The 248,475-nt window shown below is 43.5% G+C and overlaps 8 protein-coding genes, 1 long non-coding RNA gene and 1 other non-coding gene across 22 annotated transcripts; 4 read left to right on the forward strand and 6 right to left on the reverse strand.

The window, feature by feature from the left end:
* Nucleotides 1-4,673: 4,673 nt before the first annotated feature.
* Nucleotides 4,674-7,935, reverse strand: LOC136566701 (uncharacterized). The gene is made up of 2 exons (XR_010785058.1): nucleotides 7,741-7,935; nucleotides 4,674-6,956 (listed from the first exon to the last, which is right to left on the reverse strand). It is a non-coding gene; the product is annotated as an uncharacterized lncRNA (long non-coding RNA).
* Nucleotides 7,936-7,996: 61 nt separating this feature from the next.
* Nucleotides 7,997-82,596, forward strand: ZHX2 (zinc fingers and homeoboxes 2). 8 transcript variants are annotated; one of them, XM_066566030.1, is made up of 5 exons: nucleotides 8,246-8,352; nucleotides 39,925-39,986; nucleotides 57,089-57,174; nucleotides 73,522-76,215; nucleotides 81,327-82,596. In XM_066566030.1, exon 4 carries the CDS (start codon nucleotides 73,707-73,709, stop codon nucleotides 76,209-76,211), a length of 2,505 nt encoding a protein of 834 aa, XP_066422127.1. In that variant the 5' UTR covers nucleotides 8,246-8,352; nucleotides 39,925-39,986; nucleotides 57,089-57,174; nucleotides 73,522-73,706; the 3' UTR covers nucleotides 76,212-76,215; nucleotides 81,327-82,596. The 8 variants fall into 8 exon arrangements, with proteins under 8 accessions (XP_066422105.1, XP_066422127.1, XP_066422119.1 ...); XM_066566008.1 differs by lacking the exons at nucleotides 8,246-8,352; nucleotides 57,089-57,174 and adding an exon at nucleotides 7,997-8,015; XM_066566022.1 differs by lacking the exon at nucleotides 57,089-57,174 and having other exon boundaries at nucleotides 39,925-39,990.
* Nucleotides 82,597-96,749: 14,153 nt separating this feature from the next.
* DERL1 (derlin 1) lies at nucleotides 96,750-112,865 on the reverse strand. Its single transcript, XM_066566043.1, has 8 exons — nucleotides 112,552-112,865; nucleotides 110,364-110,475; nucleotides 107,133-107,197; nucleotides 104,545-104,571; nucleotides 102,517-102,612; nucleotides 101,811-101,863; nucleotides 100,485-100,595; nucleotides 96,750-99,404 (listed from the first exon to the last, which is right to left on the reverse strand). The coding sequence occupies exons 1-8, from the start codon at nucleotides 112,702-112,704 to the stop codon at nucleotides 99,266-99,268; spliced, it is 756 nt and encodes a 251-aa protein (XP_066422140.1). The 5' UTR covers nucleotides 112,705-112,865; the 3' UTR covers nucleotides 96,750-99,265.
* A 524-nt stretch (nucleotides 112,866-113,389) lies between these two features.
* Nucleotides 113,390-136,822, forward strand: TBC1D31 (TBC1 domain family member 31). 3 transcript variants are annotated; one of them, XM_066566054.1, is made up of 23 exons: nucleotides 113,390-113,466; nucleotides 115,769-115,915; nucleotides 116,476-116,591; nucleotides 118,437-118,615; nucleotides 120,921-121,072; nucleotides 121,525-121,684; nucleotides 121,922-122,122; nucleotides 123,299-123,475; nucleotides 124,284-124,363; nucleotides 124,467-124,613; nucleotides 124,892-125,025; nucleotides 126,041-126,174; nucleotides 126,752-126,931; nucleotides 127,914-128,146; nucleotides 128,746-128,895; nucleotides 130,097-130,232; nucleotides 131,096-131,170; nucleotides 132,907-133,047; nucleotides 133,891-134,067; nucleotides 134,483-134,633; nucleotides 135,681-135,797; nucleotides 135,942-135,971; nucleotides 136,473-136,822. In XM_066566054.1, the coding sequence occupies exons 1-23, from the start codon at nucleotides 113,390-113,392 to the stop codon at nucleotides 136,607-136,609; spliced, it is 3,231 nt and encodes a 1,076-aa protein (XP_066422151.1). In that variant the 3' UTR covers nucleotides 136,610-136,822. The 3 variants fall into 3 exon arrangements, with proteins under 3 accessions (XP_066422151.1, XP_066422157.1, XP_066422166.1); XM_066566060.1 differs by lacking the exons at nucleotides 113,390-113,466; nucleotides 120,921-121,072; nucleotides 121,525-121,684 and having other exon boundaries at nucleotides 115,655-115,915; XM_066566069.1 differs by lacking the exons at nucleotides 113,390-113,466; nucleotides 115,769-115,915; nucleotides 116,476-116,591; nucleotides 120,921-121,072 and having other exon boundaries at nucleotides 118,478-118,615.
* Nucleotides 136,823-138,207: 1,385 nt separating this feature from the next.
* On the reverse strand, nucleotides 138,208-138,280 carry TRNAM-CAU (transfer RNA methionine (anticodon CAU)). The gene has a single exon. It is a non-coding gene; the product is annotated as a tRNA-Met (tRNA).
* Nucleotides 138,281-140,174: 1,894 nt separating this feature from the next.
* On the forward strand, nucleotides 140,175-150,255 carry FAM83A (family with sequence similarity 83 member A). The gene is made up of 4 exons (XM_066548251.1): nucleotides 140,175-140,750; nucleotides 143,510-143,677; nucleotides 144,911-145,035; nucleotides 149,706-150,255. The coding sequence occupies exons 1-4, from the start codon at nucleotides 140,175-140,177 to the stop codon at nucleotides 150,253-150,255; spliced, it is 1,419 nt and encodes a 472-aa protein (XP_066404348.1).
* An 8,555-nt stretch (nucleotides 150,256-158,810) lies between these two features.
* C1H8orf76 (chromosome 1 C8orf76 homolog) lies at nucleotides 158,811-168,027 on the reverse strand. The gene is made up of 6 exons (XM_066566081.1): nucleotides 167,752-168,027; nucleotides 167,208-167,303; nucleotides 164,515-164,658; nucleotides 163,205-163,722; nucleotides 160,194-160,326; nucleotides 158,811-159,100 (listed from the first exon to the last, which is right to left on the reverse strand). The coding sequence occupies exons 1-6, from the start codon at nucleotides 168,010-168,012 to the stop codon at nucleotides 158,894-158,896; spliced, it is 1,359 nt and encodes a 452-aa protein (XP_066422178.1). The 5' UTR covers nucleotides 168,013-168,027; the 3' UTR covers nucleotides 158,811-158,893.
* Nucleotides 168,028-174,417: 6,390 nt separating this feature from the next.
* On the reverse strand, nucleotides 174,418-201,902 carry ZHX1 (zinc fingers and homeoboxes 1). Of its 3 annotated transcripts, none has more exons than XM_066566091.1 (3): nucleotides 201,808-201,902; nucleotides 182,079-185,098; nucleotides 174,418-175,283 (listed from the first exon to the last, which is right to left on the reverse strand). In XM_066566091.1, exon 2 carries the CDS (start codon nucleotides 184,862-184,864, stop codon nucleotides 182,240-182,242), a length of 2,625 nt encoding a protein of 874 aa, XP_066422188.1. In that variant the 5' UTR covers nucleotides 184,865-185,098; nucleotides 201,808-201,902; the 3' UTR covers nucleotides 174,418-175,283; nucleotides 182,079-182,239. The 3 variants fall into 3 exon arrangements, 2 of the variants coding, with proteins under 2 accessions (XP_066422188.1, XP_066422194.1); XM_066566097.1 differs by lacking the exon at nucleotides 201,808-201,902 and adding an exon at nucleotides 200,894-201,395; XR_010785080.1 differs by lacking the exons at nucleotides 182,079-185,098; nucleotides 201,808-201,902 and adding an exon at nucleotides 181,662-182,072.
* Nucleotides 201,903-203,171: 1,269 nt separating this feature from the next.
* On the reverse strand, nucleotides 203,172-233,356 carry ATAD2 (ATPase family AAA domain containing 2). Its single transcript, XM_066566113.1, has 28 exons — nucleotides 233,122-233,356; nucleotides 228,907-229,046; nucleotides 228,343-228,392; nucleotides 226,835-226,988; nucleotides 225,717-225,813; nucleotides 225,219-225,267; nucleotides 224,791-224,901; nucleotides 224,254-224,332; nucleotides 223,221-223,313; nucleotides 222,184-222,292; nucleotides 221,840-221,955; nucleotides 220,938-221,112; nucleotides 220,205-220,293; nucleotides 219,706-219,865; nucleotides 218,301-218,391; nucleotides 217,573-217,887; nucleotides 216,524-216,629; nucleotides 215,102-215,285; nucleotides 213,419-213,604; nucleotides 212,010-212,145; nucleotides 211,667-211,863; nucleotides 210,283-210,442; nucleotides 209,796-209,918; nucleotides 209,563-209,703; nucleotides 208,080-208,433; nucleotides 207,274-207,398; nucleotides 205,492-205,620; nucleotides 203,172-204,080 (listed from the first exon to the last, which is right to left on the reverse strand). The coding sequence occupies exons 1-28, from the start codon at nucleotides 233,326-233,328 to the stop codon at nucleotides 204,042-204,044; spliced, it is 3,915 nt and encodes a 1,304-aa protein (XP_066422210.1). The 5' UTR covers nucleotides 233,329-233,356; the 3' UTR covers nucleotides 203,172-204,041.
* Nucleotides 233,357-233,596: 240 nt separating this feature from the next.
* On the forward strand, nucleotides 233,597-246,659 carry NTAQ1 (N-terminal glutamine amidase 1). Of its 2 annotated transcripts, none has more exons than XM_066548265.1 (6): nucleotides 233,597-233,801; nucleotides 233,969-234,068; nucleotides 234,710-234,760; nucleotides 236,755-236,903; nucleotides 237,237-237,361; nucleotides 246,367-246,659. In XM_066548265.1, the coding sequence occupies exons 1-6, from the start codon at nucleotides 233,728-233,730 to the stop codon at nucleotides 246,498-246,500; spliced, it is 633 nt and encodes a 210-aa protein (XP_066404362.1). In that variant the 5' UTR covers nucleotides 233,597-233,727; the 3' UTR covers nucleotides 246,501-246,659. The 2 variants fall into 2 exon arrangements, with proteins under 2 accessions (XP_066404362.1, XP_066404372.1); XM_066548275.1 differs by lacking the exon at nucleotides 233,597-233,801 and adding an exon at nucleotides 236,252-236,309.
* The last annotated feature ends 1,816 nt before the right edge of the window (nucleotides 246,660-248,475 follow it).

The raw sequence follows: 248,475 nt of genomic DNA on the forward strand, positions 1-248,475 counted from the left end.
AATCCAGCTTTCCAAAACTTTGAGAAGCTTTTACTAGCATGGCCTTGCAGCAAAATAAAATCCTGGAGCTAACCCAGCATGCAGGGAAAATCTGTGTGCTGAGGACCTAAGGGCAGGTGTCTAACTAAGAAAATGATACAAACTCTTGGCTGAGCCCCAGTAGGATAAAGACTCCAAATTGTTTCTGTAGCACTGTGATACTGCTTTATATTTCTCAGAGTGGTATAGATGCACTTTTCTGTGAAAGCAGGAAAATTCCTGCTGCCACTGCTGAGATCCAGGTCAATCTCATAAATATTTACCTCAACCTGCAGCAAGCCCAGCTAAGCCTTCCTCCTGGTGTCAGCCATGGGGTGAACAATGTGCAGCACAGGCAAGCCAGTGGGTTTAGCCTCCAGGGATCTGGCTGTGCCATGAGTCCCTTGCATGGGGTTGCCAAAAGTCCCAGGAGCCCCAATGTTGGCACTGATTTTTATGAATGCTTGGCCACAGCCAAAGCTGCTGGAGACCTTGTCTCCAGTTTTCTCAAGCTCTGCTTTCCCACCAATAAATTGGGATAACCATAGGGGCTGATACTATGAGTGTGCTGTGAAGCTTAGGAAGTTAATATTATAAGTACCTTAAGGCTCTGGTTTACACAGAGTTACAGAAGGATTGTTATTTTTGAGCCAGCACAGCCTAAGACCTGATGAAATTCACCTTCAGAAAATAGATTTTTATCTTCTCACATTAAACCTGACCAGGGTAAAACTTGCTTCTGTCCTCCTGCTGTTGAAATATGTTGCCATAAGTGTTTAGTGTTACATCTGACCTGTTTCTCTTGAATCTTCCTAGATTACGGTCAAGTCATTTGCACTTCAATAGTTCAGGGGCTGTACCACAATTTCTGGGGCTGGAAAGTAGCTCAGCTGTAAAAATTTGCTGGAGGCTGTAAAATGGCATAAAGAGGCTAAACCAGGGAGTATTTTTAAAGACAATTTTGGAGGGAGACAATTATTACACTTGAGGCCTTCCCCCTCTGTTTCCCGTTCAGTTGTGAGCCTAAAAATTATGGAGATCTTCAAGGCTGTCTTTCCAAAATGGCTTAAAGACAAAACTACAGCAACCATTTGCAAGCTCTCTGACTCAACAGGTAAAGCAGAGTCATCAGTGCAAAGTTAAATGGCCTGATCAATAATGCACTGGGGCTATATTGATTGCATTTGTTCAGAAAGGGACAGGGGAGGAACAGATGTGTGAGGACTGCAAGCCTTATGTACCAGCTCTGCCCTAAGGGACAGGGGACCTACAGCAACCAAGGGCTGTGTGCTCTTCCATCACCCCACAGACCTTGGCATGGCAGACCCACTGTGGGCCCCTAGCTAATACCATCAGAAAAACTGCCCACAAAGTCTTAACACTCAAAAGTCTAATACTATGAAATACTTCTCTGCAGAGTGTGCCACTTGGAACTACATCGTTTTCCCCAGAGTCCCTCCCTCCCTTTCCTCAGCTAATACATGTAATTTAATAGCCATGTATTGTTTAAATCCTCATAAACAGCATGAAATAAAATAGAGAAACTAGGCTGCCTGCAAAGCATCCAGGTCTCCAGAGAGGTGGAAAATTGTATCACCAGTCCCTCTAGAATTGCCAAAGAACCCCATCAATTCTGTTTGCACCATCGGTCTAAAGATGCTGTATTCTATATAATGGACAGATAAAGACACATTCTGAAACACATTCTACAGTAGAGATAAATATACAAGCCGTCTTGGTGAATTAGTTACATGTGTAAATAGCTTCCTGAAGAGCAGGCTCAGTTTGACAGTTAAAATCTGATCCAAAATCAGCAGGAGTCACACAAGAAAAAAAAAATTTAAATAATCCCCTACTTTGAACCAGGGGCTCTGAACCAGGTCCTTGGTTAATTGGAAATGGATAACACTGGATATGACACCTGCTGGGCAGTCTTTGGTCACTAATCCACTCCAGTTGTCCACAAAGGCTTGCAGCCTTGTCACCCTTCACGCCAGGCTCAGCAGGGAGGTGAGAGATGAATGCCTCACAAAGTCAAAATACTCACCCCAGCCCTGTTATCTTCTGGATGGGGTCAGGGCAAAGCCACATGGGAGCACGGGTGAAGTATGCATTGCCACTGGCCGTGGCAGCACCTGCCTCCAAATAGGAAAAAGAGAGTTTGGTCTCCAGCACTATGGATAAACAGGGAGGAAAAAAAATACAAAAAAGTCTTAAAAATTCAAAGAATTTCTACTGAAATAGTGCCATAAACTGGTGGGAAAGACTTCTCAAAGAAAGTAACTCTCTCTATGGAAACAAATAGATGATTTCTCAAGTGGATGCCCCTGCCAAGCCCTAGCACTGAAGTCCTGTAAAAAGCTCCAGAAAGGGATTTAGCCTGGCTTTTAGTCCAGGACAAATCCCACCAGCTTGTAGCTGAGATATCACTTTTGGTAATACAGAAGTTGGTTTTTATTCCTTCTGCCAAAGCAACCTGGCCTGCCTGGTCCCGCAGTGAGGTCATAACTCAGGGCTGATCACATCACAGCACGTTGCCATGGCAATGCTTGAACTGTCACAAAGGATGTGCGCTGTGATTTCACAGCAGATGGGCTGTGAGGGAGGAAGCCCTCATTTAAATTTTAAAAATTGCTTTAGTAATTAGCAAGAGCAATAGAAAAAAATTTTAAAAACATTGAAAAGAGAAGAAAAATCCCCAAACTGTCACTCTCAGCAAAGGTTATAGCATTCACGTGAGATCTGCAGGCCATCCACAAGAAAGGCCAAGCTGCTGCTCCAAGTTCACTGAGCTTGTCAGGTCACTGATAAGTCCAAAAAAGTCTGGAGCCTGCTTGGCTACAGGAGGGCCAGAGCAGCGGTGGGTGAGCAAAGCCCCCCTGGTGCATCAGTGCATATCAAAGGCAGCCACCCCTCACAGGGACCTGACAGGAATGGCAGAGGGCAGGCAGAGGCTGCCAAAGGCTCTATTAAAACACTGACTGCCCAACACAAGTCAGTGCAGTGACAGCCTGACTTCAGAAGTTTTTAGCAAGGAGCTGCCTCTGTTATTTCTATGGACCTTCTTAATGAAGCACGAAGAGCACACAAATGTGCTTGCATCCTTTCAGGGACAAGGTGGAGTTTTACTCCTCAAAGGTAAGAGTGAAACACCTTGGCTCCCTAAGTTTCACAACCCAGCAGCACTGACCCACAGCAGCCTACGCTGGCCTGGTCCTGCATCCTCAGCAACTGTCCCAGAACAATAACCCATTCCCACTCTTGCCCTGGCACTTGGGAACTGAGATCAACAGTGAACATGGGAGGCAGAGCAGATGGTGTCAAGCTTTCCAGACAGCCATGGTGCAGCCCTGCTCCCTCCTCGGGCTTCTCCATCCCTGGCAGAGGTGACCTTGAGGCAGGAAAGCCTCAGGTCCCATCCCCACGGCCACCACAGCTCACTGCAGAGACGCCGACGTCCCCAGCTCGCCACAGAAGCTCTCTAGCTCTCTTCCACATGACAGCAGCTCAGCAACCTCAAGGCAAAATTAAATCTCTCTCCCTTCTGCCTGCAGCAGGCAAAGCACGTGGTGCTTCAGAGACCTTGGGCTGAGTCCTCATATTTAATGGGGAGAGCAGACTTCAATGCAGCTTGTTCCTTGTTCATTCAGTGACTAACTGTTGATCTCTGTAAGAATAAGCCAGATGGTTCCCGTGATAAGTGATCAGCTCTCCTGGAGTTTTTGAAACAGAAAAAGACAGATGCCTGTGTGCCTCTTGCCAGGACCCATCTTAAGCTCAGGCAATGAGTGCAAATGCTTAGGGAGGTTGTGTTCAGGGGATTCTCTCCATCCAGGCTTAGCAACTAATCTTCCCCATCAGCCCTTCTTCCAGGAGGGGAGGCATCTTGCCTTGTGACAGCTTCCCCCAGCTTAAGGGCACTACAAATCATAAGAGCAGCCCTTATAATTGGATCAGACCTTGATATTGTTTTCCTTTTCTGTGCATTCATATTAACATCTCATTTTGCAGACAGCACATCTGATCGGTGCTTACTACTTCAGCTTGCATTTGCACACGCCGGTGATTGAGAGCACTGATAGGAGCGACAAAGCATTTTAGCAAAGGAGAAAGCTTGCTTTGGGAAGCTGTTTTGCTGGGGTGGTGAAAAAACCCCACCAGGCTAAAGAGCTTTGTTTCTCAGCCATTGATGTGCACACCACCAGTCAAGCACCACTTCCTGCCCTCAGCAGGATCAAGGTCTCCACAAGACAGGGAAAAACGGTAGCAGTGTTCGTCTGCTGACTTTTTTTTATTTGTTTTTACCTTAATTTCTCCTTCTGATGGTATAAGAAGCCTGATTCCTTTACTGAGCTGGCATTAAAAACAGAGCCAGCAAATCTCTATGCCCATGCAGGGTTAGAAGAACGGGGTGGAAGAGGAGATGGGAGCAAGGTGTAAAATTAGCAACAGAAGCTGAGCTTGGTTCTTCCCAAAACCAGCTCCAAGGCAGTAGCTTGGCCCAGCAGCCAAGGGCTGGTTCACCTGCCCTGGGAGAAGCAAACACATCCATTCCAAAGCTCACAGCCTACCTGTTTGCTGCTACATCTTGTAGGCAAAACTCCACTTATTTCACAGAGTTAGGCCAGCATAAAAATGAGAAACATGTAGCCATGCACTCAACAGAAAAGATTTCTTTTATTTGCATGCCTCTGTTGTGTCTCTTAGAGGATGTATATTCCTTTTTAGGGTATTTATGCAGTACCTTCAGAGCAAAAGTCAGAGCTGTACCTCCAAGACAAGGAATTAGATCTGTAATGCTGACTCAACCTGCAGGAATTCCACAGGATTAAACAGTCAGAAAAAAAACATTAAACAGAAAAAGACTGAAATGTATGTGACAATACATATGTCAGACACTCATATCCACACTGTAAGAAAACTACACATCAGTACACAGTTCATTTTGTCTGACCAAGGCATTATTTCACAGACAAGACTGCAACTTCATCTGAGGGCTTTGTGGAGCAGATGTCACTTTAAACCCAGAGACGGTGCACAGAAGGAACAGAGAGGCACTAGATTTAAAGCAAGCAAGTACTCTGCTCTCACTTTGCTGGGAAATTGTGCATGCATGTTCACTGTGCTTTGTAATCAGTGTGGCTTTCATTGTGCTATTAATTAAAAAGAGAAGCCTTATGCAAAAGAAATTTAAAATTGCAAATTTCCTTTTGCATATTCTGCAAAGCAATTTCCATTTTGCTATGTTACCCTGCGTCACGTTAATGTTAGGTTCATTTATAAATGAATGCTGAGACTTTGTAAGAGTATTCCAATTGCATTCATCACTGATACTTTTTTAATTGCATGACTTCCCAAGGAATCAAGGCTTTTGTAATTATAAACTCTAATCTTAAACACCGTTCTGCCATCTCGCAGTAAATCTTCGATCATTTCACTTAACTTCAAATAAATTTGACAGAATCAGAGCTAACCGACCAACTACAAGGCTCCTGAACGACAGCATCCAGGTAGAGATGCCACACAGCCTGCTTGTCCCACTGCTCAAGATTCAGAGGAGGAATGTGATGACCAAGTCAAAAACATTCACAAAACCAATCTCTGTGCACTGTATTTTGTGCCTCCGTGTGGGAAAAGCCAAGTCAGACACAAGCAGGTATTCTTGGAGTTAGATGACACAGTGTGAGCAGCTCCTCTAGCAGGAACATTGAACATACACCTGCTCAAATAGTTGTCAGTAGTTTATTCATATAGGATAGTAATAACAACTGCTCCAATTTTAAACCCACATCCTCTTCATCTTAAATACAGTGAATTATGCCTCATTTTTAATGATCTTCCAGTTCCTAATTTGTGTGGCACCATCCACGATTTTGGGGAAGGTGGCTAAGCCTCACTGCAGGCCTTACTTGGTGCAGGGATCTCTTTGGCCACAGGTTAAAACTGCCTTTGTTACAACCCGGGCTTAAGGTCTGAAATCCCACATCTGGCTCCCACTGACAGCCCTTTTTTGCACTTGAAAAGCAGCATTAGCTGCCATATCACCTAATCGGTGAAAGAGCCTTCTGCATTTGGAAATGCAAGAAAAGCTAAACAGGCCTTAAAGTACGTGTCAATTAGGACAACAGCAAGCAGATGATTTTTCACCTGCTTTTCTATTGATCTACCCTTTCAAGAACATTTTATAATCAAAAGTATAGTAGTTTTACTAAAACACTTAGGCTTGTCTCTTTTTTAGATCGTAGAAAAGTAATTTAAGACAGTAAAAAAACTGTGTATCCTGGAGGAAAATCTCTGTGCCCTAAAATAACTTTTTTTTTTTCACCCGAGTATTCAAAATTCAGAAACATTTTCAGGGGTGGACAGCTACTGAAGAATTAAACACAGTATATTCAGAAATATTTAAAAGAGAAAGAAATTTCCATTAAAAAATATCAAAACCACCGACAGCTTTCGGGACGAACACCAGAGTTTGATGAGCATCAGCAAGATTTAAGGGGCATCTTCCATGCCCCCAAGTGCAGAGATTATACCCAAGCTCGTCCCTGCCTAACAGCCTCCCTCTGGAAAGCCAAGTTAGCAGGAATCTCGGGGCTGGTGGCAGCAAGGAAGGAATCCATCCTGTTATCAAATACTTACAGAGAGAAACTATACTCAGTCAGGCAGTCAGAAACACGCCTACTCAGATAAGGGTATCCCTGCAAAGAAATCTCTTGACACTGCTTTGACATATTTACGTTCTTCTGCGATTATTCAGTTGCAATAACTTAGAGCTCCTCGTCTGACACTCGAACACGAGCCAGTCCCCAGCCCGACACGGGGAAGGGAAACAAAACCATGCCCAGCGAAGTCCCTCAGCTGGGCTAAGGGCTGCAGCCGGGCCGACCTGCTGGTGACATGGGGCAGGGTGAGAGCCAAAGCAAGCCGAGATTTAAAGCCTGTAGAGCACAAAGAATAGAATTAAAAGATTAATCTAATGCGATCTAATCAAAGATACCACGTCTAGATAGCACATCCCTGAAGTTACAGCGAGATTATGCTACTCTTAAGTCTTATTAGCCAGGACTTGTTGGAAGATCTGCTAACTAGTAGCAAGATACAATCGGTAAATTATTTCTTTTAATTAATTCATCGAAGTAAACAGAAAATAGCCTGAATCCTATCTGTCTGCATATCTTTGGAAGAAAGGCAAAGAGTTCAACGGCAGTTTTAAATTGTGGAAAGGATTCCTGCGTTGCAGCAGAGGAGCAGAGATTGCGGTAGCATCCCTTGGAAATACACACCACCTTTTTCAAAGCAACAAAAAAAAACCACCACCGCCTGAAGCCCACCCAAAAGACCGTGGCTTGGAAAGCCTGTATCACAAGCCGAAGATGAAGTGCCTCCCACCTCCCCAGGTAACCTGCCCCGCTTCCGAGGGGCAGTCCCACGGCAATGGCACAGCCTTGTCCAGACCCTGGGGATGCCGTCGCCGTGCCCACCGCGGGGTCAGCCCCCGCCGCCTCTACAGCAGGGATGCGATGCAGAGATGCTGGTCCCGTCCCCACGTCCTAGAACGAGCGTCCAGCCGCTGCCCTCCCCACACGGGGAGGTCCAGCCCACGGGATGCTGGTCCGAGGCTCCTCACTCCCAGCCCTTCTACCAAGGGTCCATATCCCCCTCGGCGTCAACACCGCTCGAACAACCCGGGGCCCGGGTCCCCCGCTGCGACCCCGGCTCAACCTGGACGTGAGGGTCCGCGTGGTTCCGTCCGCGGAGCGGGCAGGGGAGCGCGGAGGGGACCGGCGATGCCACCGGCCGGGCCGGGCACGGGCCGGCGGTGTCACCGCGGGGACCGGAGCGCCCGGCGGAGCCCCCGCTCGGGCAGGGGGTGCGTGCAGGGTTGGTGGGGCTGAGCCGCGGGAGGCGCGGCCGGGCCGGGCGGGCCATGGGGGGGGCGCGGCCCCGCGCGCAACTTTCCGCCGCGCCGAGGGACCCCGGCGGCCGCGCCGGCGGTGGTATCGTATGCAAATACGCAGGCTGACGTCAGAGATCATGTGGGGTTTGGCGTAGATCCCCGCCGATCGAGGGCTCTTTTTTTTTTTTCTCCTTTTTTTTTTCCTTTTTTTTTTTCTCCCCCTTTTTTTTTTTTTTTTTTTTTTTTTTTTTTCCGCGGCGGGGCAGGGCCGGTGCGTGCGCGCGTGGCGGGGCGCGCGTGTTCCCCGCGGGCCGGCGCGGCGGGGGCGGGGGGCGCGGGGTCCCGCGGCCGCGGGCGGCGCACGGAGCGGAGCGGCGCGGAGCGGAGCCCCGGTGCCGCTCCGCCCGGGACAGTCGGTGCCGCCGCCCTGGGCACAGGTAGGAAACTTCCCAGGCGGGGCCCCCTCCCCCGGTGCGCGGCGCTCCCCAGCCGCCCCCTCCCTGCGCACGGACGCTCGCCGGCGCTCCCGCCCCGACCGCTCGCACCCAACTTTTCCTCCTGCAAGAAACTGTCCGGTTCCCTGGACTTCGGCGGGGGCCGGGAGGTGGGGGGAAGGGCGGGGGAGACCGCCGGGGGTGGGAGCCGGGAGGGCTGTTCGGGGTGGGCTGTTAATTATTTTAGCTACGTTTTTCATTTTCGGCCGTGCAGCCTCCCTCCCCTCGCCCTTTTTCCGCTCCCCGCCGCCTCCCGATCGCAAGTTTGGGCGAAGGGGGAAAAGCAGGAGTGGGGGGGAAACATGTCTACGTTTGTCTATGTCGACATCAGCAACACAAAATATGGCGTCCGCTTTCGACAGGGCGTTACGTAGAGGCGAGCAGGGGATTTTGTCAGCGCGGTCCCTGACGAGGAGCCGCGGGCTCCCGGGCCGGGGGGGCAGAGCGGCCCCGGGGCGCGGGAGGGGCCCGGCGCCGCCGCCGCGCGTGGCTCCGCGCCCGCGGCCGCACTTGGCAGCGATTTCTTCTGGATTAATTTTTGATGTTTTTCCTTCCTCCTGCCCTCCCTCCCCTCTTTGGCAGCCCCCCTCCCACCCGTGACGCCGTGGTCGTGGCGCGGGTCTCGTTGCCGGTAACTGCGGGGAGCGGCGGCACCGAGCCGGGACCGCGGCGGGGCAGAGCCGGGCGCCCCGCTCCATCCCTCCTCCACCCAGCGAAAGGCTCTGCCTTCCCGTGGCATTTTATTTTCTCCGGAATAGGGAGATTTGGGGAAATGCAGGCTTTGGCACGTTATATCCACTTTTTTTTTTTTTTTTTTTTTAAACGAGAGGTGACTTTCCCGTTTGTTTTAGCCGGTTTCCAAAGACATCACAGAACCGTCTTCTTTTTTCCCCCCTTCTCTCTCTCCCTCCTCCGCGATGAAGGCGACAGGGAAGGATACTGATTTCCCCCCCTCTTTGCTAGGAATATAACTTGGAAACGACCCAGGGAAGTACCTGTCTGACTTTGGGGGATCCCTATACCCAGCTCTTTTCTGAGCACTCTGGTTAGTTCAGAGCCTGGGAATCCCTCCTGAGGGAGACGGCAGGGGAGGCGGGGCATGGCTCTGATTTCCTCCCCCTTGGCTGCCCGAGCACCTCTCTCCGCTGGCGGCTCCCCATCCTTTCTTGGGGCCCGTGCTCCTTGGAAACCCTGTGAACTTGCGAGCGTCCTGCCGCGCAGGGGAACACAGAAAAAGTTTTGGATTGGAAGGTGGAGAGCAAAAGGGGAGAAAACATCGCAGAAGTAGGAATGGGAGGGAAGAGTAGGACTCCTGGCTGGGTGGGAAGGGTGATGAGGATCGCTGGGCATCAGCCGCTCCTGCCTGCGGGTCCCGCAGCAGCAGCGCGGGGAGCAGCGGGCAGAGTGGCACAGTGCGCATTGCCCTGAGAAGCTGCACGTCTGACAGCACAGGGTCACAGCACAAGGCTGTCAGTGAGGTGCCTTTTATTTTTAAACTACAGATGAAACTTCGTGCGCGGTTTCTCCCTCCTGGCCGCGGCTGGGTCGTGGAGGCACGGATGTAACTAGAGGAGGTCTGATGTCTCTAGCAGAAGCCTCATTCATGCAGCCTTACTGGGAAATGGCATGTGTATTAGGAGTGGTGTGAGCTGCCGTGGTTTTATTAGAGCAGTAGACGAGCAATATTATTGTTTAAGAGGTATCTGTGACCAGAGTGCTTTGCCAGGGTAATACATTTCTGTAGCTGTGAAGCCTTTCTAATGTAGATGTGGCTTCAGTATGTTGTATGAACTCAGCAGCTCTTCGAAACAGAATTGTAGACTGATTTCTGGATCAGGAAAAGCAAGGTACTGGCCAGCAATTGGGAAGAATATAAATGCTAAGAATTGGCTGGTCCTTATTTTACTTTGCCCCATATGCATGTTTATCCCCTCAAACTTCTACAGAAAGCAATGGCCAAGAGCTGTCCCGTGTTTGTCCTCTCTTGTATCCGTGATAAACTCAGTGCCAAAAAGCATGGATAGGTGTTTATAGCTCAGTCATCAGCCCAAAGACCTTTTGATTGCTCTCCTTTGTAAAATGACTTTTTTCTGCCTGTCCACCCCAAGAGTTCAGCTGTCAGAGTTTTTCACACAGGACATTTCTTGCTGTCAGTGTCTGAAAGTAGCACACTCCTTCCAATCGCTTTCTCTCAGAATTCTACTCGCTTTTTTCCTTTTTACTCTAGTTACAATCATCAATTTCTAGTCAATATCTGTAAAGTGAATAATCCATTATATGAAACAGCCCAAGTTTGTAGTGTTTTTTCTTGTGGGGAGGGGAAAGTTTTATTGTGCTTTTATTAAAAGTCAAAAAGAGCCAACATTAAATACAGTAAAGTTACTGGCTTCTTTTTGCATTTTCAAATCAGTTTCAAACTGCTCCAGGTTGGAATGAGAACACAGCAGGTTTTTGCTGATCCTCATAAAAGACAAAGATTTTAATACCAGACGTGACATCACTGTATTTGCATGTGTGACATCTTCAGGTTTTATTTCTTTTTGTTTTGCCCTAACTTGGATGGTTCTCAGAAATGCTATTTGGAGTGTCTTCTGTTTGGGATGTTTTGATCCATGTCTAAATTATTTTTCTTTGTGTCCACTTAAGGAATGGAAACATCCACTGAAAATAAATAGGAAAAGTATTTTAATTAGAATTTGTTCAGAAACATGCAGTGTCTCAGCTGAATTCCCTGAGATTTCAGCATGGCTGTCAGGTAAAGCTGCATTTACATTTCGCATGGAGTGTAATTGTAGTTTGACTTTCTTTCAGGTGTAAGGGTAATTCAGCAAGTGTGTTCTTTCCCTAAAGGTTACTGCACATCTACATGATGCTATTTGTTCATACTGAGAGTAAGTAATAAACAAAAGTTAGCACTAAAATAATCTATAAAGGCTTTAACTTAAAGCCATTATGATTACTGCTGGTCTTCTGTCAGGGTGTATTTACATGTGTCACATCAGCTAGAACTAATATTTGTGGTTAGTTTATTTTATCAACCCTGCAAAAATAGATCTGAAGTTTATGGGATGTAATGATACAGTTCAGTCCCAGGGTAGCAGTTCGGTTTTTTCTGAAAAGCTGAAAGAGCTGTTGATTTCCAGAAGGATTCAAATACTTTTCATATGGAGTAATATTTGAGAGTTTGGTTTGTGAAGGTGTAGCAAAATAGAAATAAAATAAATTGGGTGCTTAGAAGATGAAGGGAACAGTGTTCAATTCCAGCCTTGCCTTCCAGAGACAGTTCAGAAATCACCAAGCCAGGCCTCTCCCCAAAACCACCATGCCTTTACAAGGCAGAGGGGTTGTTTGGTTGGCTGTTTTGGTTTTAAAAATTAGCACTTGGAATTGTTGTAAAAATATTGTGAGTCTGAAAATAAGACAGTGCATTTGGCAAGCTCTTTTCGGAATCGTGGGACCCCAAACCAGTTCCTACAGTGAAAACTGAATTTCCATAAGCTGAGTTTATGTAGAATGACCAGTATTGTGAGTCTGCTGGTGAAACTGAGGGAGAGGTGTGAAATGATTTTGTGTATTTAGCACTGCAGAAGGCTCTTGGTTTTGTTAGTGAGCAGAGAGAGAACAACACAGGCAAGGAGAGAAGGTTTAGGTGTTGGCAGCTAGGAGGGGACTTCAAAAAAGTCATCCTGGGAGATTCTGCTAGCTGAGGAGGTGGATTATGGTGCAACATCTCCTTGAATTCTTGGATGAGCGTGCACATGGCCTCCAGTGGGCAGTGCCCCAGTGGGGCTCTGGTGGGAAGGCTCATGTCAGTGCTGGACAGAGGGGAGCATTTGCCATCTGGAGGGGAGACAGGGGAGGAAGGGTTGGGAAGCAAATGGGAAAGAAGGGGATCTAGAACACCTGCATGGTTAGAAATCACACATCAGGAGTGGAGGGTGTGAGCTTGCAGTGAGTTTTGACAACCTTGGGCAAATTGGCTGAGGGCAAGGGCACATGCTGGGTGCTGAAAGCAGGGCAGGGGCAGGGAATTCAGCTTTGCTCTGAGAACAAGCCTCCCCAGCACCAGCTGCAGTTTGTGTCTTCTCCACACTGTTGTCCAGTGGGGACCTGATGTAGCAAACTGGAGCCTGCTCAGCACTTGCCTGCCTCTCAAACTAACTATTACAGGCTCACTGGGAGGAATTTGCAGATCTCCACAACTCCCACCCACACAGACTACAGGGTAAACAGTACCATGGTCCAGGCTCAGCCTTGGATGCACTTTGTGTCTGCATGGTTCAAAAGCTCTGAAGTCCTGTGGCCTCTGCCTCGTGCTGCCTTTGCCACGGATTGTCCAGCCTGAGGGTTGAAAGGGATCTTTACATTGTTTCCTGATGTCCAATCTAAACCTACACTCTTACAGTTCAAAACCATTGCTCCTTGTCCCATCTCTACAGGCTTTGGTACAAAGTGAGACTGTGTATGTTGAATATCTCATTAGGCAGGGTACCAGGTGCTCTGGTCTGGTCACCATCCCACAAGCACATTGAGGACTTTCTCCTTGGGTGAATGTGCTGATAGTGGGTTTTTCATCCCAGCCCTGTCTCAGTAGGTGACATTGGCAGTAATGTCACTTTGCTGGTGTAGCAGCCCTGTCACTCCTCGGTTTGCCAGCACAGCTGCTTCAGTGGCATGTCCTGCCCTGGGCTGGTACAATGCATGGCAAGTGTTGGTGGTACAGACCTGGTGTGAGATGTGCCCATGCAGACATGCCTGCTGTCATGGGCTTGTTCAGCTCTTGGTGTGTGTCTGCACATCCACCCTCTGCTCTGGGAAACCTCCAGCCTCACTGCTGGGGTGCAGCCCCTCCTGCAGCTGCAGGCAGTGGAGGCTCTGGACCACAGGGATGGGCATCCTGGTAAATGCAAATAGCTCTGTGCAAGTCACAGAGTTTCCTCAAGAGCAGTATTACCTGCCCACTGTGGCTTTCAGTTCACTTGGTAAATTCTTCCACAGCTTGAAATTCATCTTCTTTCCTGGAAAAATGTTGCAAGATGAAAAGCAAAGCTACTTGCCTTGCCACTTAGAAAACTCGTAGCTTTGGCTTTGCAGAGAAACCAGCCCTCTGCTTCTCTCCCTCCTTTATGAAGTGACATGTAGAGGTATAAATCTTTAGTGTTAGCTTTTAATCTGTAGCATTTTGATGCTGTGATCTGCAGTGTGGTCTCAGTTGGCACTGATGGAGGGAACGATTAATTTCATGTGAGCAGTGGGTTGGGTAGGATGGGAATGTCTTGCACTACTTTTCATTTATTTATTGAGCCTATAAGAGGCCTGAAATCTTGGATTTTCCTTCTCTTCCCCCCACCCCCATTCATCCTGTCCTGACCTTATTTCCCCTCTTAAATACTAAATGTTTTTTTAAAATTGCTACCTCAAATTATCTGTTTATTTTGGCTTCTCTTTTGTAGTTGATTGTATGTTGTTCCCACAATTTTTAATAAGTGTTAAAACTGCATATTTTATTCACTGGAGCTTAAAACAAACAAAAAACCCTCCACCAACAAAGAAATAGAGATGTTTTCTTGCTTCTTTTGAGTCAGTGACCATAACTAAGGAAGGCTCAGATTCAGTGTTGCTTAACCTCTTGTCCAGTTTGATGGAGGAAGTGGAGGAAGAAGTCCTGTGAGCAAAACTGTATAGGGAAGAATGTGGATCCTTTCTTTTTAAGCAGAATCTTGTTATTTGTGGTTTGTTTGGTTTGTTTTTTTGGTTTTTGGTTTGTTTGGTTTTTTTTTGTTTTTTTGTTTTTTTGAATACCAACAAAAAAAAGCAGGTTCTGAGCTGCTGCTGCTGAAGGCACTCTCAGAGAAATTTAATAAAATATCAGTATGTCTCAAGGTCTCTGTACTCCTCCTGATGCCTTTCTTGTGTATATTCACTTTTCTCACTCTAAGTTTATTTTATTTTTTACATTTCTCAACCTAATTTCATGCTTATTAGTTTAAGTTACTTTATGTTGCACTTCACTTAGATAGCAGAAGTGGGAAAATTCTTGTTCTTTTTCTAAAATCCTACTAGCAAGACAAAAATCCAAGAGGATATACCAGTTGGAAGCAGTTAAGTTTTGTAGGGTTTCAAAGTGTGCTGGGTGGTGGCCTGGGAATTGGTGCAGGGAGGTTTTTGCCTCCTCTCATGCCAGTGAAAGCCAGTATGAAGCAGACAGCAGCAGCATCTCCAAGCTTTGCTGCCAGGCTGGCAGAGCACTGCTGATTCACTTTCACACAAAATGAAGGAAAGTCCTGATGGTTCTGGCCTCAAGTGTTTCTGGGGATATTCCTTCCCCTCCCCTCCTCCTACCACCCACCTCAAAAGCAAATATGTCTTGTTGTGGGGTTTTTTTTTCCAGCATCCTCTTGAGCACAAACTGTCAGGCACCACAGGCAGTTTTTCCTTGTCTTTTGTCTCTCCAGAAACTGATTAATTTAAATGATATGCTGGGAGCACACTGCTGTTAAAGGCTTTGGTGCTTGTTGTCTTCCAGGCTTTGCTACAGCTTTCTTGAAAATTGTGGAAGATGGGGCTATCCCAAAGAATCCTAGTTTCCCCCGAAGCTGTTTTTTTCTGCATTTTTCCAAAGAGATTCCCCTTCCTGGCCCTCTGTGGAGAGTGTTGTTCATTTCCATGTGATTGAAAGGCGAGGAAGTTGTTTGAGTGCTCAGCTCCCTCCCAGGGAGAGCACTTGGCTGCCTGGCTGGGAGTCCACATGACTGTCACTGCTCCCACCCCTGGGACCAGTACTCCAGTGCTCTCCTTTTGCTCAGCCAAAGGTAGTTACAGAGTCCTTTATCACTCATACATTTACTATCTGACATCCCAATGTCCTTTCTTCCAGCCTGTCGCCATTATGACGCTGCTTTTCATCACCATCAAGTGATATTCAGTACCAGGAGTCATGACCTTGCAGTTGCAGATTTTTGGGACCTCTTTCTCATATCTCAGGGCTTTACATCCTTTTGTTGTTTGTTTGGGTTTTTTTTTGAGAGAGAGACATTAGGCCTTTTACCTGGACTTTAACCTAAGGCACAGGTCCTTCCAACCTGTGCTCAGGTAAAGTATCTTGCCAGGAAGCTACCAGCTCCACTGTGGGACCTTTTTGAGAACTAGGTTTAGTTTTCTTTGAGAAACCAGCTGAAAAAGCTGGCTGATGATGTTGAAAATCTTCACGTGGGATTTTCAAACCAGAGAAAGTGCCAGGGGTTGCTGTATGGAAGAGCTGGCAGATGCATGGTGCCCATGCCAGGCTGCCAAGGACAGGGGCTGGTGGCCACTGAGGACCTGCAGGATTTTGTCCAACTACAGCAGGTAGGAAGCTTCAAGGTGTAAATGGTAATAAATAAATTCAGAGTAAAGTGCTGCCTAAAGAAGACTCTACTTCTCTTTGCCTGTCTGGGATTCTTCAGCATAAGAGAGGAGTTGGCTCTACATGTGTTTTAAAACAATTGGAGTGACAAGAAAGAATGATGTGTTTGGAGTGAACTGTTTTCTTTACTACTTTTATATTGGCATCTCTTGAAAGCATCCTTATAATTTCACTATTGCTAAAATAGTTTTCACAGGATATCCCTCCTCTGTGTGTCTCTTGGCATCTTGTCTATGTACCTTGGTGATGTCAGGGGGGTAATGTGGTTTGGGAAATACTGCTCAAGGCAAACACAAGTTTCAAGATCCACACTTAATCAGATAAAGGAAAAAAAATCTTAGCTCTCTGAAGGATTTTGCTTTCAACCATAAATATACTTGAGTGCCTTAGATTCTGTTGTTTATCCTGTTATCCTGAATCTTAGCCTTATCAACCTTCTTTTTATGTGTTTACCCTCTGTGTGGTGGTCCAGGAGAGCGTGCGAGCACTCGGTACGTGTCCAAGTCAGGAGAGGAGTGTCACAATATATTATTTATGCTGAAAAGAGCTTGTACATAGGAATGATCTTAGCTCCAGCCCCATCTCTTCTCCAGAAGCAAATCAGAGCACTGAGTTGGTGGATTTAATCTCTTGAAACATGAACTGCTTTTTCCTTGTTCTGTTCTTGCCTCTTGGTGAGTAGTGAATGGTCTTGTTCTCACCACAAATTTCTCAAGGGTGAGTGCAGGTGTTCAACTTCAGGGTTTACTGCCCTCGGGTGCAAGGGGTGAGCAGGCACCAGACACCCTTTGCCAACTGGCTCCAGTTCTGTGCTGAGCCCTCTGCCACTCTCCCACAAAAATTCTGGGGGATTTAAATATAAGGTTCTTCTAAATAAAAAAATGTACACAAATCCCTGTCTGCACCCCGTGCTCAGTTCAGGAGGAAGATCATTGTTGAGCACATGGTTTGCATTTTTATTTTCTTGGTGGTATCCTCTTCCTTCACCTCTTCCCCTACCAGTCTGTTCCCACCCTGACATTTTTTTGGAGGGCTCAATTTACATCCCAAAAAGGAGCTTGCTGTGGCAGGGTGCTCACAGGACAAGGAGAGCACCTTTCCATTGGTGGGCAAAGCCTGTTGTGGTGCTTGATGGAGACAGGGATCTGCTTTGAACTGTGCTGTTGAATGGGAAAAGTGTGTGAGGAGATTCTGGGTATTTAACACAAGCTGCATCCCCAAATTGGTGGTGGTGTAAATGGTATGCAGTACTGTGTGGCAGAGGATTTGTGGCTGCTTTACTTACAGATGGTAGCAGACAGCAAGAGGGATGGGAATTATCACCTCGGCTCTGCCATGCTTTTAGCTTTGTGATATGTTGTGTGGAGTGGTGTGAGTTGTACTTTGATGCATTTTGAATGGTGTATTTGCACAGGAAAAAACCTGAATTCATACCTGAGTTTCCTCTCTGTATTGATTTCTGCAGCCAAGGTAGGAATTTGATTGTATTTTTCAGTTACCTGCCTTGCACTCAAGGCATCCTTTCCTGTTTGCCTCTCACTGGCACAAGCAGTAGGACCACTTACACTGGTTCATGTTTTCATCTAACATGCTTTAGTTATTTTATTTTTTTTTAATCTGCCTATATTTTGTTCATCCCTGTGTAAGTAGGGGTTTTATTTGTTCCTTCTCTCTTGTCCTGATCCTTTTACTGAGTCTCAGGGTGGAGGCTGCTACTGTGTGTTGCAAGGTCAGTGCTTGGTTTGTGCATCTGGGCCCTGCTGCAGCATCTCCCAGATGTGTTCCATGCTGAGCTTCTGGCACAGATTGGCTGAGACACCCTTCTCCTGCTCAAATTCCTGATTGCTGCTCTGCACAGTAGTGGAAAGGGACTGTGATTTGCAACCCTTTAGTATTGATCTTTGCAGCTGACAGATACTCATATTGGAACATTCTTCAGCTTCTGATGTGGCCACTTGGTTTGTTTGGGGTTGTAGCTTAATAAATTTTTGGCTTGTACATGAATGGCCCATGTCCCTTTGCTGTCTTGTAAAATCAGTAAAAAATAATTCTCAAAGAGTTGGAAACAGAAAATGTGACACACACTTAGCATCAAAGTTTTGCTGGAGGAGAAGGTAAAATGTCAACTTTTTTTTCCTTCTTTTTTAAATGAAAGAGGCAGCTAGTAGGAAGTTGATTAAGAAACGTGAGGTTGGGTAGGTTTTTCTGGTCATTAAAGATCTTTTTTACTTGTCTGCTATTTTAAAATATTTGTTCTTAAATTATGCAAAATAGATGTAGTGAGTGACGAACAGCCCAACACACATCTGAACCTGGCAGGGTTCTTCCTATGTAACGTTTCATCCTTAATGTGATTTAAATTAGTTTAAGGTATTGAAGTCTTTAAACCAATGTTTATGATCACTTTAAGACACTCTCCACTCAAAGCATGAGGGAGCCTTACATGCTATGGATTTTGAAAAGAGGCAGTATACACTCATGATACAGTAGTAGTATACAGTATAAAAGAGGCAGTATACAGTCTTTAAATAATTGTTTTTGATCACTTTAAGACACTCCCCACTCAAAGCATGAAGGAGCATTACATGCTATGGATTTTAAAAAGAGGCAGTATACATTCATTGCTAATTATGTACTTTATTATTAAGTCTGAGTAGTAATTATTTTCCAGAGCATGTTTGGCAAATGATAGTTTTTAATAAAATTACAGAATAACATAATTACTTGAAATTTAACTTAATAAATTTATGTCTTAGCACAGTAACGATCTACTAAGGTCACCTTTGATCTGCATTGAGAGCAGCAGGCAGAATCATGTTTGAAGGTGAGAAAAGTCAAGGAGCAGTTTTGTTAAAAACTAGAGGATTATCCAGGAGGTGCTGTAGGAAGCTCATTGCTTAGGCGAGAGTGGGGTGTTGATGGGGATGTTTTGTGTCTCTTCATTGAGAACCTGGGATGGATGGATTAGGCAAATCGTAGTTAATTATTTAACAAAGGGCCAGTGCTGCAGTTGCCTTTGACTCCTGCACTACTAAAATATCTCTAGTTTGGAGGGTGGAATTAAGACTGTAACTTTGAGATTAAGCTTTTCTTTTCCTTTTTCTCTTCCCTTTGAATGCAAAGCTCTTGACTGCCAGTCCTGAACGGCTGGAACAGATGAACTTTTGCACTCTGTGCTAAGGACACTTACATAAAAGGGAGATACTCAGATTGCATCCAAACCCAGCTCAGCTTGCTGTCGAAGGAGGTGGGTCTGGCTGTCCCTATCCATCTGGGGGTCTTCAGGGAGCCTCTCTGCTATCAATCCTTGCTTTCTGTGCAGGCCCCTATTAGAAAACCCCAGAAAAGGCTTAATCTGTGACAAGCTAGATGTGATGTGAGCTGAAATCCAGGAGACTGATTATTCCTGGGGCCAAGGACTGACGCAAACTGCTTTTAGTGTGTTTGATTTGTGGTGCTGAGTTCCTGTGTGCACTGGGTCACACTGGCCACTCTCCAGAGCACAGGTGGTGGGGGGTCTCTCCACAGCTTCCCTGTTTTCATTAGAGCAGTAGGAAATTACTGTGCTGGGATTGATGGACCCACATACACATGAATGTGGAGGAAGATGGAAACAAACCTGAAGAATCCTTTAAAAGTCAGTGATACTGGCAGGGATAAAATGAAGGAAATTTGAGTTTGGCAGTGTCCAAACTTTTACCCAATTTTTCTCAAAACAAAAGGGCTGCAGGGCTGCAGTTGCACCCAGCAGCCTGGCCAGTGGTGCCCTTCCTTGGTAAAGCTCCTGGCAAGCAGAGTTGCCAGAAGGTGACTTCTTGTCTGCAAGGTGCTTTCCTGTCTGCAGAGATACAGCCAGGGGATGTCAGTTCAGGTATACAAAAGAGTAAGTACAGCAAGAATACCTTTTCACCAAAGTCCTCGCTGCTGAATCTGAGGCTGAAATCGCAGAAATTGTTCTTTGAAATTGGCTGCCCAATTGTATTGTGAGTTTGGTTTTCAAAGTGCAGCTTTGAACAAACAGTTGAGACTTTTAAAAGGCCTCAACACCCACTCTTTTTATTGGCATTTTTACATATGTTTGGCTATGAGGTGCACACACACACCTGCACATAGGCATTGCATGGTCCTACCTGATTGTTCAGAACATTAGTCTTGTATTTAAGACACAGCATTGAAGGCTTTGCAGTCCCTCCGGTGTGCACAGAGCATCAGGACACTTGGTTCAGACCACTTCCAGCAGCCCCCATCCATGCTGGGTGACAGCAATGGGGCAGTGGGTTGTGTGTGGTTCTGCTGGAAGTCCTGTGATCAGCTTCTGGGTCTTGCTGTGATGGGGAGAATTTGATAGAAGGATCAAGCCATTCCTTCACATGATCGCATTGTAGTGAATGGGCAAATGCTACTGTTCTCGTCTTGCCTTTACCTCTGAGATCACCAGCAGCTGCTTCATTAACTATTAATGGTCTGCTCATTAATGCTGTAAAAGGCTAGGACCAGTCTTGCAAATTTTCTGGACTCTTCCCCTGAAATATTTATGACTTGCTCACTGTGCAAAAGGGCAAGAGCAGCAGCAGAGAACATGCCTCCAAGTTTTGTTGAGGTTTATTAAAAAGCTTATGAATATGAAGAACCTGGCAGCTTCTTCCTGTGTTTTGGCTTTCTGAGCTAGTGCTGCACATCTGGCTCTAGGAGTCGAGTGGGCTCGTGGTTTGCTGAAGCATCAGTGGCAGCGTTGGATGCTTTATTGATGATCTCTGGTTCTTGTGCTTTCCTTTGCACCCTCCTCCTATACAAGCACCAAGTTGTAATTCACACCTCCACGGGAGGTTTTATTACTCTTAAGTGGTGGGGAAACTGTGGCACAAAAGTTGAACATTTTGCCAAGCAGTAAAAAGCCAGCAGAGGATGGAAACGTGTTGTCCAAGACTGTAATGATACTTGAATTGAAGTTTGGTTAGTGTGGACGAGGGGGACACTCACTGAGCCTCATCGGAAGCCATTCCTACAAGTCATTCCTGTCCCTTCCAAACAGAGCTCCTGCATCATCACAGAGATGAGCAGTGAGTAGTGAATTCCCTGGGAAGGAGCCAGTTGTTTTAGTTCTCTGGTACCAAGAAACAGCAGGGAAGCTATTTTACCCCTCCATCCAGATCTTGGAGATAAAACTGTGTTCATCTCATCGCATAAGTCTACCAGCAATAAAGAGTCTGTCCACTGAATCCAAGTGCAGCTGGTCATGCACCAGACAGATTAAAATCTCTATTTCTTTCCCACAGCCATCTGCAGAGTGAACACTGCTGTAAATACATGTGGGAGGCATTTTTTGGTAAAGTAGGGAGATATGCTTTAAAGAGAACAGGTATGACTCCAGGAATGAGGACCAGTTTGTACAATGTTTAACATCTTTCCCACATGCAGCTGGCCTTCAGAGTGAAAAAGATCCTCTGTGTCTGGAAGATGCAGACTGTGTCAGGAATGACCTTTAATACTCCTTGAGCTTCTGGGGTTGCAGGTAGTGCTGAAGTGGAACCAGGTGACAAAATAAATCCATATCAGAAACATTCTCTGGTACAACTTTCTTGTTATTTCTTACAGAGTGTGAATATTTCATCCCACATCATATCAAGTTTCAACAGATGCTTGGTTTCTCTCCTGGAGCCATTCCTTTCAATTGCTGGAGCAAAGTTAGGGCAGACCCAGGGTAGAAATTCAAAGCCCTTCACTGAAACAATGTTTAAGTTAATATTTATTTCACACAGCTCTGGCAAGGTGAACGTGGTGGACACAACTTGGTGATCGTGCTGTGCCCTGTATGATTTCAGTAGGCACTGGTGGGACTCCCTTGTCATGCTGATCTCCAGGAATATTCCAGCAGCATACTGAATGCCATCTGCTTTTGCCCTCAAAAGTAGCATAAATGTCTTTGGGGAAGACTTCTGGGATCCTCCTGCTACAAGAATAACACCCAGATCTTGAGCTTCTTTTGTGACTCTTTACTGAGGTAATTCCTGCAAAACCTGGAAAATGGGTGGATGCGAGAATTGAGTCCCTGGCTGTTGGCTGGTGCAGCTCTTCTAGAGAAAGCTGCAGTGGAGACTGCAGAGCAGATCATTGTTGGTTTTTAGTTACCAGTGGGTGCCATTATCTCTCCTCAACAAAGGTATGCCTCTCAGCATGAGCACAAAGGTTAAAGGTTTTATTAACCGGAGTTTTGGGAGCCTTTTCCTCACCCTTTCCTTGGTAATTAGGAGGAGTCTGCCATCCAAAACAGACACGATTCCTCCAACTCTGAGTTTGAGGCTGAATCACAGGTAAGAGATATAAAATCTCTTTTCCTGAGGAGAGGAAAGATCAATGTAATTCAAAATGTTGGGGGCCATGTCTTACCACTGCCATAGGCATCGGTTATCAGGTATCGATTATGTGGGAAAACACAGTGATAATTAACACTCCATTAACGTAGAAACTCACTCAGTCCTATGAAACAACTGGAAGAAGGAGGGGTTCTCAGCAGAAACAACTTTCAGTTCTTGGTATCATAACATGAACTAAACCAGTGGCTGGCAGCAGAGGAATTCCAGATGTATCTTCTGCCTGTGAGCTATGTTTCCAAGGAGAAAGCATGTATTTCAGTCTTGGGCAAATTCCTCATTTCAGCACTTTCAGGCTGAGAACTGGACTGTGCTTTAGAAGATGCTACAAATCATAATTCCTTTTCTGTTTCTGGCAATGTAGTCATGTCGAGCTAAAAATGATTGTACAGATTTATGAAAAGTGGTTTCTCAAGTCTAGTCTTTGAAGTGATATCATGGCATCTAAGTGGTCCATGGGGTACTGGGAGTTCATTGGGACTTGCAGGTCTCTAGCATTTTTAGCAGAAACCAGCTGTTGATTAGCTGTAACGGTGTTTGCCTGTTTCCTCAGGGGTGATACACAGGGTTGGAAGTGTTACTTGAAGTTTTCATGTGTGTTTAGATTGGTGGCTACTCCAGTCAGTAGCTGCTTTGGGTCACAGTAAATTCTGACACAGGAAAATATTATCTAGGCCTAAAATAAAGAGACAAAAGGGCAAAACCAATTCATGGGCAGAAATAGGGGAACAGGTCAGCCAGCCAAATAAAATGGCTCCTGGTTGAGTCTGATAAGGCTGTCCTGGGACATCTGCTAAACCTGGCCTTTTCAGAAGAGTTTAATCTCTTTTGAGATGTGTTAGTTCCACATTTTTTCCAGTGATGCTGTTTATGCATTGTGCTTGCCTGGGCTTAAGGACTCTAAATTGGCCTTTTGACTTCCCTGCTTGTATAGCTGTGTCTTTCTGCACTGACCTGATGTGGTGGAGCCCACAACAGCGCTAATCTAGAGTTTGTGTATCAATGAAAACTGTCCTGTTGGGGGGTTTAAAAACCATTTATTTCATGGCATCAGCATCTTGGCTCTTACTTGACAGCATCTGATGGTCCCCACCCGCAGTGCCCTGAGCAGCTCTGTGTTGCAAGGCACAAAGGCTGGATTTTGTATTATGACACAGGCTGTACTGTATATTGGGAAGTTATCTCGCATCCCATCCCGCCTCCTGCTGAAAATAGCTCGGGGTTAAGCCGTGCCTACACTACAGACTCCTGCCAGCAGAGCTGTCCTGGCTAAGCCCAGAGAGGTGGGATTCCTGAGTGAGGCAGGCGTGCCTGTGCTGGGGAAGCTGCCCTCTGCAGCCCGCAGGGACTCGTGCTGGGCTCCTGCACAGCCGGGCTCTGCACCACTGCCCTGCCCATTGCACAGCCTTTGGGGTCACACAGGGGCTCTTCTGCTGCTGCAGCACTTCTGAGAAATCAGTTCCTGTAAATTCCTAAGGGTGTTCAAGTAAAACAGAGGTGAGAGATGCATTTGAATGTTCCATGTTCTCTCTTACCTTCCTTCTTTGCAGGGTGGTTCCAGTGTTGCTGCTGTGCTCTGGAGCAGGGTACAGTGGCTGTTATTCCAGCTATGTGCCATCTAGTGCTGAATAGTGTTGCGAGATCCAAAAATAAAAGGTGGAAAAATATGCAGATAGAGGAAACAAGGCACAACTTTACCTCTTGGGCAGAGCAATTCCCTTCCCGCTTCCTAGCACCCTTTTTCAAGACCCCTTGAGTTTTGAAAGATGGATACTGTTGTATTTTTACTACCTACTGTGTCTTTCCACACCAACTTTTAATCCTTGGCTCCCTTCAAGAGATTATTTTGTTAGACTGCTAGTACAGGTCCTTTGGTGAAATACTGCTCTTCTCTTCCTCCCCAGCATTTTAGAGTTACACATTTCTTTGCTCAAGAAGAACAGGGTTATTCGGGTCTTCAGGGTTATTCCAAGCCTCACTGGAGAAGCAGATGAGAGAGTGGTTTATTGGTGCTTATTTGATCTCATATTTTTAAAATACAAGCACCTTGTATCCTCTTGGGTATTTACCATACCAGTATTTGTGATATGGAAAAGTTTTGTTAAAAGAATTAAGTGAAGAAGCTCTGGAGAGTAAAAATGGTTTACACAAGGTGAGGCAGGGAATTAAAATCTCTCCCACAGCCTGGCTGGAGTTATATCCTCCTGTCCTCTCCTTTTCCTCTGGTGCACCCATGTCCCTTGGTAATGAGTTGCTGCCTGAGTGGCTCAGCTTCTCAGTATAGTATAGGACCACTGATTTCCAAACAATTCCCTAAGGATGTGCCAGCTGGGGCCGCATCAGACCTGCAAGTCTCTTATTTATCTGTTTGCTTGTATGTTGCAAGTCACTTACTGCTTTTGGCAAAACTAGTGCAATCATTCAATCTGTTGAAATTGTCTGATTAAGTCATCAGATAAGAAAAAGTCTACTGAGATGTGATTATCAACAAGAAATCATCAAGATGTCAAACTTGGCCTCTTTTAGGTGTTCGGGCTCTTACTTGGAACCAGTATGTGGTAAGGCTGTGGTTTTGGCTTGGCTTTCTCCCAAAATAAGTATGGGGAGTGTCTCATCCTTTGTAACAGTCTTGACCCCTCCTCCCCCTTCAGTGAAACTTGCCACTTTTTCTTCTTGAAAAGGGGACCCAGAAAATGATTTTGCTGGAGCAGGTACTCCATTAAAGATGCAGATGTGCTATGGAGAAGCAGAGCTTGCAATGTTAAATGCTCTCCAGCAAGTTTCATATACATACACACACACACACATATATATATATATATGTACATATATATATGTGTGTGTGCACCAGTTCTCCTAATAGCCATGGAAAGCAGGGATGCCCAATGTCCAGGAGCATAAAGCTCTCACATTTGGCCTGTTCCAACAGATAACAGGAGGTGCAACCTCAGTATCATTTCCTTAATTACATCAGCGTTTCTTGTTCCCCTCTTCCACACACTCCCTGCAGCCACGAAATCACAGTTACTGTAGGAATTCACACTGGTGTCCCAATGTTCAAAACCAGCACTTGCTATTTCTATATGTTTCTTGGAGGTTTTTTAGGTGTTTTGGAAGTAAGATGCTGAAGACAAATAAGCACATGTATAAGCAAAGCATTTGAATGACTGTGCAGTCGTTGTAACTGATATCAGGACAAAGGAATGCAAACTGGCCAGTCTGTGGCTTCATGCCTTTAGCTTCTGTCCCTCTGTTTTGTTTTTCATTTTGAGCACAGGAAGGGGCCAGTATATGACCATATGCTTACAAAATGCTGGTTACACATCTTCCAAACACTGTTGTCATAGTAATGCTATGACATGTATATGTCACATTTTGTCACGCTGTGAATGTACCTTTGTAACTCCAAACCTTACTGTGTTTCCTTCTCCTTCTTTATCACCAGTAATAACAATTGTTTCCAAGGAACTTGTTGCATCTGTTCCAAATAAATTGGAAATGTGATTTCATTTCTGTCAGTGCCAGTGGGAATTTCATACCCTGGGAAATGTGTGAGGGTATTGCAGGCAAAATGTTAAGCATGTACTTAAACTTCATTTATGTTGATCAGGTTAAGTCTGCTTTAAAACCTTAGGAGCTATTGCCTCTTTCCAAGCATTGTCTTTCTGGGTGGTTCTGAATGAAGGAGAATTGCTCTTCCCTTGCAAGGCCCTAACGATGGAATTGAACCTGGAGGGAAGAAATAGCAGAAGTTGCTGCTGATACTGCTGTGAAGATTACCTTGGTCATACCTTTTCATTTTCCAAAGATAAGATTCTTTCAGTATGATCTAAAGATTCCTTCAATTTTCAAATGTTGGGAGTGGGTGTTTTTTCTCTTGTGATTTGTTTTCCTTTATTTTTCTTGTCTTGTAATCATCTTTGGAAGTTAAACAAGGTTTTGAAGTTAACACTACTTTGAGGCAGTGATATCTAGGCCAGAGAGGTTCACACCTCAGTGGTGTGAGTGAGTTCTTGTGATTTTTGTGAAGGGGAAGTCTTGTGATGAGAATGTGGAGGAGCACAGCCAAGGTCCAGATTTGATCTCTGTGGCTTTTCCCCTGGGAGCCCTTGGCAAATGAGAGATGAATGCAGGCTCCATATAACCATCTTTAAAATAGATATCCCTTGGGGAGAGTATGGATTAATTAACATTTCAGAGATGCTTTGAGTTTCTTTGGTAGGTGTTGCAGAAAGGGTTTTTTCTTGCTAGACACAAGCTGTCTAAAGTACAAATTACAAGGATGTTGGTTTACCTCCTCAGTGCTCTTTTTTCAAATTGAAGACTATTTAACTTCTTTCGTATGCCTCAGTATGGTGTTTTACTGCCAATTTAAGCCAAATAAAATATACAGTGTTTGGACCAAGATTGGATTTCATACCTTCACATCATGAGAGCTCATGCTGATAATTTGCCAGTAGCCTCAGGTCTTTGATAGTAATTTGTCAGATGCTATGCTGAACCTGATTTGCATCTGTATTTACATAAATGCTTTAATTAAAATTATATGCGCCAACCTGAGATAGACAAACAGCACTGCCTGTTACTTGTTTACATTCCCTGACAATAAAACCCTGCCCTGGCTGCTTCTTGCTGCTTGTGTGACTTGACAAGGCTATTTGAGGTGGGGACTAGAAACTTGACAAGTCTCTAGTTAAACTCTGCTTTAAACTGAGGAGTGACAGGAATCTTTCAGGACAAAATTCTGCCTTTATTTTAGCAGCAGAGAAGATCCGAGCAATTTGATTCAAGGGTTCAAATTCAAGCTGTATCCAATCCTGAAGTTCTAGCTTTAGGGTAGTTTTGTGCAGTCAGAATTTATATTTCCTTGCACACAATGTCTGCTTTGTCACATATCCAAAATGTGAAACTCCAGTGAGAACAGTAGAAAATCTTTTTAAATACAGCTTCCATGAAGAATAAAATTTTTGAGCGCTGTTCATCTTTCAACAGAGCACTACAGAGCTTCCTGAAGGGCAGAGTGCTCTAAGGGATTTTGAGGTACCAGGTGGGGCCCTGGTTGTTTCAGTGGAACATGTGAGAGCATATGCCTGAGTTTGGATGAAGGCAGTGAAGACTCTGGGTATGTTTTTTGCTTAGACCACACATTTCATCTGGAAAACACAGCCATATAAATAGAGATTAAATCCAAACAGTGCAGTTTGCCTTGGGACAGTGGAGGATGTTCCAGCTGAGGAAGCTGTGCTGCTTCACAGTTATTCAGAAGTTGTCATAATGTTGCAAAGGACAAATGGGAAAGTTATGACTGATTCCACAGATTGCTGTGAAGATCCATGAAGTACAGGCTAAAGAGAGCTGTGACTACCTTGCCTGGATTTGGAGAGTTGCTGAGCTTTGTTTAAAGGTGTTTACTTAATTTGCTTTATAGGAGATCCTTTAGAACCAATCTTTCCTTCACTGAGAAGTTGTGTATATGCAGAGGATTGGAGTAAAATACATTTTAATTGTAATTAATACATAATTAAAGGTCCTTTTCAACCCAAACTATTCTATGATTCTGTATAAATTTGAGCATTACTAGTAGGTTTCTCTGGTGACCTCTGACTATATTTTGAATCTCATTTGAGAGAGTCCATTTAGGTTCAGCATATTTGTACATTAACATTCATCCATTAACCTGTGTGCCTGATAGCTCTGTTCAAGATGCTAAACTGTCCCCTGTGGGACAGGTGGCCAAAAGCTCTTTATTGAAGTCCACCGTGAAAGAGCAGAGGAACAAAAGCATCTGCATTTGTGGCAAAGTGCCCTAAATGTTTAAATGAGGAGGTGTTAGTAAGCTGAGCTGGCTGGATTGCATGGTTGAGGTTGTGGGGTGAGTGTCAGTGCAGGGTGATGGTGTTGAGGGAAGCTGGAGCCCACCCCCTCCCATGGGCATTGCAGTGCCACAGCCTGAGCCTGGCACAGAATGGCAGCCAGCAGTGATGGCCAGGGTGACACCTGCCAGGGCAGCTTCTGCCACAGCTGGGGTCTGCACTTTGCACTGCTGGGGTGTGCTGGGCTCAGTCAAAGCCAAATTTGCAACCTTGCCTGAATTTAAACTGACATAAATAAATCCAAACTATTAGTATTGCTTTGCTTCATCCATAGTGACAGGATGACAACACCATATGAAATTCATTTTGGCCTGGGGGTGCTCTGATACGTGAGAGGAAGGTGGGGAAGGCAGTGGAAGGGCAGGAGCCCTTGTTCCCCCTGTTGTGAGAGAGGGGGGATGTTGCTGGCTACTCAGTCTGGCTTTCATCCATCCCTGAGGGGAGCGCAGGGCCCGGCAGCGCTCGGCTCCTCTCCGCTAATGAAGCCTCTGCAGTGTGAGGCAAGCACATGAATGAGAGGGCCTGGGGTGTGACACACAGGGGGAAACCTTTCCCCCAGGGAAAGGGGCCTGTTGGAAGGGATATTTGTTTTAAAGTCTGCTCTGCAGCTGATTCCTCTGACATTTTGGAGATCCATTGGCCAGCTGCCCCGGCTCAGCCCTCCGCTTTCCCCTCAGATGTCTGCACTGCATCTCCCAGCAAGGGATGAAGCAGGATGGAGGCTGGTTGTCAGGAACCCTGGAAAAGTGTGGATTACAACCCAACTTTAACACTGAAGCAGCTGCTGGTTTGAATTGGACTGGCATCCCAGGTGTGGATACCTCTGCTCGTGCCCACTTTGGTACCTCAGGCTTTCCCAAGAGGAGCTTTAGGTGTGTTGTGAGGTGGGAGAGCAAGGGAGGGGGTCCAGCAAGCAGTCCTGCATTTGGAGAAGGTTTCTTTCATAAATTGTCCTGTCTGATTTTAAAAGCCTGCACTAATGCTGCAGGTCTGGTGAGTGCTGCAAGCCAGCCTTTAATCAGCCTGTGCGTATTTTAAGAATTGTGCTGACTGTTGCTGCCTCAGAGATACCTGGAGATTTGGTGGAGAGAAGCCTGTCCTAGTTTCTCAGGGTAGCCAGCAAGGCGTGCTCATTTCCCAATTTAACGTGAGCCTCCTCAGTCTTATTTTTCAAAGCATTTTCTTTGAAGGATTGCAAAGCTCCAAGCAACCAGTTAATGCATGGGGGAAGAGAGAAGACATAGTGTAACAGAGCAATAATTCCTGCAATTAGAACTATATTAATAACTGCACTTGGGCTATGGATGGAGTATAGCAGGGCCATCCTTGGGCAAAGGCACCTCCAGCCCTGCTGCAGAGAGGGCAGCTCACTTGTCTGCAGCTCTTTGGTTGTTGATGTGCAGTGCTGGAGGCAGCATCCAGCAGCCCATGCAGGACTGGCAAGATTCCTAATGAGGACAAGGCTTAATGGGGTAAAATCATGGCAAGAAAGTGTTGGGGTTTTAATAATTTGTGTGTCAGTTAGGCTGGGGGTTTTTATGGGTCACACTTGTGGGTGTGATGGAAATGATTACTCATCTTTCCATCTGAGCTCTCCAGACTGGGAAAAGTGAGTATAAAAAAGTTGATGTATCTGTTCAGACAATCCTCTGGACCTTGAGCATGCCAGACAAGAGTCCCAGAGCCAGGGAATAAATGCTTATCTTAGTCAGACCCCTCTTGAGCTCTGACTTGAAAGTGTACAGGCTCTCTTCACATGTGCCCAGATCCCTGTGAAACAAGGTTTTGTCAAAGCAGGCACCCAAATTTCAGCAGAAGCACATTTGATAATCAGGCTCTTGGACAGTGTGGTGGAGTTCCCAGCATCACACCACCATGAAAATATGCAAAAAGTATCTCTCAGAAGTAAAAGCATTCCATTCTGGAAAAGCACTTGAGAGACAGTTCATTAGCTCTTTATTTTCACCAACCTAATTGAAATTCCCCACTACTTTATTTATTATATTCTGCTGTCATCTGAAATTGTAAGCAAATTTTCTGAGTTGTCCATACTAGGAACTGTCACCTATTAGTAGGAGTCCTCTGGGAAGGGTCCTTCCTCCATCTACCATGTGTGTGTACAGATGAAGTTGGTACAGATCTTCAGGGTGTGTGCAATAAGTTCATCTCCTCCTAATACAGAATATCACCCGAGGCCAGTTCTTACTTATTATTTCTATTTCAGAGCACCTCAAGACACACATTGGTTGATGAAACAACATAAAGCAAAGCTGGAGGCTGAGCCAAATGGTTCATAACCATGGAGGAAAACTTGGCAGAGGAGCAGAGAAAGGAAGGGAGGAATTAATGCTAAAACATGTGTCTGAGTGGTTTTGATGTGTTTGTTTCATGTTAGCTTTCTTAGATGTTGTCAGCTGTTGCTAAGTTTTGTACACCTAACAGCAAAGATGGTATTAATGGTAATAATGAAAATAGACCCAGTATGGGAAGAGGGCATTTACTGAATTTAGAAGTCGATCCAGGTCCCTTTCACTGTTAGATGGATTTTATTATTAAAAAATCTACCTTTTTGATTTGGAGTCACCCAACAAAACCAGTCCTTGGCTGAGATGGATGTTTGACTTGAGTTCTGATGTTCTCTTTTTCTTCTTTTTAAACTAAAAAAACCCTTAACTTTAAAAAAATGATACAGTATTTGCAGAATCAATAGAAAAGCTGACCCAGATAAAAGTGTGCAAAAATTGGTTTCATGCCCTAGAACTTTTCCTGCATGCTTTTTGATGCAATGTATCTGATCCTTCAAAAAGGAGGTAACATACAGTGATCTCAGTACCTTTGAAGAATTGTTCTGGAAGAATAACAAGGAGTACTGGAGAAGGGGGAGTGCACTTGTCTGGTTTTCTCCCCCTCATTAAATATATCATGAGACAGAAGAAATTTAATGTCATGTTGCTGGTTATGTGGAAGGATAAGATACATTTTGTATTAAATCTGATTTTGTCTGATTTTTAAAAGATGAAAGTGCATTTTTCCTGAACAGTCTTCACAGCAGGATGTGAATTGCACTTTATCTCCTTGGTTCAAACCTGCTTCTGCTGGAGTGAGTGGGGAAGTTGTATCCAAGTAGTAGCAGGGTTCCCTCTCAGAAATGTGAATATATCCTCTATCCTGAGTGGGGTAGAAAGCTGTAAAAAATATCTGGTGCTCCAGATGTATTCCAGTAGAATCAGAGAATGGTTTGGGTTGGAAGGGACTTGTCTCATTCCAGCTCCCCTGCCATGGGCAGGGTCAGCTCCCAGTAGAGCAGGCTGCCCTGTGCAGCCTGACCTTGAACGCTTCCCAGGACAGGGCAACCACAGCAACCTGTGACAGTGTCTCACCACCCTCACAGTAAAGAATTTCTTCATTATATCTAACCTAAACCTATTCTCCTTCAATTTGAACCCGTTATCCCTTGTCATGGCACTGTATGCCCTTGTAAATATTCTTGACCCATCTTTCCTGTAAGTTCTCTTCAGGTACTGGAAGGCTGCAATTAGGTCACCCTGAAGCCTTCTCTTCTCCAGGCTGAACAATCCCAATTCACTCATCCTTTCCTCATAGGGGAGGTGCTCCATCCTTCTAATCATCTTTGTGACATCCTCTGGACTTGCTCCAACAAGCTAATGTCCTTCTTGTGTTGAGGGCCCCAGAGCTGGACACAGCCCTGCAGGTGGGGTCTCACCAGAGCAGAGCAGAGTGGCAGAATCCCTTCCCTCAACCTGCTGCCCATGAGGTTTTGATGCAACCCAGGGTATTTGTCTTTCTGGGCTACATTGCTGGGTCATGCCCAGCACCCCCAGGTCTCAGCACAGCTGCTCTGGGTCTGTTCCTCCCCAGCCTGGATTGATACCAGGGGTCACCCTGACCCAGGTGCAGCATCTTGCACTTGGTCTGGTTAAACCTCGTGAGATTCCTATGGGCCCAGTCCTCAAACAAAGGCATATCTAGACCTTCATTTTACTCCAATGGAGCACAGATCTGGAGGAATCACACGTTCAGTGAACCTCTGTTGCTTTGGTTTCCAAAAACATCCCAGGCTGTTCAGGGCTGTGTACCCAGACACATAACAAATTAATGTTCAATACAGACATCAGAGCAATGAAGGTGATAAATTGATAGGATAAATTTGTGGGACAGCAAGACTGACAGGCTGTAGGAGACTTTCATTCTATCCCTTTGTATTCTTGGCCTTAAAAGTTAAAGTCTAGCTGGAGGGGAAGGATGGGCCCAGAGTTACTGATTCTTAACAGAATAAGCAGACACATTGCCCAGGCTGTGTTGCCTATCCCCAGGATAGGGAGAAAAGGCCACAAAAGCAGCTGCTTTGTGGGGATTTCCACAATCCTTCCCAGTCCTTGGGATCAGTCACTTTTTTTAATGTGTCAGTGTATGCAGACTTTTCCCTTGTGGCTCTATTTACTGGAGCATGGGGATACTGAAGAGACAGGGCTGGGGCTGGGCAGCTGGGAGAAGTGCAGCAGGCAGGAACATGCCCTGCGAGATGCTCCCATCAAACAGGACCTCCAGGAGTTTGCAGTGAGGAGAGCAGCTGAAGCTCAGGACCTAGCAGGAACCTCTATTCCTAGAAGGAATATAAGGGACCCTGGGCAGCCTTTCCTATGGTCTGTTTGTGGCTCTGTGATTACTTGTAGCTGACCCAGGTACCTCTCACTGAACTTTCCAGGCAGAGGGACCCGGATGCTCTTACTGAGAAGAAGATACTCAATAACACCTAACAGTGCTGGTCTTCATGAGCAAATGAAGCACAAACACAATTATTTGAGAGGAGCAAAGTGATATTTTGCTTTATGTTTATATCCTGTGCTCATTTAGTTTCTTGCACCACTTTTGCACCAATGAGTGCTATGTTTGGCAGGAATTTGCAAATACATCGGTGCTTTACAGCCAAAAGTAGGAATGGTCTAAACAGCTGGAAAAAGGGAAACCCCTTCCTCTTGCATTTATTTTTATGGCAACAAAATCTAGTCACTGTCTGGTCTTGATCAGTCTTGGTTTTTCCCCTTTTTTTTTTCTTTTCAGCTTGAGGGTTGAGGGAAACAAAAGAGGGAATGAATAAAGAGCAAGGGAAAAGACTGATTGCTGCTGGGCTCTGTCATGTGGTGAGGAAATCAGGCTGAAACTGGAGAGACCAGGCCAGACCTAACAGTCATACTGGGAGGCCTTGAATTGTGTCACTCTGACAGTGGATCTGAGCAGTGACAATAGCTGGTGATGTTTCTGGCTGCAGTCTAGCATTAGCCATATGTGAAGTTGTGCTGATGTTTTGCTGCTCACAACGCTTTCCCCACCTGCCTGCTCTTCCAGGCAGCCTCAGATGATGACCCCTGTCTTTCCCAAAGTGGCACATCCATTTAGATCATGGGAACTGATGTGGGGTAGCATGTTTTTCTGTTGTGTTCGCTTCAGTTCTCTCTTTGGTTTTTCCTGCTCTGAACACTGCTGTTGTTATGAGCTTGGGTATTTGGTGGGTAGTGGAAGGAGTCTGTGATTTTTGGCTCTGTCCCCAGGGTACAACTTACACCATGTATCTCCATCAAATGGAAATATCTCCATGTATGGCACCTGGATGGATCTGAACACAGGGACTGCAACATTGCAGGCATGGGGAAGAGTGGCTGGAAGGTTGCCCAGAGGAAAAGGACCTGGGGGTGCAGGCTGACAGTGGCTGAACATGAGCCAGTGTGTTCCCAGGTGGCCAAAAAGGCCAATGGCATCCTGGCCTGGATCAGATAGTGTGGCCAGCAGGACCAGGGCAGGGATTGTCCCCCTGTACTCAGCACTGGTGAGGCCACACCTCGAGTGCTGTGTCCAGTTCTGAGCCCCTCAGCTTGAAGAAAGACATTGAGGGTGCTGGAGATTGTCCAGAGAAGGACAGTGGAGCTGGGGAAGGGGCTGGAGCCCAAGTCAGGTGAGGAGCAGCTGAGGGAGCTGGGGGTGTTTAGCCTGGAGAAAGGAGGCTCAGGGAGACCTTGTCACTGCCTACAACTCCCTGAAAGGAGGCTGCAGCCAGCTGGGGTTGGTCTCTTCTCCCAGGTAACAGTGACAGGATGAGAGGAAGTGGCCGCAAGCTGCACTTGAGGGGAGATTTAGATTGGATATTAAAAAACAGTTTTTCACAGAAAGGGTGGTCAGGCACTGAAAGAGGCTATCCAGGGAAGTCACCATGCCTGGAGGTATTTAAAAGACATGTAGATGGGTACTTAGGGACGTGGTTTAGTGGTTGACTTGGCATAAAGGTTCTTTCCAACATAAACGATTCTGTGACTATATAAAGGGACATCCCATGGTGTTGAAAATTAATTAGCAGGTTAACAGTCCACAGCTTGGTTGTTTAAAAATAAAAAGTTATTGCTGTACATATGTTGGGCAGAAAAAGTGTCCAACAACAGTCCAGCAACCACTGTGTTGGAAAACAGTTCTCAGTCATGGCCCTGGCAGAGGAGGGGTCTGACAACTGATTTCCAACATTCCAACACCTTCATTACTATGGGCATGCAGGTAACTAACCAGGGGGTGACAGTCTGAAATGCAAGGGTTAAGAGGAATAATGTGAAATAGTTTAGCCTTACTAAAAGCCAAATAAACCAATAATGAACTTTTTCATAGCCAGAACCCTACAGGACATCACTTTCTCTCTCTGGCTGAATTTTCTTATGCAATCAAACATTCTTCTCCTTGCTCTAAACCCCTTGCTGCCAATTTAAAATAGTATGAGACTGAAATTTCTCACCCTTCAAGAAAACACTTTGATTTGTTGAAGGAAGTTAGGAACAGTTAAGGAGATAGGAAAGAAAGCCCTTCTTTCTTTCTACCTTTCTCTGTGCTGACATCTGCAACTGGGGGATGTGTTTTAAAGCAAATATAATCAGCTTTGAGCAGTGCTTTCCCATTCTCTTTCATTCTGGTTCAGGGCCTGGTTCCCCATGAACCAGACTTAGCATTGGAAAGGGAGTTGCAGAAAGGCTGTAGGAGCTCGGGAGGAAATGTGTGGTCACCTGCCCATGCTGGGGCTGTGGGGTTAATGTTGTTGTTCATGTGCAAATTTTTCAAGAGGGCACTGAGATGAGAAGTGGCAGGATGACTGTCTGTCTGTCCATTCAGTGCCAGGGAAGCCAGGCCAGGACCCTTGCCAGCCCCTGTCTCACCTTGTAGCAAGGCCAGCTGCAGCTGGTGCCAGCAGGCACAGCGCTTCCCACCAGCTTCAGCAGAACTGTGCATGGCACAGCCTGGCCCCGAGCAGCCTGGATCCCAGGGACTGGGCAGTCCCCTGGGGGGGCAGTCAGGCAAAGGTGGCCTCCGTGGCTGCCCAGGCTGCCTGGCTCAGCCATCTGCTTCTCCCTAGAGGAATGTGAGATCAGTTTCAACCTGGCAGAGAAGAACATGTTTTCTGAAATCTACTAAATCTCTCAGAGAGAGGGGAGGAATAGTTTTTGGGACAGTGCTGCACAGTGAAAATGTGCCTAAAACTATGAAATTTTCCCTTTTTTTTTTTTTTAAGACAGCTAATTTGGTTTTTGATCTTATTTACTCTTTATTTTGCTGTTGTTTTCTCTTTGTTTATTTTTATGCTTTGTAATCTTTTCAAAAGCAGCTAGTAATATCAGAAGGCATTACAAAGAGGGGTTTGGTCTGTTCCTGTAGCTTATAGAAATTCACCTGGAGGAACCTAAGGCTGGAGAACTGCAGCATGGTGCAGCCTTGGATTGACTAACTGGGACAGCTTCTGCTCACAGATCCCTGAAAATTGTGCAGCGTGGATAAGGACTTTGTGTGAGTGGTCATCACACCAATGAGGTGGAGAAGATGACTCCTGGGAGGGGCCTCCTGCTCTGTGTTTTCCAGGTCAGCTCTGGTGGTTTTCCAGGGAAGCTCAGGGGCTGCCAGCAGCAGCTGCTGTGGGGTGGAAATACCCCTCTCTTCTTAAACTTTATTCAAAAGGCTGGAGAAGGACAGCTGAGTGCCAAGTGGGACAGGAACAAGACCTCTGGGGATGGAGTGCTGTGGGAGATACCTGTGGTTTGTCCAAGCATCACTGTCTGCACTGTGTGTGCACTTACTCAGAGACCTCAGAGCACTTTGGGGGTTTTTAGTGGTTTTTTCACTGCATATTTAAAGTTTTGATGTAGACTTTTAGTTGTATTTTGTCTGTTGTAGGGATGGGGCAGGGATGGGTTTAGTTTAGTAGCTTTAGGAAAAGGTGTTGAAGGCAAGGAGGCTCATGAGCATGTTAGTCCATGGTGCTGCACTCTGCCAGGTTTGGTGAATGCTTAACAAGGACTGAACCAGCAGCCAGGAGCTGTTGGGGCTCTTGGGATCTGCTGGGATAACTGTGATTTTCAGTGTGTGGAGAGAGATGACTTTCAAGAACATTTGTATCTGCTAATCATGCTGTAATAACAGTCTGCAGTCAAGAGGCTGCAAACCCCCCATTTCCAGCACAGCTGTGCATGCTTAATTCCATAGCAGCATTGCTAGTCTGCTGTTAGGAGTAATTCACATTGCTAAGGTGGTAATTTTGATCATGGTGTTTTTTAGGGAAATAGAGGTGTAAGCTACACTGAAAAGTTAATAAATGCCTAGTATGATACAAACACCAGGGAGTGAGGAGCAGGGACATGGTGGGTGGCTCCCAGTGCCCCACCCTGCATCCTGGGAATGCATCCTTGCTGTATTCCTGCCTTGCTGAGCCAGCAGCAAAGGAAAGCAGCATCCTGGGCACTTAGCTTAGTGAAGGAGGTTTTTCCTGACCTATTGCCTGTACCACCAGTTTGGGGCTTTGGGGCAGTCAGGGCATTTGATGGATCAGCAGTGCTGTGGGGGGAACACCTGAGCTGCTGGAGCTGTGGAGAGTTGGCACGACCTGTTCCATGGGGATGCTTTGGGCTGACCCCAGGATTTAAACCACCCAATTGCATCTTCAGGAACAGAAATCGAGAGGAATGTGGGGTTTATTTTCCTTCATCTCAAGAACAGCTTGGGAAAGCAGGTGCTTTCAGGGCTTCCAATTCAGTTTCTCTCTGTAAAATACGCTTTTGCAAAATTGATAGTTTCTGTAGGTTGAGAGAGTCTCAAAGGAACTTTTCTGTCAAGCATCTAAAAAGTACCATTATTTCTCTTCCCTGTCTAACAGCAGCTCAAGATTTGCCTTTTAGCTCTCTGAAGATATCTCGACAATCTCTTTTTTTGTAAAAAACTCCATGGTGAATAAAGCAAAATAATCCCATTTTCAGGCAGTTTGTGCTGTAGTGTTTGGGTTGCAGAAACCATGTGGAGTGCTGCTGTTTATAAAGTATGTAAAAGCTGTTTTGTTTATTTTCTTTTGTTTTGCCATGAGATGTTTTTTTGGAAAGAGTCTAGAATGATGAAGCAGCTGGTGGCTGAGTCTCCTGCTCAGTGTGCAGAGAATGAAGATTGGCTGGGGTAGCTGGAGTTACTCACTGCATGCTGTGGGCCACGTAAACACCCAAACAGGCAATTCCTGTCAACCAGGAGTGTGTGTGGTAACTCAGAAAGCACCATTGACTGTTCTGTACATGTACTCACCATGACAGCACATGGGAGCCAGCAGATACAGATCTCCCCAGCTCTTGTCCATTGCTCTGTGGGTGTTGGTGTGGCACAGCTCACGTGGGTGAAATGGTGATGGCTGTATGAATGCCTCCTGTGCAGAGGGGAGGTCTGGTCTGAATTTGCCTGATCCCAGCATTGTGATGCATTCCAGCAAAGTGGTGTTTTCATGGCAAGGAAAGCTGCTTCTCCTGCCTTGTGCTGCCTTGGAGTAAGCATGTCCCCAAGGCAGGCTGCTCAAGAGCTGCCCACAGCAGGGATGCTCAAGACAAGCAAACTCAGGCAAGAGTTTTCAATAGTAATTACCTACCTGTTGAAAAAGTTGGTGTTTGTATATCAAACAAGTTTGTGACTCCTTCATTTCACTGTTGCCTAACTCCAAACATTCAAAAGCAGTAGCAGATCTCCCAGAAGTGTGAAATAGTTAGATCTGAAATATGTATGTGTGCGTGTGTATATATATACACACACATATTACCAACTTGTTTCTGGGCTGTTATATTAAACCAAAATCATATTCTCATAGCCACGAGGGACAGAAACTTTTTGTATACTTTCTGAAGAGGATTGTGCAGGATGATTACAACAGCAAGGGATTGGATGAAGATTTCTTTCTGCTTTATGCTTCCAAAAGTGGAGAAGATCCTTGCAGAAGCTTCACCAGCTGGGTCTTTAGGAGAAGTACCAAAAATTGTGAGGGTCAGTATACAGTCCCAACAAGCAACAGCACCATACACAGACATATTTATCTTACTTAACATTCTAGGCAGAGGTTTGAGATCGGGGAAGGACAGGGCTGTGTTGGACTGTAGGTGATTTCCTTGTTCTTTAGAAGTGTTTTATTCACAGGTTTAGATTTAGTTCTGTTGGGAAGCTGTAGGGTCACTTTTGTGTGTTGGACAGAGCACTGAAAAAGCAGAATTTCAGATAGCAGTTTTAGTAAAATACGACTGGACGAAACCCATTAAATACAGAAACATCTTCATCGTAAGCCTACCATATGAGAATGGAGAATTTGACCCAAAAGAGGGAGGAAGAGCAGCAGAAGGTGGCCTGCTGGGTCCCAAAGTGTTGGAGGTATAAATAGCTGCACAAAATCTGCAGCTATCCCATGTGTTTTATTTCTCTTTTACAATTCAGTGAAACTAGCAGTTTTTGCCTTACTCCTAGATGGAGCGAAGCGGGAAGCAGTTTCCCTTTTATCTGTGAATAAACATGCAGCTTTTTCTAGCCTAAGCTCCTAAAATATGGTTATGGTTGTGTAATAGCTTCTGGCTTCCCAGCTCCTCCAGTAGCCAGCATGCTCTTTCAGGAAATCAAGTCATATCTTCCTTTGAAAAGATCCAAAAAAATACCAACCTAACCTGCTGGGAAGCAGCAAAAGACTCCAGGTGGTTTCTTTTGGGTTTGTCAGCCGACCTTCCTCGGGCCAGATAACAGGAGGCTGGAGTTTCAAACCCAAATATTTCAGCTTGAGCTGAAAGTGCAGCTTGTGCTCACAGTCCTACTGAGGCAATCAATAAGCTTCTGCCTCTTTTCCTGGGGGGCTTGTGAGGTGGTTTTCTGTTTGTATTTCTTTTACTCAGAGCAGTCCCTTGGCTGTTTATTATCTCTTTAACCATTCTTGCAGACCTGCAGGCACTGTGTTTCTTAGGTGTGTGTACAGCCACTGCCAAAGGGGAATATTTTTCTATTCAGTTCTGCTCTTGCAGCTGCTGAAGCGAAACCTTCCTCTCCTGTTTTCTTAGGAGGAAAAAAAATAAAGCAAAAATGAGGAAAGCCTACTTTAGCTTTGGGAGACAGCAGGTGAGTCCCTTTAAGGAGGAGAAGGACGATTTTGATGGCATTTTGTAGAAGTTCCCAGTAGCCAAAGAGTTTGTTTGGAGCATGGCAGCTGCAGCAGATGTTTTGTGGGTATTTCCAGTGCAAACCACAGTGGTGGTATCTCAGGATATCAGTGTGAGCACTCTCCACTGTCTGCTTGGCCTAAGAAATGTGGATTTTTTTTCTCCTGACAGGCTCCCAAGGTTCATTATGTTACTGTAAAGGGGCTGGAGGACCAAATCTTTCAAATTGCTTGTCAGTGGTGGTCAGTGGAAAAGGGAATTGCTGGAATTCCTGCTGGCATTCCTGGTGCTGGTGAAAAAATTAAATTACCAGTTGTAAAGGAGAAGGGATGGCTGCTATTCTCTTTTCTTTTTCTCCCTGACTTACATGTTTTTTTCTACTTTTGTAGGTATCAGACGTACTGTTCATCTTCAGAGGGATTCCCAGGATGTAAGAAATCAAGTGCTGTGAGTGAGTAGGTTTTTCTTTCCATTTTCCTTTACATGAGAAATCCAAGCTTGCCCAAAGAGAAGGAGAATCTTCTCATTTTTTTTTCTTTTAAAGACATTTCAAGAAATGTTTACAGCAAGCAAATCCAGTCTTTTGGAACTAGTTGAGTGCCTTTGGCACCTCTTTGCAGCCCACAAAATAAAGTCAGCATTGCATTACCACATAGGCTGAATAATTATCTCACTACAGATATAAACCACATGAATGCATTTAATTCAGAATATGGTTAGCAGAATGGACCATTAGCACCATCTGAAGCTTGTTTGTTGTTTTCAAGCTTTACCAGCTATGGAAAGACAGAATCTTGCTGAAGAGTTGAGGCATTCCTTGGGAAGTAAGCTTGCATCATTTGCAATGGAAAAAGAGCACAGATTGGCTATGATGTTGTTTTTGTGTGTATGGACAGCACCACAGCCTTGTCATCAAAACAGGAAACTATCCAATATTTGGGTGTTCCCTGATGTGATAAAATAGCTTTGAAGGAAGTTTTATATCACAAGAGGCACCTGCACACTTGCTTCAAAGCACCTTAGCCAGGAGCTTCTATATATATTTTAAAAAAAACCAATTGAAAATGTATATTTGAAGAGCAGCTGCCCTACAACCTTTCCCTATGCATTGCTGGAGGGTGTGGGCTGGGATTTCCAGCAGCTGTGGCTACTCTGCAGCTCTCCAGGTGGGCCAGCCAGTGCTGTTCTAAAGGAACCTCAGGAAAGCCTGGTTGGAGCTTTTGGCTGTGTGCCTGGCACAGTGTGGGCTCCTGAGGCAGCTGCTCTGAGGTTTGATAACAGGGCTCAAATTTGGATGCTGTTGTTCTGGACTTCTTTGCTTTCTGTAAGTAAATTTTATTAGTAGAGGGTAGAATAAGGATTTTTTTGGGGTTTTTTTTGAGGCTTTTATAATCAGCTCAACTCCTGTTTTTACCCTGTTCTGTGGTGATGGCAATCTGTGGTTACTTGGACATCAGCAGAGTTTTGTTTCTATTTTAATTTCAGTGGCTTAAGCCTGTTTTCTGTTACAACAACAAAAATCTATTTGGGCTAGAGCAGAATAAAACCCCAAATTGAAATCAGTTTGAAAAAGAAAGGGCTAGTTTTGTTAAAGGAGAAAAACTGAGTCCATCTCTGTTTGGTAAAGATGTGGTGAAAATTCCCTAATAAACACCTATCAAGCATTCAGAAACTGGTAAGCAAAAAAATTTAATCCTTCTTTCAGCCCTTTATCAAGGTTACTGGCAATGAGTGCAGTAACTGGAGAAAAAGGGGATGTGAAATGATGACAGTGTTTTGTATTGATCTCCCTCAGTAAGGTCCACGGTTCATATTCTTTCTTTGAATCACACATGTTTTCTTCTAACTCCTTGGTGTTTAGACTGCCACACAAGACCTGCTAATTGAGCTGTGGGGCTTATTTTTTGTGAGTCACTTACAAAGCATTGCACAGGGTGGGCTCTGGCCTCTGTTTCTTTACAGCTGTGTTGGCTTCATAGTGATGAATAGATACTAATTTAAGTGAAAAAAAAAAATCAGCAGAAGTGTGCTTTGTATATATCCAAAGTATCTCCACAGCTTAGAAAAGCCCTTTGCTCATCTCAGAACCAAAGCTCAATTGTTTTTCTGTTAGGTAGGGAGTGTTGAAATCTGGGAATCATTTTCTCAGTTCCTTATGAATCTTCATCCCAATGCACCCCTGTGGTGGTTGGTTCCACAAAGGGGTTGAGCATGGGGACCTGCTCCTCAGAGAAGGACTTGCTGGTGCCACATAGATGTTGTCTGTGTCATTAAATCAAAGTAAAACAGCAGTGCTGATACAGGCATGTAATCCACAGGTGCCTCTGATACATTATAGCTGTGTTAAGAGGATGAGAGATAAAGCCAAGAGTGGCCGCCTTGGAAGCTCCCCAGGCAGCTGGTGTAGGATCTCAGATGGCTGTGAAATTACTGCAGCAAGACCCAGTCACAGCTCAGCAGTGAAAGGAGACTGGAAGTTCCCATTTGCCTGTCTTCTCTTGTGGCTGCATGACAGGAGCTGGGGAGCATGAGGTGGCTGCAGTGGGACAGTGCTGACTGAGAAACTTCCCTCCTGCTCAGAAGCTCAGGAAAACCCAGGGCTAGAAGAATTTGGCTCTTCTGTGTCTGCTCTCTCTATCCTCTTGCAGTATTGCCCTGCAAAATCTTTCAGTTGTTCTATGAGAGAACTGATGGAGAGAAGGAAAAAGAGGCTTTCTTGTCATTTCCCTTTCTCTGTTTGACTGCCAGCAGCTGGAGCTGAATCTTGCCAGTAGCTGCTCCCAGAGGTGCCTGTGTCCGGTGAGGGGTGGCAGTGTGGGTGTCAACAGGGGCTTGGGGTGGCTCTGACTGACATCCTTGCAGAGGGGCCTTGACCAAGAGATGTGTTATGAGCTGTTAGGTAAGGTTTGGGAAGCTCCTGACACTTCCAGTGTGCCTGGGGACAGTTAGGAGCAAGCTGTGAGTGGTGGTTGCTTCACCCATGAGGCTTTAATTCACCATCCCTTTGTAAGGCAGCATCTCTGTCCTGCTGTTTAAAAGCAATACCCACTTTATTATGGGCAGAATTCAGCTGATGAACTTTTGTTCTCTGCAGAGATGGCAGAGCCATCTCTTGGTGGGGAACCAAGCCCTGGGAGGATGCAGGGGAGGGTCCCTCCAGGCTGTAGGTGCTTGGGGAGAAGCATCCTCAGGTGGTTCTGTGGCTGCTCTCCCTCCCCAGGATGGCCTGTGTCAGGACAGGTTGGTGAGATCCTGCAGATCACAGGATGCCCAGGGCAGGCTGCAGTGTTGGACTACAAAGGCACAGCAGGTCTGGTGGGGGAGCAGGAGGACAGAGAAAGTGTCCTTTGGGCAGTAGTAGCTTGGAATAATTAACTCACTTAATGTCAAGGCTTCTGGATGTATGACTTCAAAAAAATATACTTGTTGCTGTAAACTGTTCTCTTATCAGATGAGATTTAGATGAATTTGGGGTTATTTTTGTTTCTTGGAGCTTGAGCAGTGAATTTGGAAGCATTTTCTGCAGATAAAATTACAACAGTATGTAAGGGATGCCAGAACTGTGTACAGAAACTGCTTTGCCAAATGCAACAGTGGTGCTACCTCCTTGCTCTTACACGGGGCAAGAGATGGGGCTGTAGGTGTAGCAGCCCTGAAATTGTCACTTGTACTTGTCACCAGCAAAGCCACCTCTCCAGACAGTGCACTCCTCACAAAACCAACGCTCATTCTCCCACCAGTGCTTGATCAGGCGACTGTCTGGAAATTTTGGACAGATTGTTTTATTTTTTAAAAGGAGAGGAATACTGTTGTAACTGAAGGAGGAAGATGTGGAGGAGAAGTTGGTTGGAGAGCAGGAGAAATTTAGTCAGGGGAGATGAGGCTCAGCCAAAAGCCTCCATTACAGCTCCAAGATGAGAAGGGGTGAGAGGATTTCATTCATGTAACTGCAAATCTGCAGTTCTATCACAGCCCAGGGCAGGTTTTCCCCAGAGCTGAGTGCTGCCTGGGCTTTGGTAAGGATGGGATTGCTTCTCCCTGGCTCTCCAGCAGCCCCAGTGTGGTGGTCCTTTGGGATCTTGCTCTATTCTTCTTATTTTTGATACTGTCTCTTCTTCCTTTTCTTTTCCATTAAGTATGATGTCACAAATGACATCAGTCCAATAACTGCTTGTGGTTGTCATAGCCACAGTCTGTGACATCCAAACAAAGCAGCAGGAAACCAAAGCTGGCATACAGATGCTGTAATATTCATTACATTCCTTTTGGCTAATAACTGCGTGGTTAGATATTTCTCTTCCATTGGAAAGAAAGGAGGAAGGGGGCTTAAAAGCAAAAAATTGAGTCACTGAGGAGGAGGAAAGTGGTTTCCAACTCCATCTGACTAGTGTACCTGCACTTCTCCATCCCAGTACTCTTCCCCTGAGGTAATATTGCTCTGGCCTCAACTGCTCAACTCCCTTTGCAGTTGTTCCCATCCCTTCAGACCATGTGGTGATGCTCCTATGGACAAGGCACTGGGGGACACTGCCCTGCTCTAACACAAGCTGTGTCCTGGGGCAAAGCCTCCCAAAGGCTGGCAGCAAGGGCCAGCAGCAGCCAGGTCGGGCAGCTTTACCTGCTGGGTGGCTGAGGCTGCCATTGTTGTGCTGCATGGATAGAGAATAGAAGGGTTTTTTCATCTTTTGGGGGCATTAGATGTGAGGGGGGAGTGGTTGTTTGCTGTTCTTTGTTTTGTTTTGTTTCTTGAATCTGTGAAATAAGCTTTTCTGGTTGAGCAGCAGAGCTTGTTTGTCCCTGCAAGATTTAATCACCTCCTCAGTTTTGCACAGTTGGCCTAATAGTAGGAAGGTGCTTGCTACAAAAAATAATTCAAATAATGTTTAAAAACTTTAAATAAATTAGAGAAATAGATGTGGTATGAGCGCTGCATTTGCAAGACAAGCACTGGAGGTAGGTGGTTGGGGCTTGCTGGGAAGGAGCCACCTCAGCCCCTCACTGCTGCAGGCCCGTGGGGGCCACTGTCTGTGTGACCCTCACCAGAGCTTCCCCTTGCCCAGTGCCACCCCCTCTGTGCCCCACAGGGACATACTGACCCTGGGGACTCCAGCATGGCTTCCCCAGAATGTTTGGGCATGTGATTGCTGGGCTGAGCCCAGGTAACTCCCCAGGTCTGTGCTGGGAGCAGGCAGCAAACACAGAGCAGAGTCCAGCTCTGCATTCAGGCACTCGGTGCCGTGGCTCCTGCTGGTGCTTGCAGGGAGGTGCTCATTATATAATAGCTGCTGGTTGATTAATATGCTGTGAGTCAGAAGCACCAGGGTATTTTAGCTTTCTCTAGTTGCTATGGAAACGTTATTTTAACAAATAGCTTTTTAATATTTAATTAAAACAGCTTTTGGCAAGCTGGAGTAAGAACTATTACAGTTACTACTACAAAGGGTTAGCAGTGAAGTCTATTCCAGAGCCATGGGTTTTTTTGGTTGAGCCTGTGTCATGTGTCCCCCACCCTGATCTGTCAGCTTCAGAAAATTAAAAAATAAAAACACCCAAGTAAAAAATCACTAATTTATTGGTTGTGAGAGATGTATTCTTGTTCCTAAGACACAAAGCAAATGTAATGCAAATCTGCAGTTACTCTTCACAATTGAAGGTTGTCACTTCTTTCAATGTGCAGTGCCAAGGCAGCCCTGTAAGGACAAAGCAGTGTGATAGCATTTATTAATCACTGCTGTATCACTGGTGTTCCTTCTTCTACCTCTGCCTCCCCAATGAGCTCATTCCTGTTTTGTTTGCTTCGTGTTCCCTCTGTGTCAGGTTGGATGCTTTTCCTTGCCAGCTTGTGGAGGAGGCTGGTGCTGTGTCCGGATCAGGCTCTGGACAGATTCCTAGTCTTTTTTTAGGTGAGCTCCTCTGCTCCCTGATACCAAATGATTCTTCAGCGGAGACAAATGAACAGAGAACTCAGTCTCCAGAGAAAAATAAATATTTAACAGCTCTTTGTAAATAACCTTTATTTATAGAACAGTTGCAGGTTCTATCATACTTGGTAAATGAGGATGCTTTTTATGCAAGAATTCTGCCTTGAGGGACTCAGTGGATGCTTAATGTCGTCTGTGATATAATAATGAAATAAATGTGTTGCTCTCATGGGATTCCCTTCCAGCCCCTATTTCCTGTGAAATAGGAATTAACTTCAGTATTGCACACTTTGTCTCTATTCACATCACATTCCTTAATATTGTACTGAAACCTTATTTGGAAGGTAACACCTTTATTTCCTGAGGGCAAGGGCAGGGTGTTGAGGGTTGTGACTTGTGCAGGTGGGTCTGAGGCTGTTTGTACCTCCATCATGTACCATATGTGGTGGCTGGCCCAGACCCAGGGATCCATGAGCTCAGCCTCTCACTCTGAGATTCTGGGATGCTGCTGTTACCCCATTTTATAAATGAGTGAAAGTAAACCTGGAGAGATGGATTAGGATGTGTTTTACCCCAGCTGCCTATAAGCTAAGTGTTTATTCTATAGTAGCTGTCTAACCACTTCCAGCATCAGTTGGAAGACTGCACCATTTGCAGAGATGTTTCACCCTGCTTTTGGACAGATGTTTGAGGCAGATCACAAGCATAGCCCTCAGAATTGTCTGTCTCTCCCATTTGACTCTGAGCCATAAACTAGATGGGGGAAAAGTGGACAGGGGGAATGCCACCCTGACCAAAGATGACCTGTACAATTTCTGTAGTGGTCCATAACAGTGTTCCAGGCTGCAGAAGGTCCTTGCTCGTCACACTGCTCTGGTCACACAGTGTCAGGTGGCCCTTCCAAAGCAGCACAGCAAATCTCTGCTACACATTGCTCACAGCTGGGCATCTGGGATTTAACAGCTCAGGATATACAAAACCAGTCCCCAGGCATGTAAACTAAGGTGCTAAAGATTTGTCTAAACTGTTCCAGCAAGCCAGGAACAGAATTAAGGCTTTCCTTCCTGTTTACACTGGAGGTGTGTTGTCATGACCAAAACTAGAGTGATAATATTATTGCTGCAGTAATACAGCAAGTACTATGGGTGTGTTAGGCAGTTCTTTAAAAAATCCTTCTGAGTTGCATCCCATACTTCTTGCTAAGTTCTTGCATGTCTTTTTGAATCCCTCTCCTAACTGATGGCAACCTCATCTAATCCAAAGGTGATCCCAGGATATGGCAGGAGCTGTGATGGAGGCAGGGTCTCTGGTGGATGGTGACAGCCACAGAGCAGCACATGCTTGCAGCCACCTGTTTCAGCTGCTGCTTCCTGAGAGGTCTGGGAAGAAATCCTTTTTGTTTTCTACCACCAAGCACCTGACGCTGCAAAACCCAAATTTTCATGTTTTCATAGCAAGTGTGGGTCTCCATTGGGCTTGCAGTGGGATGGTGGGAGCTCCTGCCATGCTGGAGGGGCCGCATGGGTGGGGACAGGCAGTGGCTGTTGTGGGGGAAGCTGACAAGCAGATGGATGAAACTGGCATTACCAGGGGAGTGGAGGAGGTGAATACTGCTCTGTTAGCAGATGTGATCAGGCTACCTCAGGGGGACAGGGGGGCTGAGAGCTTTGAACCAAATGCCCTGACCAAAGGGAACTTGTGGAGCTGTTCCTTGGGAGGAGGTGGGAAGGGTTTGGTTGAAGGTGACTGGCAAGGGTAGAGGTCTGAGCAGTGATGCTTATAAATGTCAAAAGGCAGTGGGGTGAGTAGCTGAAATAGGAGTTGTTGCAAGAAGGTACAAAAATAACATTTCTACCTGAAATTTTCATCAAATGGCCCAATTTTGCAAAGGATACAGAGACAAGTGCTGCAGAATAGCAATCCTGCTTGGGCTACATGCTAAGAGAAATGGCCCCAGGTTATGTGTGGCTGATAGTGAAAATACTGACAGGGCAGCAGATGGGGGAGCCAGGAAGGTCAGGCCAGCTCTGCTGTCCCTGTCCCTGAGCAGAGGGGAGCTGTGGGCTGTTGGGGAGGGATGGCTCTGCCAGGAGTCTGTGTGGTGGAGCAGGACTGGTGCTGAGAGATTTGGGGGAGTCCTTGGTGGATAATGCTCTCAAGTGCTGGGATGGGTGGCAGGTCTGGAAAGCTGTTCCCCAGGAGGGGAAAAAAGTAGAAGGTGGGAGCCTGTATTTCTGTCTGGGTAGATGTGCAAAGGAGTTGGATTGGAAAAGCTGAAATGTGATTTATGAGGGGAAATAAATGCTCTACAGTGAACACAGACTGCTGTGAGAGAGTTTACCTGTCAGGTCCTCAGCTCAGCATCATCTACTCAGCCTCCCTGTATAGGTGCAATGTGCTATACAGATTTTCAATTTACAGTAATTTGGGACTTGCATGTAGTCTGGAGAGGTGTGACAGGCACTAAGGCATGTCTGACTTTCCCTCCCTTGAGGATAAAGGTGAATCCAAGGTGGCAGAAAGCCCTGTGTGGGAGCAGGGGGCACATCTTGCCCAAGTGAGTGCTCATAGATACTGCAGTAACAAGGACTCCACCAAAATGAAGCCCAAGGCTTGTGGGGTTTTTGTTTTGGGTTTGTTTTTTTTTTTTTTTTTTTGTGATTTGGGATCCATGTACACACTTTGCATTGCAAGTCTGTGGTCTGTCACAAATCCCCATCTAACCAAGCCTGGGATCTTCTCCCCTCACTTGAACCCTCATCCCCTCCCCTTAAAGCTAAACCAGGCTTTGCTAGCTTTCCTCTTCACTGCTCCCAGTGGATTTCAAAGGTGCACTGCTGTTTCCATGTCTGCCTGATAAGCAAGAATATCAAGGGATAGAATAGAGTTCAGTGAATTGAAAGGAGAGAGATTGGAAGTGACAAAAATTGCAATGAACTTTCCTGGAGCTTTCCATCTCCACCTGTTCCAGACATTTCCTTCTTTTTGCTACCATCAGTAGTTTTTGGTAGTGTTGTTTTCTTAGTGGCTGCTCACTCATGGAGATGTTTCTTGGAAATCAGGAGCCCAAGGTCTTGATAGCAGGAGCACTTGGACCTGTGAGTCTGCTGTGGTTTGGAGAATGTGCTCCTGTCTCCTAACACAGCAAATACAGTGGGGGTATCACATCACCAACAGTTTCACAGAAACAACTGTGATGTTTATATGGGTAATTTGTGCTTAGTCCCAATTTCCCTGTTAGTGGCATCAGGCTGGAGCATCCCATAGGCACTGAGCACAGTGGTGGTCTCTGAGCTGACTCAGTTTTCATTGTCGGCATTAGTTATGACTCAGGTATAAACAATCTGGAACGTTTCCTGTCTGCATTCTCCAAGTACCCTCTTCCTTGCATGCCTCAAACCAGATATCTGTGTTTGCCACGCTCTGAAACCCAGCCAGGCTTGCAGCAGATGAATCAAACCCTGCTGTGCTTGGGGCAGCTGCATTTCAGATGCTGCTCTGAGTGTGTGTGGGGAAGGACAAGGGGGTGCAATGCTTGGAAAGAGCACCTGCTACAGGAGGAGACTCGACCTCTAGCTGGACAGGGAATGGCCTTGCATTTATTGTCTTTGTTATTAATATAGGATTAAAATGTGGTTTATGTTACTTACATTATGTATGTAATTTTATCTAGTAAGTGTGTATTAGCTATTATAGACTATGTGAATGCAAAGAGGAGCTGGTTGGGGTTTTTTTAGCTCTTCCATAAAGCATTCAGTAGATTCCCAACTTGATGTGACCTTGCTGTCCTGTTGAGGAAGTTTTCCTGTCTGACCATGCAGGATTTGCTTTGGCAGCTGCACTCACAGCACCGAAGCCCTTTCACCACAGGTGGTTCCAGTGGCAGAGGGGTGCCCCCCTTGCCTCCCCACACTCAGACAGTCACACCAGGCTTCCTTACCAGCTCAACCCAGGATTTCCCACAGCAGAGTCTCAGATGTCTGGATTCTTAAAATAATCATGGTGCAATAACAGAATAACAGCTTGAACTGGTGCCTCTGGAGGTGGGACATCAAACAAAGGAATCCTTGGGCTTTTACATCCCCACAATCTATGTGCATGAAAGTCTGGGCTCTTCCTGCTGAGTTTTTGGCGCCTGCACAGGGGTCCTCTGTGCCTTTTGTTGTGCAAAGGGTCACTGCCAGCTCTTGCCTCAGGCTCCCTCCACCCGGAGCTCAAATCTGTAGCTCCACTGAATGTATTCCTCAACATCTCCAGTGGTTTTACCTTCAGTAAAAAAGAGCCCTCTGAGTGGCCATGGACAGGCCATCCCTCTGATACTGGAGGAGTGCAGAGAAGAAGCAGCTTTCTTCTTTGATCTTGCTACTGCTGGAGTCAGTAGCAAAATTTCAGAGGACTTCAATGAGCCAGGATCAGCCCTCTAAAAATACTCCCAAAGCACTGGGGAAAGCACTTGTGAGTAGGTGAGAAGCAGCCCTTATGTGCCTATGGGGTGGAAGGGAGCACACCCTTATTAGTAAGTGTTGCTTCTTTATGAATGTTTCATAAAGAAAGAAATCTTTGCAGTGGTAGTGTAACATGTAGGGCTGTGGCAGCAGTAGGTTTTTATCTGTTACTGTACAAATTCTGCCTGTTTTTTGTAAGAGAAGATCCAGAAGCACCTTCCTTTGCTGTGTGTGAAAATCTGAAGGGTGCATTTTGTGCATGTCATGAGGATCTCTGAGAATCTCTTTCCAGCTGAGTCTGGATGAGTAATGGTGTCATTTGGTCAAACTCCTGATGCATACATTAGGCTCATGCTAGCCCTGACTGCCAGAGGTGGCAGTGAAATCAGAGGTACACCCTGTGTGTTAAAAGCAGTGTAAAGCTTTCAGAGCCTGCCATAACCTCCATCACCTTTGGGGATTCCTAAGAGTGGGTTTGAGCACAGGAAGGAGATAGGGTAGGCTGGGGGTCAGGTTTGCATCCCCTGGCACGTGATGTGATATGCCACCATGGTGGGGGCATTGGCAAGCACCAGGGGATGATGGTGCTCATCAATCTCCTTTCCCAGCAGAGAACAGCTTCAGGGTGTCCTTTAAGCCTGAAGCTAACCAGGAAAGAAACAAACCCAGCCCTGTGCTCAGCCCCTGTGCAGTTGTGATATATCTGGTACACACCAAGCTGTGCACTCAGGGACAGGATAAATGGAAAGAAGGGTGATGGTGACCTCCAAAAAGCTGCAGTGGTGGCAGAGGGGGAAGGAAGCAGTGATTCAGCTCCACTTGGTAGAAGAGTAAGGGACTCCAGAGAGCATTTAAATAGCAAAACAAGTCGAAGGTATTTAGAGGGTTTCATAAGCTGGTTGCAAAAGTAATAAACTTGAAAAAATCTCATTTATAAGGGTTGATAGTTTCAAGGCTGCATCTCTCAGCAGCCTCCCAGGGTTGGGAGAGCCATGTGATCATTCCAGTATCTTAGTTTGCTTCAGGCTCATGCAGGCTTGGTTTCAAACCTGTCTAGCACCTCCCTCTTCTTGTGCATCCATGCTCTCCTTGCTCAAAAGTGCTGGGTCTGTGAGAGGAGCCTTATTGTGCCACTGCCAGTGACTGGGGCTTCCCACTTGGCAAATATGAAAGAAAAAATTAAAACAACATGCAACAAAGTAACTGGAAGGTATAGCTGGTGAATTACCCCTGCAAATCACAGTCCCTGCTTCTGCCACACATCACTTGCCTGCCAGCAAACACAGAGCTGTGCCCATCAGGTGTCTGAGGCTGGTCATGGGTAGATACCTGTTAACTGTGGCTTCTCCTGCTCAGTCTGTGTGCTGTGCTCTGGGATGTGTCAGGGGAATGGAGCACTGGGCTCAGGTGTTCTGTGCTCTTCCCTGGCTGCTGAAACACACCAGTAAATTTAGTGGTGGCAACATCATCATAATGAACATCAACAGCACAACTCTGCAACTTTCCACAGGTTGTTCCTTACAGAACCCCTTCTCAACACCCTGAGCACTGAGGTGACTTTACACAAACTGGCTGCTGACTGAACCTCTCCTTTAACATGTGCTGCTTTTGTATTGCTTTCTAATGCTAGGAATTTTGCAAGAAATGAAATTTCAAATGCATCAGCTCTTGCCCCATGCAGTGCAGGTTTGTGGCCTCAGCTGGTCCTGGTGTAGTGCCTGCTGAGGTGGAGGCTCCTGGGCTGTTTACTGAGTTGCTCACATTTTGTGTCACCTCCACAACTGTGGAACACCAGGTCTCTTTCCAGGAGGAGCCACCCTCTTCTGTGCAGCCTCCTTGGTTGCTGTTGGTTTGCTTTCCAGAGAACTCTCAGAGGATTAACCTTGGCAGCACTCTGTGCCTCTGCTCTTCCTCAAACACTCAGCCTTGAGAGCTCTGAAAGGTGGGACAGCCCTGGGTCACCTCACAGGAAACTGAGATGTTCAAGGAGTTCATGTAATTAGCTGCACTTTCCTTCTTAGATACTCCCAAATCTGCTTGAGCCAAGGAGCCAGCTGTCCTGTTTGCTGGCCAGAGCATTCTGCAAAGATCTCATTGTGTGTCCTGGGGCTTTCCCTGGTGCTTCCTGCTGGTGGGAGCCTCAGCTGGGATGGCAACACAGACCCAGAACGCTGGAGATTCAAGTACGGAACACAAAGGAAAATTAGGTTGTGTCTGCTCTACAAAGGCTGGATTTTATTCCAGACAATTGGAAGGTGGGAGAGCTTTGTATTCCTGTGGATGAATCTGGTGAATTGCTTTTTTGTTGATTTGTTGGGTTTTTTTACTTGATCAAAAGGTGGCTGACAGCATGGCTAGATCCACACATGCTGCCAGTCTGTGCATCCTTCCCTGGGTGGGTTACTGGAGGTGCCTGGTGCTCCTCTGCTGCTCCTTATCCCCTTCTCCAAGACCCTCCTCATCATGGCTGGGTGTCACATTGCTCTGTGCACCTTCAGCACAGCAGCAGTTGACCCCAAGTGAGCCACCCTTTCCCAGGGGGTGCTCCTCCCTTTGCAAGGTTGGTGCCATTCTGCTGGATCCCTCTTGCTCCTTGCCCTCTGCAGGGTACAAGCACACCCAGCTCATTGCCTGAAGGGTTTGAGCAAAATCTGTCTGGCTGCATATGTTGAAATTTGTTCAGTTTATCCCTAAAACAAATTTGCCTGTGTGGGGCTATTGTCAGAGACAGTAATGCTGGGTGTAGCTTGTTGCTCCTGAGCCACCAATTGTGGAGCATGTAGCTTGTTGCTCAAAATTGCTATTTTTACCATAGTGTTAGCAGAGAGTTTTGAAGTATATTGACTGGTGAAGACAGCAATATTTAACACCCTTTTTATTCTACCTTCAAAGCAATTTACATCTAATAGTCCTCCTGACTCCCATATTAGCAGGGACATAGTGTGTAAACTCTTTGGGACAAGGAGTGGGGCTTGTTTGAGTTTGTAGCAGTGACATTGTGATTGGAGAAAAACTGTTGATCTGGGTAAACCTTCTTGCCATAGAAATCCTGCCTAGGAATCATGCAGAGAAATGACTTTACATGAATAACTCAAAAATGCTGGAGAAGGTATTAGGATTGAGATAGTTCAGTGCAGTCAAACAGTATCTTGTATTTCTCTAATTGATGTAAAGCAGTTAAAGCAGTTTTATCTGTCTTGGGGGGGGGGTGTTCTTTTCTTGTTTAAAGTTCCAGAAATCTACATGGGAGATCTTAAAATTGGATGAGTATTGTGTGAAGGCATTTCTGAGTTAAGCTGTAACCTGAAGCATAAGAAAAAGGTTTTCTTAACTTGCTGTAGTAAATTATATTTTTAGTAAATTATATTTGAACCAGTGTTGCATGCCATTAAATATATGGTGAATCCCATCTGACAGATGTGCCAAAAAGGAGTCTGAGATAATGTGACCAAAATGTCATGCAGTAACCACAGTCACATAAGAGAGTAATTTCCTGGAATATAATCCTCAGGGATTGTAAAATTAAATTTAAAAATGTATCCCTATTTCTATCTTGCCCCTTGTAAAGTACAACCAGTGGAAATTGTTAACTCCTTGGTGGTTCTTACAGCAGCTTGTGAATATTAAACTTCTTGTTGGGTCTCTTTTTCCTACTCCAGTTTCACATGCCAAGGAGAAAGTGAATCCCTGCACCATCCATGGCAGCACACACTTGTAGTGCACATGATGGAGGTTCCCCATAGAGATGTGGATGTTTTCTGCTTTGTTCTTCAGGTCTAACAGATGTTTTCAAGTCTTCAAGTTTCCTGAAACAGTGACCATTTTGGGTTCTACCACTGCTGCCTATCAATGGGCAGAAAAAGAGTCTGGGCTTGTTTTGGGTTTATTTAGGATATGTTCAACTAGAAGGCACTGCCTGTAGTTAAGGATGTAAGGAACTGGTGCTGGCACTAATGGTGGTGTTCTCCAGGGATCTTTTACACCTTTAGAGATGTATGATCTAATTATGGCAGAGTATCCTAAAGCTGTGGTAATTAAACTGAAGAGATTGCTGAGGTTGTAGGGTATGGTTTTCTGAGTTAACTTCCAAACCTGTCTCTAATCTGTGTTTTAAACATTGACTTCAGCTTCCAACTAATCTTCCTTAGCTTGCACTGTGTTAGTCAAGCAGCTAACTGGGAACTCTGGCAGGCTCCAGTTAGTTTGCATAGTTCTTATTGAATTAGATTAGAAAAGCACTGTGGAATTTGAAAAAAAAAAGCAAAATGTGGAATCGTGATCTTTCCTTTTTATGTAGACTTTTTGAAGGAGGAAGACTGTGATCTCTTTGTCTATGTGAATCATCAGATGACTAACAAAAATACAGGAAAAATGTATTTTATCGTTGCTGCCTTGTCCCGGATTCTGAGCTGAGATGGGCAGGCCTGGAGGTTGGGCTAAGAACTGGGCAGGAGTGAGGGTCATGGCAGTTCCTGTGCATTTGGCAGGGGAGAAGAGCCTGGAGTCCTGTCCAGGGCCCTGCTGGTAAAGGGGAGCTGCCCCTGCCCAGTGGGATTCCAGAGCAGCAGGGCTGTGGGATTCCAGAGCAGCAGGGCTTCCCTTTGGCCATTTGAGCTGAATCCAGAAGGACTGCAGGAGGCTGAGAGAAAAGCTGTTTCTCCTTCATTCTCCTCTTCCCTTCCTCTCCAAGTCCTCACAGCCCTTTGTTGCTGATGATTTCTTTCTCTCTCCCTTCTAAGCAACCCCAAAATCAGTAGAAGTGCAGCCCAACATCTGCTGTTTTCATCATCTGCTTACAAATTTGCCCTTCCCCTCAGGAAAACCCATCAAAATACCCATGTACACATGCACACACACAACAAACTTACAGTCCCACCAGGATAAATGCTGTATTAAAATCACATATGTAACATCATCAAGCTCTGGTTTAAGCAGGGCAGATGGAAAATGCCCTGCTGACCTAATGCCCATTAAAAATAATATCTGTACCTAGTGTCAATGGGCTACTTTCTTCTTTCACTTTCCTTTCCTTTTCTTATCATTACTGTGCTTTCTCTTCAGAAGAAGTTCAGTGCTGCATTAAAGGGATTACAGGTTCTTTTCATCTTACCTCTTTTTTCCCCCAATTTTACTTCTTCCCAGCAAGCCTCAGGGGTTTTTTTGGTTTGGGTTTTTTTTTTCCTTTTTTTTTTTTTTTTTCTTTTAAAGCAATTGATTTATTGCTCTTCTACCTGCTGGGAAAGATTGACCTGCTACTGAGCATCTTCAGATGGCCCTTCTTACAAGTCACTTGGGACTGAAAGCAAGCAGAGGGACAGGTTGAAAGGTGTTTCTTTCCTGATGCTATTTACACTCTAAGCAAACAGTGATGGCATGTGCTGGTTTTATATAGCTGGATACACATTGTGTGAGTGTGTACCTGCATCTTGAAATGGGGCTGTCCAAGGAGAAAAGACTTTTTTTTTTTCTCCACCAACACTCTTGATTTCTCCAAATCTGAATTAAATCTGAGTGCACTTTTTGTCTTCACTCTTTCTCTCATACTGTGCTTTTGGTGAATTTTTGCTGTGCAGTTTTGTTTTCACAAGTTTCAGGCTATGCTTTGTTTCCTGTGAAACATGAAGTGTAGATTCCATCTGGGAACATTTCAGTGGGTCATATAACTTGTGGTTCTCTTCCTTTGCTGCCCTGTCTCTGTGTGCATGTCTGTGCCAGGGGACATGAGAAGGGCAGCAGTGCTCAGCCACCATGCAAGTAGTGAACGAGGAATGATGCCCTTCACCTCACTTCTGTTCAGTGCAAACCTAATGGACCATGGAGGCTCTTTCATTGTTCAGCATCTAAAGCCTGAAAAGATATTTCAGGGCAGTCTGGACAGGGTTGCCTTTTTTTTTCCCTCCAGTTCCTGCCAACTTGATACCAACACTAAATTGTTTTGCCTTCAAAGGAACAAACCTGACGTCCAGGATGGTTGTTCTTCATCCTTTCTAAAGGATGAATCAGCCAGCACTGAATTTCCTCAGACCCATCTTCTGCTTTCATGTGTTGGTCTGAAAACACTGACCTCAGGAGCTGGGCTGATTTATTCCACAAAAGCAGGAAAATCTGTCTATTCCTGTTTGAATTCAGTTTTAAAAGAATAAGATCTAGAATTAAAAGCAAATGATGAGAAAAAAAACAGGCCCTTTTAAAATTTGCTTTCTTATACCTAATATTAAGGCTATTTTCTCACTTGCTCATGCAAGAGCTAAGGCCAAGTTGCATGGACATTGCCCTTGAAGTCTGTTAGTCAGTGTCACCTTTCATCATTAGGGGACAGCCAGAGATGCCATGGTTGAACCTTGGCGAGTGACAAAAGAGACCAATAAAGATTCACACACTGGCCCTGCTCTGAAGATGAATCAAATGTGGGGTTGACCCATCCTGTCTCATTTCTCCTGTCCCTTCTTGGCTGGGGGTGGTTTGGATGGAATTAACTGATGTGAACTGGCAGGACTAGGAGAGGAGGGGTTCCAGAGCTGATTTCAGCAGCTGGATCCAATTTCTCAGCAGTTTTGTGTACAATTGGGCTGTGTTTCATCATATTCACTTTATTAAAATAAGTGTTACAAGAGGACTGCTCAGGGACAGAGTGAGGATTTTCCATTGCAGGCTCTGCAGTCTGTTCCTGCTTCCTGTCTCTCTTTTCTCCTCTTGCAGTACCACACATGGGATAACTTTGCTTTAGAAATTATATTTTTTTTTCAAAAAGGCAGAGGCCCATGGCCTGCATGAGCAGGGTGGGATTTTAAGGATTTCTTGTTTGTTCCCTTTCTCTCCCCTCTGATTTTATCCTTTAATTTAGTGTTGTGAGTCTACAGTACATACCAGGGAAACAGAATGAGCTGGATCACATACAGCCCAATTCCCCTCCAAGCCCAAAGCAGCCCTGCTCTACAGGGACTCCCTCTCTGGAGCATTTCTGGAGACCACACAAGCCAGGAACTGTGTGAACAGTTTGTTTGGTTTCTTCTGCCTAAGCTTCCTTTGCCCTGTGAACATTTTGGTGAGGGTAGAGAAGACAAAAGGTGTTGGAGGAGAAGCAGATCACTTCCACAAGGCAAAGAAATCATGAAGAGAAAAGGAACTTTGGGGAGAAAACACAAAAGTAATTCAGTAATTTGTTTTTCCTTGGGCTCTTCTTTCAGGTGAGAAGCCTGCAGTAAGTCTTGACCTAGTTCCCTGAATATCACAGAAGTGTTGAGGTAGGAATTGCTTCAGGAAATGTTCATGGGTGAGTGTTTCCCTGCCAGAAGGCAGCTGATCTGCTGGAAATGAGCTCTCCACATAAGTGTCTGTTTTGTCAATGCTTTTGTTGGGAAAAATGTCTAAAATCCACAGTAGATATGAGAGGTCATGGCTGATGAATGCTCCTCTGAGATCTGGTTTCAAGTCTCTGCCATCTCCAGCCTTACTGATGGCACTATTGTTTGTCCCCATCCCTGCTTCTTATTTGGATTTTGGGGTCAGGTCACTTCAAATAATAGCATCACCTATTGCTGTGGAACATGGCTTTTCCTAAACTTCAGAAACTTCTATGTAATTAAATCTTCACATAAAGCTTCAGGAGAAATAACCCAGGACCACTCCAGTGTGGGCTGTCCCAGTGCTTGAGGCACCCTTGCAGGTGATGAGGCAGGGAGGGAGTGCCTGTGAGAGGAGGTCCAGGGGAGGAAGTCTGGGGAGCTTGTGGCTCAGTTTTGGGTTGCCTGTAGTGACACAAGAGGTTTGGCTACATGGCTAACTTCAGACTAGCCAAAGAGAAGATCCTAGCTCCCACGTGCGTGGGGGTGCTGAATTGCTCAAGTTTTCATCAAAGAGCCTGGGCAGGGGCTGTGTTTAGATGGAAAATGTGTAGTGGCAGAGACAAGCTTGGGAGCCTTGCTGTTTTCCAGTTGGTCCCAGCAGAACATCAGGGAGCTTGTGGGTGCTCCTGGCTCCACGCTGGCCAGGCTGCCCAGGGCAGTGGCAGGTCTGTCTGTCTGTCCTCCAGAAGGAGGTGCCCTCAGCGACCATCCTGCTGTTGCATGTGGAGACCATCTGAGAGCTTGGCCTAGTTGCCTTAATTCCACTCCCTTCTGTGTGGAGAATGATTTGGGAACTACCAAGGTAATATTTCATGCTGTTTAGGAAACAAAAAAAATTGATTGGGCTTTACAAACCCAGCAAACCAAGCAACCTGCAAATGACCCAGCAGCTGGTTAGCAGCTGGGGCTAAGCCACGTTTCAGCAGTGAGGCTGTGGAAGTGCTGCCTTTCCCCAAAGTTTTGGTTCCCAGGGGTGGCAGGATTGCCAGGGTGGCAGCAACAGCCAGAGCTTTGCAGCAGCTCTTTCTCTGCCCTCCTTTTCTGTGCAGCAAAGTCTGTGGAGAAAAGGAGGCTTGGTGCTGGTGGGTTGCCATGGAAAGAGCTGCCACGTTGCACAGAGTTCATACTGGAGTGTTTGGTGGCTGTTTCTTTTTGAGAGAAGAATTTTCACAAACATTATAAAACCAGGTGACCATCTAAATTAACACAAGCTGGTGACAGAATCAGTGTCTTTTGAAATTATATCATTAAGAGGGGGTTTTTTGTTTGTTTTTGTTCCTTCCCTTGGAAGGAGCACACATGTGTTTTGGCCAACAAATACTGAATAATAGTGTCACACTGGATTTTGGTGACTGGATGGTTGGAGCCTGTTTTGCAGCTCGGAGGAGAGAGCAGGAAGGAGGAGGGTTTGCTACAGATGGTGGGGGTGAGCATAAGCCCTGGGCACACTGCTGCAGGCCTCGTCCTGGCATCCCAGGAACAGGAGGAAAAGAAACCGAGTTTTAAAAAATTCTTTTAAAAAAGTTTAAACAAATACTCTTCAGTGAGAAACTGTTTTATGGAGCAGTTCTCCTCCTTTGCTGCATTTCTCAAGTATTGCTCAAGCATCATTGTTACAGTTTCTTCATCTGGAGGAGTATGAAGTGGCCCTTGGGGAAATCCAAGCTCCAGGGAGACAGAGAGGTGATGCCACAGCTGGGAACAGTGAGCACTCTGGGATTGAAACCTGTGGGAGGAGATGGGAGGAGCCAAGTGCTTGGTCACACTTAGGTGTTCTGATGGCAAATGCTGGTTAGAAATAAATGAATGGGAGATTTAGCCAGTTCTTCTCTTGTTGTTTTCCTTGGCATTTTATTCCTCAATATAGTAATAATTTCTCCATGTGAAACATGGTTCCTTTTGGGTTTGGGATTATAAGGGGTGTTTTGTGCCAAAGTATCTAGGCTATGGATGGTCCAGGTCAAGCTCAGTTATGAAAGTAGGAACTGGTTTGATCAGTATCCCTTGATGCTTCAGATGAAAAGTAGAAGAATCTAAACATGTCCTGCTTTGTATCATGTGCTGTGGAAAAAGTCTCCAAAGGCTTGGATTGTGCTAATCTCACTGTATTTACAATTATGTCGATTCCCACTATTTTTTAATACATATCAGGTCTTACTTGCAAAGATTCTTTTTGCTCTTTTGCTGTATAGTTCCAGAAGAATCCCTGGTTCTTTTGAATTGGGATATTAAATAGTTAGTGAATGATTCAGTAATCATTTCCTCTTTGTATTTCTGGAGTGAAATGAAAATGCAGAGACATTTACATCCTGCTAAATCCCACTTTTTTCCAGCAGCATAATGTTGGGGTGTGCTCATCCTCTGTCCCCTACATCCCATGTTGGCATCTTTTCCCAGAGCTCCAAGGTGCTGGCAGCTCCTGTCCTGGCCTAGGGACCCTCATTTCAAGGGCCAGTTGAGGGAAAGATGGGACAGGCTGAATTTAGAGCTGCTGCATTGAAAAAAAAAAGTTGTATATACGTGCACACACAGGCTGGCAGATCAAACACAAACAGAGGAATGTGGCACAATGGAATCACATACTGTTGGGTGAAATGAGATCAGTCTGCCAAGTTTCTGGCCTCTTGAAGACAAGAATATACCTGGGAATTGGAGACCCTTATATTACACAAGACCCCAGGTGGTCTTGTAGTATCTAGGTGGAAAAAGTTGTGTAGAGAGACTGAGGGCAGAGCTCTGGCACTCACTCAGACTCATCCTTGCAGCAGGTCTGGGTAGAATTCGCCAAAATTAAAGGCTCCCAAAAGCAGCCACTGCTCCCCACTGGCCTGCAGCACTGGATAGGGGAAGAAGGATCCCATGCTGGGGAGGGGGACAGGTTTGGGTCTGTGGGGTGCAGTCACTGGGGGAGTGTTTCCAGCCCAGGCAGGGAAGCCCAGCTCTGTGTGACAAGGGGGAAGGATTGCATTGTGCGCTCAACTTCTGGCACGGACAAAGGTCCTTTGTGGCCCTGCCAAATCCTCCCGGCAGCAGAGCTGTTACTGTGCTCAGAGGGCAGTGGCTCTGCCCTGTGACAAACTGCAGCAGCCAGGGTGTGCAGGGAGGAAGAGGAAGCTCGTTTGGCCCCGTGATCTCTGGGGAAAATGGCGTTTGTGTGCCTGCCTGCCTGCCTGCCAGGTGCCTGTAGGGACACTGAAATGTTCATAGCCACCCGAAACCTCAGCGTCCTGTGGGGCCAGACAGGCCTTTTCCCCATAAGTAAGCACAGTTTTGAAAGGCTTTCTAACTCTGGGGGTTTTGTTGGCTTTTGGGGGGGTTTGATTAAAAGTTCTATTTATAGTCAGGGATTTTCCCAAGGAAAATAAATATTTGATTGGGAGCGTATTTGGACGACTGAAGAAATTAGAATAGTGTCACTTGGTGAATAACTTAAACAGCTTTTGATTTCTCATTTCATAGGGTGTAGAATGTCTGGAACATCAGTGCTGCTTCAGCTGGTTTCTGGTTTCTGATGGCAGACAGGAGGTGGTGTCTTGGTCTTGTCTTAGATGCCTCAAATGGCCAGTAAGGAAGGTGTTATGTAATCTGCAGTGAAAGGAAAGCATGCAAATGTTTCAGAAGGATCTTGCTGGACTCCTAATTTATTGTCTCTCAGCCTCTTCTGTGGAACATGTGGTAGGTTCTCTGTCACACAATTACACTAGGGTTACACTAAAACAAAGTGCTTTGTATGTGTATGAGGACTGGGTGCTTACTAAGAGAAGGAGAAATAATGAAATACACTTTGAAAACAAAGTGCTGAGATAAAACTTGAAGGTAATAAGGAGGAAATTATGTGTAGGGTTGGTCTGAGTGGGAATTGCAAGGGATGAAGTACAGCAGATGTAGTAAAACAACTTCAACAAACACAAGCACAGCATGTGATTCAAATGAGAGAAAGCAGTGTAACTAAGCTTTTTTTAGATGGTCACTTTTTCAGCATTTGACCTCACAGCTGGCTGAGGAACTGACCAAAGAATAATATGATTCGTGCTAGGAATGCTGAGCTTGTATCACCAACAAGCAGAAAAAAATGTGTGCTCTTGACTGCAAATGGTGTGGGTCAACCCATGCAGGGCCTCCAGAGAGAAGGGAACAAGTGTATGGATGGTGCCCACAGACTTTGTGTGAGATGGAATTGTCACAAGAAGATCTCTGTTACATGGGAACCCTCTCTAAAATACTTGTTTTTTCCAGAATTTTGGCAAAAAGTGTAAAGGGGAAGCGTTCTTGAACTTTATGATTCAAGCAGAGGAAGGACAGGAGGAGTTGGTGTGGTTTGCTAATGATCTGCTGTGCAGCAGCTGCAGAGGAAGGGAGCTTTTCTTTTGTGTAAGGACGGGGAGGTTTAGCAACCTTGGCTGAGAAGCTTCTCTCTTGTATATGTGCACCTGGCCCAATGAGTGATTTCTGAGAGAAAACAGAAGAGTTCAGACCTTTTATCTTTAGACTTTTGCTTCCTCCCATGAGCCTCCTGATGAAAGTTGTGGTGGTTTTGTGACTTAGGTCCCAGCAAAAAAGCACCAAATCTAAGAGTACCTGCTGCTTTTACAGGGGCTGTTAAATGTTTTCCACTTGTGAGCTGGGAGGGTAAACTGAATTTACTGGAGATTGGAGCAGTAACCAAAAACCTCAATGCAGTTTCCAGCCCTGCTGAAGACCTTGGGTAAGGCATGATTTTTGCACTCTGATATCCAGTTTGGGTGGCAGCAAGCTGTAAATTGATTTGGCCATTTAGCAAAGCCTCTGCCATGTTCTCTTCATGCCTTAATTGCCCATTTGAGCAATGGGAATAATAGCAGTGCCTTAACTCACAGTCCTGCTGTGAGGATAGGTATCTTAACAGCTGTAAAACCTCCAAATATTGGACCTGTGGGATCCTCTGATCACCATGGGTCATTAACTTATCTAAGGCAGGCTCCTACACGAGGGGAAAGGACCTAAAAAAATATTTGTTTTACATGGTGGGTGGAAGTCATGTCACTGCTTTTAGATGCTCTAAATGTGGAACTTACTTTTATCACCAGGCCACTTTTAAAAGAGCCTTTTCTTTAAGCAAGCAGAGCACAACAAAAGGTAATGTACACGACAAGATGAGAGTGAGTGAAAATTACTTACAGCAAGATATTTGCAGTGCCCCTCATTTGAACCAAATCTGCTCATCACCAGGAAGCTGAGGAGATCAGACTGATGCAAAGCACTGCCTATGGAATTTTCCCAAGCATCTCACTCCTCTTAACCAGCAGCAGCCAACTTTCCCATGTGCTGATTTTTGTCTCTGTCATGGCTAGGAGGTCAGGTTCTGGCTATAGTGGTGACAAAATTGAGTCAGGTTTGAGAAAGGAAATGTCTTCCTAGAAATATTGGGGTTCATCTGTACCACAGGAGTCTCCTAATAGAGCAGGTCACTAAACTGTGTGAGTTAGGCCAGCAGCTGACTCTGTGTGCTTAAAATTGGAGCTGCCCTGAAGTGCCTTGGACATCAGATTTGTTCGGTACCCCCTGGCTGAGTTTGGAGGTCACTGGGTGCTCAGGTCCTGTGAAAAGCCGTGTGGCAGTTTCCAGGAGTGGTCCTGTTTTGAAAGAAATGTGTCTAAACTGTTAATGGAAGTGTTGAGGTGAAACATTTCCCTTTCATTGCTGTGCAAGTGCTCAGTGTGGTGGGCTTTAAAGACACATCTTTGTACCCCAAACCCAGCTTTGGGGCTTCTTCCTTCAATAGCATCTGGTACTGTAGCTCAAGAGTTTCCATTCAGGAAATTATTATTTTTGGTTTTTACAGTTTATAAGCCAGACTTGATGTTTTAAAAGGCAAAATTACCATGTACTGAAATTTTTCCCAGTAGTGCAGAGGTTCAGACTGTGTAAGCAGTGTCAGTGAAGACAACTTCAAGCAATAGCTGTTGAGTTCACCCATGTGTAGGCAAGTGGGTGGGGAAATGGAACAGGAGAGAACAGCAGTGCTTGTGGGCCACAGGTAAAACCATCCTGTGGCAGGAGACATTATGCTGCTCTGCTTGTAGTGTGTTATCCTCCAATCTGTAGGTCTCACTGGGGAATGTGAAGATACAGAGAGAAGCCACTGGGAGGGAGGAAAGAGGTGCAGTGATTCATCAGCTGCACAAATCACAAACCATCTGCCTTTTCTAATACAGGGTGAGTGAGTCAAACAGGGAGCTGTGCAGCTATAGACACACAGGTTACTAATGTTTTCTGTTAATTACTGAGCTCCTTCCTCTGTCCTGGGAGTTCCATAGACTATTTCAGTGCTGCAGTTGTGGTGAATGAGGCTGATGGAAAGGCTGCTTCCCACATTGGACAAATAGAGTTGGCCCAAACCTCCCACAGGTGTGTGTGCTGCTTGTCTCGCTGAGACATGACATGCTGGTGACAGAAGTTTCTTCTCTTTTACCCTCAAATCTAAACACTTCTTAGGAGTGGTCACCAAAACAGCCTTGTGGCCTTAGCCTTCTCTCCTTCCCTCCATCAGGTCCTCTGGGGGCTTTTTCCCATTTTCTGCTGTGGTGTGTGCCATGTACTTGTCAGAGCCAAGGCATGCAGGGCTCTAGGGGCTACTTCTTGAGAAGTGAGAGCTCTTGGGGTTTTTTTGAGAAATTTAGAGCTCATTTCTACCTTGCAGCCTTGCAAGAGGGCTGTTTATATGATTTTTATTTTGTTTTCCCCATTGCAATTCACCTGCAAAAGTGTTTGAGTGCCTTGATAATTTTATTTTGGAAGTAGTGGACACTCAGCTGACTAAAGGCAGGGTGCTGTGGTTCCCAGAGCAGAAGAATTTGAGAAGGGAGCCAAGTAGTGTAAGAAGTATTAAAGCAGGAAAACTTCTGCACTGTTGATTAAGTTTTGTAAGCAAAGTAAAAAAATTGAATGTCTTGATTCTGTCACAGCTCATGTTCTTTCTGCTTTGGAAGAATTTAACTTAGAATGTCTCTATAGTAACAATAAAACCTGAGGAGAAAAAATACATGATAATATATAAAATATATAGTTACACTGGAAATGTATACAGCTGTTCCTTGTCTAGGTGGCAGTGTTATGGAAGGACAGATGACATGAAGGAGAAAGTGGACCAGATGTTGCTGTTTAGATATTTGATCTAAACTAATAAGAAATTATTACTAAAAACTGTTCTAAGCAAAGAATACTTATTTTAACATATCCACTATTTCCTAGAAAAATACTGCTCTTTCAAGTGTATCTGAAAAGAAGTTAAGCTGAGCATTCTAACAGGATAAACTATTTTTTTCTGCATAAAAAACAGATACATCCAGATACATTAACCCACTAAGCAGAACAGATAATTTTTACTTTATGTCTGTAAGTCTGTGTCCTCCTACCACATCATGCTAGATGAAAACTCAATATGAAAAATTATTTATATCCAGTGACTTTAATTTAGTCCAATGATGAGAACTCAATGAGTTGCACAGACACGTAATTAAACTTATTAGAATGAATGTTTTTATAGCTTTTCTGTTTCTCTTGTTAGAAGTCTGTTAGTCTTTATTTCTCTCTTCTGAACATGCAAGTACCCACCCTAGGAGTAAACACTGAACACACCACTAATTAAAGGAGAGAATTTGGACAGGGTACATGATTGCTGTTTTGGTGCTTGCTGCCCCTGGAAGCCACCAGTGGAGGGTGTTGGACAGAGGATCAGCCCAGCCCCTCTGTGGGTGTTGAGAACATTTGCTGATGGACCTGACTGTACCTGGCATGGGTTGTTCGTGCATCATCTTGCTTGGAAGAGCTCAGTTTGTATTCCTCCTTCCCAAAGGAGAGAGCAAGGCCTCAGCAGGGCAGCCACCATCACCCTGTGGGTTTGGAGTGCACAGCCAGGTGCCGCTGGGATTTGGGCTCCTTTTGTGTCCCTGAGCATCTGTGACTCCAGAGCAGGGCAGCAGCCAAGTCAGGGGTCCAGCAGGACGTGGGTGCCTCTGGCAGGAGCTCACACTGCAAGGAATAAAAGCTTTTCCCAGTCAGGTGTCCTGCAGGTCTGGGTGCCTCTGGGTGCAGGAGCTCACCCTGCAAGGAAAAAAAGCTTTGCCCAGACTGCACCAACTTCACAAACCAGTGGGAGCTGCAGTGACCACACTCACCCACATGTCCCTTTTGTGAGCAAGCTGTGGGTTGCCAGCCCTTTTTCTGGAGGAGAAAGCAGTGCCTGGGAAGCAAGGAAACATGGATTTTGTCCCCACCTTGGCACTTCAGTGTTCTTCTCCCTCCTGCTCTGGTGTGTGCTCTCCTGGAGAAGGACCATCTCCTGCCTTTACCAAGATTATGACCATGTCTTGGGTGGAATTAGTGACTGTTGCTACAATATAAATATTTTTTCAGGGCATGAACCAGTTTGTAAAGTGCAGTTTCTAATCATGAGTAGATTTTTTTTCAGAAAACAAAAAAGTAGTCAGGCCTAATCTAGTTTTTAGCAACTGAATTAAGCCTGCATTTAAAAAAAGGCAAAAAAAGGCAAAAAAAGTACAAGCCAGTGATTGCAGATTGGTACTTATAATAGAAAATTCACAGCATGCAATATTCAACTTCCCCTTTTCTGGGGAGGGTTTGGCCTCTTGTCTTCATACCACCATTTTCCCCACATCTTTGGCTTAACAGCAGCTTGAATGAGAACATTTTAGTTCAAAAGAACAGCCTGTTAGCAGTGTACTCTGAAATAAGCCTATTGCCTGGTGCTGCCACACAGCCTATTCTGGTGAAGCCTACAAAGGGGTTTTTTTCCCCAAAATACCTGTGTTTTTCAGAGTAAGTTTTTCTATCTCTACACAGTGGTCACATCACAGCTGAGCTGTTAATGTTAAGAGGCAGCTTTTGTGTGATTAACTTCATCATGCAGTTCTCTGGGATTTTCTGCAGCTGTTGGTGCCTTTTAAAAACCCTTTCATTCCACCCTCAGCCCAACAAAACTTGATTCTTGTTTTATCTTTGTGTTTTTAGAGTCTCTCAGTGACTGTGATGTAGGGGGGTGCAGGGCAGAGGTGGGATGTGCACTGGGTTTGCTCCTGCCCCCATTCATGTGCTGACATCCAGTTTCATAGAACTTGTTGCTGGGGAAGTCAGGAGTCCCAGAGGCACTTTGGTTTGCTGATCACCTTTGGAAGGTGTGAGTCTCTGATCCTTTAAAGAAACAAAAATTATCAGTTGTTGCTTTCCTGTAGAAAAATATTCGTGGTCACAGCATCCCACAGATATCCATGTGGGATTTTTATTATAATTAGAGATGTCTACACCAACATATGCAAACTTTCAATTTTATTTTTTCATGTCTGCAAAAATTATTACTATAACAGTCGGTATACCTCCCCTTTAATGGGGATTTATTCAGCTTACAAAAAACTGTAGAGATGTTGGAGCTCTCTGCTGGTCTGACTTAAATGCTGTTTTAAAAGCTCTGCCCTAATTCACAAAACCTGCCTTTCTTTCTGTGTGGGTTTGTTGGGTTTCTTTGTGAATCATTACAGTCACAATCATGCAGGAATTATTTGCCCTGGTTTGCTTCCACTTATTCTTCTGTATGTAATTAAGCAATGTTCTTAAGTGTTTTATCACAGAGGAGAGCAACAGCATGTTTTTTGCTGTGCTTGCTGATGTGCTTTTTGATATTACTGTAGCAGCTGCATGCTGAAAGCAGTTGTAAGGAAGGAGGAACATCACCCTAGGCATGTTTCTTTTTTTGCACTGTGAAATGTGAATCTCCCCTCTCATCCTTGTGCTTGTAGGAGAAAAACGTTACCACAGCTTTAATGAGCGTGAGTTCAGCATCTCTGGGGGGGAGCAGGATGACAGCTCTGCCCTGTGCTGCTTCTGTTTGCATTGCTGCAGCCTTCCTGGACAAAGAGCAGGTGGTCAAGGCAGGTTTATGATGCTGTCAGGTAATATCAGTTAGTTTCTGATAGCAGAGTTTCTGCTCTGCTCTGAACTTGAGCGTGACTTGTGGGCAGCCACACAGTGTTAAAATCTGAGACACAGAGGGACACAGCATTTGCATCCAGGGACCCCCAGGCTTGTGAGAGGAGATGGCTGAAGGTATCCAGGAATGAGCAGAGTCACTGGGGTCCCTCATGGTGTGGTTGGTCACACATCCTGGAAGGTGTGGCAAATTCTTCAGCTCAGGACAAGGGAAAAGGTGGTGTCTGTGCCTTAAAAGCAGCCTGCAGTGTTTGCAAGGTGGAGATCAGCAGGTGGACACTGCCTGCTGTCCCAGGGCACAGCTTGGCACCTCTGTTGAGCTTTGCTGAGATCCACTTGCTGTGAAATGAAGTGGGATGGTATTCCAGAAGCCAGGGACTGAACAGTTTGTGCCCAACAAGTCCTTGCTGGTGAGCTCTGTGCTCCTCCTCTGTTACTGCTGCTGTGTCCTCAAGCTGGGGAAGGGGTGTGGGAAAGCTCCAAGGAGGAGTTTTTACCTTTGTGATATTAAATGTCATCTTCAGACAAGGGGGGAGTGGGTGTTAAATTACAAGGGTGTAATTTGCTATTGCTTGTCCTGTGCAGCTGAGAGGATGCTGATTATGGAGACTGAGCTCCTAAGCAGTAAAATAAAATGTTTCCACCCTCTTCAAACATCAGCCAGCCCTTGCAAATGAACACTGCTAGATATTTATGTGCTTATTTGCAGTTATCCTCATGCTGGTGGTTTCCCCACTGTTCATTTTCAAATGAAGCCAGGTGTTGGGACCTCTCTGCCAGCACAGGGCAGAGCAAACAATGCAGTAAGATGAAAAAATAAAGAAATATTTGATTGGCAAATGACACAAGTGTCCCTAAAGTGTTTGGGTTTTTTTCTGTTTGTTCTTAAAAGTGAGGTTTATCTGTGAAAAGTAAAGATACATTTGCATTGCCTGGGAGGTTCAAGCTCTTTCTTTACTCCAGCCCTTGGCTGAAGGCAAGGTGCAGCACAAAGCAGTGATAGTTCTGATGCACTTTTTCCTTTCTGCTAAAATTAAAGTTTTCCATGCTTTTGAATTAGACATACCCTCAAGTTTGGTTATCTTTAGACAGCCTTTTCCAGATTCATTCATGTTTTGTGGCATGAGGGAGAGATGCTGCTTGTTTTCACTATCTCCCCCCTGCCCTACCACTTCCCCAGCTCACAGGTTTTTAAATGATGCTTTGTGAAACTGAGCTGTGTCCAGGTGCCACGGAAAATTCCTGCTCTGCCACCACCTTGGAGGGGCCTGTGGGAACAGCAATGCAGAAAAGGAGTTCAGTTTCTACCCAGATATTTGCCTTTTGTTCTGGTGGAGGTAGGGTGTAAAATTTAGCTATGTGCACGAGGTAAAGATGCAAGAGAGTGAAAAGATTTAAATATTCAGCAAGAGAAACCTTTTGGATTTGTTTTTATCATCCCTTAGCTTGCAGTGTACAGTTCCCTTATGCTGATGGAAGGTGGCATTGCTACACAGGCAAGCATTTTCGAAAACAGTGCCAGCCAGGCCTAAAAACCCTATTTGTTTTTCCTGTGTGATTCTCTGCAGTTTCCCCAGTCTGGGGCCAGGATAGGAAATCTGGCATTTCCTCAGTCAAGCACAGAGTTCCCATTAAGATCCCACTTCATTCTCCTGTCAGATGCTCTGTAGCTGTTTTAACAGGAGTTCCATTGAGCAGAGGATACTGGTTGGATTATTTCATTATTTAAACAAATTTCAGAAATTAAAAGAAGACAGGTTAGGCCCTCACTCATAAGTGCTGTGACACACTTGTGGAGAGATAAATTTAAAAGAGGGCATTGCTTCTGACTTGTGTGCTCCTGTCCTGGATGGCTTTGCTGAAGCAGAGCAGATGGAAAGTTTTTGTTCCTGCACACAGGTTCTCTGTGGTTTGGTTTAAACCTCATTCACAATGACAGATTCTGCTTGCAGCCAAGCACTTCTGTTTTTCACCTGGTTGCCTTTTGCTGCTTTGTGCATTTGTTCATTTAAAAAGGAAATTCAAAAAATGAGATTTTCTTTTCTTTCAACCCCCTGCAGTATGGGGAGACGAGATGTGGCAGGTGAGCTGGAGGGATGAGAGCTCTGTTCCCTCCCCATGCCTAGTGAGGACACAGTGAGCTCTCAAGGCAGCTGCTGGCATCACCCTGCACCTCACTCCTGTGGGCACTCCACAGTGGCAGCAGCCCAAAAATAGAGATTATTTGTCCACAGTCCTGTCCATAACAAAATATAAGGAGAACAGGGCCAGCTTTGGGGATGGAAGTTGACCTGGCCATGGTGCAGCCCTGCACTGAATATCAGATGTGGGTTTGGCCCTGGAAGGAATGCATTTGTGTGGACAGGGCTCAGGTGGGGAGGTGCAGCTCAGGTTGCCATCAGGATGGGCCAGTGGCTAAGCCTTGCACTGGAGGAGCTGAGGTGGCACCCTTTATCAGTTTTGTCAGGAGCAACACTGCATATTTAAAGCTGTCTGCTGGGCCTTTGCTTTTCTGGCAAGTGGCTCATGTTTGGAAGCTCTGAGATGCTCTTGATGCTTTCTCTAATGTTCTGGGATGAGCTGTGGCAGTCCCTGCAAATGTACATGATGCACCTCCCAAAAGCTGGATGTGTTTTGGGGTGTGGGGGTCCAATCCTCTTTTGGAGCTTTCTCTTGCTTTATCCCAAATGACATCCTGACTGAGGTCCTGCAGGGGCTACTGCTTGGAGATCCCAATGAACTCTCCTTGCTCATGAAAGTGTTGAGCTTCTCCTCCTCCCCATCATTCAGGGTGTGGGTCAAAGGGACAAAGACAGTCTGTAGTTAGTTATGAGTGCCCAACACTACACATCATAGACTAAAAGTAATTTGTTTCTTTTATTGACCTCTAAAAAGAAGCCTTTGACTTGTGCTTGATTTCTGTGGTGCAGCATGATTCTCATGTGGCAGAAAAAACTACTCAAAGTGTAGGGTTAGAAAGCCAGCAATTAGACATGCAGCAAACCACTCTGTGGAGAGGAAGAAGGAAGAGAAGAAACAGTCTGTACAATTTTCTGGGAAAACAGTAGCAGACAGATTTTTTCATCTTTCCACACACTTAGATATGTTTTGAAGGGACCTTGGTCCTTCCTCTGTATCAGAGCATCCTTGTTTGAGGCTGGTCCTCATGAGAGTTGGGAGCTTGGTGCAGCAGAGAGCTTGCTGAGCTCCCAGAGACTGGGGAATTCAAAACATTTAGTCTGACTTTTAAGAAACCTTTGATTGATTCAAAGCTGTAACCTAGATGTTTCTCCTTCTCCACTCTTTCTCTTCCATCACATTCCTTTATGTTCCTAGCTTTTTCTTCCTGTGGAGATGGGGGGAAGTTCAGTGAAATATAAATAAGCCTTGCTCTGTCTTTGATGTCCTTTGAATTTTCTTCCTTTTGCTGATGTTGCCACATGAATTTTGCACAAGGTCATACATAAAAACAGGAGCAGACCATTAGGTGCAGCTGTGGCCTGGGAGGGAGAGCAAGACTCAGAGGAGCATCTCAGGAGCCATGGCTCCATCTTCATTACTCTGGCCAGGACACTGCCTTGCACCTCCCTTCCCTCATCTAAGAAAGTCAGTATCACAAATGTTGTGGGATCTACAGGGGAGAGTGAGATGACCTGATCACTTTGACCCTGTTCACAGCACCAGCTGGGCTTACAGAGCCCATTCTGCCCCTATCTTTTGCCCTGTTTAAACCAAATTTGGTATAAGGGAAGAAGCCTCAAAGCAAATTAATTTTCTGTAAGCACAGTTGAAAATGGGTGATCAGGAAGATGGGCACTGGGACAGTTGTGTGTTTGTCTCTAGCTTGGGATCCCACCTGCAGTGGGACACAGCAAGTCACAGATCACAGCCAAAATATCTGTGGAAGGACAATTGTGAGGTGAAGTAGGAGGGGAATTTTGAAGGAATATGTGGAAATGATAGAGAATGTTCACTGTGATCCACTTCAATGGTAAATCTGCACAAATGTACAGAAAACCAGGCATCATTGCTTTCACTGTTGTTGTTTGTTTATCATTAAAAGGCAGAAGGAAAAAAAAAGGAAACAGAAAAGGAAATGTTGGCTCAGAGGCGAATGATTTGAGGAATGGTGGTGACAATGTTGGTGGTCCTAGGTTAGAGGGAATAGCACTGGGTCACCCTGACCAAGGCAGAGCCATGCCTGTTTCACAGAGTTCAGCTGATGTGCTCTGTTTCCCAGGGAAGCACCTGGAGCTCAAATGCACCCTTGAAGGTCAGCCAGCTGCTCTGGTGCTTCACCAAGGGTGCAGGAGCGTGCCTGGGCTGTGGCAGGGCCAGGAGGTGCGGGGGTGGCAGTGGCTGTACACAAAGCACTGGGCAGGTATGCAGAGGCACCTGCACCATAGTAAATATGCATGGGATCTTCTCCAGGGTGTGTTTGGTGTTTCACAGCCTGAGTGTCACCAGAGCCTTACCCAAAGGCGCTGCGTGGTGAGTTCCATGGATGGGGAATTGCTTCCTGCTGGGTTTTGTGTGAGAGCTGGGAGCTGCCATCCCTGCTCTTATCCCCAGCTGGAGTGTATGGTTTGAGTTTCCATGTGTACAGGAATGGGATGCTCTGTGACAGGCAGAGCAGCAGCACTGGAGACCTGCAGAGTGTTCCTGAGCTGCAAACACAAGCGAGGAGCTGCAGCTGCTTTCACAGGTTCTCTCATGGAGCCAAGGCTCCAGAGAGAGGAGCAGATACAGGGACAGCACTCAGGTGGCTATAAAGTCTCTGCTGATGTTGGATGTGTCCAGACGTGACTGCAGTGATATTTTATTTTGTTAAATTTTCATGTCTCCAGTTCTGGATCATTTTTCATTTACTATACTCACAATAAGCAAATGTGCATTTGGTTAGACATGAGGTCGTGGTTTGGCTTGGAAATTATCTTTAAAGATCATCCAGTCTGTCCCCCCTGCGAGGGGTAAGGGTATCTTCCATTGGATCTCTAGTTCAAATTCTCCATTTAGAACACTTCTGCAGAACTCAGTGCAGGCCTGACCCACTCTGCAAATCTCCCCTTTCCATCCTCCTCCAGTTTGTGAACACCAGTGTACCTCCCACTCAATACCAAGAACTTCTTGATTGTTAAATCTGAGTTTTCCATCAAGACTGTAGAAGTATTATGAAACCAGAGATCATCTGACCAGGAAGAACAACAAATTTGAATCAGTGATAAATTTTAAAAAGCATCTTGTCAAATAGGGAAATGACCTTTTTTATCTTTGTTTTTTTATTAATTAAGTTCTTCTGACAACTAAATTGCTCTTTTTCCCTCCATCCAGTCCCGATGAGTGTTTGTAGATCCTAAAAAAGCGAATGTAATTTTTCTTTATGCTTGTTCTGACTGATGTTTGCCTCCTATCCTTCAGAAAATACATGTTACAGAATTCTGCATTTGGGAACTTTCAAAGGTGCTTGAGCATTAAAAATAAAGCTTTGAAATGTTTTGGTTTGGCTTTTTTTAATCCTCAGGGGGTGACATGCACAAGTTGGGACATTATCAGTGGGGTCACAGAAAGGGTCCCTGTTTAAAAGGAATCTTGTGGCCTTTGGTAGCTGTTTCTGTCAATACTGAGTGAGAAAGTAGTGTTTTAAGGAAACTTCTCATCTGGAAAAGACTTGATAGGCCTCCACAAATCTGCTGGAGTTTCCTGCTGCAGTTTCTTTGAGCCCACCTTTTCTCAAAACACAGACCTTTGGAAGTGTTGGTTTACATTAACTCTTCTTTCTACCATTACTTTTACAACCAAGGCAGATCCTATAGCTTTATTTAGAAATCACCCATCATTAGTAACCATAATCATTTAGTAGTCATATTTACAAGGTAAGTGACAGTGGGAAGTAATTAAGTTTAATATAAATCACACTCAATTTCAAATCTGCAGACTTCAAAATAGTAATTAATAGAATTGCAGCTTCTATAAAAAGTTGCAGTATTTATAGCACTATCTTCTTCTTTTCCTAATTAAACACATTGAGTCTAGTGGAAATTAAAATTCTCTGTCTGTTCATCTTATTTATTCCAGTAATTTTCTTCTTGTGGTGCACTTCATTGCAAATTACCCATGACATTTTTCTTTTTGGGGAGATTGTTGACTCTTAAAGTGATGACGTGGAGGAAGAAGAGTTTGGCAATATCCAAAATATGCACATGCCTTGCAAATGCACACACCTTGAGCTGTGGCTTTCTGCTAAATCTGTGTTTTATTGATCAGTGGCTAACAACGTGTGCTTTGTTTCACAGGTGTCATGCAGCTGATGGGTCTGCTGGCGAAGCTGAGGGTCACAGCCAGGGCAGAAAGTCTTTAAACGAAACAGAGTCAAATAATCAGGGAAGTTTGGAGCTGTTTGCAAGATCTACTGAGCTGGTTGCTCACCCTGTCAAAAGAAGCCACCATCTGGGACAGCAGCATACTGCCAGCAGCTGCCATGGCCAGCAAGAGAAAGTCCACAACTCCCTGTATGGTGCGAACCTCTGAAGTCGTGGAGCAGGAGGGTGCCGAGGGCGCAGAGACTCCTAAAGACAAGGGGAGTGGGGGAACACAGCAGGACTCCAAAAACACCTGGCCTTCAGAAAACTCAGTCAAAGACTGCGAGGTGGTGGAGGCGAAGCCCGCGGGTGAAAATCAGTCTAAGAAACCCCAGGGTGGTTATGAGTGTAAGTACTGCCCTTACTCGACACAAAACCTAAATGAATTTACAGAGCACGTTGACACTCAGCATCCAAATGTCATTCTCAACCCCCTGTATGTCTGTGCTGAATGCAACTTCACAACCAAAAAATACGATTCTTTATCTGACCACAACACAAAATACCACCCGGGAGAGACTAACTTTAAACTGAAGTTAATTAAACGCAATAATCAGACTGTCCTAGAGCAGTCTATCGAGGCTGCCACTAACGATGTCACTGTCACAAGCAGTGGGCTGGAGAACCCAGAGTGTGACGATTCACTTCATGGGGCAATCAGTGCAAATAAAGCACCAGTGATGAAGCTGGGAAAGCCTAAAGGGGAAGCCAAGAAGGGATCTAAAAAGCCAGAGGAGGGAGTTACAGAAAACCACGTGGATGGTGCTCTGCCCCGCATCATCACTGAAGCCACTGAAGCGATTGCCTGTATAAATGGAGACCTCCTCCATGATGTGTTAGCCCATGTAATGCCCTCTGTACAGCTGCCACCAAATATCAACCTTGTCCCCAAGGTCCCGGTCCCTCTGAACAGTACCAAATACAACTCTGCACTGGACACTAACGCAACCATGATCAACTCCTTTAATAAGTTTCCTTACCCAACGCAAGCAGAGCTGTCGTGGTTGACAGCAGCATCGAAACATCCCGAAGAACAAATCCGAATCTGGTTTGCTACGCAGCGCTTGAAGCATGGTATAAGTTGGTCTCCTGAAGAAGTGGAGGAAGCAAGGAAGAAGATGTTCAATGGTACTATCCAGGCAGTTCCCCAGACCATCACCGTCCTGCCAGCTCCTTTGGCAACTGCAAAAATGCCACAGCCCATCATCCAGACAGCTTTGCCTTGTCAGATCCTGGGCCAGACTGGCCTGGTTTTGACTCCTGTGTCAAATGGTTCAACTGTTTCCTGTTCACCAATTACCCTTGCTGTTGCCCCAAACCAGGGCCAAAAGAGGACAATACAGACCTTATCAAGTGCCCCAGAGGCCAAGCGTCCTCACGTAGTCCAGGTGCCTGAGATTCCTGCCAAGGTGACTGCTGTTCCTGTGACCCCAGCCAGTGAGAGGAAAAAGACCAAGGAGCAGATAGCAGAGCTGAAGGCCAGTTTCATGGCAAGCCAGTTTCCTGATGATGCAGAAGTCTACCGGCTTATAGAGGCAACTGGTCTTTCCAGGAGCGAGATCAAAAAGTGGTTCAGCGACCACAGGTACAGAAGTCAGAGGGGCATTGTGCAAATTCCTGGTGATGCTTTAGGGAAAGATCAAATAGCACCTTCAGCTGGTCGACATGGCCGGTCATTTCACCCATACACAGATCTTACTCCCCAGAGATTCAAAGAGAAAACTCAAGAGCAGCTTAGGGCCCTTGAGGAGAGTTTCCTAAAATGCTCCTTTCCTACCCAGGGAGAATTGGACAGGCTTCGAGTGGAGACTAAGCTGAGTAGGAGGGAGATAGATTCATGGTTCTCTGAACGGAGAAAGATAAGGGACAGCATGGAGCAAGCTGTCCTGGACTCGATGGGATCATACAGAAAAATTAAGGATCAAGGAACTCCCAATGGTGCAATAAGCCAGGCAGAACTTCTGACAGGCTCTCAGCTCCCTGGTGCTTTATCTGGGTCCTCCACCACACTGAAGAAAACACAAGAGCAAATTCATCTGTTGAAAAGCACATTTGCAAGGACCCAGTGGCCGTCACCCCAGGAGTATGACCAGCTGGCATCTCAGACTGGGCTCACAAGAACTGAAATAGTTCGCTGGTTCAAGGAAAACCGATCTTCACTGAGAACTGGGTCACTTAAATGGATTGACCAGTACCAGCAGCAGTGTGCTGGTGATGGTCATAACAAGCAAAGCCAGAAAAAGACCTCAAAACACATTGAGAGTCCAAAGAATGGTAATGAGGTGTCTCGGCAGCATTACCAGGAGCATAAAAAACTGAATGAAGAGAATGGGGGGAAACCAGTGGTGAGAGCAAAAAGAGACTGTGAGCCACTGAAGGACTCTTTGTTGGGGAATCAGGCAGAGGGGGTGGACAGGCTGGAGTGCAGCAACAGCCACGATGGTCACGGCAGTGAGGAGAACCAGGAGCCAGCAGAGGTGAACTGGGTGGAGGTGACAGTGGGCGAGGACGACGCTGCCTCGGACTGTACGGACAGCTGGAGCCAAACAGCCCCCACAGAGGGCCACACAGAGCTGCCAGACTTGGACTCTGAAAGTATATCTGGAGGCAATTCCCACGTATAGACAGGTAATGCTGAGGGTGCCCTGGTTCTCTGAGCCTGCCTTTGGCAGGGTGTGCTTCCAGCATTCTGTAGCCCTTCAGTGTAAATCCCTGGAGCCCATCCCTGCTGGATGCTTTGTGCCTGCTGGATGCCTGAACAAAAGGGAACCCATTCTGTTTGTAAATTAAAGCCAACTGCATGATAGAGGAGGGGTTAGTGCCATTTGCCTTGGTTTTTGTCTCCTTGTGGATCAAGTCCTGGGTAAGGGAGGTTTTCATAATTTTTTTTTTTGCAATAAGTGATTAAACCTTAAAACTTTCTGTCTTTAAACAACCTATATGTACTTTACATAAAACATGCTGGGTGAACCACACGAAGAAATAGTAAGTAATACTAGCTGATAATATCCCCTTTGCTGAGAGATCACTGACTAGAGGCTGTGCCTGTTTTTGCATCTCAGGTCCTTCCTTTGCAGCATCCTGCCATGTTGAAAACAAAAGGTCACTGGGGGAAGGGCCTAGGACACAGATGCCTCTTTATGCAAAAGCGAGCAAAAAAAAAAAAAAAAGTGGGACTGAAGTGGCTCATGCAAATGTGTTTTCTTCCTCTTGCAAGTGAGAATTCTTTTCAGTCTAGCTTTGTTCTGCTTGCTCTCACTTGAGGCTTAGGAAATGCCCCAGACTAAGCTGTGTGGGTGTTTAGCAGCTCTTCTTCACAGGATCTTGAATTTAAAAGCAAGCTGCAGGGCCTGGCTTTAAGGGGGGTGGGGGGTTATATGATCTTTCTCAGTGCAAAAGGACTTGATATTTGGAGAGCTGAAACCTGTTTCTGATCACAACTGCACAGGTGTAAATCTGGAACAAGCACTGTCAGTAATTCTTGCATGTTGAATCGAGTTCACTGGAACCTGTAACATTTTGTGCTCAGTATTCCTGAATCTGGAGTTTCCTTAAACCACAACTTTAGAGCTTATCCTACAGAAAACTCAGCATCCTGCATTAAAAACCGTAGTGAGAGAACACCTGTTTGAGAAAATTGGTGATTTTCTGGCATCTAATAAGTAAAATATACTTTAGCATTTCTTTAAAAATTAAAAAAAAAATAGCCAGGACTGATAGAAGTGCCTCCACACTTGTATTTAAGACTTCTTCTATTATACATACCAGTACTTGGATTGAACCACCTGTTGCAGAGGTGCAGTTTTTGGCAGTGAGCCCTGCTGGCTAGCACTCCACTTTCTCCATGTGCAGTACTTGTCCCAAAGCCTCCTGGACATTCTCTGAGTTGAGAAAAAAACCAACCCTGAAGTGGTATTATTTTTGAATTCTTTTAGCTAATCTTGAGAAATGTTATGACAGCACCTTTATAACAAAATCTTACAGACTCAGACTGCATTGCAAGGCACTGTCTTCCATTACTCTTGGAAAAGTTGGTAATTAGGGATGTGAGGAGCAGGTGTTACCTGTGTGTCAAAGGCAGGGATTAAAGGAAGAAGGATGTGGGAACATCAGCCAGAGGCACACTGGGGTGCCACTGTTGTGCAGCCACATAAGAAGGGAGAGCCAGGATCTGATCTGCCTTTTAAAGTCAAATGTGTGAGGAATAAATGCATTGTGGGATTCTTTTTCGCTGGGTTGTTATTCCAGAACATTTCCCCCTTCCAGCTACACATATTGATTCCAAGGAGAGGGAGCAGATCAGGGGCTCAGAGGGGCAGTGGAGAAGAAGGCAGGAGCAGGGGGAGCTGCCTGAAACCCCTGTTCCTTACAAACCTCTTGTATTAGGAAACCAAGATCGGCACCAGCTCCTTGCAGCAGCCTGGGTTTGGTGCCTGGGTTTTTGTGCTTGTGAGCAGTGTCAGGTGTGGAGTGACCCTCCTGCCTCTGTGCAGGTGTTGGCCATAAAGCTTCAGGGCTCTGGAGATGCTCAACTGTTACCAGAGAGGAATTTTTATAAGAACTTTGATCTCAGTTCAGCGGTTGCTGAGTGATCATTTTCATGAGGAGCTTTCAGGTGGTTCTGTGTAAAATACCTGCTGAGAAAAGGTGCACTGGAGCAGGACTTCTGCTGCAAGGAGTGTGCAGTAATGGTCAGAGGGCCTTTTTGTCCTCTGCTCCTTGCCAGTTTCTCAGTGTGCTGGTCTGGGGACCTAAAAAAGTCTTCTTAATTTTCCTATATTCTGCCTGTAAGTCTCAGCTGAGGAATGCAAGTGCTGCTCTGTGGTGCACACATGGAGGCATTGCCACAGTCATTGTGACACAAAATTTGGAATCTTGATATCCCAATCTGATGGGACTCAGGGAATAATCTCAACTACTTTTTCTAAGTTTTCATTGGACAGCCAATCTTAGAAATTTTCAGCTAAAACTTTGTTGTTAAATTAACAAGGTGTTATCCCAAGTGACATCCAGGGTATGACTCAAAAGCAGAGACTTTTGTATGACCTGACAAGGAACTTGTTTCTGTCAGTTGTCATAAAAGCTGGATTTTTCCTAACATGCTCCTCAGGTACCACATGTAAGAGGTGGACTGGAGAGCTGACAAGGGATTCCTCTTGTCTCTCACACAGCCACACTTGCTGGGTGAGTCTCTCACTGCTGAGCCACACACCAGGCAGGAGCTGCTCCTTGCATATTCCTGGTGTTGCTGTTTTGCCAGCTTGATCTACATAGTCTAAAATGAATGGTTTTTGATGATTGACCTCCATACCCTGCTCGACTGAATTTGTGTGTGGCTTTTGTAAAACCTCAGTTCTTCCAGACCATCTCAGTCACTCTTCTCCAGTGTGTAGCTTTAGGAGATTTTGGAACTATGAGAGAGCATTTGTGTCATAGCCTCCACAGACCTTGTGCCTTAAAAAAAACGAGTTTTTCCCAAACTGATCCATGTTTGGTAGATTCTTCTGCTGCTGCAGCTAGAGGGAATTTCACAAAGGACTGGGCCTCTGTGAGAGCAGGATTCATGCCAGGCTCTGCAATGCCATCCCAGGACTAAGGAGAGGCTCTGTTACTAAGTCTGTATCTGAAGCTGTTGGCAAAATTGGATTTATTCCATGGAGCAGGTCAGTTTTCTTGAACAGTGAGGCTGGGAGACCTGTCCCCATAGGGTACCAGGCCTTCCAGATGCTGAGTGGCTGCTGTAGGGTGCACTAAAGCCCTCTCTGGAAGTGTCCTGAGACTGTCATGAAGCTTTGTGTCCCTCCTGTAGTGAGGCCCAGCTGCTCTGTCAAGAGAGAGCTGTAGCTCCCTTTCCATCAGCAGAGAGGTTCTTGCCTTCCCACAGCACAGGTCAGAACTGGGTCCCTTGTCCTCCTCCTGTGCACAAACTGACAAACAGGAACTGGTTCTGAATTAAACACAGCAAACTACAGCTCAGACAGGAGAGCAGGACCAGAGGGTGCCAGTTCTGCTGGCTTTCTTTGGTGTTGTCTCCCTCTGGGGTTTTCCCAAGACCAGAGCTTTTGTTTTTTCTCAGAATGATCTGGTTTTTTCCCCCATCACCACCTTTCCACAGTAAACTGTCTCTTTTTGGAGTTATTTCATGACCTCCTTTTTTAAGCATGAACCCTGCAAGATGTAGGCACCAAAGTCTGTGGCTCATGGTGGGAACATGAACACCCCAGATCTTGCAGGCTGTGACCACTGCTCTGTGGAGATTTGCCAGAGTCAAACCACGTGTGAAGGTTGCACTGTAGGAAAAAAAAAAAAAAGAAAGCCTGAAGGCAATCATCCATTGCATGTGCTGAATGCATGAGAGTGAGCATCAGAGCTGGTCTGGGTCCTCCTGGCATCTCCAGCCCCCTCTGCAGTGCTGCAGGAGCTCACATGACCTGCTTGCCAGGGACCCAGTGCATTCCTTAGTGTCCAAAACCACCAGTAGTGAACATCACTGGGTTTCTCACTTTCTGCCCAAGTTCTCACTTTTCTTGAGACTTAGGGTTTCATTTAGAAAGCTCTCAGTAGTGTCTGCCACTGGTGCTGGGCTCCAAGTCAGCATCCTGAAGTACCTCAGCAAGGGATTGACTAGTGCAGTATTCAGGTCATCCTGAAACTTTTGAGGTTTTTGCAGAATTCAGGTCACCCTAAAACTTCTCAGGGAATGAGGCTGAAGTAGGGAGGACACGCTTTTTCCCCTGAAATGAGTGAGGTGCATTAGAGACTCAAGCTCTAATACAATGAAGGATTTCAGAAGGAGAAGCAAAACCCAGTGCAGCAATTAAAATTCTCCAGTGAGTCAGGATGAACAGGGGCCTGTGTGGGAAGGTCTCAAGGGTGGGGGGAGGACTTTTCCCCTTGATGTTGGTGCAAGCCTGTGGCCTTTCCCTGGGCTTGACTGCATTGCAGATGCCAGATAGAGAGAGCCCACTGCTTTTGTGGGCAATAACAGAGCAGGCAGCAACATCCCTGAGAGGTGTGAAATAAGGGGTCGGCTCAGGTTTCAGTGAACACTGCTGCAGGGTGGCTGAAGAGGATGTTTGCACTTCTTGCACTTTCACACCTCAGTGTGGAAAAACTGAGCATAATCCCTGTCATAGAGCCCTTGCTTTTTGCTGGGAGCTGGGGATAGGTGTGAATTGGTGCCTGTTTGAAGGCTGGGTTTTGAGGGGTCATTTCTTAATCCCTGGTCCAATTGTGCAGCCTTTATGATGGTGCAGGAGTGACAGCAGAACCAGGAAGCTGCTTTGCAGAGCACAGGCACATCCAACTTTTTCCGTTGTCTTTTAGTTTGTATCATTTTCTAAAATCATGTGAAATAGGAAGTATTACAAGGGGATTTACTGGGGGAGAAAGACCTGAAGTCTTCTTGGTTTTAGCACTGTCTGTCCTGTGGTTGCAAAGTGGCTGCCCCAAACACGTGCAGGCATCATTTTGAGTCAGTGTGAGAATCTGCCTGAGCCAAGGCTGGACCATATATCCCTGTTGGAAGTCTACAGGGGGTTGTTAGCTGGGTGTTACATGTAGCAAAAATGCAGCACCCTACCAGATGAGGCTGTGATAAGGATAGGCCTCAGGGTGCAGTTAACACAAAACAGTGTTACCGCGTGTGCAGGGATGTAAACCAGGTCTCAGCATAGTTAACAGCTCAAACAGTTCATAGTGCCTTAAAAAATAATATGCTGCTGTTGTAATTTTTGCAGGGGTACTTCTCAGCTGCACTGTCCTGATGTTGAAGGAGAAATGCTCTCTGAAAATAGAAGACAACTCTATTTTCCTGCCTGGGTGAGAGAGTGTGCTGTGACTCCAAGTCTCAAACCGCGCTTGTGGAGGCACAGTGGGAAGAAATATTCTCATGGAGCATCACCATGGAATTGTTGATAGTGCCAAAGTCCTACTACTGCATTACAAAAGAGAAGAAAGAAAGAGGAAAGGGTCCTTGTACATAGTTTTCTCTTAGTTTCTCTCCCACCCACTTTCCTGCCCTGCCTCTTCCTCTACTGGAACAGATTTGTACAACATAAAAATTTTGTTAATTTTTTTAATAGGTGCAAGTTATTCTTGCATATAATGCAATTGAGAAATTTGGGGGTTGGTTGGGGGGAGGGAAGTGTCTTTTGTGGAGGAGGGAGATTTTTTTTTTCCTGAAGTGTTTTAAGAAAGAGTTGCAATCTTTTGGAGTTGTCTTGGTGCAGATCAACACCTGAGCCCAGATCCCCACTCCAGTTTACATTTCAGACCAGTTAAACATGTTCTGGAGCAGTGGGGTTTGTTTTTTTGTTTTTTTCTCTTGTTGTTTTGACTTTTTTGTTTTGTTCTATGGCCACCTGCTACTGATTGAAATATTTAAATCTCTGCTTTTCCATGCTCCTACAAGGCAAGTCTTCTCCATCTCCTGTACTTCACTTTTCACCAGCCAGCCCCAGCTGTGGGTCTCTGAAGATTTGGCTAGAATGCCTTTTTTTGGTCGTTGGTTTGGTTTTGGGGTTTTTTTAGCACTTTTTGTTTAAACATGCATTACAACTCCCAGAGGGGTTGGAATGAGGAAATGAAGATGCTTCATAATCCAAATTTATTTGTGTTTCTTTGGCTGGTACAGTGATGGACACCATAACCAGCAGCTGCCCTCCAGCTTTAGACGTTGTAGCGCACAACAGAAGTTTCTTATTAACCCTTGCCACTAAATTTTTAGATCACTCTTAGGTTCCTGAGTGCACTTTTTTTCAAATACTGCTAATTTGGATTTGTGTGGGGATGTCTGTCTGTGCATGTGTGAGGAGGGAGCAGAGGGGAGCAGGAGCCTGGGTGCAAGAGCTGCCCAGTGAGTTCCTCTGAGGAGCTGGGGTTGGAGAACTTGCCCACCTTTCAGTGTGCTGCACAAACAGGATGTAGGGAGTTTGAATAAATCCAACTTTTCTAACTTGTTGCTCATTTGTTGTAACTCAATAAAACAAAGGCTAAAAATTTTGGAAACTTTTTTCTCAACTCTTTTGTTTTACTCTAAAATAAATAAAACCCAAGAAAACCAAACCCCACCCGACCTCAGCCCAAACTTTGTGCACAGGAGTTTGATGTCTTTAGAGCTTCAATGAGGGTTTTACTGGTTTTGCAGAATGTGGCAAATACTAACTGTATTAAAGTGAACTCCATGAATACTAATGTTGATTCCCCCCTGTCAGTGAGCTGTTTCCTGCAGGAAGGATGCAGACAGTGCCTGGGAACGAGCCTTTGGGGAACACCTTTTATTTTGATTGCGGATTCACAAACTGAACGAATGAATGAAACCAGCCCTGTGATTCACCCATATGGAGTTATTTTTATTAATCAGCACAACATATAACTGTAGAGGGAGGTTTGCAGTGGGTGGCAACAAGTGAATTCCCTTGCAGTAAAGGTGTCTGGTTCCTTGCTGAAGAGGAGTGACTGGATGGGGCAGCACTTTGTTTGCTGCATTTGTGTGCAAAAGGTGGGGAAGTGACAGCAGCAGCTCCCTGGGCAGAGGCTGCCAGACAGGGAGCATGCACATGTCCCATCACACACAGCTCAGGTGCTCATCTGCAGGGTGGGGGCAGATGCCTGTGCAGTCATGGATGCACAGAGCAGGTGACCAAAAAGAAAATGCATCTGGAGATGCTTGTCCAGAACTCCAAAGCTGTAACTGAAACTAATTGCCACTTCTCTTTCTACTGCTTGTATGAAAGGATGGTAATAATTTAATTGCCCTTGTGAAGTTTTTAACAGCCACTTGATGGCTTAGTCTTGCAGTTTGCATCTCTCCTGTCTGACATGAGCTATACATCTGTGTGTTTGGAGCACTGACCTACTTAACTAGCAGTGCTCCTGGGGAGCTTAGGAAGAACAAGACCCACCTGGGTTTTTCTGTATTTGTGCATCCCAGATACAGTGGATTAGGGCACAGGACTGGGGCTCTCGGAGATCTCTGCAATTCGAATGAAACAATGGCAGTGGCCCTGCAGTCTCTCATCACACAGATAATACATCTGAGGCTGTCCCCAGCAAGCAGGCTGACACATCTTGGCCAGGGTGGCAGCCTGGTGGCACTGAGGGGCTCTGTGCAGGCAGGTCATGGTGTGGTACCAAACCTTCAGAGCCCACAGAGCCAAGCCTGGGACCCCTTTAGGCTGAGCTTGAAGCAGCCCAGGTGCCCCAGAGGCTGCCTGAGTGTGGCTGGCAGAGCTGGGCAGTGGCAGCAGGCTTTGTGTTTAATTAACACAGCACAGTGACTGCGTTTCTAGGAGAGTGCCAGAGCAAGGGACAAAGGGGACATTGTTTGTGCACGGCAGCCATTGGGGACAGGGCCCTGGGGTTTCACTGCACACCATGAAAACGCTGCTGACACCGAGTTTCCACCTTAATTCCTTCCTCCCACAGCCCTGCAGCCCCAGAGCTGCTGCAGGAGCACGGCCAGCAGGGCCTGTCCTGGCAGAGCCCTGCAGCGAGGGGCCAGCTCAGGACAGCCTTTCCAGCCTTTCCAGCCTTTCCAGCCTTTGCCCCAGCAGCAGCAGTCCCTGGGGCTCAGGTGTTGATTGATGCCTCCCACAAGGCATTGTAACCTAAGTGTTGAAGTTTCTAATCAGAAGAAATCTAGTTAAACACAAAATAAAAATAAATCAGATTTTTAAACTTGTACAAGATTAAAATGTGGCTTGTAGAAAAATCTGTCACTAGGAAGTCAGTAACGCCTTGAATTTGGTGGCCTCTACTTTTTAAATTTTGTCTGATTTTTACTGACAAGGATTTTCATTCTTCTGCTTGGTCCATAAGATGCTGGGAAGCTCTGTACTGGTGTTAGAGATCTGGGGGCTCCCAGTACATCATAACACCCAATTTAGACATGTCAAAAGCCTTATTAAATGTGAACAGTGAGAGAGCACTCAGACAACACAGAAGGGCATCACAGAATGGTTTGGATCACAAGGAACATGTAAAGATCATCTCATTCATCACCACTGCACTGGGCAGGAACATCTTTCAATAGATCAGGTGGCTCAAAGCCCCATTTAACCAAGCCTTGGGAACTTCTGGGGCAGCAACTTAAGCAACCATAAACTCCCTGCAGTCCAAATTATTCAGTTCAGTTTTCTCAAATACTATTTTTTTAAGGAAGAAAAATAAAAAAAGCTCTTCACTTTTCAATCACAATTGTGCAGTAGCATCATTTCTTACCTCAAATCTCCAATTCTGACCTTTGGGAATTTCATTTAAAGTGTCACTCTGAAATTCAGCCAGTGATTGGGGCAAGAAACCTGCACCTGCAGGGTGAAACTCAGCAGTTGCAGGGATCATTCTAGGAAGAAGGAGTGTCCCAGCACCATGTGGACTAGTAAAAACTGGAAGGAAAGTGCTGGGTTATACAAGAAATCTGAGTGATTATGAGCATAATGATAATTATGTGATGATAACCTAGAGAAATACACAGGTAAAATGGCAACCAAGATAAGTAATATTTATGCATTATATTTGCCATCAGCAGAAATTTAACCACTTAAACATTCTTCATCTTGTAACCCTCAGATATTCTTAGGCAGCAAAAAGATGCATCCTGAAATCTTACCAGTTTACAGAAGGAGGAAAAGAATAAATTTCAGAAGCACACAAGACAACATTGTAGGAAGTTCATTTGACATCTTGTTAGCAAGGAGAGAGCACACCAACAATGGAAAGGAACTTTTTTACTGTCTGCTGGGTAAAAAGAGAAACCTGAGCAGGAAATCTTCTGCTAGACTAATGGAAAGCAGCTATGAATGGGGCCTAACTCCAAAAATATTCATAATACAGCAGGAAAAGTGAATGCATTCAGTGAAAGCAAGAGAATGTCAGCTACACAGTGAAGGAATGGAAAAGCAGCATAAAAAGCACCAGGCAGGGTTTCTGGGGTGTTATGCAGTTGAATTATCCCAATCAGATTATTGCAAGCTCTGGCTAGGACAGAGGTAAGAGCTGAGTGACCGGGTAAATGTCAGAGCAAATCACACAACATGCCCTGAGCACAGCAAGCAAAAGCAGAGGGGTCTTTGGTTTTCTTATTTCCCTCCAACTGATGCACCAAAATGGTAGTTACAATTATATTAAAATTTTCATCATTTACATGTACCTAACACATCCAGCAAGCTGGCTCAGGCACAGTAAATGGGACATCTTTGTAGTTTCCTCAGTACACAAACTCACCCTTACCTTCCTCTTTTTAAAAAATCTTTTTTAAAAGTCTGGATCATCCCAGTGCAATATATTGTGTCAAATTTAGTGTGCAGCAATTTTACTCTAAAAAATAATTAATTTTGCAAACATCTATAAGACAGCTAAAGGAATAAAAGCATTAACCCAAGTTTATGGACAGAGAAACTGATATGTATGCAGGTATTCATAAGACTGCTGAATAAATGTGTTAAAGGTAAGAGCTGAGTTCAGCTTGGCCTAGTCTTGGCTTCCCAACAAGGAAGCTTCATTTTATATTGGTATCAAGTCATTGCTCTTTCATTGGCATTTCTGAGCCTTTCACTCTACAAGGGGCAAAGGCACAAGGGCAGAAATGAGCAGCCTGGGACTGGGGAGTTTCAGAGACCCTCATCCCACACAGTCCTGCCAGGACATGGGTTTTCTCCTGCCCAGGCCTCCAGGTAAAGCTTTCACCTTCCTGCCTTAATTCCTTCCACCTTTAAGTCTCTTCCTGAACGTCCTCCATCCATCTTCCTTTCCCAGGGACCCGTTTTGGGCAGTGTTGTGGTTTAACCCCAGCTGGCACCTCTGCCCTACACAGCTGCTCACTGACTCCCCCTCAGCTGGATGGGGAGGAGAATTGGGAGGGTAAAAGTGGGAAAACTCGTGGGTTGAGATAAAGCCAGTTTAATAGGTAAAGATAAAGCCATGTACACAAGCACTGTAAACAAGGAATTCATTAACATCCCATGGCAGGCAGGTGTTCAGCCTTCTCCAGGAGAACAGGGCCCCACCACGTGTAACAGTGACTTGGGAAAACAAACACCATTGCTCTGGCCATCCCACTCCTCCTTCCTTCTTCCCCAGCTGTTATTGCTGAGGATGACCAGTGGTTTGGGATATTACAGAATCACAGAATAGTTTGAGCTGGAAGGGACCTTGCCATATTCAACTGAATAAAGCACAAATCCAAAACACTACCCCAAACCAGCTACTGTAAAGAAAATTAACTCTACCACAACCAAAACCAGCACCCCAGGGGGAGGTGCCAGGTGCTCCCCCCAGCCTAGGTAACATTTCTGGCCATCTGCAGCTGCTGTTTTATTCCCACACAGAGGGAATTTCCCTTTCCATTACAGCAGGAGGTCACAGCATGCCAACTTTATAAACACATCAGCACCTGCAATTGAACCCCTCATGGTTTAAGGAGTGTTGTTATCTCCTCAGACCAAGAAGCTTGGAACCATTCAGCCTCTTTGGCCTCCCTGAACCCCTCACACCAAATCCTTAATACCAAAAGGCATTCTGCCACACAGTGGCACATAACATGTATGTGTACCTGTATGTTCCAATTTGACATACTTTGCTTTTTAAGTCCTCCCATAACCCCAGCAGTCCCGGTCATCTCTGTGCCAGGGCAGGAATTTAAATCAGCACTATTTTTGATTGATTGGTATATTTATTCATTATTGTTTGTGACACATTTGGAGACAGCCACTGCACATGCTAAGAGCAAGGGGACACCACTGGAGCATCTGCAACAGAAACAGGATGCCAGAGGTTTTGGCACTGTCAGCCCCATTGTAGAGAGGGTGAGTAGGAATACCCCAGGTTGAGAAGCACAGCTCCAAACCTCTCCTCCAGCCCAGACTGAGCTATCACCATACTTTAACCACAACTGAGCCAACAGCCGGCAAAGAGCACTTGGGTTGGGGTGAGGGTCCAGAGGTTTGACCCAGCATGGCCCAGGTGAAGAGCCCAGAGCCAGGAGTGCAAGCCTAGACCTACCCCTGCATCTGATGGCTGGCATGCTCTAAGGCTCCCGTATTAGGGATTTAAACAAAAGGAATTTTAATCTTTTTTTTTTTTCTTTTTAATGCCAGCATTTGAATAGGGAGGGGGAATGGAAATTTTAACACAAAGCACAAAAACTGAAGGTCATGGAAAGGCAAGGAAGACATTGCCTCCATTAATATTGAAAGGAAGACCAACCCTGCTGTATCAGAGTAAAAAAATGAATACTTCTTTTGATTGGGAAGAAAGTTTCTCCATGCCTGGTTGCAGTGCAGCATTGCACATCGGAGACTGCTGAGGCTGAGAGCAAGGAGAATTAATTACTTTGCTTTTTGAAGCATGGACTGCTCTGCTCTGCTGTGCCAGCTTCAAGAATGATAAGCACTTATCCAAAGAGTGCAGTTTTGTCCTCCAGCGTGGGAGTTTTGCCCATCTAAATCACAGGAGGCTGCTGAGGCTTTGTTTTGTTTTCTTCATACTTGGCCTGCACTTGAACCTGGACATCACCATTCTCTTTTCAGACTCACATTGAGCAGTTTTGTGCCATCCCAGGAAGGGACACTGGACTGAGCACTGGGCTGGCCACAAAGTGCCCTGGTGTCACTGTGCTCAGCCCTGTCCCAGAGTGGGGCTGCTGCCACCCTGGCACAGCACAGCCCCAGGGCCCAGACAAGGCTTTGCCAAACATGAACTTATCTCCAGATCGCCTCCTGTCAGAGGATTCTGCTTTTGTAGAATCACAGCACATGCTGAGCTGGAAGGGACCCATCAGGATCATTGAGTCCAATTCCTGGCCCTGCATGGGATACCCAAGAATCACACCCTGTGCCTGAGTTTCAAGGGCATTTCAACATCTAAACAAAAGTGAGATACACCTCTCTCTGAGGGAGCAAGGGTGGCACTGAACAATGTCTTCAGCACTTTGACCTCAACTAGGCAGCAGCAGAATAGGCTTATTGATAATGTGCGTGGCCTTTTGGCCTATTTTGGTGAGTCTCTTATACCTCCCACTCCTACTTATTCATTTAGAAGGTGATTTTTTTTTTTTATACAAGTGACTTGGGAACAGAAGTCATATAGGTTGATGAAAATTTCCTGCTTTACTTACAAATAACTTCCAGGTGGCCCTTAGCAGGAGAGAAATGGTTTTGCTCAGTAAAAGCACAACCCATTAATTCAGGGCATCTGCAGATGCTGCTGCACTGACCTTCATCAGGCAAAATTACAGTGTTCAAATTTTCACTGTAGTGTTGACACCCCTTCTGAAAAGGAGCAGTTCCCACCTCTCCCAAAGCCACTGCTTGTGGCCACCTGCAACTTCAGCTTGCCAGAGTCATGACTCCCAGTGCTCCTCCTCAACCCAGCTTTTTGGCAAAAGCTGTTGATTTACCTAAGCAGTTGCAAAAGAACCTCAGGACACAGGCATGGGGCAGTTTTTAAATGAAGAGCTCCTGCTGGCCTGTTTTAAACAGACTCTTCCAGCAATATTCAGTAAAGTTCATCCCAGTTGTCTTTAGAGCCAAAACTGGTATCTCCTCTGCATCCTGCACACTGAAGTTCTTAACTCATCTTCACAGCCACAGCATTAATAATTTTTTAAAATAATCCAATATGCCAAACATAAGACTACATAAAAAAGCTACTTGGAGCTTATCAGGTTTTATCACCCATTTCTTGATGCCAGCTAGAACTGCCTGATTTCCATGCCTGGCACAACTTGTATTAATTTGATACTACTGAAACACAGTCACCAGCACCTAAGCAAGTCAAGGATCAGGATATGACATTTCAATCATATTCTCCCTGAATTATCTTATGCAGGTAACCATTTCTTAATTGACACCCATGCTTGTTCAACACTAGATCAGTCCTTCAAATATGACCCCAGGCTAAGAGCTTCTTAAACCCATCACCATTCAGGTTGCAAGACAGATGTACAAGGGTAGGGAAAACATAGTTATGCCCAAATGGTCTCTGTTGTAACTGCTATTCAAAAAGAGGGAGTGCAGGTCTAAGGCACCAATATAATTTTTATTTGAAGTCCCTTCCCACCCTTATTCCCCAGCTCTTTACCAGGGCTGCAGTGCCAGTCAGTGGCTGTTTTTCTGGCAAACACATAGCAAAGCCTGACACACAGTGGAATACTCAGAAAAAAATGCAAGTCTACAAAATTGCTCTTGTTTATTGGCTTTGCAATTGCTCCCTGCCCAGAAGCACCTAAGAGCAAGCTCACCTGTTGGCATATACTCAAAGCTTGCAATTTTAAGATACTACTCTGAAAGGGAAAAAGATTAAATTTTCATAATTCAGAGAGTGAGTGATTTGGCCCATAGATTATTTTCACCTCAGATCAAAGAAAAGCAAAGCAGTGATACAGCAAGGTACATATCCAGTGTAAATGATCTTGGCAGTGACAACAGTGCTGAGTTACAGAACACCAAATGTGAGGGAGATGCCATGTGCTGTGCTGCCCCTCCCCTGGCTGCTGGGGACACACAGCCCTGCCCCAGTGTCCCACACCCTGCTGCCCAACTGGCACTGCCAGGGCAGGGTGTGCCACCAAATCCCCTGAGAGCGAGCAGGAACGAGCCCTTCCCCATGCATTAAAAACCAGCTCACCCCATGGAGAGCGACTGAATTCCCTCTGGCTTTGCAGCCATGAGGGCATTAGGACTAAACTACTCTGAGACAGCCCTCCCCAGGGTCAGAGTGCTGCCTTCATGGTCACAGAGGAACAATCAATCACTTTCCTGCTTCCTACTCTTTTCCCTGGATTCCTCCTGCTTTCCCTCCCCTTCTGCACCATGCCCATGCATCCTCTTCAGCAGGGATTTTCCTCTAAACAATGCAGCCAGGGGTCATGATTAATCAGTTTTCCATACTCCATTTCCCTGCTCATTGTCCCACCACTTGTTAGGAACCTTATCTTTATTAGCTGGTCGTATCATGACTTGATAACACGTTAACAGAAACTCCTTCCTCAGCGGGGTTTCCTTGTGGCTTCAGAGGGCAGCTCTGTGGAAAGAGCCACCCCACTAGAGGCAGCCTTGGAAGTCTCTGATCTCATTCAAGATGCACAAGGGGACACAGAAAGGCCTAGCAGAACTCTGAGGAACTGGCAAGAGCAGATTTAGAAGACAAAGACTTTCTATAGGGGGGCAGACACATTAGCTTGTGTTGTTTGTATTAAATTATACAGTAAATATTTGGGCCTGATAAGCTGTGCTCTAACAGCAGCTACAGAGCTGAGATCCTTCAGCACAGAAACTGCATCCAGCTAAAACATCCCCCTGCCCACTTAGCTACTTAACCAGATAATACTGCCCTAGGGCCTGTTGCCTGCTTTCAAGAAATTAGACTGATACAGTTCCTAGAGATTTACCAGACCTTCAAGGGGCAGTATCACCACACCTACACCTCCAATACAGGATTTTCTCCTCTAATTCTACTACCACCTTGCCCAGGAAGGTTAAATGACATCAACTTATATCAATGGCTCTTACTATTTTCTTTTTTTCTTGAAAGATTCATTACACAGAGGAATTTGCTATTTGAAAATGACAGAATAATGGGTGCAAGGTGGGGGAAATGCTTTCTTAGAGATGAGACAAGTAATTTCTAAATGGGTGGATCTGTGAACCCCACGAATCCATCTCTTGTGAAGGCAATGGTTCATCCAAGGACCTACAGCCTGGTGAGACCTGTGTCCCTCTTACTTACACCTGACCAGTGTCAGACAGTCCAGGAGAGAAGCAAGCAGAGCTCACTATTTGGGTAATCATAGCCTCCCTTGTGTTTGGGAAGAGTGACATGTCTGCAGTGACACAGCAATGACTGCACACTCCCCTCTGCTCCCAAAACAGTCCATGCACATCCCCATGGGGTGGCTCTGAAGTACAGAAACAAAGAGAAGGTTTGGAGAAAGCACTAGATGCTCAGTTACAACACCTAGAAAAAGACTGGGTAAGACAGCACAAAAACTCTTCCTCTGAAGCAGCAACTCCAAAAACTCAAGTGGCATTTAAGGACAAGAATTCTTGAGTTAAACTAGTTACATTCATCAGATCATCTGAGAGAACAAGTAGCTGATAGCTGGAAAACAGAGATGGATGTAAGCAAGGGAAGGGGTATTAGACTGGTTATCACCTAAAGGGGTGAAAAAATAGAGATTGGTAATTTCCTGCCTGCATGACAGCAGAAGAGGCAAGAAAGATTATAAATTGCTATAAACCCAGTATTGCTACTGGGCACTTGAAATACATGATTTCAAGTAGCAAGGCTCAACTTCTGAAAATGGTTTGGAGCACTTTATATATGATGGCAGTCACAGCAGGCAATGGGTGAAGATCCCTGTTACAGGCTGCCCAGGCTCTCTAAACTCTCTCTAACTCTTGTCTGCCTCTGCAAAATGCAGGCAGTGGGTGTGGGTCCAGTGCAGTAGAGCTGAGAATATCCCTCCTCCTGTGCTATTGTGAAACATTAAAATTGGCCCTAATGCTTTGAATGCAGTTTCATATGAAAAAGAAGGAATGTAGATTTAAATGAAATAATACTGGTCTAACTAAAACATACAGGAAAACAAAAAATCAGGTTGTAACTATGCCAGTGAGAGCTACAGACATGCTAGGAAGCTTTCACCATGAATGCAGAAACTGCCCAGAAGCTCCAGGTTCTTAAACCCCTTCAGGTACTCCCTGCTCAGGGAGCAAAAGAGATAGAAACCCACTGACCCAATGGTTCAAGTGAGGCCTTTTTTCCAACATACAAGTCTCATCTCAGACAAGAGCCTTTTATTTTTTTTTTTTTTAATTTTGTTGCAGTGAAAAGCCACCACCACCATAACAGTTCTGGGAACAAAGGCTGCAGAAATGTTTTGCCCCAATCAAAAAAGCAGGCTCTGATTTCAGCTTTTAAGGGTTGACTTGAACTTTAAAAGAAAATCCATTATACTTCCTAAGATAACTGAAATGTCATTTTAGAAATAAAAACCTGAAACATTTCATTCTCATCAGTATCACCCAAATAAAATACACTCATGTTGCAACCCCACCTCCCCCCTCCACAATTGCTTTGCAATCCTGTTCCAGTGAGGCCTGTACATGTTGCAGGCACACACAGGTCTGATCTCCAGATAAGAACCTCCCTGCTGCACACACCAAGGCTTTGCCCCTTTATTTTCACATTAGGAGCCTTCCCTTCCACAGCCTTCAGGAACAGCAGTTTTCATCTCAAGAGGCTTCCCTGACATACCCTGGGAAAGGCTGTACCCAAGAGGTGCCAAACCAGAGCCTCCTCAAAATGATATGGCCATTTCCTCATCCTTGTCTGTCCTATTCCCTCCTGGGTTGCACAGCCCCACCAGTTAAGGAAAGTCAAATAAATCAAGCTTACTGCAGGCTCACACCTGCCACTCTTCCCCTTCCTCTTGGCCCCCATGGATGTTTTTGGCACACTGAGGTGTGCTGGTCTCCCTGGGGAGCCCCTGCCCTGGCTGTGCTCATCTTGGACTACCAAAGCCAAAGCAGATGTTGATACAGCTAGAGAGGAATTGTCCCTGGGAATGAGCAAGGGCTGCACTTCAGTTTGAATATTGCTAAGACAGAGCTGTAGAGTAGAAAAAACCCCAAATATTGCTGTGCTGGATGAATCAAAGCACTTCTAATTACAGCAGAGGCTTGAACTTTCATAAAACTTTTGCACTCCTGCTTGTAGATCCCAACCAGGTTCTTCTAAGAACATCAATCCCTAAAGATGTAGTCTGGTTTCTGAATTTACACCACACAAAGGCCAAAAGAAAAATAAAAGCTCTTTATGCCATAAGTTGCATAAAGCTTTGGGGTCTTCAGGCTTCTTGAAGCTGCCTCAGAATCTTTGCCTTCCTTTTCCAACATTAATTGGATTTTGATCTTACATACCTTGGGGAAGAAAAGCAAGACAGCACAGAAAACATGACAAGATTAACTTTCCTAGACATTTATACATTCAAAACCCCAAACCCTCTAGCAGCTGAGCTTTGAATCAGATTTTAAGAAAATTATTCGGTATGTAAAAGCTCCAGAGTGAAAATACCAAAACATTAACATTAGTTAAAGTTAACTCCTTAGCTTAAACCCCTAAAACAAGTAAGGCCAATGCCCAAGGCACACACGTGCCATTTCCTCTTTGCAGTTGCTTAAATTCTTATAGCAGTAAGCACAGGCAGTTCAGAGGCAATGGACAACTGCTTAAAAAGACAGGTAAGGGGTGTAATAGGCACATGATCAAGGCTCCCTTCCAGCCAAAGGCACATCCCTGAGACCAGCTGGGGGTACCAATAAATACTGAGCAGTGTCTCCCTTTGCCCTCCTCCTTCTGTGGGGTTAAGGATGCAGTAGAGGAGGACAGAGACAGGTGTTGCTTTTCTTTGCAGTCTGAATGGAGACTGCCACTTTCTGAGCCCATATGGCAGATAAAAAAGCACTTTGAAAAACATTCTTTGATCAATGAATACAATCCCTAATTAATGTTTTCTCTCCCATTTTCAAGTCCAGTTAAAAACACAACTTCTCAGCAACTTTAGATCCCTTCCTGACTGATTAAAAATATTTTTTCACCTGAAAAACAGTACCTTAGGCTTCTTTATCTCATTCATACACCAACACCACACCACTTTCCCAAAAATTAAAAAGAGGCCACCATGTGACCCAAATTGCATTTCTCCATCAGAGTAGCTGTTCCCCTCAGCCTGGGGCTATGAGCACCCCTGCAGCAGCAGCAGGAGCTGAAGCAGTTTGGATTGCACTGCTCCAAGACCCTCTGTTCCACAGGAACCACACTGTCCAGGAGGGGCACTCCATGGGCTGCAGGAGGAGGCAGCAGCCCTGCAGCCCAACCCTTCACGTGCCCTCTCCACACCCCAGGGCCAGGGGAGCTCTCACAGCACCAGCACTGAGCACAGCCAGGGCAGTCAGTCTTAAGGAAGACAAGTGCTTAAAAAAGCCTTTCCAGATGGAGCAGGTGAGGGAGCTCTGATTTTAAAAGAGACTGAGGGGTCTGTTAGGGTTAACTACAAACTAGCCTGGGTTCATTGGGGAGGGCAAACTGGTACACCAACTTGAAACCAAAGGGAAACAAACTGCAAAGAAACTTCCTCCATTTAACTCAATGCCACAAGGTGACCTGAACTCTGTAGTGTGAAGAGGCCAAGCAGCTTGACAGGCCCAAGGGTTGGCACAGGCATCTTCACACCTGTGGGGGCAAAGACAAGTCAATGAAACCAATAATAGACAGATCCACCTGCTGTCCTTTAATCCACACCCAGTCCAAGGACTAAATACACACATCCTCTCAAGAAATACTTCTAAAAATTCAGATGCAAGAGGACAACTTCAGTGGTTTTGATGTTGAACATTACCCCCAGTGGCCATGACCCTCATCACAAAGGGCTAGGATTAGTCTGGCAGTCAGAGAAACGTGTCCTTAAAATCTGATTTGATTCTAATGGCATTTTGGAAGTGCTTTGCTCTTTGGAGAAGGAGCAAAATTTTAAAAAAATGAAGCACCAGAATTAGGGTTTCATCATCACTTTCCCCCTCCCCCCAGGCCCAACATCACCAAGATTCTGCACAGGCCTTGCCAGCATACCACAGCTACAGCTCCTTCATGCACTTGTGCTCCCAAGGAGTGTAATCACTCCTGGATCCTGTTCCAGATGATGAAAGGGTGAGCCATGGCTGCAAATGGAATTCCTTTCATCACCTGAACAGTGTGCTTGAAAAACACAAGCAGCTGAAGTGTTCTCATCTTTTCAATTCTAGAGAACAGTACATCATCACCTTTTAGATGTAAGTACTTCTGCTTAATATGCACATATTACAGTATTTAGCTTAATTAATCAAATCATGACAACAGACTCAATTCTGAACTTCACACTGTTACTATCAACATGGCAAAATAAGTATCTAGGGATGCTTAGAACAAGAAAATCCATTTACTAGTGCAGGCAATAGCAATTCTAAGAACATCTTTACCAAAATTAGTGCTCTGTCATACTATACAAGTACAGATGGATCCATCATCCTAAGTCTAGCACAGAACAAGGAAGAGTAGGAATCATCTTAATTTATGGATGCAGAACAGGATAACAAAGCCATTACAAAGTGACTTGTTGTATAAGGAGCTTCAAACTGTAAACTGGAGTGTATCTCTCCAGCTCACAACCTGAAGCACCAAGGCAAAGCAATCTTCCTCCCTGGTAAGGTACACAGCAATACATAAACACAGAAAGAATCTCATGTTGCAGTGCAAACAACATGTTCCCCTGAAAATGAAAGGCTCTCAGTTTTCCTAGTGCAACCATTGAATGACAACAGGTAATTTCTTATTAAGTCACTGGAACACCACATCACTGATCTGTGCTGAGAGAGGAGCTGTTGCCAAGATGAAGTGACAGGAATGACACATGAAACATTTGATTTCATATTCTTGGCTCTTCTGCTGACTCTTTATGCAGCTGGAGCAAAATCAAAAGGCACACACTTGTCATGCTCTTCTACTTAGTATGGACCCAGCCTGTCCAGTACAAGGAGCACAACTAATTCTTACAGTCCTTTATGTACCAAGTCCATAATTTTCTTTGAAGCCACTATGGTAACAAACAGGAAAAGTGCAGTCAGATGAACGCTGAGGGCTGAAGAGTCAGAGGATGCCCAATGTGTCCATCACCAAATCAGCTACAGTAAGAGCCTCAAAAGGAGTTTTGGCAGCTGTGCACATCAGTCTGGACAGAGAGGGTACTGCAGAATTCCAAGCTTACCTCTGGAAAAGTAAGTGATCTGTATCAGTCCCACAAAGTTTGAGGGTATGTAGAAGGATGCTTTCTCCCAGATGACAAAGAATTGATAATCAAGTATATAAAAAACAGCTGTAAAATGGTAATAGCCCAGAAGGACACAGTCTGTCAAAACTCATGGTGTAGACAGAGACAAAGAAAATGCCTTTATGATTTTGCTACTGATCAGAGAAGACAAGACTCCCACCTAAAAGAAGGTCATTTTTGAGTACTTTTATCAACAGCAGGAGATGGTGTCACAGTGCAGCTCTCAGACAATACCCACAGACCTGCAGATCACAAGGCTTGTCTTAAGCTGAAATATGATTTAGCAAAACAAAGACAATAACAGAGATTAAAATTTTAATTTAAAACTTTGCCAACAAAAATTGATTACAAAAAGGGAAATTATCTGTACAAAATAAGAAAGGAGGTACTCATTTTAACAAGAGACTGCCATTATTAATGTATGTGGGAGGACAAACAGCAGTTCAGGTCAAGTAACAAACTGAGAAACAAACAAACTGAACTTGTAATATGGAATTCTGAAGTGAAATTTCCATAAACAAAGTAAATTGACCTGAAGCAGCTCAGAAGCTAATCAAGGTTTATAAGAAGTCCATTTTCCTCGCAAACCTTTTCCTCTTATTTTAGAGAAGGAGAACATACTAGAAAGCAAGACCCATGCAGTGCAGTGGGCCAGGACAATGCCTTTTGCTGAGCTTTCTCTCACTGAAGCCTTCCTTTGGGCCCTCTGTACAGAGATACTCTGCAGTTTGAGTGTGCCAGGGGTTTAACTGAGTCACAAACTACTGCATCTTCACTTAAAAGTTGGGTCCTGACTCAAAATGATGACAAATGCTTTGGAGACTGTGAAATTCCTATGACTAAAATGACTCCTATCAAAATGATGATTCTCAGACTATTCAAGTCCACATCAAATAACAGCTGTTCGTCAAGGATAAATCTCTATTTACAACACTGCACTCCTCTTTTCTACCTACCATTTCACACAGAGAAAGAGACCAGAGCATCTTTAAAACTCATTACCAAACAGACAAAAATGGCAGGTGATTTCTAAACTCCAAGTTCCTGTAAAACTTAAGCACACAGTATAATCCTTACCAGTTTTCTACATTTCTCCACAAGCCAAATCAATATAACCGAGTTGCAGTGAAGACATGGAACATGCATTTTTTTAATTTCCAGTCTAACGGCTTATTTCCCACTCAGCTTTGCATCACTTAGTATTTACAAGTTTTTACACCTTCAGAACCCAAGTTTAGTGAAGAAACAAAGTAGTAATAAAAATGTATCAGCCCAGATTCACTTCACTTACTTACAGTTACCTGAGATACCCAAGTTGGGGCAGAACAGCTTTCTGTGCCCCACCTACTCAGTAAAAAAAACCAACAAATGCTAAAGGACAATTCATCAGACTTGAAACTTATCCTAGGGACAATGCTCTTCCTTCTCTGACTACAAAACAAAAAGTGAGCAACTACATTCTGACTTAGTCTTGGTTAAGGTTAGAGTAATTGTTCCTAGCTGAAGTTTTGGATTTATTTATGTAAACCTAAGCCTTACTTGCTCACTAGCAGCTCCCAGCTAGGAAGTCAGGGACAGCTGTCTTGTAAGAATGCTGTGAGACATGCATGAGTCCTCCTTACAGCTGGGAAAACTAAGATAAGTAAGAAGTTTGCTCAAGAGCATGCAGTGAGTCAGTAACAAGCTGGCATTACAGCTTCCTGGATCTTAGCCACATGCTCTGCCCATGGGAACCCAGTGCAAGGAAAACTACTGTACAGAATCTTTCCCTTTTCCATGTCAAACATTTTTACCAAAAATAGTACAGATGCTAATAAACAGTGTATGCAATTTCTTATTTGACAATGAAAGAGTCCTGCAGTAACCTGTTATATTGTATCTTCACCCTGCAAAAGATTATTTCCAGCTTTGATTCTTAGACATCTTAAAGCTTTTAGGATAAAGCTGAAGATTCAGTTAAACAATGCTGCAGTCAGTACCCTTAACCACAACAATGTTACATTTTCTAGTTTAAGCAGTATTTATGCTACCCAATTTGGCAATCAAAAGAAAAACCTTGAAGCCAAGAATTCACAGATCTGGGGGGGAAAAAAACATACCAGACTTCAGTTTCACCAGAAGAAGCTTTGTAACATGCCATGAAGAGTTCAGAGATTTCAGTTCTGTGAGTATCTGTTATTGCCATTTCAAACAAAAGCCCTCTAATCCTTAGCCTTGCCCAGCCCATGATGTAGCAGGTAGGACAAATGCTGCATGGTAAGAAACAGCTCTGCTCAAAACACAGCTTAATAACAGAAATGCAACATTTGCAATTTGCTTTATGTGAATGCATCAGAGAGATATCACTTAAATAATGTTTCCAAAGACCCTGGGACTTAAGCACAGCTATGGAAAAAGTCAGCTTCCTAAACTTGGGGGCTTGCTTGAGACATCTGCCTCACACTAGATTCTTACTTTACTGTGGTCAACAAAGCTTTTAACACACCAGGCAAGATAGAATACCACTAGCTTGTTCCATCACATCATGGAACAGGACAGCCAATGGATCCTGTTGTGACAGACAATACTGTATAAAGAAGGCTTATTTTTAATGGCAGAATCACACTGGACACTACTGGCTAACCTGGAGCAAGATCTACATTTTTTCCTTCTGGAGTTTTTAATTTGCTCTTGAACCAGAAACATTCTTTCTAATCAGTTAAATCCAAGAGTACTGCAGAGAGCTCAGTTCTTAAGCATGCTCTGCACCAGGAGCGGTCGGTTCCATGTCCAATTGACACCGAGGAGTTGCTGTTTTCCAAGGGCAGGAACTCTTCACTGGTCCCCCAGCCGGAAACCTTGGCCCCAGTTGTGTCTTCCACCACCCTGCTGATCTTCTGCAGCCCTTCTCATGCTGGCAGGAGGGACACCAAAGCCCGACACTCCTCCCCTCCTGTTTGGCAGCCAGCGGTAACTAGGACAAAGCAGGGAGGAGGAGTTAGAGAGAAACAGCAGGACCTTGCAGGGAAATGCCAAGGCTGTGCTTTCTACTTTTCCATGCACTTCCTCTTAACTGATAGACTTTGTAATAAAACTGGCCTTTCCCAGTAGAATTTCAGAGAATTCTTTCCAAATCTAAGCTCTCAGCACACTGACAAATGGAAATACTGGGAAACTTCCATCTCTGGGATGTGTGTGGTAACAAAAGAATTGCACAGAACCAACAATATTGAGGGCAGTTTCAGAGCTGTTACCACCTTTAAAGACTTTTAAAAACAACCTTGTCTCCTAATCTTTATGGAAAATTAGGTTTACCAGATGGGCACAGAATTAGAATATAAAGATTCCCTATCCATTGAAACTTGTACAGAAAGTATAACTGTAATTCAACACTTTATGCTACAAAAAGGGTTAACTGAGTTGCTAACTAAAGTTTGATAGAGGAGGAGTATTTGCAGCCCAAAACTATGTGGACAAAGGCAACTGAACTACAAACTTTGGCTTCTGATAGTATTCTCATAGTATTTCAATGCTAAAACAGTGAACATATCTCAAGAAAAAGCACTTCAAAAACCAAGACTTGCAGTCCCAGTGAGGGTGACTGATACAGACTGCAAAGCAGAATCATTTATAGCCCTGCACAAGCCTACAACTATTATTGTTAAACATTCTGAATTGGTAGCTACCATAACATGGGGATACAGAAAACAGATAATTTACAGGATAAAACTTCATTTATATACCATCTGATAATTGTTAGGGAGTTCTCTTTACTGCAGCTCAATTCAACAGCAGAAGTATGACATTTATTCTCACTCTTAAGAGTGGGTAAAGGCATAAGCCATCCCAAGGGGCAACAAAGAACTCTCACATGGGCCTTTTACAAGAAACTCAACATTTTTTATGACTCACCAGCTCTGTCAGTATGAGAGTCTGTAGAAGGTTGGCTTGGCAAAGTATTTTACACTTTATGATCCCACCATATAGATGTCTGATGAACCATACAAAAAATTGGACTAAACAAATAGTGATGTAAAGAATCAAGCCAGCTTACAGGAACTGAGGTGTGGACAGAAAATTCCTTCCTCCCAAATCCATTGGATATTTAAACATTAAGAAGAAATACAGGTGTCCAACCAGATTTCCTATCAGCTCATTGATGACTCTGTAAAGCAAAAGAAAGAATGGTTTCACATGCTGTCTTCTCTGAAAATAAATGAGTGACAATCTTCTGTTCACCTGCCACCAGGCTTTGCCAGGGTTGTGACACACAGAAAATTTCCCCTCCCTCAGCATTTTGCAGCCACTTCTTTAGAAGGGCCAACCTCCTGTGCCAACATATCAATAAGTCTGTTCCACCCTCCCTTCCCAGCCTTCTCTACATTCTGCATTGAAAACACAATTAAATACTTGTTTACATTGGGGAATTGGACCGTATAGCGATTAGTGCCCAAAATAATCATCTGCAGTGCCAGAGCAGTTGCTGCTGCTCTCACTGGACAACCTGTCTCCTGCTGTACTGAACTGTTTTGTTCCCAGTTTTGTGAAAGCACTGCTGACTGGAGGCCCTTGAGTATCTTCTGTCATGCATAGAAACAGCAGGTAGCTAAGAGCAGGCAGTTTTCACAAGTGACAGATGAGTCAGTAGGAGGCACAGCCAGAAAAGGGAATTTGGTTTTGCTGTACTATCTCCTCCTTTTATAACTCAACCACAAACTTGTTGTTGTCACTAATTATGTTACAGCGGCACCAAGAGGCCCCAGTCAATGCAGGGCCCCACTGAGGGGGCCCACACTGTGCACGGAGGGGATTTCTGCATCAAGGGGTTTAGTCAAGAAAAAAAAAAACCAAACAAGAGAGACCAAAAAATTCAACAAGTGCTAATATGGCACACTGTGGGCTCATTGCTATTTTCCCTTGTTTAAGAAACTGAAAGAAAAAAAAAAAAAAGACCAGGTTGGACAAGTCTGTGAGGGAAAGAATTAACAGCACTATCAGAGTCAAGCTAAACTTGTTTCTAAAACCAGTAATAATGGCTGGGGATGACATCTTTCTTTAGTGTGTGTTACCATCCAGGGGATGACACTTTCTTTAGTGTGTGTTACTTCCTTAGTATGGAGAAGGCCTAATGCAGGGAGTTACTAGAAAATACACCAAACTCTCATTGCTCTCCCCTCACCTCCATTCTATTCTCTAGTTCTCACATGCACATCTCCTCTTTGCTTTTATGTTAAATGACCACCATGTGACACTGAGCATTATCAGTCAGATTACACAGCTTTAACCTTCTTATTTTAATATTACTCCTAAATTCAGCAGCAAGTTAAATAGCAGTAAAAGCTTTTATAACTTCACATTGGCCATAGAAGTAAATACATACGATCCACCAATGATGTAGTTGAATCCCAGAATAACCCATGGAAGGTAACAGGCCTGGAAAAGAATGCAGTGGAGAGGGTAAGTACAAGTTAAGGATGCAAACCTGTTCTCAACTTCCCACTGCACTAATAAGCATGATCATAATCTCAATGCTCATTACACAGGTCCTGATCTATTAACTTAAGCAGATTCAACCTAAAAAGGTCCAAACTGAGCAACCACTAACATTTTTAGACAAAACATACTCATTCAAACATTATAAGCAAATGTGCCTTTTGAACCCTATGTTCCACAGCAAGTTTGCATCTGAAACAAAGTCCTAAAGTTTTTGATTTTGAAAAGGTTTAGAAATTATCAAAAGAGTCTTCTCTACAAGATCTGAGAGAAACAGCCAAGGGCACACAGAAAAAAAAACAATTTAAAATACCAACATTTTGTCACTACATTCAGCTTTTATCCAGGCTAAAGTTTATCAGGAATTTTTTCATTTCTTCAGAACAATGAATTGTCAGGACATCTTTTCAGTAGAGGCACACTGAGTGATACCACATGGAAGACTATGACCTTTGTCTTTGCTACATCTCAAGGAGTATTCTATGTGACAGTACAAGACACTTTTTCTAAGAGAAAATGTTTCTATTTTGCCTCTCACTCACTACACGAGCGCCTTATGGGCGGAAATCTTTCCAATACACTGTCTGACATACCTTAAATCTTGTTCCAAACCAAAATGATACAATCATGTCTCTGTTCAGCTGGGCCCACACATAAAGTACTGACATGATGAGTGGAATCATCAGCAACTGCAATGTTTAAAAAAGACAAAGTTACCATTATTGTCAAAGAAGCACAAGAAACTCAGGCAGGAGGTGCTGTGTTTCAGAAGTGGTTTGTAAGCATGGTACATCACTGAAGTCCTTTCAGATTGCCCCAGAATCTTATCCAATACATGCCCTGGATCTGTTCAAAAACTATTGAGAAAGTGAAGGAGGAGAACCTACTTGCTGATTCTCCTTTGCAGGACCATGCCAAAGCAAAGGGCTCCAAGTGAAAGAGCAGCTGCAGGGAGCTCTGCTCTACCCACACCTCCAGCAGTGAGCCCTGTGCCACAATCCTTTCAGGGCACCAGCCCAAACACCCTCATCTGGGGCCAGGCTCATGTGCCAGATGCAGTGTCACCCTCCAGCTGCCACCTCTGCTCCCATCCTCCTGAGAGCACCACAGGGAAGGTGCTGCCCTCAATCCCCACTGCAGGGCATCAACTGCCTTGGGAGAGCTTGCAGTGACCTGTGCTCCACGCCAGGAGCTGAGGGGGTTGTTTCAAACCCTTCTTTACATTGACTCTGCATTAGCTGACTGGACTGTTTCTAGTGAAAAAACACAGAGCACTGCTTTTGCCATCTGTGATTTCTGAGCTGAGGGCAGGCTGCACCAGCAACATTGCCAGGAACTGGCTGAATGCTGTAACCAGCTGCTGGGTTTGGAAAAGAGGTTAAAACTCAGCCCTTCAGGGGTGCTGCTATTATTCATCAATCCAGCTTTTCACAAGCCCCACGGTGCACTCTGACTCCCCACATGAGAACTTTATTTAAAGCTTATATTAAAACCCTTTTTATTTTACTTAAAAAAAAAAGTAATATCTAATATCTGAACACATTTGACTTAGGAATAGAGGCCTAGCTATCCTACTCTATCTTCTGAATTTCAACAAAGGCCACTCAAAACAAGTAAAAACCCTCTTATTTTTAAGAAAAACCACACTTTCAAGTCAAAAAACTGATTCTTCTTCAATCAATACTTTGTATGCAGATTAAAAAAATTAAGTACCTCTTTAAAAATATACAAATCAACACAAACAGTATAAAATTTGTATAATGTGTGGGTAAGTCCAGCATCCTTTTCAAAATTTGTGGTTATTTTCCCCACAGAAAAGTTTAAGTACAAAGTTATGGACAGGCTTTGACACAATTCACTCCAGACCAGAGATGTATGATCACTGGTTTTGTCTACCAGGAAGCCAGAGAAGTGATCTAATAAATGCTAATAATAATTCTATATGGAACACTACAGATATTGGTGCAGTCTTTAGGTGCTGGAGAAAGACAAAGATGAGAACAGCAGAGGCAGACTGAAGACATGCAGTTATCTGACACTCTGTTGTGTCCAAAACACACTTCCCAATTTTCACCTTTAGTATTTGGAGAGAAAAGAATTATTTCACTGAAACCAGTTCTTAAGACCACTATCTTAATCATTCCTGTGAAGATTTTGTACTTCACAGTTCTGATCTCAAACTGAAGCTGTATTTTTCACCAAAGAAAATCTTCTGTTGGCAAGTAAAAGGCATACTGAACTAAACTTGAGAAGATTAATAAACCAAATAATCATTTTTAAATAGAAAAATAAGAAAGAAGATCCACATTCATTAAAAGAAATAGTGCATAGCTGACATCTTATGTCCATTTTAGTAGAAGTCTAAGCACTTCCTGACTGCACAAAGACACCATTTTTTACTTCTTGGCTCCCTTATTAGGTTAGATCCAAGCTTGTGCCTTCAGCTGAGGCTAACCCAATCTGAAAAATTAACAATACACACACAGCAGTCCATTCTGATAGAATCTGAACAGCCTAGCTTAACTATGTTCTGCAGTTAAGTCAATAATGTTCTCTATAAAGTAATCAAGTAGTCATAAAGTTGTGTAAAATTATTATCTAAGAAACTGCACCACACTTACCTGCATGTCCATTACCAAGCCAGTTATCTGTCATTGCACCATGAAGGAAAATGCAGAAAAACCTGACAGACTACAGCAATAAAAAGCTTCAGACACACAGAACACATGTGCAAAGATCTTTATTATTCAGAATTAATACTACACTGTTATAGGTTAAAATTTCCAATGATCTAGAGATGTACAAACTTTGTTTCAATAACTGCTTTTTGGCAGCCTTTCAGGTGCCCACCTCAAGTCATTACCCTAAGGGCTGATGGGTGCACTGGCTTTATCTCCCTGATGAAACTGGCTAGCTACAGACTCCATCAGTCCTTGCATAAAGGCACATTTAAGTTTAACAACTGGATTCTTTCATTAGTTTAACACTGACATTTTGGTTTTCTAGCTGAAGAAATACCAGATCATTAAAAAATACCAATATATTGCCAATGAGTCACAGAAAAGAAGCAATTTCTTAAGTGCATCAATGCAGGCTTTTAATACTCTTCTCCCACCTTGGAGCTCAAAGACACTGTTGTAGTAACTGCTGAGTAGAAAAAATCACTGAATGATTTTAATATGATCAGGATGCTTTTAACAGATCATAAATACATATAAAATGACACCCAGCATTTTCCCAGATCATGCATCCAGGCTGCTCCTTACATCACACAGGGAACAAGCAACTAGAAGCTTTTAAATTACCAGTTTGAAAGTCAGGTCACAATTACATTAATTAAATGCTCACAGCCAGGAGCCTGCAATCATAAAGGCAACCTTCATCTTCCTAACAATGTAACTAAATACACCTTGTTACAGCTGTGGCTCCACAGGACTGGCAGGAACAGCAATTCCCTCCACATAGTGGAATGCAACTAGAGATAATGGATTGATAAAGCATTTCTGCACACCAACTCCCCTGGGATCCGGTTCACACCGATGTCACCCCTCCCTTTTTTCCACCTGCTGTGCCACTGCAAATTGCTACAAGGAGGCAGCAAGAGCACAGACAGAAAGGGAGCATCCCAAAGGATGGAAGCTCCACACCCTCTCCTGCCAATCTGCCAGTGCTTCACTGCCCTTACAGTGAATCTTTCTCACATTTCAATGGAATTTCCTGTGCTTCATTTTGTGGAATTGGGTGTTCAGCTCCAGACCCCTCAGCACAGAAAAGACATGGAGCTGTTGGAGTGGGACCAAAGGAAGGCCACACAAGTTACTGGAGGAATGGAACACCTCTCTTTGAGGAAAAGGCTGAAAGAGTTGGGGGACAAAAATGTTTACCAGGGCCTTTTGCAATAGGACAAGTGGTAATGGTTTAAACTAAAAAAGAAAGGTTGATTCAGACTAGGTGTAACAAAGAAATTTTTCACTATGAGGGTGGGGAAACACTGGCACAGGTTACCTGGAGAGATGGTGGATGCTCCACCTCTAGAAACATTCAAGGTCAGGCTGAACGGGGCTCTGAGCAACCTGATTTAGTTGAAGGTGTCCCTGCTTATTGCAGGGAGCTTGATAACTTTTCAAGGTCCCTGCCAATTCAAACTACTTTATGATTCTATGACAACACCCCAGGCTGCACAATCCCAGCTTCTCATGGGACAGATGCTTCAATCCTTTAATCATCTCTGTGACCCTTCACTGGACTCTCTCCAGTATGTCCATGTCTCCCTTGTACTTGGGAACCCAGAGCTGGGTGCAGCCCCCACACATCTCTCAAAGGCTGAGCAGAGAGGAGCAATCCCTGCCTCAACCTGCAGGGAATCCTTGGCCTAGGGCAGCCCAGGGGGCTGGTGGCCACTTTGGCCAAAATGGCACATTGCTGGCTTGTGGTCAACTTTGTGTCCAGCAGGACACCCAGGGCCTTTCTTGGAAGATGAAGATGCTTTGCTTTTTTTGGAAGATGCTTTGCTTTGTCAGTCCCTGGTCTGTCCTGGTGCCTGAGGCTGTTCCTTGCCAAGAGCAGGACTCTGTACTACCCTTTGCTGAGCTTCATTCCTGGTCAGCCCATTGATCCAGCCTCTAAAGATCCCTCTGAATGGTGGCACAACCCTCTGGTTCATCAACAAATCCTCCCAGTTTTGTATTCAAGCTCTAAAAGAAAATTCAGCTGGTAAAGCACAGCCCACAGAAATGTTTCCCAGCATTCCCAAACTAACAAGCCCAGCTTTTTCAGGAAGTTGTCTCAGTGAAGATATCACAACACTGCTTTCACAGACTCAGATGGTACCCAGCAGGTAAAGGATCTCTCCTTTTCAGGGAGAGAATTTCAGGGAATGGCAGTGATCATCAGCCCCTTTTTGCACATGGCAGCTTGAACACACTAAACTCAGTGCTAACCCAAGAGCAGCTCAACAAAGCAACCCAGGCAGCACCAGGGACACTCCCCCAGCATGTGCTCAGCTCTTCGGAGGCAGAGCTCAAGTCCCCACTGCACACTCTTCATCATCTTTCCTGTAAAGTTATACACTTACAAACTCTACAAACTTCCCAGGGAACATTTGCTACATTTTAAAACTGTTCCTTGATAAAACCTGGTCTTTGAACATACTTCAGGTGGAAACAGAAGAACCAAAATATTTCTCAAAGTTTGATGATGAGAAGGATACAACAATGCAGATCCAGTTAAACAGGAGCATGAACATGTAATCTGCTGGCCTTCCATCAAAAGCCCCTGAAAATAAAAAGAATAATTTTGAATCATCAAAGGCACTACAATTTTGATTAAAAATTAGGACAACTTTTATTTTTCAGAGTCTAAGAAAGCTCAGTTAATAACAGCTGCTTTGCACGCACTCTGTGGTCTATGAGTATTTTTTAAATTTTAAAAAGCCTTAAAATAGAACAACCTACAGGCTGAAAAATAAGACATTCAGCCTACTGCATTAGAGCACAAGCAGTGTCTATACTTAAAAAAGAACACACTGACTCTGGAGATAAGTAGTTTTAACTACATAAGACTTCAAAAATGGAGTTGGACCCCATCGTTCATATGAAACTGTGGGTTAGAAGCACAGAATTAGCAAATGCACATGCACAGCAAAAGCAGAAATACCAAGTTTAATGAGTGAGTCATGTGAAAACCAGCCCTTACTTAGGCAAATTGCATCCTTTTTGCATCATCTCATCAGACTCAAGAGTTTTACACTCCAGAAAAAATCAGCACACATGACAAGGAGGGTACGCACGTGCAGCACATTCTGTTCATTCTAAGCTGTGCTGCTTGTCTAATTCACCATTCCAAATATGTGTCAATTTTTTCAGGACATTGGAAACAAAAATAATAGAATAACATTCCCTGCAAGTCATATAAAATGAAATTATCTTTAGATGCTCAGTTGAGTTTGAGACCTGACAGAGACAAGTACTAAAAAACAACCCTGTAGCAATTCCTTGCAAACATGAAAAGCTGAGGCTCTCAGTCCCACTAACTGTGGCAAAAGGCTGACAGAGACCTCAGCATCTATGCAAGACTTCCACCAACTTTCATATAAACCCAGGCAGGAAAGGAAAGAGCCTGAGAATATTGCTGAAAAAGACCCAGACCATTGGGGGTGAAACATAGTGACAGTGGGAATGACAGTGACACACATGGCACCTCATGGACAACCTGAATTACATGCTCCTAATTAAACATCAAAATGCCTAGAAAGAATGCCACTGCTTAATGTGAGCACTGCTCAGCTTCATAGAAGTATTCTTAAATGAAGAAAATCTTCTTTTAAGCATTAGCTTTTTAGAATAGCCTATGTAAAACAAAATTACTAAAATACCAGTTTTATTGTTTAAGGTCAGCCATGCAAAATGCGTAACAGGAAAAAAAAAACATGCTTTGAAAAATATATCAGAAAGTTTTAATGTTGTAAAACTACATAAACTGAAGGTTTTTTCCTTACTGTTGCCATACAACAAATAAAAACAAACAAAGAGAAGAAGCTGACTAAGGCTGTAGAAAGGCCAGCTCAGGAATCCTTCCAAAACTGGAAGAAATAAAAGCTATTATTATTATAAATTTTTTTACTTCTCATTATCTACAAGATTGCTAATGAGAGTATTAGACAAACCATTTGACTTTTCCATGAACATCTAAGGGAATTGGAGTACAAACTGCCAGAGAGCTCAGCACAGGTATGGGGTGAGCTCTACCCCACGGGTCCTTCCATGAGGCCCAGGGTATAATGCAGTCATCTGGGAAGAGCTGCAGACTCATAATTTACATAAATCTCATCATTCACACAGCTGGGGGGTGAACTCTGCATTTTCTGCTTACTCGGTTGATATTTGTTATGCTCTTCTCCAACCAAAGCAAAACAAAACCACACCAATCCCCCTTTCCTTTGGAAGTCACAGGTCAGGCTGTTAGGAAAGCACAAGCACAGCACAAAACCACACTGGTATTTCTGACAGCTAAATTTGAAGCTGGCAGGCAGCAGCAGTGTATGCTCAAAAACCATGCACAATGCTGAAAATAGCAGTTTCACTTTCTCAGTTTCACAGACAAAAGGAGGCACAGACCAATGCAAACTTCCACTTGTAAACACTATCAGCAACTTATCTGTTTTCCAACTACAGAAGGATTCAGGCCTTTTTCAGAGTAACAGCCAACCTAACCAAGAATTTCATTTATACCCAGAAAAATGACTGGAATATAAAAGAAATACATTGGTTCAAACAACACAGATGACTTCCCAATTTCAAAATCCAGATCTGTTGTACAGCAGAAATTTACTCCCTTTCATGAGATCTGTGCCACAGCACAAACAACTAGAGCATTTTGTAAGTATATCTACAAGCAGTGAGGTCTCTTAATTTGCATAATTAACCAGAAACTCTTACTACACCGACCTTCGCCCAGTCAGAACTGTGAGCACTCTCATGTGCTCATAAAGCACTGCAGACAGGCTCAAAAGGAAGCAGGAACCATTTCTAGCTATTAAACCAGTATTTACCTTCCACTAAGAAAACAACCAAATACAATTTGGCACCACTCGTGCCTTTCCCTACCACTCTTCTTAAGTCTTAAATGTGATTCCACAATACTCTCTGGAGGGCAGGTCTACCAGGGATCTCCTCTCCATGGGACTTCCCAGCATCACCTTCCAATGCATTCCCCTTTACACCATCAGTTCTAGACTCCATTAGAATGATACTGAAACTCTTGTTCACAAAGGCTTTCAGGAAGAGTCTGGCTTTGCAAATATTTTAATTATTTATGTCAATTGAACCAATTTTTGTCTAGGTTTAATGAACTGGGCAGCGCAAAAGGAAACCAGTTTCAAAGCTACCTTGTACCAACAATCCCATTTTTGAGAGAAATTATCTATTATCTGATCTCCTTTTTTTCACTTAATTTTCCCCCTTAACTGAAAATCCTTCTAATCTCTTAACTTTTCTACATATCTGTTAGGCAGAAGGGTAGACTTCCTTTGAAGGAGGTATCTCTCAATTCAACACAGACAACAGAATAACACAATAAGCATCCCTATTAAAACAAGAAAAAATTGATGTTATTTTCTCCCAATGGATAAGCCCATTATTACATTATGCTCTATCATCCTTCTCTGATTAAAAACATCAGGTACAAAAAATCAGAGTTAAACATCACCTTTTAATCTGTCTCACTCATTTCCTTAAATCCAGCATCTAAAAGCTCTAGGCCCTCCTACTGAAACAAGTATTGAGTTCAGATCCTAAATGGCCAAAGGGAAGGAGCCAGCCACAGAAAATCAGTTTCCAGAGTGGTTTCACGCTGACCAACATAAGCTGGCACAGAGATAAGCCATCTCTTATCAGCTCCAGGCAGGGTTCAGCAGGTGCATACAATTTAATGGACAACATACCTGTTTCTAGTCGTGAGGAATATTGATACAAGAAATACAAATTCACCAAGTAGAGAAATCCCGTTCCAGGTCCCACTGGGAAGAAGAAAGTTGCCGTTATTGGCCGCCAGATCTGTCCAGATCAAAAGAGAAAGATTTATTTATAAACTGCAGAATGAACGCATGTGCACAGGCTTTTTATTTACATTCATTACTTGATAATGAATGAAAACTTGGAACATCAAGAAGAAGATTAAAAATAGCCCCAGTATCGATTGTTCCAGCTTCAGCAGCTTTTCAGTTGTGGTGTTTTCTTTCAATCTGGTAAGCAAAGCTATTAAGACTACACCAGAAATAACACACAACTTTGCAAACTGCTTTCCATCACATCTTTGCAGCAGTGAGTCTTTAATGCAGTGCAAAAGAGATTCACTGGGCAAGGATGCTACCCCGTTTAAAAACCAGCCATACAAAACCCATTCTTCTCTGTTGAACAGAGGCCAAAGGCTCCACAGCCTTTAGTTTACCATTCCAGCCAGCACGTTCTGCTCTGAGCATTTGGGATCTGCTCTGGGACAGCCTCCCAGCTATGAATATTGGGCACAGCCAACTGCATGGCAGCACATAGCAAGGACAGAAAATGGTCATTCATGAATGAGCTCTTTAAGTAGCTTTAACATTTCCAAACGTTTCTTTAACATTTCCAAGCTGAGTATTAGGATCCTGAACATCACAGTTCAAGAAGGAATAACAGAACTAGAGGAAAAAACAGTCATTTATGCTACTAAATTTTGTGAACAATACATGAATCAAGGTACAGAAAGAGTCATGGCTTTAATTTTTTTTCTTTCTTCTCCTTTCTTCAATTTCTTCTTATATTTCTTTATGTCATCTCATTATATCTTCTTCAGTGAAGATATAACAAGATAACAAAAATTTAAAAATTGAAATCTCTTCTCTTCCTTAGTTTTGAGCTCCTCCAATGAGTGCTCTCCCCCAGCACTGAATCTGTAACCTCACAGTGCAAGGAAAAATATGTCCAGTTTGAGACCACTTTTGATATTGCTATTGTACCCAGAAACACTGCATGTCTGACACCTCAAGGCATCAGCTGTTGGTTTACATGGAGCATATCTAAGCACAGAAGTTGACAATCCCAAAGAGAAGGTTTTTCAAATTCCAAACCAGAAGGTGCAAATGCACTCCATTACAGAATCACAGAATATGTCACATTAAATGGGACCTGGGTGATCTGGGCCAACCTCCCTGCTCAAGCATTCTCAGTCATTCTAGAGCACATAACCCAGGACTGCACTCAGACAGTTCTTGGATAACTCCAGCAAGGGAGATTCCACAGCCTCCCTGGTCAGTCTGTTAGCGTGCATGGTCACCCAGGTCAGGTGGAACTTCCCATCCATCAGTTTCTGCCCGTTTGCATTTGTCCATCTTCTTTTGTCACCTCCCTTGTGATACTTATAGAAACTGCTGAGGTTCCCCTCGAGGCTGAGCAGGCTCAGCTCCCTCAGCCATTCCTCATCAGAGATGCTCCAGTTCCTTGATCACCTTTGCTGCCCCCGCTGTACCCACCCCAGGAGCTCCATGTCTCTCTTGTAGCTCTGCCTCAAAAGCTCCCGGGCCAGCTGCAGCCTGGGCCCAGAGTTACAGCTCCCAAAGCCACGGCCACACGATGACACAGAGCTGGGCAAGTCACCTGTAGCCACAGCCACAGAACTCCTTGGCACAACAACCAGTGCCCACCAGAACAACTCCCACAAAAAAAAATGTAGGAAAAAACACACCAGGTTGAGGCACAATAAGAATTACAGAGCTGTCAGGGGCAACAGCCCTCCTCCTGTCACCCTGGCAGGGACGCGCAGCCCGTCACCGCGGTGGGGGCCCTTGGGCCTGCAAGCTGGGCCCGGATTTACGCGGTGCTCTGCCCGCAGGCCCTGTACAGGTTGAGCGGGAAAGCGGCTCCACTCCCCCCGGAGGGGCTCTGCTCCCCCCCGGTCATCCCTGGGCGCTGTGTCGGTGCACGGCGCCTCCAGCGCGGCCGCGGAGCCGGGGAAGCGACCGGCGCGTAGCCCCAGCGAGGCCCTGCAGCGCTGCCGCGCACTACAACTCCCAGAAGGCCGCGCGCGCAGCGAGTCACAGTCAGCTACTGTAGAGGCGCCGCGGGACACGCCGGGAGCGGTAGTGCGGCCCGTACCTGGAAGCGGTGGATGAAGGCGTCAGGCCAGAGGAAAAGGTTGACGGGGCTGACGAGGCCCAGCTTGCCCACGAGCGGAACCGCGATGGAGCCGGCGAACCAGTAGCGCGTGATCAGAGGGATGCTTCGGAACCAGTCCCCCAGGTCCGACATGATGCAGCCGTGCCTGGCCGCCGCCCAGGCCTCGCCGTGAACCGGCCACTGAAGAAGAGACGAGACGAGGGCTCAGCCACTCCCGCCGCCCAGTCACGGAGGGGGCCCCGAGCCAGACGTGGCGCCACCGAATTCGGCCGAGCCGCCGCCGCTGCTTCCGGCCCCGCCCCGGCCGCCGGGAGTCCCGCCCCGGGGGCGGAGCGAGGAGCGAGCCACCGCCTCTGGGCGACGGGGCGGTCGGGTCAGGCAGGGATTGCCTTCCTGAGAGGCTCTTGTAATGCGGGCGCGCGGGCAACAGGAGGGAAGCAAGTCCTGTGCCTGCGACAGGCTGCAGAAGCCACGTTCTGAGTGACCTACTGCACTGCGTTATAAACACACTTGCCTATGAGGACGCGACGTTTTCACTCGTTTTTACTTCATTGCCCGGCGCTGGCCGCGCTCCGCTCGCCGTCCCCGCCCAGGTCGCCGCGCGACACCCGCGAGGGAAACTACAACTCCCAGCAGCCCGCGAGGCCGCAGTTGGAGCGCTTCCATTCCCCGATATCTGGGGGGGAGCGCTCGCCACCCTTGCGGCTCCTCCCCATTGGTGAAGCGGGAGCGGGCTGTACCACGCGAGCGGCGTCCCCCGGCGCGGAGCGTGGGTGGAGCCCTGAGGGCAGCGCGGGAGCGGCGGCGCCGGGCGGGGATGGAGCGCTGCGATTTGGGCGAGCGGCGGCGCGGGCCCATCTGGAGCCGCAGGGCGGGGGCGGCCGCACCGCGGGGGTAACGGGGCCGGGCCGGGGGGAGAGGCTGCCCGAGAGGAGCGGGAGGACGGGGCGGGGCCGGCCCGGGCCCACCTGAGCCTCTGCAGAGTGGTTGAAGGGGCAGCCCTGGGATAGCCGGTCAGATAACGAAAGGAGCGCGTTCCCCTCGGGTCACAGGCTCGCTGCGGTTGGAAGGGGCCTCTGGAGGTCATCCAGTCCAAGCCCTGCCAAGGCAGGGCCACCTAGAGCACGGTCCAGGTGGGCTTGGAATGTTTCCAGAGAGAGACACTCCACCACTCCTTGGGCAGCCTGTCTGGTGCCCTGCCATCCTCAACGTGAAGAAGTTATTCCTCCTGTTGAGGTGAAACTTTCGTGTTTTAGTTCGAGGCCATTGCTGCTCGTCCTGTCGCTGGGCACACCGAAAAGGGTCTGGCACCGATCCTCTTGGCACCCGCCCCTGAGATATTTATATGCATTAATGAGATTCGCTCCTGAAGGTGGAGCAGGTCCTCAAGGAGGTGGTGACACCCCCGCGCTCAGGCTGCTCAGCTCGGCCGGGCACTTACCCTGCTTTAGGTGTATTGAATAAAATGCCATGGGGGAATTCCAGCAGATTAATCGCAGTGTGGTGTGCTGTGTAAATACTGCCTGGTCTAAGCTGAAGAGCAGCAGCTGAAATGCTGCTTTGGGGGCCTCTGTCCTGGGGGACTCTGGAGGCAGCCCCGTGAACTCCTAACTCTGTTCTCCTGGCTTAGTTCAGTTGCAGGGAAACTTGAAAGGCAGAGAGTGACGTTGGAAAGGTCTTGGGAGGTGCTGTAGCGGCAGCGATAGGTACTTGTGTGTCAGGGTGGTTTTAGAAGCAGAAGTCATACTTCATTTGTTAGGGTCTTTAATATCATAATCCCACACAAACATCACTAGATTTCAGTTACACTTTAAAATATTTTATCTTTCTAATTTCATTTTTATGGCCCTTTTATTGAAGAAAAGAAGGGGCTTAACAGTGAGGTGCAATTAGTTTTATCTCTAGTCTGTACCATAGCTGTATGTGCTCACTCAGACCTTGTAACAAACCCCCCAGCCCCATGAAGGTGCTGGGTAGCATATTCTGTGTCTCAGAGCTAGCAGCATCTCATATAACCATGGTCAGAGCATTCTGCAACTGCTCTGCAGTCTTTAATCAGCCTGCCAATATCTGGCACAGCTTTGGTGTTTAGCTTAACTGAATTCATGTCCAAGTGATAATACAAAATTATTGGCTTGTTCAGTGTTAGGCAATAAATCCAGGAATTGCAGATCTTCCAAATCTCAGTCTCCTGCTTCCTGGAAAACCCTTCCTCCTCTTACAGTTTATTCTGCATATTTCTGCATCTGGCTCTGTTTTATGTGGACAGCACCATACAAGGATAGAAGGGGCAAACTGGAAACTTTTGTTCTATAATAGCTCAGATGAATAGTAATAAATAAAGCTTTCTTCATAGAATCATAGAATGGTTTGGAATGGAAGGGGCCTCAAAGATCACCTAGTTCCATCCCCCCTGCCATGGGCCTTCCACTGGACCAGGCTGCTCAGGGCACCATCCATCCTGGCCTTGAACACTTCCAGGGATGGAGCATCCAGAGCTTCTCTAGGGAGCCTGGGTTGTCTCACCACCCTCACAGTAAAGATTTTTTCCTAATATGTAATGTAAACCTACTCTCTTTCAGTTTGAAGCCATTCATCCTTGTCCTGTCATTCCAGGCCATTGTCAAAAGTCTCTCTCCACCTTGTAGGCTCCTTTCAGGTGCTGGAAGGCCACAATTAGTCACCTCAGAGCCTTCTCTTTTCCAAGCTTAACAATCCCAATACTTTTGAAGACTGTGAAGTGATATTAAAACTGGTTTTCCCCACATCTAAACAGACTGGTTTCTTACAGTAATGCACAGCTTCTCAGTTTTCTAGAACATTTCTTTGCAGTGGTAATGATGAGCCAGGTTCCTTGCTCAGTGTTGAATTAGGCTTTCAGATACATCAGTATAAATTAGTGTTATTTATTAATAATGGAAATCAGGTAACCAGGAAACACACAAAAGGATTGTGAATGGTGAATTTCCCCCATCTGCCTTACATGTCTCCCACCCACCTGCCAACCCAGTGAATTACTTCCTTTGTAGTATATTTTTAACATAAGAAATACATTAGTCTCATGGGAAATTTTTCATAGAACATACAACATAGATTGTTAAATCATAAGATAGAAATATTTTAATCCTATGTCTTGCAGTTATAAATGGTAATAAAATTATTCTAAGCATGGTTGTTTTGCTGGCTTTCTTCACAGAGTTATGGTGAACATCATTCACAGTGTCCAAGGGTACCATTCCAAGACAATACATTTTCTGAACGTGGCTTTTGACAGTTCTGGGGATTCTCTCCTGGCTGGAGACCGCCAAGGGAATATATATGTTTTTGACTTGAATGCGAACAGGTAAGAATATTTCTATCAAGACTTTTTAATTGTCTGAGGCATCTGTAGCATTCAGGGCTGTGGAACTTGCCTGGACAGGATCCCACAGGTCAGGTTTTAACTAGATAGTTTTAAATAGGTAATCATTTGCTCAGGGCTGAAACTTCAACCCAGTGTCTCGTGTAGGCTCCCTAAATGTTATTTCATTGGTTTAGCTGCTCAAAAAGATCAGAGGCTTGCAATTGGAAAAAGAACAGCAATGCCATAGAACTTAAGGGCTAGCACCAGAAGTTACTCTTGGGCCAGTACAGATCAATGAGTGAGCCACAAATTACAGTAGACTAGACCAAGCGCTTTCATTTGCAGAAATACATCAACCAGTCTTTCAGCATTTTAATACTGAGTTTTAAAATACTAGCACTGATTTTTAGATCTATTATAATTGGATATTATTTCCTTACTCCCTTCTTCTGAGTTTATTTTTTTCTCTCTGTAAAATATATTGAAACCAATTATTACTTCACTTGACATTAAATGAACCTAAGCTTCCTAACACAATGAAAATGTGTATTTTTAAATAGGTTCAACCTTGTTCAGAGAACAATGCAGGCTTGCACTGCTTTGGCATTTAATCTTCGCAGAAAGACAGAGTTCCTCGTGGCTTTGGCAGATTTTTCTGTTAAGTGCTTTGATACAGGTAAGGAGAAATTTCAAGGCTTAAATGCTATCTGTATTGGCATGAAAACTTACATAATTTTAGTTTTGATCTTACATTTTTCAATAATTTGTTTTCTGGAAATTATACTATGTATTTCCTGCCATCTGTCTGAAAAGTTTGGCCCTGTGTTGGTTGTAGTCCTTGGGTAAATGAACCTAAATGAACCCCTTGCTTTGCCAAAGTTCTTTATTCTCACTGAGTCACACAGGCATTTGTTTAACTGAAGTCCACCACAGGATTGCAGTTAGGTATGTTACCTTTTTTTTTAAGCAGTTTTTTATATGTTTACTTAGAATGAGGTACTGTATTAAAATAAAGCCAAAACCATTATGTTAGTTTGTGACTGAACAAGTTCTTGACTAAATTTACAGTAAAATATTTGAACAAAGTGACAATGTACGCTAAAATAAATGTCAATACTTTTGAGTATTCAAGGAATTCTATATCCTTATTGAAAAGAAATATTAAAAATTAACATTACAGCTGTGTATCTCTGTCTTGATTAGAAGTAAAATGGTGAAGGGCAGTCACAATTCATTCTTCATAAAATATTCTTTACCTATCAGAAAATGCATTTGTAATGTCTCCATTATATCCAATTATTCTCTGGAATTAAATATTTTTAAAAAGCTGTAGGAATCATCTGCAGTTTTAGGGCTTGAGATTATCTGTAAAGATTTTAATGTAGCACAATGTTCCTCAAAATAGAGGAAGAGTCACAGTTAAGGTCTGAAATCTCTTGCACTCTTTCTCTTCCTTTCAACAACAGCAAGACCAAAATTAGATATTTGGATGCACTTAGAGAAATCTTTATTATTCCGGAGAGTACTGCATGTTCATGTAGTGCTGTTTCCAGATATCAAGTCATACTGAATAATGTTCTAAAATATGAATGGTACTCACCCAAATCAGTGCAGTTCCTTAGGGTATTAGACACTTCTTACCTGTTGGGCTCCATCCCCTTCTTTAGAAGACACTCTCCAATCCCGTGTCACCTCTCAGGTGATGACAGCTTTAAGCACTCCATTGTCTGTAAGCACAGCAGAAAGTTTGACTGTTGGTCTTTATGAGCTGCTTTATAGCCATTTCCTATCTTTGATGCCACAGCAGTGGCTGGAACCACTCCATGGGCTGCCAGGCAAACCACCCAATGTAAACAGTGTAATTGCCACCAGTGCAGTTTGGTTGCTGAGGGAAGATTAGTGGTCATGCAGTCACAAGTGGGAGACGTCGTAGTCAGAGGAACCATTTCCTTAGAATGCAGTGCACAGCATAAAAAGGTTTAAGGTTCTAAAAGAATTAATGAGCTGTTGCTTTCTGACTCTGCCTTTCTGTAGTCATAGCCTGTTGTCATTAAACCTTTTTTCTTTGCACCTGTAAATAGTTGTGTAATCATTCACACATGCTGTCCACAAGTAAAAACAAGTGCAGAATTCTAACCAGAACATTCAGTCTCAGCTTCTGTGGGTGTTCACATCAGATATTCTGTGAGGCATGCTGAAATTAACTGATCACATTGTTCATGGCTTTTTAAGTTTGATTTTTAGGCTAAATGAATCAAGTCTGTGCAAGCTGGCTTTCTGTGCAGAACTGAGCATAACTTGTAAAATGTTATTTAGAGATGAGGAAAAGGTTGTTCCTCTAAGGTATAATACCTATATGAAGACTGATACCTTTGTTTCTTGTGTTTTGGGCTGTGATGGCAAATGGTTATATACTAGTTATGCTTAAAAGTCTCTCACAGCATAGTGTTGACAATAAAGACTAAAGTAGTAGTTGTTCCACTTTGAATGGCTTTCATATCTTTTTCATCAACTTCTGCAGGAACCCAGGAGCTAGTTAGTTGGATGAGAGGCCATGAATCTTCTGTGTCTTCCATCTCTGTCCATGGCTCAGGGAAGTATGCCATCACCACTTCCACTGATACAGCTCAACTGTGGGACTTGGACACCTTTCAAAGAATAAGGAAGCTGAATGTTCATCAGTCTGTGGGTATACAAAAGGTGAGTAAAGAGCAACTGCTAAAGGTGAACAAGCACACCACAGTAGGTACAACATCACATATTAAAATCACATTACTTGTAAATAGTCTTTAAAATACAGATGAATCTTTTTTATCATCTTTTGACATCTCAACTTTTATCCCATCACGTCACCCAGACACTGAAATAATGACTCAGTAGTTGCAAAGATCTCCTGGGAACTTTTAAGGAACTTCCAAATTTAGAGATAACCAAAATTTGTTTGGACATGACCTTGACTAACCCAGTTTAACTTGGAAGTTGGAACCATCTTCTAGGTTGACCTTGCATCAGCCTAGGGTGGGCTCAGAGGACCTGTGTGGATTGATTCCAACCTGCATGGTAGTAGGATTTAAGCGTGTTGTTAAAAAACAGTTTTGGTGTCATAATGGTAACTTCAGACAGTCACCACCACCTGCCTCATTCAGCTTCTTATTCCAAAGCTCTTCTGTCTGTGCAGGCAAAGCTCTGAATGTGGGAACAAACGAGGCTGCAAAGGAACTCAGCAAAAACAAATCACCGCTTCTCAGCCTAGTGGTTTCTTTGGTTCTGTTTGCTGCACAGACACACTGGAGCAGCACGGGATGAGAAGGATGACATGTTTGTGTCAGGGAGTGGTTTAAGTAGGTCTCCCTTAGCATTACACTATTTTAAACAGGTCTGCCTGCGCCACCAAATGTCACACTTTGGTCTAGGTACTACAGAAAGTCCTGACCCAGTGCCTGAGCATGGTTTGCACACGTGCTGCCCTGCAGTGAATAGTCTGACAAACACCACTTCAAACCAAGCCTCTCGTCAGGCTGGCCACTAAAAAGCCATGCTGCTTTTGCAGAGAACCAGGCTATTCATTTGAGTGTCCTCACCCACTTCTGGATCAGGCAGAAATTCTGTCAGCTTAAAATAGTCACCTAGCAATTACTGGGAAAGATCATCCATAAATTTTTGTTTGTCTGTTTTATTAAAACTGTTGTGTAGCACATGTTGCTAAAATAATTGTAACACCTTTCCTCCAAAGATGGATGCATTTCTCTCGTGGAGATTTTTCTAGTGCTCAGTAACTTTCTTTCTTTGTGTAGGCTATGTGTAGGGACTTCTTATTGGTAAGTGGCTCTTGGAATTTGGTAGGATGAGCATGTTGCAGTATGGAAAAAACTTTTAAAGCCAAACAGTAGAGATTATGATTGAATTAATAGATCACATTTGGGAATCAGGAGCCTGCTCTCTTTGGTGCTACCATTTCCTATAGGACATTATGCAAATGATCTAGATTTCATTTTCCTGTCTTTAGAATAATGGTATTTGTTCTCATCCCATAGTCTAAGACATACAGGTAGATATGTGCTTTACTGAAGTTCAGATTTATTATTAGACTGCAGGCCTGACACTCAGTGTGCAAAGCTGGATTGTTGCTTGCTCTCTGAGCCACTGTAGCAGTGTCACACCCATCTTGTGTGCTTTTTGGTGCCTCTTGAGCCCAGTTGCACTCCAACATACACCTTCTGTTAGGTTGGCATGGGGAAAAGCTAATTTAAAAATGTAGAGACTGAGATGCAGAGTGAACAGACAGCAGGTGAGACAGATGAGAATACAGCACATCTACAATGATCATTTCCAAAGCATCACTGTTGATTCAACAGCTGCTTGTGACCATCCTGTGGTATTTTTCTATGGCAAAGCAGAAAATTACCAACTGTTCAGTATTCCAGTTTACCAAAATTCATCTGCTCTCAATTCTTTGTCTGGTCTTCCTCAGGGACCCTGAAGGAGGACAGACAGCTCAGTCTGTCTGAACATAAATTACTCTGGTAGCTGAAATGACTCTTCCCCACAGGTTACTTTTGCTCACTGTCAAGTGACTCATTTGGCCTGAATGTCCAATTTTCAGTTACTAAGATGAAACCCAGCCCACATATCCACATTTCCAGATTTTCAAGGCCCCAAGAGATCATTCAGACCAAAACTACGAACTTTGTAGCACTGACTTAATCTCAGCCACTGATATCCCCAGCGTTTATATTGCGTCCTTGTTGCACTCATTGGGAACAATAAAGTTTAACAGTCATAAAAACAAGACAGATCAAATTTAACAGTTATTTCAGTGAGTTAAACTGGCTTAGCAAAGGGTATAACACATTTTAACCAGTGCAAGGAGAGCAACCCTACTCTTCTCTAGGCTGTCACAGTAATAGCCACACCTGCCATGTTTTATTTTGCCATGCACTTTGGTAATTTTAAATGTACTTTCTTGACAACATCCCATTTTTTTTTCTTTTCCATATTCTTCCAGGTTTTTTTTCTTCCACTGAATAACACCATTCTCAGCTGTTTCAAAGATAATTCTGTTTTTGCATGGGAATTTGATACTCTTCACTGTAAATACCAGTTGTCACCTCCTGTAGAAGGTTCTGTATTATTTTATAAGGTGTTTGCTGTTACCAGGTAAATTGCTATTTTAAACATTCTAAAGGCAGACTATTAAAAATATGGTTTTAAGCAGATTCTCTTTCTTTATTTGTAATACTTTGTGGAAGTATTGAGCTATCTACTATGATAAGCTTTTGAACTCTGCTGTGACTGATACTTTCAGCAAAGATCAGTAGCAGTTTTTTTTATCATCCCATAACAGTTGAAATAAATTAGGTTGATTTTTAATGACCACTAAAATAATGTTTAAACTTTATTTTATAATATCCTTTAAGGATAATATCCTATCCTTTACTAAAGCAAATTCTATTATTTAGGAGCTATTTTGTTCTTTCAGGGGAGTATCACAGGAATAATGGCAAATTCAAAAGCGATTTGAGGGCATAGAACAAAATGAACAATCTCTCTTTTTAGCTAACAGTAATTGAAATTATAGTGTGCTGATGGAAGCTTTCCCTGTGATGCAGGGATGGTCGGACTTTGGTAGCTGGTGGGAAATCAAATCATCTTCACTTGTGGTGTTTGGAATTAAAGCAATTGATAAAAATAATCCAGATGCCAGAGAAGGTGCGAGCTGTCCGTCACCTGGAATTCCTCCCTGACAGTTTTGATGGGGGCTCCAATCAGGTCAGTTTTTTTATAAAGTTCAAGACAGGAGTATTTGGATAGTGGATTCAACACCTGTACTTGGAGGGCTTTTGGGGGGCTCTGGGGATATGGAGGTATACGATACAAAAGGAAAGTTACTGTACTGAATCTTTGCTCCTTTAGCTTCATGGAATGTTGTTGCTGAATTGGGTATTCCAGGTATTCCACTTTGTTTTACATTGGCAGTATTAATGGTTGAATCCTTTTAACTTGTAGGTCCTTGGAGTGTTAAGTCAAGATAATATTATGAGATTTATCAATATAGAAACATGCAAACTTCTTTTTGACATTGGGAGTCCTGAAGAGGGAATTAGTACAGCTGTGATTAGCCCAAATGGACGGTATATTGCTTCAGTAATGGAAAATGGGAGCCTTAACTTATACAGTGTCCAAGCTTTGACTCAAGAAGGAAATAAGGTAGAGTATTTTACATTTCTTAAAACAATAGTAAGTCCTCTTAGAGATGATCTTTGGCTGCATAAGCAGACTGCAGCAGCAGTAGTTTGCAGAGGTATCATATTTAACAATACAAATAAAGAAAAAGTGATTTGTACAGTTTCCTTCATAGTTCCTCCAGCCTGTCAGGTAACCTGGTGTTTTTGAGGTATATATAGTGTTGGAAGGGGGAGATGGTATTTCTTTCTATAGCAATTTGTGTGCATCAATTTCTTTTTGTAATGGTGTTTTGGAGGAGATGGAAACAGAATAATTGTGCCTCTTCTGTTCCATTTCCTACAGGAAATACTTTGCAGCTAACGCTCTCTTAAACTGTGGGCACAAATGGTGTTTTTGTTACTGTGATTTTATTCTTCTTACTGTGTTATTGGATACCAGCACCCATCATTTATGGCACAATCATACACTCCTAATCCTCCCTAAATAACAAACATTCTAAATACCAGTCCTTATTTTGTTACATTAATTTATTAATGGGAGTCAGGTTTCTAATACAGAATTCCATATATCTTTAATCACCACGTCTTTGAAGTAAACAGTAAGCAGCTCTGGATAATGATGGAGCTGGAGCTGAGGAAGGATGTGTAAATATGTCACACGCATTCCATTTGCACTTTTGCTGATGGTTTGACATGAACTGGGATATCCACTTTGTCACTTGCTTTCACAATCTCCAGCATTGAATTAATTAATACCTGCCTGACACTGAAGACTAATTAAAGTTTGTAAAGGTGTTCTGTATTCTTTTAACTGGTACTATAGAAATGCAAAATATTTTAATGACATTGAGAAACACATTAAAGTAAATAACCTTAACAGTGCATGATACACATCTGTAGTATCCCAATTATATTTTTACTGTTTGCCAAGCAAGGGAATAACATGATGTTTGAGTTAGCTTGGAAGCTACATAAACGTTCCCATAGTTAAAGCAGTTTTATTTGTGACATCCTTTTCCAGGAGCATACAATCTATATCTGTTTATTTATAGTATAAATGTGGTTCTAGTCTTCTTTTTATGGTCATCATACTCAAAAATGTAAACAAAAATGTAAACTCAAAAATAAAACAACAAATTATATTTCTGTGTAATCTGTTTTACAAGATTTTAACCAAGGTATTTGCACCTAATACTAGCCTCCACCATTCACGTTCAAAGTTGTAGAAGATGGGCCCAAGTACACATCAGAGGCAAATAAACTGATCACAAAAGTGACTTCAGAAAGGTCAAAGGGGCCATGGAAATCCAAGCAAAGCAAAATTCAAAGCAGATTGCTGAAACTGCAAGCAAATACATCACTTGAAAATAAAGAGGTAGGAAGAAATTGCAAATATTTTGTCCTTCAGTCTGCAGTGTTTATATTTCATTGCCATTTGCTTTAAAAATAAATTCAGGCACTGAAACACTTGGATATTTGAGCAGAGCAGGGATTAAGGAAATTTTAGTACCGTTTTCTCTCTCTACTTAGCCTATACTCCTACAGGATGTGACACAGTCATAGCTGCCTCCAGTCTGGGGTACCTCTGCAGTTGTTCAAGCAACTTGTGACACATATGGTATTTGCTAGATCTGATCTGCCTTCCTGCAGAAAGCCAACTGGCACATCTAAAATGTCTGCCTAGAATCCATTTCCTTTTTTTCTTAATTATTTAGAAGATGAGTTACATTTATTTCCCTCTGTCATCACAGTGCCATTTTCTCTCTCTGTCTTTACCTTGTGCCTTTTGTGTGTGTGTGTGTATATATATATATATATATATATATATATATGTATATATATTCCTGCTTATGTGTCATCATATGATCTATTTCTTATGTTAGTATTCTTTATGGTTTGCTATATGCATCATTTATTTGTACACAGTTCAGCCAGTTTGGGTCTGATCTGCTTGTGACTGAAATCAATGGCAGCTGTTCTTTGAGTTCAGGAGACAATAAATGATGATGGAATTACCTTTTTGTTGTTGTTGAAGTTCCTGGGACTATGTAGCAGACAGCAATACATGTTTGATTTTTTTCTTTGAAACTATGTGATAAACTTCAATATTTAGCCACTCTCATTGATTAGAGTGAAAAGAAAGAGAAAATGGTTACATTTATTGTTGATCTCCTGTTTTGTAGAATGAATTACCAGGTGGATTAAACAAGAAACGTCTGCAGGCCTTATTGAAAGGATTTGGAGAATATCCAGCTAAGTACAGGTGTTTTTTATGTGCATGTTCATGCTTGCACAAAATAAAATTGCTTGTGGTTACTGGCCTATGAAAAAGAATTTCCTTGACTAAGGCTGCATTTTAATTGCAGGATGTTTGTTTGGCGTTCCTTATTACAACTTCCTGAAAACCACTTGGCATTCAGCAGCCTGATAGATAGGGGAATCCACAGTGCATTTGTAAATATTCAGAAAGAGTATCCTATCAAAAGTGGGAAACTGCTGAGAGTTCTACAGAGGTAAAATATATATTTGTATTTATTTAAAATAGTACTGATTTTTATTTTCAAATAGTCATCCGAAATGTATCCAGTAGCTGGAAACAGCTGTAAGAAAATTTCTAAAATGACATGGTAGTGCCCTCATGCTGTTTTGTTTTGGTAACTCCTACAATCCTGCATCTGTCTTGAAGTTCACAATTTTTCTATGTTGTGGTTGTAAAATACATGCTATATTTTTATTTGGTTTTGGATCAGTGTTTCCTACACAACATTTTTTTGTTTGTCTCTGTGTACAGGACCTTGTCAGCTCTAGCTCACTGGTCTGCTATCTTTGCTGAGACACCTTACATGCCTTTGCTAGCATTCCCATTTGTAAAATTATTCCAGAACAACCAGCTGATCTGCTTTGAAGTTGTTGCTACAGTAGTAGGTAAGCAATGATTTTAAAAACTCAGATATGCTTCAACATGTTTAAGCTTTCCAAAGCAAAAGAGCTTTTCCTGCTGAAATGAGTAAGTTATTTCCTTATTTATAGGTCACCATTGGGTTACCAGGAATTAATAGGGAGCTTAAAACAAAAACCTCAAAATATGATACTTCCTTTTGCAGTGTTTCTAGCAATTAGTTAGCAGTTTTAACAGTGTTTGTAAAGTCTAATTGAAATGTATCTAACATTTGCAAACCCATATGTATCTAGTGTAATTATATCACAATAATTAAGTCTCTGAGACATGGGAAAAGTAGTCACAGCCATCCACCCCACCTGTCACCTGCTCCCAGCCAACAGGGAATGATCTTTTTCAAGGTTTGAATCTCTCTCAACTAAACTCTGTTTAGTTGTCTTTAGCATGTGGTAACTCAAAACTAGACATTTGTCTGAACACTAGCTGTGGCAGTCTTCTGAAGAAACATTCTAAATTAAAGTGCCTTACACTTAAATTAGTTGTTGCAGCTGCTACTAAATCTACAGAAGATAGATGCTGCCAAGCATACATACCCACTTTGCAGCCACATGCTGTTGGTGAATAAGTATCCAAGTTTACAGAAATTATTCTTAGTACGTTAAAAATTACTTGATCCAGGCTGTAGTTTTGTAGTTTTGTAGTTTTTTTAAATACTGATTTAAGTATTCCCATCTGCCTCTCATGCCTTAGTCCCACAGCTCATAGATTTTTTTTCACTTTGTATTTGAGCCAGATCAGTTCTTCTGTTTTGTTCACAGTGTACTGACACAAAAACCCATGCCAGTGCAGCTGGAGGAGCAGTGTACTGTGGGAATGGTTTAGGAACACTTGGAAACAGAAAAGATGGGAGTATCTTAAATAGGTTTTGCTGCCTGAAACAAAATCTTAAATGCATCAGCTTAGTAACCCAACTTCAAGGTTGTCATGAGTCTTTTGCTCGGGATTACAGTGGATTCTGTTCAGCTTCTTGTTCTCTTTCAGTTAATTTTTGCCAACACTGGTTTGAGTACTTTCCCAATCCTCCAATTAATGTCCTTGGTATGATGGAAAATGTTTTGGCACATCATGACAAAGAACTACTTCAGCATTTAATAAAATACCATGTGACTTCACAGGTAATAGTCTGGACAGTTTTTGTAAACAAAAATTTACTGCAGTGAATAGTAGTGCACTGTTCTTTTATTTCAATGAATTTCTAGTTTGGGGGAGTTTTCATTAAATACCAGTGAATTATGTGGGAGTGTAAAGAATATATCATTGATTTCCTGCTGTTTTTCCTTGTCCATGATCATATGTATGCTACTTTAGTTCTTTAGAAGTTCTTTGCTTTCTAGTCCACATTGCTTAAAAATCTATTCATCAAATTATAAATGTACCTTTTTTTAACATGGACATAAGTGTGATTAATTAATTTTCTAATCCCTGTTTATCATTAGGGACGATTTCAGCTTCACAAATCTAAACAGAACTTTTAGACATCCAGTGAAATAAGAAATGTATTTGTAATCACCCCAGATTAACTTTGAATGTTTAGAGTAGGTGGTGAAACTTATCTTGAAATGTTCTGTTTATTTCCTTTTTCATAAATTAGTAGATTCTTGGTATAAGGCAAGAAAAATCATATTGTTTCTTTAAAAGGAATGGTAAAATTGTACTAATGGATTATTTTGTCAATTTTCCCAAATAATTTAGGTTTATGCTTGGCCTCTCCTAGAAACACTATTATCTGAGGTTCTTACAAGAGAAGAATGGCTGAAAGCCTTCGACAATATTTTCTCCAACCATCCTTCATACTTTCTAATGATTGTCATTGCCTATGTTATATGTTCCAGAGCTCCCTTGCTCCACTGTAATCAAGCAGCAGATTTTGAGGTAAACATTTTCATATTTAAGTTAATCATGTGGAAAAGATGTATAAAACATTGTATCTGTTGTTAGGTTACAAGGAGATCCATTTCCAAATTAATATCTGTGTACTTAACAAACACACAATAAATGAGTAAAACACTGAGCAGTTTCCTGCAGTTTCATGCAAGGAGAACTTTAAAAGCTTTCATAGGCTTTCTAATGTCCCTAAAGGCCATTTTTAAAATTTCAATAGTTCATCAAGCCCAAAATAATTCTGTGTCTTTTTTGAGGATCTAGTATGGACTTCTGCCTCTGGAGACCATACACAATAATTCTGTGATGTTGTATCATTATCCTCCTGTCAGATTTTCAAAATTAGTCAGTATTATTGGATGTTCTCTGAAGCTAAATTAAAATGTTTTCTTATGTTTAATATTCCATGGGAAGAGGATTCTTTTTCTTACAAAAAATCTCTATAGGCAGACAAAGGGTTCCACCTCTAAAATGTGCTTATGAGCAATTTGACTGACGTCAAGCAGATAGCATTACTGCTATGTTTAATAATGACCATTTAGAGATTTTCTTGGTAGATAAGATCTTTGACAGGAAGAATAGTCCTGCAAGAGGAGAAACTTCTGAGCTTCATGGCTGAACACTCAAAGTCAAGGCAGGTTTATCCAGTAGTAGGAGTCACTGTTGGACACTCTAAATTGACACCCAGCTTCCCAAATCCCTTACACAGCTGCCATTTGAAGAGAAGGAAAAGAACCACAGCATCCTTTCCCACCTTGAAGAAGTTTGGCTCAAGTCAATTGAGCTGGTGATGTTTTAAGAATTGGTAGGGAAAACTTTAAAAACTTTTTAAATTAACTGTTGAAATATATATATTGCTATTTTTCATGATAATTCCCAGATATGTGTATTAAAAATAAATATATATTTGTGTAAAAATACATAAAAGTGCATAATCTTGTGTAGAATGTAAATGGCAGCATGTCTCTTACAGTATTTCTTTCATCATCGTAACAACGTGGACATTAATGTTGTGATTAAGGAAGCCTATCATCTTATGGAGGCTACACCTCTGGATATCCATCCACAGCAAATGCTTGATGACTTCACACCACTTACAAAAGGACAGTACCCTGTGTTTAATAAGTATCCCATGTTCATTGTGAATTATCAAGCTCAGAAATGGGAGAAGATCAGACAAGATGAAATTGAATACTTGCGAGAGAGGTACTAGTGAGAAATTGAAGACTCAGTCTGGGAAGGACAGGTGGACATAATTGCCTTTGTATGTTGTAATGTGTAGTCTTGAGAGATAAGAAAATTCAGGAAAAGGACTTGAAATAGCTGCTAAAGCTTGAGAGTTACTTGGTTTGACATGTTTTTACATTACATCATTAGTCTTATCTTAAATAAAAAATGTCTGCTAATTAGCAGAAGATATTGGGCTACAAGTCACTGAACTTGGAAGCTCATAGCTAGAGCCTAAAGCTCTGTTGACCTTGTGGGGCCCAACTTTTGAAGGGCCAGGAGTTCTTAGCTTGCTATTGAAATCAGTGGGTACCATGATGCCAAGGCACCCTTAGAAACCAGGTTTTATTAAGAATGTGAGGAAGAGAGTACCTGCACTCATTTGTAATGCCCTGTTGTCTCTAACAGTCAGTATGGTAGCTCTTCCTCATGTACTTTGTCACTGTGGAGGGGATGCCATATTCTTTCATGTCATCTCATTTCACCAGTTCTTTGCTAGTGCTGTCATCAATTTCAAAGTAATCGAGTAATTTCTTGATATTTGGTTTGAATGATTAACGTGACTTCCTTCCATGTAGACAATTAGCACATGAATCAGAAGCCAAAGCACAGGAACAGAAAGCAGAAGATGAAGCCTGGTATCAAAGGCAGAAATTACTTCAAGAAGCTGAAGAACAGAGACAAAAAATCCTACTGGAAGAAGAGAAGTTGGCAGAACAGAGGCAGAGGTATTAGAATATAGGAAGCATTAGGGGTCTGGCTACTATAGCCTGCTATTACATTTTTAACCATGAGTAAAGGAGAAATAACCACTAATTTGTATAAATTGTAATGTGGGATAACTGTGGTCTGGTGGGTCATATTTTGGTTGGGAATTAAGTGATCTGGGTTGTATTACTACCTCACCTCTTACTCCCTGGAGGGAATACAACAGATTAGAGGTCAAGTCACTTCATATTCTTGTCTCAGCTCCCAGCCATTTTTCTGGTTCCTTCAGATTGGGAAGTCTCTTAAACAGTCAACTGCTGTGTGTCTGCACTCTGAGACTTCAGACTTGCATTGTGGGCAGAGCCACACTGCAGATACAAGAGTCACTTACAGGATCAGTGACTGTGCACAGTCTTGGACTTCTAGTGGATCTAGACAAACAACTGCTTTGTGTATCAGTTTATAAGCAAAGAGTTGTGATAGCAATGAAGCTGAACTGTAAGTTTGTACATTTTGCAGTTGTGAAGGTTTAAGAGAATTTCAATATCTCCATAATTTCTTAGATAAACTACAGGTAATCATGGAATCATTTAAGTTGGAAATTACCTTTAAGATCATCAAGTCTAACAGTTAACCCAGTACTGCCAAGTTCACCACTAAACCATGTCCCTAACCACCACATTTTTGAGCACATCTTTTAAATCTCTGTAACCTACAGAGCTGTTTTGTTTGTTTGTTTGTTTGTTTGTTTGTTTTTTAAGAGGACAGCAGGCCTTTATTTATAAACTAATCCTTGAGTTTGCAGTTTTGTTCCTTGAAAGAGTTTGATATTTACCAAATAAACTTGGGACTAATTTTGTGCAGGAAGAGGTACCAGGACACTGGCAGTTATTCTATGGAGTAGTTTCCAGTTTTGGATCCTCGCAACATTAAACTAGTACTTATTAAAGTGGAGCAGAAACAGGGCACAGGACTTCAAAGCTTAACTGGAGATATTGCCATTAGAAGATGTGTGTCTGTGAATTTAATTTTGTCTCTTAAATGAAAACTGGACATTTTACAGGAAAGACAGCAGCCATCCTAAGCTTTGTTAAGCTGGAGACGAGCTCATAGTAATTAAGGGCTAACTGCATTGTGTGTTTGTGCTCTTTGGTACTCACCTTTTACATATACAGTATCATTTCTGTTATTTGTTTATTTCTGTTTATTTTGGCCTTGAAGGCTTGCTGTGGTGAAAAGAGAACTGAAAGTAAAGGAACTGCAACTTTTAGATGCTTCAAGAAGGCGTTTTCTGAACTACCACCAAGATCAGCTTCAAATGGAACTGAAACATCTCGATGATGAAATTGCAAGAAAGGTTGAGTATTGCTCAAGTAATTCTTTTCTGCAAGGGTTAATAGGGAAAAATAAACAAGGAAAAAAGGCATAACTAAAATTTTAGTTGATATACTATGATTTGTGAGCCCAGAGGTGTATTTAGCATGAGGCAGACTGCTTCAAGTGGTAAATGCATTATTTAACAGTTAGTGGCAGTGTTGAAAAATGTAATGAGCTCCTTGAAGGACTAGTGAATTCTCAGCTGTCTGTGGGCTGCATGTCCAGATTGCAAATTAACTCTGCCATTGATGAAGAGGCTCCACAGTGGCCTCTGGCCAGGCCTGGCTCTGCTCTGAATCACTAACCCAGGCACCATGGCATGCAGCTGTGCCATGAAAATGGTGCTGAGAATGGAAGGGTTTGCAGCTCATGGGCACTTACTGAGCCTTTGCAGGGCTGTTCCTTGTGTCTCAGCAACACACTTCACAGAGCACAGTGCAGCTGGGTGGCTGTTTCTGCAGTCAGGGCACTGTAACGCTCCTCAGCTCCAGCTCAGCTCAGGTTCTGCCAGGTGCAAAGCAGCCACTTGCCCTTCTGCCCACTGTCCTCCACAGAATTCTGCCTTCAGAGACTCCTTTCTCAATTCAGAGCTGCATGTGGTAGGTTTTTAACATTAATTCAAGACTGGTATTTCCCTAACATAGCTTGGCTGGATGCAAAACTCTTCTATGCCTCTTCTCCACCTTGCCCTGTGCTTTTGTTATGCAGTATTTTCCATTCTTCATATGACAGAAAACTAACCAGAACTTAGGGGCTTGGGGTTTGGACATTCTTTTTGATAATGTTTTTCTAAAGCAGAAGAATTTCTTTACTGTATTTTCATGTGTTTCTCTTCTCCACAAGGCATCTATGAGACAGCAGGAAACAAATGCTGTCCAAGATACAGAACCTGAATCACAGAAACAGCTTTTTGAACAGGTAATTATTGGGGAACTATGCTAAATACAAATATTTAATGGTTGTTCATTTGAAGTTCTTGGATTTGATTGTGTTCATGCAACCACACCTTGTGAGGAGAAATGGGGGCCTGGTATTTTTCTCTTTTTTCTCTTTAATGATTTTTTTTAGAGTAAATCCTCTGTTGATAAAACCATTAACACAATTCACTGTTATCTTGGGGAGTTTTGGGTGAAAATAGTCATATCCTCCCCATTTTATTCTTTTCCTCTGCTGAGGTATGATTTGGTTGCTACAGGGTTTAGTTATGGGCTCAGCTGCTTGAGGGAAGTGAGTAACATGTAAATAAGAAATAAGTGTATAACAATGTGTTCCTCATCCAGAAACTCCCACCTTTTCATCTGTGATATCCAGACATATCTGCATTTTCTGGAGAGAACAGTATAGCAGATTGATGTAGGTGATGAAAAAATGTCTAGTTGCCAACAACATCATTAAGCAAAAAGGAGTGGATGGTTCATCAGGAATGTGCAGTTCCTTTCTGAAATGACTGATTTATTCAGAAATATGGCTATTCAGTAATAAATGGCTTTAATCAGTAATTCTGTTTAAAGTTAAATTTTAGTTAGTTATTATAAATAATTATTATAAATTACTGCAAAGCAAGAATGCCAGTGGAAGGCTTTAGAAATGTTAATTTTGATTAAAAATACTCAGTTAAGTGTTTAGAAGTCAAAGCTACATGTACCCATCTTGAGTATGTGTAGATCCAATGGAATAAAGGAGAAGTAGACATCCAATTCTCTGACCCTCATTTTGAAACATGTCAGTTTATATTTGGGTTTTTTAAAGCTTTTGGTCTTAAACTTGTTATAATCCATACTGAGCATGACTGGGCTAAATTTCTGTTAGCATTTATTTATTCAATACACAGCCAACTGTATTGTGGCTACATAACACAAACCAGGCTAGGCTCATTTGTATTCCAGTACATGTAAAGTCAGCTCTCTAAGGAACTAATTCTACAGTGATCATCCTCTCTAGGCTAGAAAGGTAGCAATTATTCAACTAGCTGAGGATCTCTGTTTGCCCACAAGAGTCTGTGCAGACAGGCTTTCCCTGCACTGTTTCACTGCTGTCAGCGAGGGTCCCCGCTCCAGCTTCAAAGGATGTTGACTTTGACTCAGTTGCTCAGTAGATTCCTACAGGCCTGGGAAGGGGCTTTAACTTTTGCAGGAAATTGTGTAGATGTGCCCTGGTGAATGTGAAGAAAAGGTGATAAGCTAAAATGCTGTTTCTAGGTCTGCTAGTTGGTTGTACTACTTTGGAAATCATCTCTGCATTCAGGCTGCAGATGTGTTTATTACAAACCCCAGTGCCATGAAACACACTTCATAGTTATGAAACATTTTGGGGTTTTGGCTAAAATTTGCCATAAATTGCAGAATATTTTCATGATGAATCTAGTTCATTTAGGTTGGAATTTTGCTTTTATTCTCCACAGTAATCTGGAGAATGGAATTACATCCCTTGTCATGACTCAGGCCACTGTTATGACTCATGCTTCATCTAATTCCAAGTGGATAAAACAGCAGGATCTATGACTTTTTTGGACAGTTATGATATGCAGGGGGATGAGATGTGTGAATATATTCAAATACTAGTTTAATGAAATTTTAATAAATGTTAAAGAGATGGAATTACCAATGTGAGCTAGTAGCTTAGCAACAATAATTTTTGTTTTGTGTGCTTGGCAGCATCTAATCCAAGACCAAGAGGCAGTTACAAAGGAAATGAAAGAAGAGGTGGAAGCTCATCAAAGAAAGATGGATCTGGAAGACCAACGTGTTCAGAGATTGATGGAAATAGATCAAGAAGAAATACAGAAAGCTCAGACAGTAAGATGATTGGATCTTAACATGTGTTCTGGGGAGTCAATATGCTAACTTAAACAAGTAGTTCATAGTTACTGGTTAATAGCATTTTGACTGTAATTAACTAGTTCAAGTTCATATGGAAATACTTTCTAAAGAAATCTAATTTCTAGATAGCTATATTAATAGATTAAGATTCTATGTTTAAAGTTTTGAGATTTCCAAAAATCTGACTGAAGTGTCAAAACATCTGTATAATATTGAAATTCTCTGGACCTGCCAGAAATACTAGCTTTTATTTTTTTACTTCTCAAAACTTAGAAAGCATGTAAGACTCAAAAGTTCTTTTCAAAACAAGTCATCCTCCTGATAAGGAACATGTTTTGTTTGTAACCATAACAAAATAAAAGACAGCCTCAAAGGAGATTTCAGTTGGTAGTACTTGGCAGGAAATTCAGCTGTAGAAGCTGTCTTCTAGATCTCAGTAATGAATGTGTGTAGCTTGACATTAGGAATTGCTCAGATTTTCAAGCTCAGAACTTGTAACTGCACAGTTGGAAAAATAGTTGCAGCTATCCCACTGCCCATATGCTTGGCATCTGCATTTGTGTATTGTCTAGAAATAAACATATGGGTCTGAATTTTTGTAAACAGCATTTGATTTTTGGAAGCAGATGGATGTGGGTGAAAGTATTGGCATTCAGGTATCAATCTTATGTCAGCTGCACCTGTTAGTGCAGCTAGTGGCTCTAGCAGGGACATCTGACAGGGATCCTGGAGAACACCTCAGTTTGTCCTGCCTGGTCTGTAGGTAAGGCTGTGCAGTTGGAATAGACTGAATTTCTGGTAAGAAAGGTGTTTTATTAGGTGGCTGAAGAAAATTTAGCCAGAGCTGCGCAGAAGCACACTGACACTGACTGGAGACCCAGGCATGATGAGCAGGACCAGGAGAAGTGCTACAGAGAGATTGCCACGCTCCTGCATGACAACAGGGTGAGAGAAGCTGAACTGCTCAAGGCCATGAGGGAGGCAGAAGAAAAAAAGGTATTTGCATAATTTCTTTTTTTAAGTGGGCCTGGCAAAAACGTAACTGCCTATACCTATAATAGGGAGTGCAGAAAGCTGAAATGTATTAGAGAAATATTTTGTTAGAATTCTCCTTTTCTATTTTGACTGGGAGTTTCTGGAAGCACAAGAGTGAATTGGTAAGGGTGTTTTAGTCTTAGGAAAGCATATTCCTATTTCTGTAAGTTCCTCTCATTTTTATTCTCTGACCCAAGACTTTTACCTTTCTCCAGATGTTTGAACGAGACGTTTTTCAAAATGAAACCTTCACACAGCTGACTACCATATTTTGATTATAGGGTGAAGTGTAATCTGTAATAATCCAGATGGTTCTATTTGTTGCTTTTTCCTTGCAACACATCTGTTGAAGACATTTAATATCTCTGTTGCACAGCAGGAAGATGTTGTACAGCATAAAGCCCAACTGGAGGAAGAGCAGAAGGTGGCTGCTGCTGCAGATGGGCACAGGAAGCAGTTCTTAGATGACAGAATGAATGATGAGTTAGAACTGGCTGAGAAGATGCAGAGGGAAGATGGCTGTTTTGGTGAGCATGTAGATAACACAGTTCTGTGTGGATGTTGGCATGAAGGATTCAACAACTGAACACAAATGAACTGTTCATTATTGGGAATAAACTTAAGCACAACTCCTTTACTAAGCACTCCATAAGTGCTTATTGGCAATATTGTTTCATGAAACAGATGTATCTGTTTTCCAAGGCCAGACTTAGAAAGAAATCTCAGTTTGATACCTATCAAATGCCGCAATATAAATGGCATTTTTGGTAGGAGCGCTCGTCTAGCTCATCTTAAAACAATTGTAAAATCACATCCATTAGAAATTTTCTGTCAAATAATGTTGTCCTATGACATACAATATTATACCAAGAAGTAGTATAATACTGACATACAGTGTTATACCAGTAAATGCTTTTTCTAAGTGTTTGTTAAAAAAAAAAAAAACCCAAACAAACCCCAACACATTTATGTGCTTCCAGAATTGGTCAGTACATCCTTCTCAAGTGCTGCATTTGTGTGTTTTTGCAGGTATTTCTCCTACCCCCACCATGCTTCCAAGGCTTACATAAAATTAGTGATTAATATTAGGGTTAGGTGATTAGTATTGCTTTGGGCAAACTTTTTCAGCCTTTGTCCTTATTCACCTAATGTTTTAGTATGGAGTATTTTGCAACTGTGCATAATTAAAATGGGTGGCTCCTAAAACTACAGGCATGAGTAGCCATATTCCATATGATCTTAGTGGCCTGTTTGTCAGAAGATTAATTATATAGGAAGAAACAGCACATGTAATTTCTTAAAGAGCTGTAATTTCTTGAAGGGAATTTTAAGAAATTAATGAAATTACAGAGGTGTAATTCCTTAAAATGAAATGCTGTGATGCATAGCTTTGACCCGAAGAGTAGAAACATTGACTTCTAATTCTGAGCAAATTGTACTTGCCATTAACTGCAGTGGGTGATTGTTCTAGCTTTGCTTCCTGGAGAAAAACTGTTTTACCTCCAGCTAGAAAAATTCACTAGAAACTTCAAAATTTTTAATTTACAAAGAACCCTTTTTTCCATTTCCCACAGAGAGACTGTGCGATTTAAAGGCCAGGTGTACAGAGAGAGGGGTGGAAGTCCAGCAGGTGCCAGGGTCTGGAAACATCTCTCTCAATGATCTGTCTACATTAGCATCATCACTACACAGTAAGTGTTTAAGTTAGGAGTCTGTTTCACATTTAGTTTCAGAGCATTGCTGGAACACCCAGCTGTGTGATTGAGCCATTAGTTGTGTAGGTGTTTAGTGGATAGTAAACCAGTTTATTGTTATGTTCTCTTTCACACCTGCAGAAAATGTCTTTGCTCCCAGGGATGGCGCAGGTAAGAAGTGCCTGAAGTGTGTCATGTTATGAGAGTGGTCCTAGTAAACCTCAGCCTAGTGTAGTTGCATTCTGACCTGATCATCTTGCCCATGCTTTTCCTGTCTTCATAGCTGTTTATGATTTGGGAATGTTGAGAGGCTGTAGAGCTGTCTTTCATCAAAATCTGACTCAGAGTTATAGTCAAGAATTAGTCTAATTTCCTCTGGTCTGTCCTAGTTACTCTGGCAGTAAAAGCAGTTTCAATTCCAATGCACCTTATGTACAAAAGTCTGCAGGCAATGGGAACCTCTGGACCTGCTGCAGCCCCCATTAGCATCTGACCTGATAGCCAGCAGAGGCACCGCTTTCAAAGAACTTGCTCTCAGCAGTCTGAGGGCTGCCTCACATCCAGTGGTACTGAAAACCAGCATTTCTCTACCTGTTTTCCAGCAGGTATTTGTAGTGCTCATGGAAAGCCACTAGTTGCAATGTTAAGTTTCTTGTACTTGGTTGTGTTTAGACAGAAGCCGGGCAGAGCTGGCACGCCGGGAACGGGAGCTGATGGCCGAGGTGCGGCGGCTCAGACGAAGGATCACCTCACGGGCCCGAGCCAGGCTGCCTCCAGCTCCTTCCCCAGCTACAGCGTGCTCACCTTGAGGTGATTTGCACTGGACCTTTAGCTGCACTTTCAATTTATTAATCAGTGAAAAGCTAAATATGTATAGTGTGATTCAGGATGGATCATAGACTTATTAAAGGCTTTTGGAGATATTTTTATATAAGAATAAAATCCTAGCTAGAAAATATGTATTTGTTTGTAACCTTCTTGTTATTTTTTCCTTCTAAAATAAACTCATTTTTTACCATTAAGTTACTGAATGTGCAGTATTTGTGTACTTCATTTTTTTTGATGGCTGCCCTGACTTGAAGAAGCAAACCACTGTTAAAAATGTTGGTTTTGTCAGTGATGCGGAAGTGGATTCTACAGGTTGCAGCAGGGAAATTTGCAATCAGAGAAAAGAATCCTTTCCAGCGAGAGCCAAACACTGAAACCAAGACCCAGAGAGGGTGTGGAGCACCTGCTGCTGGAGATGCATGTAGTTGTTACACATATTAGCAAGTTCATTTCATGAGAAAGAATGGGAGAGAGGATCTAAACAAATACCTTGCTCTTCGTAGTGCTTGTGGTACTGATGGCTAATGCTTTTGACCCAAGTCAAGAACATTATGTGGTGTTACAGTAAAAGGGAATAGGGCAAAGTAAATTAAAGTGAATCATCCATAATTGCTACACACAGTGCTGATACAGGGGTAGACTTGGCCCTGTAAAAATATGAGGACTGGGATCTTAATTTGTTCTGCTTCCCCTGGGGTTTTGCTGATGCTCTTTGGGGCAGTAGTATGGGAGCAGGATGCTCGTGCTGGCCCTGGGGCTGAGGCACAGGGCAGACCCAGGATGATACCTGTGACCTGCAGCTTTTTGTCACCTGGGGCGCGGAACAGCCTCTCTGCTGCTCGTTAAATTACATGAAAACCTAAAACCACAAAGGTACTTGGTTTTCCTTGCCTTAACGTCCTCTGAAAGTAGAAAGAGTCACATTAGCAGCAACCAGGATCCATAGAAATCTCGTTGCAGCCCTCAGCAGAGTGTGGAGAAGAGGCATCATTGCTTTTGAAAGGGAGAAAAATGCAACAAGCCAGGATCATCTTAGAGACAGAGGGAGTAGATGAGAAAATTTGTCTTTTTCTGATGATTGTCTTGGAGTTTACATATAATTATTTCTCTATTTAAAAGGAAATAATAAATCCACTGAGGTTTTGGCCTGCACCATGGGCTGTATGTGTATGTGCTTATGGTTTGTAAAAGGGTAAAGCTATAAATGTGCATGAATGAAACTGGAGTGTTTCTCGCAGGCAGGGCTGGTGTCCCGCCCTGTCCCCACAACAGCTGCTGGGCCCTGCCCTTAGCCTGACCCCGGGTGTGCCCGCTGCCCACCGCAGGAGCCATTCCCCCTCCCCAGAGCCCTGCAGGGCTCGCAGACAGCCCAGGGTCTGCAAAGCGGCTGCCAAAAGCTGGAACAATTGCAGGAGTTATTCCCGGGAGCCCAGCACGGGCAGAGACGGGCCCTTGACCTGGAACCGCCGCTTCGGAAAATCGCGACAAGCACGGCTTGGGAGTCACCCACCGGTCGGGCGAGTTTGTCACCGCTAAAAGCGCGGGGGAGGCGGCCGAGAGCAAAAGCGCTGCCCGCCTTTGCCCCGTGTGAGGATCGAACTCACGACCTTCAGATTATGAGACTGACGCGCTACCTACTGCGCTAACGAGGCGGCTGAAAGGACGGCCTCCGTGAGGGGTCTTGTTCCTGCCGGCGGCCTCGCTCCCCGCCAGGGCCACGGGAGGACACGGCCCGGCCCGGCCCGGCCCCTCCTCCGCCCACAGCGGGCGGGGTCCTGTGCTGGCCGTGCGGGGGCTCGGGGTGATCATGTGGGACCGCAGCGTGACAGCGGGGCTGCGCTAGGGTGACATTGTGAGGCCGCAGAGTATAACCCGTGAGGAGCCCCGCCGTGCCCATGTGGGGGACCAGGGTGACTCTGAGGGACACCGGGGTGACCAGGAGAGATCGTGGCCGAGGAGGGGAGGGCTGTCCTCGCCCCGATCGGCGTTGGCAGGGCACAGTCCTGCATGTCAGGGTAATTAGATGGCATCATTTTCGGCCTAATTGCGCAGAACAGGTCAGGAGATAATTAGTGACTTTCGGCCGCGTCTGGCAGCTGCGGGCGGATGTTGGGGGCGGAGGGAGGGTCGGGGTAGTTTTTAAAACCACCCCAGAAGCTCAGGCCGGCCCTGCCACCGCCCCTCCTCGGCCCCACGTGGTCGCTCCGGGATTAATATCCGAGCCATTTCGTACCCTTCTGTGTTTCGTACATTTTTGTCTCATCTTTATGTGTGATTTTTTTTTCCCACCCCATAGGGCACCTGACATAGCCCCAGAATCTGTGAAGCTGCCCTGAAAAACTGTCCCTGAAGACAGCCGTGCTCCCGAGGCCAGGGCGGCGGGACCCTCTCCCTGCCCCGCACGGCCTCAGCAGCCCTCACAAGAGCCCGGGCCGGCACATCCCCGGATCCCGCACCCCTCTGGAGCCAGGGCACGGACACAGGGCTGCCACAGGGGCGAGGCCAGCCCACCCGGGTGCGGGAAGTGTGTCACACGTGGCGCTGCAGCCAGGCACGCACGCAGGTATGGACACCTCGGGCAGGTGCTGCCGCCCCGCCTCCCTCGGTCAGACCGGCCGGCCCGGCTGCCCCCGGGCTCTGGCCTGTCACCTGCGCTCCATCCACCTAATGACACAGCAGAGAGCTGCCACGGGGGCAACGTGACGCCAGAAGCTGCAGCCTGGGAAAAAAAAAAAAAAAAAAAGAAAGAAAAAAAAAATCAACCACCACCACCAAAAAAAAAAAAGCCCTAAATGTGCACAATCAAGTGATGAGTGTTTGTATTTCTGATGCTTTGAGGCCAGCTCACAACCCTCCCTCCACGTAATATTCAGGATGTTTGGGAAGGGGTATTTTTCTTTTAATAGGATGGCGTAGTCACAAAGCTTTAAAGAAATAAGTGAGTGAATCGTCTATGGTAATAGCACCATACTCCGGACGGGGCACAGTGACGAAGTTCACATCTATTTTTAAGCCTGCCTGGCAGCATGTAGGTGCAGAACAGAGCCCATGACCCTTTTTGCTGTTCTGCAGCCATGGACATGGCTGCTGTCTCTGTTCCAGTTCACCATCAGAGCTGTTTTTTCTCCCTAACGAATACTATGGGAAGACAGGGAAGCCTCAAGCTGTTTTGAAGATTGTGTAATGATGCTTGGGAGCCTACCTGCTTTTGCTTGAGTGCTTTCCTCACTCATATTTCACAGGATGCGACAGGAAGGGAAATACAATCGAATCCGACGGCCGTGGTAAATTTGACTCGAATTCTTCGTATGCCCTGGGGCTGAGGTGGGTGCCTCTCAGATAAGCAATCTAATCAGCTTTGCATTTGTGTCCCATCTGGAAACAGATTATTGCCGGAGTACACCAGCACCTGAGAAGCAAGCTTCAGGTTCGTTTTGAAGATAATTGTAGAGACAAATTCAGGGAGTGTGACTTTGCCCGTGGTAATAAGATCTCTTTATTTTTATTCATAGTTAATTCATTCAGCCGAGGCGATTTCATGCCAGAATGCAGTCCTCAAACAAGAAGGACGATTGCCCTGCCTATGGCACGCATATGCATGGTGCCTGCCCGGCAGATCGGCTGCTGCGACAAAGAGCCATGAACCACCCCAGACATATGGGCAAGATAAGGAAGAGGCTGGAGGATATCAAGAACCAGTCCCTGAAGTTGACAAAAGTGGACTTCAGCCACAACGAAAGCATCAGATTGGCCACCGACGCCTTCTTGGATGGTGGGACAGACTCTTACCTGGAAACTCTAAGCAAAGAGGGTGAGGTGGATTTCCTCTCCTCGGTGGAAGCTCAGTACATCAAGGATAACGCCCGGGAGTCTTACTATGCACAGGAGTGCCCGGGTGCCGACGGGGCAGCCGCGCCAAAGCAGAACGACGCCGGGTCGCTGCCTTCGGGGACCTACTTCCCCACCATTTCTGACAGCAGTGAGCCGGCTCTGCTCCACACATGGATTACTGCAGAGAAACCCTATTTAAAGGAAAAATCTACAGCCACTGTGTATTTCCAAACAGAGAAGAACAGCAACATTAGAGACATCATACGCCGGTACATCCACAAGACCACTCAGGTATGAGGAGAGAATTGTCTTTCCCTCTGCACTCAGTTCTTTCTTGCTCTTACAAACTCAGGTGAACATGGTGTTTAATCCAAGGCAGCCCTGTGCATTGCAGTGTAGCTTTGCTCTAGAAAGTGCCTGTGAAGAGCTTGTTGTTGAACACAGGCAGTGCTTTTTAATTTTTTTTTTTTTTTTGACTCCAAGATTTTTTTATGTTGGTGGCTTAAAAAAAAAGATTCCCTCTTCTCTCTTGTAACTTCCCCTTCACCCAGTGGGTTAAATGTGCTGCAGAAAGGGCAGCTTGGCTCTGTCCCTTCTCATGCACCACCCCAGCAGGATGGTTTTATCTGTTCAGACCACTGCACCATTAATGAGAATTAAGCCTAAGTGAGCTCTCAGCCATTAGGAATTGTTCGAGAGGATTTGTGGGAGATGTGGTGAAGGGGAGGCCAAAGAAAGGCAAGTATGTCTGGTATGTCAGCAGCCATCCCCAGAGGAAGGAAATTATCCAGAAAATAAACCTTTCATCCCTAAAATGTTGCCTGTATCAGTTAAAATGTCATGTGGGCTCCATAGAGAGACTCTGCAGTGTAACCTGGCATGTGGGAAAGGTGCAGATACCTCTGACTATGTACAGGTGGGTGGAGGCCACAGAGGTGCCAGCCACAAGCCAAAGCCAGGCTGCCCACACTCTGGGAAACCAGGAACTGAGCAGCTGGAGTGGGACAGAAAACTGATGTCATGTGTGTTCTAGCAGCTCTCTTGTTTCCCTGGAAAAAAAAAAATACTTCAGGGCTGTGTTTACCATCATGCAGAAGTTTTGCCCTTATATAAATTCAAAAGAGCGGCAGCAGTTTCACCCAGCATGGTCAGGAGCCAAGCCAGGATGCAGTTGTGCTGCCCAGCACAGACTTCCCAGTCCTCTGCATTCCTTCCACTTTGTTTTTCCCCTGCAAGGGCAGGTGCTGGCCCTGATAACACAGAGTGTAATGGCAGGGGAGAAGGATCCCCGATGGCAACTGCTCTCAAAGCCTACAAGTGCTTACCACACCAGCAGAATTATAGATCAGTCCTGTTAAGTTGGAGGCATCAGAAAGATGCAGAAACTGGAATAATAAAATAGGCATCAGGTAAAATATCACCCAGACCAATTTTCTGTCCCAAGAAGAGAAAACTTGTAGGTGGAAAATTGGCAAATTTCATATAAACCCATGGTTCACATGACCTTCTTCATAATCTAATTTACATGACGAGAGTGTGCTGAAGTGACACTAACAGCATAAATTTGTGAACTGCTTTTTGAGCACAGTTTTCCAATGGCAGCAGTTGTTAACTATCATCTGGTAAGGGTCCATCCTGGATAGCCTGGTATTTGATATATGCATTACACAATTAAATAATAGAATAAAACTGTGTTTATGGATGATCTCAAACTGCAAAGGATTGCCAAGGGACACTACAATTTTAACACATTTGTGGAATTGATGCAAATCACGAAATGAAATTTGGGCATAAGAAATAAAGAGTACTGCAAGTAAGAGAGGAATGTCAGGTGCAGAAATATAAATTTGGAACAAGTGGTAAAGAGCAGTACCAGAGAGAATAGTCTGGAGCTGGGGCATTAACAGGAAGTGTGGGTGTGAGATATTTGACATAATTGTGCTTACCTAGCCATGGCAAAGCTCTTTCTGAAGCACCAGGCTTTGGCAGCAGGAGGAAGGTGTGGGATCCTCACTGCTCTTCAAATAGTTTGGCTGCCTGAAGAGGATGATGGCTGCACAGGATGTGCCTGGTCTTGTAGGATATCCTCATGGTGGCAAGAGGAATAAGCTTGCTGTTAGGTGTGGGCACAGGCTTTGGAGTGAGATTCAGAGCAAGCTGGAAGCAGTTAATAAGAGAGATCTACAGAGATGCTGTAAAGTTTGTTTTGATTGAAGGTGATATCCCATGAGCAGTTATCAAAGGTTCCCTCTTCTCAGTGGAGAAACAAGAACCTCCTGAAGATGTCAGGTAATCGCTGGGCTGAATTGACCCTTTCCATGGGCAACAGCAGACACCAGACAAGACCAGCACTTTCTAGTATGGAGCTGTTTTTGTATCACAGTTACAGTTCCCTTGATCCACAATGGCTGCAGGCTGTGCATTTAAATAGTTGTCAGGGCTTTTATGCCCAGTCCTGAGACTTTTACAGTATTTTTGCCAGTTGTGAATTGGGGAGCATGGATGTGTGGTCAAATTCTAACAGTTAGTTCATAAATCAGTGTTTTAAAAAATATGGAGCTGTTGGAGTCTATCACCCCACCAACAAAAACAGGGTGAGGCTTTTTAAAGCCAGGGCTGTCCAGGTGTAAATCATAAAAGAGAAAGCATCATCCAGGGATTCTTGCTGAATGTGTGTGGCTTATGACACCTAGTGAGCCTTGTGGAAAGGGCCATGGTCTTTTATTTAGCCACATCCTTATCATTCTCTGATAAGTATTTCAATATATTTCCTAGTGCTGAAATCTCACCTAAAAATTCATGTGTCATCTTGTCATATGTTGTGTGTTATATTGGCTTTATATGAGGAATAAAACAATGAGACAATATGTTTAATCAGTTTAATGATTCAGGCACTTACAGGGAGAAAACCAGAAAAAATATCCACAGATAACTAAATATTTGTGTTTATTGGAATGTTTTTTAAACAAATGAACTACATCACAGTGTCCTCATAGCAACCTTAAGTGATGTAAATTGACTCTGCTAATGGCTCTGCTCTTTTCCTGAAGGTGTTGGCCATTGTGATGGATGTGTTCACAGACACTGAGATTCTCTGTGACCTCCTGGAGGCAGCTAACAAGCGCATGGTCTTTGTTTACCTGCTGCTGGATCACAGCAGTGTAGATCTTTTCTCGGAGATGTGCGACAAGCTGCAGATTTCTGAGGATCTCTTCAAGGTACTGTGGCTCTGTGAAGCTCCTGGGCTGAGAGCTGTCTGCCTAACTGCAGGCACTCTGAGCTAAAGCATGGTTATGCTGGGGTCAATCCACCTTCTAATTAAAAGGGTGCAAGAGATTTCCTGGGGTAGTGTTAGCACACCCAATTCCTCTTTGAAGATGCCTACGTTTTCCCATGGATATTATAGAAAGGTAAGGCATTTCCATTAGGTCCTCAGATGAAAGTAATCTTGGCCCTGAAGTCTTAAAACAGGACTTAGATTTCCCTAGTAGAGTTATCTAACATAGGCATTAGAGCTGCTTCTGTTTAATAGCTCTGCAGCAGCTGTGGTCTGGCAGCCACAGGGAGAAGGTGCACAAAACTCTTTTGCATAGCCATAGCTTGGTTGCACTGTGTGGTTTCTGATAAAATGTGTTAAAGCTCCTTCAAAATTTTAACATATTTCTGATAAAATATGTTAAAAGCTCTCAAATTTAGGTGGCTGTTAGTTTAATCTGTCTTCATCTCTGTCAGAAGGAGCTGGCTTTAAAAGAACCCCTCCTAGGGATTATTTCAGTTGTTGCTTGAGATGCTGTAGAGCTCCTATGGCATCTGCCTGGGGATGGATGATACTGCAAGGCCACAGACTTCTGGAATGGCAGCTGTGGGCACACAGGAGACCTGAGGGCATCTTACACATACACCAGACACCTGGTTTTCAACAGCTGAATTCCATCCCAAATATATAAAGAAGCTGAAATTAATAATGTAAGTTCATAGGTGTTTGCATGCATTTAAACCCTCACTCCTAAGGAGAGTGTGTCCTTGCAGGCCCACATGGACTGGAGGAGCAGAGGTTTTGCCCTGCTGTGTCATGGCACAGGCAGTGTAAATCAAAGGAGTATATAGCCACAGCAGATTGTGCCTGGGGTGTCAGTGGAAGGTAACAGGCTGCTCCCAGCTATGGACACATCTGTGCTCCTTCTGGCTGGGGTAGGGTCAGTTACTGTCACACAGCTCAGTTCCACCTGCATGAGCTTCCTGCAGGTTTATACCCACAATGAACTGGCACGTGAGAGACCTTGGCTAGGTTTCTTCCTGACACAAACCTTCAAATATCCCATCAGAGAGTCCATAAAGAAATCTGACTTTGGGGCAGTGAAGAGCTAAAGGCAGTGGGGGAAGGGGGTCCTCCCTGTCTGATTTTTAATTAAAAAGATATGTAATTTGCTCAATTTTATTTTTATTTACAGAATATTTCAGTCCGCAGTGTTACTGGAGAGGTTTACTGTGCCAAGTCAGGCAGGAAATTTTCAGGAAAAATTCAAGAAAAATTTCTTATCTCTGACTGGAGATATGTGCTCTCTGGATCTTACAGGTGAGATAAGCCATTGCACTTCATCTCTAGGTACTCCTCTATGATTTTTAATACTTCTTCCCAAAAAAAGTGCCATGGAAATCTTTGTAAGGTAAGAAGCTTTTGTTTAACAAAAAACACCTCATGTTTTCAAATTTGTGCCATTTTTCCAAAATCTACTTAACTTGCTTTAAAGGTGCTCTTAATTCTTTATGGAGCATGGGTTTTAATTTAAATGCTCAGAAACTAATGTAAACAACTTTGCCAGTGCAGCCCTGGGGCAAAGCTAGAAATGTGTACAGCTTAATATTATGCTTTCCTCATTGTTAGGGTTCTCAAGTGTTGTGATCATGAGACATGATACATTTCTGTCTCCCTCGAGATCCCTTAATTAGCATATGTCACTCAGCTTATCTGAGGATTTGTTCTTCATATGACAAATTTAGTGATTAAAGGTAAAACAGAAATACTTCAGAGACTTACTGTTTCTCCATGTGTTTCATTAACAGGTAGGCAGTATATACCTACATAATTGCAGTAACTTTGTTTTTTCCCTTTTTAAAATTTTTCTTTGTTTGTTTGTTTGTTTTGTTTGTGCTGCTGTAATTATTTCAGGTAGTGGATATAGCATCTCAACAACTGGATTTTTAAGTAAGATCCTAGATCCTCTGGTCAGGGAATTTCAGGAGACTGAGCTTGCATCAAATAAATGAAGTTTCTGAGCACCATGGCTACATAGATATGTTTCACAAATGACCAAGTGTATCCTAGAAATCCAGGTACAAAAATACAAGAGGTGATTATTTAATTTAAAGGATGTGATTATTTTTCTTAATCCCAGTTTACAGTTTAGAAGCTTAAATGCCTCTGGTCTGATAAAGCTGTGCCACCAGGAAGTTTACAGAACTACAGTAACAAAGGAAAAAGTGAATTTGTGGGGATGGGCTGCTGGAGCTCAGATGTACACTAACACGGGCACCCACTTTTCATTACATTTCCAAATGAACCACCAGACAAACTCAGTGGACACTCAGGGTTGGGGCTTTTTTACTGACTGTTTTGTTTTCTTGTTATTTTGGGTTATTTTTTAATCCACTGCCAAAGATGTATTAAAGTCCAACAGAAGACTTGTATAGAGTAGAAGTGAAGGATGTGTGGGAGAAGGACAGAACAAGATCTATTTTCTTTGACCAAGAAGCTTCCTTTTGGGTTCTCTTTCGATACCAAAAACATTAAAAACACCTGAAGTCCTGTGCAGTCACTTCTGTCTCTCTCTACTGCTGTTGAATATCTTCTAATCTCAAGTACCTTGTCAAACTATGTAATTCCATATCTAGCACACAGAGAGGGTGATGAGGAACAAATGTATTTAAAATTATAAAAGACTGTTTAACTTCAGCACATTCAGCACCAGTTTGCAATTCACATGGGTTATAGCTGGCTACCAGTATGTGGCATTTCTTGCTAGCTCTCACTTTATTAACCTGAAAGATTTTTGTTATGCCTAAATCTTATCCACCAACCTCTTCAGGTATAAACAAGAATGATGTTGAGTGAAACAGACTCAAACTCTTCTGCTATGCATTTGTTGGAAATCACATTGGAGTAGATCTTAAAACTGATACAAAGATTTTAAAACACAACACCAAATTTCACCCAAGTTCTGAGCTCTGCATGACAGTTGTAATAGTGGGAGGGGGGGACAGGCTGAGGAAATAAAATGGGCCTTCAGGACATACTCTAAATTTTTGTTGCCAGTGTCTGTGGTGAGGGGTTAGAATGCAGTATTTCTTTTTGCTGTCTCTGTCACTCTACCTTATCCTATGGTAACTGTTATTCCATTTTTTAATGACTTTGAAATTAGATAGTGCATGAACTTAGCATTCCTAAAGAAGGCAGAATGAAAACAGCAGAAAGCACAGACCTTGATCCCCAGGGGCAGCTGAGTATCTCCCTGGCTGCCACTCTGAAAGCCACTGGCCTCTTCAGAGTCAGCACCTGACAGCTCACACGGACAAGCTTGGCCAGGAGCATCACTTCAGGTGGGGCAGGTTTGTCCCACACAGGTTATCCTGTTACCAGCAGGCAACACAAACATCTGGGGTAACCCAGACCTGAGCCCAGCTGAAAACCCCAGTCCATCCTTCCTTCCATTTCAGATTCCATGGGTGTTGTGCTGCACGTTGCTGCAGCACTGTGAACACAGGGATGAGAACATCCCTACTGAACTGCAGCTCCAGCAGTGCAGAGGACACTCAGTATAAAACAAGTCCAGTGCTGAACAGAAGAGGTGGGATTTGACCGAGAACACCATAAATGAGAGGGTCTGTAACAGGAGATAGGACAAAGCCCTGGAAAGATGGCTGAGCAGTATCTGTCTGTGTTGGCCCCAAGCCAGGCATCATTTCTGTGTGCTTTTTCTTCTTTTGATGGGCCTCACCCAAAAAAAACTGGGAGAAAAGAGCTCCCTCTGGGATGGTGACAATAACATGATGGCTCAGACTTCTCTGAGCCTGTCCCAAAAGAGCACTCACAATTGTAAACTAAGGAGCAAAACAAAGCCTAAAACCTAAACAATGCATCTTCTCTTAGCATTAAGCCAATGAAAACCTGTTAAGTCTTTTATGCCAAGTTCTGTTTTGTTCTCCAGCAAAGTACACAGGCTGTAAATTGCTGTGACTCACTACACAACCAGTCCACAAGCATTTGTCTATAATCACAAAGATCTTACCTTGTAACTTTGAGCTGACCCATTTGCTATTGGTTCTTGGAGCATCTCTGGGTTGTTCATTTGATCTTTCTCTGTTTACAAGGATTACAGGTGAAATCAATGACCCACAAAATAGTATCTGTCTGTCAGGTACTCCAGGAAGATACATGTGGGAGTAAATTATCAAAATTGGGCAGAATAGGTTTCTTCCTCTGATTTTGTTGGGCTTTTAACAGCCATTTACAAGTGTAATTGATTTTTGTCTAAATTTTATTTTATAAACTAGGTCTATCTCTAGCACATAAAGTATAAACATGATACTTTAGACCTCAGCCTTTTCATGAGTTTGTAACCTTCAATATAGATATCCTAGAAAAATTGTGTGCATTTTTAAATTTATTCCTGACCTATTGTGTCTTTAACAGTTAGATAAGGACATGCCAAGGTTTAGAGAGCACTGCTCATTGAATAAAGGCAATGTTGAGGTGGCACAGCAGATGTTACACACCCAGCAGGGAGTTAGCTGGCTCTCTACCTTGGCTCCCAAGGTTTGTCCAAATTTAGAATGATTTGAACACAGTGGATGAGAAGTACCTGAGTTTTAGTAACTTACTATGTGTTTTCATGTCCAATCATAAAATGTACAGCATAAATTGTATGGGTGCCCAGTGGCATTGACCTACTGATTTCTTCACTCCTCCTCCTGCTCCTGAAGCAACAGTATAAAATCACTGTATACCTCAAACCCAACCCTCCTTAGGAATGCTCTGGACAAGCAGATGTAAATTGAGTGTCTTGCTGCCTCAGTATCAGCTCAGGCTGTCAGTCCCATTGAGCTTCACAGGAGTTTTATCAAAACATGACAAGATTTTAAGTGCACACACCTACAGCCAAATCTGGCTCTCGGCAGCCCTTGTGCAAATCCAGCATAGCTAATAAAGTCACGCAGGAATAACCATGGCAGAGTTTTGCCAACACAGAATAATGTCAGGTTGAAATCCACCGCTGCTCCGTATCCTCTGCTGCACAGCTCAAGCCCTGGTCAGTCCAGGGAGTAATTATAATTCATTCTCTCAACTATGCTCATTTTATTGGTGCTGCTGCTGCTCAGACACAGCAGCCTGCACAACACAATCAAGCTGGCTTGTGGTTTTATAAATTTATGTTTGTTGAGTGGATTAGGGAAGCACATAAAAGAAAAATCATTTAAAAGCTGTGGGTTATCCTAAGGTGTGTCTCTGAACTACCAGAATTAAAACTATTGTGGTGTTTCTCCCTTACTTTATAGCAAAGTATTACATTTATTTTTGGAAATGCTGTAGGAAATATTTGTAATTTCATTTTCTCTAGTGAAGAAAACAAGCATTTGTCAGGTGTGGCAGCTTCCTTTGTGGTATGGACATGACAGGAAGGTTGGGTTTTTAAGTGTTTCTCTTGACCAATGCAGAAAGATTATGGAAAAATGGAAACAAAGGATGGTTCTTTTTTCCTAGTCTTTATGATGTCGCTTGGAGTGACTGAGAGTCACCCAGTGGAATGGCATGCTGCAGGGTAAAAGGTACAATTTATGTGTGTGCAGATAAGACATGGCGAGACCTGAATTTAAGCATTGTGCATGGAAGAGAGGTCCCCAAAAGAGGGGTCTAAACTCCTTTCCATGGAACAGACACCCATAACTTGGGCATTGTATCTGACATTTATCCGTGCAGTGGATCTGGATCACCACTCCCTTCACGAGGTTGCATAACGTTGCAAGGTTTCTTGAAGGTTTTAGAGGCAGCTGCAATAACAAAGATTGATCCAAGTTAAAGAGCACTGATGTGAACTGACCTGAAATTCAACTTCGACACCATCTTCATCGTGTGTTTAGACAAGAAGCTTCAGCGGTAAAACACATTTGCCTATCGCATCACCCCTGCGGGGATCTGCAGTTCCTGATGGCCGGCGTTAACTCTAACCCTTACCTTGTCTCTTCTTCCAGCTTCACGTGGCTCTGCGGCCAGGTTCACCGCAACCTCCTCTCCAAGTTCACGGGCCAGGTTGTGGAGCTGTTTGACGAGGAGTTCCGGCACCTGTACGCGCTGTCCAAGCCCGTGCGGGGCCCCAAGACGCCGCCGCGCAGCCTCCCCTTCCTGTTCAGCCGGAGCTGGGCGCCCCCGCGCAGCCTCCCCTACAGCGAGCAGGGCAGCGCCAACACCCTGTCCGACTTCAGCAGCCTCTCCGCCGGCAGCACCCACCAGAGCAAGCAGACCCCCAGAACGCTCATGTTCAACAGCAACTTCAGCCCGCAGTCACCTCTGCAGCGAGTCAATTCCTTCCACAGCTATGTGTCCTTCACCCCCCCGCCTGCACAGCAGGCCATCCAGCCTAACTACTACCAGCCGCACTACACGGCCGAAAACGCCACCGTTCCCTACAACAACATGAACATGAACATTTACAGACCTATAAGGCTCAGGCAAGAGGAACCGAACAGGACAGGGTTAAGCTCATCCTGGAGATGCCTCCACAAAGCTAACCTGTTTGCATAATAACCACCTTGTTTGGAAATCCAAGTAAATGTAGTGAGGACCTGTTTAGCAATCACTTGTGTACTGATGAATATAGAAATTCTGTATAATACAAATGAGGATGATTTCAAGCCTCTTGTTTTGTTGCTTATGGATGCTTCATTTCCCTGATTAAAAAGCCAGGGCTGCTAATGTGTGAACCTCAGGCGCATCAGGATCCCAGGAAGAACACATCTGAATAGTGCTGCTCACACACTGCTGCTGCCTGTCACCTGCTCCTGGCGGAATATTTGTGTACCAGAAGGACAGTAACTGTTTCTTATGTCCAGGCAATTGAAAGGGGGCAATGCACAGTTTACTACTATGCATTTTATACACTTGAATAAGGAGACTGAAGGCTGCTATTTCCGTGGCATACAGAGACAAAGCTGGCAGCAGCAGGATACATTTATGCTCTCATCAAACATTGATCTTGATTTATGGGGGACTGTTTTTGGGCTGGCAGGGAAGCACAGGTCCTGCCAGAGCACTTAGAGCTCTCTGCTTGAGCTGCACAGCAGGGATGGCTGTTCCCAAGGATTCTTAGGAAGGGGCCTGGTACCCTTGACACAGACTGAGACTGACAGTTCCGGTTGTGGAAGACGCATTCACCCCGTGTTCAGTTCCACTCATCAGCAACACGGGTGTGTCCCAGCACACCTGGTTACAAACCTTCAATCCTACCAGCTCAGAGCAACTTTCCTTATGCAGAACAGCTGTGAAGGTTCAGACTGGAAAATGAAGCTGAGTTAAAGAAGCAAAGTCCTATTAGTAACACACCAGGACTGAGTTCCAGTTCTTTTAATTGCACATGGATCTTTGAAATCCTTTCTGTGGTCATCTGATTGAAGGTGAAGTTAGAGATTCTGCCAAGTTCTTCATGGCCTCTAATTTTTAAAGATAAACTGGGTGTCTGAAGTGCCCATGGACTAGAGTTACAAAGGGAGTTACAGAGATTCAGCAGTTTGAACCAAACCTGAAAAACTTTCTGCCAAATAATCCATGAAAACTAAGGAAGCTTCTGTAAGCAAAAGTAAGAAAATTCATGAAACTAAGGATTTCCATCCAAAGTTACCAAGATGCCTAACAGCTGTTGATTTATCAGCAGATTTTTTTTTGTTCCACACCTGCTTTGTATCGTTTTTCATATGCCTCCCACAGAAAAGAGAACCCTAAACACATTTGCACTTCTGGCCTGTTTTTCCTGACTTCTCACCTGCTTAAAAAGGAATACAATTTAATTATGCAGACTGTGGATGATGATAACTGTATGTGAAGAAGGTGAAGAAGGTTTTTCATCCTTGGAAGAGCAATAATTTTGGAAGCATACCTATAAAGTTTAAAGAACATTATGAAATGTATAGGATGGACATATCCTGCTCTAGCTTCAGTATGGGTGTTTTAACTGGTAATACCAAATTCTGGAGTCCATAATAATAATCAACTATTGCATACAAATGTAAATTCTGTACATAGCAACATTTTTTGGATTCCTTGGGGAGAAGGGAAATTTGATTTTCATTCCTATGATAATTCTACTTAATTATCTGAATAGAGCAACAATTTAAATAAAAGAGAATACTTTTTTCTTCATATCCTATTGCCCTGTACACCTTATTCTATTCTCTTTCAAAAGCTGAATGAGTCACGTGCAGTCAAAGCCCAGATGAAGAAGAAACAGAAAGAAGAAGAAATCAACAGGAACAGAATTAAGTGTCCAAAGAGACTAATTAAGATTTTCCTTCTAAAAGTGGTTCATTTCACTGATCCTGTTGTGGCCTGGGGTGGTACAGTGGGGAATGTGGGTAGAAGTTTGTAGACCTTGATTTCCTCAGGCCATGACCTGTGAAGTCCATGGAGGAGCTCTTTTCACCTCTGTGGGGCAAGACAGTTTGCCTACAAAAGAAGTTTTGGAGAATGTAGCTAATGAAAAGTAGGTAAGGGTCAAGCTAATAATCCAGAAGGACCACTGTGAGTAAATTTCAGCTGGATCAGGAAAACAGCTTGTGTTGGTTCAGACAACATCTGAACTTGAACATCAAGTGAATGAAATTTCAGTTTTGATGGAAAACAGTCAGTTTACAATGTCAGCAATGAGTTATGCTAAAAATCCCAACAGGCCCCTACAAGTTAGTGATAAAGGACAACGTTCCTGGGCAGCTGCAGGAACTGTCAGGAGGGCCATGGCAGGTGCTGACCTGCCCTGTCCATCTGTGCAAAGGGAAGGGCTCTGATAAACTCGGTGCACACCGTGCACCCTCCCCAGGTCTGAGGATGACAGCAAGCTGAGTGCTGCAGGGGAGTACTTGAGGGAAGGGAGGTTGATGACAGCAAGCTGAGTGCTGCAGGGGAGTCACTTGAGGGAAGGGAGGTTGATGACAGCAAGCTGAGTGCTGCAGGGGAGTCACTTGAGGGAAGGGAGGTTGTCCAGGGAGAACTGGACAGGCTGGAGGCCCACGTAAACCCCATGAAGTTCAACAAGGCCAAGTGCAAGGTCCTGCACCTGGGCTGGGGCAATCCACAGTGCAGAGCAGGGGGTGAATGGATTGAGAGCAGCCTAGAGGAGAAGCTGGGAATAGTGGAAGGTTTATTGGACATGAGCTGTCACTGTGCACACACAGCCCAGAAGGCCAAACATGCCCTGGGCAGCATCCAAAGCCCCACGGGCAGCAGGGCCAGGGAGGGGATTCTGCCCCTCTGCTTTGGTCACTCTCTGTAGTGACTCAGGATCTCATCTGGGCTTTGCTGAGGCCCACTGGATTCCCCTGCTGCCCTCCTATTTTGTCCTGTTTTGTCCTATTTTGGAGGAAGATGATCTAGGTGGGACTAAAAAGCTTCAATAAATGTAGCCTATACCAACCTCCAGATTATCTACAGAAGTGAATCTCTAATTAAAAGTGATTTTTTTGGGGATGTTTAGACCTTTTTAGAGTGGGAGGACCTGTGGAGGGCAGCAAGGGCCTCCAATGAGTCCCAGCAAGGCCCAGGTGAGGCCTCAGAGCAGTCTGGAGGTCAACTAAGTCCCCATGTGGGCCTGAGAAAAGCCCCAGGGCTTTCTGGAGGGCAACTCTGCCATGTCAGAGCAGCACTGGTGGTGACAGCAACGAGGACACTCCTGTCAGGGCTGGTTCTGTGCATGTCCTCACCATGGGAAGCAGAGAGCAGGCAAGTGCCACTGCCCAAGGGACTGTCATGCACCAGGAAAGGAGGTTTAGCAGGGCACCAGGAACCCAGAGCTGCTCCAGCATTCACACCCTGGCACTAAGCTGGATGAATAGGCTGGGCTTGGCCAGGGTTTTCCAAAGTGTCCCCGTATCCCCTCCCCAGCCAGAACTAGCCCTGCAGGTCTTTCAGCTGGTGTCCTGTGAGCAAGTGCTGCCCATTAAGGTGGTTTGGAATGTGCATCCTGGTGCCCAGACATACAACTCCCACCAGATCCCACCAGCAACTGCTGCTCACACTGGAGGCACCCAGAGGAGCCGGTGCTCCAGGGCACTCCCTGTGCTTGCTGCCTGTGAACTTGGGAGCATTTCACTGATTGTTTTCTCCACAGGCTGCTTCCAGTCACCTGGGACTTCACCTGACTTCCGTGACTACCAGTATCATGGAGAATGGCTTGGCAACTCCACCAGCCATTCCCTCAGGACTCTCAGACACATCTCACCACAGACTCAGGTATGTTCAGGTTCCTCAGGTGCTCTCGAACCTGATCTTCTCTCACAGTAGGAGGGTCTTTGTTTCCCCAATCCCTGCCTTGAGAGCCATTGACTCAAGAGGCATAAGAGAAGAGGTTGCCAGTGAAAACTGAGGCATAAAATTCACTGAGTACCTCAGCCTTCTCCATGCCCATTGTTACCAGTTTGCCAGTTCTTCCACAGGCTGCCTTTTTTTTTTTCTTTGTGACACAGACAGTTCCCTGGTCTTTCCCTGTTATTCCTCCTAGAAAACAAAGACCATCCAGGTGTTACTCCTCCCTCAACCATTGCACACCACACTCCTCCTTTTCCAGGACCCTCACTAGGATGAGGTGCCAACTGCACCTCCATTCCTGGGGAGGTGATAGAGCAACAGATCTTGGAAATTATTTCCAGTTTGTCCTGTGATGGACAAGAAGGTGATGGGGAATAGTGAGCAGGTATGAAGCAATTCTGCCTTTCAATGTATCACACAAGAGGCAGGAGGGTCATATCAGAGGAACCTCCCCAGGGCCAGTGCTCAGAAGGTCTCCCCTCCAGCATTCCAGCCACTCATCCTGACACAGAATTCCATCCAGCTTGATGGCAGTCCTGAACTACTGTTCATTTTCTTCAGTTTTTCCTGAATTTCTGTCACCAGTGAACCCCATTTTACCCTACCTACTGAACCCCCAATGACTGATGCTGTCCCCAGTTTCAGGATCTTCCCAGGGAGTGTGGATCCTGCAAGGACAATAGGGGGAACTCACCCAGTACTGCCTGGGTCAAATGCCATCACCTCACTCACCAGGTTGGGAGCCCACAGGGTCCACCTGGGCCCCCCAGATTACTCTCAAAATGGGTTTGCTTGCATTTTTCATCTATTTTGTGTATGTGGACCAGAAGGAAGGCAGGAGAAGTTGGCACTACCTAAAACCCCTCTGCTACTGCTAGGGTGCCTCTAAGCTGGGAGCACAAGCAGGGCTCCATGTCACAATCCTATTTTTTCTCTATTAAACTGCCTTTATTGTGAACCATAGTTTTTTTTTCTAACCCTCTTATTTTCTCCTTCCCTGTGGTGCTGGGGGGCAGGGGGTGATAGAACATTGGAGTGGGCATCTGACAGGAGGCCAAGGTCAACCCCTCACCCAGTGACAGGATGACAGGTTTTAATTTGAAAGAGGGTAGATTTAGACTGGATACAAGGAAGAATTTTTTTATGATTAGTGTGGTGAGGCACTGGAACAGGTTGCTCAGAGAAGTTATGGATGCCCCATCACTGGCAGTGTTCAAGGTCAGGTTGGATGGGGCTTTGAGCAACCTGGTCCAAGTTCCCTGCCAACCCCCCGGGCAGGAAGGTTGGAACTGGATGACCTCTGAAGTTCCCTTCCAACCCAAATCATTGGGTGATTCTGTGATGAAAACTGTGTTAACGTTACTAATTACAGTGCTAAAGCAGTCCCTCACCTCAGAGGGACTCAATAGCAAGACACAGAATGGTGTTTGCACACAGCAATCATTCCAGGAGCATCAGAACCAGCACAGGGTCCTTCCCAAAGCACCTGTACCACAAACAAGTGTTTAAATAACAAAATCAAACCTCAGTAACTGTTAGGGGATTCTTACTTGCAATTTGCAATACTAAAATTTGCTGTTTAACTCAGAATGGAGTAGTGATGCATGTACTAATACCAACAATAATATAAAAGCCAAATCATGAGGAAATCTATTACAGGCAGATGTAAAATTATGCAGAAGGTAGAGGCAACAATGAAGCATTCAATGCAAAATAGAAAGGCAATGCCCCTCTAGAGACACAATCAGAAACAGAAAACTGGAGTTAGAAGAGGCACAAAAAAGGGAGAGGCAGGCCAAAAAAGGAAGAGCTGAAGTAGCTGAGATGAGAGATAGCCAGGCAAAAATGGGACAAAGGAACATTTTATAGCCCCAGTGCAATAAACACTGGTTATTTGGAACAGTAACTGTGTGACACACTCAGAACAGCATTCATCTTCTTTTCTTTGCAGTAGTTAAAATCAACATTTTTGCTTTATTATTATGTTTTAGAAAATACTGCCTGCTCTTTAGAGCTACCACTTGTCTTTAATTCCTGGAACCAGTGGGGAGTTAACCTTTGTGTTCCCAGCTTAAGTGACAATGTCAAGTCAAACAATCTGGACAGACAACAAAAAGTTTCCAAATCACTTTGGCTAGCGTCTGTGTATTTTGGACATCTCAGTCGCAAAATGACAACATTTGGCAAGTATTTAATTTGCTGCTAAAACAGTTCCGATGCTGTTTGTGAAGCCAAATAATTTGGTGAGTTTCCATTAAATGTCTGTACAGACCTGGTCCCATATAAGCTGTGTTCTGATGTCCTAACAGCTGAGACAAAACAAATTACAGCCTTTTTATGTGGCTACTCATGACCTCCAGTTCAAGAAGAAAGTGGGAGATGTCCACGTTTCATTTTTTTGCTGACATATTTAGCATTAAGCTTTCCACATTTGCTGTCTTTGCTGTAAGATTCTCCTGTTGATGCCAACATTGTAATTAATTTACAACACATTGTGGGCAGTCTCTTCTGAAGAATTACGACACCTCTGAGTCTTGAAAGCATCGCCAGCCCTCCCAGCGGGCTGCACGGCCGCTGAGTACAGCGCTGCACAGACGCACACCAACGTTCCGCCCAGCGGAGCCCGCGCGTGACTAAACCCAGCTGTGGTACAGGATGAGAGCAGCAGCGCTCACCCAAGGCACCTCCAAGCCATCCTCTTTCGTCACCAGCTGCCCAGGATGTGCTTCCGTCACACTAACTCACCAAACTATCACATGCAATTTGACATGGCTGAAGGCAATATTCCATTTTTCTGGAGAAGTTTCAGTCAGCTTAGCAGAGGGCTAAACCACACCAAGGGTTCAATCTCTTCATCAGTCACGCACATGAAGGGATGGAGTGCAGCCTCAGCAAGCTTGCAGATGACACCGAGCTGAGTGGTGCAGCTGACACACCTGGAGGATGGGATGCCATCCAGAGGGCCCTGCACAACCCTAACAATCTCATGAGGTTTAACCAGACCAAGTGCAAGATGCTGCACCTGGGTCAGGGTGACCCCTGTACCAATCCAGGCTGGGCAGGAACAGACCCAGAGCAGCTGTGCTGAGACCTGGGGGTGCTGTGGATGAGAGCTGGGCGGGACCCAGCCCTGCAGTCCAGAGAGCCAAACCTGTCTTGGGCTGCACCTAAAGCCCTGTGGGCAGCAGGCTGAGGGAGGGGATTCTGCCTCTCTGCTCTGCTCTGCTGAGACCCTACCTGCAGTGCTGCACCCAGCTCGGGGGTCCCCAGCACAGGAAGGACATGGCCCTGCTGAAGTGAGGCCAGAGGAGGCCACCAAGATGTTCAGAGGGATGGAGCCCCTCTCCTATGAGGAAAGGCTGAGACAAGTGGTGCTCTGCAGCCTGGAGGAGGCTCTGGGGAGGTCTCACTGGGGCTTTCCTGTACTTGAAGGAGGATACAAGAGAGCTGGAGAGGGACTTTTTACAAGGGCCTGTAGTCACAGGGCAAGGGGGAATGGATTCAAACTTAAGGAGGGCAGATTTAGTTTAGATATTAGAAAGAAATTCTTTGCTGTGAGAATAGTGAGACACTAGAACAGGATGACCAGAGAGGTCTAGTGGAAGGTGTTCCTGCCTGTGGCAGTGGGGTTGGAACTAGATGATCTTTAATGTCCTTCCAATCCAAACCATTCTACAACTCGTGATAGGTTCCCTAATCAGTATCTTAAAGCTTTGAAATTCATCCAAAACTAGCAGATAGAATTCACACATGGTGAATCATCATTCAATTGTGAATTATTTAAGATTTTGGCACTCCTTAGTACTCCAGAAAGAAAGCACAGGAAGCAAAGGGACAGCAATGTATGTCTAAGAGACTCCTAGTTTCAAACTACATCCATTATAGAACACTTTTACAGAAAACTACGGAAAAATTAAGTTTAAGAGAAGTTTAAGAGAAGATGGAGGAAGAGCACACTGTGTATGTCTGAAATGTAAACTGTTTCAAGTGAAAGAAACTACAGGAGGATCTTTGCCCTCTCCTAGATGCCCAAAGCACACAGCACCAGTGCTTGAGAAAGCAAAGCAAAGTGTTGTCACTGACAACTGAAAGCACAACAGACGGAGCTGGATGAGGCAGAAACAACACTGCCAGTTTTCATAGCAAAGATCTTCCTTGCAGGCTTTTTACAAAGGATATGATCTGACTAAACACTCCTCAGTACATATAAACAACCTTGTCAGTTTTTCTCCTCCTCTAAGCACTGAACACAAGACTATGGCGTGTTTGACGCCTGCAACAAACACTTGGCTTCAAAAGGAGAAAATCTCCTAGTTTTAAGTTAAATATTTATGACTTAGATTTCTTTCCTAAAAGATATGGAATTAATGTTATTGACAATTGCTCAGCATAAATATATTTGAGATTTCTAGCAATCTGTCTCTGAACAGGAAATCACTATAACATTAATAAAAAAATATTAAAATAATTACTTAAGAAAATGGCTGATTGCATGGCTCTAAATGCAACAACATCAAATTTGATATCAAGAAACTTTCAAATTGGACATGAGAAAGGAAGCTTCCATCCCACCAGCATTGCAGGCCTCCAAAAAAATCACACACACTTCAAGCACAAATTGGTGAGGATTATGATGGAAAGCCACCTCTGAAAGCTGAAAGCTTGATTTTACCCTGTGTTCCTCATAATTTTAAATACAAACAAATCAATGAACAAAGAAAAGGATGCAAGGTTAAGAGTTTAAATACAGAGATTTATATCTACTCTTAAAAGAAATACAGTAAGAATTCTTAAAAAAAGTAAAATGAACTTTATTGCATGTATCATGCCATAATAATCTGGAGATACAAGAATAAATACAACCAAATGTCTATGTTACCGAAGGTGTGAGATAAATGTCTGAATAAAATTGTCCATCAAAGTGACATAAATCATCTTGGAGATTACCAAACCATTTGATTTCAAATTCCACGACTGAAGCAGTTACCAGTGATGATAGTGCTGAAGGGCCTATGCATTTTACCTCACCCTGAAACTCCTCTTTTAGTTTTTCTGGTATAAGATCCTGTCCCATAGCCTGCAAAAAGAGTAAGAAAGAAGGGAATCAAGGAAATAACTTGCAGAGAAAAACCCATCAAACATGGCATTAATAACAGATCTTTACGAGCAAAGCCCTTGTCACATGAACCACACACCGTCCTGGAGAAGTTTCCAAGCCATGATGAAGTTGCCTGCCTTGGCATTCTGTGCTCAGGGAGAGCTGAGACCAAAGCTCAGCGCTGCACAACCCCTCCAGCTTCAGGCTGCACTTGCACAGAGGGGTTTCACTCTGAACACCAGCAGAAATCTCAAGCAGCTCTGCATTCAGTGCTCACCTTGCATCAGCATCAACACTGAACTGTTCCTGGGGCATGTCCGAGCAAGGGAAGCAAGGAGAGTTTCTTTTTCCAGCCTTTCCCAACCCTGAGCTAGCCTGTGTGCTACTGCCCTCTCATGGATGCCATGCCTCTGACTGCCTGCAGCCCAGCGGTGGCTTGGCTGTCACCAGCTTAAAGCTGTAATGCTGACAGCAAAGGTAGAATCTAGCTGGCTTTGTTTTGATCCTTACAATAAAAGTCAGAAGCTCTTTAAATAGCACTAAAAATGTTAAATCTCTGTGAAGAGATTAAATGCAATCTTTCTCTCCTCTGTTATTTTTTTAAAACTAGTACGTTAAACAAAGAAATGCAAAAGAAAGTCTCTGGATTTTTCTGGAAATACTCAGTACTTTTTATGTAAGAGTTTAATACTGTTGTGGCCATCAAAAATAATCTGCACGGCCATTTCAAACTAGTGATTCACTCTGGGGCATCTAAAACTCCTGAGATAAAATGTAACTCCCAGGAAATGCACAGTGCTGATGCATCTGCAAATACAAGTCCAGTGAGAAACTGAGCAACACTGCACATTCCAGAAAGGAGACTCTCAGCAGATCAGAGATCCACCTGTGTGACACAGGCCAGGGAAGCACAGGCACCTCTGTCAGTTCAGGTAACACCCTGCCTGCAGCTGCCCCAGCTCATTCCTGTGCTTCCTGGCACACTTAGTGAGCTCAGGGGAGTGTCATGCTTTGAGCACAACCAGCCCACACAGAGAACTCAGACCCTGCACACAATGAAATATCCTCTTACTTTGGTCATCAACAGCAAGGAGTTTTCATCGAAACCAAGTAGAGCCACTTTGTCATCAATTTCTTTCTGACATTTTCTGTTATTCTCTAGCACAAAGGACAACTGTTGTGACTGGGTAAGCTGAAGTAAAAGCCTGCAATGAGAAAGACAGTTAAAAATTGGCACAGCTGGAAAAAGAGTAAGTCAGCAGACCTAAAAACAACCAAAACGGTTAATTCTTTAATTAATTAAATACTTTAAAACAGCTCTTCTTCCTGACTTTTGCCTACTGCAAAGAAGTCAATACATGTGTATCAATCTACCATGGATATTGTGTATCTGTGCTATAGAACTACTGAGAAGTATTTTTGAAAAACAATGTGCCAGTAGCTCTGGTTGCTCTATGCAAACATTTCTGTCCCCATATATTCATCACACCATTCAAAAGTGAGCATGGGAGCTGTGAGGCATCATGTCCTTACTATGGCCTAACAAGACAGCAGCACATTTGTGCCTATGGAACCTGAAAAGCTACAAATGTGAGGGTTTGGGCAAATATCAAACATCCTCCCACCCAGGCCAATCCGGGATTACTTTCTAAAAGCATTCACCAGTTTTATGTTCCAGGCAGTGCCCCAGAAGTCACAACCCTGACCTGCTGAAGGTTACACACCCTGCCCACAGCAGGGGTTTATGTCACCCAGGGTCCTGTCACCAACTGCTGGACCAGCAAGAACAGTGGCAGTTCCAGAGCCCTCCTCAGACAAGGACTGCAAAACTGGGCAGCAGAGGAAATACCCAGGTATCTCTGCATTTGTCTCAAATCCACTGTCAGACAGATTAAGGGTATTATGCTTATTTTACACTTCTAGGAACTTGAGAGACATATTGCACTATCTCCTGTGAACTCACTGAAATTCACAATGGGCATTATTGCAGAGATAAATATCAGTTTTAGAGAATTTATGAGGGTCTAGAGAAGGGCCACAAAGGTGATCAAAGGCCCGGGAAGCCTGCCATTTGGAACAGGCTGAGAGAACTGGGTTTGGCCAGACTTGAGAAAAGAAGGCTTAGGGAAGACCTCCTCACCATGTTTCAGTATTTAAAGGGCAGCTACAAAAAAGATGGAGACTCCCTTTATACAGGGAACCACATGGAAAAGATGAAGGACAGTAGGTAAAAATGTTAATTCTAGGCAGATTCCAACTGGACACAAGAGGCAAGTATTTTACAATGAGATCAGTCATTGGAATAATCTCCTCAAGAAAGTTGTGCATTTCCCTGTGTTGGACATTTTTAAGATTCAGCTAGACTGGGTGCTGGGCCATCTTGCCTAGATCATGCTTTTGCCAAGAAAGGATGACCCTTGAGGTTCCTTCCAACCTGGAATTCCATCATTCTACAATACTTAACCAAAGGACCGTTAGAACTTAGCAGTGTTGTTGCTGAAAATGTGTTTAATTCAAGCTTTATGCAAAAAGAAAAAACAACAAACTTTTTTATCCCATTTACTGAAGTTAAGTGAAGCTGATATTATAATAATGGTGTGCATTTTTAAGGAAAAGACTCAAGAACTGAGATGAAAACTTTCATTTGAACACTATAAACATCAAAATTTACAAATGTGATTTTCTCAGTTAAAAACTTCACTGAATTTTCAGATGGTGCGTTGGTTCCAAGCAAAAATGGAAATTATTTTTAATTTATAAAGTAATTTTGTTTCAAAATTTGCATCAACATAGTATTAAAAAAAAGTTTCAATGAAAATTAAACAAAAAATACTCCAGTTTTTTTTCAAAACTAAGAGAGTCAATTATTCATGATGCATCAACAGAGAACCTTATTGCCTACAAAAAGCAGTGCTAACATCCCTTTTCCAGGTGCAATTTATCCTGCACATGCATTTGTACAACATCTAGATCCCACTTAAAATCCAACAGACCTGAAAATATTAGACAACCTGCATAAGCCTTGGGCAGGGGAGAAGCCTATCCTGGACAAGTGTATCTGCAAATATCAACCACAGTAACACTCTGTGAAACTGTGCAGCCAAGCAAGGAAATGCCACCCTTTAGAACTACCTCATTCTGAACCATACACACTGAAACAAGCTACACAAATTATTAATATAAATGTACCTTCAATATTCAATATCAGTACTAAATCAATGAACTTCTTCCAAGTAGCAATTAAAGTCTTCATCTCTTAGTCTGGAGTACAGTTAAAAGCTGCTATTTGGGCTTTTTTCATTGCTTAAGTCTTACCCCAGCAGGGCGGTTATAAAGTGTTCTCTGTAAACATTTCTGGACATTCATAAGATGCCTTTAAAAACATTCAATGACTGATACATTACTGTGAGGCAAGAGGGGGGGAAAAACATCCAAGATTATTTTAACAAAACCAGTTCCTAATTATCTCTTTGAAAGATTATGTTTTGGGGATTTTTGCTGCACGCAAGAGTTTTAGGAAGAGGGAAAAGAAAAGGAAAGAACATTTTAATGCAGCCCTGTCAATCAGTTGTCACAGAGTTCATTTTCCAGCCTCATCCATTATGCAGATTGGGGTATCATTATAAAATACATTTTCACTCAAGCATGAGTCTTCAAGCAAATAAGACAGGTGGCACTCACAGAAGGAAGACTGGCTATGCCTTCCCTTTGGGCACTTCTGCTTCTGCATCTTTAACACCAGACCAGGGAACAGCAATGGTCTAGCAGGAGCATTTGTTGAAGAACAGACCCTTTTGTATATAATTACTTGAAAAGATTTATAAGCTTATTAAAAAACTCTTTACTTGTCAGCTGTGCATGACACTGGTTTACTCTTTCCACTCAGATTCAGCCTCTTCACAGCCACCACACTAAGCAGATTTTGCATTTTAGATCTGAAGCAACAGTAGGGTGCTTCTAAGTTAGTGTTGAAACAAACACTTAAATTGAAAATGCAAACTGAAAACAAAAACCGGGAAAAAGATGCTTTACATTGTTCTTGACTGAGAGAACTTATCATTATTCTAAGGATACATTGATTACCTTGCTCTGATAAACGAGGCACATGCTTTTATCCCAACTTTCTTTAACATGCTCTGCTTCCAGGCCTTGGAGCCTGCACATTTCTCTTTGTCTGTCCGTTCCAGTTCTCCTGAAGTGCAGAGGAATTCTTTCACTACTTGGCTGCTGGGACGAGTCACTGCATTCTCCCCCTTTGTTTCTGCAGCGAGGCTGAACCAAGGGCCTTCCTTCTGGGCCTCTGATCTGTGAGGCTGCAGATTAATCTCTCTGCCAGTGGATGTCTGGAAACTGCTATTACTTACACAAACCTCTTCAGACTGATTTAGATTTGCTTCTGGAATGACCAATGGAGACAAATTCTGCAGAAGGCTCATATAAGCTTCAGCAAGTAACTTCCAGAACCAGGGATTGAAAGGATGTAAGCAGATCAGTTGCTGCAGACACATTATCTTTTTTTCTACGTTTTCCAGCCCCTGGTAAATGGAAAACTGCAGGTTGAGAACCGTCGTTAAGTGATCTGTGTTAGTGGCACTGTTTCTCTAGAAACAAAAGATAACAGATTAAAACCAGGAGTAGAACAGAATCATGCTTCAGAGCCTAAGAAAATGTCTCCCTAAATAATGACATACAAATATCACAAGGTAATTTTTAAACTGTACAAAATGGTGCTTTTAATTTATAATGATACAATGGGATACAGATCTTGCACTGTCAAGCTGACAGCATTCCCTCTAGGTGCCTTGTCCCAGTCTGAGAGGCAGCAAGGTCCTAAATGCTGTCATTTGTTTATGTGCCTTCAGAGTCTTCTACAGCTGCCCTTCTTTGCAGCATAAATATCTTTTATATAAAATAAAAATCATCAATATTATTCTAGCAGACTTCAGAGCCTCTGGACTTTTTCCTTTATGGGAAAAACTCAATTTGTGGTTGGATACTCTTCTTGGTGGCAGTTTGGCAGCAACTATATGGAAATAAAAGGGAGTTTTGAACTGTCACTTGTATAGTGGAAAGATTTAAGCACTCATTTATTCCCTTTTTTATAATTCCTATTACATTGCATTAATTCTGCCTGGCAGAGCATGATATTTAGTCCCTTCCAGGACTACCAGTTTCCCTGCACAGGGAGCTCATTGTGGTACAGGGTGTTCCAGTTTCTAAAGAGTGATTATATCTGCAGTGACAGTTACCCTCTGTTTACCAAATACTCTGAGCACTGAACATCCTGAAGGATTATACACATGAAAATTATTTTTCCAGAAAATGGTCTGTATAAAAGAGGTACTGGCAATGTTTTCATGTTCAAAGCCTAAAAGAAAGACTGCACTATTTACCATTTTTTCTGCAATATCCAGAGCCTCCTTGTGCCTCCCCAGGCGAGATAAACAGCGAGCCTGGCCCTCCTGGACATCACGCCTCATTGCAATGTTGCTGGCAGGTAAGAGTAGCAGGCAGTCTGAGTATTCACACAGGGCTTTCTAGAAGCGTGACAGGAAGAAAAGCCAACAAAACAGGGAGAGATTTGCATTTAAAAGCAAGCCTGACAGCACATTTTCTTTAAGACTACAGTCACAAAGGGAACTCAGAACCTGAAGTCCACATTTGCATTTCTTCAGACTCAGCCACCACCTGTGAGAGCCAGAGACAAGGCCCCAGCACCACGCAGCCAAGCCCAGATGGTGATGAGCAGCCTCAATCCTAACTCAGGCCAGGCAGGATTCACCACACAGCTGTGAATCCTCTTTTCCACCTCTCTCCCACCACCCCTGATCCAGAGGGGATCATCTACTGCCCTGGCTAATAAGTGACACAAGGCATCCTTTCCCTCAGCTCAGTGATCTGAGTGCTCATCCTAAATCTGTGGGGCCTTCTTTCAACACCAGGATATTCTCCATGGGAAGGTCTGAACCTGCAAGTAGCTCACCTCAAATAATCAGTAAGTCCGAGAATACCACAAGGAAGGTGAATCTCCATTGTTCCTGTAGGCTGGTTTTAATGTACTTGAAATAAATATTAATTGGGCTAAGGAAAAAGGCAAGAATGAGCAATACTTCTGCAGCTTAATGCTCAGGGCACTCACCAGGACTCCAATTAACATTTAAATACATTAAATTAAGTATTCAGTGAAGCTAAGTCTGGAATCTTGATTTCTCTCCCTTTGTGTAAGTGCTTAGAGAGAAGACTAGAGAGCAGTGCTCATTCTCCCATCTCTCAAAATGAGTATTTAATTATTCCTTGCAAACTTTAATGGTTCTAACAGAAAGAGCTTCTAAATACCCTAAATACTTCCTAGCAAAACGGCTGGAATATTTTGCTTTCCTGATGCTGAGCTCACATTCATTCTTAAGCAAAAGAGGGAGCTCCCCTCTGCCCAGTGCATGCAGCAGCCACTGTTGAAAATGGATCACAGGGCTGAGGACAGCCCTGTTTGCCTTGCTATGTGACAAAGGGATATAACCTGCTAAGGTTCAGGCATTATGAATCCTAAGCAGATTCTACAGTCATCTATATCCTAAAAATGGGCACAGTTTAGATCACTGCTGTCCTTGACATTTCCTATCAAGTGGCCTATCCTGAAGTAAAAAACTGATGATGAGAAAAGAGATTACTATCCCTATTTACGTATTTCCAGCCCCCTTTCTAAGATCAATGCTTCCAAATCACTAATTTTATGTGTAGCCAAGCTCTGGTTCTTGTTCTACCAGTGATCTAGGTTAGCAATAAAACTGAAAATATTTCTAACATGAATCACTGCAACAGAAAAGAGTTAGGAAGCAATGGTCTGTTCTGTTTAGCAGCTAGTCTGACCACAGCCTGAGGCAGCTCTGCTATCAGCACCCTTTTATGAATCCCTTTAGGGCATCTCAGTTGAGACTAGAAAATACATGTCAGGTATACACAGGGCTGCGTAGTGCTGAAATGACATCAGGATCAGTGCCAAATGAGGTACAAAAAGATCTACAGATCCAATGGGTGGGGCAAAAGGAGTAGAGTCAGAAGTCAGCTGGAGGGCTTTGAAATCAGGGAGCCTGGAATGCAAACCACAGGCTGGAAGAAGAAACAACACCTGAAACAAGGGCTGGAGATGCTGATTTCAACCAGGAAACAAGGTAGTGAAAGACTAGGACTGCAGAAGGCAGGAGAGCACCGCTGGTGAGGAATGCGGCTCAGGACGTACAAAGAGGAGAGGTCCGGGACCACTGCGGGCAGGAACAGAACGGGCAGAGCTAGAGCGGCCCTCGGGGGGGGAGCGAGCAAAGGGACAAACGCGGGCAGAGGTACAGGGGCCCTCCAGGGGGAGCGGGCAGAGGTAAGGACAAGGGCAGAGGTACAGCGGCCCTCTGGGGGGAGCGAGCAAAGAAAGGGACAGACACGGGCAGAGGTACAGCGGCCCTCCGGGGGGAGCGGGCAGAGGTAAGGACAAGGGCAGAGGTACAGCGGCCCTCCGGGGGGAGCGGGCAGAGGGACTGACGCGGGCAGAGGTACAGGGGCCCTCCAGGGGGAGCGGGGGCGGCAGGGACCTGGCACAGGACCTGGCACGGGGCACGCAGAGGCAGCTCCGCGACCGGCAGGAACCTGAGGGCCACCGCAGCTTTGCTCTGACAGCGGGGGGAGCTCTGAGGAAGGTGAGCCGCAGCCACGCCTTCGTGGGTCACGCCATTATCGCCGGCGCTCAGACACCCACACGCCGGACTCCGAGCACGGCCTCAGACCGCCGCTCTGCTCCGGCGGAGCTGCTGCGGTGCGCCCGCCTGCCTGGGATCAGTTCCGGGGCAGCGCCGCGCTCCTGCCCGGTTCGCTGCAGGCGGACTCCCGGATGGCTCGTGGCAGAACGCAGATCCGCTCCGCGGCCCGGCCCTGCCCGGTCAGCACGAACCTGGAGCGGGATTAACCGCGGCACGGCCGCCAGACCCGCAGGCCGCGGTACTTAATGTACGTTCACCCTGGCGCAGCGCATCAGGGACTGCAGGACCGCCCCACTCTGTGTCCCCACAACTTCCCCGGCCCCTGCGAGCCCTGGAAATACCTCGAAGTCCCGCTGCCGGAACGCCCAGTCCGCCCGGAACTTGCTGCTCGTGATCCCGCCGGCGCCTTCCCCGGCGTCAGCCGCGCTGTGGAACCACTGCGGGCACAAACAGAGCACACACAGAGCTGTGAGGGACCACGGAACCGCTGCGGGCACACAGAGAGCACACAGACACAGAGCCATGAGGGGCCACGGAACCACTGCGGGCACACAGAGCACACACACACACAGAGCCATGAGGGGCCACGGAACCACTGCGGGCACACAGAGAGCACACAGAGAGCCGTGAGGGGCCACGGAACGGCTGCGGGCACACAGAGCACACAGACACAGAGCCATGAGGGGCCACGGAACCACTGCGGGCACACAGAGAGCACATACAGAGCCTTGAGGGGGTGTCAGGGACCCGTTCGGGGCCACCGAACCACTGCGGGCACACAGAGCACACACACACAGACCCATCAGGGGCCGCGGAACCCAGGCACGCAGAGCACACACAGAACCGCCCGTCAGGGCCCTCCCTCCCGCCGCCCCGTCTCCTCACGCAGGGCTCGCAGTGCCTGGCCCCGCACGCAGCCCCGTCCCCGCCGCCCTCCCGCCGCTCCCGTCTGGGCGCGAACAGGGAATCCTCGAACTCCGGGCCCAGCGCCGGCTCCATCGCCGCCGCTGCCGCCGGCCCCGCTCGGCGCAGGGGGAGGAGCTCGGTTACCGCTCGCCGAAAGGGAAGCGCTTCCAGCAACGAGCTCAGCTGCAGTCCCGCGCCTTGGTACATTAACCGCGTGTTGTGGCGGTACTCTGTCAGCATCTCGTCCTGGTGGCTGTGCATAGAGTGAGGGAAATGTGCTTTGGTAACTTTCCCATTTAGTTTCACTTCTGTCTCAAAACAGAAGAACCTACTCTGGGTGACCCTGCCTTGGCGGGGGGTTGGACTAGATGGTCTCCAGAGGTCCTTTCCAACCCTAAAAAGTCTGTGATTCTGTGAAATTTCAGGCTTTCCACGACAGGCTTTCCCAGAAGACCCTACACTGTGCCAAGACTCAGGCACCGGCTGAGAGTTCTGTGTGCCCCGGCTGCCTGCCCTGCTCCTGGTGCTGCTGTCCCAGTGTGCTGTCCAGTGTACTGTGTTTGAGGGGTACTGCTGTGCACAGAGGGCTGTGTTTGAGGGGTACTGCTGTGCACAGAGGGCTGTGTTTCAGGGGTACTGCTGGGCTGTGTTTGAGGGCTGCTGCTGTGCACAGTGCTGTGTTTTAGGGGTGCTGCTGTGCACAGTGTACTGTGTTTTAGGGGTACCACTGTGCTGGGCTGTTTCCTCTCTCTGGTCTGTCCATCCAGGAAGGTCCATTTTGTCCAATTTAAGCACCACTGAGGTTTGGAGAAGGTGAGCTGAAAAGTACTTCCTTAGCCTGCAAAATGGACTAATGAATTTGTCTATACCAAAACACCTCTTGAGGCCAAAGCAGTGCTGGTATAAATTATTTTAAAGGTTTCCTTCTAGAAGACATGTAAAACATGTGGTTTGCTTTTGTTAGGGTTTTTTTCTTTTTATGTTCTTAAAATACTCTTCCATACCAGCTGTGACTGGATGTAGAATGACCTGGCATAAATGTCAGGGTAGAAACTCAACTTTGGTAGTTGAATTTGATCAGAAAAATAAAAGCAGATTGACGTTTCTTTTGCTTGTAAACTTGCAGTTTGGCAAATAAGCCCTCCAGCACAGGGGAAACTGTTCAGCAATTAAGTCTTGAGAGAATCAGGAGTTTACTTGACATGCTTCAGTCTTTCTGTTAAAAGTATCAAGGTAGGTGAAGACAGTATATGCACATCAAAACCATCTGACTTCCTCCTGCCTGCAGAGAGGCAGGCATGGGGGTCACACTGTGGAGGCTGGCACAAGTGTCTGAACAGTTTCAGCACCTGTAGTGCTCCTCACATACACTGGGCACACACGTTCCCTTTCCCCCTACTCCAGGAGTGGAGGTCATGCTGGAACACACCCATCTGATGAACAAGGCACAATAATCCAGAAAGACAAATAAGCACAAATCAAAAAGAAGAAAATCTAAAAAAAGGAACATGAGTAATCAAAGTGAAATGTGGCCACAGCTCAAAGGAAAATACAAAAAGCAAGGCATTCCCAGGGGCAAATCCCACAGCAGCTGGTTGGCTGCCAGCTTGGATTGCAGAGTCCTCCAGGGCTGGGGGTTTTGACCATCGTTTCTTCTGAGGGTACCAACGTGGTCTACAAAAGGCTCTGTGTTGCAATGCCTTTGTCTGGTGAATCAGTGATAGGAGAGCCACAATTCCCAAGTGCCACACAGGGGGCCTAGCAGCTGACTTGTGTTTTCAGTAAGTCATGGGCAAAGTTTTGCCTCTCTTCTTCATTTCTTCTTTCCCTGGCTCTTCCCCACCTCCCCTCAAGACATTTAAAAGGCTCCTCATATATTAGTTCCAGAAATGAAAAAATGCAACTTCAAGAAATCCCTCTGCCTTGTCAGCACCGGCGGTTTGCTCAATTTCTCCCCCAAAATCCAAGCCATCAGCGTAGCTGCCAGAATACAAATTCTCACCATACTTAAGTAAAGCTGTTTGCCGAGTTTGCATGGGATGATTTGCCTTGATGCTGTTAGCCCTGGCTTTACAGAGGAGAAAATACCATCCCTGGAAGAGGCAGCTTTGAGGGAGCTCAGGTATAGGAGCCCTACAAGAGCCTGTGCTGCTGCTGCAGCTGCTCTATGTAGGCAGCCTCAGGGATAAAAAGAAGCTCTAGATTAATCTCTCCCTAAAGGCAGCCAAGGTCTTACTCCACTGCCAGCCAGCAGCTCGGCACATGAACCCTGCACCAATGAAAGTAGCTCCAGTGAGTTGTGGCCTCCAGGCGAGTTCTGTGCATCAGCAAAGCCATTGTGGCTGCTCACACGAGCGTGCCAGTGTGAGGGGCTGTGACCCAGCTTCACCCTGGGTGAGCAGGGGCACACTGGGCAGGCCAGTGCTTCATCTTGCAGTCAGGATGCCCAGAGACAGCCCAGGCTGTGAACACAACTCCAGTGACAGGCAGGTTTTTTCCACACTATCCTATTGCCTGGATCTTCTGGGCAGGAAAAGAAAATGCAGCATGGAAGACAGAGTTTGTCTAATGCCCTTCTTTTCCCCATTTCTCTGTCTACTCTGAAGCAAAATTAATTCAGAAGAATCCTCCTCCAGTGTTTCTTTAATTACTGATGTTATTTGTATTGTGATAGCCTCCATGGGTCCTGGCCACATGGGTCTTATGCCAGCACAGACACACCACAAAGGCTTCAGAGACCATCAAGCACTCACAGCAGAAACAAGAAACCTCAGTCAGCAACTACAGCCCTAACAAGATAGGCACTACCCACACACATTGGCCAGGAATAATGCAGCTCACATGGCTTTATTAAAATGTACTGGAAAGCAGCTGCCTTTGGAAAAAAGCAGAAGAGAGAGTAGTTCTCTCCTCAAAGCAAAAGAGACGCCTGTAATGAAGAGGCCAAGTAAGACCCACAGGCAGCATTCCTCAAAGGATGGGGTGGCTCCTGAATTAAGTGGATTCTTCCAGACACTGTGAAATATTCATACCTTGAGGAAAGATTAGTTTTCTTGTTGGATAGTCATAACATATGCTCTTCCCTAAACACACTCATGAAAGGAGAAGAAGAGCAGCTCTTTATTTGCTGACATTGTCTCACTGTGTCCTTGTCTCTTACCTTTTATTTAGATAAAAAGGTCTTTACAGAAGAAACCATCTTTCATCTTCTTTGCATGATGTCACACATAAGGGGATATTGCTGCAAGGGGATATTGTCCATGACAACTGGGAGGGTAGTACAAATAGAATTTCATGGTTTGGGGCAACAGAGGTTATCACTATGAACTGCAAACAAAAAAAGCTCTGATGAGCTCAGATGAACTCTAGCATAACTTACAATGATGACAGTAAGTTTTAGTTCTAGTTTGACACAACAAAAATTGAGTGGGGAGGTGAGGGATGCATTGTGGAAATCAAAGAGAGTGAACTGTTCATTGTTAATAGAAGTCAAAAGCTTCTTAGTGGTTCTTAGGACAGACAGGAGAAGATGCATCCCCCAAAAGAGGGTTCATTTGCCTGCTCTACCTTAAGACAGTGCAACCTTTCAAGCCCCTGGCAAGACATATTAACTAGGCCATAATCCATCCTCCTCAGGCCTCACAAAACCCAATAAAGTTGTTATTGCCAAAAGGGTGCACTGCACACAGATGTGTTCAGCTATTAATGGGTTTTGCAATTATTTTCTGTCTAGTAGGATAAATGATGAGCAGAATGAGTACGCCCTTGGGTTTGACCAGAAAGCTGCTAAAAACAAAAGAGGAAAAAAAGCTTTCTGGAAAGACAGAAGGAAGAAAGTGTGGATCAAGTGCTAGAAAGAATCCTAAAGCAGTGAACTTCCCAAGCAACCCGACACGTTTCCAGTAGTGATGTGATCACGTGTCTGAACTGCTTCACTCAGCCATGGAGTACAAGCACTGAGGTTGGACCTTGCTGCTCTGTGAATACAAACCCATGGCAAAGGGTGGTATCACCAGTCTACTGCTCTGACTGGAAAAACAGCCAGCAGAGTCCCAGGTTGGGCATGGTAAGGTTCCTATGCCTCCTTCTACACCCTTTTTTTCAGTTTTATCAGTTTTTCTGAGAACTCATTAACTTGCCCTGGCCACTGTTATGCTTGTTGCTTAATTGCTACTTATGATGAAACCAGGCCACAGAGACCACAGTGGATTTGTTACTTCTCTAGGTTAAAACTTTCCTAGTGCAGTTTTCAGGACTGGGCAGGACCAAGCAACACTGGTGGCAACCCCTCTAGGACACCATTTAAGACCTTTTTGGTAACAACACTGAATAAAATGAGCTGACTTACTACAATATTGATGCCTAGCAAGAACAAAGAGAAACAAATCAAAAGAATTAGAAAAAAAAAAAAAAAGCTATACTGAGGAGATACAGCCAGGCACCCAGGGCTTCAGGCCTGCCCTTCAGTGACCCTCACAACTCACAGTTTTTTTCTGGCGTTGCTCTGTTTTTCCATATGGATGCTGCCTCCACATGGGAAACAACCAAACTGTTGATTCTGTAGTGCCTCGTTTCCCATACAGCTGTTGCACTGCTGGAGAGGACTAGTGGAAATTGCTATTAAATTTAGCTTCTATGTCTCCTTATTGCCTTAGACAAGTACCAGTGCCTGAAGAAAGTGAGTCACAGCAGAGGGAAAGCACTGCTCAATGAACACATGCAAACAAAATGCAGAAATCCAGGATGGACTTTGCCCACAATTGCTCCCCTCCCCCAGTAATTGCACATGAAATGCATTTAGAGCAAAGAAGTGTAAAATCGCCATCAGTGATGCAGCTTTTAACTTTGTGTCATCCCTTTGTGGTATCTCCAGGAAAAATGATGAACCCCTTCCATAACAGGGCATCTGTGGGGCTCCAGTTCTGCACGTTGTGGGTGCCCAGAAACTGCACAGAAATTCTTGCAGTTGGACTTCACCTAGAAGCTCTGGCCAGCTGCTGGAAACTCCAGAACTGAGAGCAGTTACAATTGCAATGCTATTTGTACCATCTCTGGTTCAGAACACGTCATTATTACAGGCTGTTTTGTGGGCTCTCTTCCTTGTCAGTCCCTTAGGACAGGCTTTGCTGAAGTTATGGCTTTTCCTCTTTGGCTCTCATTTAGGAAAACTGAAGATCACTAATAGGAGAATTACTGCCAACACTGACCTTTATTTTCACCCAAAGACACAAATCAACTAGGTGTTTCACACACTTTCATTCCCTTTTTCCATCTTTTCTTTCTTCTACCAAATATTTTAAAGTAATGAAGATCAGCTCAGCACTGAACCTGTAAAGAAACACACACGGGGGAGAAATTAGTCACAATGCTAGTAGTTCCAATAATAGCAGTAGAAACATATATTCAAATATTTCATTTTAGAGTATTTGAAGTGCAACAAGTCATTTAACCACCAAAAATGTTATAAACCACTCTCTATCTGATACTAGGGACCTCCACCAGCAGAATTTCAAAGTAACACCAAGCCCACAGGGAACAATTTATAGAGGGGACTTTCTGGCATACAAAGGAAAAAATGCAGCACCCTAAGTGGCTTGGTATTTTAAATTTGCAAAAATAGTGGTTGACTATATTATTGTGAAAACAAATGTAAGCTGAAAGATGCTGGGAAGAAGGGGCTTGGAAAGGGGAAACAACTCACAAGGCCAGCTGATCTCTTGTGAAAGTATCTACTGAATTGCAGCATTTTGGAATTGCTGATAACACTGTAAACAAAAAAAATACCTTCAGAAAAAGGTGACTGCATGCATAATCTGGTGTTTCTTCTAACTCCCTCATTAGCTGATGGATTCTTGAAAAAGCATTCTTTTTTACCCAAACAAGTAAAACTATTTGGCCAAACACCAAGCTGTGGTGACAACTCGTGCCCATCATCTCTGGTCGTGTGCTTAGGTCACTACTTCAACTGGAGATGTCATTTTTCAGACTAACGTTAGCTACAGCACAGGACCAACTCTCTCACTTTAAACACCCTTTTCTTTGCTGGGGGTACATGTGTAAGCACAATGCCAGGTCCTGCAGGAAAATCTCAGGCTCGAGTTCCTCCAGCTGCAGCTCAACAGCTGGAATAGAGGTGTGATGGATGGATCACAGCAAAGCGAGACAGTGGCACTGCCTCCAGCAGGGAGCGGCTGTGGCTGACGGCACCTTGGGCTCCCGGGAGAAGGACAGAGCTCAACAGCAGCTCTTTCCCCATCTCAGGAAAAGACAAGTGTTACAGCAGCCTGTCCAACTGACAGGGACTTCAGTAAGGAGGTGGTTCCTACTCACCCCTGCTCTTCCCACCCTGAATATTTAAAATGCCGCAGTAAAAAGCATCTGCCCTAATGAGAGAAATCACGTGAACATCCCTGGGCGGCTGACACGGCAGAACAGCTCAGCAGCAGCAGCTGAACTGACTCACACTGAAGCTGACCTCACACTGGCTGCTCCGCCAAGCCAGTTCTCCAAATTCAGTGCATCTGAGGAATTGGTGAAATTCCGTTTTGTGTCACAGGAAAAATGATATTTGAGAAGGTCTGGTTTGTGACATTTTCATACAGACGTGATTCCTGCTTTCCACACCACCTCTTAAAACCACACACACTCAGTAAGGAGACATTTATTCCATTATTTCTGTTTTCAAGTTTTTGGTACAAAGTTTATTTTCAGAAGTTCTCACATGATCCTTTCTTCTACCAGCGTCTTTAGGATTTTTCTATCTCTGATTTATTTTCTTTATCTGTTGAAGCAAAAGCAATAATTGCTACAGAAAGAAATAATGGCAGTATTACAAATATTTTACAGCAGCATCCATTCGTTTCTTTGCCTCAAAAAAATAACAAAAATAAATCCAAAGACAAGATCCATACAGCCACAAAGGCTTAGGTTTGTAATATCCAGAAGTATGCTGCGTTCCCATATACGAGTTGTACAAGTCCAGCACAACTTTCCAAGTTTGTGCAGAGCCTGATAAATAAGACACAGAAATATCAGTTACATTATACTGTTTCTAAGAACTTTTACTCTGTAAAATGTTTGGTCACTCAAAGCTATAAGCTTAATCACATATCAAAGAACACAGGCAATAGAGCCCATCTTACTAAAACATATAGTATTAGGCCAAACAAAATATAAGAGGACAAAATCTAGTGGTCACTGAAGCCTCTTCAAAAAAGGTTTAAAACAGAATGTTTCCATCATGTATCGGAATAAAAACGTACTGTATTAAAATTTGATTTTTTTTTTTTTAATTACAAGCTGTCTTTTAATCAGTCTTCTATTTACAGTGCAGAACTGCCAACTGCAGTAGTTTAACTTTGGCACAACACTAAGTTCCAATCCTTTTGAGTATTCAAGTCCTGTGTGTGTCCAAAAATTTTCTTGGTTTCACGAAAGATTAGGCCCATTCACAGTTAACCAGTTATCTTGAAATTTTTCAAGAATTGCTTCCCCTTCACCACACTGGGCAGCTACAAAGGAAAGACATTGTAAGCTATTGCATCATTCAAAAGAAACTCTTCATTCTAAACAGTGACAGTATTGTTGCTTCCTTTAATATCACATACACCAGACAGATCACACAGACAGCTACATACTGGACACCTTTCTAAAAACCTTGCTGGTCGTTAGTGAATCATCTTCCTCATACTTCAAATACATAACAATGCATTAACTTAATTTCATTTCACATGTCAAACAGGACATTTAAATATATTGCAATATATTATAGAAAATTGCAAAGCGCCATCATTTCTGTAAACGAGACTGACACCTGTTAACTCTCCTGTGCACATGAAGAGCAGTACCTAGTGCCACATTTTCTGTACAATATAAAGCCTTCCCAGGTAGGGCAACTCATTTTAGTGCATTTCTGTACAGACTGTAAGCATACATGCAGATAGCCAACTATGCAGGGTTGGAAATACTTTTGTAAGCGGAAACTGGAAGATGGGGGAACATTCTGAAATCACAGCAGAGCTCTTGTGGTTGATCATTTCATAGCATAGATGAGGACTTGACTCTTCTGTCATTCTAGCAGATTCTTTTGGGACGGTTTCATGACAGGTATCTAGTACTGAATACACATAAGGAAATACTTTCATCAACTGGGACACAAATATTATGTGTCCCAACACATTCTAGGTTATGCACAGTCCAATGCTCACACAGTAACCTTATCTCTAAAATACTTGAGAAAACCCAAAGCATTTTTATGCCACAGTATTATAACCAAGGATCAGTTACTTTAGCCACCACTGTTGTGCTACCTGCTCTAAATAAAAGAAAAAAAAAAAAAAAGCCTCATTTCCCAACAAGCATCAAGTTGGAAGCAGAGGTCAGTACCACTGCTGAGCACAACACAAAGATCAGTGCTGCAATCCAGCCAGAAGATCCCTCTCTGTAATGTCAGATGTCTGCAGTGCCAGCAGCTGCCTGCAAGTCAGGGTAAGTCAGTGGAGCTGGGGTGCAGTTCCTCTGAGCCACTCCAGGCATGCAGGATGAGCAGGTTTGCATTCCTTGCTGTGCTGACTACCTACAGTGTCTTGCCCCAGTGCAGACATCAACATGCATCAGACAAATCCCACCTTAATTCATGAAAAGTGCTACAGAATGCTCAGTTATTCCTCTGTATTTTATATCCCTCTATGTTGTGTGAGTTGGTTTTGCAACAACTGTTCACTTAAAAGGTGCAGATGCTCTTCACCACAGAAAGAGAAAAATCCCCAAGAACTCCAACCATTAAACTTGGAAATACTGGCTATAACCCACCTGTGCTTCAAAATATCCCTTTTTAGAAGTGGGGAAAAAATGCAGAAATTCGAGTTATTGTGTGTTAGTAGCCATTAAGGGGATTTTTCACTTTCTGTTGAAATTCTTATTTCAAAATATTTTCCTACAGAAATTTAACACATCAGCAAACCTCAAGTAACTTGACCTGATAAGTTTGTGTCATGCTTCTTGGTAAATCTACTTATCCTAGGATATCACAAACTGGATGGAGAATACAGATTTAACCCTGCACTGTTCAGTGTAGGGAACTGAATCCTCTACTAGCCCTTTCCATCTTTAATTTACACCATCCTTCCAGGTATTATAAACAATTCTTAAAGTTCTGCTGTTCTCTGGTCATTGACACTATCTCTCTATTACTACTAAATGCAAGCAAAATTGTTTTCAAAGCAAAAAAATAAATTAAAGAAAATAGCTATATTTAATTGCACTCCAGTTTTGTGCCTTCAGGTTAGGGCAGGGATATTTAACACTACAGAAGCTTAAAGATTATCTTCTCTCCTTGGGAGATATGAATATAGACAGGTATTGGACTCAGGTGGAGGATGCAAATTGGTACGACCATATTTACAGAAGCACATACTGACATCCAGCCTGAATACACAGTACTCCATTAAGTGCAAAAGGGAAAACACTCCCCACCTTAAACCACAGCCTGGTTACTCAGCAGCCAGAGATCAGTTGTCAGAGTTACTGCTGTGCTCTCATTTCAGAGGAAAACGGAGGAGGAGAATGTCTGCATCTTTGGGCTTTCTGGCCTATGGGGACCGTATACAGCCATGAATCACTTGGTACAGGATCCAGAAATCCTTCCTTTGCTCTGGAGAGGGGAAGGGAGTGCATTTGCCTGCCTCAAGCATTTCTTGGAGAGAAAAATAAAATCTGCTTTTGTTCAAGGTGAGCAAATCGTCCATTAGAAAATTATTTCACGTCATGTGTGGACACTGCATGAGTTTCCCAATAATCAAAGTTACCGTCAGTAACTCTGAATTATGAATTACAGTTCATAATGCAATGAAAAAGCAGTTTTCAACATGGTACCAGACAAGGTTAAAAAAGGCATGGCCTCACTTACTACAGTGTATTAGAGATAATATACTAAAGTCTAATAATCAGGTACTAGGTATCTTTCCTTTTCTTTGCTTTCAGACAAAGTGATTTCTATGTGCGAAAAAGGAGTGACTGTAATAATTTACTCCTGTCAGAACAGAAGGAGTTAAACTTGTTTTGCTTATCAACTTCTAGAAAAGTAAATTCTGCAGGGCAAGCAAAACTCAGAGCCTTCAAGCTTTTGTGTTTTCCCTTCTGTTCACTTCTTACAAGCCAGCACTGTTAGTTCATTCAAACCTCCAGGGGAATACAGGCCTGACTTTCCTTTTTCCAACACTAATTTGGGGCCATTGAGAGGTGATGCTGGGAAGAGAGCACTGTTTAAGATGGAACTGTGGTCCTTCAGTGCACTAGGAAGGGAGGGTGAAACATGCCATGAAGCAGGATGATACTGTCATGGTGGCTGTCCTCCCTGGCTGTAACACTGCTTTCTGTCTTTCAGCTCTTTCCCCTCTCCATTCTGGCACAGAATTATCTGTATTCTCTCTTTAGCTGAATTCCAGAGACAGCACAACTGGCATCATGAGAGCAGGTAGTCCTGGCAGAAACAGCAGATGAAGAGACATGCACTAGCTTAGCTCTAAAGGAACTGATGTTCACAACTGAATTCTGATGTAGTGGTTCCCAATGAAGACTGAGAAATCAGCCACCCAGAGGTAAGATCTAAGCAAGATCAGAGTTCCTCTGTCTCAGTGTCAGTGACAATCACTGAAGCCTGGCTCATAATGAGCTCAAACCTAAGAGGTGAAGCTCCACAGAAATACAGAAAACAATCCACAGGTTCATCTAGCCACAGTCCTTACCATGCAGGAAAATGAGTAAAGTCATGTGGACACTCACTCCTGGGCAGATGTACTTTCTTTCCCTCTCCTTTCCCACTGCCAGCATAACTCAGTCCAAACAGCTTCCAAAACACCTTGGAAGTGTGCATGAACTATAGGAGGGAGCCAGGCTTGCAGGGGTGCACTGAGGATGAGCACAGAGGTGATCAGAATCATAATAAATTAGGACACTTGCTGATGTGTTTAAGTTCAGGGAGTTTCCTGGGTGTGACTGGCAGAATGAGAAGGTGCCACATCCTTTGCACCCACCAGGCCATCTCTGTTTCTCTTGGTGACTGTACAGTGCCCACAGCAGCCTAAGGGTGGCTGAGATGAATCTGGGCTAAACCACTGTTACCAGCAGCTTTGAGTTCCCACCAGCCACAACCACAAATCACAGGTACAGCTGACCACAGCACTTTCCAACACTTCCCCTGTCATTCCTGACACAGGAGGCCTCTGGAAGAAGTTTGCCTTTCTGCCAGTGCAAATATACACATGCTGTAAACATGAAACACACTGGTAATTAATGGACTCTTCAGACAGAGATAACTGTCAGACTATGGGCAATAATGAATGCACACAACTTCTGTCTTCAGGCTGAACCCACCCAGATTTTCCTCATCCTTGGCACAACTGAAGGGCTTAAAATGTGCACGTAGCCCAACATGCTATGTGTAGACTCTGCATCTCTCATTAGCTGATCCACAGCACATGGTTTAATTTACATTTTATGTTCTGCAAAGAGATAATTTTCTCACTGGGCTGTAAATACTGGTATAACCAGTGGAGTACATGGAACTTTAATATTTACAACAACCAAAAATCCGGCCCAGTGTGCATCAGCCACTGTCTCTGACCATTCAACTGAAAGAAGACCTCCAATCCAACTATATTTAGTCTGATAAACAATGTATTTCCTCTTCCTGTGTTTTTCAGACCAGATGTGCTAAGGCCTACCTTTGTAGCTGAGTGTTATTTAATAGAACACTGCCAAAGTGGAAAATATCCCAGTTCAATCACATAATTAACTTGGATCTTTGTATTTTCCCCCATTTTTTAAATACTGAATTCCTAGCTAACCTAAATAAGTCTCTGCTAACAAAAATGGAGATATTTATTTGGACAAGCTGCTTGGTTGTTTTGGGTTTTTTTAAAGAAAATTAATTCTGGGTCAACTTCAAGGATTAAGGCAACTCCAGATTTTGCTTGCTAGAGTCATATTCCCAAGGATTTGGTTTAATATTTTTGGAAACTTAAAAATAGCATCTTTTCCTTCTAGCTTTGTTCTTTCCTACTCAGCAAGCACAGATTTTTGACCCTGTATTCCCAACAGAGCTTGAAGCTAGCATGAGTCTTTCTTGTATCTGCTGGCATCTACAACAGCACACTATTACCATCATGCACACTATTACCACACAAATGGGGAGAGTCCCTCCCAACCCCATGCTGAAAAGGCCAGATCTTGATCTCTTCTGTACCACCTCACATGCAGAGTCATAAACACTCCTGTGAAATCTGCTGACAACATGGGGTGGCTTCTGCCCCACTCCAAAGTTAAAATGAGGATTCTTGGCTATTCCTCTCTGGCAAGGCTGGCCACTTTGTGTCTCACCAACCTGAGCCTTGGAAGCCAGGGAATAGTTTCATCATCAAATTCATGACATATATCATAAGCTATTGCCTTTTTCTCCCCAGTAATCTTAAAACAGTAAGAAGAGGTAACCCAGTAAATGGCTTTCCTAAGAAACATCCTCCTGGAGCTCAGGGAGCTTATTCAATCTGTGAGCAGAAGGGCAGCTACAAGAGTCCAGAGAGGAAGGTCTGGGAGGTTAACAACATTTTTTGTCAGACATTACTCCCTTTCTTACTTTAGCCTGGGCTTCACCCACAATCAGATATGAAAACCAGATCCAACATGGACTCCTCTGCTTCACAATATCATGACTAAAAGGGCTTTCTTGGTTTTTTTTGAGTTATAACAGTCCAGAAGAAAGACTAATTCTAAAATTCTAGCATAGGTTCTTGGAGATGGGGAGACATTAGGTCTCATTTTCTCTGCACTAATCTGTCCTCATTAGTCATCAGATGCAGAAGCCTACAGAGAAGATGCTGTCAGATGTGCAAAAGGAGATTGCTAGTATCCATTAGTGCCAATGTAAAAGCAGACAATGCTGGTGACAGCAGCACCAATTCATCACCATCTTTTGACATCTAAATATAAAGTAACTTATCCCTAAAAATGCAGGCTGGCAGTAGCAAAAATACAAACTACTCTTCCTCAGAGCAACAGTCCTCTAGAATGCCAAACATCTGCCTAAACTAAACCTGTGTGAATTTGGCCCATTGTTTTAAGTTGCTAATTCAAACTGCAGTATAACTTCACAGTATTGAGACTAAATAGCTTTTTTTAAAAATTATTTTATATACACTTATTTAAGATGGGAATGTTTTATATCAGATTAAACTACTTCTGGAGTTCAGTTCAGGTGGATCAAAGCACATCCAGAAATAGGTGTGTTCACCCAGCAATCAGCACAGTGTGAGTTCAGTTAGGATGTCTTACAGTTAAACCTGCACACACATCATTCAACTGGGCTACCAGTGAAGAACAATTCAACACTAACGTGTTTGTAATTACTAAGCATCTAAAAGCCATATAGCTTCATTTTGTTTGTGAATTAAACACCATGTCATTGCCACAACTTACTTGAAAACCTTTCTTACTAGTAGCAAGAGATGTTTTTCATCTCTGTATCTGTGTATTCTTACAAACCCCTAGGCACCTCTGAACAACTTTCAGGCAGTTTTTGTCTTTTGTTAACCTTAGACTCAGTGTCAGATTTCAAGAAATTCCTCTTTTTTTTTTTAAATATAGGTACTTATTTTACCATTTCCAACAAAGGAAAGAATGCACAAGGTAGAACTGAGTGTTACTATTAACTGCATCAAGTCTGTCAGGCATTTAAATTAGACTGATGTGGGGATACACTGATTACACTGACAAAAAGCATCTTCTAGCATCAGACTCATTCAGTTAGCTCACAATTATCAACAAGGAACACTTCAGTCCAAGTTCTGTAAACCCAAAACACTCTAAAGATATGCAAAAGGTGCAGATATCACCTTATGTTCTGAAACCAATCAATCTTCACCCCTAGGTTCATTGGTTCCTTTTGTCACACTTTCCCCCTTCTCTTTTGTTTTCAACTCTTTCCTTAAGAAATAAATCCAGGCCTTGAAACCCTTCAGATGAAGTGATGTTTGCAAAAAGACATCTAATGTTTTTATGTTTTCCTCCTTCACAAGCAGGCAATGTTCTCTTACAGCAACAACAACAACAAAAAAAGTGTCTCTGTTTTTTTTGGAATTAAACAACATAAGGCAATTAAATATTGAGAAGCAGTCAGGTGTATGATGAACATGAACCTTCCCATTGGTAGTGTGGAAAAGGAGCTGAACTTGATCTGGTTTGTAACCCCCTGTCCCAGGCCAGGCCTGAGGATGTTCATCTCTTGTAGCAACAAAGCAAACAGTTCTTGCCTGCACAGGTAGCATCTTGCCCATGTACTCTTCCATGTAGGTGGAAGGAAGATGCTGAGCAGCTGCTTGCTAAACTGAAGGCCATGAAAAATCATTTGGCTCTTCACCATAACATCAAACCTAATTCATAGGTTTTTGGCCCCCAAATTCCAAATTGTACATCAGTCTGTTTTCGAAAGTTTACGTTTAACATGTCTGGGGGGTTCCCAAGTATCACTATCATCTGTTTCTTCCTCATCCTCCTGATCATCCAGCATTTCATCTTCCTCCTCATTCTCATCAAACAGCTCTATTCCAAGTTCTAATCTTCTTTGTCTTTCTGCAAACCATTCTCTGACCTGCTCATATCCCATGTGAGATTTGGCTACCAGTTCATCAAGGTCTTGCTCATTAAGGAATTTGTGCTTCATGTAATAGTCCTTCAGGATTGCTGTTCCAGTTTTAAATTTTATGACAGATACACCTCTGTCCCAGCAATTTAACCTCTTGCTTCCCCGAGGCCTCCCCCGAGGCCTCCCTCTCCCCCTCCCTTTTGGTCTTCCTCTCCCTCTCTTCCTTGCAAAGCCTTGGCCATTCAGGCTGTTTGCACTGGCACTCTGGTAATAGTAATACCATTTCAATCCACCATTTTTCCAGGCATAGCGAGTATCTCCAAACCAGCTCACAATTTCTGATCTTGGAAGCCCAGTTTCTTCTGCCAGCTTGTTGTATTCTTGTGGAGATGGCCACTGAGTACGGACAAAGGAACTTTTGAGCATGTGCAACTGCTCTGGTGATTTTTTGCCTATTTTGCTTGAAGTAGAACACCCTGATTTTGTTCCTGCTGCTCCATCTCCCACAGATGTTTCTCCAGATTCCTCTTTTGAGCTGCCAGCATTGCTTTCATTCATGTCAGCTCCCTCTTCCTTCAAGACATTTGATTTCCGTTTTTCTGCAAACCAGGCATCAATCTCTCTCCTGGTCAGTTTTGTTTGGGCTCTTAATCTATTCATCTCTTCTTCAGTAAGGACAGGGTTATTAAGAAAACTTGCTTGGAGGACTTGCAACTGTTCAGAAGTCTTCTCTTTGAATTTCTGTGGGGTGAAATCAGGAAAAGTACCCCAAGATGGCTTGCTCTGTGGAGTGACTCCTGTTGGAGATTCATTCATTTCATCACTTGAATCAATAACAATGGTGGCACATGAATCACTGTTAAGATGAATCCCATGATTATTCTTTGAGTTTCTCTGATTGTAGCGTGTATCACTGAACCACTTTTTGATCTCTCCTTTAGTGAGGCCTGTTATTTTCATAAGTCTAACAATTTCTGAGTCTTGAGGAAACTGGTTTTTAAGGTAGCTGACTTTCAATTCTGCCAGTTGTTCCTTAGTTTTTTTTGCTCGGATGCCAAAGGAGTCGGGATTCATCAGCGTGGATTCATTTTTGATTAGCTGAGGGGCTGGAATGGCAGCTACTTGTTTGGTTTCTGCAATAGGCTGAGCACTGTGAATCTGACTCTTCTGTAACTGTGTTTGGTTTGGGACTCCTGCTACAGTCAAAGCTATTGGGGCTGTTACTGGTAATGTATTTGTACCTGCAACTTGAGTGAGAACAAGTCCTGGCTGACCAACTATTTGGCATGTCTGTAAAATGGAAGGTAAACCATTGCTAGCGGCCGAAATGTGTGCTGGAATAACAGTAATGGTCTGTGGCACAGTATGCACTGTGCCATTAAATTGTTTCCTCCTTGCTTCCTCCACCTCCTCTGGCGTCCAGCTCACTCCATGTTTCAGACGCTGAGCAGAAAACCAGATTTTAATCTGCTCTTCTGTGTACTTAGCTTGAGAGGAAAGAACAGTGATTTCTGACATGGTTGGATACGGGAATTTGTTGTAGGTGTTAAGCAGAAGAGGATTGTTATCCAAAGCAGTGTTATAGGCTGGAATGCTATTCACAGGTATTAGGACTTTGGGAATCAGGTTGGAGTTCTGTGGAGCTGTGACAGCTGTTATAACCTGTGCCACCCCAGGCTGAAGCACTGGTGCTGGGGTCACTACTGCCCCGGCCACATCTGCTGCACTGCACACAACTGAATGGCTTGGTTTGGGTTCAGAAACTGCCGCTGGGGGGTTTTCTACTACTTCTTCAGAGTTTGGCTCATTTTCAGTTCCCTTTTCTTCACCAGGAATGTCATCAACTACATTGTGGAAAACAGCAATACGTTTAGCCTCGGGTTTGCTTTTCATCATTTTCATGATAGGAGTTTTGCTAATGGAGATCCCTGATGAGGGGACCTCAGAAGAGTCAGCCTGTCCAGCATTTTCTTCTCTAACAAAACTCCCATCAAAAGTGAGATCATTTACTGTCTGTTCAAAGATTGTCTGGTTATTACGTTTCACCATAGTCAATTTAAAATTCTCCTCTCCAGGGTGGTGCTTCAAATTATGCTCTGAGAGGGCATCATATCTTTTGGTAAGGAAATTACATTCTAAACAAACGTAGGATGAATTTAACACTACGTTGGGGTGTTCTGAATCCACATGAAAGGTAAACATATTGAGATCTGGAGTCTGAAAAGTACAGTATTTACACTCATAACCACCTTCTACTTTATTTGTATTTTTCTTATTGTCTGAATCCACATACTCATGAGCATCCTCATCACTTGTCACACTCTCTGCTGTAGGGTTATCTGCTGGTGTGAGCACAGGTGGTCCTTCCTCCAAGTCTGACACCGTTTCTAGATCTGGATCCTGCTCATTGGCTAAGACCATGCAGGGTGTTGTTGATTTTCGTTTACTTGCCATGACTGTTACTGTGAAAATGATAACGACTGGTCAGATACAGATTAGCTTCAAGCTCTTCTTGATTAATAATAGCAATAATAAAATAATAATAATAATGGCTTTCGGTACTTCAAGTCAGTTCTTGTAAAGTCTCAACATTTCTCCCATTAGCAGCTTTTCTTTCGTAGTGCAATCAGATTAAAAATAGTTGAGGATGAGATGTTGAGACACTGTTTTAAAGTCCACATCCACCACCTGTAGTAAAGAAGAGACAGTGGAATTAGTTTAATTTAAATAATAATTTCTGTTTTGCTACATATTACAGTTTAAGGTAATTCAGTCCTTTGGGGTTTAGTGTGCCACTGCTCATCCCCTGAAACCAGCAGACCCATTCCAAGAGATAACTGAAGCTATGATAAGAAAGGCAAAATCCAATCCACTTATTACAGACTGAAATTTGTCTCAGTTCATGTTAATACAGTGACAGACCTAAACAACAGGGTGGTATAAAACAGGTAACTTCCTGATTGTTTCCCTTGCTTCAGAAGCCTTTTTATCTGGCACAGTGCTGAGGTCACTCTTGCCCTTGGACTGCTTTGCCTAAGCTATGACAACGTCTCTCAGCTGTTCTGTGAGCTCAAGTCCTTCCCATCACTATCTTGAGCCCAGTATGACATATCCACTACTGGCTCTGTCATGTCTTTCATGTCACAGGCTGTGAAGTGTCCCAGAAAAGGCAGGTTTAGAGTATTTCTCTATTGCATTATACATGCAAGCACAATCATGTGCAAGACCTTTCTTCTATGTCTGAAAACAGGCAAAACAATGCCTTTTTAAGGCACTCTGACAGACAAAAGACAACCATCCTTTCTTCCTAGTTTCCCAAATGTCATTCTCCAATTGAAGACCAATCCCAAACCAATAAAAGTTGATTAGTAGCACTTGGCAATCAACTAAAATCTGTTTTCATGCCTCTATGCATGAACAGAGACGTGACCAATTGTGTCAGCTGTAACAGAGAGAGAAAAAGCATTAAAGACTGATATCCCAAGCAGAAGCCTTAGCTTCACATTTTTTCTTCAGGCAGAAGACCAAAGTGATCATCCCAGTTCACCCAGTGCTGCTCTGTAAGCTCTGGTTTTGAAACTGTGTGTCACCTTACTGCTTCATAAATATCCTCCTTGAATGTTTTTAACAGCCACCCTCTGCACTACATCTGTGACTACATCCAAAGTGCAGAGCCTCACATGATATACTTTTTATGCCAAGGATATGGTTACATGGCATTAGGGACACTGAAAATGCTCAATTAACCTTGGGTAATCATCATTCCAGGATGACAATTATTTAATGGTATTGGAGTAGAAAGATATCCTTCTTCCACAAGTTAATAGTGGCAGTCTGTAAAACTGAGCACAGAAGTGCAAAAGATATTTATTTTCATGTATGTACAAAGTACCTATTGCAGGCCACCTCATTTGTCTTTGCAGAGAGAGAACTGTGAAGCAAAGCTGAACAGATCCATTTGTCTCAGTGTCTCAAGGGACAGGAGGTAGAGCATTATTAACTGTGCTGCTTCTCTGTGGGGCTGGAGGGCTCTTGACAAAAGGGAAGACAACTGCCAAGACAACGTTGAGCAATGCTCTGGGGGAAGAGCTGGGTGGTATTACCTAATGTTTCTGCAATTTTGAGTAAAATTTCAGAAATGCCAGAAATGCCTATTTTAAAAAGCAACTTAACAGCTAGTTTTGCTGGCTGAAGTTGTGTTTTGAGGAGTGATTGTGGTATTCTGTAGTACCTCATCCCTAGCACAGCACATAGGATCTCTGCACAGGGCAGTCTGAGTGAGCTTAGGTGCTTGCCAAGAGTCCCATTCTGGGATGGCCTGGAGTGCAAGTGAAAGCAACATTTGATCTGACATGCAATATTGAAGCATGCTGAAGGAAAGGCTGGAGACAAGGAATAAAATGGAAAACCTGTTCAACAAATCAATAAATGTTCTTCTCCAGTCTCCTTGTGTACCCAATGGTGTTCACCGTGCCTGTAAGCCAAGGGGTCTATGTGCAACTGCAGCACCTGCAGGCTTTTAGCTAAATCTCTATCCCATCTCTGCTGTGCTGCAGTTTTGCTTATGGTGCATAAGGAGATTATTGTGTCCCTCCTCTGTTTACCAAGATAGCAACACTTTTCTTTGATGCAAACAGGTCTCAGAAAACGAAAGCTCCATCTCTGTTCTTCTGACTACACTGTGTAATTTTTTTTTTAAAGGATGTTGTGATGTCAAAACCCTGTTTAACTCATGGCTGGCTATGAAGAGCTGTGAGATGCTGAAGAAAGTGAGATGCCTGCAGCCCTTCCCAGCCTTCTTCCCTCTACTGACTTTACAGAAACCTCCATTCCCTCCTCCCTGAAGCTATATGTGATTATTCCACCTGTAGCACCCTGCTTGACATGTTCTCTCGATTTAACAGGGGATTATGAAAACTCACATTTGAGCAGTTTATCCAACCAATTATGCATCATCCTTGGACTCTTCATTTCCTCTAAAATTCCTCTCCGGTTCTGCTTACAGGAATGTGTGGGACCTTGCCACATAGCTCAACTTCAATAAGGTCTGCAACATTCTGCACCACAACTCCAACAAAATGAAGTAACAGAGTGGTCTTGCCAAATCCACCTTTCTAGGGACCTTGTTACAATTTTGAGGCTCTTACAGACTGGTTTTTATTAAGTTCTTCCTGTGTTGAGCTGGGAATGAAGATCCCTCTAACTGACCTGAGACTCACTCTGTGTTCTCCTCTGCTCAAACATTTCCCCTGGTTAAGACTGGGCAGTCCTGTGCTTGCCTGTCTCTAGGCCACTGAGACCTCCTCCCTCATGTTCCATGAATTCCTGAAGGTCATCACTTCAGTGAAAGATTCTGCTTGTCCCTTACATACCTTAAAGTCAAATATATGACAAAATATTGCAAAAGATTTTATCTTTTTATCCCTCCTTGTGAAAACTGACATTGTATTGTGTAATTTGGTTTGCAATTAAATAATCCAGGTGTTTATTTTATGTCAAAAGCAGCATTTTTTAATAAAGGAATCTGAAGAAAAACTTTATTTACACTGCATCCCCTTCTGTAATTTCACCTCAGATTTTCACAGAATTGACATTCCTAGCAAATCAGCCCACAAAACAGATGTTTGTCTAGGAACATAAAGCAGGAAGTGCAGGCATACTTTTTGAAAGTCCACAATCTGATACTTTATCTTTCAGCAGGCAATTCCTCAGGACACTGTTCTTCAGAAACAGTTAGCAATCCCAATTAATGAATAATTATATTAAGACAGATTCATTCCAGAATGGAATTCAACATTTAAAGTTGTCTTGATAGCAGATTTGTATGAAGACTTATATAAAGATTTTCTAAATGGAGGCAGAAACCTTCTACCCATTTGATTACAGTTTGAGAAGGAAAAGACATAGAACTGACCACAGAAGACACACATGAAAAAACTTGCTTCCAGAAAAAAATTTTTACTCACTTTCTCCCTCCCTCCCCCAAACAGGAGTACCTGATGCAGCAAGAAAAAGAAATGAGTTGACATAAAACGTTCACTGTGTGTTCAGGGTGTATGCTTTCTGCTGTATGACACTTCCATCCAGTGTACAGGAAAAGCATGCCAAAAAAATCCAGCCCCATGTAATGTGATTTTAAGGATATGCAGAGAGTGGCTCAGAAGATGAAGTAACAGAACCTGCTTCTAACTTTTAAATCCACCTAGATTACAAATTGCCTGCCACTTCAAACAGAAAATGCTGCCTTCTAAGAACCCATGACAATATGCAGTTGTTGATCCTTTGTTTAGCCTCCTTCTACTACCCTTTACTCAGAGTAGATGAATCTATGTAAGAAACTATTCTGCAGAGCTCAGTGTAGGCTAATACACTCTGATCTGTGCTGCCTCTCAGGGAGAAGGGTGAAGGACTTTGTTGCAGTGCCATTTTCTTCACTTGTTCCTTATCTGCAAAGTTCCAAGAGCCTTACTGCTTATGACTCCAAAATAAAGCCAGATCTCTGTTAATCATGCGATATTTACATTTAATTCCTCTTTTAAAATAAGGGCTGGTACTAATCCAACATGGGAGTGAAACTTATCAAACTGATTTCAGCAGAAGTCCTCACGTATTACAAAGATAAGGCCCACTTAGGTCCTTGCTGCATTAGACTGGCAATGAGGGAGGCAAGTTCCAAAGGCTACTGTAGTGCCCACGCAGAGCTGCAGGCGGTGCCAAAGCCAGAGCCGGGATGGAGCACTGGGAAGCTGACACAAAGCCCAGCAGAGGCTGAAGGGAGCCTGCCACAGGACATGTGACTGGGCTTTCCCAGTTACCTCCTCTCAGTGCTGGTTTCAATGGGTAACAAACAGCTCCATCACAGTAAATGTCAGAATTCCATGCCAGAAGCGACCGCTCCATGACCAACATTCCCTTTCTCTGTTGCAGCACATTCTGCAGGTACCCCTGCACAGAGCACAGGAACCTGTGCCCCTGCTTTTGATACAGAAAGCCATAACCAGGTTCTGTGTCTGACTATATAAAGGTAATGACCAAACATCTCAGAAACCAGGGTACACTGACCAAGGGGCACCTTTAGCAGGAATGGTGCATGTCTCTGCTCCTCAGTCACACAGACAGGTATTTTCTGTATGACACAGAGAGGTATTTTCTGTGTGACACAGACCCCTTGGCAGCTACACTCATACAGGCAGACCTTGATTTTATAGACTGAAGTGCCCAATTCAAACTGTGAGCACTCAGTACTTCTAATGTCAGACATCTCTGTACGACTGTTTTTGAAAGTGAGTATCAGATTTGTGTAAATGCTTATCATACCCAATAAAATGGCAGCAGAGTCAGGGATTTTTTTTTCTTTCCATAGTTACAGCTCTATTTTATTTTAATTGCTGTGCTGTTACATACAAAACAGAAAGGATGAAGAAATAAATTACTGACATGAAGACAAATTTTAATGTGTTCTGCATCGAATAAACATTTAATTCGACCCTCCAAATGTTTCATGTTGGCTTTTAAAAAATAGAACAGTAAGAAATTATAAATTTAAAAAACTGTTTAACAAAAAAGTTTCTCCTTAAAACACCAAAACAAAAGGTTTTATTATAATGGGATTTCCTTCTTTAAAATCAAACAATCTAGCACACATACAACTTCACAAAATGCTCCTTTCAACTTCATTCTGCCTTTTTTTTTTTCTTCCAGATGAAAAATTTTTAGAGCCATTCCTTTTCCCAGGCCCTAGTCCAGTGCTGCAAGTACAAGCCTTTCCTTCGACTTCCTGGAGTTTGTGTCCCCTGACACCCTCAGCTCCTCCACAGACCCAAGCTGCAGCCCTGCAGATGTCTCCTCACAGACAGCCCAGCTCATTCCTGAGTCATGGCTGGTGCTGAGCAGGAGCCCCCACGATTTTGAGGTGATTTCACAGCCCAGCACAGATTGTCTCGCTCTCCTCTCCCCTCTCCACCGATTCCAACCAACTGCACGAGCCTTCGTCACACTGGAAACCAGATTTCACACTGGCTGCTTTCTGCTTTCATTAATATTTGGCTGTCACCACTCAAAATGGAGTATTAGTAGTACTCTACCCTTAAAAAGTAGGACTGGGTCTCAGGGCTTACAGCTCCCAATGCTTTTGTACCTTCTGCTAGGCCAGGGGCATTTGCAGAAGCCCAAGGAGCAGCAGCAGGTTAAGGATGACCCTGATGCATGTCCATACAAGAACCTAGATAGAGAAGGAGGATCCATTAAATATAGGTGGTTCAAAGCAGTCTGCAGATGTGTAGGACAGGAATAAAAGCATGATCAAGAGCAGGTGATAAAACATCCTGCAAATTCTACCTTGGATACAAAAAGGTAGTGATACATTATGACTAATAATTCTGCCTTTTTTTTTTTAACAGTGGAATGCGCTTCTCAGACCTCAAGGCCAGATCCATGCCAAATTTCAAGTTCCTATGTCAAATCCCTGAGGCACAGAGCAGTTCAGAAAAAGAAAGATAATATGGCTTTTACATGGAGATTGCCTTTCTTCCTCTCCCTGCTTCCCTCCTCACTCTGTTAATTTTACTCTAGAACCAGCTAATGTTCCCCCAAAACTCAATGATCAGGGAATAAAAGCAGCCTCAAGACAGAAACAATGTGAAAATTTCTCATTCCATCTATTGTAAGAAACTGAAAACAGGGACTAGAGTGAACTGACCAGGTGACACTAATACACACTGCTACATGCTCCACACATGCATACACCAGAACACAGACCCATAATTTAAATAACTTGTAAAGGATCCCAAAATACTTGAAACAAATGTATAAACACAGTGTTTGTATGAACCAGTGTTTTATGAATGAGGAAAAAACAAGGACTTGGGAGTGTCAATTGAAAAGCAAAAAAGATCAATTCTACTGCGTGAACCTATGTAATCCCATGTCAAGGTGAAGACTGCAAGGCACATTTTCAAGGTTTCAACTGCTCTTTAGAATCTTCTCTACCACTTGGTCCACTATGAGCTTTTGCTCAAATGTGCTTGCTCAGAACCTTTCCTGCGTGCTTTGGATCCACCTGCTTGCTTCCTACCCCATGTCCTCCTTAAAGCCCCCCCAGCCTTGCAGGTCTGCTTCCACTTTGTGAGAAGGCCAAGGAGTGCAGAGTGCATGAAAACTCCTTTATGTTCAATGGCATGTGATTTGCATCTCCACTTTGGATGCAAAAATTTTTACTTCAGGTCTGGTATTTTATAAGGTTCTTTTTAAGGTGCTCCAGAATGTTTCCAGTATAATACAACAGCTTTACAATTGTAAACCAAATCACACAAGAACCGACACAACAAAGAATTGACCCACTCCCTACTGGCAGACTCCTCCATAGTGGAAAAATGCAGAAGAATTTGATGTCCATGCTTGCAAGTACAGCTGATCTTATAGAAGTTCTCCCGGATGCCATCCTCTGACCTGATCCAAGCAATGCTGGTCGTGGAACAACACATTCGGAAGTCAAAACACAACAGGTAAGTTCCTGTCTCTGTATTCAGAGTACTTGGTTTAAGTGCAAGTATTCTCAGTGCAGCACTAAATTACTGCCAGGACCAGGGTGAGACTATCAAGCTCACTCAGGCCTGTCTTTCCTCGCAACACCAACATACTCTGTGACTGCTGCAATGCCTTTAGAGGCATAGTGATGGTGGAGCAACAGCACTTCAGCACTGGTGAGGAACTGTAACCAGTTGTCTGGAGAGTTTGTAAAAATCTCCTTGGGATTTTTAAGGAATTTCCATCCTTGCAAGTTTTAAAACTTGGCAAGACCCTGAACAACCCTACCTACCATCACAGATAACTTTGCTTTGAGCAGGATGCCTAACTAGATAATCTTCAAAAGTTCCTTCTACTCTAATGCTTCCCCTCAGGATTTTGAGGTGTTCAATCATATAACAAAAAAAAAGAGGATAGTCCAAGCTGCCTGCATAAACACTCTTGGCAGGTCTCAATTATCTAGCAAAATACCACTGTGTACCAAGTTAACCTTTATGAAAAGCAAAGCATTTTCATTTGCAACACTGATGTGACTCCACGCCCCTGCTGAGTACTGTACTATACTCCTTAGATACTCCTGCTGATTTCTGTGGGAGATAATGTCTTATTCTGTGTGACAAGACCAATTCCTTCACCCCCACCCCATGCCCCTATCATTCATCCAGAGAGTTATAAACATTGTTTACTGCCTATCAGCCCAGTGACAAGAAAGGTAAAAGACAGGGGACTACAGAGGCTTTCAAGTACAATATGTGGATTGGAAAGATGAATCTGAAGTACAGTCCCTGCAGAAGTCTGAGAGGTGACTGTGTACTCAGGTTACCACGGGGTAATGAAGAGTCAGCAGATCAGAACAAGGATCTCAGCCTGTGGCACAGGAACAGGAGGTCTGCAGTTCCAGCATTTCCCAGGCACCGCTGGACCTGGCGCCCGGCAGTCCCACGCTGCTCCCAGCTCACCTGAACAAAGGCCTTCAATGAGCAGCAGAAACCAACAAGTCATTCACCAGCCTGGCTCCCTGTTCCACCGTTTCCCAGGCTAATTTCCTAAACTCTGACTGTGAACCTGACCTCTGTGACTTACTCTGTGCCCGACACGTGACCCCTCTCGTCACTCCCAGCGCCCTGGAGAGGACAATCCCCGGTTTGGGAGGCACTGGCTGAGGAAAGCTGGAGGCTGCACCTTCTGCCCTGCTCTGCTGGAGCTGCCTGCCATGTGAACCACCCCTGCAGGAGAAACACAAACCTCCCATGTTCAGTCCTGGCATGGAGGTACGAGACAGGGTCACCCCAAATGGACTGCCCTCTTTCACTTTGTGTCTCTCAAGTATAATGGTGGAAAATTAGCACAACATGATTTAAGTGGTAAATATGGAATTAACTAAAACACTGTACTTTAGTAGCTGTGGAGCTGCTTTGTTCTTTTTTGCATTAGATTTAAACACCATAAGAAAAACAGATTAGTTCTGTTTAAAAAAATACAGGTAGCTTAAAGCTGCATAAATATCCTAGGGTCAAAATCATACTCTCACTGATTTAAATGAGAATGAGCAGTAAATTTTTTAAAGGAATACTGTATGTGTTCATAACACATGTAAGAGGTAACAGAAAAGCCTAAAAAACATTACACAGCACAAAACAGCATGACAGATGGGGGGAAAGGAAGAGAAGAATCAGTATTATGTTTAAAACACCTATTATTTAGACTGTAAGTTTTAAACAGAAAGATTTTGTTAATTTACATTAATGTTTCAAGAACACACTGAACACATTCCCTCATAGGAGAAACACCTATCTTATTTACTGACACTAAACCAGACATAATCATTAAAAGCACCAGTTACTGTTGGAAGTTCTGTTCTAATTGCAAACAGCTAAGTTTTTACTAATGGAATAAAAAAAATCAGTAGTATAATGGGTAGTTTTAGTTCATGTCATTACTTTTTTACTTAACTAAGGTGGAAATTCTCAGTGAAAACACTGAATTATTGGCCGTTAACAACTAACCTTATACACAAAAGTTCACTTTGTAGACATCTGCACTGAGTGAAGGTAGAAATTATTTCCTGAATGACAGAAGTTCCTGCCTCAAACTTTAAAAAGCAGGACAGCTTTTTTTTCTATAGAAGATCTCCAATTCAGGCTTAAGGATAAACTCTGCCAGGGCTAAAGTCTTAACAGACATGGATACATCATCATAGAAACAATAAATTTACTCTAGGGAGTACTAAAAAAGTATCATAATTTGTCTCACAAATCAGTAGGTTTAAAAAAAAAGTCATGCTTAAATAAATGTACTCTTAGATATGCTACATATTTACAGTAGTTTAGTAATACTGATGTTATGCCATTTAGGTGCATATTAAGTTAATATATAATTTTAATTTCAAAATCAAATGTATTTTAGACATAAATTTAGGAAAACAGGAACTAATCATTACCCGAAAAACAAGATATGCATAATTCACTGTTTTCTAGGAAAAGGACAGAAGTAAAACTTAATAATCTGAGTGTATGTATGTTGAGATAAAGTAACAATCCCTGATATAAATTAACCCTTTACAAAAAAATCTCTGCACACAACCACAGTATCAAACAATGAGAATCACTTGTCATTTACAAAGTTATTGAAAGCATAAATTCAACTCAAAATTAGGAGAAACTGTTTATATCAGGGTTCCCTACATTCAGATTCAAGGTATGATCAAATCACCTATTCCATTATTCTGGGTTCCATACATTAGAACGGGTTTTGAATTAATGCATTAGTTAAATAATACCTGAGTAAGACAGGGAAATACAAAGACAGGTCAGAAGAGGTAAGATGAACATGTCTGGTATCATTGTTAAATCAACCAAATCAGAAGAGCCCAGGATACAACTGGGGTGTGGTACTCAAAGAGAATGTTTATAAGAGTGTCCAAGTTTAGCATAGAAAATAGGCAGGCCCAGAAACCCCATGGGAATAAGATGCATCTGTTGTTGTAAGCAGCCCCAGAAAAATGTTACTGGTTCACTAGCCTGGGGCAAGTTTTTTCTTTTCTCCCTATTTTCCGTTTTTGACAGCCAAGTACAATATTAGCTTGCCTTTTTTTTTTTTTGTCATCGTCAAGCTGAGGCTGGGTGAGAATATTTTGTGTCTAGACTAATAAATGTTTGTAAGGATTTTGCAAGACTGGTTTATGGGAATAGAACCCTCTTTTTGTTTTTCTGCTGGAAAAAGCAGCATTAAAAACAAATGAGCACCATCATGCATTTGTTTTAAATTGCATATTAGAGCACTGCTATTTTGTGTGCAATCAATACATAATTTGGAAGAAAGATGCTTTTAAAATTCAAAGCTATCCCTGAGCAGCTAAGGTTCTCTTGGAAACTGAAGGAGGAGTCTGAAATTATTGTTCTTTTGTTTGCATCCCCCAGTGGGAACGGCAGCACACAACTAGAAACCACTGTGCTTTGAGGCTGCACGAATCACTAAGAATAAAGATCAATCCCCCGTCCATTTAAACATTAGATATTAAAACTGAATCTAGGACAAAGGTAAGCTAATCAGACTCCTTTTCAAGTTGTAATTGGGTTAAATATAATATCAAAGAGATTACATAAATCTTGGAACTGTCTCTATAGAAATTTAAAAAATATATTTTGCAAAACACAGCCTGTCTAGACTCCAATTACAAGCATCAACTCAAATCAGTGGAAATCACTGGGATATGCATGGACCAAAACCTACATTTTCTTTTTAATATTTGTTTCGGAGGGCGGGGTATCTCAAGATGAAATGGCTGACTGAGCTTTTTATTTCATTGCTTTGGATGGAAATGACTGAATCTTTGCACACAAAGTAGTGCTGAAGAAGCTGCTCTGGTGCAAAGCAATGTTCAGCCCTAACCCTCCAGTGAGCTCTCACCCTCAGCCTCTGTCTCTCGCCTGCTCTCTGCAGCAACAGGGCTTAAACATTGCCTGGCGAAGGAGAGGGCTCCTGTTCAGTAATTCACAGCTAGTAATTAGTATCTGTAATTGAGCATTACATCTGGAAATAGGATAGTCACTCATATAAAGCAGCACATAGCTGCAAATCCTAAACTTAGAACTACCTTGTGCCCATATGCATCTGGCTTAAACTGCAGTCAAAGTATTCCCCACTCTTTGACAGTGAGTGTGGCATCAGGGTATGGTGCTCACACTGTCATCATCCATGCAAATATCAATACTGGAAAGCTTTCAACACAAAGGAATCTGAATTTCAGTATACAGAGTAATGTAAAACTTTTCCCTCTCTGGACTTTATGTACAATGATTAATATCTTTCTAAGGGTGTGTGCTTGTGATTAATTCTTTACTACGTGTAGAAAGAGTAAACTTACTCTTCCAAACCACTCTTTTCTCCCATATCTTCCCTCCTCTCCCCCTGAAGAAACAAACAGCTGATATTAGCAAGGCCTTATATTTCCTATGGAGGAATCAAGGAAATAGAGAGCTTAAAAAAAAAAAAAAAGCTACTTGTCAAGAATCAGAGTTAAAATGAATGGTTTTGGACTGATAAATACCCAAAGTTGTAGGCATCTCACAAAAATCCTCACCAAAAGTAGTCTCTTTCATGCTAAATTACTGCTTTTAATGCAATAAAAAATTAGTTCTCTATTCACCAACTAATTCCTCCAAAAAATTTAAGTAAAATGTATTAGTAAGTCAAATTTGAAAAACACTCATAAGGTACAAGTAGTGAAGCTGTGTGTGTTTGCATCATATTTAAGCAGATACCTAAATACCAGCAGGGACCTTGTATGGGCACCAATCCCTCAAACTGACCCATGAACAAAAACCCAAACTCACATGACACTCTAAGAGTGGTGAGCCTTTTGTCAGACCAGGTCCCCCTGAGAAGTGTGGAGGACACAGAAGCATTAAGTATTCAACAGAGCAGACAAGGCTGAACATTGTGCAGTGCTGAACCCTCCAAAAATTCCACTGCATCCACACATGCATTTTACCTTGCTGAAAATCCTGCTGAGAAACAGAAACTCCTGAGCTTTCATGCCTGCTCCATCTAATTCACTTGGCAACTGCTGCCAAGTGCCCAACTCCTCTTCATACAACTTGGATTTGCAGAGCACTCTCAGCTTCCACTGATTTGCTGAGGGCATCTGATCCATGTATAAAAAGGCAGTATCTTTCTACTTTGAAGGTATTCTAAAGATTGACTAGAAATCTGGAGTCTCTGAGGAAGCACACAGTTGTAACTAACATTTTACTTCCAGTCTTCTACACTCAGTAGTTAATAACTGTTCTCTCCTGACTCCTTCCCCACTGTTTCCCCTTTACTCTTTTTCAGACATACAACATTCCTAGATCTCAACTAACATAATTACCAAGACAGAGCCTTACACCCATGCTCAGAGCCAGTAAGAGAGTTTTAAAATCAACAGTATTTTGAGGTATAAACCAAGTTCTTCCATTTTAACACAGGGAGGAAAGTAATCACATTAGTACCATATTTTGTGTACGTTAATCTATTTCATAGCTTTAAGAAAGGCAAGCTCAGAGACCTCTACTAAGATTGCCTTGGACTATACAAACATGCACTTCCATCTATGAAGTTCCTAGCACCTTTCTAAGCTAAAACAATGTTAAAATAATCCCAGTCCTAACCCATAAACAATGATTCAAGCCATAAAATCTCTATGATTACCCATTCACAGAATTCACTGTGAGCTAACAGCTATTTTCCATCTAACAAACATGGTTTGAAGATGGTGGAGCTTTTACCATAACCATCAGAAAGTTCAAAAGCTCATTTGTGTCCTTGTGTCTGGTGAGGTGCATTTGGTGCTCGCAGACCGACGCCGGCTCTGCCAAGCAGCAGGGCTGGCGTTACACACTCCTCATTACACAGCTCTGTCTGCCCCCTCCCTAAACACAACTGTCAGCCTTCAAGCCTTGAGCAATGCTTTCACACTGGGGGTCCCCTCAAGGCATGTGAAGTTCCTCCAAATCCTAGAGACACCATTAGACAAGGAAGGTGAGCAGCACACTGCAAAAGCCACCAGAGAAAACCAAGGTGCATGCAGTGAGCCCAGAATACCAAAGTCACTTTCTTAAGTGGCTCCAAACACGATGCAGAAGCTGTTCTTTTGAAGTAGAATACATAAAGTTCCTTTAGACCTGTCAGGCACAAGCAGAGATTATGCTAAAGAATGTTTGCAACATTAAGTTCTTTGCTACCTTTCAGATCTTTTAAGAAGTGCAAACAGCAGCAATATTGAAAGTTCTTCACAATTTTTTCCTGAAGGCTCTCCAATCACGCTTTGGTCGTCAGCAATTTTCCTGTCTTCTGTGCTTTAGCACGACAATGTGTCTAATAATCTTAATGGTACAATAAATTTAGGCTATGTTCTGCCCCTTCAGATTATACTCTTTTACAGTGAATTATACTGAACTGTAACATTTCCTATGATCTCAAAGCTCTTAAGGATAAAAGAGTGGTACACACCTTCTAACAAGTGACAATAGCCAACTTTTGCTCAGTTTGGGCTGATCTCTGAAGCTGGTTAGAAAGAATCCACTGGTAGTACAGGCACTGTTCTAAGAAATACATTACAGTTCACTGAACTCTGAAGGGTATGATAAAGACCTGAGTGGACCCCCTGAAGTGCCATCCAGTTCCTTGACAGAAAGACCACAGAACTGGAAATGAACCATCAGTGAAAGTGGTGCAAGGCATAGAATTATGAAATGCCATCTGGTTGGTACAGGATAAGGAAATGTATCATTTTGGTGGCTTCCACCTCCACAGAAAAATAAAGAACTGTTTATGCAGCAAAATGGTTTGACTATTTGGGAAAGTCCTCAACAAGCCATGAAAATTAAAAAAAACAAGAGAAAAAACAGAAAAGATGAATTGGAATAAAAGAATAAAAGATAGTAAATTTGAATTAATAGAACTAATAATGCTGAAAACATAAGTAGTCACATGCCTTTAATGCCTAATTTGACAATATTAGAAACTTAAATAATAACAGAAAATTGTATTCTTAGAGGTGTATATTCAGCAAAGGTGACAGGACTGACAGGTAGTGGGGAGCTACACAAGTAGAACACTACACTCACTACTGCTGCCTATTTAGGAAATAGGAAGCAAACAAAAGGGAAAATGGGACTAAACTGAAAATTGCATCACTTGTTTACAAGTCCCTGACAACTCAGAAGCAAACCACCTTGGACATTTATGGATCAATGACCCTGCATCCAAAGCACAAGGAGAGGGAATATTGGCCATTTACATACAGAAGAGAACAGCATGTCCATGCACTCAGATAAAAACATTCAGAACACTCCCTCATGCCATGACTCCACAACTGTTATCACACAGGATTTTAACTGATCATTCTGAACAATTTACAGCAAGCTCAGGATTTATAAAAATTAGAAAACATAAAAATTCTGAATTTGATACCGTGAAATCTTTACTAGACCTCAGCTTGATGGTAAAGAGAAACTGATCCCCAAAATAAAGGTTAGCCATAGCCTAGCTGCATGTGATTGTCCCTCAGTTGTATTTATTATTCACAAACAAAAAAAATCCACAGGTAATGTGTACTTGGTTCTTTAAGAATTCCAGCTTTATAAGGCTGCAAAAAATCCTGAACTCAGACTTAAGGAAAGAATCTGACTTCAAAGATGAACGACTGTTTTTCAAATAAGACTCTTCTAAAGTTACATACAAACAAACAGGTCACCAATCAAAACTAGATGAGAAAGTTAACCCAAAATTTAAACCTTTCCCTCAGACTACTTATAAACAAATCGTGGGAAACCCAGGGGAAAATCTCAGCCACAGCAATAAGCTTAACTGAAATGCTACAGAGGGCCCAGTGAAGCAAGACACAAGAAACAGCCTTCTGGGTACATGAGGAACAAAAGGAATCCTAGCACTATTACCAAGTCCATTATTTGACAGAAATTCTTCAGTGTGGAGAATCTATAAAAGAGAGAACCGTTCAGCACATAGCTCTAAGTCTCCAAAGGTAAGTATCGTGACAAACTTCGTGATAAATATTGTCTATTCCTGTAATAAACAACAGTTATAAACAGCAGTTAAGGCTAGATATCAGGACACTGGATCCAGCTAAAGCACTCACATCAAGAAAGGTGTTGCAAGAGACGAAATAATCCAGAACAGAGCCATAAGAAACATTAGGAAAGTAGAAAAGTAAGCCTCACAAACGAAACCTCTACCTCAAAGTACTGTGTTTCCCCAAGCCAAGTTTGGGGACAATCATAGTAAATGTTATCCAAATATCAGAGCAGAGAGAGGGCTGTTCTGTCTAGCCAAGATACAAGAACCACTAGCCTACATTTAAAAGCAAATAATTTCAGTTATACAAAATGGCATCTACTTCTAATCCGCTCAGGGGAATTCATTTAACAGCACCAGCGGAATTGACTGCCTTGCTGGCAATGTTTAAAGAAAGTAACAAAAGGGTTTCTAAATTATGCATCTTGGCTCCAAGAGGTCTTAATTTAGGGCAGTCCTCTAGTCTACATCACACAGGTTGTTTTAAACAGGGTTTCTGTAAGTACTCACAAGCGTTCTTTTTTTTGGCATGAAATCCTTCTGAATCAAAACAAAAAACAGACCGCTGGTGAAAACCAACAGCAAAGCTTTTAAAATTCCCCTCTCATTCCTATGTTTGAGGGAATATTTGTTTTCTTGTACCAAGTTTCATAACAAAATCCACTTTTTATTTACACAATGCTTATATGCACTTTGAAATGCTTAATATACTCTCTGTATATGTCTTATTTTAAGAGTAAGTGGCACCTATGCCAGCTTGCAGACCAAGACATCTCAGCCTTTGCTATTTTACATGACACTTTCTACACAGTAAACTTCCCCATCTTTCTATTTAACTATTTAACCTACCAAGCAGCTCAGAAATAAAGTGCAAGTACCTACCAGATAATAATCTCTACTGCAGATACTCTGACCCCTTTCAGAGATCCAGAACTGCCTCCATTACATGGTTTATTGAAGTTGGTGTTGGTTTCCAGTGCTGCACTTCCTGGTATAGGGCAGAGCTGAGCATCAGAACGCACCCCAAAACCCAGGCACCCCCAGAGGAGTAAACCAGACATCGTCCCCAACTTTGCCTGCACATACACTGCACTGCTCCTTCATGCTCGCCCCCGCACCGCAACGCCACGGGATGCAAGATAACTCTGGAGCCAGAACTTCATGGCTCGCTGCCTGCCGTCAGTCTGTCAGTCTGTCAGTCCGTCCGTCCTCCGGAACGCCAGCGGTGACAGCGGGCAGGAACTCGCCGGCTCCTCCGGGATTGAACTTCTTGATTCTCCTTTCTGACTGACGAGTCAGACGGATTTTCCTCCGCCCTGAGGCGAGCAAAGCCCCGTGCAGGCTCCCGGTACGGGGTGGAGGAAGGAAGAAAGGGGAGAGGAGCTCGTCCTCGGCGGGGTTTGACCCCACTGCGGGTCGGGTCGGGTCGGGTCGAGGGGCGCGCACAGTCCGCCTGCACGGGATGCCAGGGCTCTGCCTCCCGCAGCCCGCCGCCCTCGACGGGCGATGACCCCTGGCCGCGGGGTAGCGCCTCCGCCAGACAATGGGGAGGGAGGCGGGAGGGCGCGGCCGCCCCACCGCGCCCACCCCGCGGGCTCCGTCCCCGCGGGGCCCGGCCCGCCCCCGCCGGCCGGGAGCCGCCCCCGCCCCGGGGCGGCAGCGCTGTCCCGTCCCTACCGGAGCAGCGTCCGGCCCGCTCCCGGGGGAGCGGGGGCGTGCGCAGGGCGCGCCTCCCCGGGCAGCGGGGTCACCCTCCCGCCTCCCGGCGCCGAGAGCCCCCCCGAGCGAGTCCCTACCTGCCGGCACCGCTCCGCCTCGCCCCCTCAGCCCGCGCCGCCGCCCGCCCGCCGCCTGCGCTCACGGCCGCGCCGCCATCTTGCGCTTCACAAACTACTGCACTTCTTTCGGGGCGGGGGGGCGGCGGATGGGCCGGGAGCTCCCAACGCCGCGGCCGCCCGCGCCCTCGCCTCGCCCCGCGGCGCCCACTCGCATCCTCCCGGCGCGACGCTGCCCCGGGGCGGGAGCGCGGCGAGCGCGGACAGCGCGGCCGCTGCCTCAGCCGCCCTGGCAGCGAGCGGGGGCGGAGCCGCTCCCGCCGCCCCGCCCGTCGGGCGGCGGACACCGGGCGCGGGGGCTGCCCCGGCACCGCAGCGCCGCAGCCCGGGGACACCGGCGGCTCCTGGGCGGCCCGGGCAGGAGCGGGGGTGGCGGGGTGGGAGCTCCGGGCAGCAGCCGCGCCCCCGCTGGCAAACTTCGGCTCCGCGCTCGGCCCTCCCGCCGCGCCCGGGACAGGCTGAGGGACAGCGTCGCCCCCAGCCCGGGAAGGGCTTTGCCGCCACTCCCGCCCGGAGCTGCCGCCGAGGGAGGGCACGGCCGCAGGTGAAGACAGAAGGAGCGGTTTTAACGAAAAAGACACTTCCCACACCTTGGGTTGTTGGGGTTTTTTTGTTAGTTAAAGAACTTGGAGAAAGGAGACCTCTCTCCCTTTACTACGTACAAAATCTTTTAATCAATATTTGGGTTTAACTCTCACTGCCCAGTTCTCAAAAATGTTGTTTCCCTACACTATTTTTCTCATCACTGTGTGCTATTTTGGGTCAGACACTAAAACGTGACACTTTCCTTAAGAAAGAAAAAAGAAATATATGGGGAACGCTTAAGTGTTCACAGCTGGACACAAAAGATGGAAGATTTACACAATTGGGAAGCTTTTTAAAAATCTGCCTAGGTACAAGACCCTGTCGAGCCTAGTGACAGGAAGACGTGCTCAAAACAGAAGTTTTGATCCCAGGAATGTTTCTGGTTCCTCAATTCCACACTGTCAGTTTTCAAAACAGTGCTCTTAGGAGATGCACTCAACAGGCTGCCTGCCCCGAGTCACATTGAAATTGGCAATGGCAGCCAAGAAGGAGATCAAGTTAAGGACATTAGTTCATTTATTACATTGCCAATGTCATAAACTGCATTAAAATGTAAATTTTCTTTTTTTTTTCTTCTCCTGATCTTGTCTTTGCTGTATAATCCATACACTGAGTGGAGAGGAAGCTGATCACATGCAGTTCTTATTTTAAAACCATAATATTTGTCCTTGTGTCTTAAATGCAAGATTATCAATGATCAAAATTGTTCTGTGATTAAAACAGAGCAGACAACCCACCACTAAAAAGAGATGAATTTTTTATTAATACCCACCAAACAATACAGAGAAAAAAATCTACATAGCACATGAATGTTTGAACAAACACAGTAGAAGGACACAAAAAGAGACCACTACTGACAGAGGTAAGAAACCAAACACAAAGGATTGCACAGCTTGGCATTCAGTATTGCCACACATTGTGTACATGAAGTGACAGAAGAAAAGAGTGAACGGTCATGCCACATATTTTATCATGATTTATATAAAATTTTATTTTCATATAGTTAAACTTTGTCTTAATTTTTAAATAACTATCAAATTAACAGATAAATTTTCTCTGCTGGTTTGAAGAGAAATACTTCTTCAAAACAGGGTACTGCTTTGCTTTACTTCAATATATTTATCACGAACAATATATTCACTTTTATGTAATAAACAGATATGATTCTTCCCAGGTGACTAGAAAACTATTTACAACTGAATTCAACTACAAGCCATCTGATGAACTAACAATTTGTGTTAAAATTATTTTCTCCAGTATTAAGATTGTCATTATTACAAGCATGATTAAACTTTACCTTAGAAAGTTACAGTAGTAAATCTTGCTTTGTTTCAAGTTAGGTTTCCTTTTAAAGAGAGGTACTGAAATTATCTATTCAGATCTGCTGAGTTCAAAAGGCAATCACAGCAGTATGTCACATTAAAATATACATATCTGGAAGGGAAATATCAAAGTCATTGAATGACTTTATTTGAACTTTCTTAATAAATTTTAAGATATATCTGTATAAATATATATGTAGACCTAGTATTTATTGAACAATGCAAAGAAAAAACAGCATGCAATAAAAAGAAAACATTAGAGTGTGTCAAGTATGCTGAAATCAAGTATCATGGATAACTGAAGGCTGTAATTTCTTTCTTCATTGCCTAAGACGAAAAAAAGACAAATGAGGAGTCAGGAGACAAACTTAAGAACCCTTGTTTGCTAATTCATCAAAAGAAGCAAGAATGTGTGCACACAATTGTTAGCAATGACTTAGCCAATGCATGTGCTACCACCATCACTGTTCTGTACTCAGTGGCTCCAGCACATCCTTATGCACCCAAAATAGAGAGTAGGCTAGGAAAACTGCAGGGATCTGTATCAAGGGACTATGGATCAATGGTGCTTTCAGCAATTAGAGAGGAGACAGTTCCCAAAGAGCCACAGCTAAAAGCTGAACTGTTCTTTTCTGCACTCTGAATAAATAATTGTTAAAGTCTCTGTTTTCATACAGTAGAACTTACTCCTGGACTGACTTGTGCAATCTCTCTGAATAGGAAATATTCTTTGGTCAAAGAAGCAGAAAACAAAGAAATCAAGTTCTGTCACAAAAGCTCACAAGCACCAGGATAACAATCATGCTAAATCATGTAATTTATGATGGATAGGAGAAGGGTGCATTTTTCAGGAATGGCATCCATGCATCCAAGTAACCCTCACTGTTGCACAATCAGAGCAAGAGAATCTAACTCTCTATCAGATGTGGAAGGAGAGATCAAGATGACCAGGATCCAAGAGAAGAGGCTTCCTGGCTTTTTTAAGGAAAACTGAGATGCATAAAAAATTTTTATCTATTCTTATGCATGATCACCTGGAAGACAAATGGATTCAAGGACTTTGAAGCTGAAGACTGAATATCCAACCTATCTAAATCAACTCAACATTGGGAATGTCAGACTGGGACCATGGGTTACTGTGGAGTATTTCTGCCAAGTTCTGACAACGTGCAAATCCTCTCTTAAAGGAAGACATTACAGAATTTGACTTGTTAGCATTAAACCTTCATAGCCAGGAAGCTCCAATATATGAAATGAAAGATGCTTGAGCCATTCTAGCTAAAAAGGAAGTCTCTTCTTGTTATGCCTCATACTTAGTTTCTTTTCAGGAATAGAATGACTGCTATACAAGTGTTACCATGTGTGAGTGCCCACAAGAGGAGAACGAGGAAGTGACAGACTGAGAAAAGCCCCCTCCTTTCACAGCCCCCCCAGGACTGAAAAGGTACTGGAGCAGGAGTGGTGACAGACTGAGCTGAACTGCCTTGAGAGGGCTCTGGGGGGACCCATCGTCTTCAAACCTTTTCCTGCTCAAACTGCCAGCAGCTAAGCCAAATGCAACAATAGTTTTGCAATATGGAGAAATGTCTTCCAGACTCTAATGAACAAATCTTTTAACACAGGCAACTAAGCAGCAATGAGTAATACTAAATAACCATGACATTCAGGGCACACGTACACATGCATAACACACAGAGCTGTAATAATGACAGAAAGTGCTACAAGACAAAAAAAATACCTTCACTAATTCGTTTTTGTTACCATCTTCCCGGTGCTGGTAAATGCACTGGCTAAGGACAGCATACAGTTTCTCCATGCGAAATATACTGACGTTCTCAGTTACCACGGCAATAGAATGCAGCACTTGCTGAAGAAAAAAATGGAAAGCAGAGTTCAGAATAGCACAAGATAAGCTGCAAACAGAAAAGGTAGGACAGGTGTATGGCCAACTTCCCATGTGAAACTTTTTAAATGCTGCCAAAGAAGTGACTGCATGCTCTTGTACATGTTCATTGAGTTCTAGGCCTAATATCAAGCAAATAAATGAAAAAACTCAAAACCCCAAACGATAAAAAACAGCCCAAACAAAAACAAGCAGCTACAGTTTGGAAGGTCACCCAGCTTATTGTCTGCAAGTGAATTCCAAAGAGGCTCTCTAACACAAACAGCAAGTTCCAGTGCCACCCCTGTTAAGGAGTCAAGTTTTCTAAAAGATCCATTTGATGACTGTAGCTCTGTCCTCACAGCTGAGACCTCTGTAAGGGCTCTGTGGTACCATCTCTGCAGTGGGCAGTACCTTCAGAGCACACACTGCTGGCACCCTGACTCCAGAGAAACCCATGTGCATTGCCTACACAGACATGAACAACACCTTCCTCACAAGGGAGTGGAGGGGCAGGCACTGATCCATCTCTGCTCTTTGGTGACCACTGACAGGACCCTAGGGAACAGCATGGAGCTGGGTCAGGGGCAATTTAGGCTGGATATAAGGAAGAAGTTCTTCACCCAGAGGGTGGACAGGCTCCTCAGGAAAGTGGCTACAGCACCAAGCTTAACAGATCTCAAGAAACATTTAGACAATGTTCTCAAGCTCATGGCAGGATTGTTGGGGATGCCCTGTGCAGGGCCAGGAGTTGGACTCTATCCTTCTAGGTCCCTTCCAACTCAGGATATCCTATCATTCTATGAACACAAACCCATAAAATTTGCTTGCTTAGGAAGCCTGTCTTGAAAAGTTAATTTCTCTCTTCTCATTTCATTTCCTATCATGGCAGGTAAGCAGCAGCCCCCTCTGGTTTGATCCATCTCCAGGACCTTAACCTGGCAATTTCCTGAATTCCCCTCACTGCAACATCTGCAGAAAAAGGCCAGGTCCTCTCCAATTCATGCAAAGGAACTTCTTTGACCCCCTGCAGCTAGGCACAATTTTGACCCTTTCACGAACTGTATTGTAGGGTAACGACTTCTCTAGGGGACTGGAAAAACCTTGTAACACAGCACCTATATGAATGTAAAATTCTGTCACTGGATTTTGAAAGTGTTTGAGAAGATATTAGTATTTATCCAGAATGACCTTTAAGTCAACCTGCTAACTTCAAAGTCTTAAAGTCATCTCTGCTAAAAATCAATGTACTCTTTCAGTTCCTACTAAATGAAAACATGCAAACAGCAAGCCAAAACAACCTCCTAGTCCATCATAAAAACTGCCAAGACACTAATAACCAACAGCACTACCAGTTTGTCAGTGGGCTATTTTAAAATCTATCAAGCCCTTACATTAACAATAGGAGATAATCCAGTCTCCTAAAATTTTAGTTCACCAAAAGCAAGAACAGCAACCTACATTAGCTGTGAAAACAACAGTCATAGTCCATCATGGGCTGAATTATTTCACCAGCTATAGATCCCTTCCATACTTTGTTTGAATTGGCACTGGTTAACAACTGACTTAATTTACAACTCTGTATGTAGCAAGAAAATGTCCTACTTTGGTATTAACAAAATTAAAATTTAAACTTACTTTGAGCTCACAGTAATCCACAAACACTCTCTGTGTGCCAATTTTCACTGCCTTCCCAACACATCCCAGCTGTTTCTCTTCCACCTGAGAAGATCTTGCACGAGTCATACGGTGTACCCACAAATCTGGAACGACACAAATTTCTCAAGTCAGGATTTCTCTGAAACACAGTAAGAGTGAAGTACCCTGTACTTGGAGAAGGGAACCTCTCTGCAACAACAGAGACAACTGTTACCATTTTCCACTGATAAATGCTTGACACTTTTACCTCCTTTCTAGCAAAAATCTCTGCTCCATGAAAACTAGAGACTTGAACACAAAAAACCCCCAACACTAGACAAAAAGGCAGGGGAAAATAAACCAGGGAAAAAATCTGTTGCCATTACAGCACTGTGCTGTAAAACTCCAAAGTAAGTTAAGTTAGAAAACACATCTTACACTGCAAACACTAGGACATAACTCTTCTATTCCACACATGACCCTGGGTGCACACTGTTTGAAATACAGCTTTTTAACTTACGCTTCTTATTGCTGGAAAGATCCTCATGCAGTAAAAGAAAGCCTATGTTAGTTTTTCAGTTAGGTACTATTTGAAAAATAAACTGCAGAATCAGAAACTCAGCACCTGCAGAAATACACGAGTTTGGCTGGCACAACTCAAGGGGCAGCACCACTATGCAAGAAACACTGTGCACCAATTTGAGAGACAACTGAGAACAGAAATCAGGAAGGCTAAAACCTGGCAGGTAGTGTAACCCTCCTGGAAGGAATAAGAGGGTGAATGACCTGTTTGATCTCTCACTTACCATCTGAACGTCCATCTTCAGAAGTTCCGGCTTTTTGACAATCTGGCATCTCACTCTGCTCTCTTAGGTCCGAATGTTCTCTCCTTTTTCCAGAAGGAGATTTGCCCACAAGGGGAACTCTCTCTCTTTCATTTTCTGTCCCATTTTTCTGTCGTTCTTGAAGTACATTTTCATGCTCCTCGATAGGAGTATCCTGAGAGGATGCAAATTCAGTGCAATCTGTGCCAGACTCTTCATTGCTCTCCACTTCATTTTGGTCTTCAGGAATTTTATTCTCTTTATTGAACTGAACATTCCTCTTTGCTGCAATACTTGAAGACTCCCTATTCCTTTTGCGTTTTCTTTTTGACCTCTCTATGAAGAGATACAAGCAAAAGTAATCCAAAACAATACCAAAACAAGAAGCATGCTCATCTTACTTGTCTGACAAGGAAAATGACCAAGGGAGCTTAAATACCACTGCCCATCTCCCCAGACATGTGTCTAGAAAAAAAAATTGGTATTTGAGTCAGTTAGCTACTAGATTTTAAAAGATCCAGCAACAGAATTTAATTCACAAAACCAACAGCTTCAAGAAGTTATCAAAACAGAAGTCTTACTTTAGACAGAAGTCTTACTGCTAAGCAAGATTATTAAGTGACTTAGTCATCTAATATATGTGAACATAGAAACGTATTTGGAGATGAACCTTCAGAATCTGTAACCTTCACAAAAGTTAGAGACACATTGGGAAGAGCTGAAGAGGCACTTTAAAGGGAATATTTGCTGGAGAAAAAAATCCTCCATAGAGATTTACAGCTCATAAGCTTTGTGATTCAGTTACCCTTGTTCAATACAAACTTGTCATTTTCCCTTCCACAAAACCCCACCATCCTTTGTACTCACAGAGTACCACACCAGGCCTATGGGTCAAGTCAGTGGCAAAATTCCCAGATATGCCAGCAAGACCAGGAAATGTCACATCATGTCATGTGTTTTAAGCCCTTTTTTCCCCCATGTCCTATTCATGGTAAAACTGAAGAAAATAATGATCTTTCCTTTACGTGTCTATGATTATTGCTTATGTGTCTATGATTATTGCTACCCTTTTTTTTAACCCTTTCCCCTCAATTGGAAATCAAAGGAATAGTTTAATGTTTGAGGGCAGGGAAGGGGAAAACAGTGTTGCATATAACTAAAAACTAGGTAAGCATTCAGAAACTGCCATGTACAACTTTTTTGACTTTAAGAGGTATGAATGTAGGAGCCATTAAATAGCAGTTGGGCCACCAAGGGCAGTGCCTTACAATGTCAACCAGCCATTGTACTTGGACTTTACAAGCATACTGAATGAATGACCTCTGGATTTATCCCGTGTTTTGCAGCATATTAGAAAATGTAATGCCTCTGGCATGAAGAACCAGGCATCACAGGAACCTGTTAAGTCACAAGAACAGAGGCTTCAGCACCTTCTCCAGGAAAGCCTGAGTAAAACACAACTTGCCTTTAGAGCAGGGGGTACTGACATCCACAGGCACTGCTGAGATCTTCAGTTTTTCATTACACTTTGGATCTGTTTTCTTACACCCAGGAACAGAGTCCTCCTTTGGCATTACACAGAAGGAAGAAGCAGCACAGTCTGAACCTTGCAATAAAGAAGAGAGAGCAAAGAAGGTCTTGCATGGCTGGTTACAAATACTGAGCTAAGTCTTTAATTCCTCAGTGCCAAAAACTTACCTCTCTGCTTACGAGATTCTTTGATTTCTTGGCAGCGTTGTTCGAAATCCTCATCCATTTCCTCCCTCACTATGGAATAGGCAGTGTCTCTCAAAGCACAGGCTCTGTGCCTGAGGAGGCGATCTGAAATTTTACAGTCACAATTGAGTGCTTTCTACCAGCCAATGAACCCCTTTATTTTGTTTACTTAGAAAGTTTTTTCTCTTGTCATAGGTAGGTTCTGAAAGGTTATCTCAGCCAATCTTTTCAGCATGACAACTGATAAATTAATTTTTAAAGCAAAAGCAGTAGCTTCCAATCAACATATCTATCACAATTTCATGCCCAAATAAGTTTATTGTTGATACTGCAACATTCACAACCTGGCCAGAAATGCTCTCTGGGGATCTTTTAAATGATCTAATCCCACATCTACTGTGCACAAATGATACTTACCAACTTGTACATTTAAAATTTTTATCAATTAGTGATAAAACCACATCCTCACCTCCGGGATCTTTAGCTGGGTTGTACTCTAAAGCATTGCTACAGATTAGATCAATGTCTTTTAGAAAGTCTCTTGCAGTTGGGTACTGGTGCATGTCAATCTTGGAGAGAACTGTGGAGAGGTCCATGGGTTGTTTAATAACAGCATTGTAATCAGGTACCTACAAAGGAAATATACATGCTCAGACATTTAACACAGCAGCCACCAAAAATAATTATTTTCATAAAGTCAAATAAAGGACTTCTTAAAAATTCCAGTATGATGCATCCAAAGATGTGGAAATTACCCAATTAGCTTCTTGAAAACAGAAAGGCTATTTCAGCTGGTTTTGAAGAGACAGGCTAGAAGAGGGGAAAACAAAGAAGCAGGGAGGTGAGAAGAATGTGTGGGGCAGAGAAGGGAACCAGCATGCAGAGTGGAACTTGTTTCACTTCCTTTCAGAAAATAACAGCAAAAAACCATTTCTCTGTAAAGTCACCAGAAATTCTTTGGTTTTGGCAGCAAGGAAAAGGATGTAGGAATTGCACCTTTGAAGAACCTGTCCTGGGCACCTAGAATGAGAATAGCTGGACCCAGAGGTGCCAATTTCTGTATTCTGACAATAGAAGGAGCCTAATGACTAGTGCAGATGAGGACATCTATGTTTGTTTAGATTATTCCGATCTGGAAATTACAAGGAAAGGAAAGAAGTCAGGGGACATGTGGGGAAACAGGACCTTGTGGAAATGCAAAGCTATCTCAAATTTCCAGTTGACTTGAAAGTATGTGCCCCAGCCTACACTTATTTAATGAACTAAATGAGAAGCATATGGGAGGAAGAAAAAAAAAAATCACACAGCCTTTATGGTTGGTCTTATAGCAAGTAAAGTCCCGAGAATGGAATCTGAAAATCTGACAAATTGCTGCTTTTACTCCTGTTCTTGCAGAAACTATAGACAATGAAAGAGCTTTACAATTTATTAAAACAACCCTGGAAGTACTGTTTATAATTACAGAGAAAAAGAGAGATCTCTCCTTTTTAGTGCTGTAATACACCTACATACCAAAGCCTTTTCACAAGCAAACTGTGTTGGCATTTGATATAATTGGCACTTGGACTAGATGATCCTTGTTGGAAGACCCTTCTAATGGAAATAATCTCAAGTTTTAAAGAGGTTTTAGAAGAAACACAGGGACTTCAGCAAACACTCAAATAACAGACATTTGAGTGACCCAGAGTCAAAAAAAGTAAAAGCAAAACAAAACTTCACTTCCCGTATCCTGGAGATTCATAATACTATGATCCTAAAGACAAAGATAAACCTTCCTAGAAAGAACACACAAACACTGAGGAACACAGACACACAGAGAAATTGTGAATATTGCAGATCAACACTAAATTTACCTCCTGTGGGTCAACAGGCTTTGTGAATGCCCTGAAACGTCTGTCAATGACAAGTCTGTGAGTCACATCCCGCAGGTAAATCCTCAGTTCCCGCAGCGTGTCCTCCTCCTGCTCCTCCAGCTGTTTCAGTTCTTCCTCTGACAGCTGGCGAGGCTTTGGGGGCGGCGCTACAGGCAGCACTTCCAGTGGCTGCCGAGCTTAAATGGAAAACTTTAGTCAATTAATGGTACTCAAATACAAGCACATCAAAAATAATTGATAGAAAATTACCCCAAAGGAAACACTGTATTGTATTAGCTGTTAACTTACTGCTAGCAAAGTTTTATGTTTTGAATATCCTCACCTGGGTTGTTTTTTGATGCAGGAAGTTCAGCAGCTTGCTTCATAACTAAGTCCTCAAAAAAACTTCTTCTTTCAGCAGAGGTAGGCCACTGGATTTTGAAGACTTCTTCACAATCATTATTAAATAAAGCTTTTATCTAAAGCATGAGGAGAAAAGATATTTCAGATAAGGCCACGCACATTTTTTGTATTTTTTAATATTCTATTCCAAAAAGCTGAGTACCTTTCTAAACTAAACTGAGTACTCATCTGAGTAAGATAAGCTATGTAAAGTTGTCTTCTTGGCTTTAAAAAGTTTAATTTTCATAGAATGGCAAATTAAAACACCTGCTCTGAGGAATAAAACCAACTAGAGTTTAGGCTCCATGAAAAAAAGACATGATAAACCACAGAGTGGACAGTCACCACTTCCAAGGTTGGTTATTTTGTATTTACCTGCCTTCCTGTTCTTTAGCTCAAATCTTTATGGCAGCTATGGAGGGAATGGGCAAGGTTCAACATGTAAGTGCCAGCTTTTTGTTAAGCTGGCTTTTAAAATTCTGTTTTCAATTAATTTAAATGAAGTGTCTAAAGTTGCATATTTCCAGGTTGTACTCTGTTTTTCCATCTCTATTACCAAAGGGCATGGAAATAATTTCATTCCTTATTTTAGAAAGCATTTAACAACATCACAGTAAGTTTTGCTACCAAGGCAAAATAATCAGAGCATCATATTTGCATTTTGAACACCTTCCTTTAACACTCTCTGATGTTTTTCTGAAATCCCAGTGCAGCTTGTGGGGACTGGGGAGGTAATTTTACCACCACAAGTGTCCAGAAAGCTCAGCAGGTAGTCATACTAAATTTTGTTAAGGAATACAACTAAAAATTGATTTTGAAGTTACTTAAATGGAAGTTGGACTTTATCTTTCCAGTATGTCAAGTTTTCACCTACCAGATGTAAAAAGAAACTGAAATAATAATGAAATTATTGAAATTTGAAATTACATTCCATCAGTAACAGTGTGACCACTGTACTTTTTCAGTAAAAATAGCTTTCACTTTTCAGTAAAACAATCTTTTTCCTATCTCAGGCACTGTATATGCTTCACTAAGCACACACCTCACCATCTTGCAGTCACCAAAATGACTGCCTGAAGCAAATTTATACATCTGTCTAATAAGCATCAGTGTATGAGAAGGGTGAAACATTTGGGTTAAAGTCAATCTTTTTAATCAGAAAACACTTCAGACAAATGCTTTCACACCATTGCTTTGTCTAAGCAAATTTTAAGATACTTTTAAGAGTGTTTGGGTGCCTGAATAGTAACAGCATGAACTTGCTTTAGAGTGGTACAGTACTCCCATGCTTAAAGGAGTTATAAACTAAACAAACAAAAAAGGAAGAGTAAAAGAAGTATTGATAAATACCTCTTCTGGGAGATCTCCATGTTTCACATCAGTTGTTGCAAGGAGCAGAACTGGAGCAAACGTTGGAATGTTCTGCAGTAGTGTTGTAAAAACAGCTTTCACTGTAGGTCCAACAGTGTCCCACCACAAAGGGATTTGTGGCACATAAATGATGCTTGGTGCTGTTCTTTGAGCTTCTCGCATCAACTGGCAAAATGAAAGCTCAGGTAAGAAAACAACATCCTGTAGAACAGGATACTAAAAAACTACACAAACTGTCTTATGAAATAGGAGTACATGAAGCTAAAGCATCAGGATAAATCAATAAATTCACTACCCCTTAACAATAAGGTAAAATTTTCACTTTGATTCAAACACAGACATGGCTACACAGACAGAAACAGACTTGAATCTCTGCCCAATTTCAAAACTTCTTATGTGTAAGAGAACTCTTCAAGAGCCTCAGCACTCAGCCAATCTGGTGGTGCACCCAAAAAAACCACAACCAGCCCTTCAGCAAGATGTATTAGCCTGGAGAAATTACCATACAAGTGCAACTACACCAATTTCAGTTCAGAGCACACACACAGACTCAAAGACCTATGTGAGAAGCCTGCTTATGATGCATAATTTCAAGCACATTTTATAAGAGGTGACCATTCTTTTGTCTGCCTGAAGAGCTAAATCACAACTTCTTACTACCAAAGGATCCATCAGAGCAGATGATATGCTTTGGAAGAGCACGAGCCACTGCTTACAGATGGCACCTCAATCACAGGAGACAAAATGCATCTACTGCCAGAGGGAAGTGACAAATTTCTCTATGTGCCCTCTCAGATTAACAATATTCAGAGAGTTCCTGTCAAAAGGTGGGGAAGCACACATGGTACATCCAGGCAGTCACTACACAGGGTAGTTACTCATCCACAGATGCAACCATCACATAACAAAAGGAAAATTGCTCCTCCTGTGTGACAAATGAGCCATGGAATGTGTCTGTCCTTACTCCTACAGCTCTCCAATGCTGCTACTAAATTCTGTGAATTGTGAATTCTGTGAAGGAAAAAATATTTTAATACAGAAATGCCAAACAACATGTATTCCCTGCCTAAAACTAAAGAAGAAGGAAACCAGCACTAATCTGGTTATATTTAGTTTTCTTAGTAAAGGAAAGCACACCAGTGTAACAATCTTAGTATCATGAATTTTAACTTCTTTACTGCATGTACTGCAGTGCTGCAAGCTGTATATGTAAAAGAAGAAACCCTTTTCCCCCAAACCTTGACTGTCCTATGAATATAATAATAAACAGGGCTTCAGAAAGTGCATGATGCCATCAGGCTGATGCAGAGCCATCTACTGAGAGCACAGAGGCTTAAGAAGCAATGAAAATTTCCAGGATCCAACAGAGACCAGCAGGATTTTTTGCCACAGAGAGTGCGTTATTAGCAGCACCTCCCATCTTCCAGAGCTGCTAGCAACACTCTCACTGCTTCCTTTGAAAAGGAAAACATGACTATGTATACCAGCCTTATAAAGTACCATTCCATCTAAAAAAAAAGTGGATTTCCAGACAGAAGTAAACATAAAAGCCTATTCCAACCAATCCTCCTCCATTAACAATAAATTTTGCTTATTTCACAAGTTTACATACAGTTTATATTCAGTTTATGAGTCATACCAGATTAATGAGAAATAAGATACCTGTGCACATGTTTCTTCTGGGGATGTGATACTAACAAACAAAGCAGGCAGGTCTAGTGTATAAACAGGAAACTTCTCCAGGGCATGGATTACTGCAGGTGCCAGATGAAAAGCCTGCCCACACCCTGGATCTTCAACTAATAAGAACCGTGGCCTGAAAGATGTTGGCTGGCAACGAGGATTTCTACAACAGTAAGAAGAAAACAAGTTTAAAAACAAGTGATAAATAGGCACACAGATGTTGAAGGTTTTTTTTTTTTTTTTTTTTGTAATTACACTCCCTGTTCCATGAAATAATAAGCTGGACTGATCAGGAAGACTATCAAAGCCTATTTTCTCAGGAACTGGTACCATGCCTCCACTAAGAAATCCTGCCAGGCCCCAGCATGTCTGCCATTCCTTTAGCTGGGCTAAGTAGGAGCTCTTAAATCCTTCAGGGAAGCTGCCCAGCAAAATATACACACCAAACTGGTCAGTGACCTGATACGGGCAGAACAATAACTCTCTCTTTTCCAAGCACAAACCAATCTGTGTCTCTTCACTCCATGTACACTACTATTTTCAATGGGTCTTGACTTTAGGTAACTGAGATCTCTACACCTGCCAAGTTTAGCTAAAATTTGGCTGTAGTGCCTGGAGATGGTGGTAAGGAAGAAGCATACCAACATTTCCAGGAAAAAGAATTAATGTGGGCACTGAAACACATTAGCTGTATCTGAAGAAGCACACAATTGGATTGGTTAAATTACTTCTATGGTTTCCTCTCTGAATTGTCTATTAATTTACTAATCATCTTGTTTTATGAAGCATGAAACACTTGTGAAGAAGTTTGTGGGTTTTTCTACCTCAAGACTGTTGTACCTTTACTTGCTGAAGCCAAAGATTTTAGAAGAATAACTGATCCAACAGTGACAACAATAATCTACTGCTTCAGCTGTTCATTTACACAACTTCCACAATAAAACATCTTGTTAAAAGATTAACAAACTCTGTAGGTTAAAGGTACAAAATGCAGACGTTATTTTTCTCAGTTTTAACAACTTATTTCTCAATTTGATTTCTCATTTAACAATCTTGGAAGGCAGGAAGGAAGAAGATGGCTACACAAATCTTTAGGGTTCTTTTAAGCTAAAAGAGCAGACAGCACATTTTTTGGGTCTTGAACCTTTGGATTAAATCAACATGTTCTGATAATCTGTGGACCACTGACTTAGGCAAATAGGGCAGGGCCAGTCAGTTTGATGGGCCAGGGCAGTTTATTCAGTTAGAACATTTGTATCCAGGCGGATTTCACATTTCCTTCTTGCAAATAGTGACCAACCCCCACACACCCATCACTCCCTCATCCAGCACTCCTCACAAGAAAACAGTTTACAGACCCAGCCATCTTAAAAATGTAAACATAAAGGGGACAAACAAAACCTGTTTAAAGTGAGGAATTCTGCCTTTCCACGATCAGGTACTTTTTGAGTTGGATTCTCTTCAAAGATTGATGGTGATTCCTCTTCACTGTCAATCACATCATTTCCTAAAATAGGATTTAAAGATGAGAACTTTGTTGACTTTCCTGAATAGTTCAAATCTCACTCTTGCATTAATACATCTTTGAAATCAGTGCAGGAAATTATTCTCTTCTATTTTGTTTGAGGACATACACTGAATGCTATTTTCTGAAGGGTTAATTCTACCACAGATGTAAGGAGATTGCACAGCTTCTACAAAGCTGTCCTATGTCCCACAATTTGCATCAGGTTTCCCTGTTGACAAAAACTTGGGAGTTTTTTTTCCCCTTGGAAAAAATTTGATTAGGAGCAATGTCTGTACTTCCTAGACACCTGAAAAACCCAATTAGGCCACTGCTTTTTGAAACAGGTTCTCCCACCAGATGTGAGGAATGTAGTGAATGTAATGACCATAGACTTCCATTTGTCCAGAACTAGTCAGAGTATAAAGACCCACACAACTTCTAAGTAAGGCTTCTTGAAGATCACAAAAGGTCGATAATGGGAGGTGGGCAACAGAGAGGGGGTGCAATTATCCATCTCCCAGCCCCAGTGCTTTCACTGTGTTGGTGGGTCTCTGCCTCTGTTTCATCAGCACAAACAATCCCAACTCTACCAGGAGTGATACTGGGAGAACATTCTCCAGAGATTAGCACACTAACTAACTATTCACAGTCCTCCATTAATCAAGAGAGAGTGTATCAATATTGATTTGCTCTCACCAACTGACTAAATCTGATTAAGGCTGATGCAGTGAGGAGCATGAGCTCACCTGTTCTATCGAAGACAAGCCCTAAAATACAACTAAAACGCTGTGTATTTCAAGTCACTCACAGCTGCCATCCAGCACTCTGCACATCCAGGCTATAAAACTGAACTGCCATTATGGCTAAGGGGTTTATGTATGTTATTGCATGTATCAGGAGCTTTTGCATTGGCAGAATTTTAAACACGTGGATGTTGTTATACCTTGCTGTTGGTGTTTCTTCAGTGCAAGCTCTGCGTGGGGAAATACTCTCTGTAAGGCTTGTAAAATTCTTTCCAATGTGTTTTTTAACAGTGGTTTTAAAATAGGTGATAGTGCTCGTCCAGGTGAAGCCACAGCCCTCTGTGAAGCTGGAACAGTCTTCTGCATGGCCATGACAAAATCCTTTGCTGTTATTTTAATGGAAGCAATGTCCAACTGCAGCTTCTCACTCCTTTCATAGATCTGAGGATAGCGGCGCCGCAAAGCGCAGAGAGCAGCTTCAGCACATAAGGCTTTAATATCAGCACCACAGTACCCTATGAACAAAACAAGAATCAAATGTTGTCAGGATCAGGAAACACCAAAGTCAAGGCCAAGAATACTAAAGTGCAACAATGAAAGACTTTGCATGCAGCCAAAAATTAACAGGGTAAGAGATAATTTAAAGAATTACTGCACTGCAGAGAAGTTTTGATATGTGCCTCACAGCCTGATAGCTTGCACTAAGGAAGCAGCCCCCTAGTCAAAACTTTACTCCTGGGAAAGAGGGCCTAAACCCATTCAGTGTTCTGAGAAAAAAGAAAACTGAAAGCAGCATCTGTCTTGGTTTGCTCCCAAGACATGCCAGATGCATCACTGCCTCGCTCTACAGCAAGGCACAAGAGTCAAGTACTGCCTGGAACAAGCTCTGGACTCAGCCATGCAGAGCCTACAGTGTTTTCAAACTCACCAACACATTTCTCAGCCAGCTCTTCAAGAAACTTGTCCAATGGCTTCAGGGTCCAGTCTCGTGTGTGAATTTTGAAAATCTCTTTTCTCGCCTGAAAACAAAACACTTGCATTTCAGTTTGCCCTAAATTTTCTCTTAAAACAACCACAACACAAAACCCCAAAACTCTCACACTAATACAAATACTTTTCTTATCTGCTAAACTCTATTTTAAGGGTCAGTTAATATGCTGTTTTTTCAAGCAGGAAATTTCCTAGTTCTAAATTTGCTATACTAAAATCTTGCTGGGGGGCTACAATGAAGTAAGGCAATTTACATCTTCCATAAAAAAGTGAGTTTTCACAAGTGTGAGATCCAGAAGAAAAGACTGTAGTAAAAAACACCCAACTTGACTTTGTAAACAGATTTTTTTTGCTCTTCTGACAGCTCCTGCAAGGAAAACAGTTCTAGCACTCCATTCCCAGTTGCTGCTGTTACTATCAAGTAGAACAATAATTATGACTGAAATTACTGTCACTCATTCAGAAAATGTAAAATGTTGCCTATCCCAATCTCTGATCTTAGCAGGATTTTCATTGAATTATTTTGTGGCACATGGACTAACTATGGCAGATTTCTAAAATTCTTCCACAGTGGGGAAGAGTGTATTAGATCTGTTTTATGGCACCTCCTCTCCTGTTCCTAACAGCAGATAAAAACTGGAGAAAAATGTTTGTGTTAAATGCACTGTTTAGTGCACTTTTATCAGCATTCAATTCAGCACTTTCCAGAAAGTGCTAAGAAAAAGAACAGTGACAGCCAGAAAGAAAACAAAAAACGCATTCCAGTTTTGCTTGCTACCTCCACCCACAATATATTTTTCATTGTCTTTGTCATTGAACTAGAAGCTTCCCTAGCCCTGCACCTGTGCAGTGACTTCACATTTTTGTCCAAGTCCCTATTACTGAGTCCCTATTACTGAGTAAGAACACCAGTTCCTAACATACTTAATTGGTTCCAGCACCAGCCTGGATAAAAGCTTTTGTTACTAAAAAAGAATTCTTGTCTGCACACCATTTCTTTCAACTTCACAATGCTACAGCAGTTCTTCTTAACTAATTCATAAAGTAATTTTTAAACATTTCCGTGAGTAGCAGCACCCCATCTTCTTCAGTGGTTGCAGAGAAACCAAAACTAATTATTAGAGGACTAACTACCTATTACAATCATCTTAATGATATATTCAATGCTAGGTCTGCCCTCCACAGTACAGCACAGTCTCTCCAGTGAGCCCTCTTTTGTCCAAGCAGTACAATACTGAGGAGACTTTCACTGCTCCACAATCCTGCTGTGTTGCAGGGGTTTGTTACAAAGATGGACTCTGCCACATTAAGCACTGAGGTTGAGGTGAAGTTGAAGTTCTGACCTCTTTGTTTGGCAAGCTGAAGAGAAACTCTCGATCAAAGCGTCCCGGTCTGCGTAAAGCAGGATCTATAGAATCCAGCCTGTTGGTGGCTCCAATTACCACAACCTCTCCTCTGCTGTCTAAGCCATCCATAAGTGCCAGAAGTGTTGATACAACAGAGCTAAGAGAAGAATACAGTTTTTACTCAGCAGTTAATTTTCTTCAGTTCCACATCATCACCAATGCTCACTCAAAGGACAAGCTCTTTTTGATAAAATGCTGACTAGAAAAAGACAAATCATTTTAAGATATAACAAAATAGATAAGGTAGCACAGACCTTGTGGTGGTACCAAGTTTAGTGAATTGCTTTTAATTACTATTTAAAGATTATCTGAAATTAAGTAGTACTGAATTACTAATTTTCAGGATAAATGAATGTGTCACATCAAGTTAAATAGGTTGTGGTGTTCTTTTCACAGAGATCAAGCAGCTTCCATGTTGATAGAAAACATGCCCTACCTATGAACTTGGTCTTGTTTACTGGAGCGTACAGGAGCAAGACCATCAATCTCATCAAAGAAAATAATTGAAGGTCGCATCTGGTAGGCCTACAGAGAAAACACAGGAATATTGACATCAGGAAAACAGCACTGTTTGGAGGAGAAATGCACAAACAACACTGTGGCTGCAAAGTCACTGGAAGCAGATTTTTCAGACCAGCATCAGGGATTTCTACTCATTGATCTAAATTAGTGAAGTGTTGTGAGTAACAGAAGGCAGGAACATAGGTCAACCCACTGAGACGGGTGACAGGAAACAAATAACACCACTGGTTTTTACAGCTAATTGGCAACCATCAAGAACAGAGCCTGGACTTAATTGTATTACAGGCTCTGGAAGCAACCTTTGTTACCAATTTCAAAATAACCATGCTTTCAGCCCACATTTGTTTCCTTCTGATTAAAAGTCACCACACTTCTTGAAACGTTTTTTGCAGCTGTTTGGATTTTTCTTTCCTGAGGCAAGAAGTTGGGGTTGTGTGTTTCTTTGCAAGGTTCTCTTGACTGCTTTACTAACTAACTTTTCCTAATTGCTCTCAAGACTTCCAGCCTCTAAAAATGTTACTAAAAAATGAAACACTGACAATCCCCCTTCAATGGAAGGAGTTGAGAAAAAAAAAAAAAAAAGAATTGCTCGACCACAGAAAATGAGTTACAACTCACACAGAACATAATGCACGTTTCAACTGTACCTGATCAAATAACAAACGAAGCTGTCGTTCTGATTCCCCAACCCATTTACTGAGGCAGTCAGCACCTTTTCTCATAAAAAAGGCTACTCTCCTGTCACCTTGGCTACATTCATTAGCAAGTGCACGAGCAACCAATGTCTTTCCAGTCCCTGGTGGGCCATAGAAAAGACAGCCTCTGCAATTAAAAAAAAAATTGACATAAGAAAAATATCATAGAAAAGTACCTGTGACCACCCTCATCCCTGAAGCACACAAGTGTTCTCTCTTAAACAAAGCTCTCTTCATTGTTTGTTATACTTTTATACCAGTAACTTTTAAAGTTACTGAAGACAAAGAACCTTAAGTCCTATTTCAATATAACATGACTGAGTGTTCATGGCCTAGAATAAATAAATCTAACAATTAAATCTCTAATAGTTTCATTTCATAACACAGAACCCATTCAGCTGTGTAAAAAGTGGACAGGTGCATTTTCAGCCCAAGCACAGCCAGCACTGCAAGGTTCTAGTTACAAGTCCACACAACTGTAAAGCTGATACTGGAACTCTTGAAAAAAGAGTTGGTGGGACAGACAATTGGACTTCCCCCAAACAAAACTGCAGTTGACTACCACTTACAGACTGATCAAGTCCACTTACATGTAGAACTCAAAACGTCTCCACCATCCCCTTTTTGAAGGCAAGACACTTTTAAGACAGTCTCACTACACTGCAAATCTTTGAACCTACGTGTATGCTGGATTCTATCCTTTTTTATAAAATTATTTTTTTCTACTGCTAAAAGAACCCAAAAGCATAAACACTTAAAATTCTGAAGCATGGAAACATAACAATACTTCAGAGTTGAATATTTTCCTGAAAACAGGTGAATTAGAATTTACAGTTTTAAATGGCAACCCTTACCTTGGAGGTTGAATTTTGAACCTCTCAAAGACTTCTGGATACAGCAATGGAAAAACAACCATCTCTTTTAAAGCAGAAATGTGGTCAGCAAGACCACCAACACCATCAAATCGTACCTAAAGATGGAGACAACAGAACACATTTTAGATGTTAAAGCTGCAACCTCGATAAAGTTCCATCAGAAATTAGATGTCAGCACAAAGGAAACATTCATGCCAATTTTCAAACTGCTTGAAACAAAACTGTAAGCCAAGGAAGTTACAAACAGCTCATTACTGTGCTGTCTATAAGGTTTCATAATTACTGAAGATGTCTCAGTGAGACAATGAAGTAAGAACACTTACTGAACAATCTATTTGCACTGGATCAACATCAGCCAGACTCGCTCCAACTTTCATGCGATCTTTGTGAACTCCCTTTAAGTCACTTTTCCGAAAGTTGACAGGAAGAGACCTGATTTGAATTAAGGAGCAAAAGAAAGGTGCTTTCTAACTTACAATGTGGATTTTTGATTTTCTAATAATAGCAAGTGAATGCAGAAGATCTTATAAACGAGTATAAACTTCCTGAATTATTAAATATTCATTTCAGCTGTTTTATGTTTAATGTCTGTGAGTAAAGAAAGGACAATGGTCACACCAGATATTAAACTGAGTTAATTATTTTAACAGCTCTCAGTACTTATAAATACACATGCCAGTCAACAGATCCTATGTAGGAATACAAGCTTAAAACAAGATATTCCTTGTTTGCAGGCCTTGGGCTGACAGTGATTCATGTGAGGAAGAAAACTGCTCCTCCTGACCCCCAGACACACTGATACTTTTCAAATACTTTTAATTCCTATATTCAAGAAGTTACAGCCCAAGCCAATACTTATTTCAGTTGGTTTTAACATTATAAAGGCTGCCTATCACTGCCAGTCCTTCCCAAGGCCCTGGAACCTGTGTGCCAATAGACTACTCTGAAAGACATCTGAGACATCAGGCTGAAAACATAGCTGTTAGACTGTTACTAAAATAGTTTTTCTAGAGCATTTCTTAAGAAACCAAATCCCCATCATTTCCTCTATTTATAACATCCCCTGTTATAGTGGGTTTCTCTCTGAATCAGCTACTGTAAAGCCACAGGAGCAGCAGAATTTTACATTGAGAAATTTCATCAGTGTTGCTACCTCCCCATCCCACCTAGAAATCAAATTTCTTATTAAAATCCATTCTAAAAATCCAGTTGTACAGAGTCCAGTTACAGTTGCATCAACAGACAGGATCGCCAGAATTCAGAAACTGAACAAGATGAAGATGGTAACACTACACAGTTAGGAAGACGTAAAGTCCTCCCAAGTAGTCTCCTTCCTCCCCAGATCTCCAATTGCATTAACCTTCTTATATTTCTGTTCTTCCTCTGCCTCTCAAAATCCTCTTCATCATCAGATGAGGAAGAGGAATCACTGCTAGGGACTGTGTGTCTCCGTCTGCAAACATTCAAACAAACAATAAAAAAATTAAAATAAACAGTAAGTAATATCAAAATTGAAATGAACACTGTTTACTTTGAGATATAGTAAATTTCCAGATTATTGTATTTCTTATGAATCTGATTCCAAACTACATTATGTGATTTCCCTAGTGACAGCAAAATTTCATTTTTATTAGGAAGGTAAAATGTTGAACCAGTGTGCAAAGAAATTTCTTAAGCAAGGTACTCTTTTTGTCCACATGCTCTCACCCACAATCAAGTGTCACTTAGCACTTTGTATCTACTCTGTGAAACACCAACCTCTTAATTACAAAATATGGTTTCATAACTCCCTCCTTCCATAACTGCCTAATTTCAAGGATGCTAAATAAAGCACTCCTATCTAGCAAGGAATGGCATTCAACACTTGCGGGATGCTAAACCTATTTGTCATTACTATTGAAATTTGTACTTTAGAATTTCACTTATCATTTTTCTTGCTTTAAGTATAGTTTCATACAGAAACTGGAACTGATTCCAGAGAGAAACCAGAATCAGTACCTGAGTGATTAAAAAAAATTCATTAAAACTTCCATCCTCTCTCTAATTAAATTGGTTTTAGTTTTAAGAAAATTATTTGCAACCTTCAAGATAAAACAGTCTGAGATTTTCAGAGGGAGATTTTGGCTTCAATTCCAGAACAAATTAATTCAGTTATACAATCTCAGCCATAACTCTCATCACCACAAAAACTGCATTTTCTAATAAAATCTAATGGCCAATGAAACAGATGGGTTTTCCTCCAATATTTGCTTTCTTTATTCCCTCAGACTACCACAGCAATAACCATACTGTTAATATCTAATTACCAAGAGTCCAAAAACCCTTGAAAGTAGTATTCAGTCATGTGACTGACAGCACTACTGAGAAAGAATTATCACTAACCAAACTCATACCTGTTAGTTCCCTTGCATGAATGTCTCTGTCTGACAGGTGAAGACCTGTCTGAAAAATACATCTTACGTTGTCTTGGTTCTGTTCAAATTAAAAAAATTGGGACAATGTTACAAACAAGTTTAAGAGAAAGCAGGATACTAAAAGAGGCAGAGAATGGGATGTGTATCACCCATCTCTAAGTTCTACGGAAGTTTCAAGGGTGGGGAGGAAGAGGTTGTTTTTTAAAATCAGTGCACAATAAAAGCAAAAACACACACACCTGAGTTCTAAGAACTGAAAACCACAAGAGTAAGGTCATCAAGTCTGTTTGCTTGCTATTCTTTCAAGGATACATAGGTAGAATTTTTATTGAAAAATAACAGTAAGGATGCCAAAAAGCAAAGAAATAGAATGTGCCGAGGATATATGCATTTAACAAAATTGCAGGTAAGATATTTGAATAGGTGTGTACATACTTTCATTCTTAATAAACCCCATAACACTCTCACTTCCATGCAAGAAATTAATTCTTAAGAGAAGTTGTGCCTATAACCTACTTTGCAATGGAGCTTGATAGCGCTCGACAGTTTTCCTCTGCCGAAAGGAGTAACGCTTTCGATTGTCTTCACCATCGTCTTCTTTGGCTTCACTTTCCTCTGAGGAGCCCCCTGCACATCAACATGACATTGCACTGCTTAAGTACTGTTGCAAACTATATTAAATTCAAAATGCACTATGCCCACAACCTTTCCTGCTGTAAGAGCTTTGGACAAACAACTTTTCTTTTCCTCTGAAAACCTATTTTGAGCTCACTCTAGTACAGCCTTAGAGTCTGTGCCTGTGGCTTGTAATGTCAGTAGCAGCACAAATTCTTTTCAATAGATGAAAAATACCCAGTAGTTCATCCCATCTCAATTATTTAAGACAAAGTTTTGGCTAGAGCATAGTCAAGAAAACTTAAAACAGACTTATCCAACAATGCTACCTTGATTATCAGCTATTTCTTCATCAGTCCTTTCCATATCAAGGCTTTCCTTAAAAAAAAAAAACAAGCAAAAACCAAAACCATGTAAAACAAATCACAAATAAGCACAAAACCTGTGGGCATATTTGGTGCCTATACAGTATCATTATCAAGGCATTCCATATACACAGAAGATTTAATTATTGTACAGCAAGAGAGACCAGGAACATCATTCTGGAACCCAGGATTAATAAGATTAATAATAGGGGTTTCCACTCCAAAATAGGAATGCAGATCTAAACAAAAAAAATCCATGAAAGCAGGCTATGACAACGTTTAGAAAACAAAGTGACTGCCATTCAAAATGACAGCAGACTGACTTAATTTAATAAAGCAAAACTAAAAGAGAAGAAATATGATTGCTATCATTTAACCATGAGTTCCTCTTGGGGAAGGGAAATCATCTCCCTATGTTAAATACCCTACTTATACAAAACCAGCAAAATAATTAGTATCTACTTCTTCTGTGTCGTGGAATTCCTCCAGGTCTCCCATCCTTCGCCGTCTACGCATCTTCTCCATGTCATCCATTTTTTGCAAGACTGCTTCTGCAGTACTAAAATACAAAGTTGACATATGAAAGCAAAAATAGGCAAGTACAGAAAAAGCCCATTTAGAACTGCACACATAACCATCATATTTTAATACAGTGTGCACAATGCAAGGCACTGACAGCCAAATTTTTCAATGCTACTTAAAAATTAGGTCAAATGTTTACATTTTTATAGAGAAACTTAACAAATGTATGAGTATATGCAAACAAACATTGTTTTCAGGCTTATTTCTCCCCTCTTGATGAACACAGTAAAAAAACCCCAATTATTTCAGTAGTTGGAAAAAAGAATTCTGAATATCACAGTAAAGTAACAAAGAAATTATGGCAGTTTTTCATAGCACTTAGGTTGCTCTGCATGATAGCACTGAGTCACTTAGTTCACAGCCTTCTTCAGACAACAGATTGCTTCTCTACACTGCTATTTAAATTTCACATTGATTTTCAATGACTACTTATGCTAGACACAACATCTTACTGCTGTTACACTTTGCAAACCTTTCAGAAAACAAATTTGAGTTTGGGCTTCACAAAGGGAATTAAGCCACAGACAGGCAGAAACACTTGGATTGCCTCACTTTGCCAGTAACCAACTTTTCTTAGTATCTTAAGTTAAATCTACTAAAAGTCACAATGTAAACTGATTGTTTTGGATCACAACATACAAACCTACCCAGCCCATACATATCAGACCAGGTGGCTCAAAGCCCCAACCTGACCTTGAAGCTTCCAGGGAGGGGGCATTGACAGCTACTCCAGGCAACCTATTAAAGTGCCTCAGCACCCTCACAGTAAATAATTTCTTCCTAACATCTGATCACTCAGATATAGCACATACATAGCAGCTCATAGGAAGTTTCAGCCTGACCAGTGAATGCAAATAGCTCTTGCTGCCAGGAAAAACAATACCTTTTCCTGCTGTCACTAGGAGAGAGTCCCTAGCCAATATTTTGCCATAGTACAAAGGGTTGCTAATAAGGCTCATGGTAGTAGCTTTGCAAGATGGTGAGAAAAACCTCCTTACTTTGTTATAAGTTTGTCAAACAGAACAGATTCATTTGTAGTGGTATAACGGCTTTGCCGAAGCCTGCAGCTGCGGCGAACCTCCAGATCCCCATTTTCCTCATGGACTTGCTCTGCAGCTTTTGCATCAGCTCTGGTCTTCAGTGTTCTGGACACTAAAATGCAATAATACATAAAACTTTCTGTGGTGGAAAATATGTCAGCCCCTTTATTTCACTCTTGCTCTAGGAAAATATAAAAGCCCCACCTTTTATTTTAAACATTTAAACACTGAATTGAAAGATATTTTTGTGATCACAGCATTCAACTTAAAGTACTTCTGCTTAAACTACATATTTAAAAATCTGATTTGTAGAGCAGCTTTTTAGTAGACTGGAAAGCCGAGCTAATGAAAACAAACACCCAGCTTTTGTTCCATGTAGGAGGCAAATTTATTCCAGTTAGCTCTCTCTGGGAAAGTGAAAACAACAAATGCCTTCCTCCAAGGTGTTTTCCCTCTATTCATGTAAAATTCTATCTGATAGTTTCTTTCTAAAAATTGCTTATGTGAGAGGTCTGTTCCAAAGATGCCTGGTTTTGGTACACTAAGCATGCATCATTTTCATTTTCTGCACCATGACACAAAAACCCTAGAAGACAAGAAATGCCTCAGGATAAACTCCTGAATATAAAGAACTCAAAACTACACAAACTACAGCAAGAACTTTGCTTGCTTTGAAAGAGATCTGCCCAATATTTACCAGATAGCATCCTCTGCTATGAGTTCATTATAACTGTTAAGAAAGGTCAGTGAGAGAGTAACAGATGTACCACCACGTCATTTTAAACACAGGTTGGTTTGATCTCATCACCACCAACTATAAAACTAATTTTGAGCTCTGTAAATAATAATTTACATTGCCCAAGAGGAACTTGAGTTGCTATACACAAAGTGCATTTTGGGTCCCTTCCCACGTTCAGCCTGTAGCTGGCACAATGCTGCCTGGAGCTAAAGGATTTTCCTGGCTGCCACAAAGTGGCCTCACAGCACCAAGCCTGCTTGTGTACTCAACATGGCAAGTTGGTTCAAAGGTGAAATGCTCAACTTCAGGGACACCTTCTCCATGCCAGTGTGCATCTCATGACTGAATTACTTTATAACAGACTTGTGTACAGTACTGCAACATCCCCTCCTGTAAAGGTAACCAGTTCTGCAGATCCCAGAAAATCAGACACAAAGAAACATGAGCTAAGGAACAGACTCTTTAAGGCCTAAAAATTCAGGAATTCACAGTGCATTCTTCCCAAGCCTGAAAGGAATGAATAACATCTCCTCCTATTTTCACCCACTTCTTTTCATAAAACTCACTGGAAATTCCTTTCTTTGTTATATCTATTCTCACAATTTCAGGTGATTTTGGCTGATGAGTTCAGAACTTTTTGGGGCCAAGTTAAATGGACAAAGTGACAAATGCAATCCTTCTCAGAAATCTGGCTAAAAAGGAATCCTAAGGGATTATCACTACTTACCTTCTTTATAGTCTTCCTTTTTTGGGCCTGATTTTGGCTTTGGCAACTGTCTACATTAAGAAAGAGAAGAGAAGAAAGGAGAACAGAATTATATTAGAAGTATTGTACAAAAGTATTGAATCACATTGCATTGCACATTTCCCCCACAGCACTGGGGAACTTTAATCTGGTGCTCCATGTCATGCAAAGAAAAGCCTGTAGACTCCAGGGAAGATTTGGATCCTGAGTCTGCTGTGTACCATATGCACACAGCTCTCTAAGGACAGATTATCTCCCAGCATGCTCATCTTGATGTCTCAACAGGGCAGGTAATATCTCAGTAACCAAAGTGAAGGAGAGATCTCAAAGGACCTGGGAGGAGATACATGCCTTCTGTAGAAGTAGAACACTTTCACTAAGAAGAGTGCTTCTAGTTCTAAGACACTGGCACATTATTAACACAGTCACATTCCCCTGTGGGTTTTTAGCTGTACATTTATCATGATGTGACTCACTGTGCATGCTTTCACTTTTCCTTTTCATTCTATGACTTCAACAGAGATTGAACACCTAGAAATACAATACCTTGAAAAGTGTCGATTGACATTTTCACTTAAGATTTCCATGCTTTTGTCAAAGCTCGACTCTGAGCAGCGTTGCATGTTTTTTCTCATCGATCTTAAACAGTGTCCATTGAAACATTCAATGTTGCCAGAGGAAAATTTCTAGGAAAAGAAGGAAGGATGTATTTATCTGAACCACCTATTCCTCATTTGATCAAGTTTAGTCTGTTACACTCCTGATTCAATAGAGTTGCAACCAATGGCAGGGAAGCCTCGAACCACTTCTGCACCAAGAAGCAGCTCTGATGAAAAAAAAACACACCAGACTTCAAAGAAAAAACCTGAAATCTTTTATTTCAAAATGGGTTCAGTGACCCCAATAACCAAAATCTCACCTGTAATGTGCAATTGTTCCACCCCTTTGGGAAGAGCCAAAAATTACACTACTTTGGGGGTTTGGGACAAAAACCAACAACAACCAAACAAATAAGCAAAACAATAGAGAGGAAAGCCCCTCTGCTTGCTTTGGATCAGCTGATGGACTGTGTCACTCCTTGTCCCTGAAGGAAGACCTTTAGGCGAGGTCTGTGCCTCCCAACTGTCTTGGAACAGACCTGGGAATATTTACTTAGATCTATTGCTAATAGATCTCTGTCACTATTCCTTTGGTAACAGCACATATTAACACCCTGTAGCTGGTGCATTTACCACCAGCAATTGAGAATCTACTGTCCTTTCACTTCAATTACCTGCACTATTTGTGAATCTGAATCCTCTAAGTTCCTACAGAACTCAGCCAGGCAGGCAGTGTCCAATGGGCTATAGACAGAACTTAGGCCCAGCTGCACCCAGCTCTTCTGATCTCTGAGGAGCAGCTGGAACCTAAGGGGGTTCATTTTCTGCTAGATTTCTATATACTTAATGCAACAGAAAAATTCCTAGTACTGGGATTAAAATCTTTTTGGAAGAGTTTTCCTCCTGTCTCTGTTCCATTTATAATGACATTCAGAGGGATATAAAAAGACTTCCTTCCAGAGGGCAGCATTTATCCACAGAAAACCAAAGGGAACTCAGGACACAGTTCTTCATGGATGTTCATCTTGTTCACATTGGTGTTTCTGCAAGGAGGATGCTATTGACTTTTACTGTGTGAGGAAAGCTGCAATGACCATGGGAAGCACTTGTTCCGTTTACAACCCAAGGCCTCACTGCAAGTATGCCAAACTAAATCTCATACTAAGAAGGGCAGAAACCAGACTGGATTATTCTACTTCTCACACTGATGTTACCAAGAGGTAACTCCACTGATTGATGGAGATGATGAGTGAAGAAGGACCACAAGGATGTCGAGAGGTTATGCAGGGAGAAAATTACAAGGGCTACAGCCCAAACAGAATTTAATGTGACTACTGCCATAAAAGATGACACAAAATATTTTTACAAATATCTCAGCAAGAAAAGGAAGACTAAAGAGAATCACCATCCTTCACTTGATGCACAGGCAAATATATGACAATGGATGAGGAAAAGGCAGAAGTACTTTGCCTCAGTCTTCAACAGTGAAACCAGCAGTCCTCACGGTACCCAGAGAGGGACAGAGAGCAGAATGAAGCCCCCATAACCCAAGAGGAAACAGCCAGTGACCTGCTACACCACTTGGACACCCACACTTCTACAGACCCCAACGGGATCCCACTCAAAGGTACAGAGGGAACTGGCAGAGGAGCTTGCCAACTCAATTTCATAGAACCATTAAGGCTGGAAAAGAACTCCAAGATCGAGTCCAACCTTTGAATGATCATCACTTTGTGAAGAAAACCACAGCACCAAGTGCCACATCCAGTTATTTCTTGAACACTTCCAGGGTGGTGACTCCAAACTTCCCTGTGCAGCCTGTTCCAAGACTTAACCACTCTTTTTGTGAAAAATTTCTTCCTGATGTCCAGCCTGAACCTTCCCTGATGCAGCCAGAGGCTATGTCCTCTTGGCCTGTCACAGGTTACCTGAGACAAGAGGATGATCACCTACAACCTCCTTTCAGGTAGTTGTTGAGGGTGATAAGGTCTTCCCTGAGTCTCCTTTTCTCCAGGTTAAACAACCCCCAGCTCTCTCATCTTCTCCTCACATTACTCATTTTCTAGACCTTTCCTAGCTCTGCTGTCTTTATCAGGACACATCCTAACACCTCAATATCTTTCTTGTCATGAGAGGCCAGCACTAGACACAGGATTCAAGGTGTGGCCTCACCATTGCTGAGCACAGCAATCACTGCCCTGGTCCTGCTGGCCCCATTGTTTCTGATACAGGTCAGAATGCCCAGACAAAAAAGGGAACTCTGGGGCACACTGCCCTCAAATACAGGTCACAAGAACAAAATTGTTCAGCTTTGGGAATCATAACCCTATAACTACGGTTATAGACCTGGAGATACACAGCTTCCAAAGGGACAGCAGCCAATTTGGATCTCACTGGGACCCTCACTCATGAAACTTACTGGGACTGGAAACCTGGAAGAGAATAAACCCAGCAGATGTTTGTTTACCTTAGATCTCCTGTTGTATGGTTCTTACAGTCTATGGATGAAATGAGCTGTATAACTAAAGATAAAGCATATGCTGATATCAGAAAAAAAAAGCAAAAGCTGCCACCACCACGTCCTTGCATATAACAAGACAGGAAAGAGGCATCAGGACTTGAACATGAAGCTTGCACCAGCTCTCATGATCTCTGTCAGATGGAGCACTTCTACATTATCTCTACAGATAAAACCCCCAGGAGAGCCCAACATCCTACAAATGAGGTGATGAGTTCATGCTCAATGGACAGGAAAAAGGAAGGGGAAAAAACCCCCAAAAAACAAACAAACCCAAACCAAAGAATAACCTTGCAACCAGTTTCATAACAATGATTCTGCTTTGGTTTCAGGAATGACTTTACATTTAGCTTCCTCATTCCTGTTTTCCACACGGAGAACACATGCCAGCAGGATTATCTGCCTAATGCTTCACAGCCTTCCCTCCTGAGCAAAGGCTGAACTAGCCCCCAACAACCATTTCTAGTGGAGACTGCAAAAACAAAGCAGTGATCTTTAAGAAGATTCCATGACTCTTTGTAAGGGGGGTAAAAAACCCACCACTGCAAGGACTTCTCACTTTTCAGTTCAGTAGTCTTGAATATAATGGCACAAAATATAAAAATATAAAATTAATTAATACAACTGAGACTCGTGAAAGACTTCTGCTGGAAGGAAACAGAGTCTTTGAGAAGCATCACTTCAGGGCAGGGCGCCCCTGAAGAACAGACCACTTCTGAGTGGGACCTGGTCTGCCTTTATTTGTCACAGAAATGCAAGACAGCCTGCAGAGTAGAGCCTGACTTGGAAATAGCAGAGCAAAGTTTTAGTTTTTCGAAAGCTATGTTAAAAACAATGGAAAGTGTAATGATTCCGTTATTACAGCTGCAATGCTGAGATGCAGAGCACAGACCACTTGGTATTTATCCTTTACCATCGTCCAAGTTCTCTCTCTTCTATTAGGGCAGATCAAGATTATAGAAAGCTCAAGTTACATTTTCACCGGTTTAGGTTATCCACTTTAATTAAGTACAAATGAACCCTGATTTCTACACATTTTCTTTTTTAGAGCATGCAAAATACTATTTGGATACACTTGACTAAGGAGTATTTAGCAGGCCCTTCGGAGCAACCAGAACGCCTTCAGAGGTCCCATATATTTGGTGTCGCGCCGGTTTTGATGCATTTCTGTCATCTAAACAGAGAGCGCTCCATAAGCATTACTGCAACTAAAGCAAAGAGCTGTCTAAGACCTCCTCAAGGTAACTTTTTCAGATAAGGAACTGAACCAAAATAAACGGGGATGGGTAATGTCATACAACACACCAAACCATGAGGCTATGCAGGTTTGTATTCCCAAAGGCCGGCTCTCAGGTCGCTGCCACGGCTCCAGGACCAGGGCTTGTGCCGAGCCCCCTTTAGCGGGGGGCGGCCGGGAACGGAGGGCGGACCGGCTGCTTCCTCACACACCCCCAACCGCCGCCGCCTGCCCCAAAACCTCGATTCTCCCCTCTTTTTCTCCTCCACGGAACACCACTCGGCAGCGCTTTCTGCGCTCCTCCCAGCGGCTCCCGGCCAGCCCCGGCTCCCCCCGCCGCCTCTCCGGGCCCGCAGCCCAGCGCTGCCCGCCAGGCCGTGCTCACCCCACCCCCACCCGCCACTCACGGCCTCCTCGGCTCTCCTGGCGCCCCTGGACACCGCGGCCTTGGCGGACCCGGAGCGCGTCCATACGCGGTGGCTTCTGAGCGCGGGGGACTCCAGGGAGATGAACTCGGAGCTGGAGTCCAGGAGGTCGAAGGGGGGCCGCCGGCAGCGGCTGTCGCGGGCAGCCATACGGGGCGGGCGGGCAGCGCTGCTCCGCAGGACCACCATGGCGAGGGGGACGCGGCCCCGCGCCCGCCGGCCGGATCCCTCCGCCGCGTTCCCTCCCTCGCGCTCCGCTCGCCCCTGCGGCCGCTACTCCCAGCCCGCGCGCGCTGCGGAAGGGCACACGGCGCACTGCGGCTCCGCGCGCCGCAGACGTTTGGCGCCCAAAACTCGGAGCGCTGCGCCGGCGGCGCGGGGCGGGGCTGGGTTGGCTCGCGGCTCCGCCCCGTCCTGTCCCGCCCGCCCGCCCGAGGGGTCCCTGCGCCTCCCGCCGCCGCCCCGGCCGTACCCGCGCAGTGCCCGCGCCCAGCCGGGATGGCCGCGGCTTCCTCGGGGACGGCGTAGCGGCTGCTCCCGCCGGGCCCAGCGCTTCCTGCGCCGCCCTCAGCCCCGCTCAGACCGGCCATGGCGCGGCCCGAGGCTGGTTATGAGGCGGCGGTGCCGCCCCGCCCCGCCTGCACCTACACCAGCTGCTACTGGTAAGGGAGACGGGGACGGGCGGGCCGGTGCCCCTCGCACCGCCGTGAGGCGCCGGGACAGCCGGGGCCACCGCGGGAATGGCGCGGCTGCGGGCTGGTCACACTCTTGGGCTCGAGAAATGAAGTTGGAGGAAAACAAAATAAATAACCGATTTTGTGTTTTGCAGCGAAGAAAATGTTTGGAAGCTTTGTGACTACATCAGGAGTCAGGATCGGTACCCTTTAGAAGAATTTTATGCTGTTTTCATATCCAATGATAAGAGGATGGTGAGTCAATGGGATATGATCAGAGACAGCTGTGGAAAGGCTCGGGCCTTCAGACCGCAGCCCAGTGTAGGTGAGAATGGTCCCGGCCCAGTGTTGGGGAGTGAGCCTTTAGCCCAGCCTGTAGGTGAGATTCAGTCCAAACCCGTCCTGTAGCTCGCTTTGGCTCAGAGGTGTGCCAGCCACACCACGTGGGCTCTTTTAATTATGCACTGCATAAATGAGACATGGTGTCCCTGTGAGCTGTGGGAGTAATTCTGTCTGTAATCTGTCAATTTAGGAGAATAGTTGTCTTTATAAAATCATAGAACCATTAATAACTGTAAGGCTGGAGAAGATCTCTAAGACTGTCAAGTCCAACTGCTAACCTGACACTACTATGTTCACTACTAAACCATATCCTCAAGTCTTTTGGATCATTCCAGGGATGGTGATTCCATCACAATTCTTTTTAATGTGGCCCAGAATAGTATCTCCAATTTCATCCTCCTGAGAGATAAACTAGAAAAAACTTTCTTACTGCAGCACAGATGTAAGCTGAGGAAACTGATGGGTTAGCAAAAAAAAACTAACCAGTTTACCTGCAATTAATCTGTATTAATCTGAAAGATTTTATTCAATTCAGGTTCATATTTAACTTTCAGATTCCACTCTGGAAGCAGAAATCTGGACATGGAGATGAGCCTGTTGTCTGGGTAAGGCATTCATTACTCTCAATAATTTTGAGTGTGTGCCTCTGTAGTTGATAGCTGCAGGATCACACATGGACATGTAACAATCTGTTCCATCTGAATATAAAGGAACACTTTCTACTCTGAGGGTGACGGAGCACTGGAGCAGGTTGCTCAGAGGGGTTGTGGAATCTCCATCCTTGGAGATTTTTAGAAGCTATCCAGACACAGTCTTGGGCAGTTGGCTTTAGGGTAGTCTCATTGAGCAACAGGTTGGACCAGATGACCTTTTAAAGTCCCTTCCAACTCCACACATTGCATAGTATTGCATTAATATTTATAATTCTTTTACAACACATTTATAAATAGCCTAAATCTAGTGCTTATTTGCACCATCCCTCATAAATTAATAGCAGGACAGTCAGTAAAACCTATAGGTGATAAGTCTTAATTACAGTAAGAATGCATAATAGATTTGTGAAAATTGTTATCTGGGTATTGAGGCTGCCAGCTCTGTAGTGTTCTAGGTAGATGACTGTACTTGTAAGAAGTAGATGGATGAACATATTTATGCCAGAGGATAGAAGAGTGTTAGTTATGTGTGTATTCAGGTGTCAGCAGTTAAACTGACCCATAAACAGTGGCTTTGAAATGTCATTTCCTCAGTTAATGTAGTTTAGTAATTGCTGATGCAGAATTCCTTGGTATCATTATAGGGTCCTTTCAGTTATCTGGCACAGAAAAAACTATTTCTTGTGGCAGTTTCTGTTTCTGAAATTCTGCAGAGTAATCTGCAAACTTGTGAAGTTTTCTGATTTCTGAATCATTCACTTTCTTCCAAAATATTGGTAGCTTTATGGTGCAAAAAAAAAAAAGTTTGGTTTAAAAAGAGATCCAAGTGCTACAGAGAAGACCTAAAAGGGAATAGCAGAGTCAGGAAACGCCATGGCAGAATGTGGATTTCTGCTAAAAATTCATGGATTCAAAGGTCTTTTAACTTTGATATTTTAATGGATCATAGGCTGTATAAAGTTTGTAAACTAATTTTTCTTATGCTCTCTAATAGGTTTTTCTAAATATTGTTGAATCCAGTTGTGTATGTATATTGGTCTGGTGAAGTAGATTGCCCAAATCTTTTTCATACAAATTTCTTTGTGGTTTTAATATTGAAAGTGTCAAAAGACATTGCTCAACCCTTTTTGTGAGTGGATTCAATATAAATTTAAGTAATTTGTTAAGGGCTACCTTCAATTTAATTTTGGAAAACAGCAGTGCACATACCTGACATATAATGTCAGTAATTGCAGTGTCCTCAAATCTCCTCCTGTGTTTCTTACAAGGTAAGGAGTAAAACTGCACTGAATAACCCCTTGATAAAAAAAATAGTTGCCTTGAAAAAGTGTGATGTAGATATCTTTGCCAGCTTCAAGAGCTGCTAGAGGAAATTGTCTCACTCCTGTGGTCCTCCTGATCTGAGCTGTTTGCTGGTTTTTCAGTGGTGTGCTGGTTTTTCAGGTGCTTCTGGCAGCTGAACACTCGACACTCAAATTCACAGACCGTGTTACTGCAACAGGTACAAAATCTCTTATTAGAAGAGATCACTAGGTAAATTTAATGTTAACCTATCATTTTATCTTGTGAGTTTATTTATGACTGAGTCTAATAAAAAGTGATAACCGAACAACTTTTGTGTTTTGATGTGGAACATGAGAGAGATTTTCTGTTTTCTTAGGAGTAGTGTAAACTTTAGTTTGCTGTCTTGGCTTAAATCAAAGGAGGCTGCAAAGAAATGGGGAGAAGAGCAAGGTTTCTGGAAGAGCAGATGGGCAAGATAGACATTAGGAAATCTCTCTCCTGTTGCCAGAAATGTTACAGGCTTAATATTCAAGGACAGCAAGCAGGCTTTAAAAACTGGATCTGAACTTATGCTTTTAGAAAGATCTTTTTTTTTTTTTCATTCTCTTTGCCAATTTCTTATTAATTGCTGTTGAACTAATGGCAATTCCCCTTCTTCCCAGGACTACCATGTTATTCTACTTCATCTTTCCAGCCGGGAGCAGAACTTCATTTATGATCTTGACACAGTGTTGCCATTTCCCTGTCCTTTTGATGTGTACAGTGTGGAGGCCTTCAGGTTGGATGACAGCCTTCGGCCAGAGTTTCACAGGTGATGATGACATGAAATATAAAGATTATGGATGTTATTTCATGAAATCAAAGTTGAAGTTCTCTTTGTGTATGCATAGTGACAGAGGTTTCTTTACTATACTTCAGTAAAATAAATGCATTGTGTTACTTTTCTAAAGCTCTTTACTTGAGTCATCAAAAGCCCTTTTCTTTCCTACTGTAGCTTCATGTTAACAACTTGGCCCAACGTTGCTGGTTTGTGTATTTAAAAACATTAGTGCTCCTTGATGAGAGGAAAGTACTCTTATTCTGAGTGATTATTGCAGTATTGTGTACATGCATCTTTTAATACAATTTTGCATTTTGTTTTTAGGAAAATCAGAATGATTCGAGCAGATTTGTACTTGAAGACATTTGCTTCAGACAGATCTCACATGAAGGATGCAAATGGGAAATGGCAGAAACCTCCTCCTCCATACCCTTGCATTGAAACTGCAGGTGAGCTCCCAGGACTCCTTCCTGCTTACAGTGCTGAATGAAGTAGTCTTGGATCCACATGGGAGATAAATATCTTCTATAACATTTGTCCAGCCAGCTTATCAATTCATATGGGAAAAAAATAGGGCTATGAAGCATTTGGCACTCTCTTTTTTGAACACATAGTCTAACATGCCTTCTGGCCTTTACTGGTATCAAACATTAGTTACTAATATTCACAAACTGAGCAGAGGGTGGAGGTAAGTAATACTGTTACAGCAGGGAACTGAAGCAGACAGGCCAGATAACTTGCTTAGGGATCACATAATTTTTCAGTGATTTCACACAGTGATTATACCACACTCTAGCACACAGATCCCATTCTGGCAAAGTAGTGTTGGCAGGAGGAAGTTTTCACTCTGCTCAGTGTGGTGGGTTTGCCTGCATTGAAGTTTCTGTACCCGGTGAATGGACCCCAGGATATTTTAAGTCACTGGCAAGTTCTTCCTAAGCCTTAAGCCTTGTGTAAGTGATTACCTCTCTCTGCCTGGCCCAGAGGCTGACTTGCCACCTATTCTGTAGAGCTGCTTAAAGCATTCTTATCACACAGCACTTCAGCTTATTCTAATCATCTGTTTTGCAAGCTGAGTAATATTTGCCATGTGTGTGTGTTTGTACTCTCATTTTCTTCCAAGGAAAGCATGGTGACATTTTGCTTTGAAAGAGTTTGAAAGAGTTTTCATGTTACTGCTCTGCATGTTTGGTTTTGTTGATTTTTAATAATGCAGTACTCCTATGTGTTTATGTTAGAGAAGGGAGGGTCAATGAAACATAGCTCTGTCTTTAGGTCCAGATGGTTTTAAGTTGCTGGCAAATTAATTCTCAGTCTTTGCTTTGGCTTCTAAGGAAGCTTGGTGTTTCACATGAGAGTAGAAATGAATTATGGGAGTGAGCAGGAACACAGATGTAGTCTTTGTTATGAGGCTTTAGGTATTTTCTAGACAATCCAGGTTATGAAGCACCTTGAGTTCTAGCTCTTGGTTATTATTTTCAGCAGTTTTATGCACAGGTATTGTAGAGAGTGTAGGATTCCTGAACTACAGTGAATGGTTCTCTGTTAGCTGGAGCCTTGTAGGTGCTGAGACCTTTTTTGTCTGTGGAAACCTTGTTGTTTTGATAGCTGAGAGCTAATGAAAGTGAGAAGTATGAGAAGTATAGATGAGGTCAGACCAGGAAAGCAAAAAATTCTATTCAAATCAAAAGAGTAAAAAAACCATTACTTGTGGGTAGTAGGTTACATAATGACTCAGTTGCAGATGTGTTCACGTATCTCTAGCTGGAATACATGACTCTATAGCTGCAAACCCTGTAACTCTCCCCTTGCCTGTTGTGTCTGGCTGAGCTTTACCTCACTGGTGAGCAGCAGCCACAGGTCTCAGCCAGCCTCCAGATTCTCAGTGGTGCTGGTAGATAGTGAAGGATATGTACCTCTTACTTCCTCCTATGCTTTCATTCTTTGCTCTATACTTTGCCATGCTGAATGAAATGTCTGTTAGTTATCCAGTCCAACATCTGCCCAAAAGAGGTATTCCTCAGGGCTCTGTCCAGTCTGGTCTTGAGCACCTACAGAGATGGTGATTCCACCACTTTGTGGACAGCGTTCCAATGTTTGACCACTGGTAAACAACCAATGAATAAAAAATCCTAGTATATAATCTGAATTTCAGATGTTCCCACTTGCATTTTTCATTTCTTGTCCTGTTGCCAGGCTCCTCCAAGAAGACTCTGGCTTCACTCTCCTACATCTGATCAGGTAGATGTAGGGAGTAGTAATGTCTCCCCTTCGTTTTCTCTTTTTAAGACTGAGGAGACCCAGTTGTCTGAGCCTCTCCTTGAATAAATGTTGTCCTGCCCCAAACAACTTGATTTTCCTTTTCTGGGCCTACTCCAGTGTGTCCATATTTTGGAGGGTTTTTTTTGGGCTGAGCTCCAAATGGACACAGCACTGTGCTGATGTGCTCTGGTCTCCTGTTCAGTTGGCTGAAAGAAACTTGTTACCCTGCATCCACTGAAGGTGAAAAGTCATTCACTAGGGAGCTTCAAGGTCTGAGTCAGAACAGGACTAGATTGTCTCAGATCTAGGACGTCCAGTTCAAGTTTTGGTTCATTTAGTACCAGTTCCTCCAGCTTTACTCTTTGTCTTCCCTTTGTATTCACTGAGATACTTTGTAATGATGTGTGCTTCAATGTGCACAGTGCTGTGAGTCTGTGAGGAGTCTGGGTCCAACTGTAATGTCTCAGCACAGTTTTATCAGGCATAAAGCTGCCTTATTTTTAACTTGATGTGAAACTGGGTGGCAGACCTTTTGTTATCATAAAAGAGCCTGGGGTATTAATGTTTGTGTCCATGCCAAATTCCATTGCAGATAACTTTTTTCTCCCTGCCGTTTCACTTTGATAGAACAGTCTGCTTTCCATGTTGATTTGTGTTTGCATAAGATTAAATTACTTATATATTTCATGTTAGAGGTGACTGCAATATAATGGCTGACAGAACTGACCCCATATTGTTTTAATACCAATTTATTTGTGAGGCACATTTCTATCAGAGTGGGTTTGTTTTGTTTTTTGGGTTTTTTTTGCTGGTTTTTAGTATAACCAAATTCCTAAGCTTTTGAGAATATGCAAGGTTTTTATATTCCTTTTGTTTCTTATTTGTGTTCTTTGATGTTCGTGGCAGTTTACCCTGCCTGGATGCCAAGTGCCCACCAAAGTTGCTCAGTCACTCTCACCCACAGCTGTACAGAGGAGAGAAAATGCAATGAAAACTTGTGAGCTGAGATAAGGATGGGGAGACATCACTCACCAATTACTGTCATGGGCAAAACAGACTCAACTTAGGGAAATTAGTTCAATTTATTACCAGTCAAAATCAGAGCAGGATAATGAGGAGCAGAACATATCCTAAAAACACCTTTCCTTCACCCCTCCCTCTTTACCAGTCTTAGCTTTATTCCCAATTCTCTACCTCCTCCCTCCCCCCTCAGTGGGGAATGGTGGTCACAGTTCATCACAGGTTGTTTCTGCCACTGCTGCTCAGGGACAGGAGTCCTTCCCTTGCTCCAGTGTGGGGTTCCTTTCATGCAGTTCTTCATGAACTTCTCCAATGTGAGTCCATCCCATGGGCTGCAGATCTTCATGAACTGCTGCAGTGTGGCTCCCTTTCCACAGGATGCAGTCCTTCAGGAGCAGGCTGCTCCTGCATGGGTCCCCCACAGGGTCACAAGTCCTTCCACCAAACCTGCTCCAAGCCTGGGCTCCTCTCTCCATAGGTCTGCAGGTTCCTGCCACCAAACCTGCTCCAGCCTGGGCTCCTCTCTCCATAGGTCTGCAGGTTCCTGCCACCAAACCTGCTCCAGCCTGGGCTCCTCTCTCCATAGGTCTGCAGGTTCCTGCCACCAAACCAGTCAAAATCAGAGCAGGATAATGAGGAGCAGAACATATCCTAAAAACACCTTTCCTTCACCCCTCCCTCTTTACCAGTCTTAGCTTTATTCCCAATTCTCTACCTCCTCCCTCCCCCCTCAGTGGGGAATGGTGGTCACAGTTCATCACAGGTTGTTTCTGCCACTGCTGCTCAGGGACAGGAGTCCTTCCCTTGCTCCAGTGTGGGGTTCCTTTCATGCAGTTCTTCATGAACTTCTCCAATGTGAGTCCATCCCATGGGCTGCAGATCTTCATGAACTGCTGCAGTGTGGCTCCCTTTCCACAGGATGCAGTCCTTCAGGAGCAGGCTGCTCCTGCATGGGTCCCCCACAGGGTCACAAGTCCTTCCACCAAACCTGCTCCAAGCCTGGGCTCCTCTCTCCATAGGTCTGCAGGTTCCTGCCACCAAACCTGCTCCAGCCTGGGCTCCTCTCTCTATAGGTCTGCAGGTTCCTGCCACCAAACCTGCTCCAGCCTGGGCTCCTCTCTCTATAGGTCTGCAGGTTCCTGCCACCAAACCTGCTCCAGCCTGGGCTCCTCTCTCCATAGGTCTGCAGGTTCCTGCCACCAAACCTGCTCCAGCCTGGGCTCCTCTCTCCATAGGTCTGCAGGTTCCTGCCACCAAACCTGCTCCAGCCTGGACTCCTCTCTCCACAGGTCTGCAGGTTCCTGCCAGCAGCCTCCTCCAGCATGGGCTTCCCACAGGGGTCACAGCCTCCTTTGGGCACCCACCTGCTCCAGCCTGAGGCTCCTCTATGTGCTGCAGGGGCACAGCTGCCTCACCATCATCTTCACCACGGGCTGCAGGGGAATACCTGCTCTGGTGCCTGGAGCACCTCCTGCCCCTTATCCTTCACTGACCTTGGTGTCTGCAGAGTTGTTTCTCCCACATATTCTCACTCCTCTCTGGCCACAATTACTTCTGTGCAATAGGTTTTTAAAATTTCTTAAAGGAAGAGGTACTACAGCAATCAATGATGGGTTCAGCCTTTGCCAGAGGTGGGTCCATCCTGGAGCTGGCTGGCACTGGCTCTGTTGGACATGGGGGAAGCTTCTAGAGGAGCCAGTCCTACAGCCCTCCCCTGCTACCAAAACCTTTTGTAGTTGAATTGAGCCATCTTGATCATTAACAAATGAAGCATTTTTCTCCTACTAGTATCTCAAAGGGAATAAATCTTAAACTGTATTTGTCCTGCTCATGGGGTTGCAAAATAAATCATCAAAAATAAGCTTACACGGAGTCATAAATTCCAGTCTATGCCTAAAAAAATTGAAGCTGGCATAAGGTGATTTTTAAAAGCATTTCTCTAAAAGACAAACAGCTGCAGTCCAACCAATAAAACAACAATAAAAAAAACCCCCAAACCCTCTCAGACTCCTCAGTATCTCCTCAGAACTCACATGCTAAGCATTAGCCTCTTGGATCTGGCTCTTCTCTAGCTGTTTCCCAGAGTTAGGCCTCTGTGTCTTTTACTGGCATTGCTCTGGCCTCCGTTCTGCTCTGCTGCCATGGATTGCAGGAGGGGCTGGCCAGCCTAATTGGCTGCACCAGCTTTCTCACCCTGCCCTGTCCTCAAAGCTGCTCTGCTGGAATAAACATACCTGAGCTGCAGAGCATTCCCCTGGTCCCACCTGTTTGCCAGTGACCTCCTGTTGAAAAAAACAGGATATTTTGTTAAAATAATAAAAAAACGAGATTTGGTGAACAGATTCATTATTCTAGAGCTGGTGAGCCCAACCTTTGGTTTTCTTTTAAATCTTCTTTCCACAAATTAACGAGTTCTGATTCTGTTTAGTTTATGACTTAGGATGAGATCAGCCCTCCTTACTGCAAGCCTGTGCAAAATGCAGCTTGCACAGTGCATTTCAAAATTACTCCAGACAGATGGTTGTGTGGCTTATGTGCAAGTGTTAGCAGCAGCTCTAACACTGAAAAGCACTGGTTTGAATTTCAGTTCTCCCAAGGTGTTCAGTAACACACTTGCTGGATTGATTTGTAAAAGCTTTTTGTTCTTTTTATTATTAATAAAATTCCTGGTAGTCAATAATGATGAGATTTTACTTGGTTTTAAAATTTATTTTGAAGAGCATGAATAGGACAGCTGAGGAATTCTGGAGACACTGTGTATCAAACATACATGTAACAGGAAGTCTCTCAGACCCAGCAGATGTCTGCAGTTGCTTTCTGTATCTCCTCTCTGAAATGGCAGCAGGATCCTAGTGAAAGTGAAAAGGCACTGATAGGGATACCAGCAGCTCCTATGCACTTCATGGGAACCTTCTGCTGCTCTCATTTGAGAATAAGACTCCAGTCTGTGTAAAGTTAGGTCCTCACTTCGTAAGCTTTTGTGGAAGTAATGAATCAAGTAAGATAGATACAATAAAGACACAACTAGCAAGAAGCATTTAAATTGCCAGAGTGGCTTGTTGAAGTTACACCACTTTCTGCAAAATATAAAGTGGTAAGTTGTGTTTTACAGCCAGGATGGTTTGCACAGTCAGTTTTATCTTAGGGGTGGAGACAGCAGCCCCCCAGCTGAGAGTGGGAAGAGTCCTTCTGACTTATCTCCCAGCTCAGACGAGGGAGGAGGATCTGAAGAGAGTTGTAAACACCTACACAAGTGTGTGAAGAGTCCAGCTTTCGTTTAGTTGCCCCCAAGGTTTTAGGCATCAGGAGAACTGATCTTGGAGGCTTTGTTCCAGACTTCCCTGCTTCCAGCAGCCCTTGGGCAGCTGTTGTTACACTGAGTTAGTCCAAGGTCTGTGAGCCAAGCTGAGGCTTGGCTTAAACGCTGCTTTCTAACTATTGTTGGCAGAAGCCACAAGTATCATGGCTAACAATGCCTGAGATAGTGAGTGGCCTTTTATTTGCTTGGGGTAAAAGTGGCAGACGTGATTTAAACAAAAATAAAGTTATGCAGGAATCCCAAAATGGGCCAGACTGGTCTCATTTGGGGGGGGTTGTGTGTAACAAAGTTTGGTCAAAGAGGAAGATGGAGCTGTAGACATTGCACAAATGCAAGCTAGTATAGCAGTCACAGCACCTGAGGGGGACTGCAAGGGTAATGTAAATCTTAAAATAATTCTGTTGCCGTTGGTCTTGTAAAAATGTTGTAGGATACATGCTCTGTGCTTTTGTGGAGAGACCATCTCCATCTTGGTTTGCCAGCTGTAGCATCCAGGTGTATCTTTTTAAAATTCTGATGTTTGTCATTCTTACCTGCTTCGGGAAGAGGACTTTGTGGTATTCTCATGCATTTTTGCCGAGCTGTTTCCTAACGCTATAAGGTCTAACACGGCATGCACGGCGTTCAGATAGGAAAGAGCAGCATAGGGGGGCTGTTATTACACGAATAAAACGGGAGAGGTCTCACTAAGGTTTTCCCTACGGACACCTCCCGTGCTGCTCCAGTGCCATCTACCGACAGGTTCTTAGGCCGTCGCTCTTCACAGGAATGGATTTGTTTGCTTTGGTAAAACAATCTGCCACAATCCGTCCGAAGTTAGAGAAAATTTCATTTCCTGCAGGCATTGTGGCAGCAACTTCCAAGTTGCGAACAGCAGCTGTGTTTGTAACTACTGGAACAATCTCCTTTGGACTGCTTTCCCATTCACAGAACAGTTTTATGAATTATTTTAGTATGCTCAATTCACATAAAGCAGAGAATTATTTATTTATTTATTTAATCTTAACATATATGAAGAATCACATTAATTTTGCAAAAGCATCTGGGAGGAAAAGAGCAGCTTGAAACTGGAAAACAGATTTAACAGTGGGTAACAGATTTAACAGATTTAACAGTGGGTAACAGCTCCAGCAAGCAAGAGCTGTTACCCACTACTAATTTGTTCTTGAGCTATGACAGCAAATTGCTGAGCTTGTGCTATTTTAAATTCCCACAGAGGCAGAAATGATCCCTGTTCTGCCAGACTCACTTCAGCAGTAGGAGCATGCTTGGCTGGACATAAGGATTTTCTGTATACAGAGTTCAAACAGGTTAACAAGAAAAGATTTAGGGGCCATACCTCAGAAAGGGTGAGAGCTGGGATTAGGCAAATCACAAAGCTGTGCTTTAGTGTAGATGTGGTGCAAACAGAGGCCTTCAGGGGCTGGATTATGCCTGGCACTCCTGGGTCTGGGGTTCCTGAATATCATCTTCCTTTCCTTGCTTACACTGTCCATAATGGTAAGCCTAGTTACACAGGCAATTACACAAAGTATTTTGCAGCTGAAGCAAATTCCATCCTTTGGATTTTATAATCTATTCATTAGAGCCTCCTCTTGGTTGATTCTTTATTCTTAAATGCATACATTAATCATCCCTGGTAAAGTAAATACTTAATACAGTGGGAGAGCTGTTAACAGTAAATCTGTAAAGTAAAAGTGTAACAGTGGCTTTACCATTCTGTTCCTTAAACTCATTCTCAGCCAGTTTTCTTTAATGGTCATTTTAAAAGATTATTTGTGCACATCATTGGTAAGAAGTCAAAACAACAAGCCCACAGATGTTTGTTATCAGAACTGAACCTCTGATCAGCATGGTTCTGAGTCAGCAAAGCTTGTACCAGGCCAACTCTGGAAAAAGGATGTATAAGGCACCTAAACCCAAAACTGCACACCAGCACTTTTCCAGTGAGCTCTCTGGGATCCATGAATGGGACAGAATGGTTTCCACCCCTCCTGCAGGAAACAGAGCAGATTAAATCCTGGCAAAGAGCAGTCATGATTACTTTTCTCTTGAAATCCTGCCAGTTAAACTTTTCCCCCTGACTTAATTCTGTCATTCAGGATTCAAAAAAAATAAGTATTTGCTTCCAGCCTAGTTTGTGCTCCTCTTCACCTGAGCATCCCTCTAGGCTGGGACTGGCTTAGGTCATCCATCTCCTCCTCTCTGCATATTCTGGCCCTGCAGTGGGCCCGTGTTCAGTGAGGAAAAAGTTCAGGGCTGGAGGGAAGATAAATGCTGTAATCTGGAGAGTAACAAACTGCAGGTTTGCCAAGGGACCAATCACTTCTGAGAGACAATGAGCAACTTGCAGTTCTGACTGCTGCTGTCAGCTCGTTCCTCCGTGCTCAGTGCAAAAAGTGACTCCATTGACTTTGGTTCAGAACTTAAATGGGTGAATAATATCTCCCTTGCTTTTGAGTCAACCCATTTGTGTGAATGCAGGAAGACTGCATTGCACTTCCCTGTGTTGGTTGTTGTTTGCACTCCAGTTCTCTAACACTACTCGACCCTTCTCGGCTGCTGTTGTAGGGAAAAATCTTACCCACACATGCTAGTTTCTAGTGACTTCCTGGATGCTTACTGATCCTGTAATGTGATTATTGCCTTGGGCAGAGAGGGGAATGGGGGCAAAAGTGATGTTTCAGAGACTGGAAATTGATGTTTCTGTACCACCATACAATTTGCAGAATCTTGCTGGAGTGAACAGAACTGTTGAAGAGGGTTTTGGAATGTTTTCTTGAAAGATGTGTACCTGTGCTACAGAACCTGCATGTGGAACTCAAATATTTCCATTTTCTGGTCCTTTTTTAGATTCCAAGATGAACTTGGATGATTTCATCAGTATGAATCCCGAAGTGGGATGGGGCTCAGTGTTCTCCCTTTCAGACTTCGTGCATCGATTTGGCAGTCAGACTGATTACAGCTATTCCTTGGAAGGACAGTAAAGTGAGCAAAGTTCCTCTGGTTCTGAGTGGATATGTTTTGTTTTGCTGCTCTTACATTGTATTTATGGTTTACATTTCTGTACATGCAATAGGTATTTGGAAAAATAGAACACCCAGACAAAAATATCATGAACTGAATAAAAACCTTTATTTTAATTATGTAAGAATGCACTTAGTTTTTAATGTCAAATCAAAGGCAGACAAGCCACCATAAGCATATTGCTTTTCCAGCTACTGTGCCGAAACTGAAAAGAGCTGCAAAAAAAGCTTTTGGGAAAAATATGTGCATAAAATACTGAATATTGTAGCCTAAATTGCTACATGTTGTCACATTTTAAAAGTGAGATATGGTTTTCTTCATGTTGTGATTGCTGTCAGTTATAGACAGACAGTGCAGCTCAGTTTCCTCACTAGCTTTACTGATTAGTCCATGTTTAGTAGAAGTGTAAAGGGAAAATTGATTTAGTAGTTCAGTTGTGAACTCCCATGCACTATGTAAAACCAGGTAAATATCCAGGTTTCTGTGCTGTGCCAGAGGAGAATTAAATCCTTCCATTTCAGTGAAATGTTCTAGTGCTGACAGTTCCTGGAAGATGCAGTTGCTATTTTTTGCTTGTCCTGCTGGCTGTGCATTCTCACCTGCTCCCATCTTCTTGCATTTGGTGTTTGTTTGGCCTTGTGGTAATTCAGGGTAATTCTGACAGAAAGAAGGAAGTTTTGTTGAGGGTTTTTTTTTTTTTGCTTCTTGGTTCCTTGAGCTGGCCTGCCTTGAGGTCAGACAGCTGCTCCTGCTGGTGTAAGGAAATCAGCAGGGCCATATGGCTGGGGGGAAGGGAGTGAGAAAGCCTCCCTGTTCAGGGCTGTCTGCTGCTGAATATCCTCAGAGGTGATACCAAGCTGCATCCCTGCAGGCATCCCAGGAAAGCCATCGTGCTGACTGAGGGTTTCTCACACTTCTTAGAAGAGTGCACTAAACATGGAATTGCAGAAACAGGCTAAAATGAGGTCTTTAATTCTCAGCTTTGGACCTATTCTACTTTATACTCTAGCACATCACAGACTCACAGGTAGAAGAATACTGGTTAGAAGGGTCAGGCAGTCCCTGGTCCAATCTCCTGTTCAGATCAGCTCAGACCAGGTTGCAGGGCTTTAGCCAGTCAGGCCTTGAAAACCTACTGGGATTGAGACTACAGTAAACATTTGTGATATATTTCATTCCTGTGAAGAAAAGCACAATAAAGATTTTAAGTATTAAGGGTCATTTTATTTGTAAGTAAAGAAAAATATCAAAACTTGTAAGAATCTTGTATGCATTACCTAGGTTTATTGTTACATACATAGTGTATTACACGGGCTAGTTAGGAGGCCAGTTGTTGTGACACTCCCCTCTGGAGTGGGACAGTTCATCTGCAGTTTCTGTCACTCTGAATCAGCATCACCAGAAGAAACTGAGATGAAACTTGGGATTCCTGATAAACTGGTGCATGAACCCTCCTGAGTGGGAACAGCTGGATTTATATATACTCCTTTGTAAAAGGTCTGATGTATCCATGTTTGGATGAAATGGCAGCTCTTGATGCTGATGTAGCAGGCACACTGGGGGAATGCAGATGATGGTGCTGACTGGTTCTGAGTGATGCTAAGGCTGGTTGTGCCACTGCAGAGCAGCAGCAGTTTGCCTGCTCAGCTCCCTGTAGCTGCTGGTGCACTGGGTTAGACACAGCAGAGGTGAGAATGCCAAGATCCTCGTTTCAGATGAACAGGTTGTGTTAAGCACTTCTTTCCCTTCAAGTGGTTGAGTCTCATAGACACAGAGTTCCTGTGCATTGCTCAACAGGCCCTTTAAGTTGTTACAGAACATGAGGTTCTCATCCCTCCCTACTTGAGTGTGTCATTTGATTTAACCTCAGCTGGTTTCCGGTGCATGAAATCTGTGACACGCTCCCTTTAGTGGGGGTCAAGACACAAGAGCCTG

This window comes from Molothrus aeneus, chromosome 1, assembly GCF_037042795.1.
Source record: "Molothrus aeneus isolate 106 chromosome 1, BPBGC_Maene_1.0, whole genome shotgun sequence".
Taxonomy (NCBI): domain Eukaryota; kingdom Metazoa; phylum Chordata; class Aves; order Passeriformes; family Icteridae; genus Molothrus; species Molothrus aeneus.

Excerpts from the sequence above, each read along its gene's own strand:
- ZHX2 (XM_066566008.1), top strand. The coding sequence starts at position 73,707 with ATGGCCAGCAAGAGAAAGTCCACAACTCCCTGTATGGTGCGAACCTCT.
- DERL1 (XM_066566043.1), bottom strand. The coding sequence starts at position 112,704 with ATGTCGGACCTGGGGGACTGGTTCCGAAGCATCCCTCTGATCACGCGC. Across the intron at positions 104,572-107,132 it reads TTAACTGGATCTGCATTGTT|ATAACTGGCTTGGTAATGGA; the intron begins GTATCCTTCTCA and ends GTGCAATGACAG. Across the intron at positions 101,864-102,516 it reads GGTTTGGAACAAGATTTAAG|GCCTGTTACCTTCCATGGGT; the intron begins GTATGTCAGACA and ends ATTCTTTTCCAG.
- TBC1D31 (XM_066566054.1), top strand. The coding sequence starts at position 113,390 with ATGGAGCGCTGCGATTTGGGCGAGCGGCGGCGCGGGCCCATCTGGAGC. Across the intron at positions 125,026-126,040 it reads AGTTGTTGCTACAGTAGTAG|TTAATTTTTGCCAACACTGG; the intron begins GTAAGCAATGAT and ends GTTCTCTTTCAG. Across the intron at positions 126,175-126,751 it reads AATACCATGTGACTTCACAG|GTTTATGCTTGGCCTCTCCT; the intron begins GTAATAGTCTGG and ends CAAATAATTTAG.
- FAM83A (XM_066548251.1), top strand. The coding sequence starts at position 140,175 with ATGCAGTCCTCAAACAAGAAGGACGATTGCCCTGCCTATGGCACGCAT. Across the intron at positions 140,751-143,509 it reads ACATCCACAAGACCACTCAG|GTGTTGGCCATTGTGATGGA; the intron begins GTATGAGGAGAG and ends CTTTTCCTGAAG. Across the intron at positions 143,678-144,910 it reads TTTCTGAGGATCTCTTCAAG|AATATTTCAGTCCGCAGTGT; the intron begins GTACTGTGGCTC and ends TTTTATTTACAG.
- C1H8orf76 (XM_066566081.1), bottom strand. The coding sequence starts at position 168,012 with ATGCTGACAGAGTACCGCCACAACACGCGGTTAATGTACCAAGGCGCG. Across the intron at positions 163,723-164,514 it reads TGGATATTGCAGAAAAAATG|AGAAACAGTGCCACTAACAC; the intron begins GTAAATAGTGCA and ends TTTTGTTTCTAG. Across the intron at positions 159,101-160,193 it reads CCTTGCTGTTGATGACCAAA|GCTATGGGACAGGATCTTAT; the intron begins GTAAGAGGATAT and ends CTCTTTTTGCAG.
- ZHX1 (XM_066566091.1), bottom strand. The coding sequence starts at position 184,864 with ATGGCAAGTAAACGAAAATCAACAACACCCTGCATGGTCTTAGCCAAT.
- ATAD2 (XM_066566113.1), bottom strand. The coding sequence starts at position 233,328 with ATGGTGGTCCTGCGGAGCAGCGCTGCCCGCCCGCCCCGTATGGCTGCC. Across the intron at positions 229,047-233,121 it reads CCAGGAGAGCCGAGGAGGCC|AAATTTTCCTCTGGCAACAT; the intron begins GTGAGTGGCGGG and ends TTCTTTTCCTAG. Across the intron at positions 217,888-218,300 it reads GCTGGCTGAGAAATGTGTTG|GGTACTGTGGTGCTGATATT; the intron begins GTGAGTTTGAAA and ends TTTTGTTCATAG.
- NTAQ1 (XM_066548265.1), top strand. The coding sequence starts at position 233,728 with ATGGCGCGGCCCGAGGCTGGTTATGAGGCGGCGGTGCCGCCCCGCCCC. Across the intron at positions 234,069-234,709 it reads TATCCAATGATAAGAGGATG|ATTCCACTCTGGAAGCAGAA; the intron begins GTGAGTCAATGG and ends TTTAACTTTCAG. Across the intron at positions 236,904-237,236 it reads CTTCGGCCAGAGTTTCACAG|GAAAATCAGAATGATTCGAG; the intron begins GTGATGATGACA and ends TTTTGTTTTTAG.